Source organism: Spinacia oleracea, chromosome 2 (genome assembly GCF_020520425.1).
Source record: "Spinacia oleracea cultivar Varoflay chromosome 2, BTI_SOV_V1, whole genome shotgun sequence".
NCBI classification, from domain to species: Eukaryota; Viridiplantae; Streptophyta; class Magnoliopsida; order Caryophyllales; family Amaranthaceae; genus Spinacia; species Spinacia oleracea.
The window spans coordinates 98,295,513-98,536,807 of NC_079488.1; the positions used below are offsets into that span (position 1 = coordinate 98,295,513).

General features: G+C 37.6%; 17 protein-coding genes, 2 long non-coding RNA genes and 1 other non-coding gene across 23 annotated transcripts; 12 read left to right on the forward strand and 8 right to left on the reverse strand.

The window, feature by feature from the left end:
* Window positions 1-5,819: 5,819 nt before the first annotated feature.
* Window positions 5,820-7,782, reverse strand: LOC130467116 (uncharacterized). The gene is made up of 3 exons (XR_008927276.1): window positions 7,358-7,782; window positions 7,014-7,265; window positions 5,820-6,367 (listed from the first exon to the last, which is right to left on the reverse strand). It is a non-coding gene; the product is annotated as an uncharacterized lncRNA (long non-coding RNA).
* A 5,336-nt stretch (window positions 7,783-13,118) lies between these two features.
* On the forward strand, window positions 13,119-21,562 carry LOC110787924 (tricalbin-3). 2 transcript variants are annotated; one of them, XR_008928332.1, is made up of 8 exons: window positions 13,119-14,309; window positions 15,430-15,671; window positions 16,498-16,516; window positions 16,721-16,926; window positions 17,058-17,266; window positions 19,339-19,783; window positions 19,872-20,013; window positions 21,283-21,562. XR_008928332.1 is itself a non-coding variant. In XM_056837435.1 (8 exons), the coding sequence occupies exons 1-7, from the start codon at window positions 13,453-13,455 to the stop codon at window positions 19,958-19,960; spliced, it is 2,067 nt and encodes a 688-aa protein (XP_056693413.1). In that variant the 5' UTR covers window positions 13,119-13,452; the 3' UTR covers window positions 19,961-20,008; window positions 21,285-21,562. The 2 variants fall into 2 exon arrangements, 1 of the variants encoding a protein (XP_056693413.1); XM_056837435.1 differs by having other exon boundaries at window positions 19,872-20,008; window positions 21,285-21,562.
* An 11,690-nt stretch (window positions 21,563-33,252) lies between these two features.
* LOC110787922 (delta(24)-sterol reductase) lies at window positions 33,253-37,440 on the forward strand. The gene is made up of 3 exons (XM_021992555.2): window positions 33,253-33,411; window positions 35,413-36,689; window positions 36,819-37,440. Exons 2-3 carry the CDS (start codon window positions 35,439-35,441, stop codon window positions 37,266-37,268), a joined length of 1,701 nt encoding a protein of 566 aa, XP_021848247.2. The 5' UTR covers window positions 33,253-33,411; window positions 35,413-35,438; the 3' UTR covers window positions 37,269-37,440.
* A 4,765-nt stretch (window positions 37,441-42,205) lies between these two features.
* Window positions 42,206-47,008, forward strand: LOC110787921 (large ribosomal RNA subunit accumulation protein YCED homolog 1, chloroplastic). Of its 3 annotated transcripts, none has more exons than XM_056837436.1 (5): window positions 42,206-42,333; window positions 43,601-44,477; window positions 44,770-45,689; window positions 46,320-46,455; window positions 46,710-47,008. In XM_056837436.1, the coding sequence occupies exons 2-3, from the start codon at window positions 43,900-43,902 to the stop codon at window positions 45,179-45,181; spliced, it is 990 nt and encodes a 329-aa protein (XP_056693414.1). In that variant the 5' UTR covers window positions 42,206-42,333; window positions 43,601-43,899; the 3' UTR covers window positions 45,182-45,689; window positions 46,320-46,455; window positions 46,710-47,008. The 3 variants fall into 3 exon arrangements, with proteins under 3 accessions (XP_056693414.1, XP_021848246.2, XP_056693415.1); XM_021992554.2 differs by having other exon boundaries at window positions 44,770-45,569; XM_056837437.1 differs by having other exon boundaries at window positions 44,770-45,569; window positions 46,784-47,008.
* A 2,323-nt stretch (window positions 47,009-49,331) lies between these two features.
* LOC130467117 (uncharacterized) lies at window positions 49,332-51,827 on the forward strand. The gene is made up of 3 exons (XR_008927277.1): window positions 49,332-49,581; window positions 49,800-49,882; window positions 49,988-51,827. It is a non-coding gene; the product is annotated as an uncharacterized lncRNA (long non-coding RNA).
* Window positions 51,828-57,122: 5,295 nt separating this feature from the next.
* On the reverse strand, window positions 57,123-61,018 carry LOC110787913 (probable strigolactone esterase DAD2). Its single transcript, XM_021992546.2, has 2 exons — window positions 60,569-61,018; window positions 57,123-57,929 (listed from the first exon to the last, which is right to left on the reverse strand). The coding sequence occupies exons 1-2, from the start codon at window positions 60,937-60,939 to the stop codon at window positions 57,500-57,502; spliced, it is 801 nt and encodes a 266-aa protein (XP_021848238.2). The 5' UTR covers window positions 60,940-61,018; the 3' UTR covers window positions 57,123-57,499.
* A 4,521-nt stretch (window positions 61,019-65,539) lies between these two features.
* Window positions 65,540-70,652, reverse strand: LOC110787920 (protein IWS1 homolog 1). Its single transcript, XM_021992553.2, has 11 exons — window positions 70,467-70,652; window positions 69,841-70,363; window positions 68,955-69,074; window positions 68,504-68,718; window positions 68,267-68,396; window positions 68,117-68,179; window positions 67,946-68,023; window positions 66,920-67,008; window positions 66,775-66,834; window positions 66,541-66,694; window positions 65,540-66,008 (listed from the first exon to the last, which is right to left on the reverse strand). Exons 1-11 carry the CDS (start codon window positions 70,484-70,486, stop codon window positions 65,910-65,912), a joined length of 1,551 nt encoding a protein of 516 aa, XP_021848245.1. The 5' UTR covers window positions 70,487-70,652; the 3' UTR covers window positions 65,540-65,909.
* Window positions 70,653-77,071: 6,419 nt separating this feature from the next.
* LOC110787919 (anamorsin homolog) lies at window positions 77,072-84,997 on the forward strand. Its single transcript, XM_021992552.2, has 8 exons — window positions 77,072-77,230; window positions 77,784-77,919; window positions 79,367-79,533; window positions 79,638-79,739; window positions 81,780-81,936; window positions 82,025-82,161; window positions 82,337-82,411; window positions 84,656-84,997. The coding sequence occupies exons 2-8, from the start codon at window positions 77,790-77,792 to the stop codon at window positions 84,692-84,694; spliced, it is 807 nt and encodes a 268-aa protein (XP_021848244.1). The 5' UTR covers window positions 77,072-77,230; window positions 77,784-77,789; the 3' UTR covers window positions 84,695-84,997.
* Window positions 84,998-85,446: 449 nt separating this feature from the next.
* On the reverse strand, window positions 85,447-87,342 carry LOC110787918 (protein COFACTOR ASSEMBLY OF COMPLEX C SUBUNIT B CCB3, chloroplastic). Its single transcript, XM_021992551.2, has 2 exons — window positions 87,153-87,342; window positions 85,447-86,121 (listed from the first exon to the last, which is right to left on the reverse strand). Exons 1-2 carry the CDS (start codon window positions 87,186-87,188, stop codon window positions 85,606-85,608), a joined length of 552 nt encoding a protein of 183 aa, XP_021848243.1. The 5' UTR covers window positions 87,189-87,342; the 3' UTR covers window positions 85,447-85,605.
* Window positions 87,343-117,508: 30,166 nt separating this feature from the next.
* On the forward strand, window positions 117,509-127,379 carry LOC110792002 (protein S-acyltransferase 11). Its single transcript, XM_021996791.2, has 5 exons — window positions 117,509-117,721; window positions 117,799-117,920; window positions 124,400-124,622; window positions 125,493-125,791; window positions 126,604-127,379. The coding sequence occupies exons 1-5, from the start codon at window positions 117,709-117,711 to the stop codon at window positions 127,078-127,080; spliced, it is 1,134 nt and encodes a 377-aa protein (XP_021852483.1). The 5' UTR covers window positions 117,509-117,708; the 3' UTR covers window positions 127,081-127,379.
* Window positions 127,380-129,764: 2,385 nt separating this feature from the next.
* On the forward strand, window positions 129,765-135,267 carry LOC110792000 (monooxygenase 1). Its single transcript, XM_021996790.2, has 7 exons — window positions 129,765-129,899; window positions 130,307-130,432; window positions 131,013-131,159; window positions 131,257-131,307; window positions 132,095-132,260; window positions 133,668-133,896; window positions 134,575-135,267. The coding sequence occupies exons 2-7, from the start codon at window positions 130,353-130,355 to the stop codon at window positions 135,105-135,107; spliced, it is 1,206 nt and encodes a 401-aa protein (XP_021852482.1). The 5' UTR covers window positions 129,765-129,899; window positions 130,307-130,352; the 3' UTR covers window positions 135,108-135,267.
* Window positions 135,268-137,569: 2,302 nt separating this feature from the next.
* LOC130467662 (uncharacterized) lies at window positions 137,570-140,368 on the reverse strand. Its single transcript, XM_056836241.1, has one exon. It carries the CDS (start codon window positions 140,366-140,368, stop codon window positions 137,570-137,572), a length of 2,799 nt encoding a protein of 932 aa, XP_056692219.1.
* A 927-nt stretch (window positions 140,369-141,295) lies between these two features.
* Window positions 141,296-144,577, forward strand: LOC110791999 (monooxygenase 1). Its single transcript, XM_021996789.2, has 6 exons — window positions 141,296-141,545; window positions 141,619-141,765; window positions 141,859-141,909; window positions 142,607-142,775; window positions 143,495-143,723; window positions 143,888-144,577. Exons 1-6 carry the CDS (start codon window positions 141,466-141,468, stop codon window positions 144,418-144,420), a joined length of 1,209 nt encoding a protein of 402 aa, XP_021852481.2. The 5' UTR covers window positions 141,296-141,465; the 3' UTR covers window positions 144,421-144,577.
* A 2,448-nt stretch (window positions 144,578-147,025) lies between these two features.
* LOC110791988 (protein BEARSKIN2-like) lies at window positions 147,026-153,395 on the reverse strand. The gene is made up of 3 exons (XM_021996769.2): window positions 153,089-153,395; window positions 148,855-149,129; window positions 147,026-147,915 (listed from the first exon to the last, which is right to left on the reverse strand). The coding sequence occupies exons 1-3, from the start codon at window positions 153,255-153,257 to the stop codon at window positions 147,250-147,252; spliced, it is 1,110 nt and encodes a 369-aa protein (XP_021852461.1). The 5' UTR covers window positions 153,258-153,395; the 3' UTR covers window positions 147,026-147,249.
* Window positions 153,396-161,871: 8,476 nt separating this feature from the next.
* LOC130468038 (uncharacterized) lies at window positions 161,872-164,257 on the forward strand. The gene is made up of 4 exons (XM_056837438.1): window positions 161,872-162,131; window positions 162,383-162,466; window positions 162,545-163,243; window positions 163,325-164,257. The coding sequence occupies exons 3-4, from the start codon at window positions 162,563-162,565 to the stop codon at window positions 164,123-164,125; spliced, it is 1,482 nt and encodes a 493-aa protein (XP_056693416.1). The 5' UTR covers window positions 161,872-162,131; window positions 162,383-162,466; window positions 162,545-162,562; the 3' UTR covers window positions 164,126-164,257.
* An 8,722-nt stretch (window positions 164,258-172,979) lies between these two features.
* Window positions 172,980-199,171, reverse strand: LOC110791998 (MAP3K epsilon protein kinase 1). Its single transcript, XM_021996788.2, has 25 exons — window positions 198,924-199,171; window positions 198,066-198,200; window positions 195,885-195,905; window positions 195,127-195,200; window positions 194,942-195,032; window positions 194,782-194,865; window positions 193,500-193,601; window positions 192,824-192,955; window positions 191,756-191,827; window positions 188,738-188,841; window positions 188,031-188,112; window positions 187,256-187,636; window positions 184,990-185,316; window positions 184,859-184,903; window positions 184,127-184,306; window positions 183,935-184,018; window positions 182,396-182,487; window positions 182,096-182,179; window positions 178,819-179,147; window positions 178,333-178,746; window positions 176,885-177,270; window positions 176,564-176,698; window positions 175,516-175,922; window positions 174,238-174,352; window positions 172,980-173,377 (listed from the first exon to the last, which is right to left on the reverse strand). The coding sequence occupies exons 1-25, from the start codon at window positions 198,981-198,983 to the stop codon at window positions 173,195-173,197; spliced, it is 4,119 nt and encodes a 1,372-aa protein (XP_021852480.2). The 5' UTR covers window positions 198,984-199,171; the 3' UTR covers window positions 172,980-173,194.
* Window positions 199,172-212,742: 13,571 nt separating this feature from the next.
* LOC110791986 (endoglucanase 5-like) lies at window positions 212,743-216,686 on the forward strand. The gene is made up of 13 exons (XM_021996767.2): window positions 212,743-212,993; window positions 213,553-213,765; window positions 213,850-214,050; window positions 214,163-214,249; window positions 214,386-214,550; window positions 214,671-214,794; window positions 214,923-215,086; window positions 215,156-215,498; window positions 215,580-215,612; window positions 215,803-215,862; window positions 215,959-216,045; window positions 216,135-216,179; window positions 216,311-216,686. Exons 1-13 carry the CDS (start codon window positions 212,766-212,768, stop codon window positions 216,427-216,429), a joined length of 1,869 nt encoding a protein of 622 aa, XP_021852459.1. The 5' UTR covers window positions 212,743-212,765; the 3' UTR covers window positions 216,430-216,686.
* A 2,771-nt stretch (window positions 216,687-219,457) lies between these two features.
* LOC110791985 (endoglucanase 5) lies at window positions 219,458-224,953 on the forward strand. Its single transcript, XM_021996766.2, has 9 exons — window positions 219,458-219,824; window positions 220,135-220,347; window positions 220,758-220,958; window positions 221,069-221,155; window positions 221,324-221,488; window positions 221,592-221,715; window positions 221,845-222,008; window positions 222,698-223,130; window positions 224,007-224,953. Exons 1-9 carry the CDS (start codon window positions 219,606-219,608, stop codon window positions 224,294-224,296), a joined length of 1,896 nt encoding a protein of 631 aa, XP_021852458.1. The 5' UTR covers window positions 219,458-219,605; the 3' UTR covers window positions 224,297-224,953.
* A 3,349-nt stretch (window positions 224,954-228,302) lies between these two features.
* On the forward strand, window positions 228,303-229,808 carry LOC110791984 (2-hydroxyisoflavanone dehydratase-like). The gene has a single exon (XM_021996765.2). The coding sequence runs from the start codon at window positions 228,491-228,493 to the stop codon at window positions 229,427-229,429; it is 939 nt and encodes a 312-aa protein (XP_021852457.1). The 5' UTR covers window positions 228,303-228,490; the 3' UTR covers window positions 229,430-229,808.
* A 5,795-nt stretch (window positions 229,809-235,603) lies between these two features.
* LOC130468229 (small nucleolar RNA R71) lies at window positions 235,604-235,710 on the reverse strand. Its single transcript, XR_008928648.1, has one exon. It is a non-coding gene; the product is annotated as a small nucleolar RNA R71 (small nucleolar RNA).
* Between the last annotated feature and the right edge of the window lie 5,585 nt (window positions 235,711-241,295).

The following is a 241,295-nucleotide window of genomic DNA, read 5'->3' on the forward strand; positions in this document are numbered from 1 at the left end:
AACTCCCTAGCTGGTGGCATCCCTGGGATTTCTTCTGGGAATACATCCTGAAATTCTCTTACTACCGGAATCTGTTCTATGGCTTTCTCTTCTACATTCACATCTTGCACATGGCACAAGTATATGGGGTAACCTTTCCTAATATAAGAATGAAAAGTCATGGCTGACACAATACTGAGTTCAGGCTTAGACACAACTCCATGGTAAGAAATTCTATTCCCCTTTGGCCCCCTAAGAGACACTTTCTGGGTGTGACACTCAATTCTAGCCCTGTACTTACTAAGCCAATCCATTCCCAAGATTACATCAAAATCAGTCAGGTTAAACTGGATAAGGTCTGCAGGTAACTCAGTCCCAGCTACATTAATGGGAATGTTTTGGTATAGGGATTTACAAAGCACAACTTCCCCAGATGGTATCACTATATTGGCTTGACACGACGATGAAGGTTTCAATGCATTTTTACTCACAAAAGAAGTGGATACAAAAGAATGAGACGCCCCTGAATCAAAAAGTAAGTAAGCAGGCTTAGAGTTAACTAGAAAAGTACCCGTCACAACGTTGGCATTGATGCTAGCCTCATTCTGGTTCATGACATATATCCTTCCATTGCTGGTCCTCCCATTGCCATTGTTCTGGTTAGTGTTTGTTGCTTCAACATTACTATTGTTGGTATGTCCATTGACATTGTTGTTCGAGTTCCTTCCATAGCCGCCTCCATTGCTATTATTGTTTCCATTATGACCTTGGCGATTATTCCCCTGCCTCTTGGGACATTCACGTGCCTTATGTCCAGGCTCCTTGCATTCGTAACAAGTGATTGGGTCTCCTTGGCAAGTACGACCACGATGGCTCTTGTGACATCTCTTGCAAGGAAGGGATCCTTGCTGATTCTGATTTCCTTGGCCTTGGTAGTTGCGGTTGTTGTTGTTATAACGATCGTTAGACCTGTAGCCACTGCCATTACCATTGCCACTTCCATTCCCATAGCCATTTCCATTGCCATAGCCATTACTATTTCCTCCATAGCGAGGTTTCTTGTCATACCCTTGCTGGTTGGAGGTTTCAGCATTATTTCTCTTCTTGTGCATATTCTTCACCTCTTCTTCGCGTTTTATCACCCTTTCGGTGTTACAAGCCCTTTCGTATGCTTCTTGGAATGTTGCTGTTGCGCCAGCTGCTATCACTTTCTTCTGAATTCTGAAAATCAACCCATCTTCAAATTTTGAAGCCTTAGCTCTCTCATCAGGTACCACATTGGGACAGAACCTAGCATATTCATTAAACTTCTCAGCATATTCTTGCACGCTCATGCCCCCAGTTTGATTGAACCTACTGAACTCATTGTATTTCTTTCTCCTTATGTGTTCAGGGAAGAAACGTCCCTTGATAGCCAACTTGAACGCATCCCAGCCAAAGTTCTCTTGGTTTCTTAGTATAGGACCCTGTCTTTCCCACCATAAGTCAGCATTTTCGCGCAAATAGAAAGTTGCCTGATCCACCTTTTGAGCATCAGGTGTACCAGCAGCAGAGAAGATCTTGTCAAAATCACGTACCCAGTTTTCAACCAACAACGGATCCTCCTTACCTAGGAATAGTGGGGGTTTCAATGCAGCTAGCTTCTTAGCCATGGTAGCTTGCGGGTCATTATCAGCATGGTTGTTGTTGTTGTTGTTGTTGTTGTTGTTGTTGTTGTTGTTGTTTTGCAACTGTTGCTGCAACAACAAACCCATAGTTTGGTTTATCTGTTCAAGGTTCCTTAATCTAGCAGCGAGTTGTTCCGGGGTTTCAGCCATTTGTTCTACTCTTCTTGTACGAGACCTAGTGTATACGTTATAGTTTTGCATACACACTCTGCACAATTTAACACTGGTGTTATCACCACACATATTTCAACGCGGCTAATGCGTTTAAACTCATAGTATTTGTACATGTACCAAATGTTAACATAAATCGTCATCACAATTACACTTATTAAGACTATTTCGTACCCCTATAATTAAGAAGCACATAATAATAATAATGATAATAATAATAATAATAATAATAATAAGGATTTCCCACATTACTTAACTCGTACCAGCAACTTGTATTATAATACGCTTTACTAGCTTATTTGAGGTCTTGCAAATACCCAAGTCTAGTGAGAAGGTGCAGGAATTTTCATCCCACATCAACACTTAACAAACTCTTTGACTTTCATGTAAGAATTCTCACGACCACCATGACAAAATAATGGGCAAATAAAAAAAAAAATACTAAAAAATAATAATAATAATAATAATAATAAATAATAATAATCATTACTAGTAGGTGATTATCGAAAGTCATTACAACTAATAAACTAATGGCTAATTTTAAAGAACATACTATTATAATGCTGGTAGTAGTATTGACGCAAAACAGAAAATCTATTAATCCTATTAAATAGAGAGTTTCATGGCCTAATGACCTTATTAGTTTCTAGTTTCTACTGTAGTTTAACGAATAGTTTTAGCTTCCTAGTCGAAGTCCGATGAGTCACTTGTTTCTGGGGCACTATTTTGATTATCCGGCATGCGATCATAGTCCCAAGCAGTAATAGCATCAATCATCTCGCCCTCCAAGTGGACAAGATCCAAAAACCAACGTCCCATGTAATTGTATCTTAGGGTATTAGGCTCCCCGTTCACAAAAATACGGCTATGCCTTCTCCTTACTTGAGCTAGCGGTCCTACTATAGGAAGGGTTCTTATTAAAACTTCAGCTTGCCTAGCTGGAGTATGAAAATCATTGCCCTCCGGTAAGTCATTCAACCTATAGCTTTCCATGCAAGCTCTTAACCGGTTAATAAAATGCGGGACATATTCTCCATCACGAATTCGTAGCTCATACGGGGTCGATGCTCGAACACCCGGACCTCTCCTAGCAGTTTGTTTCCTTGCAGTTACTCTAGTACGAACCATCTAAGCACAGACAAAAGAAAGAAGAAAATAACATAATGTAAGTACTAAACAAGTACTTTCAAATAAGTGTAACAACCCCTTAACGTATTCCCACACTCACGGCTTTTACTTAACTTAGTACTTATTTTATCATATTTAAATTAGAACCCCTTATACAATTTTTAACCTATTTCATTAATTCCAATTTTCCTAAGAAAGAAATTTTTTTTGAAAACAAACCTAAGCTCTGATACCAATTTGTAACACCCCCAAAATTTGGACCTTTTATATAATCAAAAACCCTGTTTTTATATCATAAAACAATCGTCCAAACCTTGGGAGTGTCACTGCTACATTTATTCTCCATAGAAAATAAATGCAAAGCAACAAAACAATTTAAAATCATTAAAGTCAAAATTAACTAAGTGGTCTAAAAGGTGCCCCATAAAAACTACAACCAATTCCCATAAAATGAATAACAAAAACCAACTTAAACTTAAACTGAAATAGAAATTGTCTCTTGACTAGGTGGTTATTCTAAGCGTCTCCTCACTCGTAGCCAAGTACCTTTACCAACCTGCAAAAATAAATAGAAAAGAGACAAGAGAGACGAACTCCCAAAAATCAGATAAACTGAGTAATTCCAACTCCATCCCGTAAAATAAATAATTTTAGTTTGAAAACATTTTGAGTACATAAAATAGACAATTAAACAACCAGTACCAATTTAACAACTCCGTTATTAAACTTATCACATAAAGATCAATATTAATTAAGTGAGGGAAAAAGAACGCTAAGGGTCGCGCGTAACCCTTGAGAATGGCCAAAGTAAGATGAGTACAGAATGTCCCTAGTGTGCACACCCCTCACTAATTAACTATGGGTCTCCGCGACCGCGCACCAATAGAATTAGGAGGAAGACTAAGCAGAAAGTTTAATACAGAATAATAAAAACCTACTAGAAGCCTACCGGGTCTCCACTAAAGTGCACCGATAGAACAACATCTAGAAGGGCAACCTGTTCCTAACCCTTACGGGCTTTTCCCTCTAATATTACACTTTACGTAATTAGTAATTTCATAAGGTTGAAGCGCATACAGTAGTCATACAAACCCCAAAATATCAAATTACGCAACCTTAGTTCATTATTATCACATATGACATCAGGTTACTCCACTGATGCAGCTCGAAATTTCATAGTTTAATGCATTGTGTTCACGTAGTCATTAACACTTAATAATAACAATCCAATACTAGTTTCCACACTATCCAATACATACTCCACTTCAATATAAACAAAAGTAGTTGGTTCATAAAATAATGGTAGTAGTACAAATAAGATTTACATAATATTACTAACTTCATACATGCCCATAAACTCAAATCACATAGTTCACATACAAAACACTTAATCTTTCTATTTCATAATAACATATAGATATGTACAAAAATATTTTTGCTAGCGGGACCTAAAGATGATGGACATTGAAAGTTACCTTGAACACGCACGTACTCAAACTAGTAGTCTCCTTGCGTGGTTCCTAAGTAGTCTCCGTCTACGATTACACAAAATAAATAACCTAAATTAGTCTACACTACCACGTACCTATGAATTAAACAAAAGACCGACCTTGCTAAATTATTAGCCCAAATTTTATAAAAGACGAAGGGGTGAAATACTGTAAAACTAGCGGAAGGGAGAAGTGTATAGGAAATCATGTCAAACCAATTTAAAATCCTTGAAATACTTTGTTGTAAACAATTGATGCCGTTGTAATGACCAATTAAATCATGGAAAAAAAATAGAAAAACTCAACACCCGAATCATATGGTCTTACTATGGAGATCATGCTAAAAAAAATTAAAGTTAGAGGAGATATAATCCATTACCTACCCAAAGGATGATGAGAAACAGGAGCAATTAGTCTGCTACTTCAAGATATTGCGTAAAAAAGAAAGGGAGGCCGCTCCTTCAAACCTGACTGGCCCCGATCCCCATCCAACCCCAGCTACTGGGCAGGACCCGGCGGAGGGTGAACAGCTTAGCTTACAGCACAGCGTGTTCGCCACCCGATGATGGTGGAAACTGATGACGGCAGAGAATAACTGATGGAGGAAGAAGGGTTTTGAGAGGGTTAAGAAATAACGTACGAGAACTTTTGATAATAACAGGGTATTTATAGCTTAGGGTATTAGGGTTTAACTAGGAGAATAATTTCAGAAAATTTAAAAAAATAAATTTGAAAATATACTTGTAGTTAAAACTCATTTAAAACTTTATTTTAAATTGTAAAATCTTTTTAAATTACAAAAATAGTTTATTAGAAAATATCCGAAAATTCGGGATATTACATGCAACATCTTCAAACCTGCAGATGGACAATGCTTATTGATCCTTAGAGACTGCTCACCAAAGATTGGGTCATTACAGGATCAATAAGGCATAGCCATGATCAACATGCACAAGCAAAAGCACGTAATCAGCAAAGCTGAGTACTACATACTAAAACAATAATAATCCTAACATGATACTATTGAACGAACAAACCTAACATGGTACTAATAAAACACGAGTAAGGGCAGACAAAACATGTTAATTTGACGACAACACTTTACTAGGCTAGGCTACACTGGACTAGACTTTTACAACAATAACATTATTTTAATTGAAATAGTCAAAGGACCGAGTTGCTACTAGAAACTTCTTCTTCTTCACTAAGGAAGACGAGGTACGGGCGCGACTCCGTAAACCCCAATGACCTGCGATATCGAGGGACTTTTAAATAAAAATAGAACCGGTGATCAATCCGGCCCCAGAAAAAGTCATAGGCTACCCATGACCCCAACTCCTGATTGTCCGTCACTTTAGACGTGCACAGTCTAGAGCTATTGCTACTCATTTTCACTTTACATGACTTAACTTTTAATACTTGGTTATGACTCATCAAACATAAATATTATATTCAACAAGTAAACACAACTTCTTTTATCTTTGAATTAAACAAGTGATCACAACGTTCAACCAAGAGCCAATTCCAACTATTTTAATCCTTCCTTTATCCATATTTAAAAACCTTTATTAGGTATAAGGTTCAACTACCAAACAAGGTCCTCGGCCCTTATAAAGTAGTGAAAATCTAAAGAGGAACAACGATCAATAAAGATCTAAACCAATATTAAATACTATAAAGTTCCTCAAAACAACATGCTTGCATCAATATTCCATGCTAACATGATTCAATTCTTATAAATAAAGTTCTATGCTCAGCGCATTAATTCAACGACATTGAACATGAAATTCCAACATAAACAAGTTCATAAATATATTCATCATATTCTCAATACAACACACATCCAAGCACACAGGTATGTACGTACCTTGTGTAAACAAACTGATAGGCCACTTTAACGAATTCAAAAGTCGCCTACAAAGAATTCTTCGCCTAAAAACAACCAATAAAATTCCCCAATCAATATCCAACCATTTACAGCAATACTAAAGTACTCTAAATACACCCTAAACATATTTTGAACCATCCCAAATATCGAAACTTAACTAAATAACCTCCAAGCATAATAACTATTAAACTAATGATCCCAAAACGTTCTAAACTCCAATAAAACATCCATTTTAAAATTTCCAGCAATATAAAATAATTTCAAACGTCCACAAAACATAATCAACGTTCTTAAAATCATAAAAATAATAGCTTTAATAATATATAATCATTCTATTTTGATTTTAGAATATTAAAACCTTAAAAATTCATGCTTTAATAGTTTAAAATACTTATTTAACCAAATTAATAAATTTGTTACTTAAACATAATATAAATTCTGAAAATATACTTTAATCATAATAACTTGTAATTTATATTCAATAAACACGAATTAAATCACTAAACTAATTTAAAACCCTAACTTACATATTAATCAACCAAAACTGAATTTAATTAATTTACAATCTCAATATCAAATCTGAAAATTATAATTTAACTATAAAGATTAATAATTTAATTCAAGAAACATAAATTAAAATCAATAACCTTAAATCAAAATATTTAAATAACTTAGGGTTTAAGAAATAACCAAAACAAGAAGGGGAGAAGAAGAGGCTGGCCGACGACAAGGGGCGGCGGCAGCAGGAACAAATGGTCGCGAAGGTTGGTGGCGCGACGGCGGTTCAGGTGGCAGGGAGGTCGTTGCACGACGTGAAGAAGGGAAGACGAACGCGTGGAGAAGAAAGAGGAGTGCTGCTGTGCGTGGAGGGTGCGGCAGCAGCAGGGCGACGCGGTGGTTGCGCGGCTGTTGGTGGTGGTGTCTGGTTGATGGTGGTGGTCGCTGGCGCAAAACAGAAACGGAGGTTAAGGGGAGAGCAAGAAGCGAAACAAAGAGAGAAGGAAGAAATACAAGGAGAGAGAAGAGGGAGTTACCGGACGGGGGAGGTGATGGCTCGACGGCGGTGGTCACTACGGTGGTGCGACAGGCGGCTGAAGTGAGGAGGAGAACACGAAGTGCTGAAGCAGGGTTTGGAAGTTTGTTTTTCACGTGAAGTCTAAAGCAAGAAGGAGGTTTGTTGGTTTCACGTGAAAAAGAAAAGAGGAAGGAGGATTATTTTGGGTTTATTGATTTGGGCTTTACCCAATTGGGCCTAGAATTAGGATTTGGGTTTTAGTGTTTGAGTGTTTGAGTCAAACCGAATAGGATTGTTTTTCCGAATTCAACGAGTTTTCCTAATTCAAATTCTTTTCAACATAAAATTCTAAAATTATTCTTGATTGCACAAACGTTAAAATATTTAGAATATATTTAAATAAAATTAAATATGCATTAAATATATAAATATAATGAATTTCAAAAATCGCTAAATATATAGAACGTGCTTAAATTAAAAAAAATATACGTTAATTATATATTTATTACTAAAATTCATAAATTATATTTAAATATAAATAATATACGTTAAAATATATTAATAAAATTTATAAATTTACGGGGGATTACAATCTAACCCTCTTAAAAGAAGTTTCGTCCCGAAACTTGACACGAAATTTCCCGCATTTTTCCCAAAAGCTTTTAACTTATTCTTACTAGAGAAGTACTTGTGCCACCGATGTGCACTCTTTTGCCAACTCAAAGCTATTTGTGTTACTCATGAACACCTTTTCTTATGCGGAGAATCTATTTGGTTTGCATCAACTTCTAAAATTTGCTAAAATAAGCAATAAAATGCATAAAAATTCCATAAAATAGGTAAAAAGCGTGAATTTCTATCGCATTCTACCCCCCTTAAAGAAAACGAGTTACGCCCTCGTAACTCACCTCAGGGAATAGCTAACCAAAATTCTCTTTCGACGAATTCTATCCTCAAAATTCCTATTTCACTAAAACTACTCACTTTAGACTTTTCACAACAGATGACGAAACAAAAGAACAAGTCACCACGAATTAAATAATGCTTAACTTGCGCGGAGTTAATAGAAAAGTACCAGAATCTATATCGGCAGATCGTTCATCCTCATTCTGATTCATCATGTACAACTTTCCTGGAGCCTTATTCGGGTTGTTGTTATCGTTTGCAGGCTTATTATAGTTCTCTTGATTGTTTTGTGCCCCTCCATGCTTTGAATTTTGACCTCCAGACTGGTTAAACCTCACTTGGTTTCCACCTCCATTATTATTTTGTTCCTTTCTGTGCTTAGTGAAGCACTCATACTCCCTATGCCCCCTTCTCTGACAATAGTTGCAGGTCACTAATTCTCCTTTGCAATTCTTACCAGGGTGATTGTTACTGCACATTTTGCAATGATGCACTCTGTTAGATTGGTTCGAGTTGTTGTAGTGCCCCTGATTGTTTCCTCCTTGGGAATTTCCATTTCCATTCCCATTTCCGTTTCTATTCCTTTTAAAGTTTTCCTGGTTACCCCCAGCATCAAAATCTTTTCTCTTTTCCCCAATTACCAAGGTTTTCTTGTCCAAAGGTAGATCATCCGGAACACACTTCTCAATTTCGGCCTATAGGGTTATGCAATGTAGCCTACAAGATAATCACCAAAGTCATTGTCAACGGCTAAAACCAATCCTTCCCTTTTTGATTTTGAATACCCAATCAAGTTTTTTTCCCGGGGAGGAAAATATCGGATAACATAATACTTATGTAAGAGGTCCTCCACACGATGAGACAGAAGCAAGGTGCAAAGGGATACATGGAAATAAAAATAGACTTTGAAAAAGCATATGATCGCCTTAGATCGGATTTTATTCGCGATACTTTGCTTCAAATGAATTTTCAGTATGTACTTGTGAAATGTAATCATGAATTTGTGTCACTACGCTTCTCTTCAAGTTCTGTGGAATGAGGAGCCTTCCCAAAGTTTCAAACCAAGTCGGGGCATCCGACAAGGGGACCCCCTATCTCCGTACCTTTTTGTTATATGTAAGGAAAGATTGTACCAAACTATTCAAGAAGCAATTGTGGCGAAAAAATGGAACCCAATTCGAGCTTCTTGTGAAGGTCCCACATTATCCAATCTATTCTTTGCCGACGACATTGTGCTATTTACTGAAGCTAACACAGAACGAGCAATAGTGGTACATGAGTGTTTGCACCGCTTCTGTTTAACGTCGGGTCAACGTATAAGCCTACATAAATCTTGTATTTATTTTTCAAATAATGCGAGTATGGAGATCAGGAAGGAAATCAACGAGAAATCGAGCATAGAAGCAACATATGATTCGGGCCTCTACCTTGGCATGCATACTCTCACAAGCCGAATTACCAAAGCCCATTTCAGCCATCTTTGTGAGAAAATTGATCGACGACTTTCTGGTTGGAAAACAAAATGTTTGTCTTTGGTGGGCCGGATTATGTTAGCAAGGTCGACACTGTCCACATTGGGTTACTACTCAATGCAAACATCAAAAATTCCGCGAACTATTTGTGACGAAATAGACAAGAAGGCGCGCATGTTTATTTTGGGTGGAACATCGGATAAACGCAAAATCCACCTCATATCCAAGGAAGTGCTGCAACGTCCTAGAGAACATTGAGGTATCGCCATCACCTCTGCGGGCCAGGCAAATGCCGCCTTTCTCACCAAGCTAGGGTGGCGAACTCTCACAGAATCGGATGATTTATGGTCACGAGTTTTGAGGCACAAATATTATAGGGGTCGATGTGATATTGACATGTTCGAACCCAAGGCTGGCGCATCGAATGTGTGGCAAGGTATCACTGACAATGCAAAATTTATGAGTGAAGGTACACGAGTAGTTGTTAGTAGTGGGTCCCAAACGCTTTTCTGGGACCACAAATGGGCAACCCCGAAGCCACTCTAGGAGTCCATCACACATCTTGTACTGGAGAACCTTCTGGGAAAACGGTGGAGGAAATGTGGGAACACAACCAAGGTTGGAAATGAGATATTTTCTCGCCTTATCTCCCCCAAGAAGACTTGAAAATAATTCAATCATATGAGCTCAAAGAGGACCCAAGTGTAGGTGATATGGTATAATGACATAATTCTTCGAAAGGCAAGTTCACCATCTAGTCGTCATTACAGATTATGAGACATGAGAGTGACTGTTTGGATGATGATTGTTGGGACACCATTGGTCTTCCCCCTTCCAACAACGAATAAGAGCCTTTATATGGCTCGTTAGACATGACATACAGCTGCTTGGAAACCTCGACAGATTTAAGAGACAAATGACTGATGATCCTAAATGCTACATTTGTGGTGCAAATGAATAGTCCACACTTCATATCCTTCGTGATTGCCCGGCTGCAAAGATGGTTTGGAGCACACTTGGAGGGCCAACAGACACGACTAACTTCTTCAGCGATCCCTTGAATAATTGGATTCGCTCAAACTTGACTGTCATTGATGAAAAAGGAATGTCGATTTGGGAAACATTGTTTGGAATTACCTTATGGTGGATTTGGAGGTGGAGGAATTGTTTTACCTTTGGTAAAGGTGAGGAGATCCCAACAGAAATTGGGGCATTCATAAAAGGTCCGCTATGATAAAACTCGACTCAGCTTGGAAGGTCGTGAGAAGGAAGGTAGCTCTTCGGGTTCAAAGGAGGAGATATATGTTCGATGGATCCACTCTCCTGAAGGTTGGCATGCCCTTAAAACAGATGGGGCAACTAAGGGTTCACCTGGACCGGAGGGTGGTGGAGCTATTATTCGTGATGTAGGGGGAATTTTGTTTCGGCTCTTAGTGCAAACTTTGGTCACTCCAACACTTTCAAAGCGGAGTTAATGGCCCTCACTAGAGGACTGGAACTAGCAATCAGTCTAAGGATTACCAAACTAGTTGTGCAAATTGATAACTTGGCGTGTGTCCAAGAACAACAGGAAGCTACGCCCAGTAGAGGTGAACACACTCACCTTATTAACAAGTGCCTATCATTGATAAATGGTACGAGCTGGACAATCAAGATCATACATGTCTACAGGGAGGAAAATCGCGCGGCGGATTGACTAGCCAATCAAGGAGTCGCTCAATCGATTGCTGTCCAAAATTTAGATTTTGCTCCTGTTGAGTTACTGAGAATTTTAAGGGAAGACATTAGGGGGGTTTCTTACCCACGCCAAGTTCCAGCTTAATTTCTTAGCGTAGTTTTGTAATTTGTTCTTTAGTTTTTTTTTTGATAATGTTATTTTATTTCAGTTGAATCAAAAAAAAAATAAACAGTTAATCCAATAATTAGTCAAATCAACAAACAATTACAGAGTAACATCTAACAAGTCCTAACCAAATAATTTACGGATTTTTCATGATATGCCCCTGAGGTTTGTGTTAATGCACCAAATACCCCTAAACTTTCCAAAATGCACCAAATACCCCTAAGGTTTAATATAAATATACAAAATGCCCAAAATGACTATTTTCCGTTAACTCCGTTAACTTATCCGTTAACTTTAACTTTAATTTAATTTAATTTTTCTCTTTTCCTTTTAATTTCTTCTTTTTTCATTTGTTTTTCTCTCTCCCCCCTTCCTTCTTCCCTGTTAAAAATGGCAGCCAATTTTTCTGGGTTGGAAGCACCATGACAGCTTTTCTCTTCCTCACCACCACCACACACCGCCATGCTAACCCCTTCTCTTCCTCACCACCACCACCCCACACCGCCACCGCCACCGCCACCGCCAGACAAACACATACATCGATTTTCCTCTCTCAAAATCCAGATCCCAAAAAATTGATCCCCAAATCAGTAATGGGGGATTTTAATCAACCATTGTTGCTAGTTGCCTTGACCGTAACGTAGGGGGAAGTGAGGGGAAGGGAAACGACGCCGGCGAGGAAGGCGAAGTGGAGTTTGGTGGCGGCGGCAGTGGGGAATGAGGAAGGTGGGGGAAGTGAGGGGGAGGGAAACGCGGGTTTGGTGGTGGCGACAGCAGTGGGTAAGGTGGGGGAGGGGAGGGAAACGCCGCCGGTGAGGAAGGGGGAGTGGGGTTTGATGGTGGTGGCATGGCGGTGGTGGGGTTTGGTGGTGGCGGCATGGCTGCATTCTCTCTCCTCTAATTCGTTGATTCTGTGAGGATGGAGGTGGTTGCAAGGATGGAGCTATGGTTGGTGTTGATAATGGAGAGAGAGGAATTAGGGGTTTGACTTGAGGAGACAGAACAAAGGCAACAACAAGGTTGGAATGGAGAATCCAAATTTTTTTGGGGTAATTGATTTTTTCAGACAATAGTTAATTAATTTAATTAAAGATTAATTAATTTAATTAAGGATTAGTTAATGTAATTAAGGTTAATTAATATAATTAAAGGTTAATTAATGTAATTAAGGGTTAATTAATATAATTAAGGGTTAATGTTAGGATAAATAAAGAAAACAGTTTATTAAGGGCAAAAATGTAAACATACGCTAACGGGGACTTAACGTCCGTTAGCCTTGTGGGCATTTTGTGTATTTATACTAAATCTCGGGGGTATTTGGTGCATTTTGGAAAGTTTAAGGGTATTTGGTGCATTAACACAAACCTCAGGGGCATTTCATGAAAAATCCGAATAATTTATGATGAAGTATGTCATAAATGAAGTACAAATTCGAGTGGAGAGGGAAAGACAACCCAAACGTTGACAAGTTTGGAAAGGGTAGACCATAGAGAATAACGCCGACCCACGTGTAAAACCTTCCAAAAAAAAGTATTACGAGTAGTAGAGAAATCACCAAGAATTTACACCAATATTTAAACTTTATTTATCCCCAATCTTTCCCACACTTGGCTTCAGTTTCTCCTTCTGATTTCCACCAATTTCCCACCTTTCCCTCAAACTGTCAAACACCCACTTCAACCTCGATTGCTGCTACCCAATTGAGGTTCGTTTTGGTGTAATCAACCTTTAATTTTGTTTGTTTGGAGTTGAATTTTCTGGGGTTTTGTTATTTTTTTTTTTTTGCTTGTTCCCCATATCATATTTGACTTGAATTCATGTTTTCTTATGCAATTGATGTTAGTCTATGTGCCCATATCAAAATTAGGGCAACCCATTTGCAGTTTATCATAAATGGTTTTGCTCTCTGCTTGTGCAAGAACTGATTTTTCCCAATTTACCCGGGTTGTTTGCCCATGTAAAATCGTCCCGCCAGGGGCGGTTTGTTTGAATGGAAGCTGGGATTGTGGGTTTTATGTGTTTGGGTGTTATAGAAGTAAGAGGAGGAGGTGTTTTGGGGTTAATTCGAAAAAGAGTTCGAGTAGAAAATGGGTTTTTCGCGCTTGTGCTGTTTCCAGTGATGGCGGGGGTACTAATTTTAATGTAGATATAGGTACTAATTCTGCTAGGGGAGGTGCTAAAAGTGTAGTTCTAAGTCGGTTTTCAGATGAATTCGACAATGATGATGGTGATGATGCTAGTAGGGATTTGTCACAAGAATCTATCCAATTGGGTTCTGGTTTTACCAATTTTCAGCAAGACCCAATTGTGGATAAGCTCAGGACGCAACTAGGAGTGATTCATCCTATGCCTACACCTCCGATAAATCGGACTGTTTTCAGCTTGTTTGTGTTCTTCTTCTTTGTTGGGGTTGTTTTTGACAAGCTATGGACGCGGTTAAAGAGGAAAAAGACCGATACTCAGCTTGCTTTGTGGCGGCAAACACCCTTGACTTTTTCGATGTTTTTAGAGAAGGATTTGCAGAGGAAGGAGTCGGTAGAATGGGTGAATATGGTGCTAGGAAAGTTGTGGCAGGTTTACAGACCTGGTCTTGAAAACTGGATAGTTGGTTTGTTACAACCTGTTATTGACAATATAGCAAAACCGGATTATGTACAACGAGTGGAGGTGAAGCAGTTCTCGTTGGGCGATGAGCCTCTGTCTGTTAGAAGTGTGGAACGCAGAACATCTCGCCGCATGAATGACTTGCAGTAAGTAATCTTAGTTTTAGCTATGTTTTTTTTTTTTTTTTTAATGTTTTCTGTGTGTTGTCCTTAATCACTTCTGTGGCTATGGTCTTCTATCCTGAATGAAGTTGGATGAGAAAAAGGTTGATATTGATGAGCTGTTTGTTGAAAAACTATGCGTACCTTTTAAGAATGCCTGATATAATATTCTTGTTTATTACTGAGTGTTTTATTTAGTTCTGCTCATGTACATTGATCTGTTACTTGATGCTTTTTCACATTCCAAAATCAAATGAGGTGTTGCAGCATTGTGTAATCTTAAGTACTGTCCCCTTAAAAAAAACAAAAAACACAGGAAAAGCCTTGGAGAGTTGGAGATGTGAAGGAGAAGACTATTCTTCAGCTTTTCTGCCTCATCTTTACCTTGCCATGCTAAGAGTACAGAGTGTAATTCATATGTCCAAGCTTTTACTTGGAGGTCATAATTATGGCTGAGAAATAAACTGTGTCATTGTACACTTTACTTTTGTACTGTCATTCGCGTATTTTGGAGATACGAGTATTCTAGTTAGATTTTGGATCGCTATTTGAGTTTTTAGTATTTTACGTAGTGAGTACAAGTTTAACTTAGTTATTAGTCCCCCCCGCCCCCTCCCCGGGGTGGATGCCTGAGACTGCCTCAGGATTTGGGATACAGCATCAGTTTCATACATTATTTATTATGACTTTGCAATTTCTAAACGTAGTCCAAGCTATTGGGCATGTTGTGTTACAAGCTTGCTGTAGGAGAATTATGGTATTGTTGTTTCATGTTTTATTGAAGTTTACGTTTTAGGATAGTGTATGTTAAGCACCACATCTGCTAACATACTAGGCAGAAGGAGGAAGTGGGTCCTTGTGGACGACCACAAGAGATAAAATCTTGGTTCAAACAGCCGACCCATTCTTCTGGGATTAGGACTTTGGCATTCTTTGTTTGTGCTCAGTATCTTGGCAGATTCTGGGTGGGATGGTTGACATCAAGACTGGAAATTTGCACTTGAATTTGGCTGAAGGGTCTCTCATAGCCTAATGTGAATTGGTAAAAGTTTTGAAACGTAAAGATCTTAGTAATTCAGCATTTGTATCTTTTGATTCTGTCTAGGTACCAAATTGGCCTTCGATACACTGGCGGGGCTCGTATGCTTTTAATGCTCTCACTGAAATTCGGTATACTTCCCATTGTTGTGCCAGTTGGTGTTCGGGATTTTGATATTGATGGGGAACTTTGGGTGAAACTACGGTTAATACCCACAGAGCCATGGGTTGGAGCTGTTTCATGGGCCTTTGTTGACCTTCCGAAAATAAAGTTCGAATTGTCACCATTTCGATTGTTCAATTTAATGGGTAAGTCATTTTTTGTGGTCTGTGATATTTCCCAGCACGCAAAATTGTCGCTTATTAGATGAAAAGCTTTATGGTCCACTAGCTTAAGGTTTGACTCAGAATGTCTGATATGATATCTATGACTACTTTATGAGATGCTTCATCCATTACTCCTCTGTTTCTTTTTATTTTTCATTCACTTTTTAAGTCGAACTTCTACTGCGCTACAAAAGAAATATACTTGTAGATTTGTGCTAAATTGTCTTTCATAATACTCCATCTCATTTTAGTGGCTTACACTTTTCGTCACTCCTGCTTCTTTGGAATATTTATTTTTGTTGGGACCACTTTATGGTGTGTTCACACTACTTCAATCCTTTCTTCTTAATAAGCGTGCCAAAAAGAAAAGTCAAAATTAAAATCAAATTGAGGGAGTAACTTAATTTGTAAATTTGCTGTTAACATCATTGGTATTTAAGAGTAGTCTCCTATGAGACCGCCTTATGCATAAGACCGCTGATGTCTAACATTTAAAAGCATAAATATATGATGACAAAATTTAACTATTAGAATAAAAACTATAACTGTTTGATTAGAAACTAGAACTATTTGATTGGAAATATAGTAGATAGAACATAACTATTTGATCTCAATGCATAACTATTTGATTAAAAAGTACAACTATTTGGTACAAAGTTGGTCTTATGAATAAGATCGTTTTATAAGTTTTAGTATTTAAGATGTTGGACAACCACCTAGCAAGTCATGCTTATTTAGATATTTCACACCTGAGGCACCAAGTACTAACGTCGTATTTTTCTTGTTGGGGCACATGGGGCAATACCAGCGATACCCGTCCTTTCAACGTAAGTATGAATCCTTTCTTTTATTAAATTTTGCCCATAGTATGTTTGAAACGTGATTCAACTTTATTAAAGCAATTCATCAATAGATAGGAATCAATGTACATACTACTAAAGTAATACCCATATACTCCCGAGTATCTTTCTGCGCCAACTAGGCTATATGCTCTAATTGTTTGTAATTTTTGCACCGCTGTCTGTCAACAGCTTCTTGACAAAACTGCTGACTGAAGATTTACCAAGACTCTTTGTCCGCCCAAAGAAGATTGTTTTAGATTTTCAGAAAGGGGAAGCTGTTGGGCCTGTGCCTACTGATTTGAAATCTAAGGATGCTCAAGAGAAAAATAAAGATTCTGTTGGAGAGCTGTCAGTGACTCTTGTAGATGCTCGTAATCTCTCATATGTACTGTACGGTATGATCCCTTCCATTTTGCTGAATATAGAGAATTTGAATCTCATCCGTTCATTGGATTCTCTATTACTTGAATTTTGCTCTGTCGATTGTTGTCTTCTTTGCAAGAGAATTTATCATTATACAATTCAGGTAAGACGGATCCTTATGTTGTTTTGCGCATGGGAGACAAAAAAATACGCAGTAAGAAGAATAGTCAAACCACCGTCATAGGACCGCCTGGTGAACCGATCTGGAACCAAGACTTCAATATGCTTGTTGCAGATCCTAAAAAACAGAGATTGTACGTTGAAGTTGTGGACTCTCTTGGCTTTGGATATATGACAATTGGTAAAGGAGAGGTATTGTTCTTAGGATGGTTTCTACATTGTTGAACTTATTTTTGCATTTATTCCATACACTAAGTTTGTTACGTTTATAAGTTCCTAATCTACTTTGGATAGAGTTAGTGTCTCTCTTCTTTGTTTGTTGTTTCAAGGGGTATATAATCTTGATTACTAGATGATGGTAGAGTCACTCACTAAAAAAATTGTGGTGTCGCAAAAGCCGCATCTCGTGGGTGTTACATCGTGCTTTAGAATACATTTTCAGGTTGTAGTTGAAGAAAACTTTAAAGTATAAGAGGTTCAAAACATTTGTAGTGAGACTAGTGACTAAAATATGGGTGTTAATTTTTCTTGTTTGTTAATAGTATCAATATGCATAACGGCTTTAGTAATGGATTGTGGCAGATGATGCGGGAACATAATGGTATATAGTGGACGTCACTGTTTGCTTTCAAAACACATAATCCCTCCGTTCTTATATATTAGTCCCTTTTGACTTTTTTCACCCGTTTCAACTCAATATTTAAACGTAAATATCTCAAAATATGTACGTTTACGATACAGGAAAATTTGAATGGCGAAATATGCATTCCTCACATATTGGAGATCCTTTAATTTCCTTCATAAATCACTTTTGCCTGTCTTAGTGGGTTTCGTTCATCTGGTTACGTGCATAAATGGTATTAGTATAAAAAGATTGACTTGTTGCACCACTTTACATGCATCTAGTAAAAGTACAAGATATGAAGAGGGCTTTGCTAAGATTTCCTCATCTATAGGAGAATGATTAAAACATCTGATAGAAGGTGCAAGGTTATGCTTTTCCTTAGAAAGCTTGTGGTTTATTTGGAAGGAAAATTTGGTAATATTAATCCAACATTTGACCGATTTTCTTTTATTAAGCCTATCTACGACATATTTTTAATAATCCCACTTTTACTACCCAACGATCTTTATTGGGCCCAATAGGTCATAAACCTGTTGTAGGCGGTAATATTCCCTATGTGGCAGTACTCTCTCTCTCTCTTCTCCCTCGATATATTCGGTCATCATCATCAATTCATCACCATCTCGTTGACTTTTTCACCGGTTACCGGTCACTTAAGCCCAATAAAAGTCGTTGGGTAGTAAATGTGAGATTATTAAAAAATATGTCGTAGGTGGGAGTAATAAAAGAAAATCGGCCAAAGGTTGGATTAATATTACCGAATTTTCCTATTTGGAATTAAATTTTTTAACTTAGAGTATTATTTTTTATTGCAGTTTTAGCTCATATCTGTCTCCAAGGATTTGTTATTTGATCTCCCTTAAACCTAAAAAACAAAAAACATTCCTGATTTTATTTGAGAGAACAACCTTCAGATATCATCAGGTGTGTTTCTGCTATCTGGTCGAAAGTAAATTCTTCTCTGGATCTCTGCAACCCCTCATGTGGCGAGCTTATAGAAATCTTGGCATAAATTTGAAATCCTGTTATATCGTAATCATCATAAGTCTGTCACATTTTGAATGAGATTCTTCCTTAACCTTTGTTTGAGTAAACCTATGTTTCTAATTCCCATATAACCCTAGGTGCCTCTAAGATGTGGTTTTCGGTTTTCCTTAGCAGTTTCTGCTAGTTGCTCCTACCTCCCTATCTCTGTTACATTTATGAGGCTGTGAACTTATGAGTACTGTTTATTAATTCTTGTGAAATTGCTCTCTTTGTGAGGCTCCCAAAAGCCTTGTCTCCACTAGTTTGGGGCAGGATTGCATACATTTAGCAACTGGGATGCCAAGGCAACATCTGTAGATATTGCCAGGATTGCATACAGTGTACTTTGTCCGGTATCCACCTTCCTGTTCTTTTTCCCATTATTTTTTTTAAAAGATCTCTTGGCTTTTATAGGAGGAGTCAAGTCTTGGTCAATTATTGACGCATTATTTTGGTGGTGAAATTCTTTCTCACATATGATGGCATCCCTTTTCCTCTATTTGTGCTTGAGCCTGTGTATGTATGTGTTTGTGCATGGAATTTCCTTACATGCAACATGACACAGAATATGGTGGTTTTACAAGTTATTCCTGACGCTTTGGCCAAATCTCAGGTTGATTTAGGTACTCTCCAAGACACAGTACCAACAGATACGGTTGTTGCCTTGACAGGAGGGTGGAATTTGTTTAGAAAGAGAAATTGCGGTGAAGTTCTTCTCCGGTTGACATATAAAGCATATGTGGAAGATGAAGAAGAGGAGGGGACAAAAGCACAAGTAGCTGACTCAGTAATTTCAGAGGATGACGGTTCTGATGCTGATGAACCTGATCTTACTTACAAGCAAATGCCAGAGAATTTTATGCGAAATAAAGATAAAGAATCATTTATGGATGTTCTTGCTGCACTAATTGTGAGTGAGGAATTTCAAGGAATAGTAACATCTGAAACTGGAAACGCAAAAGTTGCAGATGATGTTACTAGTATAGGTACCACTTCTCCAAAGTCACAAGGCCTTGCAGCTGAACCCTTGGTGGATAGCGGAGTAGAAAGTTCTAAAGGTAAGATTGTTTATACTTTCTAGTACTGGTGGGTGAAGTTTATTTGTCTGGTACTTTTATCTAATTGTCAAGGACTTGGGTGTTGTAGGATCTGCGCTATTTTGGCTGGCTGTGATTACCAGTATTGCGGTTGTAATTGCCCTCAATGTTGGCGGACCAAGTATCTTTAATCCCTGATTTTTCTCCAGAGGCGTATAAATGCCAGTTTTTGCTTTTTTCACGAAGGTGAGTGATACCCCAAATTTTGTTATCATTCTTTTTACTTCTTTTTTTGCGTGTCTCACATGCTTCTTTGATGGGCATTGTCTTTTTTGCATTGAGGGAGTAACTGTTCATGTATATTTATACACTGACATCCATCTTTGCTCTGTCCACCTTAATCTGCTGTTTGTCCAGCCTCAGTAACTGATTCACATCAATGTTCAACATATGTTAACCGTTGTGAAGTCCGTTTATGTTGACCCATTTTGTTTGGGCCTCATTTTCCACAGGCACTAATAGCCCGTTTGGTAGCCGGTAATAAATGGTGGGAATGAGAATAAATCTAAGTGTTATTTGGCAAGAAAAATTACATCATGATGCCCATGGTAATGAAACTTTATCTCAAACTTGGTGTTTTCTTCATAAATTTGCATTCCCACCTAATACCACTCCCCAAATGGTAATGGGTGGTAATGAAAATTAATGAAGAAAAAGAGATAAGTTTGAGTGAACTAGCATTATTATGAAAATGCATATTGATTTTCCTTACAAATTTACATACAAATTCATTCCCATTGACACATTTATGGCCGGCTACTAAACGAGCCGTAAGAGTTGAGTCAGCCTTGAATGGCATATATACATTTGGTATTCTAGTTGCAACTGCGCTTCATTATAAAGAAGTTTGTTATTAAACAGTTTGTAACCTTATTTGGTTGCTGGAAAAGTAATTTAAAATTTACAGGTTCTTCTTTCTGCCTGATGAATTTGCTAAAGGTAGAACCCGAGTATGAGAGACATGTGAGATAGACACTTCTAGGATGACATTGAAAGAAAATGTTTTTCTGAAATCGTAAGGTATCGTGCCCAGTATCCCACAGAGGTCATCATAGAATCGAATTCAACTCCCAAACAAAAATTGTTGTTTTCTTTTCTAAAGAAATTTGTCTTTGTGAACATTGAGTGACTCAGATTTGGGGTCTTCAAATTACCGGGTGCATCAAGCAGTATCCAAGGGCTCTTCTGGTATCATTTTTGCTTCTTATCTTCACATTGAAAATTGATCAAGGTGCTTCGTTTCCTTCGACCAAATCGTGATGGTGGAAAATTTCAACTACAGAGAACTTGCAATGGTTATTGATGTGTATCGAGACTCTTATATGATATTGCTATTTTATAGTTCGGATTTATTTCTGCATGCTTTCTTTTGTGTACGTGTGTGCGTACGCACCATTTGTTGTGTGTACATAATGATCTTATTTTGCATAGTTTCTGAATGGGAACGAATTCATATTGGCAGGCTGCAGTTATTCTTTGAAGGAGCTGAAGGTGATACACCTCATATTGGCTGCTAAGTAAGTGCTAAGTAGCTATGCAAATTGGTGTAAATCCCTGCTGAGTTAATAATTCCTTCGGCCCGCCCGAAAAATAATTGTTTGGTTGGGGAATTTTGTGGCCCATCCCCTTAATAGGCGTTCAAATTGTAAATCCTATATCCCTTTTCTATTTATTTTCTTTCTTTCTTGTAACTTAAACTTTTGCTGCTATCATAAAAACCACAGGTAGTTCGAATCGATACACCATACAGCCGCACTTGAACATTTTCTTGATTTTTAGTACACAGTACACTCCATCGAATATTGACTAGAAATATAGGGGATTTTCACAAAAAAAAAAGTAAGTATTCACAAATTCTTATTTAAAGATGGTGTATAATAAATATTTACATCTAAGTAAAAGTTAATTCAAAATGTTTAAGAGTTATTTCTTATATACATGTAAAAGTTATTTAATTTTTAGGTGACAAAAATTTTCATTTTAATAAAAATTTTCTTTTCAAAATCAAAGTTAATCATTTAAACCTTTAAAATGTTTATTTATTAACTTTTTCTATATTAATAATATAGTAAAAGTTCATTAAAACTGAATAAAAGTTATCAACTTATCACAGTGTAAATAAATTTATTCTATATTTCATTTAATCCTTGAGTTAACTAGAAATATAGGGGATTTTCACACAAAAAGGAAGTAAGTATTCACAAATTCTTATTTAAAGACGGTGTATAATAAATATTTATATCTAAGTAAAAGTTAATTCAAAATGTTTAAGAGTTATTTCTTATATATATGTAAATGTTATCTAATTTTTAGGTGAGAAAAATTTTCATTCTAATAAAAATATTCATTTCAAAATCAAAGTTAACCATTTAATCCTTTAAAATGTTTAGTTATTAACTTTTTTTTCATTAATAATATAGTAAAAGTTAATTAAAACTGAATAAAAGTTATCAACTTATCACAGTGTAAATAAATTTATTCTATATTTCATTTAATCCTTGAGTTAACTTTTACTTCGATGTACAATATTTATCGTACAACCCTTATAAATAACAATTTGTGAAAACCAAAATGATGAAAATATATCATTTTGGGATCTTTGGGGATCTTGGAATAGTCCTCAGGTTGAGGCCGTTGAGCTATTACAAATTAATCAAGGATTACGACTTGGCAGAAATTATCGAGGGGTGGCCACTGCCAGGTGGGATAACGAACTAACGAACGAGGGTGATGGTATAGAGAGAGATGGCCACACAATCCTCAAATCATTTGTGGACTATTCCGTAATTATTTGTGCTCGATCATAATGTGCACGTTGTTTATATTTTTTTTTTTTTTTTTTTTTTTGGTGTTAGCACCCGGTTCATCCTTAGGGTTAATCCAGATTCGGGGCGAGTTCTGGGTGGTTAGGTTCCAGTCCCCTCCCAATTGTTGTTGCGGGGGATCGAACACGGGTTCTCCCTACCAAGTTCAGCCTCAATCACCACTGAACCAACAAGCAATTGGTACGTTGTTTATATTCTCACTTAAATGTCTTAAGTGTTTTGAGTAAATCATTAGTACTAGTGTACTAGCGCCTAGCGGACCCATAGTGCACATTGGGTGGTGATTTTTAATTAAAGAATCGGATTACTAGGATGAGCCAAAAAAAAAAAAAAAAAAAAAAAAAAAAAAATACTATGTAATCTCTATTTGCTAAGCACGAACAACTGCAAGTGAGTTTGAAAAAAAAAGGTTAAAATATCCTTTTAATGGTTATGATATTATTTGCTTGTGGTTGCGTTAGATACTTAGATGGCTTGGAGTATCAAAGAAGGAAACAGTGATATTTATTTTTTATTTAGGCATTTTTTTTTTGTATATATGATAAAAAAAAAAAGTATTATTTAATTTGATTTTTTTTTTTAAAAAAAAAACAAAAATTCTCCAGGTTTTAAAGGATTATCCAAATTTTATGCGCTCATTTGAGCTTCCTGATGTTCATGTCGTTTCACATTGAGAAAATGGAGTCGGAAGTTGTATTGAAATGAAGGTTATCCGTGATCAGTGGCGAGGTTATGTGGGGGCCTGGGTAGACCATGGCCCCCCCTAAGATTCTAGAAATACTAGTTGGTGGACCGTGCGCGCTCCCCCAAGATATACAAACTTATTTTGCAGAAATGTTATGTAAAAACTGACATAGAAAAAAAAATAAAGGAGACAAATGGTAGCAAGATGGCAAGGGTATAATTGTCCCCACACTATTAATAAGAATAAGACAAAAAAAAAATTAAGGCACAAAATAGAATAAAATAGTAAGTGCACTATTGGGTGAATAGTAAAAAAAAGTTCAAGGAGTGTTAGGATATAGTAGAAGTTGCACTTGTGAATAACTTTCTCTTCCTTGGTTGAGTTGGCATTTGTTGTTTGCTGCCAAAATGTTATGTTACATGTTCAAATCCAATGGCTAGGTTTTTTTTAAAAAAACTTTATTATTTGTAATATTTGATAAATCTATTGTTCCTTGTTTATGAAATCCATTATGAAATTATATTCATTTCTCAAACTTCTTTTATTGTTTTCATTAAAAAAAATTAGTGCTTTAGATTTTTCATGAAGTATTATTCAATGCAAATAGAGAATAAGTATATTGTCCAACAAAATATACGTTTAATACTTAATATATGTTGTTACTTAGTATATATATATACGTTTAATAACTAATATATGTTACTTAATTTTTGTTACCTATCTACTTTAAACATAACAGTACTTAGCCGGTGTTACTTAAAACTTCTTTGTTTATGGTGTCCAACTATATTTTTAGTGTTCGTATCTTCAAATATTAAGAATTTCCAGTCAATTTATATTTTACTATAATAAACAACAACAAAAAATAGTTGAATTGATTAAATTCAAATAAGTTAAAATAAATTGACTTAATATAAATTCAAACAAGGTGGAATAGAACAAAGTCTTAGGTTCATTGTGATCGTGAACCTGTTAAGAAGTCGCAAGTATTATTGCATGTGATGACAAAGTAATAAATTAAGTACTGTAATAATGGACAACCATCAACAATGCAACACTTAGAACTTCAGTGGTTGAGTATATTTATGGTAATTGGACACGACGGGTCGTGCTCAACAGCTCAAGTGCCTTGGGTCTGAAATCTGAATGAGTCATAATCACGCCAAGCCCACTTATTTCCTGGTGGTGCTGAAGATTTCAAAAAGACAGCTTAGGCACCGCCCAAACCTATGTGCTCTTGTGTTGGGTCGTGTCTTCGGACGTAAGCTTAATTTAACTCAACGTGTTTTATTGTGATGTCATGTTTTTTCCTAAATAATGCGGCCCAAGACAATTTCGTATTCATATCAGATTGTGTCGTGTCATTTCTAGTTGAGTATACCGTGTAAAAGAAAAGAAAAAAACACTAGAACTTGAGTAGATAATTTGTATAATGATCTCCGGAGTTGATATTCCATTCCTAGTTTAAACTAACTAAAGAGGATAAAGTTGGGAGCTAATATTCGATTATAAACTTGGTTAAATTAACAACCATCGTAAAGGATATCATGCCATGTCTAAAGGATAATTGATTAATTATAAAGTAGGTGAGCTATTTTCTTGTTGGGAGGAGGAAAGAGACAACATGCTTGATTACAATATGGAAAAACTAAGCTGAGTTATGCCCGAGCCATATCTAGAAATCAATAAATCTAAAGTAACCCGAATCGAAATCAACATATCCTTTATTTGAGCCGTATATTAATCTTAAAAAATTGGATGACCCTAAATCGATCTCCACCCTTAGTAATTCCCTTTTCATAATGCATTCCTCCATTAGTTCATGGATCAGTAGATCATGATTAGCACTAAGCAATAAAATCTTATAGATCGTGGTAACGTTCTACTTATTAAAATTAATGTTAATTAAGCTGGAAATTAATGTTAATTAAAGTGGAAATATAATGAACAAGTAGATAATAAAAAAGTCAGTCCATTTGAGGATTTCACGTTGTCACGTGAATTAATACTGCCAAGGCTAGCTAGGCCATGCGCACAGTTGGCCAATACCAAACGTGATAAGCCAGCCAATCTCTCTTGTCTCTGTTTTCTGTTTCTTTATTTCTTCTTTTGTCATTTTCTACGGTATTGTAATTTACAAACATATACTACTCCAGAATCCAAAGATCCACCTTATTTCACTGGATGGTGAGGCCCTGTTTTGAGCTTTTTACTCAATTGAACTGAATGAAAATTAAATAATACTTTCTCTGATTTTTAATACTTGTAACGTTTTTTAATTCTACACTATTTACATATTATACTTTGAATATTGTTGGTGATTTTTATATGAGTTAAAACATAGTCATGTGGGATCTTGTTAGATTCGTCTTATTATGCATTTTTAAAATATTAAAGTTTTATAATTTTTGCTTAAAAAGAATTGAATATATTAATGATCAAAGTTGTGCATTGACATGCGTAAAAATGGCAAATGTTGCAAGTAAAAATGAACGGAGGAAGTAATAAATAAATAATATACAAATTAATAGATAATTAATAAATAATAAATAATAACATATAATAATACTTCGTAAATAGTAGTAGATAATTAAAAATTACTCCGTAATAAATAACATTTCATGTATTATTCAACATTGTAAGTTTGTAACCGGGGCATCTCCCGTGACACACACTAGTTAAGAGTTTAAATATTAACTTGTGGGATATAATTAGATTCATTTCAATAAATTTTCTAAATATATATTTTTTTTATAATTTTTACTAATGAAAAATTAAAGCTATTAATGGTCAAAGTAGTTCGTTGGAGACCGCTAGCTCATAATGAAAAAGTGATGAACATTATGGAACAGAGGAAAACCACTCAATATATATATAATGTTAATTTAATATTGAGTGTTAAAAGAGGGAGATGGAATGGAAGAGGTTGAAGAATATACTGCATCCGTATTTATTTAAGGGATACACTTGCCTTTTCCAGCCGTATTTATTTAAGATATACACTTGCCATTTTTAGTAACTTATCAACCGCACCCTCTAATTAAATAATCTATCTAATACTTCCCCTGTTCTTTTTTAAATGACACAATTATTTAGGCACGTTTACCAACGTACGGATTCAAACATTAATATCTCCAATTATAGATAAGAAAAAATTATAAAAAGTTGATATTTAAATAATATTTATTGAGACGAATCTAACAAGACCCCACACGACTATGTTTTTTCTCAAGTATAAACCACAAAAGGAAGTCAAAGGAGATTGTGTGAATAGTGTCCAAAATACAATTGTGTCATGTAAATAAGAACGGATGAAGTATATCTTATGTCCCACCACCCCGTTAAACAAATAATTTAAGAACCACAGTCCACCCCCCAGTCCCCCACCCCTCTAAAATGACATGGTCCCCACTTGTTTTACTTATTACAATATCTACCCTAACCCCATTTGTTTTATTACTTTATTTCATTCAATTCTTTTTCTTAATACCCGTGCCTAGCCAAGTATATCGCTTAAATAAATACGGAGGAAGTATGAATCAAATGGTGAGTTGATGTTAAATGAGGAAGATAAAGTGAAAGAGGCTTTGGAGCTGCAAAATATATGGTCCATACGGAGTAGCAAATAACAAAGGAAGGGGATGCCATGTGTCATCTTATCGCATATGATTTCACTTTTTAAATGTTAGGTATAAATGTTGTTCTATCAAGTATTATTTCATGTCTCTGTGTTATACTCTTATTAGGAAACGCTCCCCGACTAGAAGTGCGAAAATAAATAAAACAAAATGTTACAACTAGAAGTGCGTAGAGAATTGGAGTTGATATTTTGAAAATATATATTAGTGGAAACATGATATTATTTTAATATTTGTAGTTGTGATAATTGAAGGTAAAATTTCTTAAACTTTAGCCATAAATATTAAAGAGTAAACAACAAATTAAATTAACGTAGGAGAATCAATCAACCATATATGAAGTTAGGTTTAATTTCTCCACACAAAAAAAAAAAAAAAAAAATATCCATAAAATCATATAAAAACAATTGAGTAGTCCATATCACCTAGAAAAATCAATCAAACATGTAGTGCCATTGCCATTATTATTATTATTATTATTATTATTATTATTATTATTATTATTATTATTACTACTACTACTACTATTATTATTATTTTATTATTATTATTTTTGGTATATGTTTATATCATTGTTATTATATTTAATATTTTATTAATATTATTGCCTTAATAAAAAATAATGTTGTTGTCGGTGCAATTAAAATCTATTATTTGAGGCATAAAAAAACATTAACAAAACATTCAAATTCTTCATATCCAAATTAAAACCATTAAGTTTAGATCAGAAACGATATAATCAGGTCATGCCCATATCAGAACTTATTTTTATAGATCAGAACCATTATATATCCAGACCAGAACTGATAGGATCAGATAATATCCAAATCATGATTGATCTGTACAAAACATGTCCAGATCATGTTCAAATCTACAAAGATCTTGTCTACATCAGAACCGATCCTTACATAACCAATATGTTCAGATCAAAACCGATTTGTACAGATCATGTCCAGATCAGAATCGATATGTCCAAATTATAACTTGTCTAGATATTGACTCTGTACATATTATGTTCAGATCAGAATTGATCTGCAAAGATCATGTCCATATCAGAATTGATTTGTACAAATTATGACCAGATTATAGCTGGTATATAGAGATCATGATCAGATCAGAACTGATCTGTACATATCATGTCCAGATCAGGACTGATCTGTACAGATAATGTCCAGTCAGAACTAAACTATACATATCATATCCAGATCAGAACGGATCTATACAGACCATAACTGATCTTTACAAATCATGTCCAGATCTGAATCGATCTGTACAGATCATATCCAGATCAGAACTTATATGTCTAGATCATAACAGATCTAACTAAATCATATATAGGTCTATCTAATATAAGGAATAGTTAAATCATGAGGAAAGTCAAATAAATAACAACAAATTATAAATTTGTGTAACATTTATTTTACACGTAAGTCGTTTAATATTAATGAATGCAGATTTTTGTTTAAACTTAATTTTGAAGAATCTGATCTGATCTGATCAGAAAAAATAAGTTCAGATTATACCAGACCAGATCACATCACATCAGATCAGGAGAAATAAGGTGAACTAAACATGTCCTTACTCCAAGTTCAAAACTAGTTTATTTAGTATGAATTAAATGGTGAGTTGATGTTAAATGAGGAACACATATAAAGTGAAAGAGGCTTTTAAAATATATGGCCCATACGGAGTAGCAAATAACAAAGAAAAAAAATTAAAAGAAAAGGGAGGGGATGCCATGTGTCATCTTATAACATATGACTTCACTTTTTAAATATCAACTAGTGTGTGGCTCGGGCGATGCCCCGATTGCTATATTGAATAGTTAAAATTTTAGATTTTTCTTGAGCACAACATTTGATAACATACGTGTATACCATAAAATGTAAAATATCCATCAAATTCGTCAACTACACAAACACGCTACGTAGTTTCTCATGGGAAATAATTATTCAATGACGTCATCTTACAATTTGTATAATTTGTTTTCTAATGGAACTAAGTGATTCAAATTAATAAGCACCAAATTAGATATGCAACGCATTTATGTAGTTGATGCTTATGAGACTTATGACATCAGGTTTATTCATGGTTGTCCTAATTCTTTAATTATTACTCCGTATTCTTTTCCCAAAATAGTTAATAGAAACATAAAAAGTCACATAAAAATTTAGTTGTTTTAGATTTCATGTTAGCATTCATTTATAAATTAATGTGAAGATATAAACCACAATTGGTTGTTGGTTAAGATGGTAATTAGAGTTATTATCTACTCTTGAGGTCTTGAGTTCGAATCTCATTGTACGTATTGATTTTTGGTTGTCCATCATATGAAATATCATTTGGTGAGTGAATGATGTGGCACAAAGGAAAGATTACTACGTGACACATACGCATTTTTCTCAACGCCTTTTAATATATTAGTATAGATACCTAGTATTTAAAAAGTAAGATAATGGTTTATTAGATGACATGTGACATCCCATCTTTCCCCCCATTAATTTGTTTTTTTCAATTTTTCCTTTTGTTGTTTGTTTCACAAATTATTTTATAGCCGTAACACCACAATTCATCTTCTTCATTCAAAATCAATTCACCATTTAATTCATATAACTTCTTTCACCTCATCTCCCCCCTTAACAATCGATATTATCCACCATCTAATTTGTACGGAGTATATTTTTTCAACTTTCAACCCGCTGGAATCACAATCTTTCAACAAAATTAGCACTTTAAAAGACCGCTTAACAACCACTATATAATTACCCGTTCATTGAACGGGCTCAAAAGCTAGTTATGTATAAATGTTGTAATATCAAGTATTATTTCATGTCTCTGTGTTATACTCTTATTAGGAAATGCTCCCCGACTAGAAGTGTGAAAATAAATAAACCAAAATGTCACAACTGGAAGTGCATAAAGATATGGAGTTGATATTTTAAAAATATATATTAGCGGAAACATGATATTATTTTAATATTTGTAGTCGTGATAATTGAAGGTAAAATTTCTTAAACTTTAGCCATAAATATTAAAGAGTAAACAACAAATTAAATTAACATAGGAAAATAAATCAACCATATATGAAGTTAGGTTTAATTCCTCCACAATAAATAAATAAATAAATCCATAAAATCATATAAAAACAATTCAGTAGTCCATATCACCTAGAAAAATCAATCAAACATCTCCACCCAATTTTTTTTTTTTTTTTTTTCCATAAAATCATATCAAAACAATTACTCCAAGTTCAAAACTAGTTTATTTAGGATGAATTAAATGGTGAGTTGATGTTAAATGAGAAAGATTAAGTGAAAGAGGCTTTGGAGCTGTAAAATATATGGCCCATACGGAGTAGCAAATTCCAAAGAAAAAAAATTAAAATAAAAGGGAGGAGATGCCATGTGTCATCTTATTGCATATGATTTCACTTTTTAAATATTAGGTATAAATGTTATTCTATCAAGTATTATTTCATGTCTCTGTGTTATACTCTTATTAGGAAATGCTCCCCGACTAGAAGTGCGAAAATAAATAAACCAAAATATTACAACTAGAAGTGCATAGAGATATGGAGTTGATATTTTGAAAATATATATTAGCGGAAACATGATATTATTTTAATATTTGTAGTCGTGATAATTGAAGGTAACATTTCTTAAACTTTAGCCAATAATAATAAAGAGTAAACAACAAATTAAATTAACATAGAAAAATCAATCAACCACATATGAAGTTAGGTTTAATTCCTCCACAAAAAAAAAAAAAAAAACCCCATAAAATCATATAAAAACAATTGAGTAGTCCATATCACCTAGAAAAATCAATCAAACATGCAGTATGCAATTTTAGTTTCCTCCACCCAATTTTTTTTTTCCATAAAATCATATCAAAACGATTACTCCATGTTCAAAACTAGTTTATTTAATATGAATTAAATGGTGAGTTGATGTTAAATGAGGAAGATAAGGTAAAAGAGGTTTTGGAGCTGTAAAATATATGGCCCATACGGAATAGCAAATAACAAAGGAAAAAAATTAAAATAAAAGGGAGCTGAGGAGATGCGATGTGTCATCTTATCGCATATGATTTTACTTTTTAAATATTAGGTATAAATGTTGTTCTATCAAGTATTATTTCATGTCTCTGTGTTATACTCTTATTAGGAAATGCTCCCCGACTAAAAATGCGAAAATAAATAAACCAAAATGTTACAACTAGAAGTGCATAGAGATATGGAGTTGATATTTTGAAAATATATATTAGCGAAAATATGATATTGTTTCAATATTTGTAGTCGTGATAATTGAAGGTAAAATTTCTTAAACTTTAGCCATAAATATTAAAGAGTAAACAACAAATTAAATTAACATAGGAACATCAATCAACCATATATGAAGTTAGGTTTAATTCCTCCACAAAAAATAAATAAAAAATCCATAAAATCATATAAAAACAATTGAGTAGTCCATATCACCTAGAAAAATCAATCAAATAGTACGAAATTTGGTTTCTCCACTCAATTTTTTTGTTTTCCATAAAATCATATCAAAACAATTACTCCAAGTTCAAAACTAGTTTATTTTAGCCGTTAAGTTTACTCCATAAAAAAAACATTTTTTTTTTCGTTTTTTTTTTTAATTATTTGTAAGTTTGTTTTAAGACAAAATAGTCCTAGACATATAACCTAAACACGAAGATATATGACCTAAATTATGCATTAAGTGGTAAAGATCGAGTGTCTGATTCATATATTCCCGATTCTCTTCGTCAAATAAAATTCACTTATGTGAAACTATTAAACATGATTAGAAGTTATTGACCTGATTAAATTTGATCAGAGAGAGAAAACTCGAGAGAGTAAACTTGAGAGGAAAAACTTATACTACATATAATCTTATAGGAACTTATATGGCCGAATTATAATTTATCTGAAATTATTAAATTCCAAACTTAATTTTTTTTCCCAAAAATAATGTGTATCGCTATTCGACGTCCTCATACGTTAAAAACGTCCACGTATTTTACATGAGAGGACATTTGTACCCTTATAGCGATACAACTTTCACCCTCCCTCTTTCTCTGGTTTGTGAAAATATTTTCCAGCAACCCCATCTCCGCCACCACAAAAATCCGGCAGCCCCTCTCCACCACCATCTTCACCACCGTCTCCACAATTATCTCCACCATCTCCTTCGCCACCGTATCTACCACCATATATCTCCTTCACCATTTCACGATCACCACCACCACCTCCTTCACCATCTCACGAACACCACCTGTTACTTACCACCACACATAGGAGGTTCGACTTTTTTTTTTAAAAAAATAATAATTTAAATCGAGTGTGACTGCCGCCCAGAATTGGCGGCAGAGTTCCATGGTGGCCCGCCCAGAAAAAGGCTCAACCCACCATGGCTCAGCCACCCTAGATCTGCGGCTGAGCCATGGTGGGTTCCGCCTTTTCTGGGCGGGTCACCATGGAGCTCCGCCGCCAATTGTGGGCGGCAGTCACACTCAATTTTAATAATAATAATAAAAAAAAATCGGCCTACATGCTTCTTCTTTTCCTCCTCGACGCAGGAGCAGCGACAGGGTTGGATGGGTAGTGAAGGGCATGAACGCAGCGACGGGGGCACATCGGAGTTTCGATTTTTTTTTTTATAATTTAAATCGGGTGTCATTGCCGCCCAAAATCGGCGGCGGAGCTCTATGGTGGCCCGCCGAGAAAAGGCGGAACCCACCATGGCTCAGCCACCTTAGATCTGCGGCTGAGCCATGGTGGGTTCCGCCTTTTCTGGGAGGGCCACCATGGACCTCCACCGCCAATTCTGGGCGGCAGCCACACTCAATTTAAATAAAATAAAAACAAAAACCGGCCACCATGCTTCATCTTTTCCTCTCCGGCGCAGGAGCAGCAACGGTGTTGGATGGGTAGTGAAGGGAAGGAACGCAGCGACAGGGGCGCAGGAGCAGTGCCTCAACAATTCCGGTGCGATGTGTGCAGTGGTGGTGATTGAAGTGTGGTACAGTGTGTAGAGGTGGTGGAGATTGAAGGAAGGTAGGGAAGTGTAGTGGTGGTCGAGATTGACTGCAGGAAGGGTTGAGGTGAGACCGTAAGAAGGTAAAGGAGGGGGATATTTTTATAAGGGTAATTATGTATTTTCACCATTAAAATAAGAGCGTTTTTAGGAGAATAGGACGTCAAATAAAAACCCCAAAAATAAACGAACACATCAACTCTGTATAATTTGTATTTTCCCGATGGCTAAAAAAACATTATTGACCATGTCACCCATCACATCACATCACATCACATCACCAAGACTTATGAGCGATTGGGGGTTTATATTTCGATTCACACCCACTCTCCCCTTCTGTATTTCCATTCTTCATCATCTTCCACTCTCTCCACTTTCTCTCTCCATTTCCTCTCCTCCGGTAATTCCATCATTCTCTGGATTAACCCATTTGACCAAATTACATTCTTCTCAATTTCTTTACATCTTTTTATTTTGTATGAAATGCTTCTTATGATGTATTGATCTGCTGAATTTTCTCCTAATTCTGTTTTAATTGATGATTCCTATGCATGTTTCTTTGTTTCTTATTATATTTCTGATTTTTTTGGTCTTTCAAATTTCTCTGTCACAATGCGCTTAATCTGTTGTTTCAGTAACCTTTTGCAATTTATATTTGGAGATTTGGAGTGCATGTATTTAGGGTTTAGATTGAGTTCATAAGTACATCAATGCTAAACACTTTTGGGTTTAAGGTTGGATCTATGAGAATTTTTGCATTATTTAAATCAGTCTCTTTCTTTATGCAGTCATGCGCACCTTTTTCTGTATTAATTACTTATGGGTTCTTCATCTTTATTGCTGCTTTTAAAAAAATCTAACAAGTAAAGACATTTTGATAGGATTTATACCCTTGTTTGGTGCAGCTATAAGTTGGTAGGATTTCATATTAGGAGATTAGTTTCAAATTGTTTTGGTTGATGTTGACGGATTCGATTCCATGTTTTTGGTACCAGCCCCAAGATTTTAACCAACTTTGGAATAATGGACTAATGGAGTAACTTCCTATTTGCGTTATGGCTTTGATTTGGTTGTAATAGATGTTAGGTCATAGTAATCATAGACTTGTAGAGTTGTATTCATCGAATTTGGGTGTTAACACTAGGTGATAGGAGGGAGAGGGGAATAACAGTGTCAAAGGGGAGATTGGGTATCATTTCTAGAAGATACTGAGTTAGATTGCATAAATTAGCACCCAGTTTTGTGTTAATCATTTGGTTCGAAGCGATGGATATAGTTTAATTAGGATTTAGGATAATTTTCATTGTAGAACTCAAGATCTATTTTTTGATTTGAAGCTTGATCACTTTCAATACATTGTTTTGGTTTGAAGATCTTTTGGTTGAAGTTAATGGATCCAGACCAGTCTGAAATTCTTGTTGTTTACATTTGTGCATTTGTTAATTGCATTGACTTGTGATCTGGGATGACCTCTTTGTTGTTTTTCACGAGATATTTGGGTTACTAGTGATTTGGTCTTGGGGCTGTCTGATTAGTTCTGTAGTTTTGTTATCTGGTGCTTGTTGTGTTTCATACTTGTAAATTCGATCAGCAGATCTGAATCACTGTAGAGGAGCTAAACTGAGTATATTCTTTTATTTTCAAAATTTTCTTTTTGTATTATATTGCCGCATGACTTGGCTGTTTTTCTTTTGTTCTACAATCCTACCATTTGGTGTTACTTGCATTTCGGATTAATTTAAATTGGCTTTTCTACTGTAGAGACTAGAGCGGGCTTTCATAACTAAATTGAACGTTTTGAATTCCATACTTTGGGACCTTTAAGCAGTCTTCCATATTCTTATTATTGTCTGTTGTTTTGGATGTCAACTTTTCTTTTCATATTCTCCGCAATTTGTTGAAACCTTTTGAAGATTAGGAAAAAGAATTTCAGTTCTTTCTCTTATGTTCACTTCTTATCATGACATTTTCTTTGCACATACACCTCACCCAGCGGAGCTTAGTTCTCGAAATTGGAGTAAATGTGAGAAAAAAAGTGTGCTAAGAGGAAAAACTTATGTTTCTTGTGCAATCTGAATAAAACATGATGCACTCAACATAGTACAATACATATCATCATATATTAAATAAATTTACTTAACTTGAAATTGTACTGTACATGTTGCACTATAGATTAAGTTAGTACTTGTAAGATTTTTCTTTTTAATCAGCACGGGAACACCATTTTCCTATCATGTAATTTATTCATGCTTTGACTTTGTGCTCTTTATCTGAAGCACTAGTGATACCTTTTTTTTTTCCCCCATTAACTGGATCATGTTTTTATGAATTGATGGTTAAACTACTGATGAAAGCTTGGGATAGTTAATGTTTGACTAATTTTCTTTTGTATTATGTGCAGCCGAGAGGGGGTTAATTTATTAAAAAATGTCTTCGGAATTGGAGGTTCCCTTCCGCCCGAAGAGGAAGAAGACTTTGGTGGACTTCTTTGTCCAGTTCCGATGGATTATTGTGATATTCGTTGTTCTTCCAATATCTTCCACAATCTACTTTTTGCTATACCTTGGTGATGTCAGATCTGAATGGAAATCCTACAAGACACGCCAAAAAGAACATGATGAAAATGTGAAGAAAGTTGTTAAACGTCTGAAATCGAGGAATGCAGCTAAAGATGGTCTGGTTTGTACAGCCCGAAAACCATATATTGCTGTGGGAATGAGAAATGTGGATTACAAAAGGGCTCGCCACTTTGAGGTCGATCTTGCTGCTTTTAGGAATATTCTTGACATTGACGTAGAGAATATGGTAGCAAAAGTTGAGCCTCTGGTCAATATGGGGCAGATTTCAAGGGCAACTGTACCATTGAATGTATCTCTGGCAGTAGTTGCTGAGTTGGATGATCTGACTGTTGGTGGCCTTATTAATGGTTATGGGATTGAAGGAAGCTCCCATATTTATGGACTGTTTGCTGACACAGTTGTGGCTTATGAGATAGTTCTGGCCGATGGAAAAGTTGTCAGAGCCACCAAAGACAACGAGTACTCTGAGCTGTTTTACGCTATTCCATGGTCTCAGGGTACTCTAGGACTTCTTGTTTCTGCTGAAATTAAGCTAATTCCAATTAAGGAATACATGAGGTTGACATACACTCCTGTGAAAGGAAGCTTGCAAGAAGTTGCCCAGGGTTATATTGATTCTTTTGCACCGAAAGATGGAGATCAAGACAACCCCAAGAAGGTCCCTGATTTTGTGGAAGGCATGGTTTACAATTCTAGTGAAGGTGTGATGATGACAGGAAGATATGCTTCGAAAGAAGAGGCCAAAAAGAAGGGCAATGTGATCAATAGCTGTGGATGGTGGTTTAAACCCTGGTTCTATCAGCATGCTCAGACTGCCCTTGACAGAGGGGAGTTTGTGGAGTACATTCCTACCAGGGATTATTATCACAGGCATACCAGATCTCTGTATTGGGAAGGAAAACTTATCATTCCGTTTGGTGATCAGTTGTGGTTCAGGTTTCTTCTTGGTTGGTTGATGCCACCAAAGGTTTCCCTTCTTAAAGCCACCCAAGGTGAAGCCATCAGAAACTATTACCATGAGAATCATGTCATTCAGGATATGCTTGTTCCTCTATACAAGGTTGGGGATGCTCTTGAGTGGGTCCATCGTGAAATGGAGGTAAAATCACTTTGCTTTTCACCATTACTATCATTTTTATGCTTTTGTTTATTGGTTGAGAATAGAAATCTACAACACTTGTTTATAATCATTTGCTAACTGGAAAATCTGACGCTTTTGTTTCTCTAGGTTTACCCCCTATGGCTCTGCCCACACCGCCTGTTCAGGCTACCCGTCAAAACCATGATATATCCTGAACCAGGGTTCGAGCAGCACAAGAGACAGGGTGACACTTCGTATGCTCAGATGTTCACTGATGTTGGAGTCTACTATGCACCTGGACCTATTCTGCGTGGTGAGGTGTTCGATGGTGCTGAGGCTGTCCGTAAGATGGAGAAGTGGTTGCTTGAAAACCATGGATTCCAGCCACAATACGCTGTTTCTGAGCTAAATGAGAAGGACTTCTGGAGGATGTTTGATGCCTCGTTGTATGAGAAAGCGAGGAGGAAGTACGGTGCAGTTGGAACCTTCATGAGTGTGTATTACAAGTCCAAGAAGGGACGTAAGAGCGAGAAGGAGGTGGCTGAGGCCGAGAAAGAGCGAGCTGAAGTTGAGACACCTGATGCTGAGGAAGAGTAGTTTTCTGTTTGAAATTTATTCCAAGACTCTATTAGTAGTTGGATTTGTTTCTTAAACTTCCCAGATGGGAGGAAACATTTGATTTTCTCCCCTTTGTTTAATTGTTGTAGCTTACACATTTTGGGTTTATTGTCTATTGTGCTGCTAATTGGCTAGGCTTGTATTTGAATCATCTGGTGTTCCCTCTTTCTCTCCCTCTCTTGGTCCCCATTTCCGCTATCCCCACTGTTTGGCTGTTACCAATGGATATATTACTCCCTCCGTCCTGAATTATTGTTCTTGCTTTCCTTTTTTTTTTGTTTGCCCATTTACTTTACCCCTTTCTATTTTCGATAAAGGACCATTTTGTTATAAAGAAAATTTGTCACAAACCACTTTTCCAAGAAACCACCTTTAGGCGGTTTTGGGTGGTTGACTCGTTCGACATTAACTGTGCATGTGACCAGTGGCGTATCCAAGATTGCAGTAGAGAGTATGCAAAAAAAATTACATATTAATGACAAGTTTCTCTCAAAAGAGCAACCTGGTAAAATTAATGAAAACAAGTACGAAGTTGTTGAGCGGAAAAAAAACTACTAAATGTTGGCAGCCTAGATTCGAACTCGGGTCTAATGCATATCATTAGGCTTCTTTTACTAGCAAACCATATTACTTTCCATGAGTTTTATCTGCTTATTAATGTTTTAACCTCGGCCAACAGGGTGTGCAAGTGTCTACCCTTGGTACACACTGCATCCGCCCCTGCATGTGACATCAAAGAAATCGTCTTTTGCTTTCCCCCGTCAATCTCCCCAAACTTCTCTCTCATTCTATCGACATGACCTGTACATGGCTTTATTAAAAATAAAAGAAATTCACGTTGCTTGCTCTAGCAAGATTAGCGTTAGTATGAGCAAAATCCTCATTGAGTATTAAGATAAGATCTCTCATTTAAGCGAGTATGACAAAAGTTTGAGTAAAATGTTTGGAATAACAAGACTATTTTAGACGATTAAGCAACAACTTTTATCTCAAGTATTGTTTTTTTTTTAATAAAAAATATTTTTTTCACAAGTCTTGTATGAGTATGACTGTATGAGGGATGATGTGAAAATTAGGTAAGTCTGAAAGGGTCTTGACAAATATCTGATAAATTAAAAATAAATAAAAAGTTGATGTGGAAGTTTTAAGCTCGGACTAGCGCCAATTTTGCTTAGTATGAGTAAAAGTTTGGAATATCAAGACTCTATTTCAAATGAATAAGCAAAAAATTCTATTTCCATGGGGGATTTTTTTTAAATTTCATTGTTTTCACAAGTATTGAATGAGTATGAGGGTGATGTGAAAAAATGTTTAACTCTAAATATCTTGACAAGAATATGCGAAACTAAAAGTAAATAAAAATTAATAAAAAGTTGATGTGGAAGAACGACCATAATATAAGGAGTTAAGCTAAACTTTGGGGCCTCACCTTTTCAATTTTTCACCGTTACGGACATGCACCTTTTTTTTTCACCGTTAAGGACCTATAAAGCATTTTCCGGCCAAAATTAACTCATAAAATATAAAAGTTTAGTCCCTTAGTTAAAAGGCTAGACCCCATGGTTAACCGTACGCATGTCAACATATTATTTGTGGCGCGATAAACAAGACTACTGAATTAGCCAATCATAATTAAATGACTTAAGCTAAAGGTTGGGGTCTAACCTTTTACACTTTTCACCGTTTGGGACCTATACTTTTTTTTTTTCATTTTTCAGCCATATTTAACCAACCATAGATAAAGGTTAATCCCTCTAGTTAAAAGTTTAGGTCCTTGAATTAAAATTAACTTGGTTTGATTTTCAAAGTATGTCCATTGAAAAAATGAAAATTTAATTACTTTTTGGGAAAATTAAGAAATTAAATTAATTGTACCTAATAATTAGGTCAAATATTTAAATTAATGAAAGAATTAAAAACTACTCGTACATAGTATGTAAAACCACTACCTTTTTGTTACATTTTTCCATCACTCTATTAGGGCCAGTTTAGTTGATAATCTCCTTCTATGAAATCTAGTCCATAGGTTATTTGACTCCGTATAAACCCTGGTTTATTTTATTTTAATTTCGATACATCCGACAATTAAAATGATCATATTTGTAAGAAAATTTTCAAATATGAAAAATCTAATGTATTACTACGTACGAAGTATATGTTATTATATTATTATATATATTTTTCTAGTGACTTTAAAGCGCTACATATATAGGATCAACCTGTGGCTAAATAAATTAATGTGTTATTTCTAATAATAATAATAATAATAATAATAATAATAATAATAATAATTTTGAGACAAGGTATACAATATGTACATTCACATTAAAGTATAAGATAAATAATATTTAAATTTTCAGTAAAAAAGATTAGAATAAGATCACTAAAAAGATTAGTAGTACAATTATTATAATCTAAATTCCATTTATTTTCAACAATTAGAGTTTTTAAGATAATAAAAATTTAGATTAACATAAGATTTTTTCACAAACAAGCCACTAAATACATTTGGGTAATTTTGACATGGGTTATCGCTTATTTTTCTTTTAAATTTAATAATTTGCTCATCATTCTTTTTATGTAGAAGAAGATTAGAACTATTGTACTACGTATTGCATTAATGCTAGAGTCGAGAAACATGGCATGCTGACAACCTAATGTTACTACCGGAATTCATTAGTTCAATACTACTTGTACTCCGTATGTTCTAACCATCAATCATACGGAAACAATGCAATACTATTCCACTTGGGCCATTATTCTTTTATTAATTTTTATGTTTGCATCTTTTTTATTATTATTTATAATATTGCTCCTTCAATTAACGGTGGGTTAGACTATGGTTAACTCACCAATTTGTCTTTGAGGTCCCAAAAGGTGGAAAAAAAGATGTAGCCATGTAGGTTCTCAAAGGTGAAAATTGTGAAAGGTTGGACCCTAATCTTTAGCTTAACTCTTTTTTGGACTATTTAATTCACTGTAAACTTTTCAGATTTTAATTAAATGTTTTAAATTGTTATTTATTTATTTATGTTGTGGTTAACGGTGAGTTAACGGTGAGTTAACTTGTCGGAAAATAAAGTTGAGGTCCCAAAGGGTGAAAAAAAAAGATGCAAGGCCCAAAGAGTGAAAAACTCAAAAGGTGAGACCCCATTCATTATCTTAACTCCTAATATAAGCCTAGTGAAAGAAATACTCCCTAACACATTACAAGAAACCACTGTCCTGCAATAAGCAGTGACGGGTTCAGAATTTTATAGATGGTGTGTCCACCATCTATAACCCCATGTCAATAATATTAATATTTGAAAATATATACATCAAATAAATAAAAAAAATCATACAAATAGTAATAAATATCCATATTACAACTGATATAAAAAATTATTCATATTACTACCAAATATTTATGGAAAAAAATCAGAAAATTAAATTCTCCAATTAAATTCTGTATTTATAGCATTACATTAGTCCTTGATGCAAATTTTGGATTTTGTTACAAAAAAAAAAAAGAAAAAAAAGAAAATTGAGGTAAGGAAGAAAAATGAATTGGTAACATAGTAGAAGCAAAATGCAATCTTTGGGCATGAACCGAGGGCCATCACTGTTCACAAAATCATGGTGTAGCTTCAAATACCACTAGACCCAGTCCGACACAACGGCCCGTGAGCCCAATTTGAAATTATTGACACGACTTAGCACGATGCAGAGTGGGTTTGGTACTTTGGTCTTTGGTGTGCGACGGGCCGTTCAAGCCTGTCCCGACTCGCCACACAACTATGGGTGAGCACGGATCGGATATCCGAGATATCCGAATTCGAAAATTGTGAAATTTTATATTTGTATCTGATCCAAAAAATTTCCGATATCCAATATCCGATACCCTAAAATTTTCGGATCGGGTATCCCGGATATCCGATATCCAATTTCTTAATGTTTTTTAATTTTTTTTAACTTTGCTTCCATCAATTTCTCACTTTACTTGTAATCTCGCCGTTCACTATCCAAAACAAAGAAATAAAGTTCCTTATTATGAAATGGAGATCTGTATTTCAAGAATACATAAATTCTTACTTTGTATAAAAAACAAGTACAAGAGCTAAAATCTCCGAAAAATATATATTAATCGACGATTTCAAACAAACAACTAATTGTGCCCTAGTGTTAAACAAGCTAGTGTTGCTTACTTTTAAGTGTTACGGAGCATATACTTCATAAATTGTTCACATTGTAAAAATAAAAAATAAACTGCATTAGATTTTATTTTTATTGCGTATATTTTTCGGATATCGGATATCCGAAATAATGAAAATCAATATCCAAATAGGTATTTAGTACTTATTTGAATTTCGGATCGGATATTTAATCCGAATTCAGTTTTCGGATCAGATTTCCAAAAAATCGAATCAAATACGAATCGAATTATCGGATATTCAGATAGTTTTGCTCAGCCGTACCCACAACCCTCTTTAACAATAGTGCACCAGTCAGCTTTTGCAATGACTAAAATAACCCCGTATTTGCTACAGTGCCTAATATCGTCTATGGGGCTCTGGGCGTAAAGATGGTTGTGGGCCGGGTCGGGCCGTGCTTCGTGCCGAGCCAACGGGTCGTGGGCCTAACCGTGCCGGGCCCACGTTGTTTCGTGTCGTGCCGTACCGGGCTGAAAAGTTAAAAATAAGACCCAGGCTCGACCCAAGCCCACGTGCTTTCGTGCCGTGCCGGGCCGGCCCGTCGTGCCTAAGGCTAATTTGACTAAATTTAACGTGCTTTGTCGTGCCGGGTCGAATCGTGCCGTGCCTTGTCGTGCTTTTTCCAAAAAAGTAAGGCCCAGGCCCGACCCACGGCCCACGACTTCGTACCTGTGCCGGGCCGTACTTTTTTCGTGCCGGGACGGGTCGGGCTTCGGGGCCGGCCCGGCCCACAGCCATCTTTACCGGGCGTAGACGTGCTCCCATAAAACTCAAACCCAATTCGCTTTGGATATCGCTATTACAGCTTACAAGCTTTCATCTTTGAGGTGCTTTCCGTAATCACCCCAATTGTAAGTTCTACCCTTCTCAATTTCCTTTCTGGTTTTTGTTCATTCGTTATCATTTTTGCTTCATAGTTGTCAATTTTATCTAAATTTCAATTTCTTTAGATGTTATTCTGTTGAAATATTTACTTGTACATGTTTAATTCACCTTGAAATTCGTACCCCAATGAAAGAATTTGTTTAATTTGATTAATTTCTTGCTTAATTGGGCAATGGGAAATTTTCTATTTTTTTGTCTGAATGAATTATCTCAAATTTCCATTTTCATGTTAATGTTGGATGTTTTCAGTTCGTTTGTGTGAACATTGGTTGTGGGAATGTTTTGATCTTGGTTTTTCTTGAAGTTGAAGAGTTTCTGTGTAATTAACTCTTGATAGAATTTGCAATGGAGGCCGTCAACCGGTTGTAACTTGAGCACGAGTCCCACTATTGGTAATTTGGTGGTTGTTTTAAACACTGTTTTTAGTAATGGGATCCTCATTTTACAATGTTAATTTGAATCATCCTTAAATAAATTGAATACAACGTTTTGAAACGCGTTTCGAAACGCCGTAAATACGTTTCCTTTTTCTTCAAAACGTTTCGCAATTGTGTAGTTAAAGACCTAATTATCTAAACACCCCTTAATTTATACGAAATGAGTTTAATTTATACAAAAATGAGATTAATTTATACGAAAATGGGTTGATTTGATGCGCAATTGTGCTCAATACTTCAAATTATACGAAATTGAGTCACTAATTAATTGTATACGAAATTTAGTCACTAAATGGGTTCATTTGAGTCAGTTTAATTTTACACCATTTGGATATTTGATTATTTGATATTGTTTTATAAGTGTATGGACACTTGGACAGTAGCTAATATTAAGATTTGTGTCAACGGTTTAATTATCAAAGGCTTGTATTCTAGGTGTTATGGGCTTGCACTCCAAGTGTTCGATAAAATGCCCAACTGAAATTCACCTTTGTAATATCTGCTCATTCTATAATATATTAACTACATTATCTGACCATATTTTCTATTTAAATTCCTTTAATTTATGCATTTTTATTACTAATTATTTAAATTGACGTTTCCCCGTATCAACAATTTTGGAAATTTCCGTTTCCCCGTATCTGTTTCCGTTTCACGTTTCCGTGCAACCTAACTTGTCCAAGTCCATTTCATACTATATGAAATTTAACAGCTTGCTATAGTTCTCAGTTGTATTTGTTGGGATCAATTTAGTATGTAAATGTATTTAAGCATCTTTATTTTCCTTTCTTTGTAGAATGTGCTTGCCATTGATCTCACCTGTCCGTTGATCAGTTACTGCTTCACTTCACCAATCAAGAGTTGGGCGATCAAATTTGCACCGACTTTTCTAGGTCATGCATCTACGAACTTAGTCTGGTGATATTGAGCTCACCATCTAATTTTTGTGTAAGGTATCTCACTAAGTAGTAGATTAGTCCTCACCAAATCAGCACCTGCCAACAGCTTTGACCCAAACGAATCCGGTTGTTCATTTACTGCTCTTATACTGCATTACACATTCTTTATCAGTGTTGTGAACAAAAAGTGGGTGAAATGTCCCTTGTCTACTCTTTGTCTACTGTAACTCCCGTTCCCCGTTGTCATTTAAAATCTGAATTTCAGGCTAAACATCATATGCAAAATAATTCCTCTTTGCTTTGGCGCCCTGAGTCTGCATTTATTCAGTATAGATACGAAATTCCAAATGGTATTAGTACTAGTACTTGCTTTGGGAAGCCTTACAATTCCTTTAGTGCCGTCTTAGCAACAAAGGCCGTGAAAGCTGATAACGGTGAGGTATCATCATTATATGAAGAGGAAACTACTATTGATTTGGATTGGGGTGATGAGGAAGATGAGGGATCTCCATGGGAAGGGGCCATTGTCTATAAACGAAATTCTTCAATCTCTCACATGGAATACTGCACTACTTTAGAAAGACTTGGTTTAGGCAAGACTTCATCGGAACTGTCAAGGTCTAGGGCGTCAGCCATGGGATTACGTGTGACTAAAGCTGTGAAGGATTATACAGATGGAACACCTGTACTTATCTCTGTTGATGTTACCAGAAAGAAGCATAAATTAAGACTTGATGGCATCATGAGAACAGTTCTCTCCCTTGCTTGCAACAGGTACTTGATTCATACTTCATCGTTTTGAATACATAACGTTGCATGTTGCATCTCGTACCTCAAATTTCTCCTGACTGCTGTTTCATGCTGTCAAAAATAAAAAGATGAAGCAATCAGGATAATTAAGAGGATAGGATGGTTGTGGCCTGTCAGCCTGTGTGTCTTAGAATCTTAGTGAGTGAAGCTTACAACATCCACTTGAACAGGAAGTTATTTAAAAGGCGTTATCATGTTGCATGCTTACAATCCATTTTCTTGGTAATCAAATCTTATTTCTCCATTGATTTTAAAGGTGCGGTGAACCAGCAGTTGAGAGTATATTCTCCAATTTCTCACTACTGTTAACTGAGGAACCCGTGGAGGAGCCAGACGTCATAAACATGGGATTTATGTTTGGTGAAGATAAATTGAAGAGTTCCACTGGAACTGTTAACGAGGAAGATGATGATGATGCATCGATTGATCTGGAGGACAGGCTTCATTTCCCCCCAGAGGAAAAAGAAATTGACATTTCCAAGCACATCCGAGACATGATACATCTAGAGATCACCATGAACGCAGTATGTGATCCCAAATGCAAAGGCATGTGTTTTAATTGTGGTACAAATTTGAATATTGGTATATGCAGTTGTAGCAAACAGGAGACAAATGATGTGGGTTATGGACCACTCGGTGAATTAAGAAAGCAGATGCAGCAAACATGATTATCTTATCAGCTATATATAGCTCTTGTATGAAGGAATGCGGTTAGTACTATGACTGCATTCTCTCTTTGTACACCTGAAAATCGGGGTTTGTCCCAAGAAATGAGGAAATAGTTTTGTTTGTGAATACATGCTTAGTTACGGCTGCAGTTAACAGGATTCTGTTTAATGATACATCATGTCAACCTCAGGAGCTCGATCTTTGCTGTTGGAATAATATCTGTTACTAATTTGAGTTTACAATGAAAATATTCGGGATCAAGCTGTGAAAAACAATGGTTACTCATATCCTATCCATTTTCTCTCAGTTTATTTGGACATTGCAGGAAGCAATGCTATAACAACAGCAGGTCAGCAGCTATACTTGAAGAAACTACAGTTAAAACCGGTGTGTACTCCCTTCCTCCCAAAATTATTGTGCGCTAGGTAGGGATCGAACCCAAGACCTTCTGCTTAGAAACACAATCTATCCACCACTGAGCTACAGACACAATTGATGCCACTAGAGGTTACTTCTAAGTTATATTTCTATTTAAACTGTAATTCATGTCAAAAATAATTTACAAAGCAAACCGCCATCTGAGATAGCGGTTTCGTTTTAAAGCAAACCGCTATCTCACTAGAGGTTACTTCTAAGTTATATTTCGTTTTAAACTGTAATTCATGTCAAAAATAATTTACAAAGCAAACCGCCATCTGAGATAGCGGTTTCGTTTTAAAGCAAACCGCTATCTCACTAGAGGTTACTTCTAAGTTATATTTCGTTTTTGCTTTAAAATGAAACCGCTATCTCATATGGCGGTTCAATGCTGAACCGGAAAAAAAAAATTACTTCTCTTTCTCCCTTGCTTACGTGGACGGTATGGTGGAAAATAACTTAGAAAGTAACGTATTTAGGGAATTGGATCTTTATGCAATATTGAAGGAAATCGCTCATAAAATTATAGTCCTGTTTCTAATTTTGGCTTCTAAGGTCCTCACTTTCTCATGTACTATATTAATTAAAAAGTATTGAAAACCCCACCCATGTACTTTATTCCACTTTCCTATGTACTATATTCTCTTTCACATGTACTTTATTCCACTTTTTCATGTACTATAATCCATTTTCTTAAAATCCGTGTTTTTGGTCAAACAGGACTATAATTATGGGACGGAGGGAGTATGAGAAAGCTCTGTCAGCCGCGGAATCCATAAGACAGGCAAGGACGCGGCTCTGATGCAGCAGCCTCACCACATTGAGCTCCATTGGCAGCATCCGTCCGTCATTCCTGGTACTATTTACCATCAGAAACCACTAAATATATTTGCAGTGTTCTTATTATCTCGATACTTAGCCGGCTGATTTAGGCTAATCCTACGAATTCCATTATACTTGGTACAAGATACAGCCTACACGAAACACAATAAGCAATATCTAAGCAAATTTAACAATAAAAGTCATTTTGGATGAAATGTTGCAACCAAGTTATCTCTTGTGATGGAATAAATTGGGCAAATTCAATTACCTCCATTTCCATATTTACAGATTCGAAAGTCAGTTAGGGGGAAATTCTGATATCTGTCAGGCTTAATTGGGCGCTCACCAGAATATTATGCCAGGGTAAATCTTGCGACAGGTGACAGTCTACAAAGTGGAGCGATCACAAGTCCATCAAGCTCACTTGCATGCCAAATCAGTGCTAGAAAATGGAAAACGGAGCAAATTTTGTTTGCATCCTTTGGAGTCTTATTAGTTTTTCTATTCTTATTTCTTTTTTAATTTCGTTGTGTTCTTTAGTAGATTAATCCTATATTAAATAAAATATATACTTCCTCCGTTCCTTACATATCGCATCATTTTTTATATTTACATTATTCATACCACGATTTTGACTATTTTTATGTGATTCATACGTAAGAAAAATTGTCGTCATGTGGGGTAATGTTAGATTCGTATCGGTATCTATTTTCTAAATATTAAATTTTTATAATTGTTACTTATACATAATTTGAGATATTAAAAGTCAAAGTAAGGTACCAGAGGAGTAAAAGTCAACTATTGTGCAATATTTAAAGAACAGAGTATGTATAAAAAACAAATGCAACCAAGTTTTCAATAACATGATGTACCGTAAGGAATTGGGGTTTGCTCAAGTAGTGAGTTGTTCCTCCTTCCCACCCCAAGCATTATGAAGGGGGTAATGGGCCTCTGGATAGGGGCTCTGTACGAGGACAACCCAGAGAATTTATTCTTACCTGTATTAAAAAAAAAAAAAAAAAAAGTTGATGTACTCCGTGCAAAATCCATGTAATAAAGTCAAATATTGTAATCTTTGACTTAGCTTTCATATACACCAACCACTCAACAACAGTGTTACCCATACTCCGTACTCTTATCCGTTGCATACCGTGTATGGACAAAGACTTAATTAATAATTATGACACAAAAGTGGTAATTTTTTTTTTTTTTTTTAATTTATTGACATAAGCTTAATTTGCATAAAAGTGATAATTTTCCGTGTAGTTGAACAAATAAGCCCGCGAATTGTATATCATACTAAACCAAATATTTATGTATTAAGGCCCCGTTTCATTGAACGAAAGACGTTTTCTGTGAAAAATGATTTTTCACGAAAAATACAATGTCTAAGCTAACTAGTTTTCTTTTGTTTGGTTCCTGTACAAAAAATTCATAGAAAAAAAAAAAAATAGGAGTACATGGGTGAAAATTGATGGGAAAAGAGAAAGAGGTAAGAGCATGTTTATCAAACACCAAAAGTTTGGATTCCAACCTAATAAAATATACGGAGTAATATTTTATATTTTTTTCTCTCTCAAACCCAACACCAACAACATTTAGGCCCTGTTTAGTTCACCTTATTTCAGGACCTTATTACTTATTTCAGATCTAATCAGATCAGATCAGACCAGACCAGACCAGATCAGATCAGATCAGACCAGACCAGATCAGATCATATCAGATCAGAAAAAATAAGTTCAGATCAGACCAGATCAGATCAGATCAGATCAGATCAGATCAGACTTTTTTTTTTTAATTATTATTATTATTATTATTATATTTAATATTTTATTACTAGTATTGCTTTAATAAAAAATGATTTGGTTGTCGGTGCAATTAAAATCTATTATTTAAGGCATAAAAAAACATTAACAAAACATTCAAATTGATCATGTCCAAATTAAAATCATTAAATCCAGATCAGAAACGATATGATCAGGTCATGTCCATATCAGAACTGATTTTTATAGATCAGAACCATTATATATATCCAGACTAGAACTGATAGTATCAGATAATATCCATATCATAACTGATCTGTATAGATAATGTCCAGATCATGTTCAAATCTGCAAAGATCTTGTCTACATCATAACCGATCCTTACAGAACCAATATGTTCAGATCAAAACCGATTTGTACAGATCATGTCCAGATCAGAATCGATATGTCCAAATTATAACTGGTCTATATATCGACTCTATGCAGATTATGTTCAGATCAAAATTGATCTGCAGATATCATGTCCAGATCAGAACTGGTCTGTACAGATCATGACCAGATCAGAACTGATCTGTATAGATCATGTCTAGATCAGAATTGATCTATATAGATCATGTCCAGATCAGAACTGAACTTTACATATCATGTCCATATCAGAACTGATCTGTACATATCATGTCCAGATCAGAACTGATCTGTACAGATCATGTTAAGATCATGTCTAGATCAAAACTGAATTGTACATATCATGTCCAGATCAAAACTGATCTGTATACACTAGTGGAAAAGTGTTAATTTGCATCGCCATATTTGCGTCGCACATATAATGATGTGACGCAATTGTTAAATTTTATCCTGAAAACTTGTAATTTGCGTCGCACTTTTAGTTCTAATGACGCAAATGGCTGTTTATCTTAAAAAAAAGTGATTATAAGTCATTTGCGTCGCTGATTTACAAAACTGCGACGCGGAGGTATTGTAATTTGGGTCGCAATTTTATTAATCAGCGACGCAGTGAACTCTTCCAGCATTAGAAAGACACGTGCGTCAGTGGTTTATTGTGCGACGCAAGGTTTCTGAAATTTAATTATTAGTTTATTACTTTTATTAATTTTTTTATTTTTGGTACGAGCAGTATTGTTGAATGTTGACCTACCTGCTCGGCTGCTCCTATACCCTTTCTCTCTCATATTCTCTCATACAATCTCCTCTAAGTCTCTAACCATCCTACCCCTGTTTTTCCATTTTAATTATCTGAAAAATCAAGCTCGATCTGCGAATAACATGGCACGAACCGCTGCGAAGAAGGAGACGTCTCGAAGCAAAAATTCCAACATTTCCATGTCTCAAATCTGGTTTATCAATCGAAGGTTGAGAGGCAAGCTTCATCAAAGACGGTATGTAGTAATCTCTCTCCTCTTCTTCCTAATTCTGTTCATATATCTTTTCGGATCTCCATAAATGAGTAGATTTGTACCTTCTCACACTATTTTTGTCAAATTAAGCATTTCGTGGGTGTAACTAAATTGTTCTTTTCTCCAATTTCTCCCCATTTCAATTTTACTAATCTTAGCTTAGGGTTTCTGCGGTATAATTTTTTATTTTTATTTTGCAGAAGTATAATTAAAGTTTAATCTTAGTTGTTGGGATGAATTCGTGGAGGGATCCGTGAAATCATTTCGTGCCGATCTTGGATCTGTAAGTCTCATCCATCATCATTCAATTTATTATCTATTTTTTAGGGTTTATGTTGTTGGAACTTCAGAGATTGGGTTGTTGATTTTGATTCTTCGATCAATGCAGACTCGTTATTCGATGATATCGGCAGTGTGATGGAAAATTAGTTCTCAAACTCACCGATTACATGGAGGTATTACTCAGTTTCTTTTTACCTACTTTTTCTGGAATTTTAGGGGTTTTTCTATGTCAGGTTCCAAATTGTTTGGTTTTACTACAATGTTAGAACTAATGGATTGGAATTATGCAATATTTTTTTGTAGATCTTATTGATCTTATTCTAAAATGAAAATATCATTGGTTGTGTTAAAATAATTTATACGACAATTCACTTTCACAGGGAATTAGTTGCTTTGGTTTCTTACTTTCTGAAAATTCATGCTTTCCTAGGTGGTAATCTATCTTGCATTACAGAATTGGCTAATCAAACTAAGCTGTTTCTTACTTCTGATTTTATTCGAACACCTTCACTGCATTTGTAGTGGAAAATGTATGCACGTATACCTGGTGTTATTCACTTGTTTTCTAAATGGACTTCTCGGCATTACTTGATAAATCTTATTAATCAATCAAACTTCATCTTATTCCCTATATCTTCTCATTTTATCTCCTAAATCTGTCCAAATCCATGTTAGTTCATAGCAATTGACCATCAAACTAAGTTGCCATTAAGGCAAATTCTTATTTTCGCTCTGCTGGAAAATTTTAGCTGTGGTCATTGTTACTACTCTAAACTACCTAGATAAATTATCTGCAAGTTGTGTATAGATTTTCCATAGTCCAAATTGACCAATGAACCTCCTAAGTGCACCTCACGGTGGACTTGTAGCTAATTCTTAGGTTCACCAATCCCAACCTCCCTAGTTTCAAGTAACACAGGTCATCGTGTTGGCATGTGAATCATCAGTCTACTCTGAAAGCAATGTTCTTCAATTGCCAGAAATTTATGGTTTAAACCAAATCCTCCATCCTTGCGCCTTTGCAGTTTCTATATTCTCCATTTCTCCATCAGGCTAGTCGTATAAAGTTTTTTTATTTGGATATGAATGCTACCTTGTTTAACCATAATTCATACTCTTCCTTTTATCTCATACTTTTGTGATGCATATTATGGGAAATTCTTTTTTCTTTTGCAACAGTGCCACTCAATAATCATTCCATTTCTGTGAATGATGTGATTCTGCAAGCATAACATAGCTAGATTCACTATTGTGAGCATCCACCAGAAGTTGAAAATAGGGAATGGTATCAAACCATTGTTCGGAGTTTCATTTTCGTGATCGTCCCTTTTTCCAATTGTAGAACATAGCTTGTATGAGCAAGCCTCTAGGCTCATGCTAGCCTCAGCAGTTAGCACTATGATAGCTGCTTTAGCGTTTAGGTTATAACTAGAAATCGAATTAGAGCTGGTTCCTAGAATCAGGGGAAGTGCTGAAGTGGAGCATTGTGTTTCATGATATAGATTTTTAGCTTTGCTCAAATCACATATATTTTACTAACTTTCTGTCAACGTATCCTAGTAATGATAGAAGTCTTTGAATAGTATCTCTAAGAGTCTTAGGAAACAATACAAATGACAAGAAGAAGGTATTGTTAAAAGAAGAAGAAAAGATTAGGATGTTCGAGTTGTAATTTGTAAACTGTCATGCTTGATTCTTGAGCTTTATGGTCTGGGTTAGTGGGTTACTGTTGGTGTTTTTTTTATTTTTGTTGCTTGTTCTGCGTATATTCAGTGTTGTTTGTTTTGCGTATATGAAGTACCTGTCATTATTATTTGTTCTGCATATTGTTAAATAAATGTTGTGAGATGCATGGGTAGTGTGTTGCATTTGTGGCTGCTTTGTCTGAACAGCTTATATGTGCTCCTTTTATGCGTTAATGCTCTCTCTTGACTTTTCTTCTCACGTGTCTGCCTTGTTTTCTTTTGTCTGCTGAGGCTGAAGCAAGCTGAACTTGCTGGTGGAGGTGCAGGAGTGGGAGATAATCGCTCAGTAGGGAGATCTCAGTATTTTTACTTTTGGTCTGAATTGTATACTTAATATAAATTATTAGAAATACAATGATTGTTTCCCATATTGTAAGATTTATAATGGTTATTGTCCTTATGTTTTAAGCCTTATCTAGTAGTGAGTTGACCATTTAACTATATATATATATATATATATATATATATATATATATATATATATATATATATATATATATATATATATATAGTAAAATGGAACCTATTTTTTTTTAACAAAATCTAAAGTCATTTGCGTCGCACTTTATCTAAATTGCGACGCAAATGACTTTTTTTTTAACATATTGAAAAGTCATTTGCGTCGCACTTTAGCTAATCTGCGACGCAAATGACCTTTTTTTTAACATGCTGAAAAGTCATTTGCGTCGCAGTTTAGCTAAACTGCGACGCAAATGACTTTTCGGCATGTTAAAAAAAAGGTCATTTGTGTCGCAGGTTAACTAATCTGCGACGCAAATGACTCTTATTTGCGTCGCCTAAAAGTGCGACGCAAATGACTTTTTCATTTGCGTCGCAGCCAGTTGCGTCGCACCAATGTGCGACGCAAATGAGCTTAAATGACCGACGCAAATGACTGTTTTTCCACTAGTGATAGATCATGTCTAGATCATAACTGAACTGTACATATCATGTCCAGATCAGAACTAATCTGTACAGATCATGTCCAGATTAGAACCGATCATGTCCAGATCATAATTGATCTGTACAAATCATGTCTAGATTAGAACCGATTTGTACATATCATATCAAGATCAGAACTTATATCTAGATCGTAACCGATCTATCTAGAGTATATGTAGGTCTATCTAATATATATAAGGAATAGTTAAATCATGAGCAAAGTCAAATAAATAATAACAATATTATAAATTTGTGCAACATTTATTTTACACGTAAGTCGTTTAATATTAATAAATGTAGATTTTTGTTTAAACTTAATTCTGAAGAATCAGATCAGATCAGATCAGATCAGACCAGATCAGATCAGAAAAAATAAGTTCAAATCAGATCATATCAGAAAAAATAAGTTCATATCAGATCAGGCCAGATCAGATCAGACCAGATCAGATCAGATCAGGAGAAATAAGGTGAACTAAACAGGGCCTTAGACCATAGTTATCAAACACCTTGGTTTGGTGTTTAGAAGAGAGAAATGAATAAAAAATAATAAAAGAGGTAGAGAGATGAGTGAGAAAGTTAGAGAGATAATGAAACCAAAAAAAAATTGGTGTTCATGAACACCAAATGGAAAACCAAAATTTTGCTTGGAGATATTGACATGTGTCTTATGGGGACCAAAATTATTGGTTATCTATTTAAAAAAAAATTTGCAATGTGTCCTATGGGGTGTGGGTGATGTAGGAGAGATATGAATTTTTGGTGTTTGATAAATGTTGTTAAATGTTGTTGGTGTTGAGTTTGGTGTTGGGGAGAGAGAAATGGAAAAATATTATATTTTATTAGGTTGAAGACCAAAACTAAGGTGTTTGATAACTATGCTCTTAACAACATTTATCAAACACCATCTCTAAAATGCCACTTTGCATTTAAAAAAATAAACAATATTGTTTTCATATGCCACATGTCAAGTATTCCTTTCATGAAATTGGTTTTTCATTTGGTGTTCATAAACACCAATTCTTAAATGGTTTAACTCTCTTTCTTCCTTTCTCTCTCATCTCTCTAACTATTTTATCGTATTTGATTTAATTCTCTCTCTTGAACACCAAAAATTGGTGTTTGGTTTAAACATACTCTAAGGTTTCCCTACGTTTTCAAATGAAAAATGTTTTTCACCCTTGACAGAATTATTGGAAAATTCTTTACAATATTTTCCATACCAAACAACATAAATGATTGAAAAGCAGAAAATCATTTGTAGAAAAATGTTTTATACTAAGGCTCCGTTTGGTAAGACGTAAAACGTTTTCATTGTAAAACGATTTTCCATGGAAAACATTTTTCAAGGGAAAACACAATTCCAAACTAGTTTTCCTTTGTTTGGTAACTTAAAGGAAAATGGGAGAAGATGGTGAAGATTGAGGGGAAGAAAGGAGAGAGAAGTAAGGAGGAAAGAAGGAAATGGTTTTCCTCCCTTTCAAATGGAAAAGGGTTTTCCACCTTTGAGAGAGTAAAGGAAAATTGTTTTCCATCCCTTACCCAACCAAACAACGTAAAAATGATTAAAAAAGGGAAAATCGTTTTCCACGAAAACGTTTTACGCCCTACCAAACGGGGCCTAAACCAAACACACTATAAGGTTTTGTTCTCTTCGTCTAATCCTTATTGCTTATTCGATCAGATCAGACAAGACCAGACCAAAAAAAACAAAAAACACTCACAAAAAACATACAGACCAAATAAGACCAGAAATCAGAAATCAGAAATCAGAGCAGATAAGGGGAAGAAAACAAGGCCGGAATAACTATGCTAAACAACCAATATGAGTAGGCATCAAGCAAAGTGTATCTTGAAAAATCAATGGATTCAGTATTATTGGAATGGAAGTCTATTAAGATAAGCAAATGGATTCAGTATTATTAGAATGTTAGTAATAGCCTGAAATTGTTCCCTCTACAAAATAACGATCTTTTAAGTTCTCTTCAGTACATCACTTTAGAAAACGTTTGGAGACTTTTGTCTTATATCAATATCACCATTAGATGTTTTGATGTTTGACCTGGAATAACTACTCCCTCACCATCGTTTTACTCAACCCATTTGACTATTTTTTTGTGAGAAGTTTTTAGATCAAATGGAGCAAGTAAAATGAGACTGAAGCGTATTTTAGAGACGAGTAAAAAGTTAATGGAACAAATATTTAGTGTTTGTTTGGTTCACTTGGGTAGTAACTTCCCATGGGAAGTTTCATTTTATGGGAAGTTCATTCCTTAGTTAACTTACTAGGAAATAGCTTGATGATGTTTGGTTGAACTTGTGCGTTTGTAATATATAAAATTGACATGTGAATTGTGACTAAGCAAATGAAGGGTAGCTGTGTAGGTAAGCCATTTTCCCATGTTCCATGAAATTACAACTTCTCAAAGAAATTCCAATTCCTCCGTTACTCTCATTTTATACCGACCAAACAACATCATATATATGCACTTTCTAGGAACTTACACTTACACTTACACTTTCCCGAGGTGTGCTTTAGCAAGAGCCCACATCATCATGTGTTCATGTGAAGTTCACGTGAAGAGGTTTGTGTCCTTATTCAAGGCCTAGAGAAAGATATGACCATGAATCTCATCCAATCATCCAAAGCTATAAATCCAAATGTAATACAAATATACTCCACAACTTTTTCTTGTCATGTGTTGGACTCTCCAAGTACCTCAAAATCTTGGTAACAATTTGTCTTTGTGGGTCCTCACCTTTATGGACTTTGGTCATTTTGTGGTCCAACTCCAAGCTATTTAACAGGCGTGATTGTGGTTGCTTTCGAGCTCGGCGAGGCGGCATGCTGTAATGTGTGAGCAAACACATTACAACGTAATTTCGATTAGAATATGTATCATTTTTTTTTTTAAAAGTACAATTTCATTAAAAAAAATATTACTATTTCGTTAAATGGAGTACCATTTCGATAAAAACACGTACCATTTCGTTAAAAAGAGTACCATTTCATTAAAACCAAAGTACCATTTCGATAAAAACATGTACCATTTCATTGAATTTTTTACTGTTATGTTTTTACAAAAACATAACAGACTGCCGTTTTGACATCCTCGTTACTTTCTTTGTTTCACAATAAACTTATTATTGACTATCCACATTATTTATACTTCCTATATTTCTTCCGTTAATAATAAACGTATTATTGATTATCCACATTATTTATATAATATCGCACAATGGTTGATTTTTACTCTTCTAATACATTACTTTGACTTTTAACATCTCAAATCGTGTTTAAGTAAAAATTATAAAAAATTGATATTTAGAAAATATATATTGATACGAATCTAACATAACCCCACATGACTAAAATTATCTTACGTATGAATCACAAAAAATGATCTAAGTAATAGTGTGAATAGTGTAAAAAACAAAATGGTGCGACATTTCCGAAACGGATGAAGTATTAAATTTTATCGTTAATATTTTCAGTTACATATTAATAAAATTGAGATATTTTTTAAAAAAATAGGTAAATTTGTTAAAAATGACCTTTTATAACCCAGATTTTGCGAGAAAGGACCTTATATAATTATTTTTGCGAAATCACACCTTAATGTAAATTTTTTTGCGAGAAAGGACCTTATATAATTATTTTTTTGTGAAATCACACCTTAATGTAATTTTTTTTGCGAAAGACAACCAAAAGTAAATTTCCGGCATTGACTGAGCTTTTTCGGCCATTGACTTGCACGTGAGAAGCACGTGTGACTTTATTTTGCTAATCACACCGAATTTTCCTCCAAAATTCAAGCTTTAAAAACCTAAAGTTGAAAAAAAAATCGAAATAAAATCAAGTTTGAAAATTCAAGACTCGTGAAAATCAATGTCTTTAGCCAACGTAAGTCACACGTGCGCTCACGTGCCAAGTCAATGGCCGGAAAAACTCAGTCAATGCAGGAAACTTCCCTTAGGTCCTTTCTCGCAAAAAAAATTACTTTAAGGTGTAAAAAAAATTATATAAGGTCCTTTCTCGCAAAATTTGAGTTATAAAAGGTCCTTTTTGGCAAATTTGCCAAAAAAATATTCACAAACTCTTATTTACAAGGGGTGTACAATAAAAATTGTACACCGAATTAAAAGTTGACTAAAAATACATAAAAGTTACCCTTAAATATGTAAAAAGTTATCTATTTTTTATTGATAATTTTTTTTTCATTTTAATAAACAAATCTTCAAAATCATTAATAATGTATAAAAATTAATTGTTTAACCTTTTAAAAGGTTAATATATCTATCAATTTTTTTTATAATATAAAGTTAACCAAAATATAGTAAAAGTTACAAAAAAACTAGGTAAAAATTACTTTGGTGTACGATAAATTTATTGTACACCTTGTGATTGATTCTCTCATTCTTTTTTTACTTACATCACTTAGATAAATGGCTACGAATTATTTATCAAACAACATAATCCTTACAGTGTTTGATAAATAATTAGTAGCGTTTAAACTTTTAAGCAAGAAGTGGAAATCAACCGAGTAGTAGTACGGATGAAAAAACTCCAAATTTATACGAACACTTACTAACAATTTTGTTATATACTACATCGATAAATCCAAAAATAAATCCGTACAACTGCTCCGTAACATTAGAACTCCATTCGTATTTGTCCTCACGTACAATTTCAAACTTACAATATTGTTCGTCACTGTTATAAGTCTATAACACATGACAAAGCTTAACCTTGTACGGAGTATTATATTGTCTAGGAAAAATTGGCATCAATTATGGCCGAGGTACATAGAACAGTACAAGCTAATTAACACGAAAATATCTCACAGCTCGCACGTAAAATGACATAAATGAGGCCGCCGAAATCAAACCCGAGTCTCTAGCTAGCCAGATCGAGTCTCAAAACGTAGCTTAGGTTACTGAGAGAGCGCGCGTCTGAGGGACTGGGCCAAGAGGGCGGGTGCGCTAAGGTGGGGTAAATGGCCTTCGGTATTAAGCATAATAACGGTACTCTTACCCCCAAGATGGTTTTTCATGTAAGTAGCAACAGATGCTGGAACAGACATATCTTTAGCCGTTTGGATAATGTAACAAGGTACCCTAACTAATCCAAGGACACCCCTAAAATCACTATTGAAAACTGTCCTACAAACAAATAGGGATATATCTGGCCTCATGTTGAATAATGTCCTACTAAACTCACGCACCGCTGTTGGTACATCCGCTCCTACGGCTAATGGTGCAAATCCGTTCACCCATGCCGCGTAATTTGCCTCCATTGCTGAGAATACTGTCTCTATTTCACCTTCCTCGAATCCACCGTGATAGTCCTCGTCGTTCAAAAACCTACAAAACAAAGTTTATGTTAGGATTCGAACCTCAAATCTATCATAGACCATCAGTATTAACCAGTACGCCAAAACCTCATTGGTCTAACATTATTATTATGAGTAAAGCATTTTCTATTACTCCGTAATTGTTATCTTGAATTAGTACACTTTGTCCAATTATTTATAGCAATAAATTTCACATGTAAGAAAATCTTACAGTTAAAGATTGGGTTGAAATTAAGTTCACAAAGTTACAATGATTCTTCAATAATTGATTTCGAGGTCTTACTTCATAAATGCATGACAATAGTTGTTGGTATTGCAATTGCCCCATTGGGCTAAGTTTTATTGCGCGGTTGTCTAGGTCACTTTGAAATTCAGATAAGTTCATAAATTAATTTTAGAAAAATAAGTTAAACCAAACAAAAGTTTAGTAGATTACAACACCAGACGTCAAGTGTGGATGATAGTTCTCATTACCATCTTAACCAATCACCAATTGTGGTTTATCTCTTCACATTAATTTATAAATAAATTTTCATATGAAGTCTAAAACAAATAAATTTGTATGTGACTTTTTAATGTCTATGGACTATTTTGAAAAGAAAAAAAATTAAAGCATTATGACAACCATGAAGAAACATAATGTCTTAAGTCTCATAAGAATCAACTATAGGATAGCCTTAATTTCTTAAGTCTCATAATAATCAACTATAGGATTGCCTTACATAGCTGCATATATATCTAATTTGGTGTTTATTAATTTGACGCACTTAGTTCCACGAAAAAACAAATTATACAAATTGTAAGATGATATGATTGAAAACTTACTTGCCATGATAAATGACTTAGCATGTTTGTGTTTGACGAACTTCACGGATATTTTTCATTCTATAGAATATAAGTATTTTGGTCAAGTATTGAGCTCAAGAAAAATCTAAAACTTTAGTTATTCAATGTAGCAACCGGACCGGAGCATCGCCCGGGCCACACTAGTTAACCATTAAAAGTATCTTAATTTTGTTAAACTTTGTCACAGATGAACCATTAAAAGTATCTTAATTTTGAAATTTAAAGATTGGTTGTTGACTTGTTTGATTGGCTAATAGTATCAGTAGTTGGCTTGTTTCCTAATGTATGAGACCCCCACATGAACAAAAAAGGAAAAGGGTTAGTGATATGCAAATCAAGTCTATTTACTACAAGTCAACAGAGTTGGTGATACGCAACTTCAGTCTATCACGACACTAGTATAAATAGACAGTCCTTCAACACTACTGTACCCTTTTGACCAATTACAAGTAAAGAACATCATATGATGACTGGGAAATACTCCCTCCATTTCTTTTTGTTGTATCTGTTTTCATTTTAAGCGTTTCTTTTTGTTGTATCCGTTTCTATTGTTGGACATAAATTTTATCTTAAAATACCCTTACATTTCTATCTAATTACCAAAATACCTAAAGATTCTACCCATATTCCCACCTAAATTTCCCCACCCCTATTATTTAATTATTTTCCCTTCCCCATATACCCACTCTCCCACCTCCTTTATCACCCATCATTATCACTCCTCTCTCTTACCTTATTTCTTTATTATTTTCTCTCTTCTTTTTTTATTATAATCTCTTACATACAATCATTTTTCTTACATCCAATCATTACACTTATACCAATACAAACCAAGATTCCAATTTTCTTAAAAACTCTCTACTTTCTTAAATGGATACATCAAAAAGAAAAGGAGGGAGTAGTATGCTTGCGTGTATGTGTATATTGAAATCCTTCTCTGAGTTTATTACGTGTTCAACTAATATTTATCCAGATGTAAGGAAAATACTTTGCAAGCGAGTGTATAATTAAAATTGTGATAAAATTATAAATTAATTCCTCTTTACCTATCTTTTTTTTTCTTCTCCTAGATTTATTTTCCCATGCAATTAATTTTAATTATTTATTTTAAAATTCCAATTTCAATTTTATCGCATTCCAAATACTTCCTCTATTATTGTTTCAAAATTTCCTTATCATCTACTACGTACTATCTATTGTACTCCGTACCACATAAACAATATAACTAAATTTTTAAGCAAGAAAACCGGGTTAAAAACAAGTTGATTTTAAATCTATACTATATTAAAAGGCGTTTAAGTCTTTACCACTAAGCTATTAGATGTTTCATGTTATCATTGCAAAAAAATAAATAGTAAATATAAATGTTATTAATTTAGTAACCCGGTGCATCTTCCGAGTCCAAAAACTAGTTTTAAAATAAAAAGTGGTGGAACAAGAATAGCAACAGTCTAATACGAAGCATAACGAAGTGACACGCAACATTTTCCCTAAAAATTACAAAAATAAATAATGGCACGCAGTTGATACGCAAATTGTACATTAAAAGATTCGGAAGATTTTTAGAGCACCTAATAGAAAATTAGAAAATCAATGAAATATTGGCTTAAAACTGATCGATAACAAATGTAAGATAATGGTATAAATTTGTATTGTCTTTACGACATCATTATAATTTGTAACGATTAGTGATTAAAACTGATCGATAACAAATGTAAGATAATATCCACTTATAATTTATATTGTCTTTGCAGCTTCATTAAAAAAAACAAAAAAAACAAAAAAAAAGAGTAGAGTAATTACCTAGGAGAAGCACCAACAAGTATTTGCTTAGAGAAAAGATCACGACGACGTATAGAAGCAAGAAGGCCGATCATAGCTGAAACAGAATGGCCAACATACGCGCAACGCGTGACAGCGAGCGCGTCGAGGATGTCGAGGAGGTCGTCGACGTAGGCGTCGAGGGTGGTGTATCGATGGAAGTCGAAGAAGTCAGGGTTGACACTCCCAGCACAGGCCAAGTCATAGAGTATGACACGGTAGTACGGAGTAAAATAAGGTAGGATTCTTTGCCATGCTGATTGGTCAGTTCCAAACCCATGGGCTAACACCAGGTACTTCTCACCCGTCCCTTCTACTCTCACATTCAGTGCTTGTAATAGATTCTGCCCCATCCAAATCTTTAATTTCGCCGTGTACCCCTGAGGTTTTAAAAAATACACGACGTACGTATTGGTGAATGGTGTGAGTATATATATATATATATATATATATATATATATATATATATATATATATATATGAAGGAAGATTATATGAGGTGTATTGGATAAGATTAGTATGAATAAGAATTAAGTTTTTTTGTAATGGAAAAAAAGTAATGGTGGGTAGACAATTAAAAGGGGTGGGTGGGTGGGAATGTTATCTCATTTTTATTTTAAACCCCTCTTGTGGATGTCAATTTTTGCAATTGCTACCTATTTTTTGTCTTCTTTTTCTTTTCCTCTTAGATTACAAAATTAATTTTTAAAAATTGAGTTTTTGGGACAAGTCGAACTTTCGTGAAAGCTAACTTTGACGTACTTTGGCTTTGGCATACTTTATTAGTGGTGAAGTACTCTTCTACTTGATGCATTTTTATCAACTTTTTTGGGTACCAAAATCCTTTGTCGCCTTCTTTCTATTCTTCTTCCTTCATGTTACTCCCTCTGTATTTATTTAAGATATAGGAAGTACAAATTAGAACGGAGTAAGATACTTTGTATACTGTATTACTCCCTCCGTCCCAAAATTATAATCCTGTTTTCTAAATCAGGCGTCCAATAATTATAGTCTTGTTTCCTTATTTGAACACAAAAAATTTCCCATCTTACCCGAGGCCACAAAAAAAAATATATATTTTATTCTTTAAACATGTACTATTTTCTCTTCATCATGTACTTTATTCCTTTTTACATGTACTATATTCTACCTTTTCACCATCAATGTACTATCTTTCAATTTCTCACACACTACATTCCATTTTTCTTAAAATCCGTATTTTTAGTCAAACAGGACTATAATTTTGGGACGGAGGGAGTAATGATACATAAAGTGGGTAGAAAGAATTGAGGGTACGACCAATGAACTATGCTCTGTTTGGTTACAAGTTGTTACCTTGTAGTTGGTTGTATTAGCTAGTTTGAGTAGATGATCACTTTACCTGATTGACTAGTTATTTGTGTAAATGTGTTTGATAAATGCATAGTACTCCGTAGTTCTTAGTTGTTTCTTCTTACCAGATAGTTGTACTATTTAATCAAATAGTTACACTTAGTCATCATATAGTCATATTTTTTATTATTGACATAAAAATGTTCTGTATATGACAGTCTCATTTGATAGATAACCAAAATATATATAGGGTGGTACAATTGTACAATTATCGAGATAGAATATTATAAGTATTGTCTTATTCTAGTTAAACAACTCAAGCACCGAAATTATCGTCAAAATGCCCTTAAAAATTGGTATCGGATTCAATTTTGCTAATATGACTTATACCTAATTGTAAAACTCAAAGCTGTTAATTGTAGTGGAGCACTTGCATTAAAACTTGACCCCTCAAAAGAGCGATGTTGCAAAGAATGATGTAGGGTAACATAATTTGTTCTCCTTTAGAAAGAGAACATTGGGATAAGCTAACCGAAAATGATAAAGGTCGCAACATGCGACCTTTAAACCGTGTCACAATGATGACATGGCATGCTTATGTGTCATGATTTCAATTGGAATCTAAAATATTTAACTTATATATCCTATTATACATGTTTAAAATAAAGGTAGGAAAATGTTAATATTCTAATTTGTTTCTTTTTTTATATCGATTACCTTATTTATATATTTTCATAGTAAATTTTTTGCATTGATAGTAAAAATATTATGATGACTCATAGCCTACGTGGCGCCTATATGTACCAATTAAACTCCGACACGTAAGATTGCGACAACTAAATGTTATCGCAACTTGCGACCTTTATCATCACCCTAAGCTAACAACACTTCCCTTTGTCCCACCCCCCACACCCTCCCACCCTTAGCACACATGGGAATGAAGGCAATGCCCTACTATGGCTATTGTGCTCTATTCACCTTGTGTGATATTACTCTCTGTTTTTTAATACCAACTACTTGCAACGGTTTGTCCGGCATACTTGTCAAGCTACTAGTTTAGCCGTAATTATACGCAATTATACATTAATTACTAAAAAAAATTAAAAAATGTATGCTAAAACTAATCCAACAACATACTTCCTCCGTCTTTTAATACTCGCAACGTTTGGACTTTTTACACTATTCATATAATTTACTTTGACTATTCTTGGTATTTTTATATAAGATAAAATATAATCATGTGAAATCTTGTTAGATTCGTCTCAATGTGTATTTTCAATATTTCAACTTTTTATAATTTTTTGCATAAAGAAAATTTAAGATATAAATGACCAAAGTTGTGCATTGGCATGCGTAAACAGTGGCGGAGCCAGGAATTTTTTTTAGGGTGTCGGCAGTGGCGTTCCCAGGATTTTTGGAGTGTTAATTGTGTCCGATGATCTTCCACAACACACAATATATTACTAAAAAAAAATATATCGTCCTAAAATTAATCAATATTCATATTATAATCGTACAAAATTATTACAATTATATATGTGTGGTGAAAACTGAAAAGAATAACTTAATTTAAGGGAGCGGGTGTTTAAATTCAAAACTCTATGAGACCGGTTTTTTATAATGACTGGTCTCTTAGAGATCGGTTGTTTTGGAAGGTGGTCTCTTAGGATTATCTCTATAGGATACCCGATGTCTTACGTGCCGAGCAGGTGTTTTTAAGTATAACCTAAGAGATCGATTTTATATAATAACTGGTCTCTTAGATTTCATATTTGGAAAAATTACTTTAAATAATCCAACCTTTCAACGATTTTCCGTTAATACTCCAACCTTTGGATTATTATCTAATAATTCAACCTTTATACCCCGTTAACTTTTATTGCACCCAACAGGTCACCAACCCGATATAACCGGTAACCTATACACGTGTCATGCAACCATTGGTTTATGGTTTATTTATTTATTTTAACTTATTTTCTTTTCTTTCATATTCCTTTTGGTTTTGTTATTTCTTCCTCTCTCCAATTTCTCAGACCCCCCTTCTCTTTTTCCTCCCGCCGCACATGATCACATATTCACATCCTCTTTATTTCTCCGCCATCCTCCTCCTCCACCCTTACTAAAATCCCACCACTATTATCTTAATCTTCATCAATTGAGTCTCAAAATCTTAAATTCATCAATGGATCAGAGTGAAGAGATTCATCAAAGTCACGCAACCATTAGCTTGAATCATCCCACTTAACATGACCAAACTCAGTAATTAAAGCCCCTTAAATCGCTTTCTAAAGGTACGAGTCATAGCCGAGTCGACTCGAGAGCACTCATATATGTACCTCGCCATTTTTGTTTTCTTAGTAACTCTCTTTCACCCTCCTCACCTTTTTCTCTATCCAGCTAATTTGAATGGTATTAGTGTATTACCGTGGGGGTTTTTTATAAATAAATTGGTTTGGATGTTGTATTGACATGCATGTTTGTTTATCTTTTGATCTGGGTTTATTGAGGTTGATGGAAATTTTATAAACTATAGAAGGGGGAGGCAGAAAATTGGTGGTCTGACTCGTTGCGGTAAATGGGTTGTCAGTTGCGATATGAGCACTCGTTGTCGTGGTTATGGACTTATGGTATTAATTTTGATATGTTGTGGGTGTTTTCTATCTGTGATTAGGGCCTAAAGGGTCGGCAATGATGGTGGTCTTCCGTGACCGAAGTGTAGAAGAACAAAGAAAGAGGAAATCTCAATAGAAAGGAGGAGGAAGAAGGCAGGACAAAAAAAAAGTTATATAAAAAAAAGTTGACCTTCTTGACCGGTTTCTGGTCATTTGGGTTCGATAAAAGTTATTGGGGTACAAAGGTTGGATTATTAAATAATAATCTAAAGGTTAGATTATTTACGGAAAATCGTCAAAAGGTTGGATTATTTAAAGTAATTTTTCCTAAGTATTTTTGTTTTCCTATTTTTTTTGGGGGTCGGTGGACCCCCATGCACCTACTCGGCTCCGCCACTGTGCGTGAATGTAATAAACGTGCGAGTATTAAAAAACGGAGGAAGTATTACATAATAACATTTGATTTTTGTATATTAGTAAGAAAATTTGGCCAAAGTTAATGTATGAACAGTGCAAAAATTTAAACTGTTACAAGTATTCAAGAACGGGGAGTACTATTTTAGTTCATGGTCTGTCCTGATTCTTCTGATATGGTTTGTATCTTTTATGTTCTAATCAAATCTGTTTTTTTTCTTCTAGTTTAATCCAGTCTTAATGAGTTAATGGTTTATGTGACTGTGTTTTGCTTGTTTTGGTATTTCTGATCTGGTTTGTTCTAAAGTTTTCTTTTCCGATGTTGTCTACAAGTACTTCCCAGTGTTGTCTACGAGTACTTACCGATTTTAAGAAAATAAGTAAGAAATAATAACAATAAAAAGAATAAAAAGAATAGAACATTAGAACATAGCCCAAGTGGTAAGCAGTTAAGCACGAGGCACGTGAAATTATTTCTACCCATCTCAAAAAATTGCGACGGTTTTAAGAGTGACAAAAATAAAGATATGTAGACCGCTGTCGAAGTTTAAAATTTTTCATAAAAAAAAGAAGACATTGTGGAGCAAATAATCCATACTATGCAAATTTCAACTATATTTCAGGACAACCAAGTTTTTGTCTACAAAACAAATGTGCTTTTGGGATAGAAACTAGAAAGAATACGGTCTACCACTCAAATTTTGTTAAAAGGGATATGGACCCCAAGAGGGTCGGGTCACTAATGTTCATACAATGTCCAAAATACAGAAGGGAAGGTTCTCTCCATTTTCTCTCAGCTCACACTTTGCAAAAGACGGGAGGCAGGAGGCGGGAGGTTCTCTCCATTTCAGCAATCGCAACTCCTGTGCAGCTCTCCCTCGCCTTATTGAGACTATTGAGCTTCCATTGGCACCGTCACTCGTGCATGTAAGCTTGTAGGACCATGGTATCCAGCACACGCAACATCACAAGTACTTCACCATGCCTCGGCCCTCCACACTGACTTTTGTTGCTTGAAGCTTCTTCTTTTTCGTTTGCTTCAGTTGTTGCATCTTCTTGTTCATCTGCCATACAACGGAATAATGGTAAACAACGATATTCTTTTCACCTGAATCTTACTGAACCTATCTCACTTCTTTTTCGACTTGTCTACATATTTCTAAACTTACAACAGTAATATTTATATTGAGCTGTTCAGAACTGGTGGAAATTTAAGCTCAAGTAATTGAATTTAAGTGCAACTGCAAGATCGAGAAAACCCCTAACGCCGCAAGTGTATGCAGAAACATACACTCGACGAGAATGGCATGTCCTGGGTCTAAAAAAATTGACTTATAACCTGTATTGTCAACAAATATTAGCAGATGGCAGGCAGAATCAACAACATATCTTAACATATCCAGAAAGGCCTTTATCTTGATCTGTACATTATCCAACTGAACCATTTGATTTTCCTAGATTTATAAGCAATTTTAGGATAAAGTGGAATTATTTAAGAAGTTAAAACAAAATATCAAGAAGTGGCCAAAAAAGGTCCAAATTGAACATTTAACAAGGAAGCTATCAGATAAACAAAGACTCCACAAAACAAGTTACCTTCATACGACGTTCATCCACTTGGTGCTGTCTAGATCGGGCTCTTATCTCATCTGGGTCAATCTTCGATTGAGGGCGAATCAGAAAGTCCATGGGAGTTGCTTCTGGCCTCGAAGCATGTAGCCTAGAGGCAGATGGGCCAGCCTTACGTCCTCTAAAAAACAGATTTCCAATAACATTAGGTTTTACACGTAAAGATAAGAGCAGATAAGTTCAAAAATTAAAAAAACGTACGATTTGAATTCATCAAGATCGTCATCTTTGGATTCCATCCCTGAGGCTTTATTTGCCTGTCTGTAAAAACATTTGCAGGAATGAGTCAATGAAGCAAAAAAGCAGGAATACTAGATAGCTTAAGAAAGTATAGTTCTTAACATACTTCTTCACAGCTGGTCGCCTGTAAACCCTTTCATCCTCAACATTTCTCATATGCTCAAAATTTGTGCTCTTATTGAAAATTGGTCGACTCTGCATGAATCACATGAGCAGTTAGGACAGTCTAATACATTCCAGAATCAGAAAGCCGGACTATTGAAGTTACAAAAATATTCAATAACAAGCAGTTGACTTTCATAATTCCCTGACAATTCTAAATAAACTCAGCTCATTCTGCTGAAGCAAATTCCAGAAAATGTTGGAGTTTCCCCAAACTGTAAAGCATAAATCCAGCAGGATTTCTAATGCAACAATTTGTCTTCAATGGTTTAACCACCTCTCCTACTATGTACCACGGGATGTACTCCAGGTCTCCGCCAACTCGTGCTGGGCTAATAGTTGACACAGTGATCAGAGGGTTCAGTTTCAAACACTGATTTGGCGTCATGACTAATAGCAATAACAAACTAGCAAACACTTGTGAGTTACAACGATAGCCCTATCACATGTCGGCTCCTATATATAAGTGTGACAAGACGCAGTCGGCAAGGGATCCAAGGGTGGAGATATTGCATTCAGTTCTCCAAAAAATAGTTGTGTGTGTGTGAGAATGTCAGATAGTGATTATCATATTATATGCCTCTTTTCTCTTTGCTTGCATAGAGTAGGGGTAGGTCAAAGTTTTGGGTTACATAGTCTTCACAAAAAGGTTCAAATTTTGTGACAAGTCCAAATTTTGTTAGCCAATTAACACTGTCATAGTGTTATAGTTTGTGCAAAATGAATCCCAACCCAAACAGCTCTCAATTGCATGGGAAAACCTTCCAATCAATGGCAAAAACATGGATGCATCTTACCGTTGCAATCTCAACCAGTCCTAAAGGTCATTTTCCTTTGGGAATCTACAATTATTTCAGCAGAAATACTAGATACTAATCCACATAGGCATACATTTCTTTGGGTAGAACGGCAAGGGGAGGGGGGTATTCATCGTACAAAAATTAGAGCGCCAAACACTAAAATAACCTACCCATTTATCAACCAAATCCTTGGCAAGTTTCCTATTAGTTGTTGTCTCTTCATCTGATCTTGATAGAAACATAATAACCTGCACAGAACATGTCAAATATGATCTAATTTTTTTAAAGAACCATAATCCACGACAATATCACAGTCACAACAGCAAGGTTAAGCATTAGACCTTTCCAAGTCCACTCTTCTTCAGTTGTTCTCTTCTATCATGTTGCTCTAAATCGATTGGATACTAGATTGCACAAATGTTAGATGAGAATCTATATCAAAATCGAACCAATAACCAAATTGAAAGCATAAAATTAGGGGGTTGTATTACATCACTCAAGATCCTCAATATAGCTTCACGTATATTGATATTGGGCAGGCTTCCATCAGGAAGTGGTTCGAGCCAATTTTTTAATAATGTTAAGACCCCATGATCAAGAAATTCATGTTGAAGTTGTTTCCTGCAACAACACCAAAAGATAGAAAGACAAGAATTATTTTCCCTTCTCATAGAAATCAATACAAACTAGCAAACCATAAAGAAGGAGAAGAAGAGGTATGGCCATACTTGGAAAGGGCCTCAGTAAGAAGTGGCAACTTCCTGAGCTTATTGATGGCTGGTTTCCCTTGGGTATTTAATACAGCATCTTCTTCAGCTATAACCTCAAGCTCAGCCATAAGCGTCTCCACCAACTCTGCAATTTCTGCAGCACTTTTCTCATTTTTCTTCTTCTTCTTGCCCGACTTGAAAAGATTTTCATCCTCTTCCTCACCTTCCTCTGCCTGCCAAAAAAAAACAAACATATAAGTAGTCCCTTGTGAAGCTACATTTTGTACTGAACAACAGAATAGAACGGCCAGCAGAATGTGAGAATGACAGAAAACAAGTACGAAGTATTTGGTAACATCATTTGTGCCACTAGTTAGGACCCTAGTCCATAGATTTCTTCTATTGATTTATCATGGCAAGCCTACAATGTACACGACACACACCGTATGCACCAGTATTGATAGTGTACCTGAGCAAAACGACTGGGCGAAGCTGTCTCGCGGTCACTGACATACCTGTCAGCAGGGTCCACACCAGTATCATCTATAAAGTTATCATCATCTAGTGTCTTCATACCATCGTGATCATCCTGTTGATTACAAAAAAGTATATAAGTTAACATGTTCGATTAAAATTGTTATCACAAGAACACATTTAAACAAGAAGACAAAGCAAAGTAGAGCAAGGAACCCTCCATTAGAACAAACACGTACTTCCAATTCCAGGCACGAACCTAACACATCACAAATGCCAAAAAGAAACCTAATCTAGTAATCTTGTCTTATGAGACCAGCATATCATACATAGTTCTGATTAGTCATATATGCAAGCAATAGGGCACTAACGAATGAACTTCTCAGCTTGATGCAGTAAAATATGGAGTAAATTGGATCAACAGTGTATTCTGGAGAGTAGACTGAAAAACCGGTGCTTAATTCGCACAAAATCTACACGAACAGGGAGAATAGTTCAAATGGGGAAAAACAATTCTCTATTCCAGGCTATCATAATGTCCATATAAATTCACATATCTTCAGCAACCAGCGAATGCACAACTTAACCCTTCATCAGTTCATCCCCACATAACCACAATTAAAATCAAGTCCCGTGTTTATCCAACTATTGTGCTTCGATATAGACTTCACAAGTCTAGTAACTGATACATTCAAGCTCAAACTATCCGCCATGGACATAAAACTAAGTAACCAAGCAAAGTTCAAAAGAGAAAAGACAATGACTTTTAGTAAGCAACCAAATTTCCAAAGAGCACAGACAATGACTTTATTAAGCAAACAAATAGTATTTGCAGCACAAAATTATGAAAAAACAACATAAACACAAGAGAAACATCAGACCTCAGAATCACCACCAGCAACGGTATCCCACATCTCCTGCATCTCAGAATCGTCACCGCCCTTCTTTCGCTTCAAGCTCAATTTCGCCTTACTACGATCCTTCCCACCACCAGAACTACCACCACCACTACTAAATTTATCTTTCCTCAACTTCTTCTCTTTCCTCCTATTCTCTCCTCCTTCCCTCATCATCCCTTTATCCTTCCTCTTCTTCGACATCATCGACGAAGACGGTCCCTCTTCCTCCTCTTCCTCCTCGGGGTACGACCCGTACTCGGGTTCAACCTCATCATCTTCATCAGCAAAATCATTGAATTCAGGAGGCGCAGCAACCTGATCATCACTCTTCTTAATCAGCCGCTTTCGGGTTTTCGCCTTCGGCTCATGGCCCCAATTCCCATCCCCTTCTTCTTCGTTAAACTCTGGAACGTCGTCGTCCTCGATTGGAGCCGGCTGCGGCTGGTCATCATCCGATTGAATGTCGTCATAGTCCATCAACGGCTCTCCATCCTCGTCGCGGAATCTGATAAAAGTGAGATGAAATTAGGGATTTGGAAACCCTAATATGGAAGTTGCGTAGAGAAAAAGGGTAGGAAATAAAGGATAGGAGAGAGAAAAAAACTTACTGATCATCTTCGAACGCCATTGATGGATTGATTTTAATTGAAGATTAAGCTCAAGTTCCGTTTCGATTGAAGATTCAGAAAAGAAACGAAAATCAAGTTGCAGAAAGTCGGAGTAGATGAAATAAGAGAATGTGTAGATATAGGAGTAGGAGCTGGTACGAGTTCGATGAATGTAATTTTTCTTTTCTTCGAGACTTCAGCAGTGAAACCCCTTTATAAATATCGGTTTTTTTCACGAAATTCACCACATACGTTACAAGTTTTTGAAAATTCACCAAAATAACTCTACTTAAAAATGTAGGTTTCATTTTATTCGATTTATTTTGTCTTAAATTATATTATCTGAATTTTTTAAACTTAATTGAATTTATTTGAACTAACTGAGTTTATTTGAAATAAACTGAATTCATCTTAACTTATCCAAACTTAATTTTATCTGAATTTTTTTAATTTATACTTAGTATGAAATAACTTATTTGTGTGTAAAAATGTATGAAAAAACTTATATGGAATTATTTTGTGTGAAATAAGTCAAAATAAGTCGAATAGAAGATGACTTTAATACGTAAAATGTAATTAAATGTTTAATGAACTATCTAACAAACTGTCTAACGAACGTTAACATCGTTAGTCACTAACCTAATTAACTAACGGTTTAGACAGTAAAGTCCCTAATAACTCATTTTACTCTAATTGACATTTTCTCGTTTTTTTTCATTCTCCTTCCTCCCCGCAATTTAGAAGGTGGACCATGGTGCACATAGAGCATGGTGCACCTTAAGAACATTACTATATAATTAAAAGAACATTTGGTTACGTAAAAAGAACATGGACATATATTTTTTTTATATTTTTAATAAATTGTGATTTTTTATAACAAAAAAATAAACCATTATATTGCATGTTCTTTTGTCGTAGTGTCGTGTTCTTTTGGTGCACATGATGCACCATGCTCTATGTGCACCATGGTCCATAGTCCACGGATTGGAACCCTTCTCTCTACTTTCCCTCCACACTACAGCAGCCACCCTCTCTCAACTCCAATCACCAACCCCCTCCATTGTCCGTACCATCACCCACAACGTTAGTCACCCGCTTCTCCACCAACCCACCTCCGTCCAACTAGATTTCTTCTTCCCTCTCGTCTCATTCCTCCTACTTTTTCTCCCCCCACCTCCCCAGCTACGACCATCCCCACAGATGGCCCTTCTCAATGCGAAATCACCCATAAGAAACCCCCATCCATTCAACTTCACTTTTTATTTAAACAAGGTAAATTACGTTTATTTATAATATTTTTTCACTTTTATCAAAATTATGATATTGAGAAAATGAGAAAAATTTAATGGTCCAGTGAAAAAGTGTAAAAGATTGGTTAAAATAATCAGCATTTATGTGATAATATAAAATAAAAGGTAAAGAACATTTTGAAACACATAACAAGGAAAGCGTAAAGAACAAAAAGAAACGGTGAGAGTAATGGACAATTAACAAGTGAGGTGGGGATTATAGATTACCATAATCAATCATCTATCAATTACGAGAGAAAAACAATAAAATTAGGGGAAAAAGCTGCGTTTGAGAGGTTTCGAAGAGGCGATCACCTTCTTCGTCACCATGGGAAGACCTCGGAAAACTCAGCCCAAATCTTCAGGAAAGAAGTCGAAGAAACAGGATGAAGGTGTAATTCCTAAACCACACACTCGAGCAACTGTTAAGAACCACCAAGCTCCATCAATGGTGGAGGATGATGAAATTTCTGGAAAATCGATTGTAGACCCAGATGATCTGATTTTCGAGGAACACGAAATTCTTACTCCAAAATCATCACTGGTTGCTCTACAACAACGTTCACAGGTCCGAAATGATTTCAATGAATGGATTAATGGCCTTCAATCGGGTAATGATGCTCGTACCCTTTTTCATTCAAATGTAAGAATTGGCGCGAACACCCATATTTTGCCTGCAAAATCAATTGATCATAATACTGCAACTAATGTGCTGCCCGATGTTGAGATTACAACTGATAAAGAAAATCTAATAACCCCTGCAATTATTGAACTAGATGATATTGAGGATGAAATTACTTTCTGGAAATCGGCTATTGTTTGTTATGTGTTGGGAGCTAACCCTCCCCAACATGTCATGGAGGGGTATGTGCATCGAATTTGGGGGAAACTGGGAGTAGACAAAGTAGCAATGGTGGGGAAGGGACTGTTCCTCATTAGATTTACCACTATGGAGAATTGCCATAATAATCAATGGAGGCACTCAATTCTTTGATTCCAAACCAGTGATCATCAAGCCATGGTCTGAAGAGATTAACTATGCTAAAGACCCAATCAAACAGGTTCCTGTGTGGATTAAGCTGCCTGGACTTGAGGTGAAATATTAGGGAGAGAAGAGCTTGTTTAAAATTGCAGGACAAGTTGGACAAGCCATTAGAGTTGATCAAGCAACTAAGAATAGGGATAAGCTAATGTTTGCAAAGATTCTAGTTGAGGTCACAATTGGTCAACACTACCCTAAATGCATTCAGTTTGTGAATGAGAAAGGGGCACTAATGGAGCAAAGTGTGGAATATGACTGGCTTCCCATTGAGTGCACCCACTGCAGGGGGATTGGGCATGCTAGCCATGCTTGTTCCAAGAACAACCCAAAGCAGAACAAGGCTGCCAAGGTGGTGAGCAAGCCTGTTAAAAAAGTGTGGCAACCCAAAGTTGTTCAAAGAACACAGGTGAAAGAAGAGCAAGTCAATGAACAAGTTGTCACTACTCTTGATGCTGAAGGGTTCATGCAGGCAACTTCTTTCAGCAGGCAACAATGTCAGCAACTGAAACCAGTGAACACAAGGAATAGATTTCAGACACTGGGGTTCACTGATGATAATGATGGTGAACATGACTCTGATACTGAGGTGTTTGGGGATGGTCTGTTAGATCAGGGGTTGATTGCCCCTAGGTCTAATGGATAATATCCTTTGCTGGAATGTGAGGGGACTGAATAGAAGAGCCAAACAATCTGAAGTGGGGAGGTTTATCCATTCTCACATGGCTAAACTTTTCAGTCTCCTTGAAACAAAGGTCAAGGCACCAAAAATGGGTGACTTGTACCTCAATATCTGTCCAGGGTGGAATTTCACTACCAACCTTAGATGTTCCTCTGTAGGAAGAATAATTATGGCATGGGATCCTTCTACTTTTGATGTGGATATAGTGACCATGAGTAGCCAACACATTCATAGTGTTATCACACCAAAAAGCACTGGTGTCAGTTTTCAGTGCACATTCATATATGGGATGAATGGGAAAAATGAGAGATTGCCCCTTTGGAACTCTCTCTCTCACATTGCTGGTAACTGTAATCAACCATGGGTCATTATGGGTGACTTTAATGCACTAATGGAGATTGAGGATAGAATTGGTGGGGCTGTTAGGCTTGGTGATATTCAGGCTATGAGGAACTGTATGTTCCACTGCAATCTCTCCACCATTAAGACAGTGGGTAGAAAATATACCTGGAACAATAAGCAAGAAGGGGAGGCAAGGGTTTTCTCAAGAATTGATAGAGTTTTGGCCAATGCTAGCTGGTTGGATCTATTCCCTACTGTAGAAGCAAACTACCTCCCTGAAGGTGAGTTTGACCATAGCCCTATGTTGCTTTGCTTTCACAAAAATGATAACTTAAAAAGGCCTTTCAGATTCTTTAATATGTGGGCTAATGCTGAGAACTTTATTGATGTTGTTCAAACCAACTGGGAGAAACCTGTGTTTGGTTGTACCATGTACAAAATCCTTCAGAGACTCAAGTGGTTAAAGGTGGACCTGAAGCAAATGAACAAGGAGGGTTTTAGTAATGTTGAAGCTGAAAAACACCAAACTCTACTCTAATTTACTACAAATCCAAGCTAGATTACATGCCACCCCAAATGATGGAAGCTTGGCTGATGCTGAAAAGTTAGTTGCAGCTGATTATAAACAGGCTCACAATGCTTATATGTCTTATCTCCATCAGACAGCCAAGATCAATTGGCTAGCACAGGGGGATGAGAACACTAGAGTTTTCCACCAGAGTATCAAGCAGAGAAGAAGACACAATACAATTCACTCAATTCAGAACATGCAAGGTGACAGGGTCACAACAATTGAAGGGGTGAAAGATGCCTTCACTCAGTTCTACTCTGATTTGTTCTGTACTCAAATGGAACACATAACTCATGTCAACCCTGTGATTATTAGTAGAGGGCCAACACTTAATGAGTCTCAGAAATCCTTGCTGGATTGTGTTTTCTCAATGGATGATGTGAAGAAGGCTCTATTTTCAATTCCTAACCACAAGGCTCCTGGAATGGATGGCTACAATAGCTATTTCTTTAAAACTGCTTGGCATGTTGTCAAAGATGATCTCTATAAGGCAATTACTAACTTCTTTACCACAGGGAAAATTCTCAAAGAAGTTAATGTTACATCAATTACTCTAGTCCCTAAAATCCCAGTTCCAGCTGCTGTGGGAGATTTCAGGCCAATAGCCCGTTGTTCTGTCATCTACAAGTGCATATCCAAACTCATATGCAGCAAGCTCAGTTTGGTGCTTCCTGAGCTAATCTCTCCCAATCAGGGAGCTTTTGTTTCTGGTAGATCAATTCTGCATAATGTTCTGATCTGTCAAGATATAGTTAAGATGTATAACCAATCTCACACCCCTCCTTGCTGTTTGATGAAAGTTGATATTAGGAAAGCCTATGACACAGTAGAGTGGGCATTCATTAAGGAAATGTTGACTGAGCTTGGGTTTCCTACTTTCTCCAAACTAATCATGACTCGTCTTTCAACAACAAGTTACTCTCTTCTCATTAATGGTAGCCCTTCTGATCTTATCCAGCCTAAAAGAGGACTCAGACAAGGGGATCCTCTCTCCCCCCTACTCTTTACCCTATGCATGGAGTATTTCTCCAGAGCCATGTCTACAGTTGGTGAACACCCTCAATTTCATTTCCATACCAGGTGTAGAACTCTTCAGTTGAATCATTTGTGTTTTGCTGATGATCTCTTGATGTTTTGTAAAGGTGACATTACTTCAGTTAGTCTGCTCTTGGAAAGTTTTAACCTATTCTCAAACACTACTGGCTTGCAAGCAAATCCCTGCAAATCCTCAGTATACTGTTGTGTTATCTCTAATACTGACAAAGAAGGAATCAGTGTTGTTTCCGGTTTCAGCTTTGGAGAGTTACCTTTTAGGTACTTGGGTGTACCAATCAGTACCAGGAAACTTCAGGCTGGTGAATGTGACCAACTGGTGAACAAAATGGTTGCTAGAATTAAAATTTGGAGCTCAAGACATCTTTCTTTTGCTGGAAGAATGAAGCTTGTTAACTCAGTTCTAATGAGTGTCAGTGTGTACTGGTGCCAGATTTTCATCCTTCCTAAGAGTGTTATTAGGAAAATTAACTCTGTATGCAGAGCCTATCTTTGGCATGGTACATATGATGATAGCAGGCCTGGTCCAGTGGCATGGATTAACCTGTGTGTTTCAAAAACACAGGGTGGGCTTGGGTTTAGAAACCTTGCTATTTGGAACCAAGCAGCTGTTGGTAAACTGGCATGGTCCATTGCTTAGAAAGAAGATAATTATGGGTAAAATGGGTGCATGCAGTCTATGTTAAACATAAGAACTGGTTGGTGTACATGCCCTCTATTGCTGCTAGTGGGGCAGTAAAGTATATCTGCAAAGTCAAACTTGATATATTGTACCAATAGGCTGCATTCTTACTCTTGGCTGACAACCACAAAATACTCTATTGGTGACATGTATAAGCAATTGAGTGAGCAACAGGCTAAGACCAATTGGTCTCATTTTGTATGGAATAGATTCACCATTCCAAAACATAGGGTCATTCTTTGGCTGGCTCTGCAGGACAGGTTAAAAACTAAGGCCAGGTTGTTCCCTTATGGGGTTACTGATGATGATCTGTGTGCTCTCTGTGGCTTACATACAGAGAATAGCTCTCATCTGTTTTTCTCCTGTCACTACAGCACTGAATGTTGTAGGAAAGTTCTGCACTGGTTGGGGTTCAACACTCACAGAACAAGCTTGTTCATGATCCTCAAATGGGCTCATAGGCATTGTGTGGGTGGTTTTAGAAGGAGAGTTTGTTATGCTGCTGTTGCAGGGGTGGTTTATCAGATTTGGAAGGCAAGAAATTCAGCTATTTGGGATGCTAAGGTTCCAACTCTGGATAGCAGTGTTAACTGTATTCAGTTGGATGTTAGACACAGAATTAAGAGTATCCTAGGTAAGAAAGTGAGTACTAGAGATAAGGATTGGTTATATTCCTTGTAATGATTCTGGTTTTCTGCTCTTTTGAGCTCTGGTTTGCCTGCTAAAGTGGAGGGAGTCCTTCCTAAAAGGTTTGTCTCCCTTTAGTTTGACTTAGTTTGTAATAGTTGGTTGATTAATATATAAAATCCTCTCTTACTTGTCAAAAAAAAAAAAAAAAAAAAACAAGTGAGGTGGGAATAATTTACAAATGTCATAATTTACAAATTTTCCTTTTGGAAATTTATTGAAACCGCCAAACTTCTGAAAATCTATTTTTTTTTTTACTTTATATTTTTGGCAGGCATAATATCGAGGATTCGAGGAGAAGAAAACCCGCTCTTCTCAAACTCCTCCATTTTTCATTCACACCGACTAGGGTTTCTAACTCATTTTCAAAATCTGTCAATTTTTAAATCATCTCAATTGCTCAGATTCTGATTCATCCGGTAATTTTCTATCTCCTTCAATTTTCTTTTTTATTTGTTTGATTTTTTTTTTTTTTTAGAAATTTGATATAGGACGGTGTTGGCCAGGTTTGGTGGTCGGGGTTAGGGTTAGGTCAAAATTCCGGTGGGTTAGTAGTGGCGATTAATGGTGGATGGTTGCTACCTTGCGCAGTTGCGCTGGGAGGTGGTGGGACGAACTGGCGGTTGGGTAGGTGGTGTAGAGGTGTGGGGAGGGAAGGGAAGATAGAAATGAGGTAATCTTCAACTCCAAGTAAGGGGTAGGACTTGATGTAGATGATTTATGGGGAATTCTAAAAAGTAAATTGGGGTAAAGAAAATTGGAAAATAGGCAACCAAACAGTCACTAACGGAATTAGGAATTTGAATTGCCGTTCCCTGGCGAAATTGTTCATTTGGCGTATTAATTATAATCAAAACCTTAATTTTGCAACCAATTTATGAATGCATTTGATGTTCATTCTTACTGAATAACACTGCTATTGTCTTATGAAGATGATTACTTGATTTTATTGGAGACATTGCATTTTTGCAGGAAAATATGGCGATGCTGGCACTTACCGATGACGTGATCTTGCCCCTTAGTATTGTATCTAGCTCGAAGAATGAGCTCAATCTTGAAGGACCGGTGCTCGATAATGCGTTGGTTATCACCCTGGCTTCAACTCTAAGTAATTTCCTCTTAAACTTGTTTGAGTGAAGAGCTGTTCTTTGTTACATTTGAATTTTTTTCTTTAATTGTAAATTTTGCAACATATTAATACATAATCAAGCCAAAATTTTGTAGATTAGTTTATCAATTTCCTGCGTTGTGTTGTTTAGCAGTTTAGGACACGGGATTCATGCTTTCAGATGCTTTCTGTGGTTTCCGTTTTTGGACTTTGGAAGATTTAATGTAATTGGGAAATTGATGACTGAACTCATTGTCTGCTGTTGGAACTACTTCTTGATTTTCTTTAATTTTTCTTGTACCTAATATGATAATATTGGTTCAGCGTTTGAACGAGTGCCTCACTGCCTCTTTTTTGACTTGGTTCCGTACGAGGCAATGAGGCGTTGTTGTATGATGGGTCAAGTTCGTAATTTGAATGTCAAACTAATTTGTCCACTTTGACTTGTTTGTTGATCGCTGTTACCTTAGTTTAAAAAAGTGCGTCCAAGGCGCGCCTAGGCGCAAGGCTCACCTAGGCTCAGCCTTTGGCGCCTTGAGCTCTCCAGGCTCACTGATGTCAATCAGGCGCGCGCCTTCGTGCGCCTTTGTGCGCCTTAGGTAAGGCGCAAGGTGCAGCGCCTTCAGTCTTCAGGCGCAATAAGATGACGCGGATCTTTTATTTACATTTTTTTTCATTTTTAATGATATAAACACACCCCATGTCACCTATCAACAGTCATATCTCTACAACCTTAGCTTTTTGGTAGAGGAAGTAGTTCCTCCGTCTTTTAATACTCGCAACGTTTGGACTTTTGCCACTATTCATATAATCTACTTTGACTATTCGTAGTGCTTTTTATATAAGATAAAACATAGTCATGTGGGATCTTGTTAGATTCGTCTCAATGAGTATTTTCAAAATATCAACTTTTTATAATTTTTGCATAAAGAGAATTTAAGATATAAATGATCAAAGTTGTGCATTGGCATGCGTGAAACTTACAAACGTTGCGAGTATTAAAAGACGGAGGAAGTATGAGTTAATTTTCATATTTCCAGCATGTAATTACCATGCAAGGTTCTAATTTTGGCACTCCATCGACGGGATCACGCAATGCTCATGAACCGGCAAGAAAATATGGCACTCCAATAGAAATATGTTGTTTTGAGTATAAATTGTGTTAATTTTTTTCTATCCCGAATTTTAAGGTTTATTAGAAAGTAATGTGCGCCTTGTATCCAAAAGGCGCGCGCCTGAGCCTTGCGCCTTGCGCCTAGGCACCATGACCCTTGTGCGCCTTAGTGCGTCTTGCGCCTTTTTAAACTAAGGCTGTTACTCATCTTGTTCTTGAATCTTTGACAAAATGTTCTCAATAGTGTTGTCCTTCAACATCCTTTATGTAAATAATTTCCTCAATTATTGCACAACATTTATCTATGAGTTTTTCATGGCATGGACTTCTCAGGTGCACTGCCTTTGGAAACGTCATCCATGGATACTGTTATTGGTGTCTCCAAAGCACGCGACTTTCCTGCTGTTCCACTGCTTGCTGAAATGTTTAGAATTCTAAAGCCAGATGGAAGAATTCTGATTCATTTGACTGAACTTTCTGGTGATCTACCTTTCGACAATGTAATATGTTTTGGAATTGCTAAATTAATATGAATATTGATAGTTTATGACTTTGCGTATATTCACCTGTCCTAATCCTGATAGATACTCTTGGCAATCTGCAGATTCTTTCTTCTCTCCAGCGGAAGATACTTGTAGCGGGATTCTTGGAACCAGAAGCTGGCCAGAAGCAACCTGATGCTTTTTCAGGAGTTCAGTCTATACAAGTTAGTGCCCTACTTTTGCTGTTAATTACATAGCTCCTTCATTAATCTTCAAATCATTCCGAAAATTTCTTATCGGAGTTTCTCTGTGAGATCTTTCTGAATTTTGGTTCAAATAATTGAATGGAAATCCTTAGAACTAGGTGATACATAGTGGGTTACATGTATTACATTATCCAAATCCAGAGATGATGCTATGAGAGATAACCTGGAACAACCTTCACTTATTTTTTTATGCACGGGTTGGAATAGGTTACCATGAGTTATTGGAAACTCTGTGTGTATTGTGAAAGTGCAACATTTGTTGCGTTTCTGGAGTGGTGTTGAGAACTTGAGATGAGTAAAAATAATAATATAGGAGACATTTCAAGAATTATGATATTTGCATTTCTTAAGTTTTTATTAGCAATTTTCTCTAGTTACCATATTACATGACTTTTTATGGGGATCCATATTGTTTATGGGGCATCATGTATTTCTTGAGTGATGAACAAGCAAAATAATGTTCGTTCCAGTGCTTTTGAATAAGAGACTGTCAAGGCCTTATCATTTCATAGCTCTTTTCCCAAAAATCCTGTGTGTTTATGGCTGGAAGAAATAACTTGAACGGGCTTTGTGAGAGTTACCTTTCTTCCACTCGTAAAATTTGTTTTTAGGTTTTACTGATTTGCACTCACCTAGACTTAACTGTATGCCTGTTCACTGCTCATGTGGTTCACACTGCATTGTATGTTGCAGAATCCACTGTATTTTGTACGGGAACACGAACTTAGTTAGTGGGTAAACTGATATTTTATGCTAGCAAAATAGTTCTACTAACTTTTTATCATGCTTTGAAGTTATTGCTTTGGAAACACTGTTCTTGGCTTCTTCTTTATGACCACCCTTTCGTTTTTCCCATTTCCTTTTTTTGGGGGAGGGGGAGTCTTGCTAGGCGACTAACAAGATGGCGAAATAGAGTCATTTACTACATCGACATCTCTAAATTAGGATGCATATCCTCTCCTTTTTAGTGGGTGGCCGCTTATCTTTTGGCGCACCGGGTTAAACAATAATCATATACTCTCTTTGTCACAAATTACTTGCACTAATTTCGGTTTTAGGCTGTCCGAAATTACTTACCCCATTTCCTTCATGATAAACTTTTTCATTGTGCCACATTCCCCCACCCACTTTTTGTCTCTACACTGTTTCCCCTTCATTTACAAGCGTGCCAGAAGCAATGGGGAAAGTAATTTGGAATGTATGGACTATAATATGGCATTATGACTCTTTTTGCCACTTGTTTTTTCTTAATCTGGTGGTCCCTTTAGATCGATGAAACAAATTTTTGGTAAAATAAGATCAATTTTTTGTGTGGAGGCTCTGAATGATTATAGTTTTGAAGAAGGAACTCATGGGAATTTTATATACTAGCAAACTACATCAATTTAACGGTGTTACGAAAAGGAGTTAAACATAACTTTAGTTTGCTTGATTATGAAGCAATGATAATTTTCTTTTTTTTGGGGGGGGGGGGGGGGGGTTCTACAATCCTAGAACCTTTTTGTAAGCTAAATTCTCCTCTGATTTGGCTATGTATTCAACTTGCCAACGGTGGATCTTGGCCAAAAAATTACAAGGGGCCTAAATTTGAAACTTCAACATCTCATTGAATACAGAACCATTCAATCAATATGTCACCAACATATTTTATGCATATTTTCGTTTCTATAATTAATAACTTCAAAATATTTATCAGGGGCCTAGCCCCGAATGGCCCTGGTAGAAGATCCTCCCTTGGACTGCCAATTCACCCTCCCACCCCCACCACTTTTTGGGGATTTTAGATGTTATCGGTTGTGATTTCAACTAATGTTGGGTTAGATTAGTTTTCCAATTTTGGGGGCTATTGTTCTTTGCCTTATGTAGGTTAGAAAAAGTGGGTTTGTCAGAGATAGAAAGGATTACCAAATGAGGACATGTATTGTTGAATCAAGATTAGTATTTTGCATTTTTTTCGTTTGTTTGATTCATCTGATGAGAAGTATACTTCTGTCACAGGTTAAAGCCAAGAAGCCGTCTTGGAAAATTGGATCATCCTTTTCCATCAAAGCCTCAAAGGGTTTACCAAAGGTTCAAATAAATGATGATATGGATCTGATTGATGAGGATACTCTATTAACTGAGGAAGACCTGAAGAAACCACAATTGCCTCCTGGTAAGAACATGGGATGATTAAGATTTTTCTTTTCTTTTCCTTTTTTCTGGGAAATATATCAGCATCTTGAACCAACTTATCATTACAGTTGGGGATTGTGAAGTTGGAAGCACAAGGAAAGCCTGCAAGAATTGTTCATGTGGAAGGGCCGAGGAAGAGCAGAAAGTAGAAAAGTTAGGGTTAACAATGGAACAGCTGGATAATCCTCAGTCTGCTTGTGGCAGTGTATGTGTTTTGGCATTATATTTACAAATTGTGGTATCTTAATGCAGAGTATTTTTATTTTGGAAGATGCTGTGCATAGTTTGTTTTGGGTTTAAATTTACTTGAGTTTGAATTAATATGTTGTTTGTTTGCTTATTATTTGTTTTAATATATTGCCGGGTTTCCTAAATTACAGTGTGGACTAGGAGATGCTTTTAGGTGCAGCACGTGCCCATACAAAGGTCTTCCTGCATTTAAACTTGGCGATAAGGTACACCTTTCTCTTCCCAACCTTGATGCTTTATTCAGATTTATATTCTTGTTTACTGCTCTTACGGTCTCTGTGCTTCTAGTTTCTTGCCTATCCATGGATCCATAAATATGAACATTTGGACATTGCTAGGCATAATATATTGAAGAGTGGATGGAGACTGAAAGTTGTACTTTTGATACTTTATACCATACTGAAGTACTGAACCATATCCCAATGTGTGTATGCGCCTGAGGTTTTACCTATAGGGCAGGAAGGAGATGGGGTTGGATGTATCATGGCCTTATGGCAGTAATTCCATTGAGCTCAGCCTGTAATAGTAAAGAGGCAGTAGATTTAACGTTTAGTGTCCATGCCAAATTGTTCTAGTTTTCTCCCAATGATGGATGTAAAAAACATCATAGGAAGATCACGCTACTGTACTGGATTTTTTCCAAATAGGAGACCTAGCTGTGCGGAGCGTGGTTTGTATTTTTTAGTAGCCTCCTTATACTTTACTGATGTTGCTTTTCTGTGGAAGCCAGTAAAAAAAGGCCTTGTGACAATGTTGCTACTGAGAAGATATTATGACATTTAGCTTTGCACTTGATTGTTTGAGAGAGCTCCAGCTTTGTACCTTTTTCATTGCTTTTCCAACTATTGGTTCAATGATATTGAGTTGAGCTCAATTATTCTGTGGACTTGTAACTTGGAAGCAACATTGGATATTGAGGGAATATTTTATTTTAGGATTAAGACAATGGAAATTCATTCATAATCAAAAGAATAATGGGAGATTTGGAGCCTAGCGGACCAGTAGTCTTCCAATATGCCTATTTGAAAAAGAGAGCTAGATTTTTGCTAACATAAGGTGATCAGACATTCCTGGAAAAACTGCAGAAGCATGCATCCAAAGTGATGTTAGGAAATCAAGTTTATCTATTAGGGAACTTTATAGGAGACCCAGAGATGTTAAGCAGACAAAAGAAGCCCTAAAAGAGGTTGCTTCCATAAGCCAGACAAACTTGTGGTGGAGAGCCAGAGTTAACACAAATGTGTTTGGACCAAAAGAAGGTTGTTTTGAAGTAGAACAGTGAAAATGCTAGAAGATGAAGGTGAAATGGCAAGAGAGGGAGTTGTGTGTCCTGGACTTTTCTATAAAGTTGTAAATGGGAGAAGACGAAGGAACTTTATTTAGGAGATACCGAATAGAGAGTGGCATGGGAGAAGTTCTTAATAATGTTGATACTATACGTAGGGAGATCTTACAACTCTAAGAATGTTTCCTGAAGAATGAGCTCAGCAACTGAGGTTTGAGGTCTAGAATGGGCTCGGCGACCGCGGTTTCAGGGTCTTAACTGGGACTCAATCCCGTGACTCCTCACATGCGGCTGACTGATTAGAGGCCTTAGAACTACCTTTTGAGAAGGACAAGGTCAAGAAAGCACCGGGTGTTGTGGTTTTTCTTTGGCAACTTTTACGATATTTGGGAATCAGTTAAGACTGATTGACTATCTGATCATCTGATGGCATTCTTGGCCAAATTCAACTAACGTGGGATCGTGCTTAAGAGCATGAGTTGAATAGCTAAGACAGTTGGTTAACAAGAGACTCCATCATTGCTAACAGGGCCCTGTAAAAAGCTCGATATCTCACCTACCAATGCCCCGGTTCTTCTTGGACTAATACATCTTATCCTAATTAACTAGATCTTCCCCTAGATTGTAATGGAATTGGTGGGAAAGGAAAAGAAGATACAGTGTGGACTTTTTTCCTACACAAATCAGCGGAATTTGGAAAGTTGATTACATAAAGTCCTTGCATAACTAACCAACAAGGGATTCTATCCAGTTGTTACCTAGTAAACCAAGAAAAGGAATATTCATCCTGTCTCTTCCCTTCCCTTCCCTTCTATTTATCCTTTCCAGCCTTTATTAAAATAAAACTACCTTTAAATGACTGTCAAAGTGAGCTTGTGTTTTGATTTATAATTGAAAAGATACTGCATCAGATGTAGTTTGGTGATGACAAATGTGTTCTGCATAAAGCCAGTAAGATTGAATTATGTAGTTGTATGGTTTTAACTGTTAATGTGCGAGTGTATCTTCATGACACTTAAGCCCTGTGAGGGGGTAATAAAACATTAGTTGATATCAGCTTCATAGATGCTTATCTAGATAATTTTATCCTCGTATTTTTTCTATGAAACTTGAATTTATCCATGTGATTTGTAATGTAATTTTGTTGGATTCCTTGATGTTGTAGGTTTCTCTATCAAGTAATTTCCTTGATGCGGATATATAAACAGAGCAGGATTCAGTTCAGCTGCATTTTTGTGGGCACCATGTTTGTTTTCAGTGTCAGAACTGACATAGTGATTGTGCATTGCTGAGATTGTAAGTAGTTTTCCGGAATACATTTAAATTTTCATAAACTAGGGTTCTACATTTTAATTTTCATAAATTTCGACTGTTATGTAATACGGAGTATATGAATTCGTTGAACTAAAAATATATATTGGCATGGTCTCATGCGATGTAATATCTGTTTTATTATAAGAAACTGTCTCTGCGTTTGCTGGCCTACCAGTCCTGAAGACACTTCCGATTCCCTTGTATACAGCCGTACAGGCGATATCTGCATTTATTTGATCCTCTACACTTGTGAGGAAATTAAGAGGACATCTGTTACGGTGATTGGATAATAAATGGTGCAGGATATGAACAGTCTCGTGTGCTAGTGTCAGTAAACAATTTCATCTTATTGGAGTTGGATATTGTTCTTCAAAAGATTGCTAGTTTCAATTTAAGTTACAATGTACACATTTTTAAGACACATTTTTAATCATGTCCAAGATATTGCACTTTACTTCCTTAAATTACAGGGCACGTCTTTCATACTTCGTAGTACGTATAATATTTTTGTAACATCTTATATTCTTATCTGATCTAAGGTGAAAATTTGATCAGTAGTAGCATTTAATTGAAAATTGAAAGTGACCTAGTATTTTGAGACGTTTTTTCCGTAACAAAAGTCATAAGCTAATACAATACTCCTTTCAACCCTAACCAATAGCTTATTTCCATTGATACAAATAACCGAAAATAGCGATTTCAAAATGTGTATATTCATATATCGGTTTAAGTTAGGAACCCCAAAAATGATATTACAAGAATCAGATGCAGCCTAATTGGCCATTTATTATCTCATCCATGTTAACTACTCATCTGTTGAGAAAGGAGGACTAGAAGTCCCTGAGGTCCAACCAAGATCTCATTCAAGAAACTAAGTAATCCAAACCAAACCACAGGTGTTACATCCACTCCGCCTAGAGGTGGTATCACTTTACGCGTAGGAGCAAGAATTGGCTCCGTAGGTGCGTAAGCTAGAACGTAAGGAAACTTACCCACCGGAAGCTTCGGGTACCAGGACATGACTATCCTTGCGATGAAAAGGAAGGAAAACGCCGAAAGGAATGGTCCTATAAACGGAATGGCTACCTTTGCCGTGGCTGGATCCAGATCCAATATAAGTAGATTCTGTTTCAACTCACTGATAATATGTGATGTTTCGAGCATACTGATGTTTTGATTTGCAGAAAAAGAAAACATATCATAACATGGTTGAAGCGAGCCAGAGACTTGGGTGAGTGTTTGAACAGTTACCCCCAGGACACACCGGGGACTGCATGTTATTCGTTGGTTTCTTTTCGCGGGATTCCTGCATCTTTTCTGCATACGACAGTTGAAGCATGAACAATTTACGAATGTCAGACTACAAGATGATGGACTGGCTAAACATATGACAGTGCAAGAATTATTCAATAAATTGTCAAAACATGGTTACACAGATGAAACTACTGATAATCCTATCACCTGACCTGCCGATTGTCTGCCTCCCCAGCTTGGGAAATCCCTTTCCTTATAAAATAACGGAGTAAAGGAAAAAGAAGAGAAATCCTACTCCCTTTATCAGATGAATTTTCAACATCTTATTAGTTATAAGGAATGAACTTGTAATGAAATCCATCTTGGCTAGTTTCAACACGAAATTATCCAAACTGAAACCGACTTTGCTGACAAAATGTGGTATACTGGTATCTTATGCAAAAGGGCTCCTGACGGCCTCAATCTTCGATGTGTTGATAAGTATGAAGCACAAAAGGTTAATTAGTTTCATATTTTAGACTATTTGTTGGGCACTGGGACTGTGGGACATGTAATCAGGCTAACCCTCAAAAATTTACAAAATACTGCAAGTCTGAATCAAAAGAACATGAGCAGCAACATCAAACGCACAATTCTGTAATTGAGATTCTCCAAATGATTTATAGGATAATAGAAAGAAAGATAGCATCAAAAAGTTTGCAACCCTAACTAAATCAAATTGCTCAAGAGTATTAATCCATTACCATTCCGGAACTTCTTTGATCCAAAAGACTAAAAGTAATTACGGATTGGGATTTTCGGGAGTTTTATCTCGAAATCAGACCTGGAAAACTGCATAATTTCTCTAATTATACCTAGATATCAACTAGATTACTCTTACAGATAAACTATCAATATCAATGCTCCATTCTACGGAGTATAGTATTAATGTTGTGATTATTGTGATTCAGAGTAGGAATACAGTTATTCGTCAGTTTTTAATACAGCAACAACAACAATATCGCAAAGACGAAACGCCTCAACAATGGAAAAACACCATTAATCGAATGGAGAGATTAGTGATCATAAAGAGTAAAACAGAAAAAAGTACTTACAAGCAAAAGGGGATAAGACTGGGAAAGGGCTGCCATGAGATACTGCAAGCTTAAAACAGAAGTGTCTCACTCTCACAGGATCAAAGGAGGAAAACAGTCAAGGAGCCACTTTTTTTTGGAATGGATAAGACGTCACCCAACTGCAATTTGTGTTTCAGACCCTTCATTCGTGTTCTATCACTAAAAATAATTGTCAACAAATTACTCTATCTGCCTCCCAGAAGAATCGTGGTCTCGTACGTTGGGTGTTTGGCAAATGGCTTTTTGGTGGCTTTTTCACTACTCACTGGGTTTTAGTTGTTGGCTTTTTCACAATTAAAAAAAAAAAGTGTTTGGTAAAGAGGCTTTTTTGTTAGCTGAAAAGCCAACTTATTCGCCAAAAATGAAAAGATAACCTTACTAGTTGTTTTGCATGGCTTTTGGCTTTTTAATCTTCAATACTTTCCTATCCTTAATTTTTCACTAATTAACAATGAAGAATGATAATAAATAATTAGAAATTAAAAAATTAATACAGATTAAACAATTATTAATTATGCATTTTTTTTTTTTGTGTTTAAAGGGGGCAGGAAGCCCAAAAAACAAAAGAAAAAGGCTACAAACTACAAAAAGAGAAGGAAAGCTACACTACATAAACGAAAGCAGAAATCTAACAGCCAGCACGACCCTTCCTCATGCTCAACTCCGGCACCATCCGCGTTCTAGTAACTCCGCTCAAGTCCTCCATTAAAATAGCAAGAAGATCCTTCGGGATCGCCTCGATCATGACCAGCTTCTCAACCAAATTAACCCCATGGTTTGCTAACCAATCGGCGGCACGGTCGCCCTCCCTGTAGCAGTGACTGATGGTAACCTCCCAACCTTCACGAGCTATTAGAGCCTTACACTTTCGGATCATATGAATATATGGAGAGTTAATTGGGGTTTCACCAACTAACATACGGAGTACCACCTGCGAATCCACCGAGATTTGGACCTTCCTGTGTCCTCCCTCCCAAGCCACCACAAGTCCTTGCATTACTCCTTTCAACTCTGCTTTTGTGCAGGAACAGATCCCACAATTCAGCGCAAAGATTTCATGTATTTCACCTCTATGGCCACGTATCAACCCACCCGCACCAGCATTTCCGGGATTTCCCTTCGCCGCCCCATCAGTATTCAGGCGAACCCACCCTTCTCTAGGAAACTTCCAACTAATGTTAACCTCCTCTTTCGTCTTCAGTTGGGAACCCATCATAATGTGCTCCCTTTCCATGGCCGCTTTGATCAGCCCCACTCGAGCAAAAACGAAACTGACCTGATCCATGGGTATCTTTGGAGGGGTATTGAAGCACCTTTCGTTGCGCCATCTCCAAAGCCACCAGCACGCTACAGCGAATACCCTCGGTTTTTCGTTTCCTCTACCTGGCACCCCCTCTTCAATGCTCCCTAAAATCCATTCCTCAAAAGTCATTGTACCTTCCCTATTATCAGTTAGGAGTTCCATTGCTCTCCAGAAAATACGCGCAACAGGGCACCGTCTTAAAACGTGTTCCGCATTTTCTTCTATCTCGCCACACACCATACAACGTGGGTCATCCGTCAAGGTACGCAGGAATCTGTTTCCATTCGTCATCAAACGATCTTGAACAGCCAGCCACATAAAAAATCGGATACGCTGTGGGACAGGTAGTTTCCAAATTTTTTTCCATTTGCCCATGTCAGGGGGTTCAATTTCATCTTCTTCTCGAATTAAGCTTAGGGCTGAGCTCATTGTGAATCCCCCTGAAGGTGACCCACTCCAAAAGATGTCATCTACTGCCTCTTCATCTTGGATCAAGCTATGAGAAGCAATCTCACCTAATGTGTTTGGGGGGAGATAATCCGCGAACAACTCTGTTTTCCAACCCACGTTCTCATCCCACAGTTCCTGGACCGTCATGTCTTGAATGTGCAAAGGAGGTTCTCTACTCACTAACTTGATTAATGGCTCCTTCGTTGCCCACCTGTGATGCCAAAAGAAAGTTCTATTTCCATTACCCACTGCCATGTTCAAGCCTTTCCTTACAATGTCTATACTTCCCATGATACCTCTCCATGCATTCGACGCATTGGTTTTCTCTTGAAACATATCAATGTCGCATCGATTGTCACAATACTTGGCCCTAAGAACCCTCGACCATAGTGACTTAGGTTCAGTCAACACTCTCCAACCCAATTTCGCAAGGAAAGCCGAGTTCGCTTGTCTCATTGAGCGTATTCCCAGTCCACCCTCCCTTCGAGGTTTGGTTATATTCATCCATGAAACCATGTGAACTTTGCGGCATCCATCATGCTCACCCCATAGAAAGCTTCTCGCTTTCCTGTCTAATTCATCACAAGTTGTCCGTGGGATCTTGGTGAAGGAAATAATGCCCTTGGTCCAAGTATGCATTCTATGTTAAGTCTAATAAATGCGGTTCAGTATTAATTAACAAGTTAATAATTCAGTGAGATCAAGTGAGCTGAATGCCTAGCTAGAGGCCGCTTCAGTTCAAGTGGAATTAATGATATTAATCCACAGCTTACTCTTGACTGAACCCGTAGGGTCACACAAATAGTACGTAAACGGATCAAGTATTTAATGGCATTAAATACTCCATCTATGAATATTCGGAACCGACGGATCTTGGTTTCAGTGGGAGCTAAGATCGTCACAGGCAAGAAATGAATACTCCGGAAACGATGATATTGCCGGAAACGGAAATATGGATCGTATCGGAAATATGAATATTATCCAAGTCGTAGATGTTGCCGGAAACGGAAACATGGTACGTATCGGAAAATATTGTTGGAAATGGAAATATTACCAGAATCGGAAATATTGCCGGAAACGGAAATATTGTCAGAATCGGAAATATTACCGGAATCGGAAAATAATTCCGGAAACGGAAATATTAAATATTTGTTCGAAACGGAAATTAATTCCGGAATCGGAAATATTGAATATTGTTCGTATCGGAAATAGATTCCGGAAATGGAATTTTAATCGGAAGCGTATCGTACGAATTAGCATCGGACGAGGCCTGCCGGACGAAGGCCCAGCACGAAGCCAGGCCATCGCCCAGCAAGCACGCACGCCACAGCCCAGCGCGCACAAGGCCACGCATGCGTGGGCCGCGCTGCGTGGGCTGCTGCTCGCATGCGTGGGCAGCCCTTGTGGCTGCCGTGTGTGTGTGAGTTTGAGCTCATGCGAGATTCCTGAATCTGCAAGAGTCAGTGTATGATTAAATGTCTATTCCTATTGGATAAATTGATTAAGTAGAATTCATGTAGAATTCTAATTCCAATTAATTCGCATCCTACTAGGATTACGATTCCTTTTCCATAACTCTATAAATAAAGGCCTAGGGGTCATAATTTATACACAAGTTTCAAAGTATTCAAAAGTGAGTTTTTGAGAGAAAATTCAAACACCCATCTTGCCCCAAAAGTGCCGAATTTTCTGAGTACCTTAAGGGCGATTCTAGTTGGTCAATCTTAAGGCGGATCCGGACGTGCTGTGGACTTTCTACGGAGGGACGACACTTGGAGTCCTAAAAGACTTGTTCTTGTTCGGTTCGGGCGCAGCTAGGGAAGGCACGCAACAAAGAGTATGCATCTAAACTATGCTAAATGATTATGTGTAAATAATATGTTTCCTGGGTTAATGGTTGTTTCCGCATGATCTATGTAATGTCATATGTATCATAACCTAACAGTGGTATCACGAGCCCCTTATTATTTTCATAATCTAAATTGCATGAACATGGTTAAATATTACAAATTTGCAAGAATTAAAAGGGGTGATTAATTTTCGTAATTGTTAATTAGTTGCAAATTGCGTTTATTTAATTATACGTACGCAGTTTTTCGGCAGTTTCTTCATTACTCATCCGAATTGAGTGATTTTTGTGTCAATTCCGCATGTAAAAGGCATTCTAAAATTTTGACAAAAATAGTATTTTTCTGCCGAACCCAGAATTCTCAAATTCGAAGCCTAACTATGACTTTTCGAAGGTTTTAGTTTTTCGAATGCAAAATTTCGTAAATTTAAGATGTTAAATTAAATATTTGCGATTCTTGTTGATAAATCTTGAATTTTTGATTGACCTATTGCATATGTTTAACAAGTTTGAATGCCTAGTCTTGTTAATTATGCAATCTAATTTGTAATTATGATTAATTTGTTGAAAATTAGAATAATTTAGAATTAATTTGATTTTCATAATTAATTGTAATTTAATTAGAAACCTATGATTAAAAACCACCATAAAAATTGTAAATTTACGATAAATTTTAAATTTTTATGACCTAGACTTGAATCCATATCAATCGGAAATCAATTGGATAATAAATTTTCGATTTTTCGCCCTAAAATTATGAAATTAATATTATTTATTAATTTGTCATTAATTTTAAATATAAATTTTAAATTTTATGCGATTCGTTCAAATAACTTGCACGCACGAAGCAATGGACGCTTCGTGTTACCCTTAAGGGGTGTTGTATAATGCGGGCATGCGACGACGAGCAAGGGAGCTCGTCGCCCGTGCGGCACGAATGCAATGAGCAAGGGCGTAGTGCACGAGCACAAGGCAGCAGCCCTGCCTTGTGTCGTGTGCCACGAGCAATGAACGGATGGGCATGGGCGAGGGGCGAGCCAAGGCAGTCGCGTGTGGGCAGCAAGCGAGCTGCGCCACAGCGCGCGCTGCCTCGCACAACAGCGCGCAGCCTCGTGCGCAGCGAGCGCAAGCTCGCGTGCCACGAGCGCTGCGCCCAGCATCACTCGCGCGCACCAGCGAGCGATCTCGCGCGCCAGCGCGCGATCTCGCGCGCCAGCGAGCGATGCAGCGCCCCAGCGAGCGATGGCTCGCGCGCACCAGCGAGCGATCTCGCGCGCCAGCGCGCGATCTCGCGCGCCAGCGAGCGATGCAGCGCCCCAGCGAGCGATGGCTCGCGCGCACCAGCGAGCGCGGTAACGCGCGCGCGCTGCGAGCGATAGCTCGCGTGCGGTGGGCGCTGTGCGGAGGCTTGCGTATGGGACAGCAGCAGCTATGCAACGAGCGCATGGGCTGCGCGCACATGGCCAGCAATGGCTGTGTGCGTACAGCCCATGGGCGTGCAACGCGTAGGGTGTTTGCGTTACGATTAGATCGTTTTGAATGTTTAATTTGAAAATTTCAGTTCACGTAATTTTTAATTGATTTTAAAATTAATAATTTGAATTAATTTCTTGAATTTTAATTTTGAATATTATAATTATAATAAATGGCATTTATTCTAATTATTTTACTAAAATTAAAATCATAAATTAATTTAAATGTGACTGAAATTAAAATTAAATTTTTGGATTCAATTATAAATTTATATGAGCTTTAAATTTTAATTAAATTTGTATGTTTCCGGTTAGACTAGAAATACAATTTTATGTTTAAAATTAGTAAAGCATATGAATTTATTGGTTTGAGTGGGAGTGCTTTTAGTCATAAACTCTTGATTAGGTCTACAAATCCTTAAGGTTAAAACAACTCGATTAGAATTAATAAGGACTGAATAATTGGTAGATTATTGGTGCCCTTGATTAATTGCTGCAAATGTTTACGTGATGCATAATGTGTTTAACTAACCAGCTATGTGGGCCATTCATGATAATGAATGGGTGAATGGTATATATTGTATATGTACTGTTTTGCAGGTTATGAAGTGACTAGTATGGCCCAAATAGGATAGAAAATATGGTCTGCGTACCATTAATTTGAATGTAATTGGTCTAAAGTACCAAAGTTGTTTTTCAATTCAAATATGGTCTGCGTACCATCAAATAGTTGTAATTAGTTATAACTTATCCTATTTGAAGAAAATGGTGCCTCCCACGGAGATTTTCAAGACGGACTTTGAAGTCAAAGCTTCAAGATGAAGTCGGGCCATACTAGATCACAAATATCTTATGCATGTTTTAAGTTATTTATTGCTTTAAATATGTCTTAAAATGCATGAGATCAAAAGCTTGATTATGTTGCATGATTAAGGATTTTAGTTCACTTAAAATCTAACCAACATAGTAAGAGCCTTAAGTTCCAAACTTAAAAATTGAGTTAAAAGGTGCCATGCCAAAATATACACTTGCTTGGATATCCTTTACATCAATCTAGTAATAGTTTTCGCTCAGCGAGGTGTTACTTATTGGTCCTAAAGGGGCAAGGTACACAAATAATTGTGAGTACATGTTAGTTTTGGTGAAACTCAACGATATAAGTAAGGAGTCCTTTTATGTCGTGGCAAATTCGATAGGTTTACCTAATAAGTTCTTAGACGTACCTATCAACCAAGAATAGTTTCTAGACTATTAGCAAAAGGCTTTTGCTTACCTAAGATGTTCTAGGATTAAGTCGACAAACTGTGCTTAGTTCTTCAATGATTTTAGGATCTTGGAATCATTTTATTCACACCTGCCGGAACACATAACTTGAATAAAATGCTTAATAAACATTGAATTATGCATGAATGCTAGAATTTAAGTTTATTAAGAGAAACTGTGAATGGTTATTTATTTGTTTATTCTTTTCAATTGTAGTTTTTAATATGGCAAACAACAATTCATTCAACATTCGATCAATTCTCGAAAAGGAGAAGTTGAACGGGAAAAACTTCCTTGACTGGCAAAGGAACTTGCAAATAGTTCTTATGCAGGAAGAAAAGGAGTATGTCCTAGATGAGGCGATGCCCGAAGCTCCAGGCGACGGGATCACTCAGGCAGCCCTCAATCGTTGGATTGATGCCAACAAGGATGTGAAATGTCTAATGCTCGCCACCATGAGTGCGGATCTGCAGAAAACGTTCATCAACTCAGATGCTTTCACAATCATCAGTGAGTTGAAGAACATGTTCCAAGATCTGGCTCGAGTCGAAAGATTCGAGACTCATAGGCAAATTCTTGAGACCAAGCTTAAGAAAGGCGAGCCCGTAAGTCCACATGTTCTCAAAATGATTGGACTCATTGAGAATATGAGTCGGCTGGATCAGCAATTTTCTCAGGAAATGGCTATAGACACCATCCTCCATTCTCTTCATAGCGGGTTGAAGGAAATAATGCCCTTGGTCCAAGTATGCATTCTATATTAAGTCTAATAAATGCGGTTCAGTATTAATTAACAAGTTAATAATTCAGTGAGATCAAGTGAGCTGAATGCCTAGCTAGAGGCCGCTTCAGTTCAAGTGGAATTAATGATATTAATCCACAGCTTACTCTTGACTGAACCCGTAGGGTCACACAAATAGTACGTAAACGGATCAAGTATTTAATGGCATTAAATACTCCATCTATGAATATTCGGAACCGACGGATCTTGGTTTCAGTGGGAGCTAAGATCGTCACAGGCAAGAAATGAATACTCCGGAAACGATGATATTGCCGGAAACGGAAATATGGATCGTATCGGAAATATGAATATTATCCAAGTCGTAGATGTTGCCGGAAACGGAAACATGGTACGTATCGGAAAATATTGTTGGAAATGGAAATATTACCAGAATCGGAAATATTGCCGGAAACGGAAATATTGTCAGAATCGGAAATATTACCGGAATCGGAAAATAATTCCGGAAACGGAAATATTAAATATTTGTTCGAAACGGAAATTAATTCCGGAATCGGAAATATTGAATATTGTTCGTATCGGAAATAGATTCCGGAAATGGAATTTTAATCGGAAGCGTATCGTACGAATTAGCATCGGACGAGGCCTGCCGGACGAAGGCCCAGCACGAAGCCAGGCCATCGCCCAGCAAGCACGCACGCCACAGCCCAGCGCGCACAAGGCCACACATGCGTGGGCCGCGCTGCGTGGGCTGCTGCTCGCATGCGTGGGCAGCCCTTGTGGCTGCCGTGTGTGTGTGAGTTTGAGCTCATGCGAGATTCCTGAATCTGCAAGAGTCAGTGTATGATTAAATGTCTATTCCTATTGGATAAATTGATTAAGTAGAATTCATGTAGAATTCTAATTCCAATTAATTCGCATCCTACTAGGATTACGATTCCTTTTCCATAACTCTATAAATAAAGGCCTAGGGGTCATAATTTATACACAAGTTTCAAAGTATTCAAAAGTGAGTTTTTTTGAGAGAAAATTCAAACACCCATCTTGCCCCAAAAGTGCCGAATTTTCTGAGTACCTTAAGGGCGATTCTAGTTGGTCAATCTTAAGGCGGATCCGGACGTGCTGTGGACTTTCTACGGAGGGACGACACTTGGAGTCCTAAAAGACTTGTTCTTGTTCGGTTCGGGCGCAGCTAGGGAAGGCACGCAACAAAGAGTATGCATCTAAACTATGCTAAATGATTATGTGTAAATAATATGTTTCCTGGGTTAATGGTTGTTTCCGCATGATCTATGTAATGTCATATGTATCATAACCTAACAGTGGTATCAGAGCCCCTTATTATTTTCATAATCTAAATTGCATGAACATGGTTAAATATTACAAATTTGCAAGAATTAAAAGGGGTGATTAATTTTCGTAATTGTTAATTAGTTGCAAATTGCGTTTATTTAATTATACGTACGCAGTTTTTTCATTCTTCCAGATAATCGGAAGCGTATCGTACGAATTAGCATCGGACGAGGCCTGCCGGACGAAGGCCCAGCACGAATTTTGGCACATCCATATTAGTTGCAAATTGCGTTTATTTAATTATACGTACGCAGTTTTTCGGCAGTTTCTTCATTACTCATCCGAATTGAGTGATTTTTGTGTCAATTCCGCATGTAAAAGGCATTCTAAAATTTTGACAAAAATAGTATTTTTCTGCCGAACCCAGAATTCTCAAATTCGAAGCCTAACTATGACTTTTCGAAGGTTTTAGTTTTTCGAATGCAAAATTTCGTAAATTTAAGATGTTAAATTAAATATTTGCGATTCTTGTTGATAAATCTTGAATTTTTGATTGACCTATTGCATATGTTTAACAAGTTTGAATGCCTAGTCTTGTTAATTATGCAATCTAATTTGTAATTATGATTAATTTGTTGAAAATTAGAATAATTTAGAATTAATTTGATTTTCATAATTAATTGTAATTTAATTAGAAACCTATGATTAAAAACCACCATAAAAATTGTAAATTTACGATAAATTTTAAATTTTTATGACCTAGACTTGAATCCATATCAATCGGAAATCAATTGGATAATAAATTTTCGATTTTTTCGCCCTAAAATTATGAAATTAATATTATTTATTAATTTGTCATTAATTTTAAATATAAATTTTAAATTTTATGCGATTCGTTCAAATAACTTGCACGCACGAAGCAATGGACGCTTCGTGTTACCCTTAAGGGGTGTTGTATAATGCGGGCATGCGACGACGAGCAAGGGAGCTCGTCGCCCGTGCGGCACGAATGCAATGAGCAAGGGCGTAGTGCACGAGCACAAGGCAGCAGCCCTGCCTTGTGTCGTGTGCCACTGCCTTGTGTCGTGTGCCACGAGCAATGAACGTATGGGCATGGGCGAGGGGCGAGCCAAGGCAGTCGCGTGTGGGCAGCAAGCGAGCTGCGCCACAGCGCGCGCTGCCTCGCACAACAGCGCGCAGCCTCGTGCGCAGCGAGCGCAAGCTCGCGTGCCACGAACGCTGCGCCCAGCATCACTCGCGCGCACCAGCGAGCGATCTCGCGCGCCAGCGCGCGATCTCGCGCGCCAGCGAGCGATGCAGCGCCCCAGCGAGCGATGGCTCGCGCGCACCAGCGAGCGATCTCGCGCACCAGCGAGCGCGGTAACGCGCGCGCGCTGCGAGCGATAGCTCGCGTGCGGTGGGCGCTGTGCGGAGGCTTGCGTATGGGACAGCAGCAGCTATGCAACGAGCGCATGGGCTGCGCGCACATGGCCAGCAATGGCTGTGTGCGTACAGCCCATGGGCGTGCAACGCGTAGGGTGTTTGCGTTTCGATTAGATCGTTTTGAATGTTTAATTTGAAAATTTCAGTTCACGTAATTTTAATTAATTTTAAAATTAATAATTTGAATTAATTTCTTGGATTTTAATTTTGAATATTATAATTATAATAAATGGAATTTATTCTAATTATTTTACTAAAATTAAAATCATGAATTAATTTAAATGCGACTGAAATTAAATTAAATTTTTGGATTCAATTATAAATTTATATGAGCTTTAAATTTTAATTAAATTTGTATGTTTCCGGTTAGACTAGAAATACAATTTTATGTTTAAAATTAGTAAAGCATATGAATTTATTGGTTTGAGTGGGAGCGCTTTTTAGTCATAAACTCTTGATTAGGTCTACAAATCCTTAAGGTTAAAACAACTCGATTAGAATTAATAAGGACTGAATAATTGGTAGATTATTGGTGCCCTTGATTAATTGCTGCAAATGTTTACGTGATGCATAATGTGTTTAACTAACCAGCTATGTGGGCCATTCATGATAATGAATGGGTGAATGGTATATATTGTATATGTACTGTTTTGCAGGTTATGAAGTGACTAGTATGGCCCAAATAGGATAGAAAATATGGTCTGCGTACCATTAATTTGAATGTAATTGGTCTAAAGTACCAAAGTTGTTTTTCAATTCAAATATGGTCTGCGTACCATCAAATAGTTGTAATTAGTTATAACTTATCCTATTTGAAGAAAATGGTGCCTCCCACGGAGATTTTCAAGACGGACTTTGAAGTCAAAGCTTCAAGATGAAGTCGGGCCATACTAGATCACAAATATCTTATGCATGTTTTAAGTTATTTATTGCTTTAAATATGTCTTAAAATGCATGAGATCAAAAGCTTGATTATGTTGCATGATTAAGGATTTTAGTTCACTTAAAATCTAACCAACATAGTAAGAGCCTTAAGTTCCAAACTTAAAAATTGAGTTAAAAGGTGCCATGCCAAAATATACACTTGCTTGGATATCCTTTACATCAATCTAGTAATAGTTTTCGCTCAGCGAGGTGTTACTTATTGGTCCTAAAGGGGCAAGGTACACAAATAATTGTGAGTACATGTTAGTTTTGGTGAAACTCAACGATATAAGTAAGGAGTCCTTTTATGTCGTGGCAAATTCGATAGGTTTACCTAATAAGTTCTTAGACGTACCTATCAACCAAGAATAGTTTCTAGACTATTAGCAAAAGGCTTTTGCTTACCTAAGATGTTCTAGGATTAAGTCGACAAACTGTGCTTAGTTCTTCAATGATTTTAGGATCTTGGAATCATTTTATTCACACCTGCCGGAACACATAACTTGAATAAAATGCTTAATAAACATTGAATTATGCATGTATGCTAGAATTTAAGTTTATTAAGAGAAACTGTGAATGGTTATTTATTTGTTTATTCTTTTCAATTGTAGTTTTAATATGGCAAACAACAATCAAAACATCATCATGGGTTCTGAGCTTATGGTCAAGCTGAACCTGACAAATTTTCTTGAATGGGAAGCTAAGCTAGTTGAAATAGTCAAACTCAATGGACTTGAGTATGTACTATCACATCCCATGCCAAGCTACTATGCCAGAGACATGACCCCTGAGAGATTTTACGCCTGGGATGCGGATCTCAAAAAGGTTATGAGTCTCATGCTGAACAATATCCCTGATGATTGGGCTAGAAGGTTTGTAGCCTATGAACCTTTTACGCTCATCAAGAATCTGAGGGATATCTGTCGTGGAAGTACGGAGGACAGGGACCTGAACGTCCATGAGTTGATTGAATCAATGTCTGGACTAAAGGTTAGTTCTCCCAACAGGTGTTATAGGATGGAGGTCCAAGAAACACATGTTCAGCTCCTTCGCACTAAACAGAGGGTAGGCGTCCCACTGAGGTTCCATGTGGATCTTATGTGTTCATATTTTGATCGCCTAAGTCTACTAGGAACACCAATAAGCGAAAGGATGGCAGTCTCTGTCTTGCTCAATTCACTACACAGTGGGTTTGGTCGCTTCAAGCAACAATACCTAAGTGAACCAAGAGAAGAAACAGTTGCAGAATTTATTCACCTTGTCAGAAAGGCTGAAATAGTACTGGACTGTGAAGCCAAGGATTTACTCAAGGCTAGAAAGAGACCATTCAAGAAAGGTGGAAAGTCCAAGGGCAATGCTAAATCAAAGCAGGACAAGTCCACATCAAGCTGTCTTTATTGTGATGGAATAGGCCATTACAAAAGAGAATGTCCAAAGCTAAAGGAAGATCAGAAGAACGGAACAGTCGTTCCATCTTCAGGTATTTTCGTTATAGACTGTATACTTGCTAATTCAACTTCTTGGGTATTAGATACAGGTTGTGGCTCACACTTATGTTCCAATCCACAGGGACTAAGAAGAAGTAGAAAGTTAAGCAAGGGTGAAGTCGACCTACGAGTGGGAAATGGAGCACGGATTGCTGCATTAGCTGTAGGAACATACTATTTGTCGTTGCCCTCCGGGCTAGTTTTGGAACTGGAAGAATGTTTCCATGTTCCAAGTCTTACTAAAAACATCATTTCAGTTTCTTGCTTAGATGCTAAGGGATTTTCCTTTATAATAAAAGACAATAGTTGTTCGTTTTATTTTAAAGAGATGTTTTATGGATCTGCTAGATTAGTCAATGGACTTTATTTATTAGATCACGACAAACAAGTATATAACATAAATACCAAAAAGGCCAAAAAGGATGATTCAGATCTCACCTATCTGTGGCATTGTCGATTAGGCCATATAAACTTGAAACGCTTAGAAAGACTTCAAAGAGAAGGAATTCTAGAACCATTTGACTTAGAGGATTATGGTAAATGCGAATCATGTTTACTTGGCAAAATGACAAAGCAACCTTTCTCTAAAGTTGGAGAAAGAGCAAATGAACTATTGGGTTTAATCCATACAGATGTATGTGGACCAATGAGTACAAATGCTAGAGGTGGTTTCAGCTACTTTATCACTTTCACTGATGACTTCAGTAGGTATGGTTATGTCTACCTAATGAAGCATAAGTCTGAATCCTTTGACAAATTCAAGGAATTTCAGAGTGAAGTAGAGAATCAATTAGGCAAGAAGATCAAGGCACTGCGGTCTGATAGAGGCGGTGAATATCTGAGCTATGAATTTGATGACCATCTGAAAGAATGTGGAATTCTATCAGAATTGACTCCTCCTGGAACACCACAATGGAACGGTGTGTCAGAACGGAGGAACAGAACCTTGCTAGACATGGTCAGGTCAATGATGGGTCAGGCCGAACTTCCATTAGAATTTTGGGGACATGCACTAAATACAGCTGCACTCACTATAAATAGAGCTCCGTCTAAAGCTGTCGAAAAGACTCCATACGAATTATGGTTTGGAAAGCCTCCAAATGTGTCTTTTCTTAAGATTTGGGGATGTGAAGTATACGTCAAACGATTAATTTCAGACAAACTTCATCCAAAATCTGACAAATGTATCCTTGTGGGCTATCCAAAGGAAACAAAGGGGTATTACTTCTACAATACATCTGAGAACAAAGTGTTTGTTGCTCGAGATGGTGTCTTTTTGGAGAAAGATCATATTTCCAAAATGACAAGTGGGAGAAAAGTAGACCTCGAAGAAATTCGAGTCGAACAACAAACTCTAGAGAATGCTCAAGATGACATTCAGGATGAAACTCAGAGATCTTTAGAAGAATCTGGTGAGAATCATGGTCAATCTAGAAATGTTACCCCGCGTAGATCGCAAAGATATAGATCTCAACCGGAAAGGTACTTAGGTATTTTGACGAACGAGAGCTATGACGTTCTATTACTTGAAAGTGATGAACCTGCGACCTACAAGCAAGCTATGACGAGCCCTAGCTCCAAGCAATGGCAAGAAGCCATGCAATCTGAATTAGACTCCATGTCTGAAAACCAAGTATGGGATTTGGTCGATTTGCCAGATGGCTACCAAGCCATTGGAAGCAAATGGGTTTTCAAACTGAAAAAGGACAAGGATGGGAAACTTGAAGTTTTCAAAGCTAGATTGGTTGCAAAAGGTTACAGGCAAGTCCACGGTGTGGATTACGATGAAACCTTTTCACCAGTTGCAATGCTAAAGTCTATTCGAATAATGTTAGCAATCGCTGCATATTACGATTACGAAATATGGCAGATGGATGTCAAAACTGCTTTCTTAAACGGCGTTTTAACAGAAACTGTGTTTATGACACAGCCTGAAGGTTTTGAGGATCCAAAGAATGCTAAAAAGGTATGCAAGCTAAAGAAGTCAATCTACGGATTGAAGCAGGCATCCAGGAGCTGGAATATACGTTTTGATGAAGCAGTCAGTGACTTTGGTTTCATCAAGAACGCGGACGAATCTTGTGTATACAAGAAGGTCAGTGGGAGCAAAATTGCTTTCCTAGTATTATATGTCGACGACATATTGCTTATCGGAAATGACATTCCTATGTTGAACTCTGTCAAGATTTGGCTTGGGAAATGTTTTTCGATGAAGGATCTAGGAGAAGCACAGTACATATTGGGCATCAAGATTTACAGAGATAGATCTAAAAGGATGATTGGACTTAGTCAAAGCACTTATATCAATAAGGTGCTTGATAGGTTCAAGATGGCGGACTCCAAGCGAGGCTACCTACCCATGTCTCATGGAATGACTCTAAGCAAGACTCAGTGCCCAAAAACACTTGATGAGCGTAGACGAATGAATGGGATTCCATATGCATCATTGATTGGTTCAATAATGTATGCTATGATATGTACACGCCCGGATGTTGCGTACGCACTCAGTGCTACGAGCAGATACCAGTCAGACCCAGGAGAGGCGCATTGGACTGCTGCCAAGAATATTCTGAAGTACCTGAAAAGGCACAAAGATGACTTCCTGGTCTATGGTGGAGATGATGAATTAATTGTTAAAGGCTATACGGACGCAAGTTTCCAAACCGACAAAGATGATTTCAGATCACAGTCTGGGTTTGTCTTCTGCCTCAACGGAGGAGCAGTAAGCTGGAAAAGTGCTAAGCAAAGCACCATTGCGGATTCTACAACTGAAGCGGAGTACATTGCTGCACATGAAGCAGCAAAGGAAGCTATATGGCTAAGGAAGTTCATAGGAGAACTTGGTGTAGTCCCCTCCATTAAAGGACCAATAGCCCTGTATTGTGATAATAACGGAGCTATTGCACAGGCAAAAGAGCCTAGACACCACCAGAGAGTCAAGCATGTACTTCGTAGATTTCACCTTCTACGAGAGTTCGTTGAAAGAAAAGAAGTCGAGATAAGCAAAATTGGAACTGATGACAACATATCAGATCCATTAACTAAACCTCTGCCGCAAGCGAAGCACAACTCGCACACTGCAGCTATGGGAATCAAGCATATTGGAGAATGGCTTTGATGTCTCTGTTTAATGTTTTAAAGTTTTAGAGTTTAAATCTTTGTAAAACATTATTGGTTAATCATTCACAATAAATGAAAGGAATTCATTTTTCCATTTAATTTGTGGTTTATTAAATGATGAGTCCCTTCAACTTGACGATATATTCAAGATAGACTGTCAGGACCAGTCCTGTGACTAAGAAATGTCTATCAAGTGAACTTGAATGTCAAAGGTTGAAAATGGTCCCTAGTCGGAGTTTTCTATAAAATTGGACGCATAGAAAACGTTAGACGATTAGAATGCAAGATGACTAGTAGTTCTGTTTCTTGAACTATGTGGACATGGCAATGTCATAATCATTTGCATAGATACTTACTTTGGGAAGACTAGTATCGGACAAGACCTATGAAACTTTACTGTAAGAGATGAAAGTCTGTCATAAGTAAATTTCATTAAATTATTAGACACTAAATCCTCAATACCTGAGTGATTTGAGATTACTTGTTTGAGAACTGGTTGCTTTGACGTTGACCAACCGTCGCACCGTAAAAGGAGGCTATAAAGGCAACGCTCAGGTAATCACCTATCAAACGAAGTCTAATCTCAAGATCGCAAGATTGGGATTGTCCTCCCATAAATCGGGATGAGATGCTTAAAAGTTGTACAAGGCCACTCGGAGAGCTAGAAACTGTGAAATGCATGGCCGTGCTCGGATGAATCATAGGCTATGATTATCTGTTTATTTGATCAGTTGAACTCTGAAACCGAGGAACACCTCTGGACATAATAAGGATGACAACTCTTACCTTATGTTCAAGAGCAAGCATCGAGCGACAAAGGAATTAGGAAATGCACACTTGTCCCTAAGGACAAGTGGGAGACTGAAGGAAATAATGCCCTTGGTCCAAGTATGCATTCTATATTAAGTCTAATAAATGCGGTTCAGTATTAATTAACAAGTTAATAATTCAGTGAGATCAAGTGAGCTGAATGCCTAGCTAGAGGCCGCTTCAGTTCAAGTGGAATTAATGATATTAATCCACAGCTTACTCTTGACTGAACCCGTAGGGTCACACAAATAGTACGTAAACGGATCAAGTATTTAATGGCATTAAATACTCCATCTATGAATATTCGGAACCGACGGATCTTGGTTTCAGTGGGAGCTAAGATCGTCACAGGCAAGAAATGAATACTCCGGAAACGATGATATTGCCGGAAACGGAAATATGGATCGTATCGGAAATATGAATATTATCCAAGTCGTAGATGTTGCCGGAAACGGAAACATGGTACGTATCGGAAAATATTGTTGGAAATGGAAATATTACCAGAATCGGAAATATTGCCGGAAACGGAAATATTGTCAGAATCGGAAATATTACCGGAATCGGAAAATAATTCCGGAAACGGAAATATTAAATATTTGTTCGAAACGGAAATTAATTCCGGAATCGGAAATATTGAATATTGTTCGTATCGGAAATAGATTCCGGAAATGGAATTTTAATCGGAAGCGTATCGTACGAATTAGCATCGGACGAGGCCTGCCGGACGAAGGCCCAGCACGAAGCCAGGCCATCGCCCAGCAAGCACGCACGCCACAGCCCAGCGCGCACAAGGCCACGCATGCGTGGGCCGCGCTGCGTGGGCTGCTGCTCGCATGCGTGGGCAGCCCTTGTGGCTGCCGTGTGTGTGTGAGTTTGAGCTCATGCGAGATTCCTGAATCTGCAAGAGTCAGTGTATGATTAAATGTCTATTCCTATTGGATAAATTGATTAAGTAGAATTCATGTAGAATTCTAATTCCAATTAATTCGCATCCTACTAGGATTACGATTCCTTTTCCATAACTCTATAAATAAAGGCCTAGGGGTCATAATTTATACACAAGTTTCAAAGTATTCAAAAGTGAGTTTTTTTGAGAGAAAATTCAAACACCCATCTTGCCCCAAAAGTGCCGAATTTTCTGAGTACCTTAAGGGCGATTCTAGTTGGTCAATCTTAAGGCGGATCCGGACGTGCTGTGGACTTTCTACGGAGGGACGACACTTGGAGTCCTAAAAGACTTGTTCTTGTTCGGTTCGGGCGCAGCTAGGGAAGGCACGCAACAAAGAGTATGCATCTAAACTATGCTAAATGATTATGTGTAAATAATATGTTTCCTGGGTTAATAGTTGTTTCCGCATGATCTATGTAATGTCATATGTATCATAACCTAACACGGGTATGATCAGTTCAAACTGAACTACAGTATGAATAGTCTGGACAAAACGCTCACTGAGCTTCACGGTATGCTGAAGACCGCTGAAAAGACGCTCAAAAGTGATAAGCAGGATGTGCTTATGGTGCGTGGGGGCAAGTTCAAGAAATCTGGAAAGAAGAGGAATGCTAAGAAAGGTGGCAACAAGGCCAGCCCAACTAAGCAAACTGGCGCCAAATCTGCAAAGAGGAAGGTCAGTCAACCCACTTCTGAATCCGAATGCTTCTACTGCAAGAAGAAGGGGCATTGGAAGAGAGATTGCTTGAAGCTAAAGGAAGATCAGAAGAACGGAACAGTCGTTCCATCTTCAGGTATTTTCGTTATAGACTGTATACTTGCTAATTCAACTTCTTGGGTATTAGATACAGGTTGTGGCTCACACTTATGTTCCAATCCACAGGGACTAAGAAGAAGTAGAAAGTTAAGCAAGGGTGAAGTCGACCTACGAGTGGGAAATGGAGCACGGATTGCTGCATTAGCTGTAGGAACATACTATTTGTCGTTGCACTCCGGGCTAGTTTTGGAACTGGAAGAATGTTTCCATGTTCCAAGTCTTACTAAAAACATCATTTCAGTTTCTTGCTTAGATGCTAAGGGATTTTCCTTTATAATAAAAGACAATAGTTGTTCGTTTTATTTTAAAGAGATGTTTTATGGATCTGCTAGATTAGTCAATGGACTTTATTTATTAGATCACGACAAACAAGTATATAACATAAATACCAAAAAGGCCAAAAAGGATGATTCAGATCTCACCTATCTGTGGCATTGTCGATTAGGCCATATAAACTTGAAACGCTTAGAAAGACTTCAAAGGGAAGGAATTCTAGAACCATTTGAATTAGAGGATTATGGTAAATGCGAACCATGTTTACTTGGCAAAATGACAAAGCAACCTTTCTCTAAAGTTGGAGAAAGAGCAAATGAACTATTGGGTTTAATCCATACAGATGTATGTGGACCAATGAGTACAAATGCTAGAGGTGGTTTCAGCTACTTTATCACTTTCACTGATGACTTCAGTAGGTATGGTTATGTCTACCTAATGAAGCATAAGTCTGAATCCTTTGACAAATTCAAGGAATTTCAGAGTGAAGTAGAGAATCAATTAGGCAAGAAGATCAAGGCACTGCGGTCTGATAGAGGCGGTGAATATCTGAGCTATGAATTTGATGACCATCTGAAAGAATGTGGAATTCTATCAGAATTGACTCCTCCTGGAACACCACAATGGAACGGTGTGTCAGAACGGAGGAACAGAACCTTGCTAGACATGGTCAGGTCAATGATGGGTCAGGCCGAACTTCCATTAGAATTTTGGGGACATGCACTAAATACAGCTGCACTCACTATAAATAGAGCTCCGTCTAAAGCTGTCGAAAAGACTCCATACGAATTATGGTTTGGAAAGCCTCCAAATGTGTCTTTTCTTAAGATTTGGGGATGTGAAGTTTACGTCAAACGATTAATTTCAGACAAACTTCATCCAAAATCTGACAAATGTATCCTTGTGGGCTATCCAAAGGAAACAAAGGGGTATTACTTCTACAATACATCTGAGAACAAAGTGTTTGTTTCTCGAGATGGTGTCTTTTTGGAGAAGGATCACATTTCCAAAATGACAAGTGGGAGAAAAGTAGACCTCGAAGAAATTCGAGTCGAACAACAAACTCTAGAGAATGCTCAAGATGACATTCAGGATGAAACTCAGAGATCTTTAGAAGAATCTGGTGAGAATCATGGTCAATCTAGAAATGTTACCCCGCGTAGATCGCAAAGATATAGATCTCAACCAGAAAGGTACTTAGGTATTTTGACGAACGAGAGCTATGACGTTCTATTACTTGAAAGTGATGAACCTGCGACCTACAAGCAAGCTATGACGAGCCCTAGCTCCAAGCAATGGCAAGAAGCCATGCAATCTGAATTAGACTCCATGTCTGAAAACCAAGTATGGGATTTGGTCGATTTGCCAGATGGCTACCAAGCCATTGGAAGCAAATGGGTTTTCAAACTGAAAAAGGACAAGGATGGGAAACTTGAAGTTTTCAAAGCTAGATTGGTTGCGAAAGGTTACAGGCAAGTCCACGGTGTGGATTACGATGAAACCTTTTCACCAGTTGCAATGCTAAAGTCTATTCGAATAATGTTAGCAATCGCTGCATATTACGATTACGAAATATGGCAGATGGATGTCAAAACTGCTTTCTTAAACGGCGTTTTAACAGAAACTGTGTTTATGACACAGCCTGAAGGTTTTGAGGATCCAAAGAATGCTAAAAAGGTATGCAAGCTAAAGAAGTCAATCTACGGATTGAAGCAGGCATCCAGGAGCTGGAATATACGTTTTGATGAAGCAGTCAGTGACTTTGGTTTCATCAAGAACGCGGACGAATCTTGTGTATACAAGAAGGTCAGTGGGAGCAAAATTGCTTTCCTAGTATTATATGTCGACGACATATTGCTTATCGGAAATGACATTCCTATGTTGAACTCTGTCAAGATTTGGCTTGGGAAATGTTTTTCGATGAAGGATCTAGGAGAAGCACAGTACATATTGGGCATCAAGATTTACAGAGATAGATCTAAAAAGATGATTGGACTTAGTCAAAGCACTTATATCAATAAGGTGCTTGATAGGTTCAAGATGGCGGACTCCAAGCGAGGCTACCTACCCATGTCTCATGGAATGACTCTAAGCAAGACTCAGTGCCCAAAAACACTTGATGAGCGTAGACGAATGAATGGGATTCCATATGCATCATTGATTGGTTCAATAATGTATGCTATGATATGTACACGCCCGGATGTTGCGTACGCACTCAGTGCTACGAGCAGATACCAGTCAGACCCAGGAGAGGCGCATTGGACTGCTGCCAAGAATATTCTGAAGTACCTGAAAAGGCACAAAGATGACTTCCTGGTCTATGGTGGAGATGATGAATTAATTGTTAAAGGCTATACGGACGCAAGTTTCCAAACCGACAAAGATGATTTCAGATCACAGTCTGGGTTTGTCTTCTGCCTCAACGGAGGAGCAGTAAGCTGGAAAAGTGCTAAGCAAAGCACCATTGCGGATTCTACAACTGAAGCGGAGTACATTGCTGCACATGAAGCAGCAAAGGAAGCTATATGGCTAAGGAAGTTCATAGGAGAACTTGGTGTAGTCCCCTCCATTAAAGGACCAATAGCCCTGTATTGTGATAATAACGGAGCTATTGCACAGGCAAAAGAGCCTAGACACCACCAGAGAGTCAAGCATGTACTTCGTAGATTTCACCTTCTACGAGAGTTCGTTGAAAGAAAAGAAGTCGAGATAAGCAAAATTGGAACTGATGACAACATATCAGATCCATTAACTAAACCTCTGCCGCAAGCGAAGCACAACTCGCACACTGCAGCTATGGGAATCAAGCATATTGGAGAATGGCTTTGATGTCTCTGTTTAATGTTTTAAAGTTTTAGAGTTTAAATCTTTGTAAAACATTATTGGTTAATCATTCACAATAAATGAAAGGAATTCATTTTTCCATTTAATTTGTGGTTTATTAAATGATGAGTCCCTTCAACTTGACGATATATTCAAGATAGACTGTCAGGACCAGTCCTGTGACTAAGAAATGTCTATCAAGTGAACTTGAATGTCAAAGGTTGAAAATGGTCCCTAGTCGGAGTTTTCTATAAAATTGGACGCATAGAAAACGTTAGACGATTAGAATGCAAGATGACTAGTAGTTCTGTTTCTTGAACTATGTGGACATGGCAATGTCATAATCATTTGCATAGATACTTACTTTGGGAAGACTAGTATCGGACAAGACCTATGAAACTTTACTGTAAGAGATGAAAGTCTGTCATAAGTAAATTTCATTAAATTATTAGACACTAAATCCTCAATACCTGAGTGATTTGAGATTACTTGTTTGAGAACTGGTTGCTTTGACGTTGACCAACCGTCGCACCGTAAAAGGAGGCTATAAAGGCAACGCTCAGGTAATCACCTATCAAACGAAGTCTAATCTCAAGATCGCAAGATTGGGATTGTCCTCCCATAAATCGGGATGAGATGCTTAAAAGTTGTACAAGGCCACTCGGAGAGCTAGAAACTGTGAAATGCATGGCCGTGCTCGGATGAATCATAGGCTATGATTATCTGTTTATTTGATCAGTTGAACTCTGAAACCGAGGAACACCTCTGGACATAATAAGGATGACAACTCTTACCTTATGTTCAAGAGCAAGCATCGAGCGACAAAGGAATTAGGAAATGCACACTTGTCCCTAAGGACAAGTGGGAGACTGAAGGAAATAATGCCCTTGGTCCAAGTATGCATTCTATGTTAAGTCTAATAAATGCGGTTCAGTATTAATTAACAAGTTAATAATTCAGTGAGATCAAGTGAGCTGAATGCCTAGCTAGAGGCCGCTTCAGTTCAAGTGGAATTAATGATATTAATCCACAGCTTACTCTTGACTGAACCCGTAGGGTCACACAAATAGTACGTAAACGGATCAAGTATTTAATGGCATTAAATACTCCATCTATGAATATTCGGAACCGACGGATCTTGGTTTCAGTGGGAGCTAAGATCGTCACAGGCAAGAAATGAATACTCCGGAAACGATGATATTGCCGGAAACGGAAATATGGATCGTATCGGAAATATGAATATTATCCAAGTCGTAGATGTTGCCGGAAACGGAAACATGGTACGTATCGGAAAATATTGTTGGAAATGGAAATATTACCAGAATCGGAAATATTGCCGGAAACGGAAATATTGTCAGAATCGGAAATATTACCGGAATCGGAAAATAATTCCGGAAACGGAAATATTAAATATTTGTTCGAAACGGAAATTAATTCCGGAATCGGAAATATTGAATATTGTTCGTATCGGAAATAGATTCCGGAAATGGAATTTTAATCGGAAGCGTATCGTACGAATTAGCATCGGACGAGGCCTGCCGGACGAAGGCCCAGCACGAAGCCAGGCCATCGCCCAGCAAGCACGCACGCCACAGCCCAGCGCGCACAAGGCCACGCATGCGTGGGCCGCGCTGCGTGGGCTGCTGCTCGCATGCGTGGGCAGCCCTTGTGGCTGCCGTGTGTGTGTGAGTTTGAGCTCATGCGAGATTCCTGAATCTGCAAGAGTCAGTGTATGATTAAATGTCTATTCCTATTGGATAAATTGATTAAGTAGAATTCATGTAGAATTCTAATTCCAATTAATTCGCATCCTACTAGGATTACGATTCCTTTTCCATAACTCTATAAATAAAGGCCTAGGGGTCATAATTTATACACAAGTTTCAAAGTATTCAAAAGTGAGTTTTTGAGAGAAAATTCAAACACCCATCTTGCCCCAAAAGTGCCGAATTTTCTGAGTACCTTAAGGGCGATTCTAGTTGGTCAATCTTAAGGCGGATCCGGACGTGCTGTGGACTTTCTACGGAGGGACGACACTTGGAGTCCTAAAAGACTTGTTCTTGTTCGGTTCGGGCGCAGCTAGGGAAGGCACGCAACAAAGAGTATGCATCTAAACTATGCTAAATGATTATGTGTAAATAATATGTTTCCTGGGTTAATGGTTGTTTCCGCATGATCTATGTAATGTCATATGTATCATAACCTAACACTTGGTCGACTGCATTGTATAATACGGAATGGTCCTTAGGGTCGATTGTACTAAAGTTGCTCGTCCTGCAATTGAGAGAGTTTTAGTTTTCCACCCCGCAAGCTTGTTGTTAATTTTGTCTACCAAAAATTGATAGTCTCTTTTAGAGGTCCTACCATTGATAGTAGGAACTCCAAGGTACTTGCCAAAATCTTCTGTCTCTTCCATACCCAAACAGCCACAAATTCCTTCCCTTACTCCGCGGTCTGTATTCGAAGAAAAGTACACTCGTGACTTCTCAATACTTACTTTATTTCCTGATGCCTCGCAGAAAAGATCAAGGCATGATTGCATCACCGTAGCTTGTTCCACCGTAGCTTCACCAAACAAAATCAAGTCGTCTGCGAAGGCTAGGTGCGAAATTTCTGGTCCGTTCCGGCTAGCCTTAGCCGGTTTCCACCTCTTGAAGCTTGCTTCTCGATCAATCAAATGTGCAAGTCGCTCCATGCAAATTACATATAAATATGGAGAGAGGGGATCACCTTGACGTATGCCCCGGGACGGGCTAAATTCCTTGAGAGGTTCTCCATTCCATAGAATTTGTAACTTAGACGAGGTTATACACTGCATTGTAATATCAACAAGTGCTTGTGGTAACCTTAATTCCATAAGCGACTCCCTAATGAAAGACCATCTCAATCGATCATAAGCTTTCTCGAAATCTATCTTAACTGCCATATATCCCGTTTTTCCTCTCTTGCTTCTCATCGTATGTAACATTTCTTGAACAATGATTACATTATCCGTGATTTGTCGTTTGGGCACAAAGCTACATTGCGTTGGTGAAATCAACGTGGGCAAGATGGGCTTTAATCTATTTACTATAACCTTTGTTACCAGTTTGTAAGTGATATTGCAAAGTCCTATGGGCCGGAATTGATTTGCCTTTTGAGGAACATCTGTCTTGGGGATGAGCACCAGAAAGGCCTTGTTTAACCCTTCTGGGAATTCTTGTCCTGACAACACTTCTTGGACCATCTTCACCACATTGGGCTTCACAAGCTCCCAAAACTTCTGGTAGAAAATGGGTTGAAACCCATCAGGTCCCGGAGCTTTGTACGGCTTCATACTTTTGAGAGCAGCAAGTACTTCACATTCACTGAATGGTCTTGTAATCTTTTCTATATCATCTTCAGCAATAGTTGGAAAGTGGTTCCATGGCATTATATTTCTTCGAGTTGAACCTCCCTCTTCCTGGAAAAGATTTTCCCAATACTGGGAGATTAATTCTTGCACACGGTCACTGTCATTAACCCACGTGCCATCATTATCTTGGAGGGTTTCAATACGGTTTCGACGCCTTCGTATCACTGTTGAAATATGGAAGTAACGGGTGTTCCTATCTCCATCGCAAATAGCGTCCATCCTCGACTTTTGGAACCATAACATCTCTTCATCATTGAGTACATCATCCATCTCCCTTCTCAATTTGGCTTCCAACTTGACCAAATTAAATGTCCCTGCCTGCCTTTCGAAAGTTGCGCTTGAATTCCTTCCATTCTAGCCCACAACTCGGACTTCTTTCGAAAGATATTGTAAAACGCTGACTTGTTCCACCCATTCAACTTTTCTGCAAACTCATTCAAAAACGGTACTAGTGGCACAGTTTGACGCCAATTCATGTGAACAAAGTCATGGAATCTTTCATGGTTCAACCAAGCCGCTTGGAACCTGAAAGGCTTGATTGCCGTTGGGACCGGAGCAAACCCAGAAGTACTTATAAGTATTGGGCAATGGTTTGACTGCGTTTTCGGGAGATTGCGAACCGCCCCCTCTTCGAATTTCAATCTCCATAGATCATTAGCTACTCCTCGATCAAGTCTGGCTGATTTGAACGTTGTTTGGGTTACTCCTCTAAACCATGTATGCTCTGGCCCAGAACAGCCTAAATCAATAAAGGAGTTATTATTTATCCAATTAGCAAACTCCCTGCACCGTCTTTGCATCTCACTGCCTCCATTGCCATTTCTTTCAGACATGTCTTTGGTATCATTAAAGTCTCCAGCTAGAAGCCAGGGCCCCCTATACCGACTCTTAATAGCTTCTAACTCACGCCACAAGGTCTTGCGTTGTGAGCTATCTGGGCTAGCGTAAATAGCCGAAAACAGCCACGGATCGTCTCCTATTTTTTTCACCTCAACCGTGAGGTGTTGAGTGTTGTTGTCATACGGAGTCACTGATACTGTCTCAGCCCTCCAGAACATCCATATGCCACCACTAAATCCTTGAGCTTCAACTCTTAATTGGCCTGAGAAACCAATTCTATCGCACACCCGTTGAGCTTGTTCACCACTTAGATGAGTTTCCACTAACACTAACACAGTAGGGTCATTGATTATGCATTAGAACTATTAATTACTAACTCATATTTTTAATTACTACTAATTTTTTTAGAGTGGGATTAATTACTACTAATTTTTTAGAGTGGGAGTAATTAATTAGTGATTATTTAAAATACAACTAATTAATTACGTAGTAATTTATTTAAATAGTAATTTTAATTAATATATTTTTTATTTACTAATGATATTATTTAATAATTTATTAAATGATTAATATACAGTATTCAATTAGTAACCATGCATTAACAATGATTAATTAATAACTCATAATTTTAATTAATACGAGTACAAAGTAATTAATATTTAAGTTAATAATTATTTGAACTAGAAATAATTAATAGTTATTTTTGTTATTCATTTATTTTATTACTAATTTTATTGTTTACAGTATTAATTAGATTATGTAATAATTTATTAAATAATTAATTTAAATACTAATTAACTTGGTTAATTAATTTGGTTAATCAATTATTAAGAATGTAATAAATGGTTAATAAAACATAATAGTGTCCATAAATATCATTTTACATAGTCACAGCCAACCGCCAACAAATGATTTTACCAAACGTCTTTATAAGTCAAACAACCAACTTAAAAGCCACAATCAACAACCAGTCAATCCAGCCAAGTAAAACAACTGACAGCTAACCGCCAACAGCCAATTGCGAAACACCTCCGTTGTCTAAAAACACATGCCTTAAAAATTACGTCAAAAAAGACATCAAAAGCGCCAAAAAGTCGTTTAAAAAACATGTCAAAATGTTGCACATATTCAAAAGTTATCTCGAAAAACGTGTATTAAAGAACGTGCTAAAATATATCTCAAAAAAGTGTGAAAAATATGCCTCGAAAAATGCGTTAAGATAATTATTCAAAAATCGTGTCGATGAATATAAAAAATAAGTATTAAAAAATAAATTAACAAAGCAAAAAAAAAGGCAACTTAAAAAATGTAAAATACCAAAAAATAAATAAATAAAATAGACATGTTCATCGAAAAAACAACAAGTCACTAATCATCTCTTGTTTAAAATTAATTAATGGGGTATGAAGGTTGACTTTATTCAAATATAATTAAAAGGAAAACTTATATTTTGCAGATGGTCCAAAGGTTGATTTATTCCCATCAATTTTTCATTTTTCAATGGAGGATTTTTTTTTTCTTTTCTTTGTATGTTTTTTTAAAAAATACGGAGTAACTGTTTGCGGTAAATTTGTGATAATAGCATGTCGTTTTTTTATGTAATTTTGTACTACATTGCAAATAACTTCAAGCTAATCAAGAGTAGTCCAGCTTGAAAAACTTTCGGGTTATGGGTAAAAAATTTGGTCTGATCTTTGAGTTCGACCCGAACTGATTTTTTAAACTTGTCTTGGGGTTTGGTGAGCCAGAAATTCAACTTCACTCGAAAATCACGCTTTAGCCCGAAATAACAGGTTTTGGCAAAAAAAAAATTGGCGCGAAAAGCTGACCCAACTTAAGGAATTAGGCTAAACTAAGACATATTTTTCACCAAAGACCGACCCATGAGCAGGTCTAAAATAATTTCACGAACATCCTTATTTTCCCCCTTCACTTTACCTAAATTTATGACTTTATGCAAGTATCAAAATGTCTCACTATTCAAATGTAAATATGCAAGTGATATTTTACACAATTCCTCTGCAGAAATATTTAATTTTTACGGAGTAGTTTACACGAAGACTATAATTTCTATTTACTTTGATTAATTCCCCACATGCAACATAACAATTTTACTTATCTAGTCAAATAACTCCGGAGGGAGTACGTATTACTCAAAAGGGATTTGTGGAGGTAGTGTTATGCCTTAATATAACATCTTATCCACTTTCGCTGTCACGATCAACGTCGGTGGGCTTATTTTCTCCCTTCCTCGCCACTGTCCCCTTTCCCTTCGACAACGAGTATGAGACGGGAAATGTTGAGAGAGGGGGAAGGTGACCAGGTGAGTCGATGAGAAAATATCGGGAGAGAGGGATGCGGGGAGAAAGAAGGGGCCTCAATGGTCGAGTGATGTCAATTAATAGTGCATCATTTTTGTAATCTATACTAATATATTAAAAGACGTTTATAAGAACGTATATGTGCCACATAGATCTCTCCTTATTACGCCACATCACCACTACTAAGTATCATTACATGTAGTTGACAACCAAAAAGCATGTAACAAGGATTGAACACTAGACCTCTTGAATTAAAAGTTACCATTCTTACCATCTTAGCTAGCCACAATGATGTTATATTTTTCTATTTAAATCATAAATACAACCTTTATAAAATGAAAAATAATGAATTAAAGGGAAAAAAAACCAAAAGGGAATTAATTATTTAACTTATAAATGTACAATTCCTCTCTTCTCAACTTAAGCTTGAAAAATAAAAACACTTAGGGTAATTGAGTGTAATTATGAGTGTGGAAGAGGGAAACATTGACAAGAGTATAATAATTAACTAATCATGAAGAAGAGAACTCGACTTTGTTTTGATTTTCGGATATGGGAAGGAAGTTTGTTGATCGGCCACTGATCTTGCATGGAAATTAGATAATAGCACCACATACGCACATATTTAAAATAAGTAAATCCCACTAAAAGTAAAACCCGGAGCAACGCACGGGCCACAAACTAGTTAAGACATTAAATATAGTATCTTGTGTTTGTTGAGTGGCATCAAGAAGTACCAATTATGAGTAAGAAGTACTTCGTAAGTATACATTCAATTACTGCAACGATTACGACCAACTCTAAATTATTGAGTACAAGTCACCTTGAATTACAACTCTTTCTCGTTTCATCATAACAGTTAGATTGTTTTTTGAAAATTTGAAATCAACTTGATGTTTGTCTAGATACTAGTTACTGAAGTACGGAGTAGTATTTACTAAATAATCACAACTTTATTAACTTTATTTGAGTACAATTGAAGATGATAGATCTTGAAGATGATACAATCTAAGAGCATGTATATTGGGGCTCTTGGAGTCGCTCTCCAAGTAGCTCTCCAACAAGAACCTCTTGGCCAACATTGGGGCTCTTGAGTGGTTCATGAGAGGCTCTTGAGTAGCTCTTCATGGAGAGCTACTTCAAGGTAGCTCTTGCCCAAGAGCCCTTCAAGAGTTGATTCTTGTTGAAAAGTGGGGAGTAAGACCCTGTATAGTTCACCTTATTTCAGGACCTTATTACTTATTTCAGATCTAATCAGATCAGATCAGAAAAAATAAGTTCAGATCAGATTAGATCAGAAAAAATAAGTTCAGATCAGATTAGATCAGAAAAAATAAGATCAGACCAGATCAGACCAAATCAGACCAGATCAGATCAGATCAGATCAGATCAGACCAGACCAGATTATTATTATTATTATTATTATTATTATTATTATTATTATTATTGTTATATTTAATATTTTATTACTATTATTGCTTTAATAAAAAATAATGTGTTGTCGGTGCAATTAAAATCTATTATTTAAGGCATAAAAAAATATTAAAAAAACATTCAAATTGATCATGTCCAAATTAAAACCATTAAGTCCAGATTAGAAACGATATGATCAGGTCATGTCCATATCAGAACTGATTTTTATAGATCAGAACCATTATATATCCAGACTAGAACTGATAGGATCAGATAATATCCAGATCATAACTGATATGTATAGATCATGTCCAGATCATGTTCAAATATGCAAAGATCTTGTCTACATCAGAACCGATCCTTACAGAACCAATATGTTCAGATCAAAACCAATTTGTACAGATCATGTCCAGATCAAAATCGATATGTCCAAATTATAACTTGTCTAGATATCGACTCTATACAGATTATGTTAACATCAGAATTGATCTGCAAAGATCATGTCCAGATCAGAACTAGTCTGTACAGATCATGACCTGATCAGAACTGATCTGTACAGATCATGACCAGATCAGAACTGATCTGTACAGATCATGACCAGATCAGAACTGATATGTACAGATCATGATTAGAGCAGAACTGATCTGTACAGATCATGACCAGAGCAGAACTGATTTGTACAGATCATGACCAGATCAGAACTGATCTTTACAGATCATGTCCATATCAGAACTGATCTGTACATATCATGTCCAGATCAGAACTGATCTTTACAGATCATGTCCATATCAGAACTGATCTGTACAGATCATGTCCAGATCAGAACTGGTCTGTACAGATCATAACCGATTTATCTAGATCATGTATAGGTCTATCTAATATAAGGAATAGTTAAATCATGAGCAAAGTCAAGTAAATAATAACAATATTATAAATTTGTGTAACATTTATTTTACACGTAAGTCGTTTAATATTAATAAATGTAGATTTTTGTTTAAACTTAATTTAGAAGAATCAGATCAGTTCAGATCAGATCAGATCAGACCAGATCAGATCAGAAAAAATAAGTTCAGATCAGATCAGATCAGAAAAAATAAGTTCAGATCAGATCAGATCAGATCAGGAGAAATAGGGTGAACTAAACAGGGCCTAACTTTGAAAATTGGATAGTAACTTTGGTCAAAAACACAATTAATTGTGGACCACCAAGTGGTAAAAATAATAATGGAGAGCTAATTTGAGGAACCAACCAATGTTGAGTGTTTTTAATAATGAATTCTTGATAATGAATTCTTGGAGAGTCCTCCAAGAGCTCTTTTGAAAACCAATCAATGTACATCTCTAACGACTATCGCATTCCCGTAAGAATTTATCGACCGGTCAAAGTGAAGTAAATTCCGTTTAGTAGCTTCTCAAAAGATTTCCGGTCAATAGCTTTTTAAAAAAAGCTGGCCTTCTTACTTGCGCAATGAATCCTTTTTCATGGCCGCGTGGAGGTGGTGGTCTGTGTCTGTCTTAGTATAACTTCGTCCCCACTTCCTCCTCCGCCGCCATGGCCGCCGCCGGTGAGCTTATTTCTCTCTCCTCGCCACTCCCTCTCCCCCTCTCTCTTTCTCAATATTTCGTGATTTTCTTTTTGCAGTGCAGCGTGCTTCTGCTCTTGAAGAATCGATCAATGGCTTCTCACAGTCCTCCCATTCTCATTTGCAACTGCAGCTCTCCGAATCGCTCGCAACCACAGCTCCTACCTCTTCTCAAAATCCGGTAACTTTTCTTCTGGGTTGAATTTTTCAGGAAAAAAAATCGAGCATTTGACTTTTAGTTCATGTTATTTTGAGGTAGTTTAGATAATTGTCCGCTTGGTTTTTTCATAGTTGACCTAATTGTAGTTGGAATTGGTTATTCTTTTATTTGAATGAATGATGTCAATCTTTATATGAAATCAAATCAATCAATTTGCATTGAAGTTGCTTCTATTTATAACTGATTGATCAATTATAACTGTATAAGTAGATCATGGATTTACTAATATGTCTAATTCTAGCCAGAATTGATTGACTGAGTATAGGTAGAGTTTATTTCTGTTTGATTCCACAATGTTGAAATTGGTTGGAAGGACTTTGCCCTGTTAATGAATAAGTGATGTTGGAAAGAGACTCAGAATTTCTGTCTTACTGTATATCGGATGTTCTGCATCAAGTGATGTATAACATACCCTATACTGGTCCATCAGAAGATTGCTCTCCGGAATCATTCGATGTCAAAGATAGCATTTTTTTCATGGAAATTTATGAGCTGGTAACAGAATAACTAAAGTATTTCCGTTATAGATTGTTTGGTTTGAACCTTTGAGGAGTATGGTACTAGTTTCCCTTACTTGAGGGTAATTGATTCCCTCCTAAACCCTAAGGTAACACGTCATATTACCCTCCCCTATCTACCTCCCCCCTCTCTCATTTGATTTTATTCAATACCATTGTAATACTAAACAATCCGTAAAAGTAATGGCTACGGTTTCCTCTATAGTTTCACATTATAGGAATTTTAGAAAGAAAAAGTATCCGGTCACGTCTGTACTTCATCCATTTTTTTGATTCATGGTTATGGCCCTTGTGGGCTTTACAAAACATTCTATTTGTGTCAGAATGAGGAGTCAAGTTACATAAAAAGCTATCTGAGTCCAGATTTGGTTTTTACTTGATTTTTCGACTTGGCAACGCCTGCAACTCCGACAAAGAGTTGCTTAATCAGCACCCAGTGGGTCCATTCTGCGATGTAAGTGGCCCAAAATCCATTTGCCCCTAGTTTGTCATGGTGCCAGCTCAATCTCTTTGGATTCCTTTGTTCCATTGAAACAGTATTATTCTAGATATGAGTGCTTTATTTGCTAGACGTAGTTTGGAACCTTGCTAAGCCTTCTACAATTACCTCCCAATTCTGAAAGTATCTTTTGTAGAACATGTTTGAGAACCCTCTCAGAATATCCAAAGTCAATGCACTCCGTACTTGAATATTCTTCTTCTTCGTTCCTGGAATTCTTTATGAATGGTTTCCATGGTTAACCTTGACTGTTAAGCTTGTGGGTGAAATAATTTACATGTATAAGAGTTAGAACTTGGTGAGTAGTTGAGTACTAGGTGTCTAGGTTCTCTCTTAATTAGAATATTGACAATCAGTGTCATGGTTAGCACCCTTTATGGCCAGAATGCATATCTGGAAGGTTACTTTACATGCAGAACGGAAAGTAATTTTTTGCTTGTGGCAAAACACCACTTCTTACTTAATAAAATCTTCCTCCTGACTCCATAGTCCATACTGATCCCTGTCCTGACTTGGGAATCACAGTATGGCCTACATGGATTTCTGTCTGAAATCTTTTTTTTTTTGGCAATTAATATTACTCTGTAAATCCGTAATTTTATAAATAACCAAGTCCTTGTAAAAAAGAATACAACAGAACATTACAACTCAAACCTCCAAAACAAAACAGGAGCTAGAGACAGCAACCCTAGTCCTAATTACATCAACGGAATAACTCTTTTGAGTCTCTGAACACCTATCTAAAATTTCTTTAACAATATGAGCAACTGACACACTTTGCTTTCTAAAAACAGCAATTGTCTCTATGCAGTCAAATCTGGCTAATTGCTTCAGCCACTCAGTCACATACACCTTATCTCTCTTGAAGGACTTCTTGCTGGCTTTACTTGCTAACTCGAGTTCAGTGTCAACTGGTCTGCTAATATGCAGCAAACTCAGAGTACAACCCCAAACCTCAGAAGAAGTTGTCAAGTTGCACACTCAAAAAACAAATGTTGCACTGTTTCAGGTTGCCTATTGCAAAGAATGCAATTAGTTGCACACTGAATGCCCCACTTATGTAGCCTACGTGCTGTATATAACCTGCTCTTAGAAGTCAACCACGCAATAAACACACTTTTAGGGCTAGCATTGTTGTTACAGACCACCCTTTTCCATGGAACTTTCTCAAAATCCCCTAGCATTTTTTTGTACATCTTGCGGCTCTTGCCAATAGAAAATCTATCCCCTTTCTGAACACCAGCCCAACCATCAACTTAAAAAACAAATTCTCTAGCCCATGAACATGAACATGAACATGTAAAAGGAACAACATAGCTCTTAAAGTCCCTACCTTTCTCATATAAGCTATCCATCCATCACACCCACAACTTATCTTTTTTATGTTGTAAGACTCATAACAATTTTGTTACAGCAGACTTGTTCAATAAACCGATGTTCTTGATGTTTAAGCCTCCACAGATTTGTGCAAGTAAAGTTTTTCCCAAGCTGCTAAAGCTTTTTTTGAAGATAGTGTACTTCCGGTCCTTAAAAACAGCCTACAATAAGATTCAACCTCTTTACAATTCATTTTGGCATTATGAAAATCTGGTTCCAGAACGTTGCATACCAAAAAAAATAACTTTAGCAACTGATTGGACATTTGGACCACCCTTGTGCTCTAGCTAACTTCTTCTTTACCAAGTGTTTACATAGACTATATTGGTTTTTTTTGCAGCTGGTGGTAACGGCCTTGTTGTCGTGGAAACGACTTATAGCGGTAGAATAGGATCGCGGTTTCCTCGACGTGAATTTCTGAAATAAATCACACTAATGAGGTTTAGCCTCCTTTACATTTCTTAAGTTTAAGAAGTATCTTTTCAACATAATATAACTAAACCTATCATAATATGAACCAACGAATAAAAAGGCGTGCCTGAGGCGCAAGGCGTTTGGAGGTAACGCCTTTTATGGTCTGCCGAGGCGATTTTGATAAGGCGCCAAAAGGCGCACCCCCCGAGACGCACACCCTTTTTTCACAAACTTTTTAACTTTTCGTTAGGGGCGCCTCACTTCATTGAGGCGCACCGAGGCGTGCCTAAGGCGCTGTGAACTCCATATCGCCTTGGTGTGCCTTGAGCCTTTTTATACATTGAAATGAATGAATAATTACTCTAAAGACATGTTTCATTAACTATATAAATAATTTGTAAAATATTTTCGTTCCACCTTGAAAATGGAATGGATGGAACGGGTAAAAAAAACGTCTAACGCGGCGAGTCACCGTAACTGATGATTCGGGGAGAAAGGTGTGTCCTTTATCTAACCGTTATGTAATGGGTTTCGCAGTACGGAAAATCCTAATTCCGTACAGAAGACCATTGTATAGCGGAACGGGGGATTTTTTGGAGAAGAGCAACATCTACTAGTCTACTACGGATTGGCTGTTCTATAACGCAACCACTTTTTGCAATCTTGCTGTAAGAATCTTTGAAATGAGCTTGTAAACTATGGAGCAACGAGCAATTGGTCTAAAAGTGTCACTGAAGCATTTATAACCTTTTTTTTATAAGTAAGATTAAAACTGTAAAAACTCATCAAACAAGAAGTACAAATCTGATTCCTTAGTGCTAAGACCATACCATCTAGGATGGGCCACTCATAAAGCATAAAGAAACAAAACAACTCCTCAAAAAAACACTTTCCAGACCCTCCGAACTAATTGTAAACTAAAAAACCACTCTCTATCTTTCTTAGAAATTTTCCTAGGTAGAAATGTAGAATATGTATGATTCTATTCTTTAAAGTATTCTTAACTCTTTGTGCAGTACAGTCTACTGTTGCAATTTTCAGCAGCCACAAAGAAGAATTTCTGTTGCTCCAAATTGCATAAATTAAATCTGCCACGGTTGCTATAAAAACCTTCTTCTGAAAAGGAGACCCCTTGCTCCTATTCTGAATCCACCACAACATCCCAGTTAGGTTAACAACTTATGTTCTCAAACCAAGCCATGCCATGATCTGTTCCCTACCAGTTTGCTGAAACTGCATCCAAATAGTAAGTGTTGGTGAGTCTCAAATAGCATCAGCACACATAAGACAATCAGTTGTGTTACTCACTCCCATCTTTACCAAACGTTCCCATGTTTGTAGCCTCTGCAAGATAGCCAACCAAACGAATAACTTGGGCTTTGGAACTGAAAATCTATTCCACACATACTTACACCAATGAGCCACCTCATTTGATCTCATGTGTTTCTGATAGATTAACTTAACAGAATAGGCATTTAGTTGACTAATATCCACGGACCACGGATGTATAATAGATCTTCAATCTCTCTTTCACTTCAAAAACTTTCTTCCAATACCAACTGCTATCTTTAGCAGGTCGGTATTGCCACCAATCACTATCTTTTACATAAACTGCATTTACCCATTGTAGACACCTACTTTTGTCCCCATTCCCGAAAGGAAAGGTTCGATGATGAAAACATAAATCTCCACTTGACAACGCATCTCCTATAAAATAACGAATCTCAGTTCCCCTTTTCATTTCACCCGAAACCTGCTATTTATAGAAACCTGCAATTTATAGAAACCTGCTATTTATGGAAACCTACTAAAAATAGTAACTGCCATAATTGGTAATTGTTAAAAGTGGCAAGTCATAAAAGATAGAAACCTGTCAAAATTAGGTGTTGCACTACAACATAAATCCTAAATGAGATAGAAATTGCGAAAGAATCCTATTCCTAATATGATTCGAAAGTAAGAGTCACGTATTAATTAAAATCCTAACGAGCCTAGAGTTCGTAACGGGCCCAGACGCATCCCGTCACAAGGTTAATACGCCCTAAAAGACTCAATTAAATCTCAAATACTCCGGATTCTAGGAATCCGAATCTGACTAAGAAAAACGGCCCAGATCCTATTTTCAACGCCTGGTTTTGGGCGTCGAAATCTTCGGCGCCCAGGCCTGGGCGCTGAAAATACCTGGTACGTGTTTTTTCCTAATTCCTCGTGGATTAGAGTTCTGCAATTCTATCTTTCCACGAACTCTTTTCTATAAATAGGGCCTTAAAGTTCGACGTGAAAAGGACACACAACACACAATTATATTCTGAGTATTGACTCTAAACCCCTAAGCCTAAGCCTCACGCTGCAAAACTGATCACGCGTTCTGTCGCAATCGATCCATAAATCGAACAGAACGTATCCCGTCCCATAATTTGAGATTCATTAAATAAAAGGAGAAATAGCAAAGTCAAAGTGGTTAGTTTTCTGAGAACCGTGACGCACCTCTCAAGGGTGCGTCGTAATGTGTCCCTTTTCCATGGTTTAATTGCTTTCCTCGCCCTTTTATGAAATGTTAAACTAACTAAAATCTGATTGTTCGATCACGCTTAATAAATATGATATTTTTGAGAAAATGGATTATCATGCTAGGTCCCTTAAAACAATCTAAATCAGATAATCGCGCTCGATCTAGTACTATATGTTGCATATTATTAAAATCAACTCAGATTAGTTTAATAGTTAACGCATGTCCCTTAGATTATTTATGCTGAGCTAGTAAGGATATCCTGCCTCTGGAGTTATCGAAGAGCGAGTACTCCTCTCGGTAGTTACAGTCCCCCGAACCCTCAATCTCTACCCTGCGGGTGTACGTTGAGCGATCCCCACCACCAGGGATCACAAGGGAACCTACGGCCGTCGTGGTCAAACATAATTGCACTCCCTTTATGTCACGATAACCGGGTTTTGTCAGTTTTTCTCATTGTCGTTAAAAAGTGAATGGCGACTCCTATATTACTAGTCAATTGGGTGTAAACTCACAGGAAATCCAATTACACTTGATTTGACAAAAAGAAGCGTCACACCCACGAGGGACGAGGTCACGCATTAGCCTCGTGCTTTTTCGACCCCCTCACACCCATCTAATCCATTAGTTGTCTTGTTTAGATGCCACCAAGGTAATTTATAACCTTAGGCACCAAGGCAATTAACGTGCATTAATTGGTTTGCACATCCTTTTATTCACAAATCTCTAACAACATCATAGATAATTAGATATCATCCTTGATTATATGCCATGATTTTTTTGAAGAATAAACATTATATCCATCCAAACCAGGAGCTCTTTCGTCATCAATGGCATTCAAAGCACCATCAACATCACTGTTTAACAGTGGTGCGTATAATGCGTAAATTGCTTCAATGGATAGCTTTGGCCCATCTCTAAGAATAGGAGTATCAGGCATAAGAATGCTACTTGCCGCTGATCCAAGTAGCATTCCTATGCCTGATACAACATAACATGCTTAACTGAAGTTGCTTATTGAATGTGTCTTATCTGTGTGCTCTGTACTTCTGTTGTTCAATATCATATATCATAATTTGAATTGAGGTACTTCGTTAAATCTTGTATTGGCTTAATTTTCCAGGGACAGTACCCATCTTCCATGGAACAAGATTATGAATCGATTTGTTGGGGTTGTGGATTGCGACTTATTCTTCCATCAAAGGCACCAGTTTTTAAGTGTGGTTGGTGTGGGGCGGTAACCAAGCAAAATGAAAGCAGAGGTGAACGCAAAAAATTGCGGTGGAGACGCTTACGCGATCATTGCTTTGTTTCTGTCCTCCTTGTATTTGTGGTATTTGTTATATGTACGCCTCATACCCCTATTTTAAATATATTTTCCTGATTGTTACTTGTTAGTAGGATCACTCCTGACCTTTGTACTGTTTCAATCTAGCGGTCTAGCCTATATAACCATATAAGTATATTTCCCTGAACAAGAATAGTTCACTGCTTAAAATTGTTTTCCAGTGGTGCAGGCTTTGCTTCTTTTTGAGGATTGGGTTGCATGTATTATGTCCTATGCTATAACCCCATTTTCAAACTGGCATTTAGACAGCAAGATGGGGTTGAATTTTACGAAGACATGTTTTTTCTTAAAAAAAAAGGAAAAATTGGCCTGAATGAACCAACTATAGCTTGGGTGCAGAGAGCAAAAAAACCTTAACCGGGTGCGCTCCGCACCACAAACTACAACCTTTAGTGCATTGCGTGACATAAACTACATATTAGGTGCAAAGCATGGCGCAAGAACCTTATCGTTTACCAAAGAGCAGTATGCCACATTTAGTCACCCCTTTCTTTACTCATTTATCTTCCTGCTAAGATATCTGCTGAGCTGTTAATGCATGTGACCTGTTTGCTACGTTCTTTAGAGTAACTATCTCATTGCAATAGTAGCTACGAGATTTCAGTTTAACTTGTAATTTAGTTTTTTTCTTCCACTAATTATCGACATATTCACTTATCGGTAATTTACATGGTTTTTATTTTCTTCAATTTTAGCTAAAATGTGATCAGTTTCCTTATTGTTTTTACCGTTTTGTATTCTTCCTTTAAAACGATTCTTATGGATTTTATTGAAATGTGACCAACAGAGCACCTAATGCATTTTATGCTCCCTAATTTATGCTCAAGTCACTGATGACTCTGTTTCGTTGTCTTCTATGGATATGCAGGTGGTGGTTTGTGGGCAATATACCCAGTTGTGTTTTCAGTGGGCTACCTTTGCGGCGTGATCCACTGTATAATTACTTTCATATTGTCTGTGAGTACTGTTTCTATGTTCAGCCTGGCAGCTTTCACTGATGCCGGCACACCACCGCCAATTGTGTGGGGTAGTTATCCAGCTGTGAGGAAAGATGAATTACAGGACTATACTTTTTGCCAGTACTGCTCCAAGCCAAAATCACCAAGAGCTCACCATTGCAGTTCATGTGGATCGTGTGTGTTGGATATGGATCATCACTGCCCATTTGTAAGTTGTCAAGGACTTGTATTGCATTAGGGAATTGGTTCATATTCTTGTTTTGTTTGAAGATTATTGTCATGTCTACATACATTAGTTGACTGGCTATAGAGAAGGTTTCGTTGTCTGATTGGAAGTGTCTTGCTTCATTTCATTACTGAAACGCCCTTATGCTCCTAGGCATTTCTGTGCTGTTGGTGCCTTTGGATTGCAGTTCTGTAATTTGTAAGTTAGTAAGTCATAGATGTTACAGTATATTTTATTGACACTGTCTATTGAACCTCTTAAGGACATCAGGCTAGAGTGTAAGCCATTTTATTATGCCAAGCCGCAAGTTAATTATGACTTTTGTACATGTTCTTGCACTCATTGATACGAATATATCATGTGTGATGAGCAAGCCTTGTTGTTTTTTGTGGTTATATGCATCCATTATGTATGCTGCCACCTCTGAATTTAACAACCTCTGCTCTTTTGTTTTTGTTTTGTTGGGCTTGGGGTGGGATGGGGCGGGGCGGGGCTTTGAGGAGGTTAATTATTGGAAGTACGGAAGATGGAATTGCATGGCATATCATCTCCTGAAGGGCTTTGCAGATGGTGATATGGTTACCTTGTTTGACAAGGATCAATACAAAAATAGGTTGCTGATGCCTTCTGTCTAGGATAACAACAATAAATTTTCCGTCTACCCAAAAAATGATGTGTGTTAGACTTAACTGTTAGCTTCTTAATTTCCATGTTTATGAATGAATAGAATCAATTTTCATCACATTTTCTACTATTGAATGATTTGAGTGAGATGATTGTTTTTTTGTTTGCAGATTGGAAACTGTGTTGGTGCAGGAAACCATCGTCATTTCGTTGGCTTCCTAATTGTAGCTGTTATTAGTGTAACATACGCTGCTATCATGTCTGCATATGCAGTACTTCATATATTACCATCGTTGGGCGAGGGATCTTTTCAGCAGATGCATAGAATGGACAATAACATTGCATTCATGGGCATCCTGAAGGACATATTTATGGCATTCGTGACTTCTGCTGTGTTCTTTTCGTCAAGAGGACTGGTTCTTCTTTATCTATTTGTAGCTAGTATATCAGTGGGGATAGGCTTAACTGTGCTTTTGTGGCAACAACTTTATTTCATCTACGAAGGAACAACATATCTAACTAGCTTAAGTTCACAGGCTGAGGCAGAACGGGACTGCAGAAACCTGTACCATTTTTTTGGGTTCCCGTATTCGTTTTCCCTATATTTGCGTGGTTGTTGTAATTCTAAGAAAATTCACAGAAAATAGTGATTTCCCCCCAAAATTCACCCCACTGAAGGGTTTGGCGAGTACATTCGCCATGTATGATTTTTGCTTAGGAAACAACATTTGTGTTATTGCAGGGTTAAGGTAAGGCAGTGTTCATCTGATCTCTCCTTACCTCGCCCAGGTGGGAGCTTCTTTAAAGGCATTGGGGCAATATTGTTAATAATGTAGTTAAATTGTTGTGGTAATGTCGTTGGTTATTCTTGTTGTACATTAGAAGTTCATAGAAGAACTCAATTTTCTTCTTCTTCTGATAAATAGAAGAACACATTAACACCAAAGTAATTTGTTTCTCTACTATTGTATTACTGTATATCTTCGATGAACTTGTTTATAATCAAGATTCCAAGCACCTTTCACTCAACCATTGATGGTGAATTTTGAGTAAGATCCTGAAAATCATTGTTGTCTGAAAAGTGTTAGAAGATTTTGTTTTTTTCTCGTCTTGCAGTAGCTTCAACAATATCAGGATAATGCTTCATTCACAGCTTCCATCATCTTGTCAACATCTTTGAGCATCTTTTTGTGCATGAGTGATTGTATGCTTCTGAAAAATCCGAGGTCTAATATGTTTAAATCGGGACTGTTTGGTGGTTGGTTGATTAAAATGAATTAAAAACCTTCTTGTTGATAAACTTGCTGCCATTCCGGATCCTCTTGGCTTATGTGTGCTTTTGCATTATCTTGTTGAATGAAAATTGTTTTGTGCCTTCCATCCTTTGGCCATTTTGCCTTGATTGTTGGTACGATTTCATTGATTAGCATGTGCCTTGTGACCTTTAGGTTGACTGATTCAACTATTTTTGTCTCCATTGCCCCCTTTAATCTGTTTTTCGAACTTCTTTTTGCTGCTGCTTGGTTAGTGAACGGGAAGATTCCAATTTTCCCATCAAATGTGCACTCACCTTGTTCATTAAATCTTGGTCTTGCAACAACCCCTTGAACATGACTTTTGGAATAAATTTGCTTGAACTTGCTGATCTATACTTGCCTTTTTCCCCCTTTGCTAGGTAGGATCTTTGTGATTTCTTGCTCTGTCCCTTGTTGCTCTGTTTCTGGTGGTTCCATATTTAAATCAAACAGGTATGCTGTATGTTGTTCCGTATTCAAGTTTCTGCTGGTTCCATTAAAGAGTATGTCAAGCTTATCATCATCTATTTCATCACCACTTGAGAAATCGTGGTTTTGATCCTCTTCAAGTTATTCATCTGGAAACCATGGATGATTTAGATCCAAGTCTGAAGCCATCAAACCCAGGCAATGATGCTCTCCTCAAAAACCTGGCTGCACCCCCCCCCCCCTTTGTAGTGATTTTTTCTCTCTGTTTTGTTGAAATTTTTCTGAACAAAAATAACAAATGAAGTTTGTATTTATATTGTGGGCGTGTGTCACAAGTTTAGAAATCTGAATTTGAGTAGTCTGTGTGTTTTTCTAATATGTAATTCTATTGGAAGTTGCTGATAAATAAAAACATTTAATTGGTCAGTTAATTTTTGTATGGATTAGTGACTTGGCATGATAATTACTCATTTGTTATCAGCACTATAATCCAAACCCATTAATTGCTAATTTGTTTGTTTTTAATTAAAATTTAAATAAAATATGTACTTTATCTTGAAAGTACAAACAATGATTTATTTACATTAATAACCGTGATTTTGGTCATACGGACACTATATTATGGGACGGAGGGAGTATTGTATACTCAATAACTTATATTACTGCTCTTAAATTTTTATTACTTTTAAAAGTTAGTTATCGTTTTCGTCTCCTAATTAAGTCATCGATATTGTAATTATATAATTTGGAACCAAATGGACCCGACCCGGCTAAATCCTTTTCAATCCGACCCGTGTTAGTCCGTTACCCGATTAATCCGTTCCGATATGAATCTGACCCGATATGAATCCGAACCCGTTATAGTCCGGCTAAACCCGTTAACAATCTATCATGTTCCAATCCGTTCCGATCCGACCCAACCCGACTACAATCCGCCCTGTTTACAATCCGATCCAATATGTACCCGTGCATAAAAAATCCGACCCGATCCGATCCGTTAAGTTTGCAATCCGATCCGATCCGGCCCGTTAGCCAAATTAATCCGTTCCAATCAGATCTATTTCAACCCGAAATCAATGAGTCCGACCGAAACCCGATCCGTTGATCCGATTTGCCACCCCTACTCACAACACATACTTGCCGGACCTAAACAGTAAATAATACTCCATCTGTTCCTAAATAAGTGTCCACTTTGGACATTTACGCGGGATTTAATAAAGCTGAATTGTGTGTAAGAGATAATGATTGGGAATGTTTTTTTCGGGAAAGGAAAAAGTAGATAATTGTTTATTGATAAAGTATAAATAAAAGTGAACGTAGTGATTGAAAAGTGGGAAAAGTGTAGAATGTGTAAGAAAAAGTAATAATGATTTATAGAAAAGTGGGAAAAATGTGTGGAAAAGTGGGAAAAGTGTATAGAAAGATGGGAAAAGTGTGTAGAAAAGTGGGTAGAAAAGTGGGAAAGGTGTATGTCCAAAAATGAAAACTGGACACTTGAAACGCTATCTATGAGAAATGGATACTTATTTAGAAACGGACGGAGTAACCTGTACTTCTATAGAACACTTCGGAAATTTACCTGTCACTTGTTAGTTGTTACCCGCTTAAATTAGTCAAATTTAATCTCAACGATTTTTGTTGGAACTCAAAAACCTTAATTGAGCTTTATTTAATTTTTGGAGAAAGACAAAACCATGAACCCAATTGCGTTTGCAGGTGATCGCTTTTCTCCTCATTCAAAGGTATCAGCTGCCCTCTTTTTTCAAGGGTTTACCATTTGGCATTTGTGTGCTGATATTTTAATGGGTTTGGTTTCTATGATTTTCTTGCTTAATTTTATCTAAGTTGTGTAATATTCATACCAATTGATCCAAATAAAAGCGGGGTTCCTTTAGAATTCTATAAAAATCCAATATTTTTGTTCTTATTAAATTTGAATTGGGGTTTGTTAATAGATGAACATGAACATTGCTGGAAAGTGACGCTTACAGAATGTTAATTGGAATATTAGATCAAGAGTGGCGTTTTATGCTTATATAAAGTTTTGGGTATTTTAAAATTGGAAACAGAAATGCAAGTTGCTATTAACTATAGATTATATTACTGTATTTATGTTATTGTAGCATAATTATTCTCATGATTTACCCAGTTCTCACATAGTTTGTTGTAAAAAGAGAAAGAGAGGTTGAGGAGTGATGGCAGCGGTGGAAGAGATAGATATAGTGATTGTAGGTGGTGGAATTTGCGGCTTAGCTACTGCTCTTGCTCTCCACAGGTCCCCTCTACCTCTCCAGTTTTCGTTATTTTTTCTTCTCCTGGTTAGGGTGAGCTATGATAAAACACTCCCGGGGATCGGACTTCTAGGTCCCAATGAGGTCTTTTGATTTATGGTTATATGTCGCCATGTCGGGGTATTGTGAGATTTGTGTACTAGATAAGACATAGGATGTGTAGTTTTGAAATACAAACTTTTGGGATTGGACTCGGGATCAACTAGGAGTTCCTCGTTATTTACTTACGGAGTACTTTGTAGTTGAGCCTGTTGCAAGATGCAACTGGCTCATAGTGACTAATGGAGTAATGGATGATTCTTGGCAAGTCATAATTTTGTATGTTTGTATAGGATGTTGCCTTGTTGATTTATTTGGCTATTATATCTTTTGGGATTTGGATGACTTCTGTGATTTAGGGTCATTTAGTCATTTACTAGCTTATATTTTATTAACTAGTTCACTTGTGAAGAAAAGCAACAAAGGGTTTTCGTGCTTTATAGAACGGAGTTAAGATTGGTTGAAAGACTGAGTGGTATACCAATCAAAGTTTCCACCGGAACATGATGTTTGCTATGCGTGCAGGAAAGGTATTAAGAGTGTGGTGTTGGAGAGGTCTGATACGCTGCGAGTGACAGGAGCTGCTATTGGTGTTTTCCCGAATGGATGGCGTGCCCTACATCAGCTTGGTCTTGACTCCAGTCTTCGATCAACTGGTATTCCATTTCAAAGGTATTAAAGGATGGTATTACTGAAACGCAATTAAGCTGCATTTTAATAAACTTGGACATCCCTAATAATTCTTAAATTTTTTCTGTTAACACTGCAGGGCAGTTGATGTTTGGGTTGAGAAGGGTGTGGAACGAGAAACACTTCTTAGGTAATCTTTACAATTTTGTGTGATCGTATCTAATTGGAGGCACTGAGAGAGAAGGATACTAATTTTTTATGTTTCTATGAGTTTGACGACTACATTTGGTCTTATATAAAGTGAACCATGCACTCTAGGATATCTCTGTCCCATATCTACTCTGAATTTTAGTTTTTGGTGTTCTCTTTTGTGATTCTTGACAATTGACACGACAGTTTACCCTTGTTTACTCTTTTCCTTGCTTCCCTCTGTACTTGCATGACCATGATATTATCTACGAGAGGATTTGTAGACCCCATCTTTGTTCACTTAAATACCAGGGCAACGTAATTGAACAAATTTAAATTTCTCTGAATACGTCTTATGGCCCAGTAAAACGCATTGTTTAATTACGGTCACACCTAACCAATTAAATTAAATAGGTTAGGTTAATGCAAATTGGATTAAGTTAGTGTTGAGGAATCTCCAACGTCTTTTCTTTGAGTGAAGACCCAAACATCCCCTGACCTATTTGTTAGCTCTACGTATGTTATGTGTTGGGCTTGATCGTAGGCTCTCACTGTTATGTTACTGAGACACAGGATGCATAACATGATGATTTTAGTCATGGACCTCAACGGAACATTTAGGTGGTAATGAGAATATTGTAACATTTGCCAAAGAAAAGGTTGCGAAGATGTCACTAAATGGGACTGTAGTGATGTAGTCTCTGTATCATGGTAGAGTTCATGGATCTATAGCGTACTTTAGATGATTAGAAAACAAAAACAACCATGTATTTTGGCATTTTTTTCAGTGAAGGGGAGGCTCGTTGCTTAAGGAGAAATGACCTTGTTGAAGCCCTAGCCAATGCGCTGCCATTGGAGACAATACGTTTTGGCTGCCAAGTTTTGTCGGTGAATGTGGAAAGATGTAATTCAACAATGCTTCAACTCCATGACGGGAGTGTAATCAAGGCTAAGGTATTTCAATTGTTTCTATATACCTTCCCAACTCCCAAGTGTGCTAGAGGTTTTTTCATTGTACTAAACAGGGTTTAAACTGCAGTTGTGATCAACGTGGTGGTAATTGTCGCACATTGCAGATATGTGCTCTATTTTGATGTTACATTAAAGGTCATGGTCGATGCTTCATGATTTTCATATCAGTCATATATTGTATCTGCCTTTATCCGCCTGCATAGTTTTGGTAAAGGTTTTTTTGGTATAGGTTGTATTGACTTTCTATTGGCTAAGGATCCTTTATAATCAACATGTTTTAGTTCAGCAAGCTGAAAAACGAACACATATATAATTAGCCGATATTTAGAACCTTACTGTCTCATTTATTGCACGGTAGTGGATAATCGTTGCATTTTCGGATCAAAGTATTATTACTTTACTACAGTAGGAACAATCACTCTGCTAGGACCAACCCCCTAAAGAGGGTACTCTTTTAGAGGTACTAGGGTAATGTTGATCATCAAGTTCCATGCCTTATACTAGTGCATTTTCCTGGTTAACATATATGTTACTCAGCAGGTTCCAGTTGCTAGACTCTTATTTGCGCGGGTGTCACATTTTATTGGGTTCAAATTCAATTGTCACATGCATACATCTATATTTGACAATACAATAAAATAAAGGATACTCACTGTGAAATGAAGAGTTTAGTAACAGTTCTTAAGATATAAAAAGATAACGAGTTTCGTTTGAGATTGAGGAAAATATGGCGTTGGATAGGATAGAGTGGAGGGAGAGAATATACATTGATGAAAATATGGCGTTGGATAGGACAGAGTGGAGGGAGAGAATATACATTGATGACTTCATTTGACTTATACAACTTCAATGTTTCTGATTCTCTTTATTTTTATTTTTACTTTGATCTTATTTTTAAAATTCTTTCAATTTCACATGCTATTTTGAAATGTACTTATTTTACTTATTCATTTATTTTAAATATTTCTTCTATAATATATATATATATACATTTTTTCTCTTATCCTACTTTCATTAATTTCACTTTCTCTTCCTTGTTTTTTCTTTTTACTTCATGCTCCTTTCTGGTTTGATTGGTGACAATGACGACCTCCTACGACGATTCATGTTAGCCGACCCCAAATCATTTTGGGACTAAGGCTTTGTTTTTGTTGTTGTTGTTGTTGTTGTTGTTGTTGTTGTTGTAACGAGTTTCGTTTTCTTGATTTGGATCAATGATCTGGATTATTTTCTCCTTGCATTTTTCAGAATTGAATTTTTCTCCTTTCCCCCTCTCAACTCCTTATCTTTAGCATAATATGGAGTGATATTATTGTTAATTTGTTACCCTTTCTTTTTCATGATGAATTTGCACCCAGTTAACCACATCTTTACAAACTGGACTTCCAGGTGTTAATTGGCTGTGATGGAGCAAACTCAGTTATTGCAAATTACATTGGCTTAAAGCCCACTCGGCCTTTCACCTCATGTGCAGTCAGGGGCCTTACTCTTTATCCAGATGGCCATGGATTTGCTCCCGAGTTCTTGAGAGTAAGAAAAGACAAGTATTTAGTTGGAAGAATCCCAATTGATGAAAAGACTGTTTACTGGTTTGTCGTTCTACAATGGATTCAAAGAGGTAATATACCAACAATTTATTATGCATTAAGTATGACTTTCAGAATTGTACTCCTCCTTCGTCCCCTCCCACAAAGAAATCAAATTTTAATCGCTTTTGGACCATTTTGTTGAATATCCATAAATCTAGTCCCATCATTATATGAAAGGCCAGTGGTTGATTTTTCATGAAATATATGCACGTAAAAGATACTAATAACGTGTCCTATTTTTTGTCGGTTTGCTGGTGGAGAACTCTTGGTTTACAAAGAGGAATGTAATAGGAAGTACTTCGTATGTGCTTTAAGGGAAATTCTGATTTATAAGTTGCTTGGAGTGTTTCCATTTCCGAGGGTATTGCTTGATTTGGCATGAATAGTTATTGGAGTTATCAATATGGTTGAATTTGTAGTTGAGATAAAGAATTTTATTGACTTAAGTGGTATAGCTCAGATGTGGTGGATCTTTGAAGAAACCAATTCTTAATATTTTCTAGATTTTGCTTAGGTTGTATACATATTTCTATAAGAAGTATTGCATCTTCTTAGTGTGTTCAACCTGGTATCATAAATTTTACATTTTCTTTCCCCTTCGAAACCACATCATGAACTCCACATTTTGTTTCTTTGGAAGCCACATCATGCTAAAACCGTGCATCACTCTCTTATTTATCACACCCCATAATCTTTCTTTCTAGCAGATGCTGAGATGCCTAAAGACCCTGCTTCCATCAGACAGATGACCTTAGACATAACAGCTGGTTTCTCAAAGGATATTGTGGAAATGATAGAGAAGAGTGACTTAACCTCTTTGTCACTCACACGGTTGAGATATCGGGCCCCATGGAATTTAGTTTCTGGAAACTTCCGCAGAGAAACTGTAACAGTAGCTGGGGATGCATGGCATGTTATGGGTCCCTTCCTTGGGCAGGGTGGGTCTGCAGCTTTAGAAGATGCAATTGTTCTAGCTAGATGTTTATCAAAGAAGATAGGTGATGCTGATTCGAATGGGAGTAGAATGCATTTGTCAGCACAAAAGGCTATAGAAGCTCTTGATGAATATTTGAAAGAAAGGAGGAGGCGAGTAGTGCTCTTATCAACCTGTACTTACCTCAGAGGTTTATTGTTAGTGGAAGATTCCTCTTTTTTGGTGAGATTCCTATGCATCATTATCATAGCAGTTCTTTTTCGTGACCCATCGAATCACACAAGATATGATTGCGGTGAACTCTAGGGATATTTTTCTTGAAGAAATGTAATTTCAGGGTTTGCTGTAGTCTGAACTATCAAGTCTTTCAGTGTTGTTTCTGTAAATGATTTCTGTATTCTGTGTTGGATATGACTCTTCTGTTTAAAACGCTGTTTAATTTATGTATAAGTTTTCTTTATAGCGACTGTTGTGTACGCAGTTTCAGTCCTCCTGCTTCATGAGTTTTATGTCTCAAATTTTGTGACAATGTGAAACTGCATCTAATGAGTATCAGTTTAGAATTTCTGAAGATTTATTTGTACTGTATGTACAGAATTGAGCTGAACTCGTAAAACTTTTATTCCATGTATAAATATGTCTATAGACTATAGTATCTGAGGGTGTAACTATTCGTCGTCTGTTTTTACTTATACCACCCACCTTTTCTAAAGGAAAATTACCACCCTGTCCCTCCTGGAGTCCTAGTCCTACCTATGCACCCACCCTTTACCCCTTTCTCTCTAACTCTGATATGGGAGCTCTTCAAGCTCACCAACAATGGCCAATAGTTCAGAATTAGAGAAGAGAAGAAGACTTGAGAAAGAAGAAAGGAAGAGAGAAAGAGATATCAGGAGAGAGAAGGAGATTATTCTGTATTTGATTAATTATCCAAATACACTGTAATTGTTTGTTATATAGCTGACTCAGTAGTTAGGACAGCAACAAACTCACAAACAGAATCTCCTAAAATTAAGGGAGTTGTTCTAACAACTTTTCCCGCCAAAAGTAAACAAATGCAAAAATAACAAACATGGCTTCCCAAATGGTAAGTCCACATACAGCTTAACTATATTAGCCCATATCATAACTTCCCCCCAAAAAAGAGACTTGTCCTCAAGTCTGAACAATAAAATGAGGAAAACGAGCTTCAAAATCAACTGCTACTTCCCATGTAGCTTCATAATCCTCAAACCCAATCCAACTGACCAAGTACTGCACCTGTGGAGCATTCTGAAACTTAACCACCCTCTTTTGAAGTATAGAAGCTGGTTGAACTAAGTCAGTTTCAGAGGCAGTTCCTTGAAACCATGGAGGTATATGAGCAGCAATTGGCAAAGTGCCATGGAAGGACTTCAATTGAGAAACATGAAAGGTGTCATGTATTTTAGTATCACTGGGAAGCTTTAGCTTATAAGCAACTGACCCAATCTTAGCTAGAACCTGAAAAGGGCCATAGAACTGAAGAGCTAGCTTTTGATTGGACCTCTTGTGCAAAGATTGCTGTCTATAGGCCTGCAACTTTAACCAAACCCAGTCACCAACTGCAAACTCCCTTTCAGATCTGTGTCTATCAGCTTGCACTTTCATTCTTTCTTGAGCAGTGGTCAAGTGATACTTAAGAGTCTGAATCATTGTTTCCCTTCTCAACAAACTTCTATCAATTTCTGCATTATTGGACTCATTAGGTAAATAAGGGAGGTGGATTGGGGGTGGTTGGTTGTACACTACTTCATAAGGAGTGAGTTGGGTGGCAGTGTGAAAATGTGTGTTGTACCACCATTCAGCAAGGGGTAGCCACATATGCCAACTGTTGGGGTGTTCACCTGTCATGCATCGAAGGTAAGCTTCCAAACACCTATTAACCACTTCTGTCTGGCCATCTGTTTGAGGGTGATAAGCAGATGAAAGTAAGAAATCAGTGCCCTGCAGGGAGAACAAGCCTTGCCAGAAATTACTAAGGAAAACTGAATCCCTATCACTCACAATGGACCTTGGCCACCCATGGTGTTTAAACACATTATCCAGGTAACATTGAGCCACTTGGACAGCAGTATAGGGATGAGACAAAGCCATGAAATGTGCATATTTGCTCAATCTATCAACCACTACAAATATGACATCCTTGCCACCTGATTTGGGTAGACCAGATATGAAATCCATAGACACATCTACCCAAACTTCTTCTGGGATTGGAAGAGGTTGTAACAAACCTGGATAGGCTGAAGTATCATGTTTAGCAGCTTGACAAGTCACACAATTCCTCACAAAGGTTCTGACTTCTTTAGACAACCCATTCCAAGTGAACAAAGCTTTAATTCTCTTCAATGTCAATTCTCTACCACTGTGGCCACCTTCAGGTGATGCATGTTGCCAAGTGATGATTTTGTGTCTCAGTTCCTGATCTGGTCCCACTACCATCCTATTGTTCTTCCTAAGAATGCCATGCTGTAATTGATAACCCACTACCAGCTGTTGTTGCTCCAAAGAATCCACAATTGATTTCAGTGTAGCATCCAACTGATAACTAGCAGTGATTAGTGTAGCTAAGTTAGAGTCAACTACTGACATGGCCATACATAACACTTCTGAACCTTGCACCCTAGATAGAGCATCAGCTGCCAGATTCTGTTTTCCACTCTTGTACTGGATTTCATAATCAAATCCCATAAGTTTGGATAACCAAAATTGCTGAAATGGGGTTGATATTTTCTGTTGCAAAAGCCATTTCAAGCTCTTTTGATCTGTCTTAATAAGGAAATGATTTCCCATGAGATACTGCTCCACTTTTGTACAGCAAACACAATGGCTAAAAGTTCTTTTTCATAAACTGAAAGTTTCTGCCACTTGGGGCCCAAAGCTCTACTGATAAATGCCAAAGGGTGTCCCTCTTGCATCAATACTGCTCCAATACCTGTTTTGGATGCATCTGTTTCAACAATAAATTGCTTGTCAAAATTAGGAACTGCTAACACTGGTGCTGTCACTAATGCTAGCTTAAGTGTCTCAAAAGCATTCTGAGCTTGATCATTCCACAGGAAACTATTCTTTTTGAGTTGTTCAGTGAGAGGCTTGCTGATGACAGCATATCCTTTAACAAACTTCCTGTAATAGCCAGCTAAACCAAGAAATCCCCTAAGTTCCTTAACTGTAGAAGGTACTGGCCAACTGTTTACTGCAGCAATCTTCTGTGGATCTGTGTGAACTCCATTTTCAGAGATAAAATGGCCCAAATACTCCACTTTCTTAGTGGCAAAAATGCACTTACTCAACTTAGCATACATCTGATTAGCCTTCATGATATCAAAAACCATAGTGAGGTGCATCCAATGGTCCTCTAATGATTTGCTGTATACCAGTATATCATCAAAAAACACCAAAACACATTTCCTAAGTAAAGGTTTAAAGACTTGGTTCATCCAATTCTGAAAGGAAGCAGGAGCATTGGTCAACCCAAATGGCATGACCAAGAATTCATAGTGCCCTGTGTGTGTTTTAAAAGCTGTTTTGTAGACATCATCCTCTTTGACCCTCATCTGATGATATCCTGCCCTCAAATCAAGCTTGTTGAACACTGTTGCCCCTGACAGTTCATCAATTAGTTCATCAATTATAGGAATTGGGAACTTGTTCTTGATTGTTTTGCTGTTTAGCTCCCTGTAATCTACACACAATCTCCAGGTACCATCTTTTTTCCCCACCAACACCACTGGTGATGCAAATGGACTAGAACTAGGTTGGATAATCCCCCTATCCAGCATTTCCTGAACAAGCTGTTCAATGACATCCCTTTGTTTTAAAGGGTACCTGTAAGGTCTAATGTTCACAGGGGTTGTACCAGGAGTCAATGGTATAGAGTGATCAAACACTCCCCTTACAGGTGGCAAGTCATTGGGTTCTTCAAACACCATACTGTAAGTTAACTTGAGTTCATTCAATTCCTCATACTCCTGTTTTTCCTGTTGAATTTCTGTGACCAAACATGTCTGATCTACCACCTGCATTAAGCATAACTGTGCAGCTGTAGAGAAGAGTTTGGCAGAAGGCTCACCCTCAACCACTTTCAATTTCTTAGTGGGTAATCCCTTAAGCATAATTTGCTTACCATCTAAACAGAATTCCATTCTCAGCTTGTTGAAATCCCAACTGATAGGACCAAGTAAGCTCAGCCATTGTATTCCAAGAACCATATCACAGCTCCCAAGAGGAATCAACAACACATCTGTTACAAAAGTCACCCCCTGCATTGTCCAAGTAAACCCATGGCAACTGTGTTGGCAAGCAAGGTGATTCCCATCAGCCACTGTAATGACTTGAGCTGGAATTTTGTCTAATTTACATCCCAGCTTTTTGGCAAATTCTAGATCCACAAAATTGTGTGTACTCCCAGAATCTACCAAGATTTGTAGTGATTTCCCTTTCACCAATCCCCTTACTCTCATAGTACTGAACCCTTGACTACCTGCCAAAGCACTCACAGAGATTTGGGGTTCACTCATTTCCTTTTCAATCAACTCCTGATCTTCTGAATCACTAAGCTCCTCAATCTGATCACCTGGAATTTCAACAGTGAACAGCTGGGGTTCCCTAAATTGGCATTTGTAGTTCCTATCATAGGGTGAGTCACAGTAGTAACACAAACCCTTTGCAATTTTTTCTTGCCTTACATCAGCAGGTATATATCTGAAATTTCTTGTTCTTTGTTGAGGGTATTTTGTGAGGGTTAGGCTTGTGTTTGGCTTGGTTACAGGGGTTGGTAACAGTGGTGGTTTATGGTTTGGTAGTAGTGGAACAGCTTGTAATGGTTTTGGGTTGTATATTGGTGTTTTCTGAGTTTTGTGGGTGAATGCTTCAAGGTTTTCTTCCTGTAATCTAGCTAGATCAATGGCTTCAGCAATCGTATTGGGTTTGAAAGCTTTAACAAAAGGCTTCACAGCAGGTTTTAATCCCCCAATAAAACTCTCTAGCATATATGAATCAGGAAGTATATGATTATTCATCAACATGATAGATCTCAGATTCTCAAACTCATCAATATACTCCTCTATTGTACTGAGTTGCTGCAGTTTATTGAAGGTTTCAACCACATTTAAGGCAGAATTGTCCCTAAATCTAGCATACAAATCAGCAACAAAATCATTCCATTCTACCATCATGTGTTTCCTAACAGACAGATAGTTCATTACCCATCCCCCAGCTTTTTCAACCATATTCAGTGAAGCTAAGTCCACCCTTTGATCCTCCGCAATTTTGCACAAATCAAAATATTTGCAGCACTTTTTAACCCAAATTCTAGGATTACTACCATCAAATTTAGGAAATGATAGCTTAGGGTTCATACCTAATGTTCTGCTGTGAGGATTTCTATCATTGTGACTGCCTGTAGAGTGAGAATCAGATGAATCCTTGAATGACTGCATCACCTTCAAAAGTTCATCAAATTTCTGATCCATCTTTCTGTTTTGATCTTCAAGCTTTTCATTCTGCTCTTCGATCCTTTTCTCCAGGTTTTTCAGTTGTTCTTCCATGGCTCTCCTTCGAGTTGCAGCAGGAGCCAGAATGTAATATTGAAGAAGGTGGAATTGAAGCAAAACGACAGAGATAGCAGCAGTTGGCTCTGATACCAATGATATGGGAGCTCTTCAAGCTCACCAACAATGGCCAATAGTTCAGAATTAGAGAAGAGAAGAAGACTTGAGAAAGAAGAAAGGAAGAGAGAAAGAGATATCAGGAGAGAGAAGGAGATTATTCTGTATTTGATTAATTATCCAAATACACTGTAATTGTTTGTTATATAGCTGACTCAGTAGTTAGGACAGCAACAAACTCACAAACAGAATCTCCTAAAATTAAGGGAGTTGTTCTAACAACTTTTCCCGCCAAAAGTAAACAAATGCAAAAATAACAAACATGGCTTCCCAAATGGTAAGTCCACATACAGCTTAACTATATTAGCCCATATCAAACTCCACCCCCTCACCCCACTTATCTGTACCCAAAACTCAAATACAGTCGCAAGCCAACATGACATGTGATCTTGAATCAGTTATATGCAGATCATCAAAGAACCACAAACAACGGATAAGCACTAGAAAATACAGTAGGCCTTCCTTTTTCTCTCTGCCATGATTCTTTTCTTTCTTTTTTTTTTTTCTATCGGAGCTATAGATGATAAAATTTGGGCCGGACCGGGCTTTAAAATACAATCCCATACCCAAACCCACAAATTTGGTGTGGGCTTTTCGGGCCGTGTAAGGGCTTTGGTCTAAAAATGCTTATTTGAGGCTGCCCAAACCCGTACTTTCAGATTGGGTCAGTGGATTGGATATAGTTGATTAGGTCTAATCGGAGCCTTTTTGCCCAATTACTCAGTGGACCCGGCCCGTTACATTTCCCAACTTATTTCATTTTTCACATAGTTAAAGGACAAAGACTGAGCGACCCAACATTATCCCAATCACAATTGTTAGCATGTCAGCATCAAAACTTCTTCTGTTTACTCTAGCTTTTTACTCTAGCTTTACTAAAACAACCGAAAATCCTAGAGCAACTCAACCTCTTTACTCCCATTTTATCCAAGAAGATAAAATAGAGAGAGAAAGAAAGAGAGGGAGGTTGAAGGTTGATGGCGGTGGCAGAAGAGATAGATATAGTGATTGTTGGTGGAGGAATTTGCGGTTTAGCTACTGCTCTTGCTCTTCACAGGTCCTCTGATCTCTACTTGTCCTGTTTTAAGAAAAGCAACAACGAATTATGATGTCTGGCTCTGTGTATGCAGGAAAGGTATTAAGAGTTTGGTGTTGGAGAGGTGTGATACCCTTCGAGCTACAGGGAGTGCTATTGGTATTTTCACTAATGGCTGGTTTGCCCTCCACCAGCTTGGTCTTGACTCCAGTCTTCGACCAACTGCTATTCCACTTCAAGGGTGATGACTCAGATTCTCTATTACCTATCATTTCTGACATTCAACTTCTTTCTTTTACTTTCACTGTGTCTAACATTCCTCAATGTTCTACAGGGGAGTTGAAGTTTGGGCCGATACTGGTGTGGAACGGAAATTTTCTATGGGGTAATCTTTTTATTTTGTGTGATCGTATATAATTATAGGCAGCTGTACTTGGTTTTATCAACTCTAGGATATCTATGTCGAGTTATTTTTGGTGCTCTTTGTTATACATTGATGTAGATGGGATTCGATTTCTAGGTCTTGGGTACCGCCCCTCGAGACTTTACCAACTAAGCTAGTTGACATCCACTACTATTTGTTATACATGACCTAACAGTTGCATCCTCGAGATCTTCATCTGTGGGTGGACTTGTAGAATCCATCTTAGTTGACTTACATATCAGAGCAATAGGTTTGGACAACTTTGTTTTCTTCTTAATATAGCGCATATCTTGTCATCAGATAGAAGATATTGTATCGTGTACAAAGGGTAAACCATGACTAACTAGCATAGCTAAATAGCTAGGTTAGGTTGATGTAAATTCATGTAATCCATATAATCAAATGGCTCATGTCAGTGCCTATAGCAATCTATCTTATCTTGTATGCCATGGTTCGGAATTGACAGTAGACTTTAGAATGGAAGGTCCTCTTTAAGTGGTTGTAAATGCAGTTTTGTTTACTCAATGTTATGTTGATGAATCACTTGATGCATAACTCGATAATTTATCATGGGGCTCAAAGGAAAATGGACTTCCTAATGAAAATGTTTGATTGGGAATGTGTCTAAATGAGAACCTAATATTTGGTAGCTTTACAGTGAAGTGGAGGGTCGTTGCATTAGAAGAAGTGATCTCTTAGAAGCGCTAGCAAATGCACTACCATCGGAGACAATACGTTTCGGCTGCCAAGTTGTATCTTTGAATGTGGAGAGATCAACTTCATATGCAATTCTTGAACTCCATGACGGGAGCTTGATCAAGGCAAAGGTATTTCAGTTGTTACTCCTACATATCCTTCTATAATATATCCAAGTGGTTCACCATTTTTGACTTACTGGAATAAATCAAAATGATTCACTTAACCTGAATAGTTAGTGTTTAGAATTGCGTTTCAAGCTGCATTGCAGTAACTATCAGATTAGATGTCACTCATTGTAAAAGTGTATTTTACTCTTATGTCGCATTAAAGGTCGTGGTTGATGCTCCATGATTCTGATTTTGGTCTGTATTTGACTTATGTAGGTTGTATTGGGTTATCAGGTCTGTGCTGGCTCAATAGTTCTATGCTTCTATACAATCCAATTAGTACTCAATTATTAGCTTAGCAACCTGACTTACCGCTATTTCTCCAGATGATATTCAGAACCATTTCTCATTTACCGTGCTGTAATACATAGTCATTGCATTTCGAATTAATGGTCTAATGAGAACCTCTTTGTGGTCACTGAGGAAATGTTCTGTAGATAACACCTTCCTTACCACTCACAAGAGGGAATGGTTTTTTCAGAGGTATCGGGATAGTGTTAATGTTGTAATCAAGCCTCCATGGCTCATTCAGGAGGGTTTATATGGTTAAAATCTATGCTAATCAGTTGTCCAGCTTTTAGGCTCCACCATTTTGTACAAGGTTTTACTCCACGCGCACCATGCCTGTATTGGTATTCAAGTATGCCAATTAATCATATACATACAAAATCCACTTGCAGGTGTTAATTGGCTGTGATGGAACGAACTCAGTCATTGCAAATTATATTGGCTTAAAGCCTACTCGACTTTTCTCTACATGTTCAATCAGAGGCTTGACGGTATATCCAAACGGTCATGGATTTGCTGCTGAGTTCTTGAGAATAAGAAAAGATAAGAATTCATTTGGAATAATTCCAATTGATGAAAAGACAGTCTACTGGTTTGTCGCTCTACAATGGATACAAAAAGGTAAAACAACAGCAAGTTTTTCGTACTTCAAGTATCCCTTTCAGACTTTAACCTCCCCTGTCCAAATATTTTTATTTTTCATAACTTTCTTCTTTACCTTTGACTGTGACAGTGTTCTATTAACTTAATTGATATAAGACCTTAACCTGTCTATTTTTGAGCAGATGTCGAGATGCCAAAGGACCCTGCGTCCATTAGACTGACAACCTTAGACGCAGCAGCTGGTTTATCGAGAGATATTGTGGAGATGATAGAGAAGAGTGACTTAACCTCTTTGTCACTCACACGTTTGAGATATCGGGCCCCATGGAATTTAGTTTCTGGAAACTTCCGCAGAGAAACTGTAACAGTAGCTGGGGATGCATGGCATGTTATGGGTCCTTTCCTCGGGCAGGGTGGGTCTGCAGCTTTAGAAGATGCAGTTGTTCTTGCTAGATGTTTATCAAAGAAGGTAAGCATTGCTGATATTAACGGAAGTATAATGCATTTATCAGCACAGAAGGCTATGGAAGCTCTGGATGAATATTTGAAGGAAAGGAGGCAGCGAGTAGTACTCTTATCAACCCAAACTTACCTCACAGGTTTATTGTTAGTTGAAGATCCCTCTTTTCTGTTGAGATTCTTCTGCATCATCATGCTGTTTGTTTTTTTCCGGGACCAACTAAATCACACAAGATATAATTGCGGTGAACTCTAAAGTCATTTTGGTGTTGACGCTGTAAAAGCTAGGATTCTATATTTCGTGTTTAACATACCACTTTTCAGTCTTTTTCCTGCCCTATGGATTTTATGTTTCAGTTTTTCCACCTTTTGACAGTTTTACTGGTGTCTAATGAGAATATCAGTTTAACATACTAGATGAGCATCAAAATCCTCTAATGCTTGTTCAAGATTCTGGTAATTGTATCACAGTTAAAAGGAAGGCCTATGCAACTCTTACAGATTATGCCGTTGTGTTCAGAATGGTTATAATAGTGTGGTGTCATTTTGATGGATTGTCACCTTCCTAATGCAACCACCCTCCTTTATCTTACAAACTTTTCTATGAGACCACCTTGGTATCATATAAGTTAAGCAATAGAACCAATTAGTTAAGCACTTGAACTATTTAGTTAAGAACTGAAACCAATTAGTTAAGCAAAGTAAGTAATTAGTTAAGCAATTGAATCAATTAATTAAGTAATGTAACCAATTAGTTAAGAAATTGAACCAATTAGTTAAGCAACCAAAGTGGTCTTTCCGGTAAGGCGGTCTTACACAAAAGTTGCCGCCTTTATCTAGGTTTGGGACATCATTAACAGGCGGGTATCAAACATGCACGCAATGACATTTGGTGGCTCTTGTTAAAATGTTAATCTAGAAAAATCTAAATCTAGAATGTACTAAACTGTGTAGAAAAATCTAGCTAAAATAATGTCTAGAATTTATTTAAGAAAAATCTAGATAAATGACAAGTGTAGAAAAATCTAGAAATTAGGATCCATTAACTATAAATATGTTGTATGTGCATAAATTGAGAGGTGAGTCAATCAGGAGAGAGCTCCCACAAAATATGGGTGAGGGCTAGAAACAAGGGTTCTACCAAAGAGATAGGTGAGAGACATGAGCTCTCGCAAATATTGTTATACAATTATTATTATTAATGTAATCAATGAATAATTAATATGCAATTTTGTTATATTATTTAGCCCCATCAAAACTTCCGCGTGCGTCCTCAAATTTCTATCAGCTCTTGCTGAAACAGGAGAAATGTGGTACCTGTATGAAATTATCCTGAGGAGTAGGATTGATGCAGATTGCCGCTTGGGTATTACTCCGTATCAAATTCTGTCTTAACAACAATGTAAGTCCAAAGATTTTTCTGTCGGCTCACTTGGTTGGCCTCATCGAGAAGCTCAGTGTCAAGCTGTGGGCGCTTGATTGTGAATCTATGCTAGAACTTGTACTATTTGTAAAATAGTATTATATCCACGCGATGCGTGCGAGGGTATAATAAAAAAAATGTGTTATTACAAATCAAGTTTTTATTTACCAAAGGTGTACAATAAATATTACTGGAGTAAAAGTTAACTCAAAATGCTTAAAAGGATCTTTATATATTAACCCTCTAAAATATTTATCTATTAATTTCTTTTTTTTGTAATATAAAAGTTACAAAAAACTGCACAAAAGTTATCTTGGTGTATAATAAATTTATTGTACACCTTGTGCGCGCAAGACCTTATGTACGAATAATCGCCACAAACAATAGTCAAGAATTTTTTTCACAAAGTTCATCTAACGAAAAATTAGAAGTCATATGGCTTGCTACTAATCTTGAAAAGTGAATACTACATTTTTGGCACTTCGTATTTACTCCTAATTGAAAAATGAATACGTGTATTGTTTGCATTTTTTTTACCGAATAATTGTTAATCATATCTTGCTTTGAGTTGTTTTCCAATCAGATTGCTTCCCTTTCCTAAGTAACATAGGTTGCAAATTTGCATTAAAATTTCCCTAAATCTTGACATTAAATATATTAATTTATTTACTTAATATAATTGATTAATTAAATTGTGAATAAGGTACACTAGACTATTTTATAGGGGACACCAAAAGATCATTTATCATAATGACTTAAAGGAGTTTCCTTATCAAATAGAGATAAGCGCGCATATGGGAATTTGGCCATATTTTCTTCATGTGTCGGTACTTCAGCTGAGCTTAGAACATGTTATCACTAATTCTTAAATGGTTCTGGTTTACACTAAATTTATTGTGGACCATTTCTAAAAAAAAAGTCAACAAATTGATCATAATTTATTGTGACGTGTTTATTATAAATACCATGAAAAAATATAAAACTAGTGTAATTAGTACATGTTGTGCATGAATAATGTGATTTTAAGTCATAATTCTCTTTTAAAAACATAGGGTTAAAAAAGGATTACTATACCTAATTCAATTTACTAGAGTCACTATGCATCTATAATGGGTGCTCTTAAATCCACAATAATATTATTGTGGACCAGGTCCACGCAAGAATATTATTGTTTGATTTGGGCTAAAATAAAAGGTCATAATCAAGATGTTACAGAAGTTCTTAAATCTGTTTGTGCGGCAGAAACGCTGCATCAGCCACTTAGCCTAACATCGGAGACGACACAAGAACACCTAATGATCGAAGCAAATAATGATCGGATCAGAAGAAAATAATAATTCATCATTATTTTGATTACTTCACGCAACGTACCGTTGTTAATTAAGGAAGAGATCAATATGAAAACAAATTAAAGGACAACTAAGTTAAGTAAAAATGAATGTAATATAAGTACATGAAAAAAACCATAACAATTTCAATTCAAATAATACACACATTATATATCCTAATCAATAATACATGTAACAAATTAACAATAATGTAGTATATATGCAAGCAAATTAAACTTTAATTTGTGCATGCATGCATATGCGGCATAGGGATTAATTTTTATACATTTCATATGAAATCTAATTAATCAAATCAAAAAAATGAATGCAAAAATCACTTGGCATATCCCCAGAAATCCATTTCCCCGCGTAAAGAAAGCTGCTGATGTTGTTGTTGTTGTTGTTGTTGTTGCTGATTCATTTCGAGTACCGTAGAGGTCAAGTCATTATTAGCAGTAGTATCAGGATGGTCATCCTGCTGATGTCCTATAACGCGGTCAAGCATCGCCCACTCGTTGATCCCGGCCTGATGATGATGATGATGATGAGGATCAGACGGCTCACACACGGTTACCTCTAAAGCAGTGGGAACACCACCACCGCCACCACCACCACCACCGCCATCGCAATCGGTGGGTGCTTGATAGAGATGATGTGTAGGATACTGGTCAGGAGGAGGATGTAGGGGTCCAATCTGGTGTGAGTGAGGGTAGCTGTGGAGCCCTAGATCAGGCTTATTCATGTATAGATCAAAGGTGGAGGTTGTTTGAGGATCATTGCGTAGTAAGAGATGATGTGGGTATTGGGAATGGGAATTATTGTTGGTGTGATCTCTAGGAATGAAGAGACGTGATTGGTTGCCGTTGCTTGATCCGCTAGGGTTGCATAGTAGCTGATCAGAGGTTGCGCTTGTTGTTGTACCTCCTCCTCCTATTTGATCACCTCCAATCTTGAACAAGTTTTTCTTCTTGAACACTCTACATATAACCCATCCATCTTCCTACATGCATGTACATACAAACTTAAATTCCATCAAAAATAATAAGGCAAACATTTCAAAAACTACTTTATAATATTTTTTTTAAGTTGTAAGATACTACCCCTTTGGCTAGATTATGAAAGTAGAATAAAAAATTCGGGGTTGACTTAACTATGTGCATCTTATGGGAATTAGGTAATTAAAGGATTTGTTCTCTTCACCTAGTCTAGTCTGATTATTTTAGTTTGTGATATATTCTGATCTAGTATGGTCTGAATGTTTTCTGTAACCGTTTTTTGTTTTTTCTGTTCTGATCTGGTTTGATATAATAATATAAGCAATACTTCCTCCGTCCCGGAATACACGCACCGGTTTGACTTTTTGCACTATTCACATAATTCACTTTGACCCTATTTTATTTCTAGTATATGAAAACAAAAAATAGCATATAATATATTGTTGGTTTCATCTTAACATATATTTTCAAAATATTAATATTTCATAAATTTTTATAATATGTAGTTAAACATATTGGTGGTCAAAGTTATGCATTGGCAAGGGTGTCGACTCGAACCGGTGCGAGTATTCTGGGACAGAGGGAGTATATAAGAATAAGGTGAAGATAACAGATCCTAAATGGCACTGCACGTTAGATGCATATCGTAAAGTCAACCCCATAATTAAGTGAATATATGTTATTAATTCTGCAAAGGGTAGTAGTTATTCCGTCTCATTTTTGTTGCTCCATTTGACCAGTTTTTGGCCAAATGGGGACAAGTAAAACGAGACATATGGAATATATTACTAACATAAGTTTTTAAATACAAGATGTTTTAAATAAGGCAATTAATTTCTCTCAAAAACTCGAATTAAGTTTCCAAAACATAATAGCAGATGGAACAACTAGCTTTGTCGAACATGCCCTTATATAATTAATTAAGCAGTAAAGGGAGTACTTACACCATTAGCTTGAGGGTCATGAGTATCTTCCAAGCGATACTCATGCATAATCCAATCAGTTTTCTGACCATGAGGAGCTCTACCACGATAGAAAACAAGTGTTTTGCGCATACCAATCTTCTTGAAGGTATTTCGGATGCATTTATCTCTCCCAGTGGCTTTCCAAAACCCAGCATTGGTTGCTCGGTTAGTTCTTGATCCTGTTGGGTATTTCCTATCCTTGTGGCTGAAGAAATACCATTCATTCTGTGGAGTTGATCCTATCCTACACCTCTCTGTCAATAATGTACCATTTATTAATTACTCGATCTACATATATCTATATTTACATATATATGCTACTCATAAATTACGGAGTAGTAGTAACGTTTTACTGCATCTCGCATGTATATTAAATATTAGTCTTATGGTGCAAAGATATATAAAAAAAAACATAATTACGTCATGTACAAAACATTCTTTGCAAAATTTATCTAAACAAAAACTAGACATCAAAATCAAAATAATTGTGGAAAACCGTTTCTTTGATTGAATTTTGTTTTAATTTTTTTAATTAAAATATTATTTATTTTTTAAAGTATCAAAATCAAAATGTGGGATAATAACTACTTGAAAGGAAAAATTAATTAAGTGATTAATAAAGGCTGAGATTAAGTATTAATTTGATTGTGATTTTTTTTTTTTTTTTTTGACTTTTTGCCGGATGTAATTAAGTTTGATTGACTGATTTCCTCTATATCATCTTATTTTATTTACAATTAATGTTAGTATATTTTGTGCAGTAAGATTCGGGAAATGATAAATCCAAGGAAAATTTTCACTTCTTCCAAGAAAATCAACTTTAAAAAATTGTGGATTTCCTTGAAAGAAATAAAATTTTCCTTGGATTTATAACTTTCCTAAGATTCTGTTTGGAAAATAAACTTCCAGTCGCCTTAAATGATTAGGCGTCAATAATATAAGTTACTTTGTATGATTAGAAGCGTACGTTTGATAATGATCTGAAAACAATATAAGGTAGATTGAAAGACTGAAATATAGACGTTAATCAAAAAAATGTTTGTAAATAAGCCACAGAAACTTGCTTTTCCTTTAAAAAATAAATAAATAAATAAATAAGGATAATACGGTGTAAACTCCAAATACATTGCTAAAATCCAAACCCAGAAAAACTAATGCCATAACAGATATTGCAAATTTTTTCATATGCTAAAAACTCAGGAATATCCATACTACATCAAAGATCAAAACAAAAGGAGAACATACAATACGATGCGTTAGGTTGATTTTCTACATTATTTATATACTAATTTTGACCATCAATATATTTAACTACACCATTAATAAAAACAAAAGGTCTTGCAAGCATAAGGTATACAATAAATTTATTGTACACCAAGATTACTTTTATCTAGTTTTTTGTAACATTTATCCAGTTTTTTTTTGTAACTTTTAAATTATAAAAAAATTGATACATACACATTTAAAGGGTTAAATGATTAATTTTATACATTATTTTGAAGAAATAATATTTATTAAAATGAAAATATTTATCATTAAAAATTATATAATGTTAACTTTTAAGCATACAGAGTTAACTTTACTCCGCGTACAATATTTATTGTACACCACTTGTAAATAAGAATTTGTAATAAAAATTTGATATTTTGAAAATATATTTGAGATGAACTCAATATCAATTAACAAAAATAAAATTTATCTTTACATATTAATAATAAATGTGGCAAAAGTTAGTAAATAGTGTGAAAACTCAATGCCTGCATCTATTTGGGAGGCACTACTTTACATCTTCAAATATTTGTACAGTTTATTGGGAAAAAAAAAACTAGGTTTAGTCTTTAGTACTTCCTCTATTCGTTTTTAAATGACACAATTATTTAGGCACGTTTGCCAATACACGATTTCAAACATTAATATCTTCAATTATGGATAAGAAAAAATTATAAAAAGTTGATATTTAAAAAATATTTATTGAGACGAATCTAATAAGATACCACACAATTATGTTTTTTTTTCTTAAGTATAAATCACAAAATAAAGTCAAAGGATCTTGTGTGAATAGTGTGGAAAATCCAATTGTGTCATGTAAATAAGTATGTTGGTTGACCTATTTTATCTTTATATATTAGTAACAAATGTAGTCAAAGTTAGTAAATAGATAGTGTGAAAAATTAATATGATTCATCTATTAAAACAAAAGGTCTTGTGCGCACAAGGTGTACAATAAACTTAGTGTACACCAAGATAACCTTTATGCAGTTTTTTGTAACTTTAACCTATTTTTTTGTAACTTTTATATTATCAAAATAAAAATTTGATAGATTAAACATTTTAAAGGGTTAAATGATTACTTTATACATTATTATTGATTTTGATGATTTTTTTTTTTTATTCAAATGAAAATTTTTATCATTAAAAATAGATAACTTTTAAATATATAAATGTAACTTTTAAACATTTTGAGTCACCTTTTACTCTGATGTACACTATTTATTGTACACCCTTTGTAAATAAGAATTTGTGATTAAGAAATAAAAATAGTATATATATATAAGCATGTGTATTCTTATTCCGTGATCTTAATCAAGATTATGTATTGCGTACATCTAGGGCAAGGTTGGCTCCCATATTAGGGAAAACTTGTTTAGTAAAATCTTATCTAGCTACTTAAATTAGAATTTTGAATTGGGATCTTCGTGCATTTCAATTTGTACTCGTTAACTATTGCGCGCAAACTTTTTAATTAAAGTTCTTTTTGTTGATTTTTAACTTTTAATTGTTTTATTAGATGTGGATTTGAAAAGAAAAAGAAAAGAAAAAAAACTTTTTGGAAGGATTATATTTGACCTAAAACGGTAAGACTGTAAATGACATTTAACTCCAACGATGAAGGTAAATTGATCATGCATTTTTTTTTACATATATATATATATATATATATATATATATATATATATATATATATATATATAAAAAAAAACTTTTATGGTTAAACTGAAATAAAAGAATATATGTTTATTCGTTACTCCCTCAGATTCAGAATGACTGAATGAGTGAATTGCATGAGTGTTATTTAAGGATCATGCACAAAGATTAAGAAACGAATTTAATGTTAAGTAGATTAAATAATGAAGTAATCAAAATACCACCCCGTATATACAATATGTTGGATTTTTTTTAACGTTTATTTCATAAAAAGAAGGGTATTAGAGTTGGAAAAATAATCTTATACCAAGTACAAACATTAATTAAGCCGATTTTAGCATGAATCACCAAATTAAATTAATTATAATTTAGAAATTGCATAAAATGTTTATTTACACCTTGAAGAGTTGTATACTTCATACTTCGTATATCACCCTAAATCTAAATAAACAACATACCCTAGTTTTGTTTGGAAGAAATTTGGTTGTTATTATATAAAAAATGTATCATCATCAAATAAATATAATTGAAATGTTCAAATTTTATGAATGTATATATACTTCGATCCATTACTCTATATATTTTTTACGCTTTTATCAATAACTTTTAAGCTAGAGAACTTTTATCAAAACTTGACATTCAAAACATTGGTGTATATATGTACATAAGTGAGAGTGAAAATGTGTAAATGAATTTTTGGAGTGAGAGAGTATTAGGGTAAATTAAAAGAGTATTAAATAAACATAAATTTATGTAGGAACTTATACTTATCCTCCCAATTTACACTAATATACTGTATATAACAATTCATTTTTAGTCCAATTACACATAGTATTAACTATCCTTTAAAACCCCTCAAAAAAATCCATTTTAAAATCTAACCAAAATTTGTAACTAATTTTTAATATTAGGGATCTTGAATCCTATATACGTGCATGACTCTAAAAGAACACTTGATGGAATATGAAATTATTCACCTATTTGGAAAATAAATAAAGTCGATCTAGATAAAATTGATATGAGACAGAATGAAATTATCATGCATGCAATCTTAAATAACAAAAACCAATTGAGGTTGGCATGAGTGGTTAAGGGCCTCTCGCTCCTTAACCTAGGTCTCGAGTTCGAGCCTTGGGAATGGAAAAAATCTCAACTAGGAGGGATGCTGCCCATCGAGGTACTCATGCAAACTCCCGCGGGAGATTAGTCCACTCGCCGAAGGCGGTGAGAACTCCTCGTAGTAGAGCCAAAAAAAAAAAAAAAAAATCAATAAAATGAGTTAACGTACCTTGAAGTTCCCAAGGCTCCATCTTGTTCAAATCAACCTCTCGAATAACTTCCATATCAAACTTCTGAAAGCTGATTTTCTTCTTAAGGTAATAGTGCAACAACTCTTCATCAGTTGGATGAAACCTAAAACCAGGCGGCACGCCGCCGTTGCTCGCCGGAGATCCCATATATTCCTACTATCTTTTTCGATCTTTCTTTGTTCGTTTCTGTGGATCACCTGAAGCAATAATCCAATCACACGCAAAATAATCACCTCCTACTATACGCATAAACATGCACCCAATGATTTGGATATGTATATTTTGGTGCTTGAAAATGCAGCTACATAATATATATAAGGCAATTAAGGGTTTTATATATATATAAAGTTACTAATTAATTAAGATGGAATTTATTAAAGACAGATAAGAGAATAGAAGAGAAGAAAAAGAGTTGGATGTCAACGGGATAGCGTGAAGAAGAGAAAGTTTACGAGGCGGTCACGGCGGCGTCGTATAGGGGAATTGAGTTAGCTACCTATTACACACAGAAAAGTCTAGCTATAGCTTCTTCATTGTAAATTTTATAGTACGTAGTATTATTTTCAATTTGTTTTATTAATTATTATGTTAAAAATTAAAGCTTTCGTAATTACTACTCCAAAGTTTTTGCAGCAATTACGAGACAAGTCGATCACCATGGATTAATTCTATTTTGTCCTTTTTATTTTCCCTTAAGCGAGCTGAGCTTCTTCCCTCCCTTTCGCCTACATATCTTCTTCATGTGCCCTTTCGGGCCTTTTGCTTTGACTTTAATTTGTATTCTTCGTCCTGCATTTAATTCTCATTTTTGTTATTTCCATCTAAACCTGATCGCCCGATGGATTAAAAATCTGTCCATAATGTCGGGCCAATTTTGTGTGCCCAAAACCCGCTATTTCGGGTCAAGAAGTAGCGGGCTTTTCGGCCCAAGCCCAAATTTCTAACTAAAATTGTTGTTTTGCGTTGCCCCAAAGCCCTCTAATTTTTTTTATAATTCGGGTCGGGCCCGAAAATCGGGCCGAAATAATCTCCCCAAAACCCGCTAATTTTCATGACCGGCCCATGATGATCAGCTCTATTTCCATCCTACTACATCCGGGCCGGGTCTAATTTTATACATTCTTACTCCACTGGTGGAGTTTTCAAATGTTATTAAGTCGGTTCAAACATCAAATTATATACGTAAGTTGACCGTTTATATTCAAAGATAAAGATTTTACTTTCACTATGTCAGTTTAAGTTTCGTAAATGAAGTCACTTATTTCAGTATGTAAGGTAATACATTTTTATGTCAAAAAAATATTATAAAATTAACACAACATAAAGAACATTATATATACATAGTAAAATAAATTAAAAGGAAAATATAAATGTCATTACGATATGTCATTTAAAGAGACTATGGAGAGAAAAATGTTAGATGAAATTTTATACTCTAGTGCAGGATGGTGTACACCTTAACTAGATGGGCACCAGGCCCGTTCCTGACATTTTAGGGGCCCTAGGCGAAATAAGGGATTAGGGCCCCTCCTTAGATACGTCTTGTAGATTATCTTGAATATATAGTTTCACCATATATATACGTAGTATTAAAGAAGACTTAACAAACTTATGTGTATTTTTCCTTAAAAAAATAAAAATTTAAAGAAGATGTATTATTTTTCTTTTGTTCAATCTAATATATCGTTAAATTCAAATCAATAAAAAAATTATTAAATCTTTCAATAAAATAAATACTTACTTTGTTACAAGATACAATATGAATAAAGAGATTATTATTTGTTAAGAAAAAGGTTTATATTGAGCAAGGAAACTCATCAATTAATTTTACCCTCATTAAAATTTGATGTTTGACTTTTTATAGCTATTTAATATGTATTCATAGTCATAGTCCATCACATAAGTATTTTTTCGTCCACGAATAATTACGTTAATTAGAACGGTGTACTAAAGCCTAAATTAAATGTCATATACTACAGAGGATTAAAGGGAAATGCTAATACAAAAGAGAGGAATTTAATCATGTATGAAGTATACAAATTAAATACTATGAATAAGGAAGTTAGTTAAAAAAAAAAAAAAAAAGGAACGAACAAATATGAATAAGGAAAATACAAGCTAACGAATATGAAAAAAATAAGTAACCAAAAAAAAAAATTGAATGAACAAACAAACAGAATATGGAAATCAATAGCAAATAAATAAAAAACAATACAGAGTATCGGTCCATCTGATGGAGGATTTCAAACATGCTTTCACCAACTGAGCTGAAGCACCGTCATGTCCGTGTAATGCATCTTTTACTACTAGTATGCATATACAGGACAAACTATATTGTGGGCCCCTTTTCGCCCTGGGCCCTAGGCGGTTGCACCTCCCGCCTACCCCCTAGGACCGGGCCTGATGGGCACGCGCAATTTTGATTTGGTTAGTGATGAGTCAATTCATGTTCATCCTATGATTATTGACCCACCTAGCCGCTACCTTGAACGTCGGTTTTAGCCGAGCCTATGTAGTGTGTGGCTTGATAATAGGGTTGGTGATCTCGGGTTAGCCCAACCGATTCACCATCATTATACTTCCGATCCTTTTCTTAATAAAATAATATTTTAACCCGTGTAATACACGAGAGCATTATATATATATATGAAGTGGGAAAAACTTACATCGCTCGACTTACAATTTTCAAGTATTATATAATATAATTTTTTTAATGGTACATTCAAAAATATTTGGTTAGTCTAAGCTATAAATATGCAGAAATATTTTATGTTTATTACCCTTTGTATACTTAAATGTTATTATAAAATTAGCAAAAATAAAATTCAGGAGTAACAATCAACAACAGTAATAATGTGCTACACAATATAATTTCTTCTAAAATAGAAAAGAAAAATGATTAATTAATATAATAAAAATATATGGGAAAAAATAAGACATAGTTATAGAAAATGTGGAAAATACATAGACTAAAAGCATATTGCCTTTGGAAATGTATGTTGATATATTCCGTAATAGAATGTGTGAATGATATAACAAAAAATGGTTGGTAGTCAAATTTGTGATTATTTATTTCAATGTATTTATTATGGGTGTCTTTTGAGTTTCTTTTCCACGTATATAAGGGTATCTATTGAGTTTCCACAATTTAAACACAAGTATTAATATTGAATGAGTCATTAAAAAAAAAGGAAAAAAGACGGAGATGATGGATAAGTGGACACATGTCACACATGTAAATATGGTTTTAGTTTTTAAATACTACCACTAGGTATAGATGTATCATATTCACTTTTTACATGACTATTCATTTACTATTTTTGATCATATATATTACTAATATATAAAGAAAATTTCATATTTTTAATTGTTATTGGATTATTCTCAATATATATTTTCAACTAATTTTTATAATTTTTATTCATATGCACTAAAAATATTGATTGCCAAAAATAAAATAAAAATGTTAATGGTCCATCATAATCTATACTATATATTAAAAGGCGTTTATAAGAAAGTTTATGCCACACGTGTGGCGCTCTTCTTATTGATCATTCGCTCCATGTAATATTCATATACATTATCAAACATGGTTTATTGAACCCTCAACCTTGAGTTTAAACAATAAAGCCTTTACCACTAGGCTATTATTATATGTATTCACGTTATCATTACAAAAAGTATATATATAAGTAAAATGTGAATGTTTTTAATGTAATAACCCGGGGCATCGCTCGGACCCAAAAACTAGTTAGTATATAAATACTAGTATAGAAATCTAAAATGATGCAAGCATTTATTTTGAAACGGGAGAAGTATTATATCTATGTTTATATTGGTAGACTGGTAGTTAGAGAAAGTACGTAGTTAATTGGTGACTTGAAGTAGAATCCCTTATCTAATTAACTTTATATTAAAGTTTGGGTATGAGTTCCCCCATGATTGACAAACTTAAAACATAAACTTTATAGTACGTACTATAAGATGATGGTTATAGCTAATTAACGCCCTGTGTTAAAAAAAAACCTTATTTATAGTACGTAAATATCTTCTGATCCAATGTACGGAGTTTTGGTTACCTGATTTACTCACTTTCCCATGCAACTTGTGCTTGCGTGCTTCCAATCATCAAATATACCTTGCACTACAAGAAATTGTACTATTAACGACGGGAAATCCCGTCGCGAAAGGCCAATAATCGTTGATTAACGACGGGATTTCCTGTCGCAAACCCGTCATAATATAAAAGGGGGCCGTCGTTAATAGAAATCCCGTCGTAAATTCGTCGTAAACCAGTCGTAAAAGACATTTGCGACGGTTATTCCCGTCATTGTTTGGTTGTTAGCCCCGTCGCAAAAGGTTTTTGCGACGGGATTTTTGACCCGTCGTAATTAGGTTGTCGTTAAAGATACAAATTCTTGTAGTGTTGGTGCATGTATGCTAGTTATATACGTACGGAATACTAATGATGTCAACGAGCCAATATGCTCGTGAAATTCGTAAATAAGCTCGGTCAAAATTCGTAAACAAGTATGAACAAAAAATCCAAGCTCGTATTAAACGAGATTAGCCCAAGCACTTGACGTACTCGTTTGGTTTATGTTTGTTTCTAAGCTCGTTTAAATCTTGTACAAGTTCGAACTTTAAATGTTAAATAAATTGTGACTACTATTTTATTTTAGGATATGAATGATACCTTCAAAACATTATAATTAATATCACAAAAGATAACCATAACATATTTAAGATATTAAAAAATACCCAGTACTGCTAATGGTCCGTTTGCCTCAATTTATTTTAAATTATTATTTCAACAAAAATAATTTTAAATAAGTACATTTCATCAAAAATATGTTTTTCATACAATTCACTGCACACACAAATAAGTTCATATATGTCCATTTCAGCATAAAAAACATAGCAAAAAACAAGTTCAGAAAAATAAGTTTTTTTTGTTGATTTGACAAATAACGTACTAAGATTAATTAGCAAAAAAGTAAAAGGATGGATGGTTTGAGTTTAAGCTATGAGACCCATCATAATTTTCCTGAAAAGGTAAGTGATTAAAAAAACAAGACTTATTAGATTTTTTTTTTTTTTTTAAAGCAGGACTTATTAGAATTAAACCCAAGATCTTAGAGTATTACACAACAACACTTTAACCATTACTCCAATTTTATTTTTGTTTATTTGTATGAAATTAATTATACTATTTCTGAAATATATAGAGGGAGTCATGTTTCGTTGCTCACCTCGCACCACCCAAAATTCGCCCTTGTTCCCTGCAAAGTTTTAATAAGTTATGTTTATTAATATGTTCGTTAAAGTTCGATCTTTAGCTCGCTTGTTTATCAAGGCTCCTTTATCAAAACCTCGGTTATATTGATCAAGCTCGGTTTAAGTTAGAGCTTGATTTTAAACGAGCAACTCGTGACACAAGATCGTATAATAAATAATTTAAACCAAGCTCAAAATTAAAGACAAAATGGAAGCTCAGATGAACTCGACTTGAACTCTAGCAAGTTTGAAAATCAATAGCCTAATACTCACTACTCGCCTAATACGGCTCTGTTCAGCTAGTTGACATCCACGTACTACTTTTATTTCATTTTAAGTAATTTTTCATTTGTTTTAGTGTATTTTAATTGATCCTTACTATGTACGGAGTGTTTCTGATGTTGAATCGAAGGAGTAATGATCATAAAAACAATACCAACCAATAGTAATAATAAAATGACAATAATTGAGAATGTGCCGGCCCGATATAAACTAAACTTATTATTACTTCATTAGGGTGTTTAATAATCGGTTTAGTATCTAATCCAAAATCCTATAAAAATCGGTTTTTAGTTAATTTTATAAGTATAACTGATGCCAATAGAAGACTAACTATATATATATATATATATGAGTTGGGATTAACTGTCTCACATAGAAGAAAAAGATCAGGTTGTGTACAACCCGGTGAGTTTATTAACATTTAGTGGGCTAATCCACCTATCACCAATTGGTTATAGGATTGAAACATGTCACACTTATATGTGGACAATCTCTTCTCTTGTATAGGATTGCGTACAACCCGATGAGTTTACCACGGTATAATAGCTGACGTTCCTGACCCAATATCAACACTCAAGAAAGGAGAATTGAAAAATACAAGATAGAGAGGATTTGAACATCTGTTAGGAGCAGAAAGCCCAACAGAATTGATTGTTCAAAGTAAGGGTAATTAGATCTCATGTTTGAAGTCACAGAGAAGACACAACAATCAAAATGATTAATTTTCTTCTTTAATAGCTCAGAAAAGGCTTGAATAATTAGTTTCCTACATTTACGGAGTATCTAAGAGTAGTGTACTAGAAATAAACTGTTTGGCTAAGTGCAAATTGAAAAGTCGCAGTGGGCATGGATCATGATTCATAGATGGGGTAATGCAAACGTTAACATTGGGTTGATAAGAGTAATTAAAGCAATAAACGATCCCAAGAGCATAAAATAGGTTAAATGATTATGGGACATTTGTTTCCTCCCAAAGCAATGCTCTGAAATAAATAACCCAAACTTCTTGGGATTCTCCCATCTCTTGCTTAAGTCTTGGATTTCCCTTATTGTTTTATTTACAAAATTTTGAATTTCATAGAAATTAAAATTAAGATGCAATGAGATGAACTTTGAGCAAATACATTATGTTTTGAAATATGGAAATTTTAACTGTTACACCCCACTATGTCATCCACCTCGTATCCAACTGATATACTAATTGTTCCGGTGTTGTAAAGATGGAAACAATGGGCTTCGAATGAAGGCCCTTTTGTATGTGTTGAAGATCTTGCTTGTTTGAATGAGTGGAATCCGAATTCACCTGCACAAGAGCAAAGTCACTAGCCTCGGGGGTGTTTCCGAGGAAAGCCCCTCCGATGCCTAAGTAAGAATGATGCTCGGATTCTAGAGAGAAGTTCTCTAGAAGAGTAGTCTTAAGGCGGTAAATTGGACGTACCTTGAGGTGTGAGCCTTGGCGGCCTATTTATAGTGTTTGCATAATAAATGCCCATAGGTCATTTATTGTTATTGGGCCTTGGGCCTTAATGGATGGCTGAATAGCCATTGGTAGGTTTGATGTTGTTGTTTAGAGCCATTGGGCTTTGGACTTAGTGGCCCAATTGAGAATCAATTGGGAGCCCAAACAACATGCCCCCCAGACCCGGTCCATTTAGAATTAAATGGGTGGGTTTCCAGCTGTCAGAAGTCCGAAAGTTCCCTCTCTTTTTTGAAAAGGGATGATTTGCATTGATGACAAGTGTTGGGAATTGTAATGTGTCATGGAGATCGTGGGTTTGAGGAAGTTGATGCGCCCTTTCTCTTTTCTATAAATACTGGGTGCTTTGCTCCTTTTGAACTTTTTACTCCTTATTTCAAACCCATTCTCTCTCTAAATTCCGGCGATCGCAGTGCAATTTGCTTCTTCAGATCTACGAAATTCGGCCAACTTTAGACTTCGGGAACTTGTGTTGTTCGCTTTATCGGCGAATTCCGCTTCGGAAAAAGGTAATTTGCTTCTGAGTTCTCCTTTTTTCTTCGCTCTTCCTTCTACCCCTCACTCTAAACCCTAGATCGAGATTTCGCGACCATGGCAAAGAATAGGGGCAAAAGCAAGTTCGTTGTTGGTTCCTCTAGTGAGAGAGAGAACGTGCCTTCGGGGAGGTTACCGAAATCTTCGAGGGGTCGACCTTCGGAGAGGCCGTTGGTGAAGAGTTCGATTGGTTGGGATGCTTCCGAAGATGAACGCGCAACCTCTGGTGAGAGAGCTGGCTTTTCGGGTGCTCGTCGTCGTTACTCCGAGTTTCCAGTTCATTGGACGGAAGCTGATCCGAAGGGTAAGTATGCCTCAATTTTGCACGAGACCACGCAGATCGACGGTCCGTTGGAGAAATCGGTCAGCGGTGACTGGTTGGTGGAAGCGAAGTTAGGGAATTATCATCGGAAGGCCGAGGAGCTATACGGAATTCAGCATGCCTTGGGGTACTGGTGCGAGCTTCCTGAACAAGAGCGTCCTCGGGTGACTCATCCACCGAGGGGGTTCATTTCCGTGTACACTCACCATTTGGAGAATGGTCTCCGCTTTCCTTTGGATCCGTTCGTATCCGAGCTTTTGGTGTCGTACAACATTAGTTTGGCCCAGCTCACACCCAAATCTATGAGGCACATAATCGGATTTAGATGGGTGTGTGACTTCGTCAATTTCCCTTGCTCTGTCGCTATTTTTCGGGATCTTCACGATCTGGTTCTCAACCATGCTTCCAAGGGTGATGGGTATGGTTGGTGGACCATTGTCAACAAGAAGTCCCGAAAGAGGGGGGATTCGAACTACATCACGGCGTACCCCTACCTTAGCTCTGACCACAATTGGAAGACGGAGTGGTTGCTCGTCCGTGTGCCGACGGATCCGAAGCATCCCAACTTTTATCGTCCTCCGAAGTGGTTCGTGGCTCCTGATCCTGATATGAGGGGTGTGGCAGCTCCAGATCGGAACCATCGCCACTATGTGGACCTCCTCCAGTGGTTCTTGGCTCAAGAGGATAACCATCGACTGCCGTCTAGCTGGCTCCCGAATCTCAATTACATTTTGAGGGAGGACATTCTTGCTGTTGCCGGTCTCAGCAGGATTTTTGACAGGGGTAGGTGTCTTTCGGCTGAGACCGTTTTTTCAGTGAGTTTGTCCTCTTTCCTGTTTCGTTTTTCTGACATGTTTTGTGCTTTGTTTTTGCAGAGTACGGCTTTAGCTGCATTGATCCTAAGAAGTTGGGCATTTCTTTGGATTTGAAGACTATTCACGACCCGGCTCCCGAGTACAAGTTCGGAAAAGATAACCCTCGTAATCCTCGTCTGAAGGATTACGTGTTGTCTCCTTCGGGGGTTGCTCGGATATCCGAAGTTCGAGCTGATCCGTGGGATTCCGCCTCTTCTGTTGAAGCTGTTCCTGTGAAGGTTGTGCTTCCTGAGTTGAAGACAACTTCGGACCCGGTGAGTGTTCATTTATAAGCTCGATTTTCTGTTTATCTTTTTCTTTTCGGTTGGCCGTCGGCTAACGTCTTGGTCCTGGACCATCTTTTTAGGGTCCTGGGACTGACGCTGTGCCGCGTGCCGTTCCTTCGGTTTCATCTCCGGCTCGGATAGATATCACTTTATCTAGGAACCGGGTATTTCCCGCTTTTTTCTCTATTTCTTCCTTTTTCTTCTTTTATATTCGTTGACCCTTGGTCTCCCCTTTTTAGGATCAACGCAAAAGGAAGGGTAGCACTCTTTTGAGGCCGTCCACGCATCCGAAGAAAGCGAAGGCTTCTCAGCCCTCGGAGAAGGTATTTGTTCTGACTTGGATTTTTTGTAGTTCGTTTCTCCCTTTTTCGGAAACTAATCTTTGAACGCTTGCTATGTAGGAAGCGGTTTCGGAAGTCATGCCTCCTCCTAAGAATCTTCTTCACTTCATGCCCTTGCCAGGGCAGAAGTTAAAGAGTGTGGTGGTTGCTGAACCGCCGCCCGTGGATCAGCCGCTGATCGAGGAAGATATCATCCCTTCTCCCCTTAAACCATCTGCTGCTTTGGGGATCGAAATCCAGGATATCACCGAGGTGATGGAGGCGATTGAAGCCGATTTTGTTCCTGGTTCGGATGTCCCTGAGGTAGCTGGGGAGAAGAAGGAGTCTGCTGATCTTCCCTTCGAGAGGGAGAAGAGTCCAGACAAGGAGATGATAGATCTCTCGGGCCCCGAAGCTGCGGTCCCCGAGGTTCAGAAGGAGGTTCCCTCTGCTGGAGAGGAGGAGCAGCCCGAGCAAGGTTTGACGAGGAAGAGGCGCCACTCAACTTTGGGTTCTACTTCTACCTCGGCCCTGGATAGGCTGATCCATGCTGATCCCTGTTCGGATGTTCCGCTAAAACGGATCCCCGAAGAAGTAAGGGAGGCGATGGCTCGATATGCCAGGGCTCCGATTTTGGGAGAGGACCCCTTGGCTCACGTGGGATCCTTGGTGGGCCCCGAGGCTGCTCGGGAGAATCTGCTTCGTGCTAACCCGCAGTGGAGGGTTCCTGGTGCCGAAGAGAGGAATCCGGCTATGATGGCCCAGTACTATCTGAACGAGGTAATTTGCTAGATTTTTCTCTTTGAGTTGTGTTTTCGTTTTATGTTTTTCCTATTTTGCTCATCTTTCTCTCGTTCCCAGGCTGTTTTCTGGTCTTCGTTCGCTTCCGAGTGTAGCTCGGTTGAGGAGAAACAACTGAGGAAATATCGTGAGGCTTATGCTCGTGATATTCCCATTTTGGACCAGAAGGCTGGGCAACTCCTCTCCGAGCTTACGGAACTCAAGCAGCTGTACCTTCACTATAGTCGCGAGGCTAGAGAATCTGCTGAGAAGATCGGGACCGAGGTTGGCCAGCTCATCTTCCGAGTTGAAGAGGATGCTGAGAAGATCGCTTCCTTTGCTGAGGAAAAGAAGGATATGGCCGCTAAGTTCGCTAGCGAACTTGAGGAAAAAGATAGACTCTTCCAGGAGATGAAGTCTAAATTTGAAGCGGCCGACAAGGAGCATAAAGAGGCGGAGTTAAGGCTCCACCATTTTGTCCAGCATCGGGAGCTGATCCAGCAGCAAGCTGATAAGGTGCCTGTCCTTCGACTGAAGCTTCGGGAAAAGGATGACTATATTCGGAAGCTGGAGCAGGAGCGAGTCAACCTCTACACTGCTGATCAGTGTAGAGAGCAGTACTGGAACGGCATCCTGGGTGCTCGGCGCATGTTTGCGAAGCACATGCCTCACTTCCCTTGGAACGAGAAAGTTCCTCTATGGATGCAGGCCGAGGACCACTTGGTGGAATGCCAAGCTGATCGAGATGAAGCTGAAGCTGAGCGCCAAGCTGCTCTTGCAGAGGCTCGGGCCCAGAAGGCAACTTCCGAAGGTGATACCACTGCTGGGGGTTCTTCGAAGGATGCTCCCCTAGGGGCCGCTCCTGAGACTCCCAAGAGTTAGGGATTCGGGCAGTCGTCTTCTTCAGAGTCGGTCGGTTCCAGTTGAGGACTTCCGAATATGTGCTTGCTTTTCCCCCTTTTGCCTCGGCGCTGCGTTGTACTCATTTCTTTTTGCTTTCTTTTAGTACTTCGGTAGGCCGGTATTGTCTGTTGATGGCTGGCGATTTTAACTGTTTCATTTTGTTTTCAATTTTTGAGGTTTTCAGTGTATTTGTACTCCCCCCAAATATTGAATAAAAAATGAATGTTTGTTACTTGGCTGCTTCTTTTCAATTTGTACTTTCGCAATTTTAGGTCTTTAGATCCGTAGATTTCTCGAGCTCCTCTTTCTGTAGACTTGCTAAAAACCTTTTGATCTTGCGAGCTCTTTACATCCGTAGATCTGTTAAGAGACTTTTTAACTTTTGCGAGTTCTTCAAATCCGTAGATCTGCTAAGAGACTCTTTGACTTTGCGAGTTCTTCAAATCCGTAGATCTGTTAAGAGGCTCTTTAGTTTTGCGAGTTCTTCAAATCCGTAGATCTGCTAAGAGACTCTTTAGTTTTGCGAGTTCTTCAAATCCGTAGATCTGCTAAGAGACTCTTTAGTTTTGCGAGTTCTTCAAATCCGTAGATCTGCTAAGAGACTCTTTAGTTTTGCGAGTTCTTCAAATCCGTAGATCTGCTAAGAGACTCTTTAGTTTCCAGACTCTTCAAATCCGTCGATCTGCTCAGAGGTTTGGATTGTTCTTCCGATCTCTTGTGGTTCGGAAACCTGGGCAAGAGATCGCTAGTCTGCCTCTTTAGTTATGCCTTCGGCGATCCGTGGATCTGAGCCGGAGTTTTATAACTTGATTCGAGCGACTGTTTGTTGCGAACAAATTTTATTAGGGTACCGCGAATCCGAGGATTCTGGACGATTCCCTGAAGTGTATGATTTGGTCATTTCTTGCATTTTATCAAGGAATGGGCAAAGTCAACCTGTTTTTAGTCTCGGATTGATCAGATCCGAGGCTGCATATATATATAAAGGGACAATAATTATAGAGATAAGTTTAATGAAACACATGGTGCCAATGGCTTTCCTCTTCTCATTAAACAACTTACTTGGTTTACAGACAGGGATCATACAAAATATTTCTTGAGAACATCGGTATTCCAATGGTTCTTCAGGATTGTTCCATCTAACTGTTTCAGCATATACGTGCCTGGCCTTTTTTCGGAATGGATGATGTATGGTCCTTCCCAAGTGGCTGAGAGTTTGCCATGGATCCGTCCTTTCTGAACCGAGGCGGCGTTTCTGAGTACTAGATCACCGACTTTTAGGGGTCTGGCGTTGACTCTTCGGTTGTAATGCTTGTTGACCCTCTGCAAATAGGCTGCGTTGAGTGTCCTTGCATCGTTCCGAGCTTCGTCCAGTAGATCGAGAGCTTCGGATAGAAGTTGATTGTTGCTTTCTCCTTGGAGCCCATCATATCTGTTGTATGCCTGGATCCTCAGGCTTTCTGTTCCGATTTCCACAGGAATTACAGCTTCGGACCCGTATACAAGGTGGAACGGTGTTTGTCCGGTAGCTTCTTTTTCAGTGGTCCGAAGGGACCATAGCGTTCCGGGTAGCTCTTCTAACCATTTGTTTTTGTCATCCTCGACTCTTTTCTTGAGTGCGTTGAGGATGAGTTTGTTAGCAGCTTCGGCTTGCCCGTTGCTTTGTGGGTGACAGACTGCCGAGTACGCTAGGTGTATGCCGAACTGTTTGCACCACTTTTGCAACGGGGTGTTGTCGAACTGTTTCCCGTGGTCGAAGACCATCAGTCTTGGTATGCCGAACCTTGTGATGATGTTCTGCCATATGAACTTGCGGACCTGAGGTTCGGTGATGGAGGAGACAGCTTCGGCTTCGATCCATTTGCTAAAATAGTCGACTCCTACAATCAACCACTTCTTCTGGTTCGTCGCTGAGGGGAAGGGACCAATGATGTCTAACCCCCACTGTGCGAATGGTAAGGGATACAGTGTTGATTGTAGGGTTTGAGCTGGTTGATGGATGGCTGGTGCGAACTTTTGGCATTTCTCGCATTTCCTTGCCATCTGCTTTGCCTCGGAAACCATAGTGGGCCACCAGTACCCAGCCCGAAGGGCTTTATGTGCTAATGTCCTACCTCCAATGTGGTTTCCGCATATCCCGAGGTGGATTTCCCTTAGGATGTAGTCAGCGTCTGTTGGACCCACACATTTTAGCAACGGAGCAGAGAATGATTTCCTCATGAGCTCTCCTTCGGCGCTGATGATGAACCATCTGTTGAATCTTTTCAGTTTTCTCGCTTGCAGCTTATCTTCGGGAAGTTCTCCCCTTTCTTTGTATGCAACTACTGCGTCCATCCAGCTAGGTTCGGTACGTAAGCTGCATACTGTGGTGGGTAGCAAGTCGATGCTTCTCTTTTGGTGAACTTCCACGTGGACCGACCTGTTTAGGTCGACGAGTGTTGAGCTTGCGAGTTTTGACAGTGCGTCTGCTTGCGTGTTCTGTCCTCGGGGAATGAGGATGACTTCAAAGGATCTTAACTTTGACGTTAAGGATTTAATTTTTGCTAAATAGGCTGTCATGCTGGGCCATTTGGCCTCATACTCCCCTCGGATCTGGTTGGCTACAAGCTGGGAATCAGTTTTGAGGCGAACATGTTCGGCCTCCAGGGATAAACAAAGCTCTATCCCTGCGATTGCGGCCTCGTATTCGGCCTCGTTGTTGGTTGCTTTGAAGCCAAACTTCAATGCATACTCTATGCTTTTCCCCGTCGGGGGGATTAGTACAACTCCTGCCCCTGAGCCGTTTACTGTGGAAGATCCGTCAGTGAAGACCTCCCAAGTGCTTTTCGTATCATCCAACATTTCCTGGTATGAGCACTCGGCCAAGAAGTCTGCCAATGCTTGTGCTTTGATTGCTGTCCTCGGCTGATATTTGATGCCGAACTCTGATAGTTCGAAGGCCCAGGCAGCCAATCTTCCTGACCTCTCTATTTTGTCGAGTACTTTTTCGAGCGGTTGGTCAGTTAGCACTGTGATCTGGTGGGAGTCGAAGTATGGCCTCAGTTTTCGTGCAGCTACCACTACTGCATATGCGACTTTCTCGATGAGTGGGTACCGGGTTTCGGCTCCTGTGAGTGTTCGGCTGGTGAAGTAGATTGGCTGTTGCTTCTTTTCTTCTTCCCGAAGAAGCACTGCGCTGACGGTTCCAGGGCTAACTGCGACATATAGGTACAGGGTTTCCCCCTCCTTTGGTCTGGCCAGTGTCGGCAGTTGAGCTAGGTGGGCTCTGAGTTGCTGAAAAGCTTCTTTTTGCTCCTGTTCCCATATCAGTTCGGGATCCACTTTCCTCGGGACCCCCTTTTTCTTGACTGGTTCTGCTTCTCCTCCGGGGAGGTTCTTTGGTTTCAGTGCCTTGAAGAAGGGGGCTCCCTTGTCCGAGGCTTTTGATATGAACCTTGTTAGTGCGGCTAACCTGCCGGTTAGCCTCTGCACATCTCTCTTGGTCTTCGGCTCGGGTAAATCCAATGCCGCTTGGACTTTGTCTGGGTTCGCATCAATTCCTCTTTCGCTCACCATGAATCCGAGGAACTTCCCTGACTTCACCCCGAAGACGCATTTTTTTGGGTTCAGCTTCATGCTGTATTTCCTCAGATTTCCGAAGGTCTCTGCCAAGTCTTTGACATGGTCTTCCTCCTTGATGCTTTTTACGATGGAGTCATCCACGTAAACCTCCACATTCCTCCCTTTCTGGTCGGCGAAGACGTGGTCAACTAACCTCTGGTAGGTGGCTCCGGCATTTTTCAAGCCGAAAGGCATCATTTTGTAGTTGAACACTCCTGCGCTTGTGATGAACGCTGTCTTTGCCCTGTCATCGGGGTGCATGAATACTTGGTGGTAGCCTGAAAAGGCATCCATGAAGCTGAGCAGTGCATGGCCGCTGGTGGAGTCAACCAGTTGATCTATCCTTGGCAGGGGATAGCAGTCTTTGGGGCAGGCTCGGTTCAGATCTGTGAAATCTACGCACATTCGCCATGAGCCGTTCGCTTTCTTGACCATCACCACGTTGGCCAGCCACCTCGGATACATGCATGGTTCGATGAATCCGGCCTCTTGCAACTTTTTAACTTCCTCGGCGATGGCTTTGTTTTTCTCCGAGGAGTAATTTCTCTTTTTTTGCTTGATTGGCCGAGCTTCAGCGTTGACATCCAGCTTGTGACAAATCAGCTTCGGATTTATCCCTGGCATATCTGCTGCTGACCATGCAAAGATGTCTTTGTGATCCCTGAGTAGTCGGATCAAATCGATTCGGAGCCCCGAGCTTAGGCCCTTGCCTATTCGGACGCTCCTGTCTGAATTATCTTCGAGGAAGATATCCTCCATTTCTTGATCTGGTTCGGGAGATAGGGTTTCGGGGCGGGCATCAACTTCTGCGGGAGACAAGCTTCTCGTGCTTGCTCTTCTCCTTTTTGCCTCGCTTTCCTCTCCCTTAGCTCCCTTTCCTTCCTCGGGGCCGTCCTCCAATTTGGGTTTTCGGACAGCAGTGTGGCAGGTTCTTCTCGCCACTTCTTGATCACCTCTGATTCGTTCGGCGAATCCTGCATCCGAGACGTATATCATCAGCTGGTGGTATGTGGAGGGGACTGCTTGCATCTTGTGAATCATGGTTCTCCCCATGATTACGTTGTATACGGAGTCGCAGTCCATCACCAAAAATTCGTCCCGAAGGGTTTTTGCTGCCTGGCCTTCGCCCACTGTGACTGGCAGGGTGATCTTTCCTCGAGGGATAGCTGCGGATCCGTTGAATCCGATCAGAGGATAACTGACTTTCGTCAGTGCTTCCTCTGGTTCTTCGAGGATCAGCTGCTCGAAGCAGTTTCTGAAGATGATGTTGACGGCACTTCCTCCGTCGACTAACACTCGATGTACGTTGTGGTTGTTGAGGTCCATGGAAATGACCAGAGGATCGTCATGTTTGTACTGGACTCCGAAGCAATCATCAGCAGTGAAGGTCATGTTCGGGGGGTGTGGTTGGTTGTCTCCAACCGCGCTGAAGTTGACCCGATGGGAGAGGGCTCTTAGGTGTTTTTTGCTGGCCTGGCCAGACTTCTGTCCCCCGAACACCACTAGGATGTCATTTTTCTTGTGCCCTGTTGCTTCGTAGACCCTTTTCTGGGGTTGCTCGTGTTGTTTGCCGCTTGCGGCCTTTTCTTTTTCCTCCCTTCGGTCTAACAAGTATTGTTTCAGGTAGCCTCGGCGAACGAGGTCCTCAATGTTGTCTTTCAGCGAGTTGCATTCTTCGGTATGGTGACCGAAGTCATCATGGAACTCGCACCATTTGTTCTTGTTTCTCCGAGCTGGGTTGGACTTGAGCTTCCCAGGTAGTTTCCACTTTTCGTCATTTCTATTGAGGCTGAATATCTCCTTTCGGGGCAGAGCTAGTGGAGTGTAGTTGGTGTACTTGGGTTGAAGTTCACCCCTTCTCCCGTCTTTCTTCGGGCTCATCTCTCTAGCTCCTACTTTCTCTTTCCCCTTCCTTGAGCCGCCCTCGGGCTTGCTCTGGGTATTCTTTGTGTCTCTCGGATCTGACGATCCTTTCAGTCTTGCAGCGGCCTTGTTGAACTCTTCGGTTCTGATGAACGCATCAGCCATTTGGAGCACGTCAGCTATTCTGGAGGGGTTCTTCATTGAGAGTTCGTCACGGAACTTCCCTTCCTGGAGCGCGTGCTTCAAGGCGAAGATGGCCACGTCTGGCTGCAAGTTTGGTATGTTTGTTGATTCCTTCATGAATCTGGCCATGAATTCTCTCAGACTTTCGTCTCTTTCTTGTTGGATTGAGGTCAGTTCTGCTGTGGTTCGCTCGGGGCGATTGTTGCTCACGAACTGTGTGCAGAATCTCTTTTTCAGCTTTTTCCAACTCTTGATCGATCCCTTCGGCAGCGATCTAAACCACTCTCCCGCCACTCCGGTTAGCGTGGTTGGGAAATATTTACACCAGCATGCTTCGGAGTAGGGACTCAAGAACATCTGCTGCTCGTAGGAGATGACATGATCCCTCGGATCTGTGATTCCGCTGTAGGTTAGGTGAGCTGGCAGTCTTACCTTCGGTATTTCTTCCATGATCAGCTCGTCCGAGAAAGGGGATGACGTAGGAGTCATGATTCTTTTCCCGAGTCTAGCCCTGATGCCTTCGTTTGCCGAGGCTCTGTGATTAGAACGTTCGGGCGTATGATGGGGGCTAGGGGTTCGATCATGCCTCCCGTCTCTTCTTCTTTCTCGGCTACTGACCTCGGGTCGCTCGCCAGATCTGCTCGACTCACCTACCCCGAGTCTCGTATGGATCGAAGGTCTTAACCTTGAGTGGACCGAGGGCCTCAACCTGCTGAGTACCGAGCTTCGGATCCGAGGATTACGAGTAGTTGATTCGCTTTGGAGAGCTGTTGGAGTAGGCGATGGTCTCGCAAACCAATCTGGTTGCTGTTGTGCCCTTTTTTGGGTGTCCCACGTGCTTTCCATCCACCTCGACGTCAAGTGTGTACCTGTCAAGGGAAGGAGTTCTCGTTCGGGTCTGGACACTTCCACACTGGGTGGCTCGTTCAGCCTTCGCCTGGTCCTCCTCTCTTCTCTGCGGTCATTTGCCAGTCCTTGCTGCTTCTCATTGAAGAGGAAGTTTTGCATGATGGTCATGGCCGCAGTGAGCTCTTCCCTAGTTGGAATCGGAGGTCCTGCATTTGTGGCGGTCGTAGCTCTGCTTGGCTGTGACCTCGCCATCGATTGAGGGTGCCCCTCTTGGTCAGATTCTGAATCTGACCGCACCATCATATCGTCGTCATTGTTGTTAACAACATCGTTCACCATTTTCGCGGAAAGAGGTGATTGATGTCTTTCAAAGGCTTTGAAGTGTTCTTCCCCACAGACGGCGCCAAATTGTTCCGGTGTTGTAAAGATGGAAACAATGGGCTTCGAATGAAGGCCCTTTTGTATGTGTTGAAGATCTTGCTTGTTTGAATGAGTGGAATCCGAATTCACCTGCACAAGAGCAAAGTCACTAGCCTCGGGGGTGTTTCCGAGGAAAGCCCCTCCGATGCCTAAGTAAGAATGATGCTCGGATTCTAGAGAGAAGTTCTCTAGAAGAGTAGTCTTAAGGCGGTAAATTGGACGTACCTTGAGGTGTGAGCCTTGGCGGCCTATTTATAGTGTTTGCATAATAAATGCCCATAGGTCATTTATTGTTATTGGGCCTTGGGCCTTAATGGATGGCTGAATAGCCATTGGTAGGTTTGATGTTGTTGTTTAGAGCCATTGGGCTTTGGACTTAGTGGCCCAATTGAGAATCAATTGGGAGCCCAAACACTAATAAACATGGTTTAACAGTTAAGTAAGTGTCAAACGATCTGATAGCTAGATAGAAGATTAATGGTTTGGAATACTATACTTCTTTCTTTTAAAAATGTGTCCATGGGTGAACATGGTAATGCATTTAATGCTAAGTCTGATAAATGCGGTTCAATATTAATTAAGCAAGTTAATTATTCGGTGAGATCAAGTGATCTGAATGCCTAGCGAGAGGCCGCTTCAATTCAACTGGAATTAATATTATTAACGTCACAACTTGCTCTTGACTGAACCCGTTGGATCACACAAATAGTATGTGGACGAATCAAGTATTTAGGTGAATATTATATTCAGAAAATACTATAATTATAGATATTCAGAAATGATGGATGTTGGTTTCATTGGGAGCTAAACAAATAAACAATCAAAAGGCAAAGGAAGAATATTTGTCGGAAATGAAGATATTACGGAAAACGGAAATATGGTTCATAACGGAAATATAATATTATCGAAGTCAGAAATATTATCTGAAATAGAATTATTGCCAGAATCAGTAATATTTCCGGAAACGAAAATATTATCAGAACCGGAAATATTTTCGGAATCGGAAATACTGTTCGAATCTGAAATAAATTTTGGAATAGGAAAAACAAATGGGAAGCTCGACAAGCGACATGCTAGCGCATGGGCTAGCCCATCGCTCAACGAGCCAACCCGCAAGTGCGCCGCAACACGACAGGCAGCAAGGCCCAGCGCGCAGCACAACACGCAAGACCGCAAGGCCCAACGCGCTACACATCACACCAAGCCCAGCGCGCGCGGTAGGGCTGGGCAGCGCTACTGGACCCACGCACCAAGCAAGCCCGCAAGGTATTACTTGTGCACCAAGGTGGCTGGCCAAGCCTAGGGTGTTTAAGGTTTTGGAATTTTTCCTAAAACTTCATAAATTGTTCTAGGGTTTTGGCTCTTAGGTTTTTTTCTATTTTCCTATAAAATACATGACCTATGGTCATGAATTAAAAATACATCAATTCATAAACTTTGCCTATCACATAAAAGTGAAATCCCGAAATCATAAACCTTAATTTATATCCTAGTTGGTACGATCTAAGGCGGATCCGAACGTGTTGTAGACTATCTACGGAGGAACGTCGTTTGTCATTCTAACTTGTTCTTGTTCGATTTGGGAGGATCTAGGGAAGGCACGCATCACAAAGTATCAAGTATATATGTATACTGAATTATGCTAATTGATTATGTGCATTTAATTTGGATTATGACATTTATGATTTTTCCGCATGACATTGAATTGTTTATAACCTAACAGAGGTGTGACGAGCCTCTAATTACTTGCGTTAACAAAAGGTTGGCCGTTTCTTTGTTTGGTGCATACAAAGAATATCACTTGGTGTTTGGCTCCCAACAAAATTAAGGATGACGCGCATCCCAACTGCTTGCAAGCTCACATAACAGAATCATCCCTCAAAGCAGGGTTGGGAATTTGGGATAAGAGATCGGAAACTAATACAGAAAAATGTTAATCATCAATTAGCAAAAAGTTGATTTGGACAATGTTATGAAGAAATTACACTGTGCAAACCTCTCGTTGCCCCACACACAGTCAATATCCAATCAGTGAACCGGTGAGTCAAAAACAATTACAAACAGAGGAATAATTACATTGATAACCTATAATTAAAGAAACAGATTAAAGGAACATAGCTCTAAATGATAAATTTACAAAACTGTGTTGATATGAAGGGCCTTGAGTAATGAAGTCGCCATCTGTTTTACCAACACTTGCCCACTGCCACCAGATCTCTGTCCATCTCTTCGCTCCTCAATTAAGTTCTGGAGCTTCTGTGGAAGATCGTTCTCCACGATCAATTGTTTTGGTCGTGGATGGTGCTCATAAACAGCCTGTATAATACAGTTTGTAAGACGTGCATTAATTACACAACAAAATTGAATCAATAGATCCCATCCCTTTAACGGGTAATCTATCAACAGACGGGCGATAATAACAGCAAAATTCTCCTAAAAGGTAGTGTTCACAGGCAGTCATATCATTAACAATGACGGCACCAAAGAAACACAAAAGATACAAGGAGCCTTGACAGTCGGATCATCAACAGAACATTAAAAATACGTTCATAAGTTATACTAGAGCATCATCATCAAACACACAACATATGCCATCCACTCCTAGGCAGAATAAAAGGGGTTAGATGTACCCAATCTGACCCCTGAGATAGAGAAGTTCTCGGTTGACCAATGATCCATTAGTAAATGACATTTTACTACTTTCACAGTAATTTAGAAGTGCTCATAATTTAATGAGCTGTATCAGTTTAGTCAATTTTAATCCAAAACTCAGATACTGACTCTATTGGAAATGGACAGTATGCTACTCCAAAGTCCACCTGTAGTGTGATTAATATGAGAGGCTGTTGAAATATGTAAATATGCAGATCCCAGATTATGAGATATAATAAAGACTAACGGTGACCTCTTGAAATTTCAAGGAATCCCATTATATGCAATTTCTAGATTTAGTCTTTATTATGCTTTTTGGTAGGAGCCGTACCAGGAGCTGGTGATATGGTATTGTAATATTGTATGATGCCAAATCAGATATGGAACTTATGAAATTTTCATAATTATTACTAGATTTCATTACAAAAAATGAAATAATTTACGGGGCACTTACCGCCAAAATGAATTTAGAAGATATGAACGTCTACAGCCACAAATAATTAATTCAACTTGAAAGTACAAACCTTAATTAACTTTAGCAAATTCAGCCGAGCAATAGCATCTTGGTGATCGAGCTTCCCGATAAGCAACGGTGTCAAGCCATTGACAGCTAATGTCGTGTTTATCCGGGGTGATTTCCTGCATTTAGTGTTAAAACAAATGATAGTAAGAATATGAATGCAGTTGCAAGACGATACAGGACTCAGTTTCACATAGCACATCTAACTAAACAAAAGAATTCCCAGTACTATTTTGGACCTAACTTTTAAAATCTAGTTCCAAGACTGGCACTTAAGTCTCACATGAAGGGCTGTTGTGTAGCTTAGGTGTTTCTTCCTTTGAGCTGAGTTTTGGACTCGTCATATGCCATGAGCTTTTGGACTTGGCACTCCCAAAAGAGTATTAATAGGTATAACAAGACACCACCGACCCTTCCACGCCATACAGTTGATTATTGCACTGTACTCCCTCCGTCCGAAATTAATTTACACACTTCCTTATATGGCATGGACCCATGAATAATATAGTTTCAAATTACCAAAAGCTAGGGTCCCACACCCTCTCTCACTATATAAAAATTCCTCTACTATCTCCCATCATATCTACGTTTCTGTTAAACTATAACAGATAACAATAACATATCACAAAAAATTAAATCTTTGCAAAGCTTGGTGTAATGATTAAATTCGGACAGAGGGACTAGGGAGTAATATTTTGGTGTTAGCACCCGGTTCACCCTTAGGGCTAATCCGGATTCGGGGCCGAGTTCTGGGTGAATAGGTTCCAGTCCCCTCCCAATTGTTGTTGCGGGGGATCGAACACGAGTTCTCCCTACCAAGTTCAGCCCCAATCACCACTGAACCAACAGGCAATTGTTGGACTAGGGAATAATATATTACCCTATTAAAAATGATCACTTAAACACATAAAAGGGTAACTCTAGATGTTCACTTGAAAAGATCACTTAAAAACTTATAAGGGTAACTTGTGCATGGATACAAAAGAAACTTAGTGGAACAGGTCCACGCCAGACCAATTTCTCCCTTGCATTACTATTTTCTATTTGAGTCCACTGAAGTTTGAACCCGTTATATGTAAGTGCAGTATAAGACTAGCAGTCTAATTACTACGGAAAAGGCAATTCTTGTAAGATAAGGAAGGAAAAAGAATCAATAAAATTTCATTATGATAAAACTGGGCAAAGGCTATGTTGTTGCAGCAAATTACTACACAGACATTCATAAGAACTTGTAGGCTCAAAGTAAATCGAAGTATAATAAGGGAATGGTTGGATAGCATACGTAATTATTTTCAAGAAAGGCTCCAATATGTGGACGAAATGCTGTTCCGGGCAGTTCTCGAAAAACTTAACCAACTTCTGAACTGCATCCTTCTTCAATAAAGCTTGTTCAACTTTCCTGTTGTCGTTGTCATGTGCCAAACAAACCGCAATAGAATCTAAAGCTGTCACGGACCAAAGCTCATCATCAAGTAGGCTCAAATATACATCCAATCCACCATGCGCTCTTAATTGTTCTCTCGAGTTACGTGATGCATGAGCCATGTCACACAACAAAGGCAATGCACACTGTTTCAAGGGAGAATCTGACATGATAAAGTTCATCAAGTGAGGGATGATTCCATTTTCAGCTGCTTGCTCCTGCCTTCTCTTATTTATCTTGCAGAGATTAAACAGAGCATTGAGTACCTACAGAGAAATGAACGAAGTCAGCAACAGTAGAACTTGTCAAAAGCACTATGAAGATTAGGGGTAGCAGCAGAGGGGAAGGAGTCCCAATATCCTCTAGGGCCAGTTTTCTATAGTTTTAAGAAAAAAGTAACTATTTACGATAAGTTTGGAACTCGCATCTTAAACTCATGAAAGAATGCAACATGAAGGAAGCTTGTTATTACCATCTAATACTCAAAAATTAAAAAAAGCATTTTACTCCTAACCAAAACTTGTTCCTGAACAATAAGTTGTCATACTTGAATAGATGTTAACTAGCATGTTCAATGTTCACCTACACATCATTTAACATTTGCTTGCTGGTATTAGTAAAACCAAGCGGAAAAATCCAGCCTAGGTACAGCAGAAAAATAACTAGATTCAAACTTTGCATATGACATAAGACATATATAGATTTCTATTTTCTCCACAAAGGAAGATAAGGGAGGAAATAATTAAAATTCTCTCATAGCTTCATAAAGTCCGGTAACCCAAGAAGTGGATCATATGAATCTATTCATGCTTTATCACTGCAACAAAGAACCACATGATCAACATTACAAATGACAATGGTACTCTTATGGTATTTGTTTAGAGAAAGAGAGATAGTGACTCCCAACCTCATGATGAATTTGGGAAATCAGAGGCCCTTCCTTCAGCTCAAGGTTAGGTATAAGGTGTTTGATTGCATCAGCTCTTTGAAGATTCTCCAGACAGTTAGGGTCAGTTGACAAATGGTTGACACACCTTAGTAGCTGCAGCAGAAAACATCAGCTATAAGATGTGACAATTTTTTCCGGTCAACATTCAATTTGTGAAGTGAAAAAAAGGCGAACAGAGCATGAATAATGATAAGAAGTTTTTTGTTATTGATTAGAACCATGGAACAACAGATCAATATGATCACAAAGTAATATAACACCTCCAAACATTATGCATACCTTCAAAAGAATATGGGGTTCAACCCTGTTGAACATATGAAAAAGTCGGGTAAGTAAACTTTGACTACACATGTATGACTTCACTGTGGTATCTGCTTGAGCAAACTCAAGAAGGAGCTCTGCAACCTTCTCAAGATACTCCCTAGAAACATCAGCATTCATTGCAGAAACCATATGAGAAAGTAGCCCAGAAGATGTTGCACTCCCTGGTCTGGCATTTAAAACACCTGAACCTGAGAGTACACCTGATGCTGTCTGTGATGCAAGCCCAGATGTAGAAGCAGCTCCATCATTAGAAGCTACCGATATGAGCTTTTTAACAGCTGTTTTATTTGAAATTCTTGGCGTTTCAGAATTTCCATTCTCCCTACCACGTCCCGAGACCTCTGCACAGAAATAAATGCAAAATTTATTACGAAAAAAGTGGTAAGAGTGAAAGGCTAGGCGTTTGAAGAAATGTGTGTTTGTCCATGGATAAGAACACAACCTATTTAAATTCGCAAGGATTTAAAATAAAGTTGAAGCAGCTGGTCCTATTTCAATACAACTGAGAACATTGCTTGTTTTCGAGTTTGAAAGGACAATAAATTAAATCAAAACACCTCTTTGCTCTGAAGTGCAAAAGATATACACACTCCATACCAAATTCAGGTGGCAGCTTCAGGAGTGGTATTAGATAGCTTGGTAAAGTGGAAGCACGCAACTATGGAGAACTTTATACCAGTGAGGAGATGTGCAGCACAATTGCACAAAGGGTGCTAAATCTCAAAATGTAAACAAGCCACAGAAACTAATTATATACCGTGAAAAAAGAAAAAAGACCAAAGCACAAAAGTCTCAACTCAAGGCATCAAATGTATGAGAATTACTCTCTTCTAGAGTTCCAGTTACCCTATGCACCATATCATAAAGCTCACTTACATTAAGGGGAGAACATCAATCACAAATTCACAATATCACTAGGGACACTGAAAAAAGTCAACCCCAAAATATCCAAACAAACACTCCAGCTGTATCTGAAATTAGGAAGCCAAATCTGACCAGAAACAAAAACCACGACTAATTTGATTGTTTTCAATATAAACTGGCATTAGACCAAACTTGACCTGAAATTTGTAAATTCAGCCTAGCAACTCAGCACCTGAATATCTCCAATCCGAACAACCAATTTTCCACCTCGGATATCAACACCTACCTAAACCTTTCACCTTCAATCAAAATTCAATATTTAATTCGCTACAGATTGCTATAGCAATAGGAAACGGCCTAACTTCAACCCGTGTTGAGGTGAATCATATGTTGGCACACAGGAGCTTAAATTCAAAACCTACAACTTAATAGAAAGATTCGTGCTGCGCACACACCCCTAACACCAAATTCTACAAATGGACAGAATACCCGTACACATATACAAGACGGAATGGGAAGGAGAGAAACAGATAGAATACCTGCAAATTCTGCCATCAGAAAATCGAGTTCACCATTCCCCTTCTTATCATTAGATGCATGCAACAAAGGAAGTATACTTTCATGTCTCTCCATGCCTGCTAACTGGCGCAAATCTAACTGACCAGAGAAATGCCGAGAAGGAGGTTCTTTTTCAAGCAAGCTAAGGAGAGGGCGAACTTGATCTTGTTGAGAAGAAACAGCATAAGGAAGCCCATTGGAACCACCTTCTACTTTTGGTGGCCTGTCTGTGGATGTTCTATTGGAAGAACCAGCAACTCGGTGCTGTCTAAGATCTATTTCAGCTCGAGTGGCCTCCTTAACTACATTAACAAATTTGTCCGCAGCGTCCGTTGATCTAGACGAGGCTGAGGATTCAACAATTGCATGACTTGATTGAGGTTTATCTGCATCAACTGAAAAATACTGGAATTGAGATTGAGATGCAACTTGCTTTTGAGAATGCGGAACAGATACATTTCACATACCAGTTGACGAGGAGTGTTCAACTGCACTGTGTCGGACCCTTAGATCAACCGGATCTGATCCAGAATGTGTTGCTTCATTTGGACTAAAAACAGGGTGGCTAGGATCTAGTTGACCAGAACGTGGCCGCTGAACTGAACCGTCTGAGGTTAATCCACTAACACCAGATATGGAAGCAAGTCGAGTTGCTTCATTCAAGCTGTGAAGCGTATTGATAAGTCTAAGTAAAATCCCATTTTTGGCAGCAATCCGGCAGAAGTCATTTCTTGGTGTTGATTTCTGAAGTTTGAACACCTGCCACATGCCATCGACAGCTAGATGAACCATTTCCCTGGACAAAAACAGCTTTTTTAGGTAAACCAAAGCTTCATTAAGAAAAAAGAGCAATAGCAAGATAATAATAGGGAACACGACACCCTCCAAATAAAAACCTTATTCAACACAGCAAAGATCTTAGACCCCCCCCCTGCAAACAAAAAACCTTTGTTCATAAGCAAACCAAGAAATTACGTTCTACACTAAATATGGTGCTTCGCCAGGTGTTCTCTGATATACCTGTTCACTTGTTATAAAACAAGCACCGAGAATAAAGGTAAGCCTCCCTTCTCCCATTTCTCCCAAAATAACAAGTATCTCACTCAGGAAAGTCATAGTTAAAAACCACCAACAATTGAGTGGAGGTGGTTATTTTTCTTTCTAGATTTTGGATCTACTCTCCGGGGTTGATGGTCAACTCCCAACAGCATGGTATCCTAGATTTTGGAACGACTGTCCGGGGTTGATGGTCAACACTCAAAAAGAGGTGATCCCTTTTTTTCTTTTGGATTCACTTTAGTTATTGAACATTTACCAAGAGTGGGGCTTTGGATTTTGTAAAGGGTTTTAAGGTAAGGGTCAATAAAGTTTGACTTCATCCTGAGGATCATATTCATTAATTCTTCGATCAGCCACGCTATATTTATGTGTTATTACAGCAATCTAGTGTCCTCCGATCAAGCCTCAATCTTTATAATGCATTTGTCTCTGTAAACTGAGACGGTGTGACCCAAACCCTTCCACATAACTATCGTAGTGTTCTTACAAAGGGAAATATCATAATTTTTTTTTTAATCGATCTTGTAGTGGAGAGAATCTTTAAGACGCTTGATAGAAATATCAAGAGACTCGTGAGAGATGTCTTCAAGGTGAGACAGAAAAAGATAGGGGGCATCATATAGTTTAGCAGGACTACTCTAGGACTTAGTTTGAACTTTGAAGAACTAAACAGGATGGAGGCTAGGCTCTTGGTTGATTTGGTGTCTAAGAATCTCCTTGTGATAGAAATTTACTGGTGAGTCAGATACCACAACAAAAATCCAGTGATCAAAAACACCAAGCGAAAGGTATCAGGCTTCTAACTCCATCCTATTGAAATTTATACATGAAGTTGCTAGTTAAAGAGAGGTATTACAAGGGAGGACCTCAAAGTAAGGGTCAAGATGAGTAATCCTTTTCATTTCCTTCCCTCATTTCAACCACATTCTAACCCTACGTTGCTCTATATTTTAATTCCCAGTTAGTATGTTAGACAGTACGATGATCATAAAATATCCAGAAACGGTGTCCCTAACACAGAGATTGGTAGAAAGTAGAAACTCCATTAAATAACCATTTACCTTCTTAGTTTTTTTTTTGTAGAATTGAGGGGAATCAGGTGAGTCAATTGATTCCTTGAATGCATTAAAAGTATGTGGTTTGCCAATTCTTCGGGAAGACGACATACTTTAATGGACTCGGCTAGTCCTTTCACTTGTAGCATTTTCTATGATTACTTACCATATCTCTAACAGCACTTCATTTCCACATCTAAATCTATGGTCTCAAAGACAGTATAAGACTTCATACGGAAAGCTTGTCGAAAAAGGCACCAGAAAGCCGCACTAATGACAATATGCACCTGAGCAGTCATGATGCGAGTGTCTAATGTGCTATGAAGTTGTGAGACATGAAACTTTTTTCTTCTTGGATTGTAGGGTGATTTGAGTTTCTTTTAAACAAGTTGTCTGAGGTGATGAATATTCAACTTTAGGAGAAATGTGTTTTAATCGCTCTTTGACATTTGTGGTTCTGGAAAAACGATAAAATTTCCCCACAGAGAAATTTTGATCGGGAAACTTTACTTGACAGAGTAAAAACCACTTAGGTGTTACTTTGTTGGTGAGAATTAGGTGAGTTGACTGATTCCCTAGAAGAAGCTTTTCCATTCTTCATATAAGAGGGTGTGCATGGGGGCCTTAAAGACTCTGTTTGGTTCAACTGAGTTTGACTGAAATTAACTTATCTGAACTTAACTGAACAAATGTGAACTTGTCTAAACTTGTCTGAATTTATCTGCATGTTAACTTTTCTTAACTTATTTGAACTTACATTAACTTATTTGGACTTATATTAACTTATCTGAAGCAAATAAGTTGAAATAAATAAATAAAAAGTCGAAACAAACAGACCTTAACTCTCCATTTCATTGCATCTCTTTCTATGATGGCTTACAAGAATCTCCACATGCAATTTGTTTCTCTTCACTCACCTTCATGTATGCACTAAGGTCCTACGAAAACTAAAAGGCCTAATGAGAATCTGCAGACTTGATGAATAAGTGCATCTCTACCAAGATGTATGTTTTGTGTTTGGAAAGTTATTAGACATGGAACCATCTCTTTTAACATTATGGGTAGCTACGTTTCTTAGAACCAAATTGTTTGAGGTGAGTTTTCCCGGCTTCTGTATTAGTGCCAAACTGAACTTTTAATGATTGTTTTGAGGGGGGGGGGGGGGGGGGGGGGGGTATATACTTCCAAACATGTTGTTACAGAGAAAAGGCACGACCATTTTGCTTTCCCTTGACACTACTCTGGTGGTGCTTTTAAGGGTTGAATTTAATCATACGAAGTGCACTTATTTTCAGATTTACTATGTCGAGTGTTAGTTGACCTCTACTATTCTCCCCATTTTTATAACACTGTCTTCAAAAATTGAAACAGCATCGGCTTTCTTTATTCTTGTTTTAGAGAAATGTTTTACCTAAACCAGTGACCTACAGGTCGTGATTCAATGATCCAATGTTCTTGACTAATCTAGTTTGTATACAACATAAACCCACATCCAAGAGCTCGAAGATCAGCTCCTGCTCCTGGCGTTTGGAATAGAGTCCAAGTGTGAGGCTGACATCAAACTTTCCTATGATATAACCAAAAACTATAGCTGGTTCAAAAAATAAAAGACTGGATGGCAATCACTCACCTGTATTTAGCATAATCAGCCTCCAGAAAACCAACCAAAACTGGTATTCCACGGCAAGCAATGAACATTTGCAGAGTCAAGGAACTGCAGAGAGAAAACCAATAGTCAAAACATTTCCAGGGATCATGCACTTTTTTTCATCGGTTTTGTTAAGTCATTGCCTTCCACTAATTTATTTGACACATGTTTCATTCTTCATCATTTGTTTTTTGCAAAATATTGTAGAAGGTATTTTCAGTGGCTTTCATGATCTCTATCCAACCAATATATTTCAAGTATACAAAAAGAAGGAAACAGCACCTGGATTGGCAGAGCTGCTGCAGGAAATATGCTGCTTCCATACGAACTTCCCGAGGACGATCAGGAACAGCAAAACCCATCACAATAGGAATCTGTGACATTAAACATCGATGAACATAACTGCATTACAAACAGACATAGTTTACCAAAAAAAGATAGGATTCCAAAATGAATACATTAACACAAAAACCAGCAATTTTAGCTTCCAAGTCCTCGATATGATTTCAGTATGAACTTCAATCATCTCTTTAATTTTCTGAACATTAAATGGGAGCACTTATGTATTTACAGCAATTGGTCAAGTTGTACTATAATCCATTTAACACTTTCTTAGGTTGCCTGAGTCCTAACTTTTACAGGTTTGACGTTCCCCTCAATGTGTAGATCTATATTTTAATGTCAATAAATTTTCTGTCAGTCCAAACCCAATCCACTGAACAAATAAAGAGGCCAGAAGGTGGCAAAGAAGATTTGTTCCATGCACTGGTCCCTTTCAGAATCTCATCTAGCATGTCTACAAACAGAGATCTGTGAACTTCCTGATTACCGCACCAGTATTCAGCACCTTTTCCATAGAAGCTTTTAAAGTTCATTCCAAGCTGTTGGAAAACTGAACAAGAGGTTATCACACTTGTTTTCTCTATTGAATAACACAGGAAAATAAAGAAGAGATCTAGGTAAGTGTTTTTTCCATTGTCTTTGAATCGAGTACCCACCATAAATGTTCCCGCTTATGGTAAGGATAACCAATGATGAACAGTACCAGTAAAGTAAAGTGCTTGTTAATAAAAGTAGAGTATATCTATACTAATATTTTAAAACGTGATGTTTTGCTTGCCACGTGTCCACTCCCTGATTTTCTATTCTTTTTTTTCCTTTTTTAAAATTGATTTGCCCTTGAAATCTTAATTTTACTTTTTTTAAAATAAAAATATGGCATGATTCTCTATATTTTTCATTATTATTTGCATTTATAACATCCTATTTTCGTTAATGGTAGGATTTTTTGGATAAAACCACCTTTTAAAGTTCAACTTTTTGAAATAACCACCTTATATGTTTTATCACCACCTTCTGTTAACTTCCGTCAAATGTTCCGTCAAATATTCCGTTAACTTCCGAATGTTTGGCCATTGGATGTGGGCCCCACTGACGGAACATTTGACGGAAGTTAACAGAAGGTGGTGATTTCTTAAACTTTGAAAATTTAAGGTGGTTTTTTTTTTTAAAACATATAAGGTGGTTATTTCAAAAAGTTGAACTTTAAAAGGTGGTTTTATCCAAAAAATCCTTAATGGTTAAAATAAATTGATTAGTTCATTGTCCCTTCAACTACTATAATAACGTACACCATTATGTAGATTTGATTAAAACATATAACCACACATAGCACGGGCTAAAAACCAGTGTAATTCAGATCCCAGGGACTCCAGCTGCACCTACACTTACGCATCAAATCATTTAATGTTCTCTGGTAACTATTTACATGTGTCTTTTAAGGACAAATGTATAGAGTTCCACATACAAGGAGAAACTCACCAAGCCAACATGACAAGCATTTTCCTGGAAATCCGTATTATCCTTGATTATCTGATTTATGACTTGAAGGACCGAGCAGATAACCTGAATTCATGTACAAATATTACAAGTTCCACCTAATTGGTGTATATTATTCCTGTGAGAGATAGGAGCTAAAACAACTACCAAATGAAATATTGAAAAGTTACATACACGAGGTCTAGGAACTTCAAGCAATTCCATGAGAGGAAGCAAACCATGCTGCTTGACAAAAACAACTTTCTGCTCAGAACGTTGATTAAAGAATGCGATAAGCTTCAGACATGCATTCACGATAACATCCTCTGGTTCCTCAGGCCTTAGAGACGCAATCAATCTGCTGAACTCGACAGCCTACCAAGAACAAGATATTGATATTTAGTTCAACCACTCAATAGACATCAAGAACAACGTTTCTGTGCATGTGAAAGAAACACAGGAGCTTTGCAAGAAAAAAGAGCAATCATAACTTTAAAACCATAGAATTGTATTGATGATGATTTTATATTAGAAAAAATCACTTACAAAAAAGCTAAACAGCTCAGAGATAGCTTATTTATCAACGAAGCATAGTATACTTAAAACTTTTGACTTATACGAAAGCATACATGAGGAATAAAGAAGCCACGCGAATTAACATTTTACATGAACAAAACAGTTTTCAGAAACTTATTAAGTAAATAAGAGCAACATAAATAATTAGAGGTAGATGTAATCTCAAAAGCATAGAACCCGAATACAACTGTAATATTGACTGGGTTAAAAGAGTAAAGATAAAAAATATTCAGCTATAGACTCTCAAAAGAAACATTAAATGATGATTTCATCTGTTCATGTCAAATCAGGGTATATTGAACAGGTAAAAAAATGATTACAAGACTGAAATTTCAAAGGCATAGTACATACCTGAAGAGGAAAAAGGTTTTCTCCAGGCATTTTGTCATCAAACACCTGCAGAGAATTTTTTTTTAAAAAAAGCATCAGATACAAACTAGAAAGAATGAAGACAAAAATAAGCAGAACCTTTTCAAACATACCAGACTGCTGTCTATATCAATCACATCCTCCTTCAATGCACGTATCATAACGCGAAGTAAATTACCACCATTCGCCTGCCCCATTTCATTCTCCATCTGTTTCTGTGCAATAGCAGCCCTTAACTTAGTCGCCAAGTCATTCTTTCCAGACTCAAGTGTTGTACTGCTTGGGTTGAGATGTGAAGTGGATGTGGAAGCAGAGGTATCAGCCAATCGGTCTTCTGTATTTTTGTCAAGTGGATGAAATAAATCCTCTAAAGAAGCATCCCCAGGTGTGTCACTAAATTTACTGAGCTCATTCCCCGTAGATATGCCCTTTTTTGCAACCTTGCAAGATCGCACATAATCAACATTTTGACAAATTACTTAAACGTATGAAAACTACTAATGTGAATCACTAATTAGGAAATTTTCCATTTTGGTTCCCTAGAATGGAGAAATTTCACTTCGGTAAGGCGTATCCAGGATGTTGAAGTAGGGTAGACATTTTTTAATAAGAACTTAATATAAAGTATGATGTAAAATAAATTAAATTTTAGAAGTACTGCTCAAAAATCGGTGTCTATATAAGTCTGATATCTCATAGAAGCTTAGAACCCATTAAAGAAAAGTGGAAAAATAAAAATAAAAACTACAGGTGCAAGGTTTTGAACTTGGGTTGCTTGTATACAATGCTTAAGGGAAATGCCAACTTAGCTAAGCCTTTTTCCTTGTTATTATATACAGAAAATTATAATTAAAGAGGGTAGACATTTGTCTACCCACATTACACAATAGATACGCCCCTGCTTGTAGTTGGCATACTTCGACTTTGGTGATTGTGAGACGCAAACACATTGGAAGATGATGTGGCTTACATTTATTCCGGATGAAACATTTTAATTAGCCATGGATATTTTATAGTTTGGTAATCCAACTAACTTCTTTGCATTCTGAGGGAAGTTTTACAATTTATTGGACTTTTATGGGTATACAACTAACTTCTATGCATTCTGAGGGAGAAAGAAGATTTTTCTTTTCGAAAAACTTCAAAATAAATTCAACTGGTCATTACTAAGTTGAGAACTTTCATAAGTTTATTCTTTTGTAATTTATAAAATAATTTACCAAGTTCTATGTTTTTTCGTCTTTAAGAAATATTTGGAAAAATCCTACTCCCTCACTGACACTTTAATTTTCACATTTTTTATTTTTGGTAAACGTTCATTAACTTTAGCCATATATTCATCGTTATCATTACCCCATTGCCTCAAAGAGGCTCCCGCAAGAAGCGGGGTAAGGGGGGTCGAACGTACGCAACCTTACCTCTGCAATTGCAAATTGCAGAGAGGTTGTTTCCAAGTGCCATTAGTGACAGTACATTTCAAGCTACCAAAGCGGCCATATGCAAAAGGAAGCAAAGTGAAATTTCGCCACAAGTCAAGGAACCAAAAGGGAAATTTTCTGTTTTCTTAAATTGTGGGGTCACTTGCTTTGAAAAGCTAGGGGCAAATCAATATAGAAAACGGGAAGGCCATGCAAATGAGTTTCATTACTTTAGAATATAGAATTAATACCCGAATACTTTTGAAACTTCTTTTATAAAAAAGAACACATCCCTTCCTATGACCAGTTGACCACTACTTCCATTTCCCATTTCTTAGCCAAATAGTTCAAAGAGAATAAAAAACATTAGCTTTTGCAATCTTTACTCTACAAACCAAATGGCTCTTGAAATGGCTTCGAACAACATATCAACAAATTCACAAAATCATTCCATTTCAGTTCATCTCATTCATAACAATGGAGTCCACGGCATTTCCAAACAGAGTAAGGTCGATTTTTCACCACAATGCCTAATTTCACCTCAAATTTTGGGTACTCTAATCTAGTTTTAAATAAATCACAATGAATTAAACAAGGAGATTTAAAAGACATAACTTATCCTAAAAGTTATTATGTGGGAAAAAGAGAGAAGGCAATATAAGGAACAAAGGAGGAAAGAACCAGGAAGAGGAAGTCTCCACTCTCCAGGAATTTTTTATTTAAAAAAAAAAAACATAATTCAGAAACTACAGATAGTGATAATAGGACCTTTATTAAAAATATTGATCTTTTATAGGGACAAAAGGCAGCTAACAATCCCCTATAAGCTAAACAACATGGAAAACCTAAAAATAAGTAATTATTTATAATCTTCAACTAAAGATCAAACCGTATATCCATTAACAATATCAGTTTAGCAAAACATCATATGAAACAATCAAAAAGAGAGAAACAATCTCACCTTCTGAAGATTCTCATCTTGATTTCTTGTCCCAAAGCTGAATAAACTATTCATTTTATGTACAGCACTCCCTTTCCCATCAACTTTTCCAGATACACCATCCTTTCGCTTCGATTTGGGAGATGCCGCCTCACCATTCGTCAACACTTCATCCGGATCAATTGTATGCCCTTGCTCACTAATCTGCTCTGACCCAGCACCTTGAATACGAGCAGAAATCATTGAAGTGGATTTAGCAACAGATTTCTCGTGAATAGCTAGTGTTGGAACTTGGTCTGCAGAAAGATCGTCACAAAATCCGCTCACTTCCTCAGACAGCCCTTGATTATCGTCAGCTGTACTTGTATCAGCATCTGTCAACAAGGTCTCCCTTCTGGCAACCTACCATTTGAAATAACTATGTAAACAACAACAACAAAAAACAGAAACAAGAGGAAAAGAGGATCTGCGCTGCTCAAGTGAACACTGCACAGAGAAGAACCACTAAAAGTCAAGGAATGCCGATTTCAGGACAAGCCACCCAGGAGTTGGCGATTTCTTTACTTGCTCGCCAACTTCTCCAATATTTTAAATAAACATCTTGCTGCCCAGAATTCATGGATTGGAATTTATAAAATTTTAACATTTGGCAGTAAAAAAAAATTATAAAAAGTTAAGGCTTAGGAAGTAAACTAAAAATCACCACAAATTTGAGAGTTCCCATCAAAATCCAAAGCAACAAAAATGTTGCATCAAGATATAGAAACAAGTCACTATCAGGAGCAGAAACACTTACTTCATCCACAGAGTGGCTTTCAGCTACACCGTTTTCATTCCCATTAGACAATTCTGTATCCATCAATCCTTCCTGTGTGTTCCTGTATTAATAGAGTCACTGAATACTTTTTCCCAAGTAAAACAAAAAACTGAAAGTTCCAATCACAACAGTATGGCCTAAGCAGCTGATTTCTAGAGACATCTTTTGCTTCAAACGTAGTTAAGGATAGTACTAACATGGAACATCTAAAGGACATAATTAAATGCATAATTCATCAGAAACTGGAGTGTGGTAGTTATGTAGGACTGCCATAACACTGCACCAGAGACAACAAACCATAAAGAGGCAAGGATTACACTTCTACTTCGCTTATCTTACTTCGGAAGGTTTGGTCCTCCTTACTTTTTCTTAATCAGCATATTCAGTCAAGATCTTCTATGTCGGAGTAAAGTTATCAGAAGGCGGTGTACATTTTTAAAATTTTGTTCTTATAAGGATCCACACAGAACATCATCTTTGCAAACTTACTTTCTTATTCCTTCTCTTTAAAAGATTCCATGCAAATAACCTATGAAAACCTAGAAGAACCAGAAAATTGAATAAAGAATCTCATGCAACAGAGCTATTAAAAGACAATCAAGAGTAACCATTTTTTGAAGGGGAGGGGAAGGCAAATAACAATAGCATAAAAAAAAAATCACCAACCGGAAAAGCAGCAGCTGTACCTAATTGCATCACTTGCAGGAAGGGATGGCTGTAATGTACGCCTGTAGTTTAGTATCCAAGGGTGAGAAAGCAGCGTTTTGGCATCAGGCCTAAGCCTGGCGTCCTGAAATGAGCTAAAAAGTTCAGAGGGACAATTACACTAAAATTCCCCACCCACCCTTTGGAAACGTCTCAATTTTTTGTAAGTCTCAGTGCTACTGTACCTGCATACTACACTAGATGAGCATTGAAGAGGTCCTTGTAAAAGAAATGGGTGCACATGTGAAGAATGAAAAAGAATATTCTTCTCTAATAAATATTCATACAGTAATTGTCAAGAATAAAACAAATAGAAACTTAGGAATCAGCAAGTCATTTTCTGAATAGAGAAATCTAAAAGTATGCATTGCAGAATATCACTCTGTAAATACGCACTCCCTCCAGCCTCCATTCCTTAATGTTACTTAAACTTGCTATAGACACACAATGCCACAATTTTAGGACGGTAGGAGAAAGAGTGTGACAAGCGAGGCATGCATAAGAAAAACACAAATTCTTAATAACATTTGGTGTACAGTAAATATTGCAAGGCAGATGTAAAGTTACCCCAATATAATGTAAAAAATAATTTTTTTTAGTGACATAATTTTGTTTTTTAAATAAAAACTATCCCTTCAAATCACTCATAATGTACAAAGGTAACCATGTAACACTTTCAAAATTTTATCCATCAAAAATTACTTCCCTTTACCAGGTGCTATGAGTAGGATTGTAACAAACCTATCTTAAACATTCCATCAGCATTTTACCTCTAAACTTTACATAATCCACACATTTCTATATTCTTCTTAGTGAAAAAAATATTGTCATAAAGTTCCCACCTTAAGAGTTAAGACGAGTTCACGAGATTGGGAAATGGGTGGGTCTAAAACATTTTAACGAAAGTTAGAGAATTGTGCCTTCACAAGCTCTTCACATGTAAGGCTTAGGTTAGAGGATTTACATAGCCACTTCACCTATTTAATCCCCACAAAAACTGCCACGTTCTCCCCATTTTCCATTTTTTCTATTAACATTAAAAAACCGGAGCCCAAAACAAAGATAAAGGCATTTCCGCATTTGTATGGGTTGCTTGCTTGGAAAGGCAAACATTCTTGACAATCAAGATATATAGCAGTCACATTCCGACACAAGTCCCCTTCAAGAGTGTGTATTGTGTTCAACTAATGGAAATTTGATATTCCCCTTATCTCTCAGTTTGTGATGTAAGTCATGTAACTATATTTCTTCACGGTTATAGGGTTAAATGAGTTTGTTCACAACCCATCAAGAAGCATTTTCTACCAATGCTACATTTAAGGGGGATAGTAGAAGATCTATGACCTAATGACCCCACAACCTCAGCCATCAAATGACTTCTGTGGATATTAAGGAAAGACAAAGTTGTCAAGAAAAAAAAAAGATCCACGAGTCTTCAGAATGGGATGATTTATATTTAGCCTCCCTTTGGTGCTATTCCAAAAAAGTTTATGAGCATGATTTTAGTACTTCCTCCATTCTTTTTTAGTTTACAATTTTACACACTTTCCATTTTTGGGAAAGTTCATTTTAGTTGACACACTTCTTATTTGGTAAGTTACATAGAAAAAAATCGCGGATGCGGTCGCGATCGCGTTAACGGTTGCGTTATCGTGGAAACCGCTTGTAACGGATAAATAGAACGGACCGCGGCTAACAAGGTGTGAATAATTCTCAAAAAAAATCATATTACTAGGTTTAAGCTTTCTTTATACCTTTTAAGTTAAAAGACATTATTTCAACACAACCTAACAAACCCTATCATAATGTGAGTAAGGGACATATTTTGTGAACAAATGATCATACAAAATAAGGATAAATTGTTTTTTACCACCAATAAAACTAAAACTTGTATTTTACTACGTAAAAAAAAATTAACTTGTGTTTTACCACCTGAAAACGGAAAAATAGCTGAAATCGTTATGGGAGGCCCAATAATTCAATTTTCTTCCAATTTTTTACACTCCCTTTGCGATTTTCTTTAACTCCTTCACCCTTATCTCTTTACTTCCATCGAACTTTGATAATTTTGTGAATGAATGGGTAGGAACAATTATGTGAATTCACGGAAGAGAAGGAAGTAAGGGAAGAGCACGGAGTTAAATACATGGAAATCGTGGAAAAAGAGAAAATATAAGAATATTACCGTTATTATGGCCCCATCTATTTTCAGGTTGTAAAATACAAGTTTTAATTTTCTTTTACGTGGTAAAATACAACTTTTTACTTTTTAGGTGGTAAAAAATAATTTTTCGATTTGTTTAGGTGGTAAAAAGCAAATTTTCCTACAAAATATCTTATTTTTAAAATACATAACTAACTACCAAAATATGTTTGTCCAATTTGTACAAAAGGGCCGTGTAACGGGAAAAAACGTTCTAACGCGGTGATTCACCGTTATGTAATGGGCAACGCAACCGCTATGTAACGGGGATTCGCGGAACGATAAATCCAAAATCTGTTACAGAACGGCAATTACGTAATGGAACGGTCGAGTTTTAATTCCATGGTAAGTTATGTAATGTGAATTTCTTATTTAACCCTATGTGGGTATGTGGTATGGTTAGTGTGTTAGTGGGTATTATTGTATATTACCTTCCTTTGGCACCTTTTCTTAATACATGTGCCAAAATAAAGTGTCAACTAAAAAATCAAGGAGGAAGTAATATTCAGTGTAATTGACATGCCATTTCTTTGGTAAGAATTCTTCTATAGATGTAAATAAAAAATTTCTTCTATCTTACAAAACAAGTACAATCACCAGAAAATATCTTGGATTTCCTTTTCATTGCAATATCACTCAGGTTATTTTCATTTGGAAGCCATGCATTGAAAATCAAATCATCAGCCTCACTAATCTCGCCATTACAACTAGCGTGCAAGATATCAATTAAACTCATGAAGGCAACTGTAAGTCATTTCTTTGACTAAAATACAATGAAAGTTTTAGAATCAAATACCTTCTGGAAGCATAGACGCAAAAAATCAGCCATGTCAGCAGATAGACCATCTGGTATTGGAGGATGCTCATCCTGAAAAACAAGATGAAGAAAATCAAATTTAGCCCCAGCACGTTATACCGTAAGGACTCCTGGTATTCTGATTTGTAGATTCCGCTTCGGTTCTGCAGACTCAACATTCAGCTTCAATTATATCATTGACAAACTTGCAGAACAGCAGAAAAGAGTCTGAAAATGTGAATAAGTATTCAAGACACATCTACCTTAGCCCTACTTTTCCTTCAAAAAAAAAAAAAAACTTAGCCCTACTTGTTGTATATGGGTGACACACTGACACACCCTTGGTGTCTTCTATAATTTCTCTGCATTAATCAAAAAAATGCTAGTCAATTATGCTTTTACGGTGAGCAACTTGCACACCTTGACAGGAACAAAGATTGGGTTATAACTTTTGTGGAGTAATTCGTAAATATGTGCTGCTTTCATGTCAGCACTACAATATCCATCTGGAGCAAATGGGTGAACAGTCTTGGCAAAAGAGTGGAGTTGTGTATTCAAATTCTTAGAGATGTACTGGTACTGTGGACCTGTGGGCTGTGGTTCACAAATTCTACAGTAAACTATAAAACAAAAATTATCTCCGGGAAAAGAAACCTAAAGCCCGTTAGGAAAATACAATTTAAACAAGTTTCGTCTCCAAGATGCTCCTTCACTCTCCTTTTCTTAATAGGGAAGTCCCCACAAGCTTAAAGAGAGTGTAAATGATACAAGAGGACAACGGTGACTGTCCAATTACGAAACAGTCACTGGAGAAAAACAGTGACAGGTGCTTGTCTTCATGTGACGGGGCTTTTATTAACCATCTCTTCAAGGTAAAACATGAAAGAGACAAAGGAAGGTATCGATCAATTCAAATAATGAAATCCAACAACTGGAAATGTGTACAAACATTAAATAAGATAAAGGCTAAAATACAGTGATGTCACATGAATACAAATCACCAAAAAAAATGCTTCCTAGCAACAATGTGCATAATTTAACTACACAGTAGAGTGCAGATGACAAAACCTGAACTATACGGAAGAGAGCAGGCATAGGCTGCAGGTCATAATAAGGTGGTACACATGTAAGAAGTTCGATCACAGTACATCCAACACTCCAAATGTCTGATGCAGCACAAACTCCTGACATTTCAATTACCTGAAAAGGTATACAACCTTCAGAAACATGCAACTCAAACATATCACAAAAAACATAACAACTACAGCAGAAAATTAAAGTAAGCAATGGCCCAGAATATATATATATATATATATAAATATATATATATAAATATATATATATAAATATATATATATATATATATATATATATATATATATATATATATATATATATATAAATTGGCATGAAACCAAGTGTACTACACTACTAGTGTTCGACACAGCAATGGCCCAGATATATATATAGGATAATTGGCATGAATGTCTACCTGCCTTGAAGTTCATCCTACGGATCTATCACTCACCATGCAGTTAGACATTCTGGCATCCTAAATAATTGTCTCTCTCTTAATTGTCTCTCTCTCTTCCTTCCTGTACTCTTTTTTGGGGGGGATTGGGGGTGGAAGTCGTGGAACCGTGGAATGTTTATCTTACCACGAATTTAGCAGCATAAGAATAGAACCAGAAAATTGAACAAGACATAGCAACTGCTAACAATCTCACTACCAGCTAAAATTTACCTCAGGAGCCATCCAATACGGTGTTCCAACAACAGAATGTGTATTGACATCAGCCTCTGTTAACTTCGTGGCCACCCCAAAATCAGCAAGTTTGACTAAACCCTGTAAAGTAATTTTACAGAACATTCTAGTTCAAAATCTACAAGTACATAACAGATACAAAAAGGGTTTACAATTATAAACATCTGCAAAAAACAAATTAGTAAATAGAAACTTGGGCTGACGGGCATGACATTTAGACTTTCAGGTGCCAACCGAGCTACCTAATTCACTCAAACCCCCTTGGGGTTTTCACACCTAGTGGCAGGCATATGAGTGATAGGATAGAATTTACACTTTTAGTGCTATGAGTGCGAGCAGAGGCAAAGATGAAGAGATTAAGGGAAATTGACAGATGTGAAAATAAGGTAAGAAAGGTAAAATAAAAAGACACAATTTTACGTGGAAAAATCCTCAACTATAAGAAAAATAACCCACGAACAACTGGCACATGAAAATCCACTATATGAAAAATAGGATTATAGGAGTATACAAGAACTCAAAATTATTATTCCTCAAAAAAAAAAAATCAAAATTATCAGGGTGAGGGATAAAATTACAACTCTCATGATGTAGGGAAAAACTCATAAAGGAGTAGTTAAGTGGAATAGTGAAGTAGGGAGATTGTGTACACGAAGGGCTAATATATTTAGGAAGCCTTGTAGTGTATGGCTTCTTGTGCGTTGTTTTGTCTTTAAACTGTGTGCCCAACTCTATATTTCTAGAAAACATCCAGAAATGTTGAGAACTTATCTTAATGCTCCCTCCTAATGATAAGTGACAGTCGGTGAGAAGTGCTAGAAGTATGTAGAAGCCACATAGGACAAAACTCATTTTTTGTTATAACTTTGCTTCTTGACATGCACCACAAATATCCAAGCAAGCATACAAACTCCACATATCGTGTAAGATGTTTTTTGGAAATTCTAGAGTCGTGCATGGGAAATACAATTGCAAGGAACTTTGTAACTAATGGGCAAGTTACCAACTTAGTAAAATGTCAAATTGGATATATAGAGTTAAAAGGAACTGCATTAATGTTTTTTGACACGGGTAAGATTGAACCCAGTAGGAGATGGTTTAAGGGGAGGAAGTGAGAAACACATTGCTAGTAACCCGCCATATGAATCAAGTCCCGCATTCCGCAGATGGAAATCATGGGACTGGAAGTCTGGCACCACTCCCCAATATTCAAGACAACTGCATTATATTTGCTAAAAAGTTGATGAAATACAAATGATACCTCTTTTGTAGTAAGTATATTGGCACCCTTGATGTCACGATGTATAACTCCTTGTTCATGGAGATAAACAAGACCTTCTACAACCTAATCAGATGTATTGATGGGTAAGCACAAGCAATTAAAGAAATATTAATACAAATAACGGGATGAAAAAGCAGACCTGAGCAATGTAATGAGCAACTAGTTGTTCAGGAAACGGCCCGAACTTGTTTGGCTTAATAATATTTGCGAGTGATCCGTTTTCAACATATCTGTGAAAACAGGATTTGACAACTATATGAGTGGTTTACGCATATGCAACGCTGTCTGCTTTAAGTCAAAGAAGCTTAAGATATAATTACTTACTCAAGTATAATGTGAAGATGACTCCTCGTCTTTAGGGATCCTAGATATTTTACAATATTTTTGTGGTTAAGGTTCTGCAAGACAAACAGAGGGTTTCAAAAGTGCACACATGATGAAGAATGCACAAAAATTAAAAGCACCAGTACAGATGAAAACAACAACATAAAACCAAAAATCAGCAATCACTCTTCCCAAAAGGAATTCCTTTCATAAGCTAACAAGTTGCTGCAAAGAGCGTTACACATGTACGTGAACGTGTGTGTGTACCGAGCGCACACTCGTGCCACGGGTGTAATTTAGATCAATAAAATAACCAGTGAGGTGGTGCACAATATTAATGACATTCAGCAGATGATGCCATACACCTCTCAGCGTCAGTATTCTAGAAACTTTAGTAGTAAGTTTATGAAGCCCCAACGTTTCGCAGAAAAGTGGCCTTCTTGACTTTCTCAGGAAAACCAAAAAGGCCTTTGGTGCTTTACAACATCAGCTTCACATAAATACAATGGTATTGGCAGCCTTATAGTGCTTTTTTAAGTTCTTTCACGATATTTCATCCACTGCTGATCTTATAGAATATCATGCAATTGCTACCCATTCAAAGTACATGTCCACTTGCAGGCAGAAGAGTTCACAATAGAGATACAAAGCAAATATTAATCAGCTCATGATCTACTGGAAGCCTTTTGCGAGAATAAGATAATACAAGGCATGCAGACAGCTTAAGTGAACCCGGGTTCTGCAAAGACAAAAATTACCTTCAGCAGGTCAATTTCTTGCTGTAGATATGCATTCCACGCGCCAAGCCAATTCATATAATCACACAGCAAGCCAAAGGTAAGTTTAGCATAAGAAGAAAAAAATAGTGCAATTTGATTTTACGGGTCATGGCTCATGGGAGAGGGAATGCATAAAAAAGCTTCAAGTTAACATAAAATGACCATCCACGTATGGAAACTGAAACACGGTAGGAATAAATAAATAAAAAAAGAGGAAACCACATATTTTGGGAAGGTAGCAAAAATAGGGAATGGAAATCAGTATAAAAATGTACAAAATCCTTCATTAAGTTTGAGGTGGACAGTTATCAGTCATCAACAACCTTTTAGATAACCACAACGGCAATAATATTAGAGCCTTAACCCCAAATGACAGCGTCGGCTACATGAACGATATTTAATCTCCGATGATCGTCACTCTTGATCCCCTCCCTCCATTCCCGTCTATCGAGTCTAATTTGCTATGGTCAACCCAACTTCTTCATATCATTCTTAACTCCTTCCATCTAAATCATCTTTGGTTTCCCTCGACTTGTTTTAAGATCCCATAATCCCAACCCTGGGGGAGATCTTTTGATCTTCGTTCACATGCCCAAACCAACGCAATCGATTGTATCCTCTTTAAACTCCAACTCTTCTCCTCATAACTTCATTTCTAATTCTATCCTTTAAGGTGTTCCCAAAAACCATCTCAACATATGCATCTCTGTTACTCCTATTGTCCGAATAAGATTGTTCCTAAATGCCCAACAATCCGAGCCAAATACCTTAACGCTAGTCTGATGGCTGTTCGACAGAATTTTCCCTTTAACTTCAAAGGTACACTGCGGTCACACAATACCAGTTTCTCTCAGTTTTAGCCACCCGAACTTTTATGCGGTCACATCTTGGTTAATTTCCCCATTTCTCTGCAAAATTAAAACAAGCACCCAAGGTACTTAAAACACCTACTCTTGGACAACTCCTGACCACCCAATGCTACTACATTCTCTCTTGACATCCTTCTAGTGCTAAAACGACATTCCATGTACTCAATCTTGCTCCAACTAAGCTACACCACAAGGTTAGTTTTTGCTTCCATTGCTCCAATTTAGCATTAATCTCATCTTCTCATGTTCCTTGGACTCTTCAATTTACCTCAAGTATCCGTGTTGAATCATCGACGCTCGAACATGGGTATGGACACTCCGACACTTCGTTTCGGTCTAAAATCATGGAGATATTCCACAATTAAGCCGATTCGACACTTGGACATGTACTTGTGTCCAACACTAGTACCCTAGTCTGAGAAACATAGCCACCCCCTAATATAATTCTTTAGAAAGAAACAGATTTCTTAAATCTTGAAAAGCCATCAGAGTACGAAATTTTCTAGTGAAAAAGCAACCTGGATTTACAGTGTCTTTATGTATAGTCATATTTCATACGATAACAATGAATTTAGATACAAATAAAGTTTTAATGTCTTCCACAAAAGTTTAGTAGTGCCATTGGTTTAGCCTATAAAAATGTTGTACGCCCAATGTGAAGAACACTTTAACAACCACCAATCCAAGAGAATTTGTCAGTCCTCTCAAACTTCTCATCCACCCAACGAAACCCTCATAACAAAGATAATTCATAGTGCACCAAATAAGAGTTACAATAAAATAAAGTAACCAGCAACACCAATTGTAAAAATAACATATTCCAATCTGCTTGACTCTTAAGACACTGTTCTAGGAGTGTTGATCATCGGTTCAAGACCTAAATAACCTAACAAGGACAAAGCTACCAAGAATAGAAGACTCGAAATTCACCCTTAGTGACATCAGCTCACCCATATCAACCTCAAGCCAAGGATTTAACAATCCCATAAAGGGGGAAGAGGAGCACTTGTATCAAAACAGTAACTTCAACCATTCTATCCTACATTCTGACACATCTTGGTATCTGCCTCAACCTACAAGATAAACTATAATGTTCTCTTCACATTATTAAGGGCACGAATAACTCAGAAGGCTTAGCTTTCTTTCTAGATTCTCAAGGAAATTTAGGAATAGTTAGCACCGTAAACTAAACCTGGGGGCCCTAGAATAACTTTTAAAAAGTCTCATTTTTCACCGTTGTGAAGTTAAAATTAAGCGGCAAAAGGGAGGTAAGCAAGAATTAGAAACAGACCATTATGATATTGAGGTCCTCCTGGGCTATATTCTCCAACGAAACCTGCTTAATAGCCACAAAATCTCCATTCTCCAAATCCAAACCCTTGTATACTCGACCATAAGCTCCTTTCCCAATCTCATCACCAAGCATCTGTGGTTACAAAGAGATATTAATACATATGAAAATAACAAAAACAGAACATATCATATTTTGCTTTCATACAGGAAAAGCCCTCGTCTTTCAATCATGTGAATTCAAATATCCCAATTTACATTGCATACCAACTAAACCATTGTAATTTAAACCGAATTCATCCAGCAAACACCAAGGTCTAAACCAAACTAGTATTGATTATGTTATAACATTTGTCTATGTTTACAAAATAAAGCACAAGATAGCATACAAACAGCACCAAATGGATGATAATATCCTAGAAATCTATGAAATTGCAAGCTGTTCTTACACTATTAATACTCCAGTAAAATACTATATCAATACGTATCATCCTTCGATTACAAGAGGAATAAAAGCTAATACCACTTTCCGTAATTTAATTACAGAAACTCCTCAGCCGAAAAAGGGACATTTTTAATTACCTTTCTTAACTAAACAAACAGCATAGAAAGCACAACTAAACACACAGAAATTCAAGCTTTATATCAACTTCGATATCAAAATGCTTACCTGCTAACCAAAATTAATTACATTTAACAAAATTCATTAAAAAAAGGCCAAAATTCAACTTTCACAAATTAAATCAAACAACTTTCTCAACTAACTAAACTATACTAATTAATCAGAAGACAACCACAATCACTGATAATAGAACAAAAACCTTAAAAAAAAACGGAAACAGAGAAAGTATTGACTTACATATTTATTATCGAGGGTTTTGGATTTATGAAAATGAGCCGAACTCATTTGTCGAGACATTGTCTCTCTCTTGAAATTTCTATCACCGTCAAATTAGGGTTTCCGCAATATCTACGACTCCATTTTTTACAGGAGTGCCGGAAAATCGACGGAGAAAGCTGATCGACGGAAAAATGCGGGAGGAGGAGAGAGAAAGAGAGAGGGAAAAGAGGAGAGAGAAAGCTGGGTGGAATTTTGCTGTAAAAACTAATTAATAAACTGGATTTATTTTTGTATTTTAAATAATATTTTAAGTGATGAATAAAGGTGGGGACAGTCCAACACAATGTTTTTTCAGATTATACACGTAGATTATACGGAGTAATGCTCTGTAATCTATGGATTCCAGCCGTATGACAAATTAACAACCTGAGATTGAAAATCTTTCTACTCCACTTTTTTTACTCCGGTTGGGTTAGACTTGTTAGAGATGAGCATGGCGGTATCAATGTGGGTTCAACTAAATTCATAGTGGACAATACAGGAAAAAAAAGTTTGTTGTGTCTACAGAAAAAATAAAAAATAAAATAAGTTATTAACATTTTCGCTCACATAGGTAATAGATTAATAGGTAATTGCTGTTGGGTCAGTGGTAGTAGTGGAAGTCTAAAATTTACCTGCATTAAATCGCGAGTTCAACTCCTTAATCAAGTTGTTATTGTCGTATTTTTTTATTTCTTTTTACTGTTTTTCCACCTTTAATTTCACAATTTGAAAAGGAACAACAATACTTTGTCATAATTTCTAAATGCTACTATGAGTAATATACTACTCCCTCCATTCCTTTTTGTTGTACCCATAAGGAATGTTGGGGGTATTTTAAGAAAATTGAATCTTGGGTTGTATTGGGATATGGGTAATGATTGGGTGTAAGAATAATGATTGTGTGTAAGAAAAAGAATAAAGTAAAGAGAGAGAAAGTATTAAATTAATTGGGGAAAAAGTAGATATTTATTAAAGTATTGAAATAAATCAGCAAATAAATTCAGTCACATGGGGCCATGGGACCCATCTGAGATTACATGGACCAATAAGAAAGCAGCAAACAATGAATCACGTTTTTTTGGCTGGAAATTTTGGCCAAACTGTTGACTTTCACTTTTCCCTCCAAAATTTTCCCAAAATAAAAAAACAGGGGATTACATTTTTCCCTCCAAATTTTTGAGGGGTTGTAAAAGTGAATTCCCTTTATAAATAGGGTCACTTTCTCCCACAAAAGAACAAAATCTGACTAAAACCAAGTTCAATAAATACACCAAAAATTCTTCCTCAATTCAGCATTAAAGAGCAAAAAAACAGGGGACTTAATGGCTTCAGATCAAGAGGATGACGATTTCCTCGGTTTTTCTGATGATGAAGGCGACGGCATTAACTCCGATTCTGACTCGGAGGAAGGTGATGATGCTGCTGACTTGGTACAAGCTTCTCAAAATACTGCTGCTGAATTTGGGGACATTGGGTTTAATGAAGATGTACCAAACAGCACTGAATATGTACAGCAAGTACCAGAAGTAGAAGGGGAAGGGCAGCAGCAAACTACCAACTTTCAAGAGGTACCCTTTCTTTTTGATTTGAACTTTCCACCACCATCAGAAAATGCATCACCTCATCATCATCAAACAGCAACACACACAACATATCATCACAAGCCAAGGACTCCAAGAATAAATAATGAATTGAGGCTAGAAATATTGGTGTTCCTGCTCAATAGAAAGATTCCAGATTCAGAAACTTTGTTGTATGGGGCAATAAGGGATGCAGTCATAGAATATGATTACACCAGAAAAACGATAGGCAAAATATGGGACAAAGCAAAGAAACAGAAGGCAGCAATGAATTCATATATTGTGCAAAGCCAATATCACAGATGTGGAAGGAAAAAGGTTCAAGTCTCCTATGACTCAATTGCAAAAATAGGCATGGGGGACAGAACATGCATCGTAGATCTTGCAAGAATGCTGAATTTGGGACCAACAACAGTATGGAGGCTCATCAAGAGGAAAATTATAAAGCCACACTCAAGTCCCTTGCATCCAGGCATTTCAGAAGCATGCAAAATGGCAAGGATAAGGTGGGCAATCAGACTGATAATGGACTACACTATACCACAAGAACCAACATATTACAGCATGTATGACTTCATTCATATTGATGAGAAGTGGTTTTATTTGACTCAAAAAAACCAGAGAGTTTATCTTGCAAACAATGAACCCTATCCACACAGAAGTGCAAGTTCAAGAACCAAGATACCAAAATTCATGTTCATGGCAGCAGTAGCCAGACCAAGGTGGGGTGAAAATGGGGAATGTGAATTTGATGGTAAAATAGGCATATTTCCATTCACAAATGCAATTGCAGCCAAGAGGACATCAAAAAACAGACTCAAGGGGACCATTGAAACAAAGCCAGTGAAGTCTGTAAATCAAATAGAGACAAGGGCAATGATGATCAACAACCTACTTCCAGCAATCAAGGCCAAGTGGCCACCACATGAAGGGGAAAAGGTCATCTATATCATTCAAGATAATGCAAAGGCACATATATTGCAAAGTGATCCTGAATGGCAACTACACTACAAACAAGATGGGTTCACTTTTGTGTTGACTCAACAGCCAGCAAACAGTCCAGATTGCAACATCTTGGACTTGGGATTTTTCAGGTCAATACAATCACTTATGCACAAGAAAATGCCTAAAACTGTGGAGGACTTAAGTGGAGCAGTGTATGATTCTTTTAATGAGTTGCATCCTAAGACATTGTCTAATGTGTGGATGACATTACAGTTTGTTTCTAATGAGATTCTAAAACACAAAGGCAACAATGATTACCAACTTCCACACAACAAGAAGAAGATTTTAGAAGATGAAGGCAGACTGCCAGAGCAAGTCAAAGCACCTATATGGGCAGTTAATGAATGCATGCAACTCTATGATGAATGGAAAGCAAACCAGTGAAGCAAAGTGAAAACAATTAGATAACTTTTTGTGTTTTGGGGACATGTTTTTAAATTGACAAGTAAAACCAATGTGTCACTTTTGTAAGCTTAAATGCAAGCATAACATGTAGGCAAAACATTTTGTAAGCATATCTTTTGGAAGCATCAATGAATGAATCTCATGTTTAAGTTTAGTAAAGTTTTTTTTCTTCATTCTTATTCACATCAATATAGAGTAATCAAGGCAAGGCAATAAACAAGGCAGCATTGGCAGAAAAAGTACAAGGCACAAGAGGTAAGGCAGCATTGGCAACACTATAAACAAGGCAGCATTGGGTTCTTAAGAACAAGGCAGCATTTGCAATATCACAACTCTAAACACATCGGCTTCAAAATGGAAATAAATAATAATATCACATCATTTTCAGATGGAAATTATTCCCATTCTGAAACCGATGCGTCAAAAGATGTAATTTTGACAAAAACAATCAATTCATCATTGATAACACATGGAATATGCCTCACATAAACAAAGAATCATAAATATCTCAGAATGTCCCCAAAAATCATTGAATCAAACCCTTTCCAATTAAACTTAGCTCCGGAAAAACATCATGGATGCTAATGGTGCATGAGTTTGATTGAAAAACAAAGGGTTTGACACTCATAAAATGAAGACTCATCACAGATCACAAGGCATAAGTACAAAAACTTTATCACATCACATCTCTAAACACATCGGCATCCAAATGGAAAGAATGCATATCACATCATTTTCAGATGGAAATTCTTCCCAATTGGATGCCGATGTGCCAAAAGATGTAATGGACAAGGAAACAAGAACAAAGCAGCAAAAACAAGGAAGCAATGAACAAGGCAACATCATTGACTCTCAGTTAAGTTGTTTTACATCATTGACAGATTTGTTTCTAAATGATTTACAACCTCACCACCAATTCACCAAAGGGGATACTAGATCAATCAATGATGTGACATGATCTGTATTCCCTTTGGTGATTGGTGGTGAGGGACATGTTTAGAATCAAATATCTCAGGTTATCAACACATACATCACAGAATATCAACACTAACATCATTGAATATCAGAAACACATTATACATGTTTTGCAATACATGAATTGCCTCTCCTGTCTAACCTGACATAAGATCTCAGAATGTCCCCAAGCATCATTGACACAAACCCTATCCCCTAACACTTAGCTCCGGAAGAGCATCAATGATGCTAATGGTGCACAAGTGTTATTGGAACATTGGGTTTGAGTCTCAGCAAATGAAAGACTCATCACAGATCAAGAATAACAATAACAATCAACAATGCATCAGATCACCATGAACTGATCAAAACATAGGGTTTGAACCTCATCAAATGAAAGACTCATCACGGACCTCCACTGATTCATGGGACATGAAGCATTAAACAGATCATTAACATGTAGGGTTTCATTTCTCAGACATATTGACACACATCATTGATCAAGTAGTTTCAATACTATCATATCTTTAACATTCTTCTGCCGAACGGAATGATTGATATTCACATTCCATTGTGTGAAATGACATTCACTCCGTTCGACAAAAGAAGTTAAAGGACAATTATCAAAACAAAGATCTCAGAATATCAACAATCACATCATTGAAGATCACAAACCTCCTAATATTGATCTCAGAATGTCCCCAAGCATCATTAAAACAACTCCAAACCACAAACACTTAGCGCCCGAGAAATATCATTACTGATACTAATGGCAGCACGAGCATTTGTGGTTAGTTGGACTTGTTCCTCAGCAAAAAAAAGACTCATCATCGATCACAACAAATAAAGGGACATTATTGTATCCTAAAGGGACATGCTTGGACATTAAGCATTCAACACCAGGCCACACTGAGAGGAATGAAATAACCCAAACCCTATCCCCAAATTATGATCATTTCATGCCCTTACTAATCCAAAACATAGTTATACTGATCAAATCTCATACTCACCAAAGCATCATATTTATCATACACAAAACATACCATAAAACAGGGGACATTAAGCCATCAAATCATGTTCATCACACAGACAACATTCCACAAAATTTCATAACCATATGGAAACACCATCATCCAATCATCATTATCAATATCAATTTCATAACATCATTATCTAACATCAACATCCATACAACTAATCACAACATCATCATCCAAACAACAACACCCCTGGCCAACAACAGATCACAGTTGTTGGCATCCACCTTATGACTCCACAGCTAGCCAGCATTCAATAAAATGAAAAAAGGGAGAAAGGAGACAGACTTATCTAAGCATCATCAGACGCTGAAGCCGATTTTTTTCCCTTCCCTCCTTTCTTTGAGGAGGGATAACCAGATGAAAGTTGTCCTGGAGACCCAACAGCATCACCATTCTCATTTTCACACTCTCCAACATACACCAGATCAAATGAATCAGACCCACTTGGTTCCTTGCAATCAACAGGGGACAAACAACATGATTAGTGCCCTCATAAAATAACAGGGGACCATGAATTAAAATCAGATTTAATCAAACAACTCAAAATAAAGTTCCAAATAATTTCAGATCACCATGGTTACCACATGCAATGAGATAAATGAGAGCAAATACATCCAGATCCCATTTTTAACCACATGCAATGGGAAATCAGATCAACAAAACACAGGAATATTCCGATTTTCTTCAAATAATTTCCAAATACCTCCAAATAAAATCAGAACTCAATTTTAACAACATGCAATGAAAAAACAGAGCACAAAATACCCATAGAACTCAATTTTAACAACATGCAATGAGAAAACAGAGCAAAGAATAACATAAAAAGCCCGAATGAATCCAACAGATCTCCAAAAAATTCTTTTAAATTTCGAAATAATACCAGATCTGCATTTTTAACACATGCAATGGGAAATCAGACCAACTTATCCAAAAAATAATCCGAGTTTAATGAACAATACTCCAAATAAATCCAACATTTATCAAATCCCACTTTTTTACACATGCAAACAATCATCAAACCATTTTATTAAAACCGACATCAATAACCCTTAAAAAATCGCAAAAAATCAAAAGTAATACCTCATCGGAATCTCCTTCACCGAAAAAACGCAGATCTGAGGGAGTGGGTTTCCGATCGTCATATTTTGACTCAACCTCCTCTCCTGGCTCCACTTCCCTCTTCCGAAACCATTCTTCCAAATAGTTTCGAGTACTCGTATTTTCTTTTTGGGCCAAATACAGATTGTTTTTATATTCGGCGGAGTAGGAATGCTCGTTATTGGGACAGTTGCACTTGGATCCCCAATCACAGTTGGAATCGGGGATTCTTTGACCAGTAGTTCCCACCCCAGAATCACCTCGAGTTCTAGAAAAAGAAGAACCCATAACGTACCAGAAAAACAAAGATCAGCGACGATTAGGGACCAAAAAGGGGACAAAAATAGAGGGGATCTGATCGGAAAATCAATCCGAGTAATTTGTATGAAAGTTTTTCGGCAAAAACGTTTCAGATTTGTGAGATTTGGAGAGGAAAACCCAGATCAGAGGCGGAAAACCTAGGGTTTTCTCAAGAACAGGAGAGGGATTTTAAGAGAGAGAGAGAGTGAAATAAGAGAGAGAGAGATCCGAAGAGGTGAGAGAGAGAAATCAGAATGAGAGAGAGAGAGATCAGAATGAGAGAGTGAAATCAGAGGGATGAAAGGGATGGGTAATAAAGGGAGGGGGGGTAGGGTTAGGTTAAATAATTAAATAAGGTGGGTGGGGTAAAAGTGGGTGGGAAAGGGTAGAATCTTAGGGTATTTTTTGTAAATATTGGGGAATCTTAGGGTAAATTGGTAAAAATACTATGGCCAAAAATAGTAAAGATTCAGTAGGGGAACAACAAAAAGAAACGCCAAAAAAGGAAATGGGAACAACAAAAAGGAATGGAGGGAGTAATATACTAGCTTCTTTTCATGTATTAATGTAATTTCAATATTACTTCCCAAACTTTTGGGTCTAAAATGGATTTTAGATTATGGATTGTGTTGCTAAATTTTTTATACTCCGTATATCATATGTACAACAACAACAAAAACAACAACAACAACAAAGTCTTAGTCCCAAAATGATTTGGGGTCGGCTAACATGAATCGTCGTAAGAGATCGTCATTGTCACCAATCAAACCAGAAAGGAGCAGGAAGTAAAAAGAAAAAAAACAAAGAAGAGAAAGTGGAATTAATGAAAGTGAAATAAGAGGGAAAAAAAAATATATATATATATATATATATATATATATATATATATATATATATATATATATATATATATATATATATATATATATATATATATATATATATATATATATATATATTATAGAAGAAATATTGTAAAAGATAATAAAAAAAATAAGTAAAGTTTAAAATAAATGAATAAGTAAAATAAGTACATTTCAAAATAGCATGTAAAATTATAAAAAAATAAAATTAAAATAATTTTAAAAATAAAATTAAAAAAATAGAAAGAAACAGAAACATGAAAGTTGTATAAGTCAAATGAAGTCATCAATGCATATTCTCTCCCTCCACTCTGTCCTATCCAACACCATATATTCCTCAATCCTAAGAAAACTCATATCGTGCTCAATCACCTTCCTCCAAATTTTCTTAGGTCTTCCCCTACCCCTTGCAATTCTATCACTTTGCCACCCTTCTATCCTCCTAACCGGGGCATCACTTGATCTTCTGCTTACATGTCCAAACCATCTTAAACGATTTTCCATCATCTTAAACTCAATCGGTGCAACCTCTACTTTCTTCCTAATAATCTCATTTCTCAAACGATCCTTTCTTGTATGCCCACACATCCAACGTAACATGCGCATCTCCGCCACATTCATCTTGTGCCCATGATAATGTTTCACTGCCCAGCATTCCGTGCCGTATAACAAAGCCGGTCGAATTGTCGTGCGGTAAAATTTTCCCTTCAATCTTTAGGGCATGCCTGAATCACATAGGAACCCTGTGGCACCTTTCCACTTCAACCAACCTGCTTTGATTCTATGGGCCACATCGCCATCCATTTTTCCATCCTTTTGGATAATAGATCCTAAATAACGGAACATTTCAGAGGCTTGGACAATTTTCCCATCTAAGGTAATCCCCCCCGTCTCTCTATTTTGGTCTCCACTAAACTTACACTCCATATATTCCGTCTTGTTTCTACCCAGCCTAAAACCCCGAAATTCCAAAGTTTGTCTACATAACTCCAACTTACTTTCCACTCCTTCTTTTGTTTCTTCAATCAACACAATATAATCTGCAAATATCATACACCAGGGTATACCATCTTGGATTGACCTCGTCAAATCGTCCATGACTATAGCAAAAAGAAACGAGCTAAGTGCGGAACCTTGGTGCACCCCAATCGTAATGGGGAATTCTTCGGTCTTACAAACACTAGTTCTCCACTCGTGCTAACTCCCTCATACATGTCCTTGATGATATCAATATATTTTCTCGGAATTCCTTTCCTACTTAATGCCCACCAAAGAATTGCCCTTGGTACCTTATAATACGCCTTCTCCAAATCAATGAAAACCATATGTAAATCCTTCTTCTTATCCCGATAATTCTCCATTAGTTGCCTTATAAGATGAATGGCCTCCATAGTCGATCTCCCGGGCATAAATCCAAACTGGTTCTCCGAAATTTTCACAGTTCTCCTCAATCTTTGCTCAATAATCCGCTCCCAAAGTTTCGTAGTATGACTCATTAGTTTGATTCCTCGATAGTTGGCACAATCCTGGACATCACCCTTATTCTTGTACAAGGGGATGATAGTACTTTTCCTCCACTCTACCGACATCCTATTACTTCCCCAAATCCCCCCGATGTCTCGCGTCTTTCTATCTCTCATTCGAGCAAGTCTATAGATGTCATTTTCCCCTTCTTTTGTATCCAATCTTACGTAAAGATCCTGATCCACCTTTTCTCTAGACTCTCTTACGGCCTTCTTTGCTTCCCTTTTAGCCTCCTTGTACTTCTCGTAGTTCTCATCACTTCTACATTTTCCCAACTCCTTATAGCATTCTCGTTTGCTATTTATAGCTTGTTGCACAACTTCAATTCCACCAAGATGTGTCCTTACTTGGTGGCATGATTCCTTTAGATTCCCCTATGACCTATTTCGCCACTCCCATTATGGTGTGCTCCATTCTTTTCCATAATGAGTTTATATCCAAATCCATATCCCCGGCCCAAATACCTTCACTTGCCACCTTTTACACGAATTTTAGTTGTTGCTCCCCTTGAAGTTTCCACCACTTGATCCTAGGCTCTACTAGTGGTCTTCTCCTCCTTATATAACTTCTACCTCGAAAATCAAGTACCACAAGTCTATGCTAGGTTGCTGTACTCTCACCCATAATCACCTTACAATTGGTGTAGCACTATCTCGCAGCATTCCTTACTAAAAAGAAGTCAATCTGACTCGTATTATCTCCACTCCTATAGGTTAGTAGGTGAGAGTTTCTTTTCTCAAACCAAGTGTTCATTATACCCAAGTCATATGCCAATGCAAAATTCAAAATAGCATTTCCCGCTCATTCCGCTCCCCATACCCAAAACCACCATGAATGCTTTCAAATCCAACGCGATTCGAGCCTACGTGTCCGTTGAGATCCCCACCAATTATCAGTTTCTCACTTCTAGGGACACGTTGCACCACTTCTTCTAAATCCTCCCAAAATTCTTGTCTAGTTGAAGCATCTAGTCCTGCTTGTGGTGCATAGGCACTCACAATAGTTACAACTTCATCCCCCTATCACAAGCTTAATACTCATAATTCGATCACTCTTTCGGGACACGTCCACTACATCATCAATATATTCTCGGTCAATAAGGATACCTACCCCATTCCTACCCCTAGTTTTTACCGAATACCAAATCTTATAACCCCATGGAGCTATTTCTCTTGCCTTGTTTCCAACCCACTTAGTCTCCTGCAAACATAATATATTAATTCTCCTCCTTCTCATAACCTCGCAACATGTTCTCCCGAGCAGCGTCGGGCCTGATCATAGATCTCGCATGAGCAGCAGGATCCTCACCCAAAACCGAGGGCCGAGAAAACTGAGCCATGGTCGCCCGAACCTTAGCAGGAACCCTCCTCACAAGGACGTCGAAGCAAGGGTAAGCCAACCTCTCCAACGCAGAAGTTGAAGTAGACCCCAATGTCTCACGACGTCTCTTGATCCCCTGCTTCGGATCAACTTCACCAACCTCGAGAGCCGCAAGTTCAGCACCCTTGACTCCCCCCTCTCCAACCGAAGGCTCGCCCTTCGCAGTTTCCGAATCCTTGAGATCCACGACAACCTTGGGATGAGTCTTCGGGTCCTTCTCAGGACCACCTTTGGCACATTCACCTTCAAGAACGAGAGACTCGGAAGAGCCCAGAGGAAGGTCAGCTTCAAAATCCTCCACCTCGTGAGTGATGTCCTTGACTATCACCCCCGCAAGAGTCATTGGCTTCAGCGGAGAAGGAACATGAGTTTCCTTCACCAAGGGTTGGTCCACCGGTTCATTCCTCACCAACACCGCCACACTCTTCAGCTTCTGGCCGGGAAGAGGAAAAAAACTGCGAAGAATCTTGGGAGGAGCCATTTCTCGCTTCCCAGCAAGATAACGCTCACCCGCTTCGGCAAGACGCAAATCTTCAGCAACAACCTGCCGAATGATTTCCTCAGTAAGCGGAGGACGTTGTCTTATAAACTTGAGAAATTTGGGACTAGGAGTTACCTTCCCCGAAGACGAAGAAGCCTTTTTCTTCGGTTTCGAAGGAGACTTCTCCTTAGAAACCTTCTTCTTTTTGGGAGAAGACCTCTCCTCCGAAGCTTTTATCTTCCTCGACTTTTTCCTCTCCTAAAGACACAAGAAGAAGAAGAGCGTCATAACTAATCCATAAAAAGACCAAGTAAAAGTGAAAATGAAGCACTGCTTACTTCAGGCACGGTGAGAGAAGGAGGAGATGAAGCAGACGAGACAAATGGAACAGCAACTGCTACCTCGGGCACCTGAAATTCAGAAAGAACAAAACAGAGGTCTAAGCCTTGACACAAGGAATAAGATACACGGATCCGAAAACAAAGACTAATTAAATCGAAAATTGTTACCGGATTAGAAGTATATAGTTACCAATTTGGGGAGAACGGTCTGTCTCAGAACCGCCTCTCCAGGACTGTTAGCATCCCAAGGATCAGCACGAACGTCGTGAAGTTGCGCGAGGGCGTGAACCGAGAATTGATGGTTCTCTAACTTCGGCTGCCGAGGATTATTCTTGACAAAGTCGTATGGCGGGCAACGAACGAGAACCTCGCCACCGTCTGTTTTATAGCCGAGCACCTCGGGATCAATAGCAACGTTACCATGCTCTGAACAAAAGAAAAAGAAAAGATTAGACCCAAAAGCACTGAAAAGAGGGAGGAAAACACCTCAGCTGAAGCACGATCTCAGCACTAAAAATCTCACCCCTGTCGTAGATCCCACTGAGACCGACATCAGCGAGGATGGCCTCCTGGGTGATATAGTGTAAGTTCGGAAGCCAATACTCAGGCTCCCTAGATGTTCTCGCTCGGAACCACTCCAGCAGAACAGTGTGGTCCGTGTTTTCAGGGTCAACGGGTCCAACCCTCGACATCGTCGGATCCACCCTCACAAACCACTTTGGAGGCGAGTAGTAGTGAGGATGCTTCGGTTCAACAGGCACCCGAACCAAGAGCAACTGCGTTTTCCACTCATGCACCGAGGACACATAAGGGAACGCCGTCAGATAATTCCTCTCGCCCTTCCGAGGCCTCTTATTAATGATGGTTCACCAGCCATGAGCGGCATTAGAGTTCCTCACGACTCGTGCATCTCCTTGAAGACCTCAATAGACGCCGAGTAACCGAGGTAGTCACACATCCAGCGGTACACAATGATATGATGCATAGACTTCGGCGTCAACTGGGCCAGTGAGATGTTGTACTCTTCCAATACACGAGAAATGAATGGATCCAAAGGGAACCGAACCCCGTAGTCGAAGTGATGGAGGTACACAACCATGAAACCGGGTGGAGGGCGAGTTACCCTCGCATGCTTCTGAACCGGAAGTTCGCACCAATAGCACAACGCATATTGAATGCCGTAAAGGTCCTCGGCCAAGCGATGATAGTGCTCGTTCCTCGCATTCACCAACCAATCCCCATCAACCGCCGTACCATCCGGACCATCAATCTCGATTTTATCATTGAAGAGAGCCGCAAGCCTCCCAAAGGATCCGCTTCCTCCCAACGCCTTGGATAGAAAGGACGAATGGGAAAGAGACCAGTGGCACCGGCCCCACGGCTCGACTCAGCACGAGCTTCATCCCCCGAGCGCTCTTCAGCTTCAACCTCGGGAGAAGTTTCCCTCGGCCTCTCCAAAGAAACTCTTTGATCATCTCCTTCACTGGAAGAAGATACTACACCAGACTTCTTTTTCCACCTTCCCCCAGCCATGGCAAAAATTCTAAATCTAGAGTGTCGAATAGCAAAGAACAAGGCAACGAGAAAAAGCAAGAGAAAACGGGAAACAAATTACCTTCCCAGAAGCGGAAATCGCCGACAAATCGAATGGAGTAAGGATCCAAAGTAGATTCCCGGTGAATTTGCAAAGATCTGAAGAAAACTCGCAAGAAAACCGCCGGAATCCTGTGGAAGTTTTGAGAGATTGTAAAGAATAAAGTTTGAAACGGTGGATTAGGTCTTGTACTTATAGGCCACAATTCGGAAAACCGCCCAACTTCCACTTTATTCCAATCCACACGATCAAAGACACATCCGAGGATTTCTTCGACACCTGTCCCACAATACACGGATTCAAACGTTCCTTTTTGAAAAAAGAGAGGGAACTTTTGGACTTCTGATACTTGGAAACCCACCCAATTAAATCTAAATGGACCGGGTCTAGGGGGCATGTTGTTTGTGCTCCCAATTGGGTACTAATTGGGTCAGCAGTCCAAAGCCCAATGACTCTACACAACAACATCAAACCCATCAAACCCATTACTTGGCTTGTCAGCCACCAACAAGGCCCAAGGCCCAATTGCAATAAATGACCTATGGGGCATTTACTACACAAACACTATAAATAAGCCGTCTAAATGACCTATGGGGCATTTACTACACAAACACTATAAATAAGCCGTCAAGGCTCACACCTCAAGGTACGTCCAATTTATCGCCTTAAGACTACTCTCTAGAGAACTCTCTCTATATCCGAGCATCGTTCTTACTTAGGCATCGGAGGGGCTTTCCTCGGAAACACCCCCGAGGCTAGTGACTTTGTCCATTGTGCAGGTAAATCCGGACACAACTCATTCAAGCAAGCAAGGTCTTCCACACCAACGAAAGGGCCTTCATACGAATCTCATTGTTTCAACACCGGAACAAGTTCTAACACCATTTATGCCTGCTACATACTAGTCAACCAAGCAAGTAAAATAATAACAACAAAAATTGAAAAATATTGTATATTATTGGCCGGAAAATCCTTGTTTTTCTTGGGTTTAAAAATCATTTGACTCCTAAAAAAATAAAAATATATATAAAAAAAATCATTTGACTCCTGTATTAATATTTTTAAATTTTGATCATTTGACCAAAAACGTGAACAACTCTAAGTTTAATCCACCTGAACGTGGAGGCTACGAACTTAGCTAAGTTTTTATGTCATTTTCTGGACTATTTCTTCATGTAGTATATTGCTATAGGTATATACATTGCTACAATACATGCATCCGTGGAAACAAAATACAAAAAACCAAAAAAAAGATGGGTAGTTTTCGCTTGTATGGCCTTCTGTTGGTGTCCTTGCAACTCTTTTACGTGCTAACTTCAACTGCTACGATCAAAGTTGTAGCTACTGCAACCTTTGATTATAATGATGCACTCGACAAGAGCTTATTGTTTTTCGAGGCACAGAGATCCGGTAGTCTCCCCGTGAATCGACGAGTTACATGGCGCGGAGATTCTGGCCTTAATGATGGTTTTTCAGAACAAGTACGTAACCCTTAATTCCTACTTTCTCCGTTCCATAACGATGTTCCAATTTAAATTTTTTACACTCAATTGACGACAATTTTCTATTGTTTCCAATACATAAAAAAAACACATATTCATATCGAGTCTGGTTTACCAATTGCTTGTTGGTTCAGTGATGATTGGGGCTGAACTTGATAGGAGAACCCGTGTTCGATCCCCGCAACAACAATTGGGAGGGGACTGAAACCTAACCACCCAGAACTCGCCCCGAATTCGGATTAGCCATAAGGATGAACCGGGTGCTAACACCAAAAAAAAAAAAATCGAGTCTGGTTTGATTCGTTTTAATGAGAACCTTTAATAATAGTGATATCAAAAAAAAAAAAATATTTTTTTGCTAATGTATAATTAGAGATATAAATGATACAAAATGTGCACTTGTAAATGTAAAAAGTAAAAATTGGAATATCATTGTACAAAGAAAAGAGTAGTTACTAAACCATGTTGTTAATTATGGGTGGTGTAGTTAGTGGAGTAGCATATTGTCATATTGATGGTTATGAATGCATATATGCAGGCGGACTTAGTAGGAGGATACTATGATGCAGGGGATCATGTGAAGTTCGGGCTTCCAATGGCGTATAGCGTGACGCTTATTTCATGGGCAGCTATTGATTTTAGGAAAGAAATCTTAGCTGCTAACCAGATGGATTATACCCTCGAAACCATTCGATGGGGAACTGATTACTTTCTCAAGGCACATTGTGACAAAAATGTTCTTTGGGCTCAGGTAATTTTTGTATTTAATTTGTTAATAACTTTATTAAAGATTTTGATTTATAAAAGCTAACTATTTATATAATAATATATTCAGGTAGGAGACGGAGAAGCAGATCATAGTTGTTGGCAGCGTGCTGAAGAAATGACAACACCAAGAATAGCATATCGTCTTGATTCTAGTCATCCTGGTTCTGATGTTGCTGGTGAAACTGCCGCGGCTTTGGCTGCTGCTTCCTTAGCCTTTCGGTCTCACAATTCTTCCTACTCTACTCTTCTCCTGCGTCATGCCAAAGAGGTATACATGTCATTCAAGTACTATTCTTCTAATACAAGTTTGCATTTTGGTGATCAGATTATATTTATTGTACACAAGTTTATGCAAAAGAAACTATCCTATCCTTGTGCAGATTTTCTCGTTTGCTGATACATTTAGGGGCGTGTATGATGATTCCTATCCAGATGCTGAAACATTCTATCCTTCATCAGGATATTCGGTTAGTACTTTCTTAGATGTTTACAACCTGTCAGAGAGTTCCTAAGACCAATGTTGTCATTTTCTGTTATATATCTTCTTCAAGTATTGGTGTTACATAGAGTTTTTAACACTGACATTATCTTAATGATCTGAAGGATGAACTCTTGTGGGCAGCTGCTTGGTTGTACCGAGCCACGAATAACGACTACTACCTGCAGTATGCATCTTACAATGCAGCTAGTTTAGGTGGAACAGGAAATTCGGTCAAAATGTTCTCTTGGGATAACAAGTATGCTGGCTTACAGATCCTTCTAGCAAAGGTAATTTTTGCATATGAGTTTCCATGTGCCCTTTAATTAACCTGCAATCAGGTAGTGTTCACTTGTTCGTTACATACAACTTTTGAAAGAAACGAATAACAATGTAGCGTGTGTTCACAGGTTCTGTTGGATGGAGATGGTCAATCATACACTGACACTTTAACGCAGTACAAAGCCAGAGCAGATTTCTTTGTTTGCGCTTATTTGCAGAAAAACAATGGGGACAATGTTCCCATGACTCCAGGTCAATTTTCTGTTCTGTTCTGTTCTTATTTGTAAGGTTTAAGATTTGGAGCATATGTCCTGTCCAATGGTATTAATGAGACCATCAGATATTTCCTAAATGAGTATTTCTTTTCCTGCTTGTATCAGGAGGGCTAGCATTCCTACTCGCGTCAAACAATTTGCAGTACGCGGCCTCAGCCTCTTTCCTTTTAGCCATCTATTCTGATTATCTGTCAGGATCAAGCTCTGTGATTGACTGTCCAGATGGTAAAGTACAGCCTCAAGATCTCCTCAACTTTGCAAAGTCACAGGTTAGTATGTTCTAATTTTCGTCTGTTTTTCATTACTTTCACACCACTAATCATTCTGGTGTGGTGCAGGCTGATTATATACTTGGGGAGAATCCTCAATCAATGAGTTACTTAATAGGATATGGAACCAATTATCCTCAAAAGGCTCACCATAGAGGTTCTTCTATCCCCTCAATGAATGAACTTAGCAGCAGGTTGGAATGTTCACAAGGGTTCGATGAATGGTATAAAAACTGGGGCCCGAACCCAAACATCCTGTATGGAGGTCTAGTTGGAGGGCCTGATAGCAGTGACTGCTTCACTGACGACCGAGATAACTACGACCAGAGTGAACCTACTCTCACTGCTGGCGCTCCTCTAATAGGCCTTTTCTCCAAGCTGCACAGTGTGTGTTCCCCAAGTCCTCCTTCAGGTCATTTCCTTAATCCTACAGTCCTACTTCTACTTTGTTTTGTTGTTTCCTAAACTAAAATGCTCTTTTTTCCTTTGGCAGGTTACTATGATTCCCCTAAAACACCACTAAAGTGTAAGGCCCTATTCTTTCTGGTTGAATTTCAGGAAAATTCAGTTCAATTCAGCTCAAAAGAATAGGCCGAAGTATTCATAACAAAACATTATTTGCTATTAGTTGAAGTTGAACCAAAGTTAGTTTTAGGCCTGTTTACAGAATTTGCACAGTATGAAGTATCTGATATGGGCTGTTTTTATTTTATCAGCTTCTCCTGCATACACACCAGGGACACCATCTATACCGAAGGAACCATCAACAGGCGAAGGTAATAAATGATATAAGCTTGTTTATGTTTCATGTACGCGTATTTGAAATGAATTACTTGCTATTATAAAGCTAACATTAGTCTCATATCAATCAGTTCCTCTGTATCCTCCGAACCAACCAACAGAAACTCCTCTTCAGAGTACATCAGTGGAGGATCCTGCAGCACCAGCACCCGCGCCAAGTAAGTACTTAACGACTCACAACTTAAGATAAACTCTATGTCAGTTAAAAAACAATGAAGTATGATTAAAATTTTGTTCCTGTTTACAGATTCTGACTACAATATGGATTCACCAGCTTCCAGCCCAGGAATAGGTGAGAAATAATCTTGTTCACCTCACTTAACCTTATAATGTCAGCAAATCATGATAAAAAAATGATTAAACTGAATCATCTTTCGATATCTGGCATTAAATAATATATGGATCTCACTGGGTTTCTTGCAGCGGATTATGTCTTGGTTAATCAGCCACTAAATACAGCACCATCAGCGCGTGGAGGCGGCATTCAGTACTTTGTTCTGAGAGCAATGCTATTCTTAGTGCCCCTCCTTGCAATCCTATAAGTCACTATATGAGCTAATTAGATTAGTACATATATGCAGCCTTTGATTTCTAGCAATTTTTTATTTATAACTGTGAGTTATTTGATTGTCAGAGACATCAGTTAATCCTAATGTACTTGATTGATGAACTCTGAAAATTCAGAGTGGCAGCCCAAATTGTGGTTTGCCCTTCTATGTAATGGCTACTAATAGTGCAACTATGAAGCAAATGAGATTGTTGTTCTTATCATCTACAGAGTATATAGTTCGAAAATAAATGCAGCATCTCTACTTTTAAGTGTTGAAACTCATTGTTATCCACATGTGAGTTGTCCCACATTGGAGAAAGAAGAGAAAAAATACCACCTTGCTTGTTGAGTTACTCCCACTATGGCCAATTTTTCTTAGTGTGGAACCTCCTCCATTAGACTTATAAGGGACGACCAAATTCTCCTCCTCTTTATTGGGATGTTCATACCCATTTCAAATTCTCTAAGATTTAACATGGTATCAGGCTATCAGCCCACGTAGGGATGTCAATGGGGCGGGGCGGATGCGGATGTTGGTCCCTTCATCCTCATCCCCGCCTAAAATTTCCATCCCCATAACCCATGGCGGGTACAAAAATCCCCATCCCGCCCCAACGGGTGCAAACTAAAATCCATCCCCGCTCCACCACTCGCCTGGGTATTCATCCCCGTCTCATCCCCGCCTCATACCCGCGCCAATCCCCGCCTAATTTTTCTTATTTACTCCCTTTGTCCCGGAATACTCGACCCGGTTTGACCGGCACAGAGTTTAAGAGACTTGAATTGACTTATTTAATTTAATAGGTAGTAGTTGATAGTGGGGTATTATTTTAATGTAGTTAGTGGGAAATGTGTAAAGGGTTGGTTAAAAGGTGGGGTTGGGGGAGAGTAGGGGTTGAATTTTTAATTTTTTTTTGTATGGAGTATGGGGTAGGTGGGTTAATAGGTGTGGAGGGAGAAATACACATACTCCCTCCGTCCCTTAATACTCGCACCGTTTCTACTTGACACGCTTGCCAATGCACAACTTTGACCACCAATATCTTTAACTACATATTATAAAAACTTGTAAAAATATTAATGTTTTGAAAATATATATTAATATGAAGCCAACAATATATTATATACTAACATTTTTTTTCATATACTAGAAATAAAATAGGGTCAAAGTGAATTATGTGAATAGTGCGAAAAGTCAAAACGGTGCGAGTATTAAGGGACAGAGGGAGTATATAATTAACTTTGCCATATATATTTGCCTTATATATGGAGTAACTAAAAATTAACTTTAGAAAAAACACCTTATTACTAAAAGTAACATATATAATTGGAAAAAAGTACTCGTAATAACAAAAAAATCCAAACAAATTAAAAACTTAAAAGTCACACCTAAAGTCATATTATCACCTACAAACAAATAAATCCACACCCGCCCCATCAACCATGGTGGGTATGGAGCGGGGCAAGTGGAGATTGGGCGGGGCGGGTTCATCACAAAATTCACACCCGTCCCATCACCCGTGGCGGGTACGATTTTTATACTCATCCCCGCCCCATCACCTGCCAAACCTACCCCATCCCCTCCTATTTGGTGCGGATTCAGGGCAGGTCTCCCACAAAACCCGCCCCACTAACATCCCTAAGCCCACGACTTGGACCTTGGATAGTTAATACTTTGGTCCAAATGAAAAAAAGGCATGTGCATGTAAGGAAGAGTGTTGAGAAACGCAGGCCCATAAAACATCACCACAAGTAACCGGATAAGAAAAAGGACCTTATATATGAGGGGGAGTACTGAAGTATATGACTTTCCCAAACAACACATGTGGAACCTTAGTCCTGTCGAAAATTGTCAGATTATTCTCTAAATTGCAATTTCAAAATATAAACAACATATATTTTCTTACTAAGATATAATTTAGGATATTATGGTTAAAATACCGGGAACCATGCAAAAATACAAAGTCAATTGTTGTCTTATTTATTTTGGTATAGTCCTTGATCATGTTTTCACCTTTTAAGGTTTAACTTTAACGAGCACATTATCACGAGACGAGAGTAGATCGCCCGTACAACGCCTGATTTCCCGAGACTTGATCTACACCTGCACCGCAACACATGCACGCGTGTAGACCTCTAATGAATCCCGCTGCAAACAAGCCAACACTGAAGTTGGACTTATGCATCGCTCTAAACTCAAGACGTTTTGGCCTACTGCAATTGATGTGATGTTTTTCCTGTTATTAGAACTCCAATTTATTCCACTTTCTTCCTTAATTAAATGTGAGTGTTCTATTTCTTCACTAATAAGTTCAAATAATATAAGATTAGGAAAAAAAATGTTTATAATAAGATAAGTTAGGAAAAAAAGTTTAAATAGGTTAAGAACATATATTTAACGGTTAGTAAACTATTAAACCACATGTCACGTCATCCGGCCACCTCCTATCTTGACATACTGATACAAATGATATGTTACTTCATTTAATAACTGTCCCATGATCTGATAGGGGACTCGCTGCTATAAAAGATAGAATTACAACCATGATCATGATCGAGCCTCTTCTACCAACCTACATAATAACACAATGAAAATATAAAATGTATTAAAGGCATGCATGCATATTATAAGGTACACGTACCATTAAGGCATTAACACAAACGGTCGGCAAACTAATAACATTAAAATAAATCTTGATATTCATATTTCAACCAACTAAACTAAATCTTATTCTTATCCTATTCTATAGTTGAGGACCATAACTTAACAAAACTATATAAAAGTCAATGTTATGCAATTGACTTATGCTATATGCATGTACAATATATAGCCAAACAACGTGGGTAGCAAATTCTAAACTCCGGCCCTCTACTAGTCTTTAATTTCTTCTCCTACGACGTGAAGGCTACTATATTTTCATTAGGGTCTCCTAATTGTTGGACATTACTTGTTAATTAATTAATTAATTACTTCTTCCCTTAGAATTGTTCTTTCATATATAAACCAAGTTCATATGTGACAACCCAAAACAACTTCTCTAACATTTGAAAAAGTTTAAGTGATTCTTATTTTCTTGATTTCATAGCCATTTATAACATATACATTTTAATCGAAGGCATAATATTTATAACTAGGAAGGTAAAGAAGAAAGGTTAGAAAATATCATAATGGAGTTTAGGTTGCGTTTGTGTCCACGTTTTCTTCTTGTAGGGTTTATTGGCCTACTAGCGTTGGAAGCTATAACCATGGTTGCGGGGTTTGACTATGGTGAAGCCGTTGACAAGACCTTGTTGTTTTTCGAGGCTCAAAGGGCTGGTAAATTACCATATGATAATAGAGTTAAATGGCGCACTGATTCTGGCATGCGTGATGGATACTCCCAAGGAGTAAGTATGCTTACCTAGCCTTTTTTTTTCCTTTTTTTTTTTTTTTTTTTGCATGTTCTTGTATGATAATCACAAGCTAACTCGTATTTCCTTCGTTCCGGAAAATTCTTCCTATTTCTATTGGGTACATTAATCAATACATATTTTGTGTCGTTAACATCTCTAATTACATGTTAGTAAAAATTTAAAACAACTATTATTAATGTTATTAAAGTACATATTAAGACGAGTCAAACAAGAGTTACATGACTTTACATAAAGTTATTGTTTTGCGAAAACTAACATAGAGTATATACATTTATTTATGTAGGTGGATTTGGTTGGAGGGTATTATGATGCAGGAGATCATGTGAAGTTTGGGCTTCCAATGGCCTTTTCAGTAACAATGATGGCATGGGCCGCAATTGATTTTAGCAAAGATGTATTAGCCGCTAACAAAATGGATCAAACGTTGTGGGCTATTAGATGGGGAACTGATTATTTCCTCAAGGCCCATACCCACCCAAATGTTCTTTGGGCACAGGTATACCTCCGTCCGAAATTAATTGTCATGTTATACTCCGTACAATAGTAACAAAACTAGTATTTGGTTCGAGCGATTTCCCATATTACTACTTTGAACCATATTGTAGTGTGTAATACGTAAAATGTTAGTGTGGACTATACAATTTAATGTTTCAAGTTACATATATCTATATGCAAAAAAGAGAATATTCTATGGTTGGCTAAGATGGTAAAACATCCACTTTACATGTGACAATTCCTATGTTTGAATCATATTATAAGATTTTTTTTTTAATATATCCTTTGATAAGGAGATACATGACATGTTCTAGTGAATAAAAGAGTTACATGACTGGCGTGTATATGTTATTAGAAACGCTTTTTAATATATTAGTATAGATAGATGGTAACAAATGGTATAATGTAAAGGTGGGAGATGGAGCATCTGACCATCTTTGTTGGGAGAGAGCAGAGGACATGACAACCTCAAGGACAGCTTACAAGCTAGATTCCTCCAACCCTGGCTCCGATTTGGCTGGGGAAACTGCCGCGGCCTTAGCTGCCGCCTCATTGGCTTTCCGGCCTTACAACTCCTCCTACGCTCAACAACTTGTGCAGCACGCTGAGCAGGTGATTATAGGATGTCTTATTTGCTCGTTAATTATTATATTAATAACGATTTTGCTAATGTTTGTGCAAACTAATAATGTGGTTAATGTTACTAATATTTGTTTGTGCAGCTTTTCTACTTTGCGGATACATTTAGAGGCTTGTATGATGACTCAATCACAAATGCTGAAAAATACTACACATCCTCCGGCTATCAAGTAAGAAATAATTGGCCAACAACTAGTTTCAATTCCTTTAAGAAATAAGGCGTTCTGAATGTTTTTTATTTTTTCTGGTCTGATCTGATTTTTCGGGTTTGGTCTAATAAGCAATAAACTTTAATCTTAGAGACTAATAGGAAGTATGTATATATTTGGTGGAAACAGGATGAGCTTCTATGGGCCGCGGTGTGGTTGTATAGAGCAACCAACAAAGACCGGTACTTGGAGTATGTGGTGCAAAATGCTGCTTCCATGGGTGGTACTGGTTGGGCCGTAAGGGAATTCTCTTGGGATAACAAGTATGCAGGCGTTCAAGTCCTCGTTTCTAAGGTATTCTTTCTCGGTCTCGACTAGTTGACAGTGTTCCATTCTAAAACCAATTGATAATAGGTTGAGTTAATATTAACGCGGCCTAATTTGGGCATGATTTCAGTTATTGTTGGAAGGTAAAGGTGGAGCATATGCATCCACATTGAAGCAGTATCAAGCCAAGGCAGATTACTTCGCTTGCGCTTGCGTACAAAAGAACAATGGCTTTGATGTTCAGCTCACTCCTGGTACTTAACTTGAACAAACAACTTAAAACAATACCTTATTCATAAACTGAATCTTGAATCAAAGGGATTTTGTTGAGTTAAATTTAATTACAGCCTAATTATTCCTGTGTATGTACTATGATCAAACAGGCGGCTTAGTGTACGTGCGCCAATGGAACAATATGCAATATGCATCCTCTGCTGCGTTCCTCCTCGCTGTCTACTCCGACTACCTCTCACAAGCAAAGGCTGTCGTAAACTGCCCTGAAGGAACCGCGCAACCACAAGACCTCTTCAACTTTGCCAAGTCTCAGGTTCCTACTACACCATTTTCGCCTTTTCTTTCCTTCAAAAGTTATGTAAATAAGGTAGTCGATATTAAAGAGGTACTCCCTCCGTTCCTAAATAAGTGTCTAGTTCCTATAAATAGCGTTCTCTTACAAGTGTCAAGATTCCATTTTTGGACATACATCTTTCCCACTTTTCTACACTTTTCCCACTTTTCTATAAATCATTATTACTTTTTTCTTACACATCCTACACGTTTCCCACTCTTCAATCCCCACATCCCTTTTATTTGTATTTTTATCATTAAACAATTATCTACTTTTTCCTTTCCCCAAATATTCTCAATCATTATTTCTTACACACAAATCAGTTTTATTAAATCTCGCGTGAATGTGCAAAATGGACACTTATTTAGGAACGGAGGGAGTAACAAATTACTAACTTTTTTGAAACAGGTATAATAGATTATATAAGTTAAATATTTTGGTTTCCAATTTAAATCATGACACATAATCATGCCATGTCATGATTGTGACACAGTTTAAAGGTCGCATGTTGCGACCTCCATCATTTTCGTACTATTAATTAGTTCAGCTAAATTCAAATAAGATGAATCACAAAAAATAAGTGAAAATCAGGTGAATAAATCAGATTTAAATCACTGGATGTGCAATAGTTATGAGTTGAGCATTACTTGAACTAATGACTTCTACAGGCTGATTACATCCTAGGGAAAAATCCCAAGTCCATGAGTTACTTAGTGGGATACGGAACGAACTACCCGAAGCAAGTGCACCACAGAGGAGCATCCATAGCCTCAATCTCTGTACACAATGCGTACGTTGGATGTGTCCAAGGGTTTGAAGAATGGTATCATCGTACAAGTGCGAACCCAAATGTCGTACATGGTGGTCTTGTAGGAGGTCCAGATAACAATGACGAGTTTGATGATGATCGTTCCAACTATGAGCAAACTGAGCCTACCATTTCTGGTACCGCTCCTCTAGTAGGCCTGTTCTCTAAGCTGAGGAGCTCAAACACATATTCTACTCCATATGCTCGAAATACACCGAAATCTTCTTATTCCACGCCGACTACATATGTTAAGAAGCCTCAAAATGCACCAAAAAATCCTTACACCACCCCAAGTGAGTATTCATATTAACTAGTTTTAAGCCCGTGCATCTGTACATATTACAGATTAATATATAAAGGGGTTGAAAGTTGTTTATATAGGGGTAAACACATTTTTTCCTTTTTCTTAATAATGATAGAATTTATCTTTTAATATGATAAAGTTTATCTTTGAATATATACATGATGATAAACTCCATGATGATAAACTTACAAATACAATGCTTTATCATTTGAATAAGTAAAACACTAAAACTCCATGCGGCTAACTTCTTTTTTATATAAATTTTATATAATGCTTAAGTGACGTTTATTTTTAATTCTAAAATAAATGGCAAATCTAAAATATTATCTATTTTTATAAATTTAAAATAAATTATTAGTTCTACTTGATGACGTGGAAATCTTACGTGGCGATCCGAAATTTCTGAAAAAACTCCACTTTATATATATATATACTAGATTGTACCTAAAGATGGTTGTGGGCCGTGCCGGATAGGGTTTTGGGCCTAGTCCATGGGCTGTAGGCCCAACCCATGTTGCATTGATAGGGTCGTGTTGGGCTGAAAATTTCAAAATAGGGTCGGGCCATTGTGCGTAAACCTAATTTTACAAAATTTAGCATGATTTATTGGGTCAGGTTGTGCCGTGTCTTTTCTTGCTTTTTCCAAAAAAATGCCGCTCAAGCTCGGCCAACGACTTTGTGCCGCATTTTTTTTCGTGTTTGTGCCGGATCAGGCTTTTTCTTGTTAGGTCAGGTTTTTTCATATCGGGTTGGGATGGGTCGGGCCAAAACCATCTTTAATTCAACCTAACTCAATGCTCCTCTTGTCGGATCATGTTCTGTTCACCTGATTTTTACTAATAACATTATGTTTAATTTTCCGCAGATGTTCCGATTAGGTTTAAGCACTCCATAACGGGTACATGGAATGATAAAGGACAAACCGTTTATCATCACACAGTACTAGTTAAGAACATGTCAATGAAGACGGTTAGAGAGCTCAAATTGAAGATCGAAAACCTCTCAGGACCAATATATGGTCTAATACCAACTGGCGAAAAGAACATCTTCCAAGTCCCACCTCATCTCAGAGTGTTGTTGGCTGGTGGTGAGTTGGATTTTGTTTACATACAAGGCGGTCCTCAAGCTAAGGTCTCGGTTTACAGCTTCCATTAATGAGTCAGAACGGATCATGAGTCATGGTTATGGGCTAGTCGGAGATATGCCGACCAACCTGAACTCGGGCCATTCTTGATCAGCTCTATAATATTTTGACTATTTTTCATGTTCTTTCTTTTAGTGTCCTGCGTACATTTATTAACTCTTTAAGAGTGAGTCTGATAGAGTATAAAACTAATCTTGGGGTTCAACGAGCTACGATTTCCTTTCCTCTGTAACCCTAGCGTGCATACTCTCCTTCATCCCCTCTTTCAAACTCTGTGGCCCACCATCATCAACTATACACCATGGTTGAAGCCCCAAGATTAGTTTTATACTCTATCAGAGTCTTCATACAACCGTAAGGTTGCTGAGCAAAAATGAGGCTAACGTTGATTCTTGGATACCCACACTTCCCGATGATATCATCTTGTTTCTGGGTACACTTAGAGCAAAAGAAAAAAACAGTCTTGAGTACAGACCTAGCTCTATATGCATCCAGAAACAATTAAAATAGATTTTGTAATTTTTGCCACCCTTCTTAGAATGGAAGTGTTTTGAGGAGGGGCATTGTATATTTAGAGGCCTAAGATTTCTGTGTTTGATGAGTTTTATTGTTTACAATGTTGTGTATACGGAGATGAAATGAAGGCATCCCATTACATTTGGATCCAACCTACTTAATTTGCAAAATTTCTTTTCCTTTTGGTGATTGAAGTTTAATTTATGACCACCTTGAGGATTAAAGACTACTACTCCCTCTATCCCGGAATACTCGACCCGATTTGACCGGCACAGAGTTTAAGAGACTTGAATTGACTTATTTAATTTAATAGGTAGTAGTTGATAGTGGGGTATTATTTTAATGTAGTTAGTGGGAGGTGGGTTAAGAGGTGGGGTTGGGGGAGAGTAGATGTTGAATTTTTAATTATTTTTTGTATGGAGTAGGGGTAGGTGGGTTAATAGGGGTGGAGTGAGAAATAATATAATATTGTTAGAATTTTTCCATTTTTAGAAACAGGTCAAGTATTAAGGGACGACCAGATAAGGAAAACATGTCAAGTATTCCGGGACGGAGGGAGTAATAATTAAGATGAAAACTAACATAATGAACTTCTCCAATCCTTAAAAAAAAAAAAAAAAAAAAAAAAACTAATCTAACGCAATGAACAGATTGAACACATTCCCAACATATCACAAAGAGGTCTGATGTTTGTGATATGTTGGAATATTAAGCGTCATAAATAATGGGAATTTCGGGGTTTCTCCGCTTAATAGGATACTAAATTTAAACACAAATCCTTATTTACAAGGGTTGTACAATAAATATTGTACACCGGAGTAAAAGTTAAGCTTATATATGTAAAAGTTATCTATTTTTTAGTGATAAATTTTTTCATTTTAATAAAACTTATTTTTTCAAAATCAGTAATAATGTAATAAAATTAATCATTGAATGTTTATCTATCAACTTTTTTTTACTACTATAAAAGTTAATCAAAACTAAGTTAAAGTTACAAAAAAAGGGTAAAAGTTATCTTGGTGTACAATAAATTTATTGTACACCTTATGCGCGCAAGACCTTTTGAAATTTAAATGCATCGATGAGTGGTTTATATTTTTAAAGAAAAATATATGTATGACAACTTATACAAAGTAGTATATTGACATTGAATCTATACTAATATATGATCGAACATCAGACCTCTTTGTTAAAAGTTATACTTTCTAGACGTTAAATAATACATTAAATAAAAGTGAATGTCAAAAAAAAAGGAAAAAAAAGGAATAATTACTTAATTTATAAATGTAAAGTATCTAACTTTGTTTTGATTTTCGAATGCGGGATTTCATATTTGGGAAGTTTGTTGATCGGCCACTAATCTTGTGTCACCACCGTAATTTGATGTCATTTGACGTCGACGACGACTCCATCTATATATGCACGTATTTAGAAAATAAATAAACTCGAATAAAAGTAAGAAACCGGGGCAACGCCCGGGCCACACACTAGTTGCCTCCAAAAAAATGTAACATTGATATTAAATTTTAAAAGATTTTACTCTTAATTAGTGTATCACGTTAAAATAGGGTAAGTGAATACGAAGTATACTTTAGAGGAAGTATTTTTGGGTATTTGATATAGGCTTGCAAATGCATATCATAACAAAAGACAAAATAGGAAAAAGAACAAAAAAGAAATTGAATGGTACTTTTTTAAACAAAAATTGTACTTTTTTTTTGTCAGAATGATACTTCATTTTTTTCCCTATATTGTCTTTTAGCTATTTGTCTTTTACTCTGATATGTATGTTGCCCGTCGCCACACATATCAGATATCCGAAAATAATTCATCGTATACTTTAAGATGCTGTGTTATTAATTTTCCATACAATTCAATTACCAATTGCATATTTTTGTCAAATTTGCATAATTTAAGGCCGACTTTGTGATGCCCCGTGAATCAAAATGCACTGAAACTCGATCTCTACCCAGAAAAAACCAAGTGGTGTGGTGTGTCGATCCGCATGTGGGAAAGTTTCTCAAACTGGTACGTAGTTAACTCACCTACCTACTACCTCCACTTACCATAATCCTGCGGTGTTTAATCCTTCATTTATGAGCATAATTGTATTATATTGCTTATTGCTTAACTAGTTAACTTCCACCTAAAATTAACTTGTTTTTTAGCCCGTTTAATGAACGGGTAATTATATAGTGGTTATTAAGCCGTCTTTTAAAGTGCTAATTTTTTTGAGGGTTTGTGATTTTAGTGAGATTAAATGATTTATATAGATGTGAAATTTGAAAGTTGAATTATATAAATTTACTGAATTAATATTGTGTGTTAAAGAGGGAAATGGTGTGGAAGATGTACGTTGAATGAATATCTGAATTAAATGGTGAATTGATATTGAATGGGAAAGATGAAGCGGAAGAAGTGTTGAAGCCCTAAAATAAATACTTCATATAACAAACAACAAAAAGGAAAAACTGTAGGAAAAAAAAATTATGGATGAAAGATGAAGATGGCACGTATTATCTAATAATCAATGATTTTCTTTTTTAAATACTAGGTATAAATCTTACCATCAATCTCCAATAATCAAAGGATTTAACAACAACAACAACAACAACAACATCCAACGTACAACAACAACAACAACAACAACAACAACAGAAAAGATGTGAAAGTAGAGAATTCAAAAGTTTTTGAGTATTTTTAAATTTTAAGGATCTTGTATGGTTTTTTAACCTTTAAGAAACTCATTACATTTTTAAAATGATTTAAACCATACCCTTAACTAATTTGTTTGCTCAAATGGAGCTACACATGAGCAAATAAGCAAAAATATCTTATTTGTACCTTAAAAGATATAATCGGTTGTACAATGTATGAATCTCATTTAATAAAGCGGTTGAAATTACGTATTAAACGGACTAAAAGCAAGTTACGAACGAGTGAAACACGTAAAAAATGTGCGGGGGTTGGGATTTGAGTATGAATTAAGCAACTCCAATGGTGAGCTACAAGATGTTGTGGCTAAGTTTGGCACATCAAATTTCTAACTACAATTGATTAAAACTACAAATCTCTATAATTTTTAATTTAAATAATTTATTTATTTGAGCTACATTTATTTGAGCTACGTAGCCCAAAATAGCTATAAGGTTTTAACAGTTGATTATGTCATTGTTGTACTAATGATGGGCTACCTGCTCACATGCTCAATTTTTTTGTGAGCAGGTCCATTTTGTAACCATTGGAGTTGCTCTTAATACTCTCTTCCCAAAAGAAGCCAATTGGATCATTGAATTGGATGTATGTCAGCATGTAGCTAGGATGAACAACAAAGTTACCAAAATTGGTAATCAACTTGTTATGACCCAGTGTTATCCATATATGAATTGTACCACATTGGAGAAAGAAGAGAGAAAATAACAACTTATTATGTACAATGTATAAATCGGGAGTTACTTCTAATATTGTCAATTGATTTTAGTCTGAAATATCTCTTATACTTATAAATGGATCGAACTCTCCTCTGTGTTTGTTTTTTTGTTTGTTCAGTTCCTACGATCCCCTTCCTTTCAAAAAAAAAAAAAATGTACCATCCACTTGATAAGGTTTCCAAAATTGGTAGTTTCATTCTTTATATAATCTTAATTCCATTACATTTGCTTAATTAATTTCTCACTATCAAATTCCAAATGGAATCCAAAACACCAACAACAAAAGAGGTGAAAGTAGAGTTTACAGGGCTCATTCGAGTCTTCAATGATGGCTCAGTGGAACGACTCTTTGCCCCACCCCACGTCCCTCCTACACCGGAAGACCCCGAAACCGGCGTCGCCTCCAAAGACATAAAAATCCCCGCCAACACAAACCTCTCCGCTAGGCTCTACCTTCCCAAACTCACCAACAATAACCACCACATCCCACTCTTAGTCTACTTCCACGGCGGCGGCTTCTGTGTCGAATCCGCTTTCTCCGTTCTCAACCACCGTTACATGAACACCCTTGCCTCACAAGCACAAGTAATAATAGTCTCAGTAGAGTACAGGCTCGCTCCTGAGCACCCCCTCCCAACAGCTTATGAAGACTGCTGGACAGCCCTAAACTGGGCCGTCTCGCTCTCGGACCCTTGGTTAGCCACCCATGCTGATCTCAACAAACTCTTCATCGGTGGCGACAGTGCTGGTGGAAACATTGTACATAACATAGCAATGAGAGCCGGACAAGAAAGCTTGGACAAGGTCAAAATCCTAGGAGCTTTCTTATCTCACCCTTATTTCTTAGATGATGAAAATAATCAGTTGGAGATGGACTACATGTACAAGATATGGGACTTTGTGTACCCGACCGCGCCTGGTGGTTTCAACAACCATATGATTAACCCTACCGGTGTTGGAGCACCGAGGTTGAGCGCGCTCGGGTGTAGTAGGGTTCTGGTTGTGGTGGCTGAGAAGGATGAGTTGAGGGATGGTGCAGTAAGGTATACTGATGCACTTAAAAAGAGTGGGTTTCAAGGGGTTGTTGAGTTGCTTGAGGTTCAAGGAGAAGGTCATTGTTTTCATATGTCTAATCCAGATACTGACAATGCTAAGCTTGTGTTCAAACGCCTTGTTACTTTTCTTACCAACTCATGATCGATCATATATGGTTTTTATAGGAATTACTATTACTATTAATTAAGATGGTAAATAATTAAAATATGGAATGTGTAATTGTCTATGTTTTGGACAATGAGGTTGCTAATATGTTAATCATAAGGCTAAATAAAAGTGTCTATCTTTATCATGTTTTTATTTCAATCGGGGAGGATTATGAAATTTGGACTATAACGTTAAGTTTGATCTTTTATAGTTCACGCTGTTTTATCATCGGTGGTGTTTGGTTGTTAGAGAATTGGGAGAAAATTAGAGGTTTGGACCAATTTAGAGGTTTGACCTTTCAAAACCTCTAATTGGGGTGTTTGGTTGTTAGAGGATTGTAATAGCGGATTGAGTCGAATCCGCTAAATCCAAAAACGTAGCTAAAAGCAGCGTTTACAATTAGAGGATTCAGATTTAATGTGAAATTACAAGATTGTCCTCAACCCATATTCATTCTACTGACTTTCCCTTAATTCATTCTTTCAAGTTTCACCTACCGTTCAATTTGAATATGGTAATTAGTTCTCACCTCCATAGTAGATCCAAGAAGGTAAGAATCCTTGTAAAAAAATTTCTTTCCCAATTTTTTTTCTTGTTATTTAGTGCCCCTTTTCGATTTATCTAGGATTTTTTCTTGAATTTTTTGTAAATTATTGCAATTTTTTTATCCCTGTTTTAAAAGATCTGATTTTTTGTTAATTATTTACTTGCGGTGAGGACGGTGACTTCTTGTTTAATTTCTTATTTCTGCAACATTCTCCCGCCTCCTCTTTTTACTCCTCGTAGATTTTTTGTTTTTCTTGATTTTTTTTCCACCTCCTGCGTTTATTTTTGATGATTTTGTATGTTTTGTTTAATTTCTCCCCTTTTCTCTCCTCCTTTTACTCCTTCTATATTATCATATTTTTTTTCTTGATTAATTTTCTCTCTCTTTTTTAACCTCCATGCGCCACATTTGGAGGGAATATCTGTTTTTTTTTTTCCTGGCTTGTATTTTCTCTGTAATATTTTACCTCAAGTCTTATATGAGACCAGCCACACCATCAACTTGATGGTGTGACATGTTCACACTTATAAATAAACCCAATGCGTTTAAAGGCATAAAAAAAAGTAACATCGGCAAAGAAAATAAAGTAACATCAACATAGAAAATAAAGTAACATCAACATATACAAGGAAACTCTAACATGAAATTAAAGAAAACGCAATAAAAAAAAGAAGTAACCGCGAATACAAGGTATAAGTAACATCAGCATAGAAATTCAAGTAACACCGGTTTATACAAGGAACCTCTAACATGAAGTTGAAGAAAATGCAATAACTACAAGTAACATCAGCATAAAAGGTCAAGTAACACCAGTCTATACAACGAACCTCGAACATGAAATTCAAGAAAATGTAGTAAACACAAGAAAATAACAACAAATACAACGTACAAGTAACATCATCATAGAAAGTCAAGTAATACCGGTCTATACAAGGAACCTCTTACATGAAACTTCAATAAAACAAAAAAAGTAACCGCGAATACAAGGTATAAGTAACATCAGCTTAGTAATTCAAGTAACACCAGTTTTGAAGGAAATAATGCCCTTGGTCCAAGTATGCATTCTATGTTAAGTCTAATAAATGCGGTTCAGTATTAATTAACAAGTTAATAATTCAGTGAGATTAAGTGAGCTGAATGCCTAGCTAGAGGCCGCTCCAGTTCAAGTGGAATTAATGATATTAATCCACAGCTTACTCTTGACTGAACCCATAGGGTCACACAAATAGTACGTAAACGGATCAAGTATTTAATGGCATTAAATACTCTATCTATGGATATTCGGAATCGACGGATCTTGGTTTCAGTGGGAGCTGAGATCGTCACAAGCAAGAAATGAATACTCCGGAAACGATGATATTGCCGGAAACGGAAATATGGATCGTATCGGAAATATTGCCGGAAACGGAAATATTGTCAGAATCGGAAATATAATCGGAATCGGAAAATAATTCCGGAAACGGAAATATTAAATATTTGTTCGAAACGGAAATTAATTCCGGAATCGGAAATATTAAATATTGTTCGTATCGGAAATGAATTCCGGAATCGGGAATTTAATCGGGAGCGTATCGTACGAATTAGCATCGGACGAGGCCCGCTAGATGAAGGCCCAGCACGAAGCCAGGCCATCGCCCAGCGAGCCGCACGCACCAACGCACGCCTCGACCAGGCCCAGCGCAAGGCCAGGCCCAGCAAAGGGCGCGCACGCGCAGCACAACAGCGTGGGCTGTGCGCCTGTCGTGGGCCGCAAGGCTTGCGCGGGTGCACGGCTTGTGCGATGCTTGTGCGGGAAATCCTAATCCTATTAGGATTTGTGCAAAGATTAAAATCCTAAACCTATTAGATTTGCTTTGTTATTTAGAGTCCTAATAAAGTTCTAATTAGCAAATCCACATCCTAGTAGGATTACAATTCATTTTCCATACTCCTATAAATAGGTGCCTAGGGTCACAATTTATGGGTACGATTGAAGTATTCAAAGGGTAAGTTTTTGAAATAAAATAAGCCATACACTTGCATACACTAGCCGAAATTCCTAAGCACCTTAAGGGCGATTCTAGTTGGTCTAACTTGAGGCGGATCCGGACGTACTGTGGACTATCTACGGAGGGACGACATTTGGAGTCCTAAAGACTTGTTCTTGTTCGGTTCGGGCGCAGCTAGGGAAGGCATGCTACAACATGTATGCATCCATTCTATGCTAAATGATTATGTGTAAATAATATGCTTTCCTGGCTTTATGGTTTTTCCGCATGATTTATGAATTGTCATATGTATCATAACCTAACAGTGGTATCACGAGCCTCTTATTATTTTCATAATCTAAATTGCATAAACATGATTAAATATTACAAATTTGCAAGAATTAAAATGGGTGATTAATTTTCGTAATTGTTAATTAATTGCAAATTGCGTTTATTTAATTATACGTACGCAGTTTTTCGGCAGTTTCTTCGTTACTCATCCAAATCAAGTGATTTTTGTGTCAATTCCGCATGTAAAAGGCATTCTAAAATTTTGACAAAATTAGTATTTTTCGGCCGAACCCAGAATTCTCAAATTCGAAGCCTAACTATGACTTTTCGGAGGTTTTAGTTTTTCGAATGCAAAATTTCGTAAATTTAAGATGTTAAATTAAATATTTGCGATTCTTGTTGATTAATCTTGAATTTTTGATTGACCTACTGTATATGTTTAACAAGTTTGAATGCCTAGCCTTGTTAATTATGCAATCTAATTCGTAATTATGATTAGTTTGTTGAAAATTGGAATAATTTAGAATTAATTTGATTTTCATAATTAGTTATAATTTAATTAGATACCTATGATTAAAAACCACCATAAAAATTGTAAATTTATGTTAAATTTTAAATTTTTATGACCTAGACTTGAATCCATGTTAATCGGAAATCAATAAATTAATAAATTTTCGATTTTTCGCCCTAAAATTATGAAATTAATATGATTTATTAATTTGTCATTAATTTTGAAAATAAAATTTTTAATTTTTATGCGATTCGCTCATATAATTTGCACGCACAAAGCAATGGACGCTACGTGTTACCCTTAAGGGGTGTTGTATAGTGCGGGCATGCGACGACGAGCAAGGGAGCTCGTCGCCCATGCGGTACGAATGCAGCGAGCAAGGGCATGGTGCACGAGCACAAGGCAGCTGCCCTGCCTTGTGTCGTGGGCTGTGTGCGATGGGCGCATGGGCAAGGGCGAGAGCAAGGCACGAGCAGTCGCGTGTGTGGGCAGCAAGCGAGCTGCGCCACAGCGCGCACTGCCTCGCGTGCGCGTGCGACGAGCGCTGCGCCCAGCGATGGTGAGCAGCATGCTTGTTGCGACGAGCGCTGGCGCTGCGCCCAGCAATGGTGAGCAGCGTGCGCGTGCGACGAGCGCTTGCGCCCAGCGATGGTGAGCAGCGTGTGATATGCATGTGCGTTTTATATAATATTTTCACCCCCGTCCCTTAGTACTTTCATGCGTCGAATGAGCTCCTAGGAGCCATTTTAGTACTAATCTGTGTATTTTAGTGTGCCGTGAGTTTCAGGAATACTTAGTGAGAAATTGGTCTTGTTAGGCCCGTTTCTTGATGATTTAGGCCACTACAGGATCCCGAGGGAGTTCGGGACGACTTTTGTCGACTTACGGGAGCCCTGGATGTTCATGATCGAGCCCCGGAAGTTAGACTAGGTGTTGTGGGCGAAGGGCGGATCACTTAGCCCTCCGCCCGGTGGATTGCCCCTCGCCCATCGGGCGAGCAAGCAGAGGAACAGTTCGTCAGAGGGCGCCCGACGGGCGGAGTTTCGCCCGGTGCCCACCGGGCGCCCATCAGAAGCAGCAGCAGAAGAAATCGCCATACGCCCGACGGGCGATAGCCGCCCGACCGGGCGCGCGGAGAAGGTTTTCAGAAAGTCGCCCTACGCCCGTCGGGCAGCCCTGCGCCCGTCGGGCGGACTTCGAGCTTTACGCCCGTCGGGCGGAGAGCCGCCCGACCGGGCGACGACAACCCAAGGCGCTGTGCGCGCGCGTCCTTCTTTATTTTTTTCCGGTTTTTTTCTTATGTTTTTAGGCTAAACTATAAATATAGCTTTTGTTAATTTAGTTGGGCACTTCATTATCTCATATCCTAGTGTTAAAATACTTAGTTTTATTTCTCTAAGCTTAATTTTCTCTCTCTAATTTGTTCTAAACACTTAGTTTATTTTCAATAAAAAAATCGAAGCTTTCATTTGCCATTGTTCTTCAATTAGGTATTATTCCTTATTTCAATTCTTTGTTTAAGCTTTAATTATGTTTTCAATCATGCCAATTGCTTTGCTTATTGTTAATATGTGTGAGTAGTTGATTTTCTAGGGTTTTGGGAATCCATGAACGAATGTGAAAGGATGATTAATTGTTGTTGATTGTTGGTTTAGCTGTTAATTCCTATTGATTGCCCTTATCTACTTTGCAATTAGATTTGCGCAGGTTTGATTGTATTAGTTTCGCAATATCAAATTAAGATTCGAGAGATGCAATTTGATGTTTAGGCTTGTTTCAATAGGTAGAATTGGGATTAATACGTAGCGAGAGCCCGTTAATTCTAAGTCTATGATTAGTATCGATTCGAGAGAGCATGCTAGTCTAATTAACTGTTTTATTGATTATTATCGATTGTTGTCATCCTGGAATGTTGTTCATCGGTGAACCTGTGCCCTAGACCTTTTAATATCTGATTTTTCCCTATTTTATTATCATCCTAGTTTCATTATACAAATCAACCTATATTCTTGTTTCCCAATAGTCTAGAATTGCCGATTAATAGTAGAAAGAACATTGTTTCCCTGTGGATACGATCCTTGCTTCCCTTGCTATATTTTTAGTTGGTGAACGTTAGGTTTATCTTTGATAGGAGTGCGATTTAGCCTGTCAAATTTTGGCGCCGTTGCCGGGGAGACGGTTTTATTTTCTGTTATTGATTGATTATCCTAGATTATTGTTTGTTACTACTCAAGGAACTCACGTTCCTTGAGACCGGATCTCACATTGTTTTGTAGTCTTTGTCTATGCCCAGGACCGTAGGTACTAGTAATCTTACTCCATTCGATCCTGAGCCCGAAAGAACCTTTCGTAGACGAAGAACTTTCATTGCACAGTGTGGGAATTACTCTGACTCTGATCATAATATTGGCGATCTTTTTCCTTCAGATACAGATTCAGTTTCAGAGATAGAGATGGGTGACGAAAATCTGATACCGCCACCTACCCCACGGCTTACGGACTATTCTAAGCCAAGTCTGTCCGTGTTGCCAAAGGCGATCATGCCTTCTATTGCAGCTGAGACCTTCAAGATTGAGCCCGCATTGATTAACATGATCGAGAGACGCCAGTACGGTGGGGAACCAGGTGAAGATCCGAATCTTCACATTCAGTCCTTTATCCAATATTGCTCCACCATCAAGCAAAAGGGATTGACTCCGGAGCAGACTATGGAGATACTTTTCCCGTTCTCTTTGAGTGGGAAAGCTAAACTGTGGATTAATGGGTTGAATCGGGCGGCTTTGAAAATCAATAATTGGGAATCCTTGGCTCTTGCTTTTTATGTTAAATATTTTCCACCTGAGAAAACGGCTCGTCTGAGGGGTCAGATATTAGGTATCTCACAACAAGCGGATGAGAGTGTGTTCGAGGTTTGGGAGAGATTCAAGGATTTGCAAAGAGAATGCCCGCACCATGGTTTGGAAGATTGGTTCTTGATTCAGCAGTTTTATAATGGTCTGGGCAATGAGTCTAGATGTTTGTTGGATTCAGCTGCCAGTGGGAGGTTCATGCAACTTGAGGTGCCTAGAGCTATGGAGGTGATTGAGGAGATAGCCATTCACAATGCCCAGTATGGAAATCCTAGAGGTCTATCTAACAGGGGTGGTAAGCATGATTTAAATTCTATTGAACAATTAACTGCCCAATTGACTGCTTTACATTATAAATTCGATAATATGCAAGCGGCCAATGCTCAATCTGCCCAACCTGTTAGTGTAGCTGCTATGAGTGCCCAACCTACTACTGTTTGTGAAAGTTGTGGAATGTCTGGTCATTATGCACAGGAATGTAGAAGCTCTATTGAACAATGTAATGCTTTTCAATCCTACAAACAAAACAACCCATTCTCCAACTCTTACAATGAGGGCTACAAAAATAACCCTCTGCTTTCCTACAGGAGCAACAACATCCAAAACCCTCACCAAGTTCAACATCCACCACCACAACCATATCAACCCCCACACCAACAATCTTACCAACCCCGAAACAACTACAACCAACAGTCTAGTGGGCCACCTGGGTTCTCTAGACAACACACATCACCCCCACAACCACAACCTCAAGCCACACAGCCTGACCCTATGCTAGTAGAGATGAGAAACATGATGCTACAAATGCAAAAATCTCTAAGTGAAAAGGATGCAAAAATCGATGCTCTTACTGCTCATAACAAGATCATTGATACACAGTTGGCACAGATGGCTACTACTATTGCAGGGAGGCCACCAGGCCAACTTCCTTCACAGCCCGAAAATAGGGAGTCTGCTAATGCAATTACATTGAGGAGTGGTAGGGATTATGATGGTCCTTCTATGCCGGTTGAGGTTGATTCCGGGGTGTCTGCTAGTGATCTGGTCAGTGAGGAAATCCCGAAGATAGATATGGGTGAGAAGGAACCAGCTGAAAAGGTAGTCAATGAGAATGAGGCTACAACTGCGGTTAAGAAGGGGGCGGATATACAAGTACCACCTGTTGCACTCCCCTTCCCAAACCGACAACTCAAGAATAAGCTAGACAAGCAGTTTGGCAGATTCTTGGAAGTGGTCAAAAATTTGCAGGTAACGGTTCCTTTTACTGAATTAATTTTACAAGTTCCTGCGTATGCTAAATTCATGAAAGATATTTTGACCAGAAAACGTGCTTTTTGTGAGTTAGAGACTGTAGCTTTCACTGAGGAATGTAGTGCTTATTTGCAAAACAAGTCTCCACCTAAACTTAAGGACCCCGGGAGTTTTTCCATCCCATGTAACATTGGCACCGTATTTATTGATAAGGCTTTATGTGATCTAGGTGCTAGTGTGTCTGTCATGCCTTTGTCTGTCTGTACTAAACTGAATATGGGTGAGCTTAAGGTTACCAATATCACTCTACAAATGGCCGACCGTTCTGTCAAATACCCCTTAGGTGTTTTAGAGGACGTCCCTGTTAGAGTAGGTAAATTCTATATACCTGTTGATTTTGTAGTATTAGACATGCAGGAGGATTCTCAAATTCCCATAATCTTAGGTAGACCCTTCCTTCATACGGCGGGGGCGGTAATTGATGTTAAAAGTGGGAAATTGACATTGTCGGTTGGGGATGATAAGGTGACTTTTAATCTGAATAGTGCCTTAAAAAGTCCCATGCTAGAGGAAGAACAATGCTATCGCATAGATGTAGTCGATTTTATTACTCGTGATAACGTCTCCCAAGTTCTCGAAAGAGACCCTTTGGAGGCAGTGCTTTGTTGTGAGTCTTCTGCAGGTGATAGCAGTTCTTGGAGTGCTGAAGTGGATGCTCTGGAGTTGGCTCTTAATGGTGGAGAATCTGAGCCGGAGAGCACCAAATTGAAGAGGTTAGTTTGGCCGGTTTGTTCTGTTAAAGAGGTAAAGAAACCCGAACTTAAACCTCTTCATGCTAACCTTAAGTATGCGTTTTTAGATAATGAACAACTTTGCCCTGTGATCGTCAGTACTGCACTTGATGCAGGCCAGTTATCCCAACTTCTTATTGTGTTGAAAAGGCACAAAAAGGCCATTGGGTACAGTATTGATGATTTAAAGGGTATTAGCCCTGACTTTTTTATGCATAGGATACATCTAGATGAAAATCATAAACCATGCATTCAACCCCAGCGTCGTTTGAACCTTGTCATGCAAGATGTTGTAAAAGCTGAAGTTATGAAATTGCTTGATGCGGGTATAGTGTATGCTGTGTCTGATTCTAAGTGGGTGAGTCCCGTTCAGGTAGTGCCTAAGAAAGAGGGGACAACTGTGGTGAGAAATGAAAAAAATGAGTTGATACCAACTAGGGTAGTCACAGGTTGGCGCATGTGCATTGATTATAGGCGTCTTAATGTTGCTACTAAAAAGGACCATTTTCCCCTTCCCTTCATTGATCAAATGTTAGAAAGGCTAGCCTGTCACAAGTTTTTCTGTTATCTGGATGGTTATTCTGGTTTCTTTCAAATTCCCATACATCCAGACGACCAGGAAAAGACCACCTTCACCTGCCCCTATGGTACCTTTGCATATCGTAGGATGCCTTTTGGTCTGTGTAATGCGCCTGCTACTTTCCAACGTTGCATGATGAGTATTTTTTCTGATTTTATTGAGTCTATCATGGAAGTGTTTATGGATGATTTTAGCGTCTATGGTACTTCTTTTGATTCTTGCTTGCTAAATCTGACTAAAGTTTTGAAAAGATGTGAAGAGTGCAATTTAGTCTTGAACTGGGAAAAGTGTCATTTCATGGTTACTGAAGGGGTGGTTTTGGGACATTTGATATCTGATAAGGGCATTCAGGTGGATCGAGGTAAGGTGCAAGTGATTGAACAATTACCCCCTCCAGTTAATGTGAAGGGTGTTAGAAGTTTTCTTGGTCATGCGGGGTTTTATCGCCGCTTTATCAAGGATTTCTCTAAAATTGTTAAACCACTTACCCAGCTCCTTCTCAAGGATGCCCCGTTTGTGTTTACTGATGCTTGTCTTGAAGCCTTTGACAGGATTAAACAGGCACTGATTTCGGCTCCCATCATCCGTTCTCCCGAATGGGATATTCCGTTTGAGATAATGTGTGATGCAAGTGATTATGCAGTTGGGGCAGTGCTGGGTCAAAGAAAGGAGAAGGTTTTACATGCCATCTATTATGCAAGTAAGACCTTGGATGAAGCTCAAGTTAATTATGCAACTACTGAGAAGGAGCTTCTAGCTATAGTCTATGCCTTGGATAAATTCCGCACCTATCTGATTGGATCCAAGGTGATAGTCTATACTGATCATGCGGCCCTTAAGTACCTGCTCTCTAAGAAGGAAGCCAAGCCTAGGCTTATTCGATGGATACTATTGCTACAGGAGTTCGATCTAGAGATCCGCGACAAGAAAGGGGCTGAGAATGTGGTTGCAGATCACTTGTCTAGATTGAGGTATGACGATGGTAAGGGATCTACACCGATAGATGATTCATTCCCGGATGATCATTTACTTGCACTTGCCAGTCTGTCACCGTGGTTCGCAGATTTTGCTAACTACATTGTAGGAAGAATTCTTCCAGCCGATCTGTCATACCAACAGAAGAAGAAATTCCTACATGATGTCCGATTCTACTTTTGGGACGACCCTTATTTGTTTCGTGAGACTGCTGAAGGGTTGTACAAGCGTTGTATTCCAGAATGGGAAGTTCAAGGTGTTATCAGTAGGTGTCATTCTTCATCTTATGGTGGTCACCATGGACCGTCTAAAACAAACGCTAAGTTGTCACAATGTGGTTTTTACTGGCCTACTATGTTCAAGGATGCACAGGCTTTTATTATGGCTTGTGATGCGTGCCAGAGGGCCGACACTATTTCGAGGAGGTATGAGATGCCACAGAACGGAATCCTTGAGGTTGAGATTTTTGATGTATGGGGAATTGATTATATGGGACCATTCCCATCGTCCAAGGGTAACTTGTATACCCTTGTTGCTGTAGATTATGTGTCAAAGTGGGTGGAAGCCGTTGCCTCACCTACTAACGATGCTAAGACAGTCATCTCCCTGTTCAAGAAGATCATTTTTCCTAGATTTGGGGTTCCGCGTGCTTTGATCAGTGATGGAGGATCACACTTCCATGAGAAGCATCTGGATGCGCTCCTGCGCAAGTATGGAGTTTATCACCGCACTGGACTAGCCTACCACCCTCAGACGAGTGGTCAAGTTGAGGTCTCCAACCGAGAGATCAAATCTATCCTTGAAAAAGTGGTGGCGAAGTCCAGGAAGGATTGGAGCGATAAGCTAGATGACACTCTATGGGCATACAGAACCGCCTTTAAGACACCTATTAGTACCTCCCCGTATCGGTTGGTGTATGGCAAGGCGTGTCACTTACCAGTAGAAATGGAGTACAAGGCTTATTGGGCAATCAAACAGCTCAACATGGATGCAAAGCTAGCCGGTGAGAAGCGGTTACTTCAATTGGGTGAGCTCGATGAATTCCGACTACAAGCCTATGATAGTGCCCGGATTTACAAGGAAAAGACCAAGAAGTGGCACGACAATCACATTTTGCATAGAGAGTTCGCGGTGGGCGACAAGGTTCTACTTTTTAACTCTAGGCTTAAGTTATTTCCTGGAAAACTTAAGTCTAGGTGGTCTGGGCCGTTCACCGTGACTATGGTAAGAAAATTTGGGTCTATTGAAGTAGAGAATGAGAATGGTGAACGATTCAAGGTTAACGGGCAACGTCTGAAGTTGTACCATGATGGGGCTACCGTAGGAGTGGTTGAGGTCCTTCACCTCAACCCCTCCGCCTCATAGACGGCATATTCAAGGTAACAAGGTCGAGCGGGACCTATGAATAAACCAGCGCTTTGCGGGAGGCAACCCGTATTTCATTGCTTTCGATAGTTTAGTTTTGTTTTGTGTGTTTTGTAGTCTAGTTTCTTTGTTCATGAGTGGTGAGGAGAGAGCATTTTACGGTCCTTGGGTGTTTAATGATGTACAGGTTCAGCTTCTAAAGCACGAAAAGATAGGAAAAATCCGTGGGAGCAAGAATCACCAACCGCCCGACGGGCTAGAGCAGCCCGACCGGGCGCGCGGAGAAAGAATCAGAAAGTCTCTGTACGCCCGACGGGCAGACAAGCGCCCGACGGGCGGCTCACTACGGAGCTACTGGAAGTGTCGCCATACGCCCGACGGGCGAGGAGCGCCCGACCGGGCGCGTGTGCAGAGTTTTGGAAGTGTCGCCATACGCCCGACGGGCGATAGCCGCCCGACCAGGCGCGCGGAGAAAAAAATTGTCAAATGGTCAGGTATCGCCCTCCGCCCGACGGGCGGACCTGTGCCCGTCGGGCGGCTGACGAGCTGTTCGCCCGTCGGGCGGGCGTTGGCCCGTCGGGCGAGAGGAGAAATTGCGGATTAAAACGCACGAGTCTCCTCTATTCTTTTTCACTTCACATCTCAATCATCTTCTTCATTCTCTCTCAAACTCCATTAAACCCCAAACCCTAAGAACTTCAACTCTCCATATCTCCCTCATCTCTCACTCAAA

Excerpts from the sequence above, each read along its gene's own strand:
- LOC110787924 (XM_056837435.1), top strand. The coding sequence starts at position 13,453 with ATGGTTTTGCTCTCTGCTTGTGCAAGAACTGATTTTTCCCAATTTACC. Across the intron at positions 17,267-19,338 it reads TGACAATTGGTAAAGGAGAG|GTTGATTTAGGTACTCTCCA; the intron begins GTATTGTTCTTA and ends GCCAAATCTCAG. Across the intron at positions 19,784-19,871 it reads CGGAGTAGAAAGTTCTAAAG|GATCTGCGCTATTTTGGCTG; the intron begins GTAAGATTGTTT and ends TGGGTGTTGTAG.
- LOC110787922 (XM_021992555.2), top strand. The coding sequence starts at position 35,439 with ATGTCTTCGGAATTGGAGGTTCCCTTCCGCCCGAAGAGGAAGAAGACT. Across the intron at positions 36,690-36,818 it reads GGGTCCATCGTGAAATGGAG|GTTTACCCCCTATGGCTCTG; the intron begins GTAAAATCACTT and ends TTGTTTCTCTAG.
- LOC110787921 (XM_056837436.1), top strand. The coding sequence starts at position 43,900 with ATGTCCCTTGTCTACTCTTTGTCTACTGTAACTCCCGTTCCCCGTTGT. Across the intron at positions 44,478-44,769 it reads CTCTCCCTTGCTTGCAACAG|GTGCGGTGAACCAGCAGTTG; the intron begins GTACTTGATTCA and ends TTGATTTTAAAG.
- LOC110787913 (XM_021992546.2), bottom strand. The coding sequence starts at position 60,939 with ATGGGGCAGAATCTATTACAAGCACTGAATGTGAGAGTAGAAGGGACG. Across the intron at positions 57,930-60,568 it reads CTTGTTGGTGCTTCTCCTAG|GTTTTTGAACGACGAGGACT; the intron begins GTAATTACTCTA and ends TTTGTTTTGTAG.
- LOC110787920 (XM_021992553.2), bottom strand. The coding sequence starts at position 70,486 with ATGGCGTTCGAAGATGATCA. Across the intron at positions 70,364-70,466 it reads ATGGCGTTCGAAGATGATCA|ATTCCGCGACGAGGATGGAG; the intron begins GTAAGTTTTTTT and ends CACTTTTATCAG. Across the intron at positions 68,397-68,503 it reads CTTACTGAGGCCCTTTCCAA|GAAACAACTTCAACATGAAT; the intron begins GTATGGCCATAC and ends GTGTTGTTGCAG.
- LOC110787919 (XM_021992552.2), top strand. The coding sequence starts at position 77,790 with ATGGCGATGCTGGCACTTACCGATGACGTGATCTTGCCCCTTAGTATT. Across the intron at positions 81,937-82,024 it reads GAAACCACAATTGCCTCCTG|TTGGGGATTGTGAAGTTGGA; the intron begins GTAAGAACATGG and ends TTATCATTACAG. Across the intron at positions 82,412-84,655 it reads CATTTAAACTTGGCGATAAG|GTTTCTCTATCAAGTAATTT; the intron begins GTACACCTTTCT and ends TTGATGTTGTAG.
- LOC110787918 (XM_021992551.2), bottom strand. The coding sequence starts at position 87,188 with ATGGCAGCCCTTTCCCAGTCTTATCCCCTTTTGCTT. Across the intron at positions 86,122-87,152 it reads AGTCTTATCCCCTTTTGCTT|AAAAGATGCAGGAATCCCGC; the intron begins GTAAGTACTTTT and ends TGTCGTATGCAG.
- LOC110792002 (XM_021996791.2), top strand. Across the intron at positions 124,623-125,492 it reads ATTTGTGGTATTTGTTATAT|GTGGTGGTTTGTGGGCAATA; the intron begins GTACGCCTCATA and ends ATGGATATGCAG. Across the intron at positions 125,792-126,603 it reads TGGATCATCACTGCCCATTT|ATTGGAAACTGTGTTGGTGC; the intron begins GTAAGTTGTCAA and ends TTTTGTTTGCAG.
- LOC110792000 (XM_021996790.2), top strand. The coding sequence starts at position 130,353 with ATGGCAGCGGTGGAAGAGATAGATATAGTGATTGTAGGTGGTGGAATT. Across the intron at positions 131,160-131,256 it reads ACTGGTATTCCATTTCAAAG|GGCAGTTGATGTTTGGGTTG; the intron begins GTATTAAAGGAT and ends TTAACACTGCAG. Across the intron at positions 131,308-132,094 it reads GAACGAGAAACACTTCTTAG|TGAAGGGGAGGCTCGTTGCT; the intron begins GTAATCTTTACA and ends CATTTTTTTCAG.
- LOC130467662 (XM_056836241.1), bottom strand. The coding sequence starts at position 140,368 with ATGGAAGAACAACTGAAAAACCTGGAGAAAAGGATCGAAGAGCAGAAT.
- LOC110791999 (XM_021996789.2), top strand. The coding sequence starts at position 141,466 with ATGGCGGTGGCAGAAGAGATAGATATAGTGATTGTTGGTGGAGGAATT. Across the intron at positions 141,546-141,618 it reads ACTGCTCTTGCTCTTCACAG|GAAAGGTATTAAGAGTTTGG; the intron begins GTCCTCTGATCT and ends CTGTGTATGCAG. Across the intron at positions 141,910-142,606 it reads GAACGGAAATTTTCTATGGG|TGAAGTGGAGGGTCGTTGCA; the intron begins GTAATCTTTTTA and ends GTAGCTTTACAG.
- LOC110791988 (XM_021996769.2), bottom strand. The coding sequence starts at position 153,257 with ATGGGATCTCCGGCGAGCAACGGCGGCGTGCCGCCTGGTTTTAGGTTT. Across the intron at positions 149,130-153,088 it reads GGAGCCTTGGGAACTTCAAG|AGAGGTGTAGGATAGGATCA; the intron begins GTACGTTAACTC and ends CATTATTGACAG. Across the intron at positions 147,916-148,854 it reads ATGACCCTCAAGCTAATGGT|GAAGATGGATGGGTTATATG; the intron begins GTAAGTACTCCC and ends ACATGCATGTAG.
- LOC130468038 (XM_056837438.1), top strand. The coding sequence starts at position 162,563 with ATGCCTCCTCCTAAGAATCTTCTTCACTTCATGCCCTTGCCAGGGCAG. Across the intron at positions 163,244-163,324 it reads CCCAGTACTATCTGAACGAG|GCTGTTTTCTGGTCTTCGTT; the intron begins GTAATTTGCTAG and ends TCTCGTTCCCAG.
- LOC110791998 (XM_021996788.2), bottom strand. The coding sequence starts at position 198,983 with ATGTCTCGACAAATGAGTTCGGCTCATTTTCATAAATCCAAAACCCTC. Across the intron at positions 198,201-198,923 it reads AAACCCTCGATAATAAATAT|ATGCTTGGTGATGAGATTGG; the intron begins GTAAGTCAATAC and ends TTGTAACCACAG. Across the intron at positions 185,317-187,255 it reads AAGATGAGAATCTTCAGAAG|GTTGCAAAAAAGGGCATATC; the intron begins GTGAGATTGTTT and ends CGATCTTGCAAG.
- LOC110791986 (XM_021996767.2), top strand. The coding sequence starts at position 212,766 with ATGGGTAGTTTTCGCTTGTATGGCCTTCTGTTGGTGTCCTTGCAACTC. Across the intron at positions 214,551-214,670 it reads TACAGATCCTTCTAGCAAAG|GTTCTGTTGGATGGAGATGG; the intron begins GTAATTTTTGCA and ends GTGTGTTCACAG. Across the intron at positions 215,499-215,579 it reads TTCCCCAAGTCCTCCTTCAG|GTTACTATGATTCCCCTAAA; the intron begins GTCATTTCCTTA and ends TTCCTTTGGCAG.
- LOC110791985 (XM_021996766.2), top strand. The coding sequence starts at position 219,606 with ATGGAGTTTAGGTTGCGTTTGTGTCCACGTTTTCTTCTTGTAGGGTTT. Across the intron at positions 221,489-221,591 it reads TTCAAGTCCTCGTTTCTAAG|TTATTGTTGGAAGGTAAAGG; the intron begins GTATTCTTTCTC and ends GCATGATTTCAG. Across the intron at positions 222,009-222,697 it reads TCAACTTTGCCAAGTCTCAG|GCTGATTACATCCTAGGGAA; the intron begins GTTCCTACTACA and ends TGACTTCTACAG.
- LOC110791984 (XM_021996765.2), top strand. The coding sequence starts at position 228,491 with ATGGAATCCAAAACACCAACAACAAAAGAGGTGAAAGTAGAGTTTACA.